General features: G+C 39.0%; 1 protein-coding gene and 1 long non-coding RNA gene across 3 annotated transcripts; one reads left to right on the top strand and one right to left on the bottom strand.

Moving 5' to 3' along the window:
* Positions 1 to 46953: 46953 nt before the first annotated feature.
* On the bottom strand, positions 46954 to 234963 carry LTBP2 (latent transforming growth factor beta binding protein 2). 2 transcript variants are annotated; one of them, XM_074235724.1, is made up of 35 exons: positions 234518 to 234963; positions 223793 to 223863; positions 204530 to 204773; positions 158519 to 158706; positions 150024 to 150194; positions 148111 to 148314; positions 147353 to 147639; positions 145626 to 145728; positions 109830 to 109904; positions 87335 to 87457; positions 85778 to 85942; positions 83476 to 83688; positions 80807 to 80826; positions 78024 to 78063; positions 77727 to 77837; positions 74209 to 74337; positions 72065 to 72193; positions 65288 to 65407; positions 61541 to 61660; positions 60726 to 60848; positions 59524 to 59649; positions 58649 to 58771; positions 56111 to 56236; positions 55552 to 55674; positions 54703 to 54834; positions 54477 to 54602; positions 53343 to 53486; positions 52808 to 52999; positions 52581 to 52664; positions 51814 to 51942; positions 50979 to 51116; positions 50726 to 50890; positions 50225 to 50506; positions 48491 to 48640; positions 46954 to 48099 (listed from the first exon to the last, which is right to left on the bottom strand). In XM_074235724.1, the coding sequence occupies exons 1-35, from the start codon at positions 234961 to 234963 to the stop codon at positions 47954 to 47956; spliced, it is 5268 nt and encodes a 1755-aa protein (XP_074091825.1). In that variant the 3' UTR covers positions 46954 to 47953. The 2 variants fall into 2 exon arrangements, with proteins under 2 accessions (XP_074091825.1, XP_074091826.1); XM_074235725.1 differs by having other exon boundaries at positions 50988 to 51116.
* On the top strand, positions 90620 to 102007 carry LOC141522351 (uncharacterized). The gene is made up of 3 exons (XR_012478199.1): positions 90620 to 90713; positions 91722 to 91891; positions 101717 to 102007. It is a non-coding gene; the product is annotated as an uncharacterized LOC141522351 (long non-coding RNA).
* Positions 234964 to 288358: the final 53395 nt, after the last annotated feature.

Here is a 288358-nt window from a genome sequence, read left to right as displayed (position 1 = left end):
CTAAAAATAGAAGAAGAGTGGGTTTTTACTTTTACTTATGTGAAGCAATTGTCATTATGACCAAATGAAGGGAGTTCTCTGAAAGGGTAAGGAGGCCAGGAAGCACCACCACAGAAAGAAAACCCAGAAGATCTCTGACCTAGTACTGAGAATATCTGGCATCTGAATTGTCCATTATCCATTTCTAGGCTACAGATCTAAGGTAAAGAGTCCAACTGAACTGACCACAGAACAAATTCCAAAAACTCAGTTATGCAACTCTGAACCTAGAAGGTTAGTCCAACATATGGGCCTTCAGTGGAATGACAAAAGCAAAAGACTAATATCTCCAAACAGGAGATCTATCTTCATTTCAATAGCTTAGACAATGGGATGGGGGTCAGTGTTAAGGTAAGGCCTGTTCAAAGGTTAACTATTTGACATGGCCATTGCAGAGGGAACAGTTTAGTTATAGAACATATCTCTCCATCCACTATTTCTTCTACTACAGAAAGAAAGAGTGCCAGTGCCATGGACCCACAGAGTCACATAAGATTTAGCAACCACCCTAAAAAGAAAAGGACAGCTTGGAATATCATATTCTAGAAGTCAAAGGATCTGGGAATAACTTATAGCCAGCATAACTCAGTATAACCCTATAAGGGGAAAAATTGTTTTGTCCTTCATTCTCAAAGAGGACCAGTGACATCAGGAAGCTGATATTTTGAATTACAAATGATTTGGACTTAATGGATACAGGACTGTGCAAAGTCATCAGCTTTACTCTCTTCTTCAAAGTAATTGACTAGAAATGACCCCAGATGCATTTTTAAACTCATGTCTTAGTTTTTTTTTTTTTTTACCATTTTTTCTCATGTCTCAGTTTGTCTGAGGCAACACCCATTCACTGATTAAAGGCTAGGTAAGAACTGAGGCAAAAGATGGCTTAGTTTAACTTTCCAAGGGAAAAAAATAGACATTTAGTGAAAGAGGACCTTCACACTTTTCTGAAGAGAAGACCAGAGTTTGAATTGACATTCTTTTTTTCTTTGAATTGACATTCAAACACAAGAACCAAAAGATGTAGAAACTGAAGGCATGGCCATCAATTAAGGAATGGCGGAACAAGTTATGACTCAAAGTATGTAACTGTGTTTGAATAATTTGCTGTAAGAAATTACAGTGTTTGGGGGCAGCTATTATGTAGCTAGGTGGTGCAGTGGATAGAGCACCAGCCCTAGAGTCAGGAAGACTTAAGTTCAAATCTGTCCTCAGACATTTAATTATTGCCTGGCTGTGTAACCTTAAGCAAGTCACTTAATTCCATTGCCTTAAAATAAAATAAAATAAAATAAAACAAAAGATATTGTGACCTTCAAATGATCTCATTTCATGATTTCTCTTCCAATAGATTGATCTCTCTGTCATTCCCACTTTCTCACTTATTTTCAATCTGTCCCTCTCCCCTGGCTCATTTATTTTTCCTCCTTCCTTCCTTCCCTCCTTCCCTCCTTCCTTCCTTCCTTCCTTCCTTCCTTCCTTCCTTCCTTCTTTTCTTTCTTTCTTTCTTCCTTACTTCCTTCCTTCCTTCCTTCCTTCCTTCCTTCCTTTCTTTCTTTTCTTCTTTCTTTCTTTCTTTCTTTCTTTCTTTCTTTCTTTCTTTCTTTCTTTCTTTCTTCCTTCCTTCCTTCCTTCCTTCCTTCCTTCCTTCCTTCCTTCCTTCCTTCCTTTCTTTCTGTCTTTTTGTACTACATGAGACAACTTTTTTTTTAAAAAAAAAATTGAAGGTAATAGACTTTGGTCTTTGTTTAAACTCCACAGTTCTTTCTCTAGATACATATGATATTCTCCATCACAAATACCCTAAAACTGTCCCTGATTATTGCACTGATAGAATGAGAAAATCCATTAAGGCTGATCATCACCCCATGTTGCTGGTAGGTTGTACAATGTTCTTCTGGTTCTGCTCATTTCGCTCAGTATCAGTTCATGTAATTCTTTCCAGGCTTCTCTAAAATTCCATCCCTCCTGATTTCTAATAGAACCATAGTATTCCATAAGGTACTATCTTCCAATTTTCCCAACAGTTTTTATCAGAGTGAATTCCTATCTCAGAAGTTGGATTCTTTAGGTTTATCAAACGGCAGATTACTATAATAATTTCCTGCTGTCTCTTTTGAACCTAGTCCATTCCACTGATCCACCCCTCTATTTCTTATCCAGTAGCAGACAGTTTTGGTGACTGATGCTTTATAATATAATTGTAGATCTGGTAAGGCATATCTTGGCTCATTTCTTTTTTTAAGAAAGATTTTATTTATTTTGAGTTTTACAATTTCCCCCCCATTCTTGCTTCTCTCCCCCTACCCTCCGCAGAAAACATTCTGTTAGTCTTTACATTGGTTCCATGTTATACACTGATCTCAGTTAAATGTGATGACAGAGAAATCATATCCTTAAGGAATAAAAATAAAGTATGAGATAGTAAAATTACATCATAATATAACTTTTTTTAAACCTAATTTGATAATAGTTTTCGGCCTTTGTTCAAAGTCCATAATTCTTTCTCTGCATAGAGATGGTATTCCCCTTTACAGATAGCCCAAAATTGTCCCTGGTTGTTGCACTGAAGGGATGAGCAAGTCCATCAAGGCTGACCTGCCTCATTTTTTTTTTTTTTTTTAGTTTTTGCAAGGCAGATGGGGTTAAGTGGCTTGCCGAAGGCCACAGGGCTAGGTAATAGTGTCTGAGGCCGGATTTGGACCCAGGTACTCCTGACTCCAAGGCCGGTGCTTTATCTACTACGCCACCTAGCTGCCCCTCTGCCTCATTTCTTAATCCCAACAAATATGCTTATGTCTTCTCTATCTTTTAAAAAATCCTTACTTGTTTTTTCCATTCCTGCTGTCAATTTATGTTCTGTTTCTCTTTGTCTTTTGTAGTTGAACTTTCCCCAAAGATCATCTACAGTGGATGTCTGCAATATTCTCTCCTCTCTTCTTAACTCTTTACGAATCTGGTTTATGACTTTATCACTCCACTGAAACTGCTTTCTCCAAAGTTATATCTTAGTTGCAAATTCGGAGCCTTTTTTTCAATTATCATTCTCCTGACTCCCATTCTCTCTGATCACTCTTTCTCTGTCTTCTTTGCTGCATCCTCCCTTAGCTCATGCCTTATAACCTTAAATATCCTTCAGGTTTCTTTCCTGGGACCTTTTTGCTTCTCCCTTTATACCAAATCACAGTTTTATCTCATCATTTTTCATGGATATAATTAAGCATCTATATGCTGATAAGTCTCAAATCTACTTTTTTTTTTGCCCCCATTTTCTCTGCTGATCTCCACTCTTGCAACTCCAACTGCCCTTCTGAAACCTTGATCTGAATGTCCAGTAGACATCCTAAGTTCAATATATCCAAAACAGACCTCATCATCTTGACCCCTAAATTCCCCGCCCCCCAACCCAATGCCTTCCTTTGTATTATAAAGGGCAAGGATTCCCTCCCAAACCCTTTCAATCTAGGATTAATCTTGAGTTTTTCTCTCTATCTCTTACTCAATTATTTAAACTGTTGACAAAATCTGCCAGTTTTAGCTTTGCAACTACTCTTGAATATTCCCCTTCTCCCCTCTGACACTTCCAAAACTCTAATGCAAGTTTTTATCATCCTCATCCTTTGATGACTGCAATAGTCTGCTGATGGATCTGCCTGCCTCAAGTTCTCCCCACACCAATACAATCTCCAATCAGCCACTAAAGTGATTTTCCTAAAACAGGGGCAGCTATGTGGTGCAGTGGAAAGAGCACTGGCCCTGGAGTCAGGAAGACTGGAGTTCAAATCTGGCCTCAGACACTTATAATTACCTAGCTGTGTGGCCTTGGGCAAGTCACTTAACCCCCATTGCCTTGCACAAACCAAAAAAAAGAAAAAAACCCATATATCTTATCATGTCAACCTTCATTTACCTTCAGGATCAAATACCTTTATCTTTATAATCTTCTTACACCTTACTCCCTAAAATATACTCTTCAATCCAGTGATATCTGTCTCCTGGCTGTTACACATACAAGATACCCCCATCTCTAAGTTCCATTTTCTCTTTCTTCCATGCCTGGAATGCTCTTCCCCTCTGTTCTGAATACTAGCCACCCTGGCTTCCTTTAAGTTTCAACTGAAGTCCTACCTTCTATAGGAAGTTTTCCCTAACACCTCTTAGTTTCCTTATTTTAATTCTCTTAATTATCTCCAGTTTATTCTGTTTATAGCTCGCCTTCTTTGTTTGCATGGTGTTTCACCCATTAGATTGTAAGCTTCTATAAAAATGTTTATTGAATTGAACTGAATTTCTGAAAATTCTGAAAGCACTTCTATGCATTGAGGTGAGATGAACACAGTGAAAATCAATTTTAAAGTAAAATTGATATTATAAAGATAATCAACTTTGAAAGAGTTTTTAATAACTCTGAGCAACACTACCAATCACAATCCCAAGGATTCATGAGGAAACATTCTATCTACCTTCAGCAAGATGGACTCCTGAGTATAGAATGAAATATTTTATGTTATTTCCTTTCTTCTCAAGTTGAGAGTAACTGAAAGACCTCAATCCTGCGATGAGTTAGGAGTATATCTATACCACTCATGGATTCTTCTGATATTCTTGGTGCATGAAACCACTTTGTTCCAATGGCCATGAAGGCACCTGTAACAGACACTGTGTGAAGAATTAGATCTTGGTCCGACATCAAAGTTGCCAAGGTCATGCAGTGTTTCCCAGTCCAACTGACAACATCCTGACTTTTGTCTTGGCATTAGATTTTGACAACTCTGGAAGAGAGAGAGATTGAGGCTAATGATTGTATGCAACTCTTCTTCATTTAAATCCAATTCATTCGAGTCAAAACAACACTCCAACATCACATGTCCTTTATGAAAGTGAAGAATGAGCAACAACATGGGGAAACATGGACTCTTGTTCTCCAGTTCATTTGTCTCCTATTCCTTACTTTTGACCACAGTTCAAGACTTCCCCTATATATATATCATTCCTACTTAGGGTTCCTTGATAGACAATATCTTTTCATCTTATATACTTATAAGATGATTTTTATGTCAATGAAGTTGTGGGGTTTTAAGAATGTTTCAAGTTTAGCTGAATGTGGCATTTCTTTCAGTGAATTTTATTAGTTTATAGTCTGAACTAGATGCCCTAACAGATTAAAGTTTTATTTTACTAGTTCTGGAAACTTTTCTTGATTAATTTTTCAAAAATGATGGTTAAATTCTATCTTTCATAATACTTATAAAGTAATCTGATGCCAGGCAGAGGGGCAAAGCCCTTGGGCAAGGCCAGGAGGGGGCAGCCAGCCAGGGCGGAGCCTGTCCGTCCCCTCCCCCACTTGTGGGGCCCAGGCCCCCTGGGGAGTGCAGAGCCCCCAGCGCCACCCCCCGGCCCCTCCTCTTCCTCACTGCTGCTGCCCTTGACCTCATTACCATGTGCAGGGCAGCAGTGGGCCAGGGGGTTGGCAGCGGCTGGGCAGGGCGCTCAACCTGAGTCTTCCCAGCTGTAACCTGGGCAGGAAAATACGTGTATGGTTGGCACAGCCCTGCCATGCAGCTCCGATTCTGCCCCAAATGAAGGCCTCCACCTTGGAGACCAAGGGACAAGGAGTAACGGCAGCCCAGCACAGGTGGCAGTAAACAAGCAAGCCTCCGCTGGGTGCCTGCTCTTGGGGAAGCCTGGAGATGCACAGGTGAAATCCGAGTGTCCCTTGGAAATAAATAAATAAATCATTTAAAAAAAAACCCAACAAAATAGCAATCAAGCTCTTAGACATAAAAAAGTCCTCAGTGTATTCTTGGGATATCCAAGACAAGTTATGCTACTTCAAGGGCCCCAAAAGACCATCATTTGTACTTATAGCAAGCCCTCACTGGCCATGCCCAATGCAGCAGACCCTTACAAGCCTTGCCCAATACAGACAAAGGTGACCTGATGCTGGTGTTCCAGTCATTGGCTAGTCAACCCCAACTCACAGTCTTACACCATGGACTCCTCACAGCCACCCCCTCTAAGGTCACTTAGGAGCACTCTAGGCCAAATAAGAAGGGGTTTTTCTTAAGGGTCCAATATGGTTTGATCTAGGAAAGATGGCCTAGCTCAGAGTTTCTCTCACCTCCTAGAAGTCTGAGCAGGTCCAGAGCCACATTCAGCGTCCCTTTGTGTTTCCCCAAAATACTATGCCATATGGCCAGGCTAAGCAAACCCTTATGGCTGACTCTCTTTTCCCCCTCACATTCAGCTTAGCCAGGACTCTTGGCTATTTTCTTTTTCACCTTCTTTTTTCCCTCAGGCATCTGGCCTGGTCCTTTGCTAGTTAACTTGTATTCAAACTGCTTGCTGCTTCCACAGAAGGAGAAAAAGCTTTTAATCTATCAATTTTATAGGCTTATATTATAAATCCTGAGCGGTTTTAAAATTCCAGGAGTCTGTGAATTCTTTCACTTTCAAAACCTCTCAATCTTAAATTGGTGATACCAATCTTCTGGCAGCACACAAATCTACTTTTCTTCTCTTTAATTCCTTGAGAAGGCAGTACACTGTTGGTGCCTACAGTTCCTTTCTTCTCACACTCTTCTAAATCTTCTGTATTCTGACTTCTGACTTCAAAATTATTCAACAGCAACTTCTCTCTTCAAAGTTACCTAAAATCTCCTAAATGCCAAATCCAAATGCCCTTTTTATAGTACTCATCACTTCTCTGCAGTCTTTGATACTTTTTCTTTTCTCCTTGATACTGTTTGTGCCAAGAATTATAATTTTTATTTTGATTGATATGACAAAGATGATGAATTTAATAATGATAATTTAGTTCTAGAGGTCTTTTTCACAGGCAGAAACACTGGCTCTGGGTAACATGAAAACAAAGTAGCCAGAATAATTTGTTTTAATCCTGACAAGTCCTGCATTTTTTTTTGCCTGTGTTAATTGAAGTGAATTGGTATAACTTGTACTGTACTCAAGCAAAAATAATAATGTACACACCCAAGACGACACAATCAGTTTAGCCATTTCCCCAGGACTGGAGGACACCTGCTATGTCCTACTTAGATGGTCACAGCTGATGTAATTGTATTGTCCTGAACAATGAACCTGTCCTGAGAAGATCAATCAGGCAGAAAAACCGATTATTTTATGATCCACAGCTGAACTACAGGGAGGAGTTCCCACCAAAAGAAATCCCATGATTTAAAAATTGGTTCCTTGCAAAGAAAGTAATAAACCCCTACCAGATTACTGCTACTCTGTTGCTGACCTGCTCTGTCACACCCAGGTTAGAGACCAACTCAGTAAAAATTCAGTTAAAATTTGCAAGAACAAACCCCCAAATCCGAAATTGTTTTAGAAAGAATTTTATTAGGAGAATGAGCTAGAGAGGAGTTCTCATCCAGGTTCTGGGAGGTTTATATTATATAGGAGTTAAACAAGAATGTCTGTCCATTAAAGGAACACACACACAGGGAGAGAGAGAGAGAGAGAGAGAGAGAGAGAGAGAGAGAGAGAGAGAGAGAGAGAGAATAAGATGTATTCAGATGTATACAAATAAACAAATATTAAAAAACATAAGAAAATTCAAAACGCAAGTTTAGGTGAAACCAAAAACAAGAACTGGGTGTGGTAACCCAAAACAAGAATGCTTTGGATAGATCCAGGATCTGGGGAAACCCAAAATTTCTTGCAACAATCTCAGCATTCCTAGAGTTACTGCAGTAACAGGATGCAGACAACCTTTAATTATGTAAGATTGGAGCCAAAACAGTATGGCAATTTTTTCCTGAACAAAATAATAAATAATTTTCCTATAATATTTTCTTTTCTCTAGATTTTTGGAACACCACTCTCTCTTCTATTTGTCCCCCTACTTCTTCTCAGTCTCCTTTTGCTGGATCTTCTTCTAGGTTGTCCAATAACCATGAATTTCCTCCATGGTTCTGTTCTGGACCCTTTCCTTCCTTGATACTATCTCCCTTGGTGATCACATCAGCAACCATGAATTCAATTATGATCTTCATGCAACCTCAGATCTATTCATCCAATCCATATCTTTTCTCCTAACTTCTATCTCCAACTGCCAAATGCACATCTCAAATTAGATGTTCCATAGACATTTTTCAACTTAACACATCCACAACAGAATTCATCTCTCCCCATTCCCAATGCTTTCCTTTCCTAATTTCCTATTACTGCCAACAGTGCCACCATTCTTAGTCACAAGTGTCATCTTTGACTTTTCACACTCATCTTTTCTCCCCTCATCACATTTGCTGCAAAGTCCTTTAAATTATAACTTAATGACATTTCTTATATCACCCTACAGTATTGCAACAGACTTCTGGTAGGTCTCTCTACCTGAAGTCTCTCCTCATACCTGTCTATTTTCACCTATTGGTGGTGCTAAAATACAGGTCTAACCATATCATGAAGTTATAATAAAGTCCAATGCCTCCCTCTTACCTCCAGGTTCAAATATAAATTCCTCTGTTTGACTCTGTGCATTTTCATTCACTGTTCATCACATTGGAATTGTATTACTATTCTCTATCCTGATTTTCCTGGCTTCCTTCAGACTCCTCTCTAAAGTTTCATCTTCTACAAGAAGCTTTTCCTGATCCTCGAATTTATCCTTTATATTTTTGCTTGTACATAGTCATTTGTATGTTTCCCCATTTGACTATTAACTCCTTGAGAGCAGGGACCGTATTTTGCTTTTCTTTGCATAGGGTCTGAAACATAGTAAGCTCTTAATAAATTTTTGTTTACTTAATTTATACTTATTGCTTTATAGGATAAATTTAAGTTCGGAAGTACTATTCTTTCATTCCACATTTTTTCCCATCATTTTCCCCGACATTCTTTGGTTTCTCCAAATGATATTATCTTGGTATAGGGTATGAGATGCTGGTCTGATCTAAGTTTCTGCCAAACTTCCAATTTTCCTACAGTTTTTATTGAAGAGAGAATTCTTATCCCAGAAGCTGGGCTCTTTGGGTTTATGTTTTATAAAAGCCTATAAATAATCATATGACTTTGGTTGCTTTTATTTTTAATATGACTAAGGCAATTATATATATATATATATATATATGTACATACATATATATAAATTGCATTTCAATTATTTTAGAAAATATTTTAATTAATATATATTATTATTGTATTGCCATCAATACTAATTAGAAATCATTTTGCCTCTTTTTTGTCTATGTTTTATACTTTTTCTTTCTTTTGTTTTTTGCAAGGTAATGGAACTTGTCCAAGATCACACAAATCATAAATATCAAGTATCTGAGGTTGAATATGAACTTTGGTCCTGTGCTCTATCCTCTGTGCCACCTAGCTGCCCCTTATTTCTTTCTCTTGCCTTCTCAATATCTCTAGCACTTCTTGAACTAAGTTATATTATATCAAGGGTAGAGGACAGACTTGCTTTGATATGGGAAAAGGATCTTGTGTTTTTTTCTTCTCTATTTCATATGTTGCTAACTTTGAGGTTTAGATATGTACTTTTTATGATTTTTTTAAAAAAATTCTCCTTATAACCATGCTTTTTATGTTTTTCAGCATAAATTTTTGTTGTATTTGGTTGAAGGCTTTTTCTATATTTATTAGTATAATTATATTTCTGGATTCTTTTATTTTTAATATGACTAAAATAATTATTTTCTTAACTTTCATTCCTGGCATATATTTAGTTTTGTCATCACTAATAATTTTTTGTTACTGCAATCTTTTTCTCAGGATTTTACTAAAATTTTAAAATTTACATTCATTAATGATAATGATAACTTCATAGCTATCTTTCTTTGCACTGTCCTCCCCTGGTTTAGATATAAGAACAATATTTATTTATCTTATAAAAGAGGTATTTTTAAAATGTGACCTTGGTCTTCAAGATCATGGTATAAAAAATTAGAAGAAAATCAGATCATATATAATACACACACACACACACACACATATATATACCTTTCATAACTATGGATAGAACTATTATTAACTTTGGCTTTCACCTTTTTGATTTTTAGGATATTTTTCTTTTTATCTATTTGTGCTTTTGCTGAAAACTTTCTCATGATATCTTTGGAGTTTCATCCTCTTTTTTTTTTTTAAGGTTTTTGCAAGGCAAATGGAGTTAAGTGGCTTGCCCAAGACCACACAGCTAGGCAATTATTAAGTATCTGAGGCCGTATTTGAACCCAGGTACTCCTGACTCCAAGGCCAGTGCTTTATCCACTATGCCACCTAGCCGCCCCCATCCTCTTTCTTTTATTCTCCAAAATTCACCCTGACCTCTCCCTCTTCCCTAGTTGTACAGTTAGTCCCTTTAGGCTCAGTTGTAATAACCAAGTCACTTTGAGGAACGTGGGGTTCCCTCACATGGGTCCTTGTCCTAAGTAAACACTAGAATATGAGTCTAGTCCCAACTGGGTTTCTGGTTTATTTTCTTTTTTTGCAAAATAATGGGGTTAAGTAACTTGCCCAAGGCCACACAGCTAGGTAATTATTAAGTGTCTGAGATCAGATTTGAACCCAGGTACTCCTGACTACAGAACCAGTGCTTTATCCACTATGCCACCTAGCCACCCCATATTCACTTTTTTTATAAGTTTATTTTCTTTCAGGATCATTTTCAGCCTATTCAGTTCCTCCTCCCTTTTCCTTTTCTTTCACATGATTGAGAAAAATTTACATCTGCCACTTCTTTTAGAATTAGAAAGTGGTGTTCTGGTAGTCCCTGCAGTCTTAGGGCACTTTACCCTAGATCTGGATCTCCAATCACAAGGCAGCTGTTTTTAGCTTACTCAATTCTTCCTCTTTTTTCTTCTCTCTCTCTCTCTCTCTCTCTCTCTCTCTCTCTCTCTCTCTCTCTCTCTCTCTCTCTTTTAAAGGTTTTTGCAAAGTAATGGTGTTAATTGGCTGGCCCAAGGCCACACAGCTAGGTAATTATTAAATGTCTGAGGTAGAATTTGAACTCAGGTACTCCTGACTCCAGGGCTGGTGCTTTATCCACTGCACAACCTAGCTGCCCTTTTCTCCTCTCTTTGAGCAATCAATTAATAAAACAAATGTGATTAAGGAGTTTATGTTCTCCCTCCACCCCTCCCCCCATTCCCTATATCCACAATGTATGTCTCCTGCACCATCATTTCTCTATCAGGAAATGGGTAACATGCTTCATAATAGGTCCTCTGGAGATCTGACTGGTCATTATATTGATCAGAGATCTTAAGACCCTTAAAGTAGTTTTGCTTTGCAATGTTGCTACCTGTGATGGGACTAGTCTCTAACAGAACTCTTCTCCTATGATTTAGGCTAACATAGGTTTTGCCGAAGAGGCAACAAAGCCAAGTAGGATAAGATTCAAGGGGTATCTTCCTGATATTTTCCATATTGGCATGACTTTTTGGTCAGTTAAAGACATAAAAAAACCTTCTGACAAGTGGCTTCTGGGTCCTTCAGACTATCTGATGAACATTCCAAGACCATCACATTGAGTCACACTGACTAGATGAATTTATATAAATATAAATATATATATATTGTTTTCCAATTATATACAATAGTAGTTTCTACCTATCGTTTTGGGTAAAGGTTTGAGTTTTTCACATTTTCCCCCACTTTCCCTTCCCTCCTCCTTACCCCCTTCAGAAGGCAGTCTGATAATCTTTATATTGTTTCTAATGCTATACATTGATCAAAATTGAATGTGTTGAGAGAAAAATCATATCCTTCAGGAAAAAATAAAATATTAGAGATAGCAAAATTATATAGTACATAAGACAACTTTTTTAAAATTGAAGGTAATAATCTTTGGTCTTTGTTTAAGCTCCACAGTTCTTTCTCTGGATGCAGATGGTATTCTCCATTGTAGATACCCTAAAATTGTTTCTGATTATTGCACTAATGGAATGAGGTTAATCATCAACACCATGTTGCTGTTATGCTCATCTTGCTCAACATCAGGTCATGCAAGTCTTTCCAGTCTTCTCTGAAATCCTATCCCTCCTGGATTTTTTTGTTTGTTTGTTTGTTTTGCTAGGCAATGGGGTTAAGTGGCTTGCCCAAGTCCACACAGCTAGGTAATTATTAAGTGTCTGAGGCCAGATTTGAACTCAGGTACTTCTGACTCCAGGGCAAGTGCTCTATCCACTGAACCACCTACCCACCCCACCCCTCCTGGTTTCTAATAGAGCAATAGTGTTACATAATGTACATATACCATAATTTGTCCAGCCATTCCCCAAATGATTTACATTCACTTCATTTCCAATTCTTTGCCACCACAAACAGAGCTACTATTAATATTTTTGCACAAAGTGATTTTTTTTTACCATTTTTCATGATCCCTTCAGGATATAGACTCAGCAGCTGTATTGCTGGATTGAAGGGTATGCACACTTTTATTGCCCTTTGGGCATAATTCCAAATTGCTCTCCAGAAAGGCTGGATCAGTTCACAACTCCACCAATAATGCATTAGTGTCCCAGATTACCAGCATCTCTTCCAACATTGATCATTGTCCTTTCTGGTCATATTGGTCAGTCTGAGAGGTGTGAGGTGGTACCTCAGAGATGCTTTAATGTGCATTTCTCTAATCAGTAATGATTTAGAGCAATTTTTCTTATGACTATGGATGGCTTTGATTTCCTCATCTGCAAATTGTCTTTTCATATCCTTAGACCATTTGTCAATTGGAGAATGGCTTGGTTTTGTTTTTTGTTTTTTATAAATTTGATTCTGTTCTCTATACATTTTAGAAATGAGTCCTTTATCAGAAATACTAGTTGTAAAAATTGTTTCCCAATTTACTACATTTCTTTTGATCTTGGTTACAGTGGTTTTGGCTGTACAAAAGCTTTTTAATTTAATGTAATCAAAATTATCTAGTTTGTTCTCCATCTCTTCCTTGGTCATAAACTGCTTCCCTTTCCATAGATCTGACAGGTAAATTATTCCTTGATCTCCTAGTTTGCTTATGATATTGTTGTTTATGTCTAAATCTTGTATCCATTTTGATCTTATCTTGGTATAGGGTATGAGATGCTGGTCTGATCTAAGTTTCTGCCAAACTTCCAATTTTCCTACAGTTGTTATTGAAGAGAGAATTCTTATCCCAGAAGCTGGGCTCTTTGGGTTTATCAAACAGCAGATTACTATAATGATTTCCTGCTGTTTCTTTTCCACCTAGTCTATTCCATTGATCTACCACTCTCTTTTTTAGCCAGTACAGACAGTTTTGATAACTGATGCTTTATAATATAATTTTAGATCTGGTAAGGCTAAACCACCTTCTTTTGCACTTTTTTTCATTAAATCCCTTGATATTCTTAACTTTTTTGTTTCTCCATATGAATTTAGTTACAATTATTTCTAGTTCATTAAAGTAGTTTTTTTGGAAGTTTGATTGGTAAGGCACTAAATAAGTAGTTTAATTTAGTTAGAATTGTCATTTTTATTATATTAGCTCATCCTATCCATGAGCAGTTGATATTTGCTCAGTTATTTAAATCTGATTTTATTTGTGTGAAAAGTGTTTTATAGTTGTTTTCATAGAGTTTCTATGTCTGCCTTGGCAGGTAGACTCCCAAGTATTTTATATTGTCTGAAGTTACTTTAAATGGGATTTCACTTTCTAGCTCTTGCTGCTGTATCTTGCTAGTAATATATAGAAATGCTGAGGATTTATGTGGGTTTATTTTATATTTTATGACTTTGCTAAAGTTGCTAATTGTTTCTAGTAGTTTTTTTAGATGATTTTTTTTTTTTAGGATTCTCTAGCTATACCATTAGGTCATCTGCAAAGAGTGAGAGTTTTGATTCTTCCTTTCCAATTCTATTTCCTTCAATTTCTTTTTCTTCTCTTATTGTTGAAACTAAAATTTATAATACAGTATTGAATGTGGTGGTGATAATGGCATCCTTGTTTCATCCCTGATCTTATTGGGAATGCCTGTAGCTTATTCCCATTGCATATAATTCTTGTTGATAGTTTTAGATAAATACTTATCATTCTAAGGAACAATCCTTTTATTCCTTTGCTCTCTAGTGTTTTTTAGTAGGAATGGGTGCTGTATTTTGTTAGTCTTTTTTAGCATCTATTGAGATAATCATATAATTTCTGTTAGGTTTGTTATTGATATAGTTAATGATACTATTAGTTTTCCTAATATCAAACCAACCCTGTATTCCTGGGTTGAATCCTGCTTGATCATAGTGTATTATTCTAGAGATAACTTGCTGTAATTCTTTGCTAAGATTATATTTAGGATTTTTGCAACCATAATCATTAGGAAAATTGGTCTATAATTTTATTTCTCTATTTTGACTCTTCCTTTAGGCAGAGATCTGTCGTCACTTATTTTTCCAAAGAGTTTATATAGAATTAGAACTAATTATTCCTTAAATGTTTGATAGAATTCACTTGCGAATCCATCTGACCTTGGAGATTTTTTCCTTAGGGAATTCAATGATGGTTTCTTGAATTTCTTTTTTTTTTTTTTGCAAGGCAATGGGGTTAAGTGGCTTGCCCAAGGCCACACAGCTAGGTAATTATTAAGTGTCTGAGGTTGGATTTGAACTCAAGTACTCCTGACTCCAAGGTCAGTGCTCTATCCACTGCGCCACCTAGCCGCCCCGAATTTCTTTTTCTGAGAAAGGGTTATTTAGATATTTAATTCCATCTTCATTTAATCTGCGCAACTTATCATTTTTGTAAATATTCATCCATTTCACTTAGATTATCAAATTTATTGGCATAAGTTGGACAAAATAATTCTGAATTATTACTTTAATTTCCTCCTCATTGGTGATGAGTTCACCTTTTTCATCTATGATACTAGTAATTTGTTTTCTTCTTTGTTTTTTTAATCAAATTAACCAAAGGTTATCAAAGGTTTATCAATTTTATTTTTTTTATAAAACCTCCTCTTTTTTCCTTTTATGGTTTATTTACTTTATATTATTACAGTTATCTTGTTGTGAAAGTAAACATAAATGCCCCTCCCCCAAAAAAGATAGAGAAATCTCAAGAATAGTGAGAGAAGAAAAAAAGTATAGTTCACTCTGTGTTCATACTCCAACAGCTCTGTTTGTGGGATGAGATGCCTTTTTTTAAATCACAAATCCACCAGAAAAGTTGCTTCAATATCTTTTCCTACAGTCACTATTACTGGCTATATTTCCCTCCATTCTATTCCTCCCTACTCTCATTTATTCTATTGTCTCTCTCTCCTTTCACCCTGTTCTTGCTCAGAAGTGTGTTGTATCTGATTACCCTCTCTCACCATCTTCCCTCTCTTCTATCACCTACTCCTCTCTCCCCTTCCTGGTTCGCCTTATCCCATCCCTTTCCTCTCAGAACTCTAGGGTAAGATAGATTTCTTTTTTTTTTAGGTTTTTGCAAGGCAAATGGGGTTAAGTGGCTTGCCCAGGGCCACACAGCTAGGTAATTATTAAGTGTCTGAGACCGGATTTGAACCCAGGTACTCCTGACTCCAGGGCCAGTGCTTTATCCACTGCACCACCTAGCCGCCCCTAAGACAGATTTCTATAACCTATTACATGTGTATGTTGTTTCCTCTATGAGCCATTTCTGATGAAAATGAAGGCTCACTCATTCCCCCTCATCTTCTCCTGTTCTGCTTTGCAAAAGCTTTTTATTGACTTTTTTTTATGGGAAAGAGCTTCGCCCATTATTCCTCTCCTTTCCCTTCCTCCCAGTACTTTCCTTTATCACCCATTTTTATACTATGTTATACTATTATATTCAATTCCTTCCTATACCTTATACATGTTCCTTCTAACTTTCTTATAAATGAGAAGGTTCATATAAGTTATCAGTATCTTCTTCCCATACACTAATACACACAGTTTAACATCATTAAGTTCCTCATGATTAGTCCTTCTCAAACACCCTATCTATACCTCACCTGAGTTCTGTACTTGAAGATCAAACTTTCTGTTCAGCTCTGGTCATTTCAACAGGAAAATTTGAAAGTCCCCCATTTCATTGAAAGTCCATCTTTTCCCCTGAAATAGAATGTTCAGTTTTGCTGGGTAGTTGATTCTTGATTGTAATCCAAACTCTTTTGCCTTCCATAATATCCTATTCTAAGCCCTAAGGGTCTTTAATGTAGACACTACCAAATCTTGTGTAATCCTGACTATAGAACCATGGTAGTGAAATTGTTTGTTTCTGGCACCTTTAAGTATTTTCTCTTTGACTTTGAATTTTTGGAATTTGGTTCTAATATTTCTGGGAGTTTTTCTTTTGGTGATCAGTGAATTTCCTCAATTTCTATTTTACCCTCTGCTTCTAGGATCTCAGGGCAATTTTGCTGCATTATTTCTTGAAAAATAAAGTTGAGGCTCTTTTCCTGGTCATAACTTTCAGGTACTCAGTCATTTTAAAGTTACTTCTCCTGGATCTGTTTTCTAGGTCAGTTGTTTTTCCAATGAGATATTTCACATTTTCTTCTAATTTTTCACTCTTTTAGTATTGTTTTATTGTTACTTTCTTTTTCACAAAGTCATCAGCTTCCTTTAGTTCCATTCTATATTTGAAGGTGTTATTTTCTTCAGAGAGCTTTTTCATCTCCTTTTCCAGCTGGTCAATTCTACTTTTTAAGGCATTCTTCTCCTCATTTGTCTTTTGGGTTGTTCTTTCCATTTTACCTAAATTGGCTTTTAACATACCATTTTCTTCAGTATTTTTTTGTATTTCTTTCACCAAGCTGCTGACTTGGTTTTCATGATTTATCTGCATCACTTTCATTTCTCTTCCCAACTTTTTCTCTACATCCCTTACTTGTTTTTCAAGTCTTTTTTGAGGTCTTCTATTGCCTGAGCCCATTACCTATTTCTCTTGGAGGCTTTGGATACAGAAACTTTAGCTCTGTCATCTTCTGAGTGTTTATTTTGATCCTCCAGGGGACCAAAGTAATTTTCTATGATCAGATTCTTCTTTTTCTGTTATTTGCTCATTTCCTCAGCCTCTGACTGACTTACCACACTTCCCAGGCTTTGGGGTGATGGTAGTTTGAGACACCACACTAGACCATAATTCCTCCAAGGTCTTGTCTTATGAGAGGCTGTGACTGCTCTCTTGCCTGTGCTCTGATATATGGATGAACACAAGCCCTCCTTCCTGCTCCTTTATGGTAGTATGGGGGTCTAGGCTGTGACCAGATCTGAATATGGTCAAACAGATGAGTCATACCCCAGGGAGAGCAGAGAGACCTCTGCAGTCTCTCTTCACCCCCTTACCATCTGTGGGCTGAGTGCCCTGGAAGTTCTGGGTGGCTTAGCTGTTTCCCATTGTAGGTTTTCACCACAGGGCTGCTCTGAGGCCAGTTCTTGGCTGACTCTAGTGCAGCAGTATTCTCTCACTGCCCCTTCAAGCTGTCCCCAGTGATCCCTGGGCAAGAGGTCTGGAAAACACTCCCTCTGCCATGGACCCAGCCACTTCCAGTGACCCAGGTGACCCATGGGCTGTTGCTGGAAGGCTGGAGCTGGTTTGCTCCAGCCCGGTTGAGTTGCTCTGTGGCTATTTCCAACCCCCAGTCCTGATGAAATAGACTTTTCCTTCAGATCTTCTAAGTTGTCTTGGACTGGGAAATTGTATCACTCAGTTTTTCTGTGGTTTCTTCCCCTCTAAATTTTTTCTAGAGTCATAATTTGATGACTTTTGGAGTTTTATGGGGAACAAGTTTCCAGGAATTCCTACCTTCATCTCACCATTTTGCCCACCTTCATGCCACCCCTCATAAAACCAACTCTTGGCTTAATTTATTAGTTCAATAGTTTTCTTGCTTTCAATTTTATTAATTTCTCCTTTAATTTTTACAATTTCTAATTTGGTATTTTATTGGAGAGTTTTAATTTTCTTTATTTTAATTGCATGCTTAGATCATTGATTCCCTCTTTCTATATTTTATTCATATAAGCATTTAAAGATATAATTTGTCCCCAACTCCCTTGGCTGGATCCCATAAGTATTGGTATGTTGTCTCTTTATTGTCACTATCTAGGAAGGAATCATTAATTTATCTATAATTTGTTGTTTGATCCATTCACTCTTTAAAATAAGGTTATTTAGTTTCCAATTAGTTTTGGGTCTGTCTCCCCTTGGCCCATTACTGCATGTGATTTTTATTGTATTATGATCTGAGAAAGCAGCATTCACTATTTCTGCCTTTCTGCCTTTGATTATGAGATTTTTATGCCAAGTACATGGTCAATTTTTGTGTAAGTGCCATGTACTGCAGAAAAAAAAGTATATTTCTTTCTATCCCCATTCAATTTTTTCCAAAGGTCTATCATATCTAGGTTTTCTAACATTCTATTTACATCCTTAACTTCTTTCTTGTTTATTTTATTTGAGAGAGGGAGTTGAGGTCTCCCACCAGTAGTTTTGCTGTCTATATCTTTGTGTAACTCATTCAGCTTCTCCTCTAAGAATCTGGATGCTGTACCACTTGGTGCATAAATATTTAGTATTGAAATTGCTTCATTGTCTATGGTACCTATTAGGAGGATATAGTTTCCTTCCTTATCTTTTTTAGTGAGATCTATTTTTGTAGCTGCTTTGTCTGGGATAAGGATTGCTATTCCTGCCTTTTTCCTTCAGCTGAACCAAAATATATTCTGCTCCAATCTTTTACCTTTATTCCATATGTATCTCTCTGCTTCAAATGAGTTTCTTGTGAGCAGCATATTGTGGGTTTCTGGTTTTTAATCCAGTCTGCTATTCACTTACATTTTATGAGAGAGTTCATCTCATTCACATTCAAAGTTATAATGACTTAACTCTTTATTGCCATCCATGCTATCTTCCCTCTGTTTGTATTCCCCCCCTTTTCCCCCCTTATCCATATTCCCCAGTATTTTGCTTCTGATACCATTCCTTCAATGTGTTTGCCCACTTATATCCAACACCCCTCCCCTTTCCCTTTGCCCCTTCTTCCTTCTCTTCCTTCTGTTAGTTCCTCTTTTAATCCTTGAAAGGTAAGATAAGTTTCTTAAGTGTATCTATGTTAATCCTTCTTTGAGCCAAATCTGATGAGAGCAAGATTCAGGTGATTCTCACCTCCTCCCTTCTTCCCCTCTAATGCAATAGGTCCTTTGTACCTCTTCATGTAATGTGATTTACCCATTCAATCTCTTCCATCTTCCAATCTCTTTACTGTCCCCCCCTTTTAAGAAGATATTGTTTTTAAATCATTCTATCAGAATCACGGACAAGTCCATTACTTCTGGCTAAGTATATTCTCTCTAATAGAGTTATGATCTTCAAGAATTGTGAGAATCTTTCTCCCAGTTGGTGATATAGTCAGTTTCATCTTATTGGATAGTAGTTTTTTCTCTTTTCCCTTTTTATACCTTTTCATGTATCTCTTGAGTCTCCTGTTTGAAGTCCAAATTTTCAATTTATCTCTGGTCTTTTCATGAAGAAAAGTTGGAAGTCTCCTATTTCATAAAATGTCCATCTTTTCTCCCACAAGAGAAGGCTCAGTTTTGCTGGATAATGAATTCTTGGTTGCATTCCAAGCTTCCTTGCTCTTCGGTATATCATATTCCAGTACCTTCAATCCTTTAATGTTGATGTAGTCGTGTCCTGTGTAATCCTCACTGTGGCTCCTTGGTATCTAAGTTGTTTCTTTCTGGCTTCTTACAGGATTTTCTATTTTATCTGATACTTCTAGAATTTGGCCACAATATTCCTTGGTGTTCTCATTTTTGGATCCCTTTCAGGAGGGGATTAATTTGTTCTTTCCATAACCATTTTTGCCCTCTGGTTCCATGATATCAGGGAAATTATCTTTCAATAGATCCTGAAATATTGATCCAGGTTTATTTTATCCTCAATGTGTTCAGTTGTCTGAATTGATTCTTAAGTTGTCTCTACTGGATCTATTCTCCAGGTCAGTTGTTTTGCCTATGAGTTATTTTACATTTTCTTCTAATTTTTGATGTTTTGGTTTTGTTAATAGATTCTTGTTGTCTCATGAAGTCATTAGTTTCCACAGATTCCATTCTTTTTTTTTTTTAGAAAAGTATGTTTTTCATTTACCCTTTGTAACTCCTTTTCCAATTGGTCAATTCTATTTTTGAAGTAGTTTTCCATTTGCTCAATTGTGGCTTTGAGAGAATTATTTTCTTTTTGCACTTGCCAATTGTATTTTCCAAGGATTTGTTTTCTTGTTGCAAGGTGTAATTTTCTTTTGTGTTTCTTTTCCCAATTTTTCCAATTGATTTTTTAAACTCCTTCCCGATCTCTTCTAAGAAGTCTCAGAAGTTCTAGAGCTCTTTGAGTTAGGATCTTTGTCCTATAGGTAGCTGTCAATGAACCCCCCCACCCCGTCTTTCTACTGGTTTTTCTTCATTTTCCTAGAACCTTGTGTTGGGGGAGGGGCTGATTCATAGACCTTTGGTGTTAAAATCCCTTGAGGTTTTACTCACTGGGCTTAGTAATTCCAAGTGAGCAGGCCAGAAGGGGATGCTGGTTGCTTTCTTTGGAGTGTCTGTGACCTTGATTAGTGGCCCACTCTCTAGCCTGGGAGGTGGTAGTGCAGAGCAGGATCCTGGTTATCCTTGAACAATGTGGGCTGAGCCCTCAGGCTCTATAGTTAATCTCCTTAATCATCACTCAGTACTAAGGGAGTTCTGCTGCCCACATCTGAGCCTGGGCGGGGGGATAGGGGTTGTTACTGTGTTTCTTTTGGGAAGAGTAACTTTCTCCCACAGGGGTGGGGGGACTGGAAGGGACTCAACTGGAAACATGGGGATTCTGCTGTAAATATGGGGCTTGAGACCCTGGTCTTCCAAACCAACTGAGCTGACTGAATTGCTGACCAGAACAATGTCCAACCAACTCTGGAGCTCCCCTGCCCATTGAACTGGAACTTTCCTGCCCACCACTTATACAGCCAAAGCTTCTGCAGCTGTTCTCAGGTTAGTCCCCAGGCCTCACCCTGCTGCCTCTGCGCTGCCCCACTGTCCCTGGCTCACTCAAGTTCCCCTGAGACAGACCTTATTGGTAGATGTTCTTTGTTCTTTGGATTTTTTGTATCTAAATTCTGTTAAGAGACTTGATTCATGTGAGTTCTGAAGGAAAACCAGAAGACCTTAGGACAGTACCTGGTTTCTCTCCACCATCTTGATCAGAAGTCCCATACAAATTTCCATTTGTGGACTAGGAGTGTCACTTAGTACCAAGCTAAGTACAGTTGGATCCTCATTGAATCTTTTCTGTTAGGGGTAAGTAAACCTCCTTGGTTAATTGTTCACTCAGCTATGGGTCCTCATTTTATTCCAACATCAAACCTGAATACTACTCTCAGGCCTACCTCTAACACTGTTCTTTTTTTTTTTTTGATAAGGCGATGGGGTAAAGTGATTTGCCCAAGGTCACTCAGTTAAGTAATTGTTAAGTGTCTGAGGCCAGATTTGAACTCAAGTCCTTCTGCCTCCAGGACAGGGCTCTGTGCCACCTGGTTGCCCCAACACTGTTCTTGTATAAATTGTCCTCTTGGACAGCCCAGAGGCAGCAGGATGAGGCCTGGGGACTAACCTGAGAACAGCCGAGGAAGCTTTAGCTGTGTGAGCAATGGGCAGGAGAGCTCCAGAGTATGGTTGGACATGTCACTTTATTCTGCTTCAGGTCTTGCTCCCCAGGATTCTCTGAAATAAACATTTTTAAAATTGAAGTTCTATTTTATTTTTCTAATTACATGCTATGGTAACTTTTCAGTATTCATCCATTTGAAAATTTGTGAGTCACATATTTTTCTATCACCCTCCCCTTTCCCATCCCTATGATAGTGAACAATTTGGTAAAAGTTATACATGTATATTTGTATTTAACATATTTAGGCATAAATCATTTTATATAAGAGGGATTAGAACTAAGAGGAAAGAAGGAAAACCATAAGATAGGAAGGAAACCCATAAAAAAAGTTTTTAAAAAGTGGACATGGTTGAAATATGGTTGTCTTTTCTTATAATGTCATAATATCCTATAATATTCATATGCTACAATTTGTTCATTAATTATTCTCCAACTATCTAAAAGCACTTCCTTAAATTTTAGTTGTTTACTTTCTCCCCTTCCTTCATTTCAATTCCTGTTTCCATATTAAAAAGTTTGTTTTGCTTGATACTTTTCTCTCCCTAGTATTACCCTTTCTTCTTAACCATTCCCCTTCATCCCTGTTTGTTTCCTTGTGAGTCTGTTGTATTTTGATGCATTTGATGTATATAACAAACATTATGTGAGTATGTTCTAACTTCCCTTGACCATTTCAGATAAGAATTAGATTCCTATGATGTGCTTCTTTCCTCATGTTTATATGTACTTATCTTATATCCCAAACAAGATGGAGTGTCTGGTCTGGAAAGGGAAAGTCTCAGGTACTTTCTAGTTGTGTAACCCTAGGCAAATCATTTAACCCTATTTATTTCAATATCTTCATCTATAAAATAATCTGGAGAAGGAAATGGTAAAACAAGTAAAAAAAACCTCAAATGGGATCAGGAAGAATCAGAAACAACAACAACAACAAATCATATATTCCAATTATAAGAAATTATAAGTTCCACCCTCTTCTTCCTCCTTTCTACAGTGTATATTCCTCCTTTCATCACACATAAAGACTTTTTTCCCCCCTTCCTCTTCAAATCCTCAGAACAAACCAATCAACCCATCTATTTTTCTTAAGTCCCTCAATACTTTTGGAAGATATTAAGATTCTGAAGAGATAGTTGTTTCTTTTCCTCCATTAGACTATTAGCACTACATAATCATACAACTCTTCCAAATGCTCAAATGAATTTATCTTTCTAGATTTTTCTGTACTCTTGTGTTTGTATTTTAATAATGTTATTCAGCTCTAGTTTTTTTTAAATCAGAAATGCTTGAAAGCCCTCTATTCCATTAAAAAAACTCCTTTTTAGGATTATTCTCAGCTTTATACACTTATTCTTGGTTGTAAGTCTTTTGCCTTTTGGAATATTGGATTCCAAAATCTCTCAATCTCTCTCTCTCTCTCTCTCTCTCTCTCTCTCTCTCTCTCTCTCACTAAGTCCCCAGGTCTTGTGTGACTTGTGTGAATGAGATTGACTGCAGTGCATGACTACTTCAACTGTCTGGATTTGCAGTATTTTTCTTTACTAGTTTTAAATTTTGGTCATGACATTCCTGGGGTCATTTTTGGTGGTTTCCTTTGAGAAGGTGACCAGTGTATTCTATTTATCATTATTTTTCCCTTTGATTCTAATAGATAATTTATTTTTTTTGGTTTTTTGCAAGGCAATAGGCTAAGTGATTTCCCTAAGGTCACACAGCTAGGTATCTAAGGTCGGATTCGAACTCAGATCCTCCTGATTCCAATGCTGATACTCTATTCACTGCACCACCTAGCTGCCCTCATTATTTTATATTTCTTGAAAAATAGAGCACTGTTTTTTTAATTATGATTTTCAGGGAATCCAATGATTTGTAATTATCTCTCTTTGACCTGTTTCACAGGTAAGTTATTTTTTATATCAGTAGAGTAATAATAATGATAGCTAACATTTATATAATGCCTACTTGTACAAGGCACTGTGCTCTTTATAATTATCTCATATCACAACAACTCTGGGATGCAGATGATATTATTATCATCATTTTATATTTGAGGAAATTGAGGCAAACAACTGTTAAGTGATTTACCAGGGACACATAGCAAGTAAATGTCTGAGACTAGATTTGAACTCAGGTCTTCCTGACTCTAGGCATAATACTTTATCTTCTCTGCCATTATAAGATATATTTTTCTATTTTTTTAATATTTTGATTTTATTTTAATATATCTAATAATCTCATATAATTACAGATTTCTCTTTGGTTTATTTCAGTTTTACAGGTAGTCTATTTCTTGGGTAAGATTTACCACTTTCTAGTTTTTTGTTTACTTTTCTTCTAATTACTTCCTACAAAATTTATTTCTTTTTAAAAATTTCTTACTTTATAGTCCCTGCAGAAAATCCCATTTTTTCTTCAAAAAAAAAAAAGAAACTGCTTGTGATTTGTTACAGTTACTCACTAATTTGAAGGTGAGGGGAAGATCTCTATATTTGCAATAGTTTTTATGCTGGTGAGGTGTATTTTTTAAATTTATTCATCTTTCCAGCTTCATTTCCTGAGTTGAGGCTTTGTACCAGGGCCCTGCTGGTTGACCCTGTTTTTTCTTGCCTAGTTCTTGCATTGACCTCCATCTCCCAGAGTTAGGCCCAAATGTGTGGTAATAAACATTTAACAACCAAAAATCTGAAAATATATGACAAACTTTTAAGTTCAATTTGCATTTTTAAAATTTTCTCCATCCATTTCTTAAGCCTAGACAAAAAACAAAACAATAAATCAAACTCTTATTTGAAGTGTTTCTGATCTCCAAGGTATAAATTCTCACCTTTAAAATGTAAAATCAGCTATCATTAGCTTCTGGGAGCTAGCTCCAGTACTCTCTTTATTAGGCCCTCTGATTTGAGATTCACAGCATTGTATCTTCAAGGATTTCTCTGATATCTCAACTTTATATATATATATATATATATATTTAGGTTTTTTGCAAATCAAATGGGGTTAAGTGGCTTACCCAAGGCCACACAGCTAGGTCATTATTAAGTGTCTGAGACCAGATTTGAACCCAGGCACCCCTGACTCCAGGGCTGGTGCTTTATCCACTGCGCCACCTAGCTGCCCCTCTCTGATATCTCAATAGAGAGTGTTAGGGATTTTAGAACCCTTAGACTTGGGTTATCCTGATTTGATCATCCAAATCTTTGGGTCTCTGACTACCCAGGAGCTTTCTCTTTTTGGGGTTTTTTTTTTTTGGTTGTTTGTTTTCTGAAATTAGCCTAAGTACCTTTTTTTAAATTTTTTAATTTTTTAAATTTTTTTTAGGGTTTTTTTTTGCAAGGCAAACGGGGTTAAGTGGCTTGCCCAAGGCCACACAGCTAGGTAATTATTAAGTGTCTGAGACCAGATTTGAACCCAGGTACTCCTCACTCCAGGGCCAGTGCTTTATCCACTATGCCACCTAGCTGCCCATTTTTAAAAGAATTTTTTTAAAGAAAGATTTTATTTATTTTGAGTTTTACAATTTTACCCCTATTCTTGCTTCCCTTCCCCCACCCCCCACAGAAGATAATCTGTTAGTCTTTACATTGCTTCCATGGTATACAATGATCTAAGTTGAATGTGATGAGAAAGAATTTATATCCTTAAGGAAGAAAAATAGAGTATCAGATAGCAAAATTACACAATAAGATAATGAGTTTTTTCCCTAAACTGAAGATAGTCTTTGGTCTTTGTTCAAACTCCACAATTCTTTTTCTGGATATAGATGGTATTCTCCATCGCAGATAGCCCAATTTTGTCCCTGATTGTTGTGCTGATGGAATGAGCAAGTCCATCATGGTTGATGATCACCCCCATGTTGCTGTCAGGGTATACAACGTTCTTCTTGTTCTGCTCATCTTGCTTAGTATCAGTTCATACAAAATCCTTCCATGCTTCCCTGAATCAGGAGTTTTCTCAAGGGCATCCCCTGCTCTTACTGCCTCTGGACACTAAGATTTGTAGCCCCATGTGTCCCTGCCATCTCTACTCATGTTGGCTGGTTCTAGCTTTTCTGCTATTGCCTTTTTCTGTTGCCTACTGGCAAGAGAATTTTATTGGGATTCTACCTGACCTCTTGTGCAGTTCACAGGAGGAAGAGTTAAATATTTCAGGTTCTCACTGGATTTTTTAAACATGTTTCAGGTTAGTGTGGGTTTTGCTAGAGTAGGCATGTTCTAGCAGCCATTTCTCCACCACTCATTTTTCTTCATGATTCTGGGCAGAATCAACTCAATTGCTTCTTGTGGGGGTATTTGAGTAATAACTGCTATATTGGGGGATTCTACCCCTCTCCTGAATACCCTGCCTCTGCTAGACTGATCCTGGTTCACCTTCCACTTGCCTTTCCCTCAGGCCCAATATCTCTCCTCCCATTCTCTGCTCTCTTTTCCTCTGCTTGCAGTCAGTAGCTACTGCTTCTTTTAATGGAGGTAGGAGTTCCTGGACAAAATCACTGGAGCTGGCAGGCAGAAATTCCCTAGGACTAGTAGTACCATAAAAGCCTGCAGCTTACCTCAGGCCATAGGGCATGAGGTGCCAGCTCCAAGTATTAAAAGTCTACGTAATTCATAAAATTTCTACATTATTGAGTTCTGATTTATATTTTAATCTTGAGGATTTTGCTCTAGTGATTCTAAATCTGAATATAATTCCATTAGAAGTTGAAGAATTGAAAATGTTTCATTACTGGTATGCTTTAATTTTTAAGAGGGGATATTGTGCTTAATAAAGTGAGCCCCCTATATGATGTAGATTAAAATGTAATAAATTGGACTTGTTTTTATTTTCTTTTGGTCCACATTGTACTTGGTTTGACCTTTTGGTGAGCTGATAGACTTTATTTTTTATTATTATTATTTTTTTGCAAGGCAATGGGGTTAAGTGGCTTGCCCAAGGCCACACAGCTAGGTAATTATTAAGTGTCTGAGACAGGATTTGAACTCAGGTACTCCTGACTCCAGGGCCAGTGCTCTATCCACTGCACCACCTAGCTGCCCCAAGCTAACAGACTTTAAATGAGGACTAATAAAGCTTCATTTTTTAATTCAATAAACAAACCATTAAATTGACTCATACTAGTTAAAAAAAAACACATGCCTTTAGGTAATTAGAGGTTGGTAGTTAACAAAATAAGTTATTGAAAGAGTTTTATGTTTAGAGAGGGTAGTTTTTAAATTCATTGCTTCATTTCATCAATCTGGGAAAGCTTCAAAAAAGACTTAGAACTTGAGGAACTGCCAAAATGATGAAAAAGCAATCTCTGTGGGCTTGGTGGGAAAGGAGGATGTTCCAAGGATATGATGTATTTAGAATGGTGGAAAAATGGGACGATCAGACAAAGGAGCCATTGAGCAGATTCACTTTGGAGGAGCAATGGATTGAGGAATACCTAGCAAAGATTCAATTCCTTTTTCATGCCTTTTATGTCTAGACACCTCACCCTGGCAGACCAGAGGGGCAGAAAGAAGTCCTGGCATTTTGTTTTTCCATTATGGAAACACACAGGGAGAATTTACCAGGTGTTATCAGGAATCTCTTTGGCTGTACTTTGTAAGTGAGTAAATATCCTCAAAAGCCTTGGTTTTTGTTGGCTTGGCTTCGTAAAAGGGAATATCTGGGGCAGTCTGATCTGACTTTCTTCTAACAAAGAAACAACAACAATTAAGAAAGAAATACAGCCTAGTCTTATAGATATATTTTCAACTCCTATCTGCTGCAATGAGTGGTGGTTTAGTCAAGGTCTTGAACTAATTTTGAAGATACTTTTCCTATGTGATAATGGTTTCCAATAATGCATAAACTAATTTCTGATCCAATTCCTCTTGGTTTCCTTGTGTGGCCATGGGGACCACTTGTGAAGTACTAAGTAGTGCTACTCAGTTAATGTACCAGGAAAATGACCCCTTTGTTAACTTTCATTGGACTGGTTCCTTTTGTCTACTCGTTGCTGTGTAAATAGAGATTTTCAGAATCTCATTTGTTTCTGGGATAACTGCTCTAGATCTTTGGTTATTAAGAGGAAGTATAGAGGGGGAAGGGAGAAGAGAATCTGGTAGGATTTAGTAGGAAGAGTGAAGTAGACTGCCCTACTTGTAGGTGGTCTATCCAAAGAACCTGGTCTTGGCTACACTCTGACCCAAAGTTGATAATGAAGAAGCATTTTCCTATCCTTGTTTCCCACACCCCTTTCCAGTGTCTTAACTGATCCCCCTTACCATACTGTGATCCCAATATTACATGTCTATATTTAAAAATCCTGGAGGTTAGGGATCTTTTCACTTTTTCAGACTTTCTCTAGGGGAACCATCAATATTCTGCATTTGGTTACTCTCTTACAACCACTGGTTGCTACAATTTCTGGGGGTGGGGAGATTCTTAAAACCCCAAACCAAAAGTAGCCAAATTATCTTAAAGGAAAATTTGCTTTTGGTCTTTTAAAAAAATTTCACCCAACTTTTGTCTGCAAAATGCAGTCTAATAATTTAATACCAAAAGAGGGAGGCATTTTAAGATTCTATGGCAGTAGCTGTACCTCTCTTATTCTGCTAGGTGGCCCCCTAAATCTAAGAATTCTGTAACTCTTAATTTTTGTAAGCTAGAAGGTACCTTTTTCCTTCTCCTGATTTCCCCCCATTTTAGATGACATTAAAGAACCCATTTTCCTTTTAAACTTTATAGTTTATTCTGTAACCAGACTTTTTTAACCTTTATATTGCCAGAACAGAAGATACTTCTCCCTCTTCTGTTAATCACAGAAATATAATCACAATAGTGTTCTGTGACTGGTAATTTTAGACTTGTGAATGGCTGAATTATAGTTGAGGGGACAGTCACAGTGGATCAAAGGCCAGTCAAATCACTAAATTCTTTCAGTTTGTTTTCCTGGGCTCTATGTATTTTGGGGGTTCTCCCAGTGAGTTCACTGGCCTCAAGCTATCCCTGATCCTAAGGTTAAGTGGTTAGTTCTGGTGCTAGTTTGCAGATGACAGAGAGCTAGAAGTTCTATTTTTAAAAAATTAGATAAGGGGCAGAACCAAGATGGCAACATAAAGGCAGGAATTCCTGGAAACTCATTCCCCCCAAAACTCCAAAAGCCCTCAAATTATGACTCTAGCCAAAATTTAGAGGGGCAGAACTCACAAAAGACTAAATGATGCAGTTTCCCAGTCCAAGACAACTGAAAAGGTCTGTTTCATCAGGACCAGGGGTTGGAAAAAGCTGCTGCAAGCACAGCTGCAGCCACAGTGCAGCACAGTAGGGTGAATGCCTAGATCCCCGGGGACACCTGGATCCATGGCAGAGGAGGCGGTTTTAGACCTTCTGACCCAGGGATCTCTGGGAACAGCTTGAAGGAATGGTGAGAGAACTCTGTGGCACCAGAGTGAGTGTGGGGTGAGCACTGGACTGAGAGCAGCCCTGAGGTGAGAGCCTGCAGCGAGAATCAGGAAACCAGTCTGCACCTCCAGAGCACAGCCCATAAACAGTAAGGGGGTCAAAGGAGACTGCAGTGGTCTCTCTGCTCTCCCTCGGAAAGGACTCAGCAATTTGCCCACACTCAGATCCAGGTTGCAGTTTGGGCTCCCACACCACTATAGCTGAGCAGAGATCCTCCTCACAGCTCCAGGGCAGAGGGGAGGGCCTAAGGTCATCCACATATCAAAGCACAGGCAAGAGAGCAGTCTGATAAGCACTTCTGATAAGATCGTGGAATAATTAAGGTCCTTGTGGGTTCTCCCCAAAGCCCCCCCCCCCAAAGCCTTGGAAGTATGGTAAATCAGTCATAGGCTGAGGAAATGAGCAAACAACAGAAAAAGAAGAATCTGACCATAGAAAATTACCTTGGTCCCATGGAAGATTCAGAAAATGACAAAATCAAAGCTTCTGTACCCCAAACTTTCAAGAGAAATAGAAAATGGGCTCAGGCTATGGATGAGCTCAAAAAAGACTTTGAAAAGCAATTACGGGAGATAGAAGAAAAATTGGGAGGAGAAATGAGAGCAATGCAGATGAATCATGAAAACCAAGTCAACAGCTTGGTGAAAGATATACAAAAAATTCTGAAGAAAACTATATGTTAAAAATCAGTTTAGGCCAAATGGAAAAAGCAACACAAAAGGGAAACGAGGAGAAGAATGCCTTAAAAAACAGAATTGGCCAACTGGAAAACGAGATGAAAAAGTTCTCTAAAGAAAATAAATAATTAAAGGAAGCTGATGACTTTGCAAGAAATCAGGAAGAAATAAAACTATTGACCCTACTTCTGGCTAAGATGGAGGAGAGAAGACAGGCACAGTGCTAAAGTCTCCTGATCTTCCCTTATAAATAATATGAAACAAACCTCTTAACAGAAATCTGATCGAGGAAACCCAGGGAAAAAAAAAGGCAGGAGAAGAACATCCACCTCAGGATCTGTCTTCTGAGATCAGGAGTGAGTCTGGGCACAGAGCATGGACTCTGTGGGGAGCACAGGACCTGTGAGAGCCTGGGAGCCTGGATCAGCTTCAGATTAGCCTGATTAGCAGTGGAGCAAGAGCCTGGGAGCCTGAGGGCCAGAGAACCAGACTGACTTGATTAGCTGTGGGGCTAGAGCCTGGTCAACCACAGGGCCAACTAGGGAGTAGAGGCATTGGCTGTGGCACTGACCATCTGGAGCTTGCTGGCAGGGTTAGAGGGACAGTTCCCATGAGGAATTGCTGCAGACATTGATCCCTGGGCTCCTCTGGTCTGGAGGACCTCAAAGCCCACACCCCCATTTCAGCGCAAGCCTCTTCCCAGAACAAATACAATTAGGGACTACTTCTGCCCCAGGCACAGGTGTGTGAGCTGCAGAACCACCTCAGTTGACAATAGGGAGAGTGATCACCTCACCCCAGGGTATAGACCACTATTGATTGAAGACAAAAGTATTTAATAGCTTCAACTACTCCCTCCAGGCCAAGGGACAGGACCTCAATTAAAGTCACAGACACTCCAGATAAAGGAAACAGTACCCCCTACTGACCAGCTGGAGATATTACACTCAGTGAACAAAACCTCTAGCACCCCTACTGGCCAACTGGAGATATTACACTCAGTGAGTAAAGCCTCTAGGGATCCCCACACCAAACCTCTGTGAACCAGCCCCTCCCCAACTCAAGGTCTTAGGATAATGAAGAAAGACCAGAGCAAAGGAGGGTCCATAGAAAAATTCTTGGAAGGAAAAGACACTAACTTAGAGAGACCTAGAACTTCTGAGGAGAATATGACCTGCTCTCCAGCACAGAAAGACTTCCTTGAAGAAATAAGGAAGGAGTTTAAAAATCAATTGGAAAATTTGGGAGAGAAAATTAACACCTTGCAACAAGAAAACAAATAATTGGAAAATACAATTGGACAAATGCAAAAAGAAAATAATTCTCTCAAAACCTCAAGTGATCAAATGGAAATAGAATTGACCAATTGGAAAAGGAGTTGCAAAAGGGAAATGAAGAAAATTCTTCCCTAAAAAAAATGAAGTCTGTAAATTAATGACTTCATTAAACAACAAGAGTCTGTTAAACAAAAATAATAGAAAAAATAGAAGAAAATGTAGAATATTTCACCAGCAAAACCTTGATAATAGATAAAAGACAATCTGAGAATTATAGGTCTTCCTGAAAACATTGAAAAGAAAAAAAATCTTAGGCTTAATATTACAGGATTTAGTGATGGAAAATTGCCTTGATATCATGGAACCAGAGGGCAAAATAGTTATTGAAAGAATACATCATTCCCCTCTGGAAAGAGATCCTAAAAATGAAAGCACCAAGGAATGTTGTGGCCAAAATTCAGAATTATCAGATAAAAGAGAAAATCCTGCAAGCAGCCAGAAAGAAACAATTTAAATACCAAGGACCCACAGTACGGATTACGCAGGACCTAGCTGCATCAACCTTAAAGGATCATTGGGCCTGGAACAAGATATTCCAAAGAGCAAGGGAGCTTGGAATGCAGCCAAGAATCCACTATCCAGCAAAACTGAGCTTCTCATTCAGGGGAAAAGTTGGACATTTAATGAAATGGAAGACTTCCAACAATTCCTGATGAAAAAACAAGAGCCAAGTAGAAAATTTGGACATCAAATAGGAGGTTCAAGAGACACATGAAAAGGTTAAAAAAGGGGGTAAAGAAAAAACTGCTATCCAATAAGATGAAACTGGCTATATGCCAGCATGGGAAAAAGATTCTCATAACTCTTCAGAACTGTAACTCTATCAGAGAGAATATACTTAGCCAGAAGTGATGGACACTCATGACTTAGCCATGAGACTACTACCCAATGGGATGAAACTGACTATATCCCTACTTAGGAGAAAGACTCTAATAACTCTCAAGAATTGTAACTCTGTTAGAGAGAATATACTTAGCCAGAAGTGATGTATACTCAGGATTTTCTATGTCTCAGATAGAATGATTTAAAAACACTTCCTCCTTAACAAGGGGGACAGGAAGGAGATGGGAGGATGGAGGGGATTGAATGGGGTAAATAGCATTTCATTAAGAGGTACAAAAGACCTACTGTAATAGAGGGGAAGAAGGAAAGAGATGAGAAACACCTGAATCTTCCTCTCATCAGATGTGGCTTAAAGTTAGCTTACGCATACACTCAGTTAACTTAAAAAACATCTTACCTTTCAAGTATTAAAATGGGAAAAGGGGAGGGGGGAACAGAGACAGGGAGGGGGAGAAAAAGAGGAACTAACAGAAGGAAGGGAAGGGAAAAGAGAAAAAGGGAAAGGGGAAAGAAAGGGGAAGGGGGAGGATATAGGATAGCAAATCCACTGAAGATGGCAGTATTCAGAAACAAAATACTGGGGAATACAGATAAAGGGGGAAAAGGGGGGAAATACAGAGGGAAGATGGCATGGAGGGCAATAAAGAGTTAGTAATTATAACTTTGAATATGAATGGAATGAACTCTCCCATAAAACGTAAGCAAATAGCAGACTGGATTAAAAACCAGAATCCTACAATAATGCTACTTACGAGAAATTCATTTGAAGCAGAGAGATACATATAGAGTAAAGGTAAAAGTTTGGAGCAAAATATATTTTGCTTCAGCTTAAGTGAAAAAAAAAGCAGGGGTAGCAATCCTTATCTCAGAGAAAGCAACTGCAAAAATAGATAGCCTTAAAAGAGATGAGGAAGGAAACTATATCCTCCTAAAAGGTACCATAGATAATAAAGTGATTTCAATACAGAATATGTATGCACCCAATGAGATACCATCCAAATTCTTAGAGGAGAAGCTGAAAGAACTACAGGAAGAAATAGATAACAAAACTCTACTAGTGAGAGACCTCAACCTCCCACTCTCAGATTTAGATAAATTGAATTAGAAAATAAACAAAAAAGAAGTTTAGGAGGTAAATTGTTAGAAAACCTAGATATGATAGACTTATGGAGGAAACTGAATGGGGATAGAAAGGAATATACATTTTTTTCTGCAGTACATGGTACTTACACAAAGATTGACTTTGTACTAGGGCATAAAAACCCTAATAATCAATTGCAAAAAAGCAGAAATACTGAATACATCTTTCTCAGATCATAATGCAATAAAAATCATATGCAATATTGGGCCATGGAGATATAGACCCAGAACTAATTGGAAACTGAAAAACCTCATTTTAAAGAATGAGTGGATCAAACAACAAATTATAGAAAATTAATTATTTTATCCTAGATAATGACAATAATGAAACAACATACCAAATCCTTTGGGATTCACTCAAAGTGGCTGTCAGGGGATATATTATATCTTTAAATGCTTACATGAATAAATGAGAGAAAGAGGAAATCAATGAACTAAATATACATCTAAAAAAATTAGAGAAAAATGAATTAAAAACCTCTAATTAAATACTAAATTAGAAATTCTAAAAATTGAAGGAGAAATTAATAAAAGCAAAAGCAAAAAATTATTGAATTAATAAATAAAACCAAGAGTTAGTTTTATGAAAAAAAATGATTTGATTAAAATTTGATTTAAATTGATTTAAAAATCAATTTGATTTAAAAAAGAAAGAAGAAAACCAAATTGCTAGTATCATAAATGAAAAAGGTGAACTCACCACCAATGAGAAGGAAATTAAAGTAATAATTCAAAATTATTTTGCCCAACTCTGTGCCAATAAATTTGATAATCTAAGTGAAATGGATGAATATTTACAAAAATATAAGTTGCCTAGGTTAAATGGTTAACCTCTTCCAGTTTAAATGAAGAGGAGATTAAATACCTAATCAACCCTATCTCAGAAAAAGAAATTCAACAAGCTATCATTGAACTCTCTAAGAAAAAGTCTCCAGGGCCTGATGGAATTCTACCAAACATTTAAGGAGCAATTGGTTCCAATTCTATATAAACTCTTTGGAAAAATAGGGAAAGATGGAACTCTGCCTAACTCTTTCTATGACACCAATATGGTGTTGATACCTAAACCAGGAAGATTTAAAACAGAGAAATAAAATTATAAACCCATCTCCCTGATGAATGTAGATGCAAAAATCTTAAATAAAATCTTAGCAAAATGATTACAAGTTATCACTAGGATAATACATTATGAACAAATAGTATTATCCCAGGAATGCAGGGTTAGTTCAATATTAGGAAAACTGTTAGTATAATTAATTATATCAAAAATAAACCTATCAGTAATTATATGATTATCTCAATAGGTGCTGAAAAAGCTTTTTTTTTTGCAAGGCAATGGGGTTAAGTGGCTTGCCCAAGGCCACACAGCTAGGTAATTATTAAGTGTCTGAGGCCGGATTTGAACTCAGGTATTCCTGACTCCAGGGCCAGTGCTCTATCCACTGCGCCACCTAGCCGCCCCTGAAAAAGCTTTTGACAAAATACAGCACCCATTCCTACTAAAAACACTAGAGAATGTAGGAATGAGTGGACTGTTCCTTAAAATAATAAGCAGTATCTATCTGACACCATCAACAAGCATTATATTCAATGGGGAGAGGCTAGAGGCATTCCCAGTAAGATCAGGGGGTGAAACAATGGTACCCATTATCACCACTACTATTCAATATTGTATTAGAATTGCTACCTTCAGAAATAAGAAAAGAAGAAGGAATTAGAATCTTTGCAGATGACAGGATGGTATACCTAGAGAATCCTAAGAAATCATCCAAAAAACTACTGGAAACAATTAACAATTTTAGCAAAGTTGCAGGATATAAAATAAACCCTCATAAATCCTCAACTTTTCCATATATGACTAGAAAGATATAGCAGGAAGAGCTAGAAAAAGAAATCCTATTCAAAGTAACCTTAGACATTATAAAATACCTGAGAGTCTATTTGCTAAGCAGACTCAGAAACTTTTTGAAAATAAATACAAAACACTTCTCACATAATTAAAAAAAAAGTTTGGTGGGCAAACATCAATTGCTCATAGATAGGTTGAGCTAATATAATAAAAATGACAATTCTACCAAAATTAAACTACCTGTTTAGTGCCCTACCAATCAAAATTCAAAAAAAATTACTTTAATGAGTTAGAAAAATGGTAAGGAAATTCATATTGAGAAATAAAAAGTCAAGAATTTCCAGGGATTCAATGAAAAAAAGTGCAAAAGAAGATGGCTTAGCCCTACCAGATTTAAAATTATATTATAAAACATCAGTCATCAAAACTGTCTGGTATTGGCTAAGAAATAGAGTGGTGGATCAGTGGAATAGACTAGGTGCAATAGCAGGAAATGATTATAGTAATCTGCTGTTTGATAAACCCAAAGAGTCCAGCTATTGGGATTGAAAACTCTCTCTTTGATAAAAACTGCTGGGAAAATTAGAAGTTAGTATGGAAGAAACTTAGATTAGACCAATACCTCACACCCTATACCAAGATAAGATCGAAATGGATACAGGGGCAGGGTGTGTGGCTAGATGGCACAGTGGATAGAGCACCGGCCATGGAGTCAGGAGTACCTGAGTTCAAATCTGGCCTCAGACACTTAATAATTACCTAGCTGTGTGGCCTTGGGTAAGCCACTTAACCCCATTTGCCTTGAAAAAAAAAAGGCATTTAGACATAAAAAGGATTTAGACATAAAAAAAAACAATATTATAAGCAAACTAGAAGATCAAGGAGTATTTTACCTGTCAGGTCTATGGAAAGGCAAGCAGTTTATGACTAAGGAAGAGATGGAGAATATCACTAAAAACAAACTAGATGATTTTGATTACATTAAATTAAAAAGCTTTTGCACAGACAAAACCACTGTAAGAAAGATCAAAAGAAATGTAGTAAAGTGGGAAACAATCTTTACAACTAGTATTTCTGACAAAGGACTCGTTTCTAAAGTATACGGAGAACTGAGTCAAATTTTTTTTAAAAAGTCATTCCCAAATTGACAAATGGTCAAATGATATACAAAGACAATTTCCAGATGAGGAGATCAAAGCTATCCATAGTCATATAAAAAATTGTTCTAAATCATTACTTATTAGAGAAATGCAAATTAAAGCATCTCTGAGGTACTACCTCACACCTCTCAGACTGGCCAATATGACCAGAAAGGACAATGATCAATGTTGGAAGGGAGGTGGGAAATCTGGGACACTAATACATTGTTGGTGGAGCTGTGAACTCATCCAATCTTTCTGGAGAGTAGTATAAAACTATGCCCAAAGGGCAACAAAAATATGTATACCCTTTGATCTAGCAATACCACTACTGGGCCTGTACCCTAAAGAGATGATGAGAAAGCGTAAAAACATCACTTGTACAAAAATATTCATAGCAGCCCTGTTTGTGGTGGCAAAGAATTGGAAATCAAGTAAATGTCCTTCAATTGGGGAATGGCTTAGCAAACTGTGGTATATGTATGTCATGGAACACTACTGTTCTATTAGAAACCAGGAGGGATGGGAATTCAGGGAAGCCTGGAGGGATTTGTATGAATCAATGCTAAGCAAGATGAGCAGAACCAGAAGAACATTGTTCATCCTAACAGAAACATGGGGGTGATGATCAACCTTGATGGACTTACTCATTCCATCAGTGCAACAACCCAGAGAAAGAACTGAGGAGTTTGAACAAAGACCAAGGACTATTAACTTTAATTTAGGAAAAAAACTGGTATCTTATTGTCTGATCTTGCTATCTCTTATACTTTATGTTTCTTTCTTAAGGCTATGATTTCTCTCTCATCAAATTCAATTTGGATCAATGTATACCATGGAAACAATGTAAAGACTGGCAAATTGCCTTCTTTGGGCGGGGAGGGAAGTAAAATTAGGGGGGAAATTATAAAATTCAAAATAAATAAAATCTTTAAAAAGAAAAAAGAAATAAAACTATTCCAAGAAAACCAAAAATTAGAAGAAAATGTGAAATATCTCATTGGAAAAACAACCAACCTCAAAAACAGATCCAGGAAAGATAATTTAAAAATTATTGGGCTAGGAAGAGAGCTTAGACTTCATGTTTCAAGAAACAATACAGCAAGATTGCCCTAAAATCCTAGAAGCAGAGAGTAAAAAAAGAATCCTAGAAATTGAGGGAATTCACTAATCAACTCTTGAAGGAGATCCCAAAAGAAAAACTTCCAGGAATATTATAGCCAAACTCCCAAGTCATTTCTTAGGGACTTTCAAACTTTCCTATTGAAACAATCAGAACTGAACAGAAATTTTGATTTCCAAGTACAGGACTCTGGTGAACCATAGAGAGGGAAGATGAGAAGGAATAACTATAAGGAATTTAATGATGTTGAACTGTTTGCATTCCTGCATGGGAAGAAGATATTGATAACTCTATGAACTTTCTCATTTATAAGAGCAGTTAGAAGGAGCATATATAGACAAGGCACAGGAAGGATCTGAATATAATGGTATAATATAGTAAAAAAAGATGGAGTCAATGCATGATAAAGGAAAGTCTTGGGAGGAAGAAAAAGTAGAGGAAGAAGGGGCTAAGATATTTCACATAAGAGTCAAGAAAAAAAATTTCTATCAAGTGGAAGGGGGGAAGGTGAAGGGGAATGAGTGAGTCTTCATTGTCATCACAAATGGCTCAGAGAGGAAATAATAAACACACTTAATAGGGTATAGAAATCTATCTTACCCTAGAGAAAAATGAGAAGAAAGGGATGGGATAAGGGGGAATGGGGGGGGAGCGAAGGGGGAGTAGGTGATAGAATAGAAGAAAGATCATGGGAGAGGGTACTCAGATACAACATACTTTTGAACAGGGACAGGGTGAAAGGAGGGAGAGAATGGAATAGATGAGATTGGGGAGGAATAGAGTGGAGGGAAATACAGGGAAAAATATTGAAGCATCTTCTTTGGTGGACTTATGATAAAGAAGGCAATTCATCCCAGAGACAGAGTCATTGGAATCTGAACACAGACTGAAGTACATTTTTTTCCCTCTCTCATTATTTTTGAGGTTTCTCATCTTTTTTTTGTGGGGGGGTTATGTTTACTTTCACAACAATATTATTGTACTAATATAAAATGAATAAAAAAAACCCAAATCACATAAGCAGGAAGGTGGAGAACAGTACTTTGAAGATGAGCTTCAAACTACTGCCCTTGAGATTTTCCTAATTCTCTAACAGCCGCACAATCCAAAAGCAGCTACATGATATTGATAGAGGGTTGGATTTGGAGTCAAGAAGAGCCAAATTCAAATCCTGACTCAGTTTCTTACTAGTTATGTTACCTAAGCAAAAGTGTTATATAAATACTAGCTATTTTACCAATTCTGTGAGAAAAAGGATGCTCACAGAAGAGTTAGGAACTTTTCTTGAAGTGGACAGGTTGGTGATTATCATGGACAGAGAGAAAACTTCCAGAGAAGGTACACTTTTCTCTGCTGAGGAGAGGAACTTTTGCAACAGAAATATCAGAACAGAAATGACTTAGGGGAATTTGATACCAGATTCTGATAGACAGTTTATAAGAAAGTACCTAATCACTATCGATTGACTGGATCAGCTGGCACCAATGAACTATAACATCAGGTACTTAGAGAACTGGCAAATAGGATTGCTGATTAAATTTTTTTCCAAAGTTTGTTATCATCCTTTTAACATGTCTCATATATGTCCTTTTCTCTCCTCAGACAATGTTGCTATCCTTATACAGATCCTCTTCACCTCCTGTCATATATTAGTCTGCTGCTAAAAGTCTCTCCTCATGGATTGTACTCCATCCTCAACTCAGCCTTCAAAATGTTTTTTTAAGTATAAATCTTACTAAATCATCTTACAGACTTTCCATTCAGTAAATTCCAATGGTTCTTTATCACCTCCATGATCAAATACAACATTGAAAGTTTTTCATATGGGGCAGCTAGGTGGCAGAGTGGATAGAGCACTGACCTTGGAGTCAGGAGTACCTGAGTTCAAATCTGGCCTCAGGCACTTAATAATTACCTAGCTGTGTGGCCTTGGGCAAGCCACTTAGCCCTATAGCCTTGAAAAATCTAAAAAAAAAAAAAGTTTTTCATAACCTGTATACCCACCCTACCCCCCCAAAACCTTTCAACTCTTCCACCTAGTTGCTCTCAAAACATTTGTTATGTCTGACTCTTTATGACCCCATTTGGGGTTTTCTTGACAAAAATACTGAAGTGATTTGTCATTTCCTTCTTCACTCATTTTACAGATGAGGAAAATGAGGCACACACTTTGAAGTGATTTGCTGAGTATGTATCTGAGGTCAGATTTGAACTCTACTCCTTTTGACTCTAGGGTCAGTGCTCTATCCACTGTACCATCCAACTACCTGATTATATGCTTTGATGTGACACTAATCTCTAGCTAAAAAGTGACACTGGAAGCATACTTGGAGAGGTAGAAGGTATAAAGAGACTGAAAAGGTAGGAGGGAGCTAGATTATTACTGACTTTGATATTATATGATTAGACAGGTAGGAACTCAAGAGAAAAGGACAATATAGAGTTGAACTGGTTCACCAAGGGATCAAGATGGGGAAAAAGAACAGATTGTCAAATACAGAAAGAAATGGCCTAGGAGAGAACAGAATGTTTGAGAATTTAAGGAAATTGAGGTCATGGTGTGGAACAAGAGTGGGGTTTGGTGAGGAAAGACAGAGGGAAAAGTAAAAAGTCAATAGGTTTTGGTCAGAGAAGGAAATTTCAGAATTTTTGAACAGAGTTGGTATATTTGTAAGTAATAGCAAGATTAAGGATCTTTGTGTATGACTGAGGTTTGAAGAAATGGGTCATGGAATATGAGTAGGTTGAGGAACTGAGTGTTTAGGATGTTTGAATGAGAGACAATATTATGTTGAAATTCCTAAGTATGAAGGCAGAAGGGAAAAGTAATTTCTAAGTAGTAGGAAAGGAGGGAAAAAACATGTGAGTCATATAGTCAACTCTGAGGAAAGAAAGGGAGTGACCTGGAAGTCTGGAGACAATAGCTACCAGGATTTGGTTGATGGTAGAGATAAATAGCATAAATCTCAAAGGAGGAAAATTTAGTAAGTGATGAAAGTATGGGGAAAATCTTGAGCAATTTAACTCCTCCTTTTGACCAGTGGGTCAAGAGGAATAGTGTAGCCAATACTGAAAAAGGTCACCAGGGAGGCTGTGCTATTGGGGATGTCTAGGTTCTGCTGTGGGTACCTGAGATCTTTGTAGGGGTGTTTTCATAATACTAAAATACTATTTGCCTATTAAAATACTCTTCCCTTAAGCAGTTTATGACCAAGGAAGAGATGGAGAACATCATTAAAAACAAACTAGATAATTTTGATTACATTAAATTAAAAAGCTTTTGCACAGACAAAACCACTGTAACCAACATTAAAATAAATGTAGTAAATTGAGAAACAATTTTTATAACTAGTATTTCTGACAAAGGACTCATTTCTAAAATACACAGAGAACTGAGTCAAATTTTTAAAAAATCCATTCCCCAATTGACAAATGGTCAAGGGATATGCAAAATCAATCTACAGATGAGGAAATCAAAGCTATCCATAGTCATATGAAAAATTGCTCTAAATCATTACTTATTAAACAAATGCAAATTATAGCATCTCTGAGGTACTACCTCACACCTCTCAGACTGGTCAATATGACCAGAAAGGACAATGATCAATGTTGAAAGGGAGGTGGGAAATCTGGGGCACTAATACATTGTTGATGGAGCTGTGAACTCATCCAACCTTTCTGGAGAGTAGTATAGAACTATGCCCAAAGGGCAACAAAAATGTGCACACCCTTTGATACAGCAATACCACTACTGGGTCTATACCCTGAAGAGATAATGAAAAAGGGTAAGAACATCACTTGTACAAAAATATTCATAGCAGCCCTGTTTGTGGTGGCAAAGAATTGGAAATCAAGTAAATGTCCTTCATTTGGGGAATGGCTTAGCAAACTGTGGTATATGTATGTCATGGAACACTACTGTTCTATTAGAAACCAGGAGGGATGGGAATTCAGGGAAGCCTGGAGGGATTTGCATGAACTGATGCTGAGCAAGATGAGCAGAACCAGAAGAAGTACACCCTAACAGTAATATATGAGTGATGATCAACCTTGATGGACTTGCTCATTCCATCAGTGCAACAATAAGGGACAATTTGGGGCTATCTGCAATGGAGAATATCATCTGCATCCAGAGAAAGAACTGTGGAGTTTAAACAAAGATAAAAAATTGTTACCTTTAACTTAGGAAAAAACACCGTTATCTTATAAAATTTTGCTATCTCTTATACTTTATTTTTCTTCCTTAAGGATATGATTTCTCTCTCATCATATTCAACTGAGATCAATGCATACCATAGAAATAATGTAAAGCCTAACAGACTGCCTTTTGTGGGGGTGGGGGGAGGGAGGCAAGATTAGGGGGGAAATTGTGAAACTGAAAATAAATAAAATCTTTCTAAAAAATGTTCTTCCCTCTTTCAACTACATGTCTATGTGAAGCCAGATTTTCTTCAAATGCTTCAACCAACATCATAAAGCAGTGTAATGTTCACATAAGTAGTTTTTCTTGTCAGTTATTAAAGAGTTTTGCAAAAATATATAAAGCAATGTTACTTTTCTTACTAAATTTTTTTTATCTGGAAAACAATTATTTTCTTCAATTTTTAAATTTTATTAATTCAAAGTTCTTTTTATTTTTTTTAGGTTTTTTGCAAGGCAGTGGAGTTAAGGTGGCTTGCCCAAGGCCACACAGCTAGGTAATTATTAAATGTCTGAGGCCAGATTTGAACTCAGGTACTCCTGACTCCAGGGCTGGTACTCTATCCACTGCACCACCTAGCCACCCCTAAAATTCTAATATAGTAGATATTGATAGTCTTATCTCAAACAAATCTCTTTGAGATCCTTAATAATTTTTATAAGTATTCCAGAAACCAAAAAGGTTGGGCGCACAGACCTCTCTCCTTTGTTTATTCCTTTGTTTATATAGACAGTTTGGGCACAAACTGTGGTGGGGCCTTCCTAGCTCCTATTGATCTGATCAGCCTCAGTCAGATCTAATGTATTTGAATCCCAACTTAGTGATGTCATTTTTAAGAATTAAGGACAATAACCAACCACTACTTTAAAACAATGATCAAATGGCTTAGCCTAAGACCATTATTGGCCAGTCGAGGAGAGCCAGAGTTATTTCATATTTGTAATCTCCAGGAAAATCCTACCAGGCCTTCAGGCAGAGAACCCACAAATTTGGGAAGAAAAGAAAAGAAGAGAAAGAAAGAAAGAAAGAAAGAAAGAAAGAAAGAAAGAAAGAAAGAAAGAAAGAAAGAGAGAAAGAAAGAGAGAAAGAAAGAGAGAAAGAAAGAGAAAGAAAGAGAGACAGAGGGAGAGAGAGAGAGGAAGGAAGGAAGGAAGGAAGGAAGGAAGGAAGGAAGGAAGGAAGGAAGGAAGGAAGGAAGGAAGGAAGAAAAAAGGTAGAAAGGAAGAAAGAGAAAGAGAGGAAATGAAATAGAAAGAGAAAGAAAAAGAAAGAAAAAAAAGCTCAATTTGTCTACAATGGAGCACTCCTTGAGCTTGATATTTATCCTTTCCTCTTGGAAAAAAAAAACCACATAAGGAAGTTCAGAATGCCAAGGTTCAATATAAAGAAACATGGTTCATAAACGAAACACTTTTGAGGGGAGATACTCATATAGTGGAAAGCTGATCAATGTGGATGGACACAGGGCAATATGCTGGGATCTTCAATGGAGTTTTGTGTCCAACACAGAGAAGTGCAGTAGGATATTATAGGGTTCTTGTCTCTGAGATTGGAGGTGCTTGAGGTATAACAGGTCAAGGTTCAAGACCAGCACAGATTCATGTTAGGGGGAACTGGGGTAATTGACAACTAATTAACATTCGCGTTCCTGGCCCTTGATGGTTATTGCAAGTCTTATTCTGCAGGATGACAGTTTTGTTTTGTTTTTGTTTTTAAATTTCTCCGGGTCTTCTTTCTTTAATGGGACAGGGTGTTAGGGACTGTTGTGTGTGTGTGTGGGAATACAGTAATTATCATCACCTGGTGCCTTTGAGCCTAAGTGCCACAGGAATGGGAGTAGATTAGGATCTGGGAAGGATATTTAAGCACTTGTATTCTGGTGAATAAACGGAGCACTTGGAGATCTTGATGGAGTACTTGTCTCCGTTGTTATCTGCCGCCCTTCCAAGCTCACCTGGGGAAGACTGAGGGAGTCCAGAAGTGGGATTCAACATAAAAGTCTGGAATAGGGACTCTACAATGGGGAACCTACGATATTGCTTACAGTATCCTACCTTGCTCTGCCCTTCTCAACCCTTAGCTAGTAATACAGGGGTCGGTTCTGGGAAAGGCAGTTTAAGAAGGACATTAATAAGGGGAAAAGTATCCATTGGAGGGAAACCAGGATAGTGAAGAACCTTGAGTCATGTCATAGGAGGATTAGTTGAAGGAACCAAGAATGTTTAGACTAGAGAAGATTTGGGGTATGTAGAAGAGAATCAAAATGGATGACATTGGGGCGGCTAGGCGGTGTAGTGGTTAAAGCACCGGCCCTGGAGTGAGAAGTACCTGGGTTCAAATCCGGTCTCAGATACTTAATAATTACCTAGCTGTGTGGCCTTGGGCAACCCACTTAACCCCATTTGCCTTGCAAAAAAAAACCTAAAAAAAATGGATGACATTATAGTTGCCTTCATAATTTTTGAAGGATTTTCATAAGGAAGAAAGATTAAACTTCTGTTAGACTCAAGGGGAGAACAAAGGAAGAATTCCCTAAAAATTAGAATTGTCCTCAGGGGGTTGTTGGGTCATTTTTCAGTTGTGTCTGACTCTTGTTGAACCCATTTGAGGTTTTCTTGGCAAAGATACTGGAATGCTTTTCCATTTCCTTCTCCAGCTCATTTTACAGATGAGGAAACTGAGGGAAATGAAGTTAAATGACTTGCCAGGGTCATAGTGTCTGAGGCCATATTTGTACTCAGGTAGTCCTGAACTCCAGGTCATGCACTCTAACCACTGAGCAACTTAGAGGGAGTTTTAAATATGTTATAATCAGATAAGCTATAAGAGGAATTCCTTTCATGTATAACTTGTACAAGATGATTGCTGAGGTCCTTTCAAATTCTCAGATCTCTTGAGTGGAAGCTCTTTTCCTCCTTTATTCACCTTAAAATTTAGAACGTCTCAAAAAATACTTTGTGAATAATAAAAGAGTAAACTTAAAAAAACCCTCACAGAATGTAAGATTAACAAATTTATGTAACATGGAAATATCATGAAATCTCCATATTCTTCCTTTGGATAAATGACTGATATAGCTTCTAGCACCTCTCTATAGCTAACCAAATTCTCAAAATAGTCTTGACCACTTTCATTAGCCTTTTCAGTTTTCTAAAAATTATATTTTTATTTTCACTTTCCTTCTCTCTTCATTCTTCTACTCAGAAAGTCATTCCTTGTATTAAAAAAAAAAGTGGGGGGGGGGGGGGAAGAGAAGTAGTTCAACGAAACTAACCTGGGACTGAGACTGATATTCTACACACTGATTCCAGAACCCCACAAGAAGAGAAATAGATGCATTAAAAAAAAAATCTCTTCTCTCTGATGTAGTTTGGGCATTATAGTTACAATGTACAGGTTTTGTTTTGTCATTCCCTCCATTTACATTGTTTTAGTCATTGTATATATTGTTTTTCTGGTTCTTACTTTACTCTGCCTCAGTTTAAAATTCTCATACTTTTCTGATGTCTCCATAGTAATCATTTCTTCCAGTATAGCAATCCATTTACATTCATCACCAAAATTTGTTTATCTGTTGCACAATTAATGGGCATCTACTTTGCTTCTAATGCTTTGCTCCCACAAAATGTTTAGTAGACTGTTATTAAGCTAGGTGAAATGCTGCTTTATCAGAGCCTGTATTAACTGTCAAAGGGACCCCCACCTACCTCCCAGAGTTATTGTGACATTAAACTCAGTCTCTGATACACAGTAGGAACTTCATAAATGCTTATTTCCTTCTTGTTTAAAAGTTTTAAAATTTCCTTTTGGTCAAGGGTTCCAGCCACAGGTTTTTTTGCCTCTGAGCTTTTTAAAAGAGGCTATTTACCATGTCACATTCATTCTACTGAACTATGATCTCTTCTCATTTCTCAATTCTCAAGGTAATGGTCCCAATCAAGTTGGATTTTGCCTTTTAAGAAAGCAGTTATCCAAAGTTCACCTGAAAGATTTTTTAAAAATCTTACAAATTCTTTTATGCACATAATAACATTTGCTATTTATAGTAGCTTTTTGAAGTAGCAAAGAATTGGAAATTGAGGGGATACCCATCAGCTGGGGAACAACTCAATAAATTGTGGTATATGAATGTGATGGAATACTATTGTTCTATAGGAAATCATGAGCAGGCAGAAAGACTGGGAAAGATTTACATGAATTGATGCTGAATGAAATGAGCAGAATCAGGAGATCACTGTACACCTTCACAGTTAACATTCATGATCAACCATGATAAACTTAGCTTGTCAGCAATCTATGATCAGAAACAATTCTAAAATATTTGTGATGGAAAATACCATCCACATCCAGAGAAAGAACTATGGAGTCTGAATGCAGACCAAAACATACTATTTTTCACTTAAAATTTTTTTCTTCCTGCTTTTCCTCTTTTATTTTGATTCTTCTTTCACAGTATGACCAATATGAAAATATGTAAAACATGATTGTACATGTATGATCTATATCATGTTTCTTGCTGGCCTGGGGAGGGGGGAAAGGAAGAAAATGTGGAACTCAAAATCCTAAAAAAAAAAATAACTCACCTATAGTGGGAGGATTTAGAGCTACAAAGAACCTTAGTTATCATAGGATCAGGGAATTGAAGTTCAGGAAGGATATATCTAAATAACAGGGCCAGGATAGGAAATCAAGTCTCTTAAGTTAATAAGGACCCAACTAAATGTGGTCTATTTTGGCTCCTCTGGGGTGAAGAGTAGTAGAAGTATACATGTTTTGGGAATATGGGCAAGAAAAGGGATCTCAAAGATGCAAGTCCTTCCTAGGGAAGACAGTCTGAATTATGTTTCAAAGAGCATCACCAAAAAAACATTTTGGATTGGTGCTAAGATTTCTTCAAAATCCACAAATTTAATAAAGAAGCAGAAATCCAGTTAAAGAAATGGAGATTCAGACTATTAGCTTAGATGGCAATTTCCCTGGCATTTTGGGAACCTGACTCTGACAACAACAAATCTGACCTCAGATAATCCCTAAAGATTTGTCCTTTTATATTTCCTTCTCTCCCTTTGACTGCAGTGGTCACAAGACATTTCTACTGGCTTTTACCAGAAAGGTTTTAGATTGCAGACAATTGTATAAGGATTTCTTTATGTCTCTATCAGTTTGAATGTGACATATTCTTCAACTATTGCTGGCTTAAATTAAAGCCCTTTATCTGGATGTTAAAACAAAACAAAAAATAGCTGTCAAGAATTGCATTTTTCCATGGGGACTAGGGTTTCAAAGCAGAAATTGAAAATTTTATCTGATGACATACTACTTCCCTTTCTGCATACCATACTCTAGGAAAGCTTGAAATGAAGATTTCCAAATGTGTCCTGTGCTTTCATTAATCCTTGCTTCCATTAACCCTGCTCCACCCTGCTCAGTAAGCTTTGAATCTTTCTCAGCTCCAGTGTCTTGCACTTAGGTAGGCATCTACTACCTGTTTGAAATAATTGAAAGCTAAATTGCTTAATCAGAGGTTAAAAAAAATACACAACACATACATTATAATCCACAGGCCAGAAAATAGACCTTTTTATTTATAACTCATCAAACTGGTTTTCAAAAAAGGAGAGCACAAGAGAGGTTTGGTTCCTATAAAAAGCTACATGTATTTTACAAAGGTCTGTTGGAGATGGGAGCAATTTGCAACAGCTCTGCTACTGGGGCCCACAGGACTATGACCTGCTGGGAGATGCAAGTTTACCAAGCTGAAGCCACTGAAATGTTTCCTTTAGACTCATGTAAAATTCTGGCTCTTTCTTTTTCCTCTGCCTCTCCATTCTCTTTCCCTTCTGCCCTTCTCTGATTCCCCTTTTATCCCTTCCTTTGATCTGTCTTTGCTTCCCTTCTCTTGCATCTCCTGTGCACAAGGCGGCCAGCTCCAGTTTTGCTTCTTCTGTGGTGAAGGTATCTGCTGCCCACCTGGGGTTACAGAACTGGCTATAGAATGGAGATACATCAAAAGAAGGGCCCAGCCCAGCCTAGTAGAGACAGAAGTCCTCCAAAGAGGGGCTTTGGAGTCATCAGCAACTCTAATCCCCATCCAGTACAATGGGCTCTGAAGGAGCTATTTGCCCCTTTCGCAGCTGTGGGTTCCTTTGCACGTGATCATAGCTGGAATGTGATGCCTAAGTGTGAGGCTAAAGGACCCTGCAGATATGTACAGTTTGGAGAGAAGAGAACAGCTTCTTCCCTCAGCAAGTATCACAGGGCAAGGCAGGAAAGGCAACGAAATGGGCCCCATGACCAGTGGCTGAAGCATCAAAGCAGTTGGTGGTGTTTGAGCCAAGCTGGGAACTCATGACTGAAGCAGACCCTTCTTGGGGACCTTAAGCCATGAGAGATGTCGGGAGATGAATAGGCTTGTTGGGGGCAGAGCCTCCAGCCCCCTTACTGCTGCCATCATGGTATCTTCCTTGTTGGGAAAGACTCCTCAGGGCCCTTGCAGGTGGCTGTGGGCCATTTCCAGGTGGCTGCCAGTGATGTCCTTCACTATTCCTTGGGGATACAGCGGGGAGGACCTGCCATGGCCACATAACCCCGAGAGCATTGACAGTAGTAGGAGCCCTCGGTGTTCTTGCACTGACCATGTGCACAGAGAGCTGTGGGCCCATGCATGTCCTCACATTCATTTACATCTTCAAGAAAATAGATAAGACAAGGGTTGGATTCACTGATCTTTGTGAACAAACCCTAGATTATCTTTTCTCCTTTAAATGTAGAAAATAATACTACCCCTTGAAGGCAACAGTCCTGTATCAACCCCTAAAATAGCAGTTATAGAAATCTTGGGGGTTTTTTTTTTTAGTCATTCTGAGAATCTCCATGAAGAGAACTCCCTAAGCACTTGGAGCTGACTGATTCCAAGTAGAATCACCATAAGCTCCAAATTGTCTTGAATAACTATAAAGAGACCCTAACCAGCTGCTTAGGTTCTTAGTCTTTCTTGTTAATACCCCATGACATGTCCACAGTACCCCCTTCCCATGGGCATTCCACTCTCTACCCAATATCACATTCTAAACTTACCTACGCAGGCCATCTGGGCTGTATTGAGCTGGAAGCCTTCAAAGCAATCACAGGTATAGCCCTCATCTACTCGGACACAGTGGCCATTCTCACAGCCATTGAGAATACCACACTCCTCTGCTCGGAGACCTTCAAAGGTGTCATAGTTCCCTGGGGAGTCAGAGGATGGAGGGAGAAAAAGGACATATAAACCACTCCATTCTTCTAATGATTTCCTATTTGTTTTTACAATATTTCAGAACAGTCATTAACAGTGATCTTCAGGGATGTCACAAAGTCTCCCCAAAAATATCAAGTGAAGGGGCAGCTAGGTGGTACAGTGGATAGAGTGCTGGCCCTGGAGTCAGGAGGACCTGAGTTCAAATATGGCCTCAGACACTTAATAATTAACCTAGCTGTGTGACCTTGGGCAAGTCACTTAACCCCACTACCTTAAAAAATTAAAAAAAAATACCAAGATGTATTTTGGTTCTGTTTAAAATATGTATCTTTCTGTCTATTTATATAGTTTATGTAGATATAAATCCTTTGTGGAAGTCTTTTTTTTTTTTTTTTACTTTGTGGAAGTCTTAAGCAGACCTTGAGATCAGGCTCCCTAAGGTAGTCAGAAGATTGGAGACATGGGGGTTCAGATTTAGAGTATTCAAGACTTTTCATCACTAGGCATCCTCCCCTACTTTTAAGCCTTATCTCACATTTTCCTCATCTGTAAAATGAACTGGAAAAGGAAATGTCAAATCACTCCAGTATCTCTGCCAAGAAAAGGGGCCACAAAGAGTCAGACTTGTCTTGAATACATGCTTTCCTACCTCCCTGTCATGGTTCTTAGTATTCCTATTACAGGAATTTCCTATCTCCCTACCAAACCTTCAAAGGTGAGCCAGAGGATTTTTCTTTCACAACTCCATGTTGATTTGTATCTCTCTCTCTGACAATATCCTATTTTTCATTTATAGTTAGTATCTTTTTTTTTGATGGTATTACATCTGTGAAGGATTATGCATAACATCCCCCCTACCCCCCTTCCAAATTGTAAATACCAAGAGGGTTTATTTGAATTGTAATTGAATTTAATTTTTAATTGAATTTTAATTCCCCCAATAACTACAAAGAGACCCTAACCAGCTGCCTAGGTTCTTAGTCTTTCTTGTTAATACCCCACTGTGCTTTGCATATAGCAAAGTGGTTAATGAATGAATTATTAATTCATTAGTCTTTAGGAAGAGTGAAAAGAAATGGACCCACAGGGACTATCTGCATACATGCATAGGCAGATACAAAATCCTACATGTAAGTTAACTGAGATCAAGAACCACATCATGCATATTTATGCATTGTAGGTGCTTGAGAGTCTAAAACATATACTGTTGTTAGTCTAATGTTGTTGCTCATTAAATGTCTGGTGACTGCATCATGGAGATTCCTATCCCTTAAGATTAGCTTCATGAGAGGTATGCAGGGTCAAGGAATGAATCCTGGGACTCTTAGTCATGACCTGTCTTCTAATCCTTTTCTCTCATTTTACAGATGAGAAACAAAGACTGGGAAAGAGTAAGGGGCACTGGGTCCTTTCCAGTGGAATTTCTTTGACTTCTATGATTCTCAGAAGTGAAGCAAGGCTTCCCTTTTCTAACCTCAGGGAAAGAAGTGAGCAAGTTGGGCTTGAAGAGAGAAATAGGAAAAGGCATTTGATCCCATCTCCTCCCACCCCTGCCACATGCAGGTAGCCCAAACCTGGCTGATTGTCCACTTCATGGGGTTGGACTTCTGAAGGCTGTAGCGGTGGCTCAGGGGCAGGAAGATTGGGCACTGGATGGCTGGCAGGATTCAGGAATGGGGGCTCAGAAACACCCTCCTCAGGAGTCAGGTAGTTATAGAAGGGGGCCCCATCAGGACCATAGAGGCCGTAGTGTAGATCGTCAGGTCCTGGGCCATATTCGTAGCCTGGCCGGGGGTGAAGGCCCGCTTCTCGTTCAGCTTCTATCCTGGCCACATTGCACAGCTGAGCAAAGACCTCTGTTCAGGGAGGAGAGAAAAGCTAAGAATACAAATTTAGAGCAAGTAATGCCCACTTGACCTTCAGCCTGGTCTCTTTTGCCCCAGACCACAGAGGGCATATTCATGTGACTTGAAATCCTTATTAATCACTCTATCCTGTTGTCTCTTGCTCAGGTCTATGGATTCCTAGCCTTCCCTCTCTCCCTAAACCATCCAGGAAGCTGCCACTTCTCCTACCAGAACTCCTGGGGGGGCACAATGCACACTGCTGACTCCAGGCCTCGCCATCCTGGCAGCAGCACTCAGTGTAGGTGGTGCGCCGACCTCGGAAGGGCAGGCTGCAGACATAATTGGTGACTTTTTTCCAACAGATGTCCACGTGGATGTCATGGTCTGGGAGGTCTGCCAAAGGACAAAGAGTTATCGAATGACCCCTGCCATCTAACTCCCTGCCTCAGCTCCCATGGTGCCCATGTGTGGCCGATTTTACCCATGCTACCCGTGCTATTCATGCAGCGCCTCTGGCTGTGGTCCAGGACCAGTGGGGGGCTGCAGAAGCAATGGAAAGAACCATCTGTGTTCACACACTCCCCATTCTCACAGGCTGTGTCCTGGCATTCATCATGATCTGTGGGAAAGAGAGGGAAGAGGCTAGGTGGTAGGAACAAGGGGAGGAGACAGGGAACGAAGGGTCAACAAGGCCTCTGAAATGACCTTGGGCATAGAATAGGCACAGAACAGGAATAAAGAACAGAGATGTTCTACTTTCTTCATTCTTCACATCCCAGCTGAAGACTGGTGTCTCGGCTCTTTCCACATGAATGATGATGATGATGATGATTGATGATGATAGCATTTATTTGGAACTTTTGGTTTGCAAAGCAATTGACATGTTTTCTCATCTAATCTTCAGAACATCTCTGCTTTTATTTCCTTTACAGATGAGGAAACTGAGATTGACTTGCCCTGGGTCACATAATACTTATCCATGGCAGTATTTGAATTCAGGTCCTGATGCTCTACCCACTATTCCATATAGCTACCTTAGAGATTATTCCCATTGGGATCTATCTCTTCTAGGAGGATTCTAGCACAAAGTTAAACCTGTCACTTTTATTCATAAAATAGGGCCCCAGGAGAATCCTTTCACCTTAGCCACTAACCCAGTCAGGGATCCCAATCAGTTATCTCCCCGGTAGGAAAGATCCTTTCCTTGAGAAGATATCAGTTTCCTTAGGAGAAGGACAAATTTTTCTGATATTTCAGGGCAAGGAAATGGTGAGCCATTAGCTGGCAGACAGCTTAGGGAAGAGGTCAGATCTTACCTACACACTCCATGTGGGAGGCATCATAATGATAGCCAGGGTTGCAAAGGCAGATGTATCCAGGTACTGTGTTGAGACACTGGCCATTGTGACAGAGCTCTGGACCAAACATCAAGCACTCATCTGCATCTGAATGGGGACATAGCTGCCATCAGGGACAGGGTCCCTCCCACCTAAACTCCTAGAATGCTGGGACTGCTCTCCCTACAATCAGTAATGGGTTCATTGGAGTGGGGTGGGGAGAGAGAAGAGTCAGGCAGGATGACATGATGCTGTCAGTTCTTTTCTTCCTTCCTCTTCCCTTGTGTTCACGTGTGGCTATGAGTGGGAAGCATGAGAGTAGCTTCTGAGATGGCAGACCTAGACTGATTCTTATCTAGGGAACAAACACAGGGAAGAAGGTAACTGTGGTCCCCTTTTGAAGGGGACAACAGAAGAACTGTAGTTGAGTTGGGAGCTCTACACTTCCTTGGGGATGCTCAGCTGATAATGCCTTTAGCTAATGTCTTTAGGGAGTGAAAAAAAATTTTCTCCCCCCATCTTCCTTTCCACTTTCCAGCTTCCTTCCATGCATTTTTCTCTTAGACTGTAAGTTCCTCAAGGACAGGGACTATATTGTTTCTATTTGTATATACAAATAATTTATTTAATACATGTTTATTGACTATTATTGACGGAATTGGTCAAAACCCTGGTTGGCATCTGTTCAGGACATAGTAATGGGCAAGGGTGAAATAGAGGAAGGAAGTACTAGGGCAAGACCTTACCAGTATATGTAGTTTGTCCAAACATCCAGGTGCCTTCAACAGGGATATAGCCCTTCCCACTGGGGCAGATCTCACTGAATTCCACTAGGGAGAAGTAGTAGAGAAGTCAAAATTCAGATGAAGTGAAAGCTTTTACTTTACTTCCTGCTCATATTGTTTCATCCCCCAGCAAATTCCCAGGCTTTCCCTGAGTCCCATACTCCTTTGCTGGCTCCAGGAGCCCCTACCTGAGCCAGGAAAAGGGCAGGAGTCACAGCTGTCACCCCAGCTGGCTCCCTGGGTACAGCAACACTCCTCCCGTGTAGTGTTCCGGCCCAGGATGCTGGTGCAGGGTGACTGGTTGCTTGGTCCTGAGTAGCAGAGTTTGCGTTCTGGTCCAGGGAAGTGTTCTCCAGTTGGCTCCTCGATGTTTTCTTGACCTATATTGAATGGAAATCAGTCTGTATCCTTTCATGGCCCATATTCAACCAGAAAGATCACACTACATCTAGGGCAGGTCTACGGGGTCTAATTTAATTTGGTTATTTTTCAACTTCTTATAAGTTTGCCCTGAAGCAAACTGTGATTCAAAAATAATCTATCTTCCAGACAATCCTTGGACAATCCTTAGAGTTAGGTTGAGTGTGTGCCTGATCTCCAGAATCGATGGAAAAACTACTTTCTTTGACTCTTAGAGTACTTCTTGCCATTAACTAGCAACCTCTCCCTGCCCCCGACTCGTCCCATACTCATCCCTGCCCTTCCACAGAGCAGATCCCTTACCTCCTACTGTTCGCTGGCGGCAATGACCATCCTGTGCATCATATTCCTCATGGTCATTGGCACAGAGACACAAGAAAGAGCCTTCCACGTTCTCACAGAGTGCAGCCCCACACACTGCCACCATCAGCTCACACTCATTCACATCTGAACAAGATAAGGATAGTTAATGACAGAGAGAAGGAAAAAAGCAGCTTCTGCAGGAGGCAAAGAACTGATCCCTTCTAGTCCTCCTGCTCCCTTGGGTCCTGACTTCTGTCTCCAGCCAATCTGGCATGCCCATTAACTCACCTTCACCACAGTCTTAGTCCCCAGGACAAGCATGCAAGCAGGATGGTCTTGGGGGGAGTGATAGGGGAATGAATGTGTAGACTTGTGGAGAAAGAGAGAGAGAGAGAGAGAGAGAGAGAGAGAGAGAGTGTGTGTGTGTGTGTCTGTGTGTCTGTGTCTGTGTCTGTGTGTGTGTGTGTGTGTGTAAGAATGGAGGGAGTTGTTCAAATGTGCTCAGGATTGTGGACTGAAAAGGAGAAAAAAGAGACTAAAATCTGCTCTCTTCCCTAGGGGACTCTAAGTATTAAATTTTAAAGCAAATTGTCTTAAGATGGCAGAAACCACCTGCCCTTACATCATTGAAACCCCTGGGCAATAGAAAAGAGTCAGGTTAAAGACCTAGCTGAAACCTCATCTTCTTCCATGAAAGCTTCTGATTAACCTTCCCAATTCCCACACAATTATGTTATAATCACAAATTATTAGTGATGGAGGGAAACCAGAGCCCAGAGAATCCATAGATTTGCCCAAATTCATATAATCAGATGGTGAGAGAGCTGAGGTTTGAACTAGGGGTCATCTGATTCCCAATTCCAGAGTCCTTTATTATATGCTGAGGTTCTTTTCTTGTTTGTTGCTGGCTTGTATCACCAACCATAAGATCATCTCCTGGGGGCAGGACAATGTGCCTTTTCTTCCTCCCATAGTCCTAAGCACAGAGCAGGTGAGTACTCAGGGTTTTTTCCTCCTGGAGACTTATTTAAATATCATGAGAGTTATTTAGAAGGTCACAGGAGCTCAACCTTGCACAGGATACTGAAGACTTTAGGAAGGGGAGGGAAGGGCCTGTCACTGTGGGATTCTCACCAACACAGTCCCAGCCTGAAGATGAAGTCTCATAGCCACGATCGCACAGGCAGCGGAAGGAGCCATCAGTATTGTCACAGAAGCCATGGTTCCCACATAAAGTTTCATTGGCACATTCATCTATGTCTGGGAGATGGAAGATAAGCAGAGAGACCTTTTTCTCTTCCATTCCTATCCCTGGACCTTAGTCCCAGATCCTGGCCTACATGGACTTGCCCTGACTTACCAATGCAGTCTCCTGTTGGGGTCATGTGGAAGCCAGGCTGACAGCCCAGGATGCAACGGTATGATCCAGGGCTGTTCTCACACCTCCAGGTTCCGCACATCGTATCTCCATAGTCCTTACATTCATCCACATCTGTCAAACACACGGGAGCCAAGGGAGGAAGAAGGGAAGTTGAAATCAGTTCCAGCTTATATGGGTAGGATCCAAGAAAGTCAAGATCACTTACCTTTTTAAACCTACAGGGACTCATGTCTTTTCTAATTAAGTATGGTCATGTTAGTCACCTTTCTTACCTACTGGGGAAAAACTTCCTTAGACACAGGGCTTCCATAAGTTCTTAGAAGGATAAATATATGAAAGGACTTAAAAGTTTTTACAAAGAAAATTACATCTAGACTGTAAGCTTTATTGAGAACAGGAAATTTTTACTTATCTCAGTTCTGTGACTATAGTGGATATTCAATAAGTCCTTTCTGCTCAACTGAAATTACTTCTAATGACCATGGGAACTTAGGAACTACCCAGGGTTAGAAATCTGTCATCTCTGACCCTTTTAAATTTACAATACCTCTCAGAATCAGGAAAGAGCAGAGAATGGAAAGAAGGGGAAGGAATGATATCTCACATTTAGACAGGACTTTCCCTATAAGAATGAGTTAGGTGGAATAATGATTGACCCATTTTATAGAGGAAGAAACTGAGACTCTGAAAGGTTATGGTAATATAGGTAACAAATATCATAGGTGAGATTTAAATTCAGATATCTTGAGGCCAGGTCCAGGACTCTTCTTTGTAGCCAAACAGAAGTACAAATTATTGTGGCCCAGGCCGGGCCAGGCCAGTACTTACCCACACACTCCCCATTCTCTGGAGAAGGCCGGAACCCACTATCACACACACAGACGAAGGAACCCTCTGTGTTCAGACACTGCCCTCCCAGACATCTGGCTATGTCTGCACATTCATCCACATCTAAAAGAGAAGGCCAATGAGCACTCCCGCCCTTTCCTAAGGCCAAGTCTCTTCTCAGCTGCCTCCTCCCAGGGATATTCCTTCTGCAGGTTGGGGTGCCCAATGCAATGGGCAAGGAATAGTTGGGGTAGAGATGAAAAGGCCAGGGGAGACGATAGGGAAGCCCAGAGCTGAAATTCTCCAAACAGGAGCAGCCTGAACAAATCAGAAGCAGAAGTGGATGGAGAGGATTGTATCCCCCCCCCCCCAATACAATGGGATGGGTAAAGGTAAAGAAGGCAGAGAACTCATATCAACTAAGGTCTGGGCTTCTGAGCCTCTTTGTGCCCAGGCTCTATTTTGATCTTAGCAATCTGTCCAAGATAATGAACTCTCTCAGTTGGGCCAGAGTCTGAATTGAAAGATAACAGTTCCATTTGTCCTCACAGCCACTTACCTTGGCAGCTGGTGCCCCCATCCTCACTAGAGAAGCCAGGGGCACAGACGCAGAAGAAGGACCCATGGGTGTTGAGACATTCTCCATGGGGTGCACATTCTTCCTCCCCAGCACATTCATCTAGATCTGTAGGGGGAAATAAGCAATGGATAAGTTACTGGAATCCTGCACTGCCACAGGGGTAGGCACCACGGATTTCTTTCTTTGCTGCCTATAGAGGATCTTAGTCACCAAAGTTCATTCTTCTTAATGTTCACACATCTTTTCCCACTTGACAAATATTTATTAAGGTGCTGGGAATACACAAATAATACACAAATAAAAATACCCAAAAATACTTGGCGCTGGGATAGAAGTAGAACCAGTTATTGAAAAATCAAGTCAGACAGACTGACACCTGCCTGGGAAAGATCTTCATTTAGAAAGGCTAAGGTCATCCACTGTATCCTAGATTATCTCTAGTCATCTTGATCTTTATCTTGCCACAGGATTTAGATAACACTGGAGGAATGAGTGAGGTTAGTAACTTTGAGCAATTCTTGCTGTTCTCCTTGCTGTGCGGCCCATCTCCTGGTTCTGAGCTTTTCTACAAAGGGTCAAGTGTTCTCCCAATGTCTGGAATGCATTTGCAGAGTACTTTTCTAGTATGTAAGCACATTTGATTTTCAAAACAACCCTATGAGGTAGGCATTGCTTTTATCCCCATTATACGAATGAGGAAAGTCACACTATTAAGGGACATGCCTCAATTCTCACAGTTAACAAAGATCTGAAGTAGAATTCAAACTTTTTTGTCTTTCTCACTCCAAATCCAATATTCTATCTACTGTGCCACCTAGTTGCCTCTATAATTATAGTCAGTTGAATGTAAGCTCCTTGAAGGTGAAGACTTTTGTAGTTGTATGCTCATCCTGTACAGAGGAGGTGCTTAATAAATGTTTGTTGAACTGAATGTGGAAGGGTCATTAAGACTGCTTGGGCCCATTTGTTCTCTCTTCCCCATTGATGTTCAGTCTTCTCAGTCATGTCCAACCCTCTTGATGTTTTCTTGGCAAAGATAATAGAGGGCTTTGCTATTTCCTTCTCCAGTTCATTTTCCAGATGAGGAAACAGAGGGAGATGGGATTGTGGCTCGCCCAGGGTCACACAGTTAGGAAGTATCTGAGGCTGGATTTGAACTTGACTTCCTGACTCCAGACCCAGTTTTCCATCCACTGTGCTACCTTTCTTTAAAGACATTATCTGGGGTGGCTAGGTGGCGCAGTGGATAGAACACCCAGCCCTGGAGTCAGGAGTACCTGAGTTCAAATCTGGACTTAAACTCTTAATAATTACCTAGCTGTGTGGCCTTGGGCAAGCCATTTAACCCCATTGCCTTGCAAAAAAGCTCAAAAAACCTAAAGACATTATCACATGCCTCTCAAGCTTCCTCTTCTCAAAGCTAAGCATCTTCATTGCCTTTAATGGATCCTCCTATGTCTTGGTCTCCAATCCCCTGATCACCCTGTTGACCCTGCTCTGGACGCATTCCAACTTATCAACATTATCCCTAAAATGTACCATTCAACATGAGACTTTAGATGGCCTTTTATTTTAGGGTTTTTTTTTTTGTTTTGCAAGGCAATAGGGTTAAGCAGCTTGCCCACGGCCACACGGTTAGGTAATTATTAAGTGTCTGAGGCTGGATTTGAACTCAGGGACTCCTGACTCCAGGGCCAATGCTCTATCCATGCACCACCTAGCAGCCCCAACATGAGACTTTAAATATGGTCTGACATGTTGTTTAGAGTACAGCAAAACTATCAGCTTCCAAGTTCTAGATGCTATTTTCCATAATAGCTTAATATCACAGTTTCTTTTGTAGGGTGGAGAGTGAGAAGTTGTCAATTTATACTATTGATTTATTGTCATATTTAGTCCACAGAACCCCCCAAGCATTTTTTTGGGGGGGGGGGATTCAAGGCAATAAGGTTAAGTGACTTGCCCAAGGTCACACAGTTAGATGTCCGAGGTTGGATTTGAACTCAGGACTTCCTGACTCCAGGGCTCATGCTCTATCCACTGCACCACCCAGCTGCTCTCCTTCAAAGCATTTTTTTATGAAAATTATTGTCTAATCATTCCTTTCCATTATGCATTATGTGCAGGTGATTTTATGAATTCAAAGGTAGGGCCTGATATTTGTCTTTATTAAGTTTCATTTGATTAGTTTCTGCCCCTTGCTTTGTCCTGTCAAGTTGGATCCAGAATTTCTTATCCAATAGGCTAGCTATCCCTTCCAGCTTGGACTCATTCACAATTTTAGTAAATAATTTTATCTATTCCTTTTTTTTTTAAGGTTTTTGCAAGGCAAATAGGGTTAAGTGGCTTGCCCAAGGCCACACAGCTAGGTAATTATTAAGTAGGGAGGTTTTAAAAATGGTATTGAAGGAATCTAAATGTATACATTCTTCCCTCTCAAGCAGGAAAGTTAATACTGGGTTGAGACACAGAGGTAGTAGAACCAAAATCACACAAGGAGAGACAGCTGTGACTTACCATGACACATGGTGCCATTGATTAGCTGGAAGCCCAGTGGACAATGGCATTGGTAGGAACCCAGGGTATTCCTACATTCTCCTCCTACACAATAGGCCTGGTGGTCTTCACATTCATTCACATCTGCAGAGGGTACAAGGAAAGATTGTTTGAAGCTAATAAACCATCAATAAGGTCCAAAGAGAGGGTGCCCTCTTTTTAAAAACATTTATTTTTAATTCAGGTAACAAAATAACGTTTCCATAAAACAGTACAATAAAAAGGATGATTGCACATGAAACTGCAAATCTGCCATATGCAACTTGCTATCCGCTTTAAATATACAGCAAAATTATGTAAATTTCTTCCCCCCCCTTCCCCAAGCCCTAGAGATGGGTTGGGGCTGAGTTGTGTATGGTGGGATAATTCTAAAAAACAAAATTGGGTAGGAAAAGGTAAAAGGGAACAATTATAAAAATGGGGTATGAAAGGAAGAACCATTATAGAGAAAGCAGGTAGGGTTGGAGGGTTGGTATTGTTGGAACATTTCATCTGGGTTGAATTGGAGACCATGTGTACATCTGGAAGGATATAGAAGTCTTCTGAACAGGAAGAAAGAGGAGAAAACTGGAGTAAAGGTTTGAGGAGGGACTTTTAGAGGGGTGTGTGGATTGGGATTGGGAGTACTCTCAAAGGGGTAGGTGAACTGTCCTTTCTTTACACTTCTGAATCATAGAAAACAAAGCTTGTTACCCTCATTGATGAGTAACACTAAACCTGACCCTTCCCTGTCAACCTATAGGCCCTCTGGAACTGATATAACTATTTTAGCTGGTTTAGCCTAGTCCAGTCTTTGAAGAGATGAAGAGTTTCAGAAGGAAATAGTCAGCTTTTACCTTCACATGTATGGCCAAGGGCATCTGGTTGGTATCCCTTGTCACAGGCATTACAAGAGAAGGAACCAATGGTGTTGGAACAAATTCCAAAGAGGCACACACCAGGAGAGGCACATTCATCTGTATCTGTGATAGACAGGCAGATGCACAAGTCAGAGGATCCTATTCAGCCAGCTAAATGGGCAGTAGAGGATTCACTTCAGGTCCTTTAGAAATGGGTAATATATGAATCTGGGCAATTTACACAAACCAAATCCAAGACTAATTTCCCAGAAAAGGAAGACCCAGTCCCTCCCCTTTTCTTCTTTTCCTTTTTCTTTCTCCTTTTCCATCTACCCATCCATCTACCCATCTATACACCTATTTATCCATCTATTTATCCATCCATCCTTTCCTGGAACTTCTAAGGCTCCCCTCTTTCCTGTTGGCCTCAACATCTTCTCCCCAAGGACATCTATCTCTGTCTCAAAGATCTGGGGATTCAGATGACTCTCAGATGCCTGCTGTCCCCTTTTTCCCATTGCTTCTGGCCGAACCAACCACATTTTTCTAGGGATGATCATTCACAGTCACTTTTGGACTTCTCTGCCTCCAATCTTTTCACAAGACTTTCAGGAAAGACCTTAGCTGATACAGTCTTGACAAGAGACAGGAAAATGGATGACCTGGCCTTTGGGAAGACTTCCAGTTCCAGTATGTTATGATATCACCACACCTTCCACAGGAAATATCTTCATATACTGACCCATCTTTACAAAGGATTAGTAAGAAAATGAGTCCTCAATATTGAGGCAGAAACAAGTGGGGCACAAATCCTGGGTGCCACATTCATCCAGGTCTAAAATAGGTCATCGAATTCCTAATTAGAAGACTCCTTTCAGGGCAAATAAAATAGAGAGGCAAATAGAGAGAGAAAGAAAGAGAAAGAGAAAGAGACAGACAGACAAGCTAATGGGAATGGGCAAGAAGATAGGATAAATTTTTTGCCACTAGGCCTCATGGAAGATTTAGGAAGGGAAATAGGTAAGGGTGCATGAAGGTATGGATTAAGGCCTATTTATAGAATTATGGATGCAGTGGAGCCTCTGTCCCTAGAAGAAGGTTCTTCAGAGCTGTTCTTCCCTCTCCCAAGGAGAAATCTCTTCTTTACTCTGGCGTTTGCTCATGGGAAGGAGGAAGTGGAGTAGCTAGTATCTCCATACCTTTACAATCTTTCTCATCCTCTGTGGTGTGGAAGCCCTGTTCACAGGAACATCTGAAAGAACCTTCCATATTGATGCACCTTCCATGCAAACAAATCCCTGGTGACAGGCATTCATCCTCATCTGGAGAAAAGGAGTCAGAATTTAGGGGAATATGGACCTCCTTCATTCCATGGAGCATCAGACAGTCAAATTAGAGTGTTTCAATCAATCAACAGATATATATATATTAATCATCTACAACATGCCAGGCATGTGCTAGAGAATAATCTCTACTCATAACCTTATAATGGGAGAACCAAAAAGTATATACAAAAATATAGAAAGCATAAATATAAGTACATATATTGTTATTAAATACCCAATATCAAATTCTTCAAGTCTCAACTGGAAGGTCCAAGGGTTCATTTTCAGAGAAACTAGTATCCTCTGAGAGGAAGAATTTCCTTATATCTTTGACTGTCCAAACCCTTTTATGTTCACTTCAGTCTCACCTGGTTAAATGTAGCAACCTACATGTCAGTAAATGAATGAATGAGACCAAGTCCTCCAGATCTTGAGGAGCAAGGGAAAGAAAGGAAGGAGATAGACTTTGAAAGCTGTCCTATCTGTAGTGCTGAGATGAGGGAGTCCCTTGAGGCATTTTCTGAGGTGACTGGTAGGGATGGAGGTTGGAGAAATATTTGCCCCTCTCTGGATTCTCCTTTGATGAACTTAAAATCCATATCTGCTTTGAACCATTCCATTCTATGTCTTTCTCATTTCACTTGATTGGGCAGACCAAAGAATTTCATGGTCAGCTAGAGGTTCCTTACCAACACATCGTCCATTCTGGCTTTTGTAGCCTTCTCCACAAGCCAGACATGTGTAGGAACCAGGGGAGTTGACACAGCTTCCTTCAGGACAGGTGCTGGGATAGCGGCATTCATCAATATCTGCAAAATAAAAAGGGGACCCACTCAATGATCTGCTAGATCTATAGCCTATCTGACACTCACATCCTTGGCCTAGGGTGAGGGTTTAGCCAGAAAGAGCCACTGGAAGCTGAGATGAGTTTGTGAGGTGACCATCCATCTACTGTATATATATTATATATACACATGTATATATAATATATACTGAGTAATTTCCATGTGGTCTTCCCCATTAGAATGTGCGCTTCTTTGGAACAATACATTGTCTTCTTTGTATGCCAAATACTTAAAATACCTGATACATATTAAGAGTTTAATAGTGCTTGTTGACTGAATAATTTGGGACTTGCCTCAGTTCCCAAATGTTCATCCAGAACTGTCTTATTTTCAGCTAGGCCTATCACCCCCAATACAGGTCTAACTTAGGTGCATTTTAAGATGGAGCTCCCACAAGTATCTGATACCTTAATTTAGGGTTTTTTGGGGGGGTTTTTTGCAAGGCAAATGGGGTTAAGTGGCTTGCCCAAGGCCACACAGCTAGGTAATTATTAAGTGTCTGAGACCGGATTTGAACCCAGGTACTCCTGACTCCAGGGCTGGTGCTTTATCCACTACGCCACCTAGCTGCCCCCTGATACCTTAATTTAGCCAGTAATATTTGACAAGGGTAACAGTCAACCCCGACTAGAAGGTTGGCAATGTGGAGATCAATGAATAGCTTGCCTAATATGACAGGCTTGTTTCAATCTGTTGGAAGGTTAGTTATTTGCATGGTAGTTAGGCTAAGATAGATAGCCTAACAAAAGCTCTGAACAGCACCAACAAATGAAATTATAAGTTCCAGGGATTCCTAGATAGTCACACTCTCCACTGCTAGGTCAGCCACCCCAATTTTAAATACAACTTATGCAACTTTTAATTTACTAATCTTCTAGGCATCAACTCCAGGGGCTGTGTTACATTGCCTATAAGAAAGGAATGTCATATGTCTTGAGCAGACACAGCCTGAAATAACATTTCAAGAAAGATTATGGATGGAATACTTTTTTTTATATACAAAGGTATTTTAAAAAACTAATCGATTTAAAGGGGCACTTTATTTTTAAACATAGATAATTCTATACAAAACTATGAATTTCTGTCTTATCATTTACCTTTTTTAAAAGTATAGAAATAGAAAAGAAACACTTTACAATAAGTAATTTTTTCCTTTATCATGGGTTTAGGATAATAAACAAAAAAGGTCTGTGCATATGGGGATGGGGGCTGGCCAAGAATGAAACCCAGTGGCAGAGATACCAGCAGCCATGGGAGTGTTGGAAGCACATTCCTGTGCCCAGGAATATTAAGAAGTGTATGACTTAACAGGCAATACCAGTGCAGAAAGAGATCTGAGGTGACCCCTGAACCAGCATTGGAAGAAGGAGTGGGGTCCAGCTCACAATTCTGCCATCTATTATCTGATCACAGTTCTAGGGGTGGGAGAGGAGTGGTTGTGAGCAAGAGTGTGGCTGCTTTGTACAGAAAAAGGAAAAAGGTGCAAAAACTTAGACTCTTTAGCAATGTGCCAAAGAATAAGATGTAGAAGAAGTTCCCACTTTCAACTCTGTACATAAACTTGCATGAATGATCTGACCAATATTCCAAAATCAAAGGGGAGCCAGAGGAGCCAGCAGTTCAATTTCTTTGAACACAGAATCTAATCTGTGAGAAGGGAAATAATGAGAGCATCTAATAGTGACTTACTGAAACTCAACCAAGAGAGAAGTGAATAGGCATCCCTTTGGATCACTCCACTTGGGAAGTGCTGTCAACATGCAGATCCCCAGACTGAGCTATGAAAATATCAGAAAAATAGGAAAAGTCATTGACATCTTGCTACTATCCTCCTTAATTAAGGGAGAAATTCAGACCTTAATTTACAAGGTCATCACTTGCTGCAGACTGAAAAAAAAAATTTTCATTTCACTTGTATGTCTCTTGTCTGCCTACCAATTTTCCCAGATTTAGATAAACTAGGTTCTTGTTGAGGTTTTAAGGATAAAACTTAGAAAGTCAGAGTTAGATTGGCTGAGTTGGGCAAAAAGGTTAAAAATCCACTTAGTCAATTTGAATCTAACTTTGAAAAGCAGTTTGTGAAGTTTTTGTTTTGGGTTTTTGCTAAACACGAGAGTAAAGAAAAGTTGCTTTGTTGAGATGCCAATGACAAAGATGTCTTTTTGAACCCAAACATTGGAATTGATCAGCAAATTAATGACTTAAAAAAATCTCACATATTATCATTGATGTGGTGAGTTATTTTTTTAAAACAGATCTCATCTTTAAAAAGAAATCCCCATATACTAAAATGATCATTGTCCAGACCTTGATGGTCATGAAGTCACTATCTGAGAGGCAGCCCATTCCCTTCTTTGGTCAAGTCATTATTAGGATACTTCTTCCAGATGTGCTGTCTATATTTACACTTTCAATCCATCACTCCTGGTCAAAACCTAAATTAACTATAAAGGGCATGGGTAGAAAGATTCTATCTGCATCCAGAGAAAGAGCTGATAAGTAAAAATACATGCAGAATAATTTTACTTATATACTGATTTATGTCTAATGCTAGCCATGTCTAGGCCAGGGAGGGAAGAACAATGATAATTTTGTTGTATATTTGAAAGGAAGATCAAGTTGTATATCATACATTTGTAGTTTTATATGCAATCATATTTTTATTGTACTATGCTTGAGAATACCTTTTATTCAAAAAATTAAGAATAAAATTTAAGTGGAGCATATTAACAATTTTTTTAAAAGTATAGCAATAAATTTAACACATTACTTTCAAATCTATCCCACTTTTCTGTGTTCTCTTCTGAGTTTTCTACTGTTCTATATTTTTAAAATATTTATTTCAGCACCCCTCCTTTTTCCCCCCATTACTATTCTTAATGCCTTCCTGGTTTGTCCCCCTCCCCAATTAAGAACAAAGAAAGGAGGGGGGAAAAAGCAGGATAATAAAACAAAATACATACATATAGTAGCTATGTCTTTCTGCACTTCTATATTCTTTGACTCTCTGTCAAGCTTCAACATAGATTAGAGGGGAACTTTCAAGGAAGGGGTAACTAAAAAAATTTATAAAGGTCAAACTGAAGCCAGGCATAAGATGTTGACTGGTGTGGCCATAGGATCAAAAATTGAAGTTTTTTTTTTTCTTTACAAGGAAACCACATAGGTAAAAAGGAGGGTGGGATGGGAACTCAGGGCTTTGGAAATGTTTTCAATTTATGTGGAGATTATAAAATAGTGATTCTTAACCTAGCCCCTGTGAAAGATTTTTTAAATGTACTTTGATCATGTATTTCAATATAATTTGTTTTCTTTGTAATCCAAGGTATTTTATTTTATACACTTAGATACATGATTCTAAGAAGCAGTCCAAAATCTTCACCAGACAATCAATGGGATAGTTCCTAAAGTTTACTTTTCTCATCTATAAAATGAGATTACCAGATTTTCTGAGAGTTGAGAGGCATTAATAGAACAGCAGAAAGCAAAATCTCTGGGTAGTTTTCCAGCTAAAGGTCAAAGGGGCCTAGGGTAATGTTGGAATTGTGGATTTAGGTGGGCAGTGGTCCAAGAGGCTACTGGTTCCCTTACCTTCACAGTGTCCCTTCCGGACCATGATATATCCCTGGCCACACTCGCAGTGGTAAGAGCCATCAGTGTTGGTGCACTGTCCTCCGATGCACACCCCTGGTTGCTCACATTCATCTATATCTGTGGACACACCAGCAAATCTTGTTTGGTGGAATGGGTGAGGTAGAGATTTTGGGTAGGGTATGAGAACTTGAAGAGACTGGCTGTAGCCAACCTGACTTTGCCCAAATATTTGGAAAACAAAGGTCCCCTTTCCTTTACCCCCTTGGGACACATCTGGCATCTTCCAACTGAACCTCATCCATAAGGAGAGGCAGCTTGATGTGGTGGAAAAGAGCACTGGATGAAGTTCCACCCCCAGTTTTAATTTATAAGCCATGTGACCTTAGGCAAGTCACTTCCCCATTTGGACCCTCAGTTTCCTCATCTGTCAAATATCAGAATGGGACTAGATAAATGTTTGAGATCATTCCAGCTCTAAAATTTTATGATTGGATTTCAGGACTGGTCTTAGGAGAAAATACTGTTGTCCTTCCACTCAAAAATAACTTCCCAAAGGGACTACCCTAGAGGCCACATCTGATGTCATATCTTTAGTTATGTATATGGAAAGAAAGTGGACAGACCTACTGGCTCTGCCACTTAACAGCTAGAAGAGTTTGGACAAGTCATTTAGACCTTTTGAGATTCATTCTCTTTGAGATTCTTCACATTTGAAAAATGACAACAGTCCAACAGAAATGTTGTGAAGATCAAATGAGATAATAGAAAGTAAAGGTTTTGAAGTTGAGAGTGCTAAGAAAGAAAGTCACTATTATTGACTTGAGGGAGTTAATACATCAGCCAAAAAAGAACATCACTTATCAGCTGGAAAGAAGTCTTCTCCAGGGAATGGAATACAGGATGGTGGATTTTAATGGGATAAAATTTAAATGAGGGCAAAAGATTATATTTAGAGCACAGTGAGAAAAGCAATAGATTTTAGATCAATGAACTGGCACCAGAAAAATCTGAGTTTAAATATAACCTCAGATACTAACTAGCTATGACCCCAGGCAAGTCATTTAACCTATTTGCCTCAGTTTTTTCATCTATAAAATGAATTGGAGGAGGAAATGGCAAACCACTCCAGTAGCTGCCAAGAAAATCTCAAATAGGCTCATGAACAATCAGGAAATGACTCAAAATGAGTAAGGCACCATGCCAGTCACAAAAGATGCAAAAACAAAAATTGAAGAATCTCTGTCCTCAAATCTCTGTCCTCAAGAAACATGTTTTACTGGGGAAGGAGGTACAAAATGTACACAGATAAGTAAACACAAGGAAATACACAGAGCATTAAATGATTGTGTGGACTGGAGAACAGCTCAAGTAGGCTGTAGCTCCTGAGTTGAGGCTTAAAGGAAGCTAAAAAGCCTAAGAGGCAGAGGTGATGGAAGAATACATTGCAGGCATAAGGTACAAGCTGTCTATTTAAAATCACGATATTGGGAGATAGAATGTGAAACTTGGTGAACAATCTAATTGGAACTTAGATCATGTGAAGGCAAAAAATGTGTTGGTAGATGTTAAATAACCAGCTCTATAAAAATCTGCCTTACTGTCTCCATCATTTTCTTAAGTCTAGACAATCAATAAAGTAATAAAGCAAGATTTTGCCAATTCTGTAAATATTCTCACACTGAAAATTTAATAATCAATTCCTTTGAGTCTTTGAGCACGCACCTTGTTCTGGCATACTCCTGTGTGAAGAATCATAATGTGAAAAAAATATGGAAATCTGGATTGTGGAGGGCTCTCTATATCAGGTCAAGGCTTTATTATTATTTTTTGCTTTATTGAGGCAATAGAAAGTCACTGAAGATTTTTGAACAAAGTAGCAAGGTATGATCTGTGTTTTAGTAATGTTTGCTAGACCAAAAACATCCAATTATGCATGTAGGACTAAGAAAGGGTCATTGAAATGCTAGAGTTGGAGACAAGGATCACTTGTCTCTTATGTAGCAGGTTACCCCCTGTTTTGACTTAGGTGGGCAATAGGTAAATTTATGGGATACTGAGGTGTTTTATGTGGGTACATGCCACTTTGAACAAAGTAAGTTGATATAAATGGCTTTTTTATAAATAATAGCATGTATATAGCGCATTTAAGTTTTGCAAAGCATTTTACATAGACAGGATGACCCAAAATCTTGCTTTAAACAGCCCTAAGACTTTTGGAACACTCTCTATCTGTTTATTTGATCCTTTACAACAAGCCTGCTAAGATCATCTCCATTTTACAGAGGAGGAAAATGAGACTGGGAGAGGTTAAGTTAGTTATGTCAAAAAAAAAAAGTTCTTGCTATTGAGGAGGAGATGTGAAGGAAGGGTAGAAGGAAACTATGTAACTTATAATATGCATTTGTATGTGGATAAATGTTTTTTCCCAATTTGATAGTTATTTTATTTTTCCACTTAAATGTTATGAGAGTTTTTCAACATTTATCCATATGCAAATGCATATTTTTTTTTTAGTTTTTGCTAGGCAATGGGGCTAAGTGGCTTGCCCAAGGCCACACAGCTAGGTAATTATTAAGTGTCTGAGGCTGGATTTGCACTCAGGTACTCCTGACTCCAGGGCTGGTGCTCTATCCACTGCACCATCTAGCCGACCCTATTTTTTTTTTGGTAAGGCAATGAGGTCAAATGACTTGTCCAAGGTCTTACAGCTAGATAATTATTAAGTATCTGAGTCTGGATTTGAACTCAGGTCCCCCTGGCTCCAGGGCCTGTGTTTTATCCACTGCGCTACCTAGCTGCCCCAAGACCCCCCCCTTTTTTTTGCAAGACTATGGGGTAAAGTGGCTTGCCCAAGGCCACACAACTAGGTAATTTTTAAGTGTCTGAGGCTGGATTTGAACTCAGGTACTCCTGACTCCAGGACAGGTGCTCTATCTTATCACTTAGCCACCTCAAGACCCCTTTTCTTAAAAAATAAAAATAAGAAACATAACCGCACCTAGAACATTCCTACTAAGTAAGTCTAGTACTTAATAGTAAGTCCTATACTAGAAAGAGAGGATTCAAACACAGGTCTTTTTTCGTATTAGGTAGAATTTGCTCATTTATATGCAAAAGATTCACCTTAAGATTTCTTCAAATATCCATTTGCATTAGCTAATCTATGATGCAATTCAATTTTACATACCACTTTTGGACACATTAAGATGTGATTCTCAATGGTATGTTGGTAAATGGTTAACAATCAACTCTCTAGAAAAAATAATTTATATATATATATATTTTTTAAATGCATTTTTAATAAATATATTTCCCCATGGTCTACTTAGTATTTACTTTATCACTTTCCTATATCTATACAATCAACAAACAACAAATCAAACCCTGATTGGTAGTTTCACCAATGTCTGAGATGAAAATGCTCGTGCTGACAATTTAACAAAAAAGTAGAGTTGGCTATAAAACACCCCTGGGTGTGAGGTACTAACAAGTATCTAACGAATACTTGATTTGACTAGATACTAGGAGACTAAACAGGGATTAATTCTGTGTGGCTTGGAAGTTCAGTCAGGTGGTATCTTAGAGCTTCACACATACACACATACACAGAGATACAGACACTCAAAGATACAGACAAGACAGACACACACAGATACAGACACAGACAGATATACACACAGATACAGGCAGACACACACAAACAGTCAGACCCATCCCTCATCACCATACAGCCCAGAGGATTACTCCTCAGCCTTGGGCAGGTCTATTGCTGTTTGTATTCCTCTGATTAATGTAGCCCCATCTGGATCACCCCTTTCAACCCAACCGACTCCTGGCAGAGGGAGAAGCCCCTACAGGGGAATGTGTGCCTGTAAGAGGCAGGCATAAGTCAAGTTGGCTATAGTCGATGAGTCCAGGTCTGGATGTAATTGAAACAAGATCTGACTATTCCATCCCATCAGGTCAGAACAGATTCATTTCCAGCTCCCCCATGATCAGTAATTCGTGACTCTCCCTCACCCCACACAGGCCTGGGACACTCTCCCTGCAGCCCTTGAATCTGGAGATAATTAAAAGGCTGTGGGATAGCGGTTCACTATTTGGGGGCAGGGAGCTCAAGAGGAGAGCCTAGGAACAAAAGGAGGCAAACACAGGCTCAGGGTACAGGTCATTGGGGACTTTCCAAACTTCTGGCACAGGGTCAGAGGGAGCAAGAGACGTTCAAGTGACATCGGCCATTGAGATTGAGAAGGGCTCTGGCATGTGTGACCTGTTGGCTGCAGAGGGCAAGAGTATGCAGAATGGTCTGGATCAAATTTGTAACAGGATAAATGGAGAGTGGTAGGAGTTGGAATCTTCATCTACCTTTTTTTTTTTGCAAGGCAAATGTGGTTAAGTAGCTTGCCCAAGGCCCCAGAGCTAGGTAATTATTAAGCTTCTGAGGCCGGATTTGAACTCAGGTACTCCTGACCCCAGGGCTGGTGCTCTATCCACTGAGCCACCTAGCCGCCCCCAGGAGTTAGAATCTAATCCAAAGAGTGGACCAATCACCCTTCTCCCTTGTCCTGTTTGTGTTCTATTCCCATAGATCATAAATCTAGGGTAGGAGTTCTTAGTTCATGTATACATGAAAAATATATTTTTATGTTTCATTAGTTTATTTCGTAATCCTACGTATTTTATTTTATGCATTTTAAGATATTGTTCTGAGATCCATAGGTTTCAACTGACTGCCAAAGATGATCTCTAACATATCAAGTGAAGAGATTGGATCAGTTGGTTCCCAGGGTCAGTCAACAAAGGTTTAAGTGCACACCACATGTACAAATGAAGAATCTGAGCCCAGAGAAAGTCGAACAACTTGTGTAAAGACAGGAAAATAAAAAAATGAACCCAGACCCTCTATCTTCAGAATCAGCTCTCTTTCCACTGTACCACATAGCTCAGTTCTTGATGATCACAATTGACAACCTTCAAGCTTTTGTTTGTTTGTTTGTTTTGTTTTTTATGTTTTTGCAAGGCAAATGGGGTTAAGTGGCTTGCCCAAGGCCACACAGCTAGGCAATTATTAAGTGTCTGAGACTGGATCTGAACCCAGGTACTCCTGACTCCAGGGGGGATGCTTTATCCACTGCGCCACCTAGCCCTCCCAACCTTCAAGCTTTTGACTGACAGTGTTATAGTTTGGTACCCTTTCAGGAAGTAGCCATGTTTCAAAAGGGCATTCTTCAAGGCAGAACAGTCTTCAGAGTCTCCCCTATCCAACAAATGATACCATCTAGGTGGCCTCCTATTCCACCTACTAACATTAACTTTTCAAACACTCTCTCACATCATGACTGGTCGGGAGTCAGAAGTCACAGGGAGGGTTGGTCAGAAGTGAATTAAATGAATCTAGCCCTATCCTGTCTCAGGCTGATGCCCTCATGCCCACCAATCTTACCAATGAGTCAAGAAATAGCCAGTCAGAGAAGAATAATTATGGGGAGGATATCATTACTATGTATGGGGATTGAATACTGAGGTCATTGGACTGAGGAGAGATTAATGGGAATTTCATTGTTTGTCCTTGAGGGCATTGATGTTTCCCTGGACACTAGCTTTGTGATTGCTAGAAAAGGCTATCCATCTCAGGAAGGGAGCCAAGTCCCCACTGGGAAAAGCAATAATTGTGAACTCCTGCCCTGGAGCCATCACTATTGGCAGCCAAAGTCACACACTCTAGGATTAACTGGGCAGTGGAACCAATTTTCCTTGCCAACCCTGGGAAAGCCAATCATAGCTACAAAAGTCACCCTCAATGGCCCCCACCTCATCCTACAGAGAATCTGGGCCCATAGCTAGCACTATTTATACAGTACAAATACCAATTGCAGAAATAATAACAACAACTGACATTTATATAGCATTTCAGGTTTTACAAAGTGCTCTGCAGACATTATCTCATTTAGAAAATATACTTGTAATGAAGCTTTGCAAAAAGGGATATCCTTTGTCATCAAGAGTGTGGATTGTAAACTATGATCACGGTGACAGCTAGGCAAAAAGTCAGTAAGACATCCTTCTTTGTCACCTTATTTCGGTCGATTTATTCCTGAATGTGCCATGATGAGGTTATTATTCTGTCTTCCACCTATAACCTTTTCAACATCCCTATCCATGTAATCAAGGAAGAAAATCTTTTGATGGAAGAAAGAATAGATAGATTCTTGTATGAAAACCTGGGGAAACCTTGAACACTTGAGTTTTTGTTGTTGTATTTTTAAATTTTGGACCTCTGTCCTATTGGTGACTTGAGTTTCTTTTGAGCTGCCAAAGAGAGTTGATATGCTTTGGCAAGTAAATTTTTAAATACTTCATTGAATACTTCAAACTATAGTAATTGGTTATGGACTCATTCATCTGTCCATTTATTCACTCCCTCATTCAGTAATAGGCTGATTAGAGATGAAACTGATGTCAAGTGACTTGTCCAAGGTCACACACAGAATAAGTAATTCAGATGGGATTTGAATCCAGGTCCTCAGGTCTACTTGCCTCAATTTCCCTTATCTGCAAAATAAGCTGGAGAAGGAAATGGAAAACCACACCAATATCTTTACCTAGAAAATCCCAAATGGGGTCATGAAGAGTTGGACACAACTGAAATGACTGAACAACTTCCAATCACAACAAAGGACTTATTCTTCTCTACCCCCACACAAATTGAGGGCTCTGACCTGGGAGGGAACAAACAAAACTGGGACCCAGAGGGAACAGATAGTCTTTCCTTACCTTGGCACTCCTGAGTGGCCCCAGAGGTAGTCAGCACATAGCCAGGGTAACAAAAACAGGAGTAGGAACCCACCCTGTTGATGCATCGTCCTTTTCCTTTGCAGGGGTCACTGAGACACTCATTCTCATCTGGACACAGACAGGAAAGGGAGACAACCACACATATTCAAGCCCAATCCTGACTTCAGGTATTTCCACTGGTTGTTCCCCATCCCTGGAATACTTTCCACTCCTCATCTCTACCTCTTGACTTTCTTCAAGTCCCAGCTAACATCCTTCCTATTTTGGAAGTCTTTCTCAATCCCTCTTAATTTTAGTCCCTTTTTGTTTATTTCCAATTTATCCTTGTTTGTTATAGTTGATTGACTGAAACCAAACTCTCTCTTCTTCCTAATTTCCCTATTATTGCAAGTCACTCTGAATTGCAATCTAGGTATCTTCCTCAACTTTTCACTCTCTTTTATCTTAATCAACACTTACAACTTGTCTCTCTCTCTCTCTCTCTCTCTCTCTCTCTCTCTCTCTCTCTCTCTCTCTCACACACACACACACACACACACACACACACACACATACACACACACATCTATATTCCATTAGTGGTCAAGTTCTGTTGATTCCCACCTTATGTGTCATGACAACTTCAGTAGCACTGCCACCACCTTGGTGCAGGGCCTTTTCACTTCATGCTTGCACTTTTGCAATAGCCTGCTAGTTATTCTCCTTGCCTCAAATTTCTCCCCACTCCAGACCATCCTCCACAAAGCTACCAAAATGATTTTCAAATGTGCATGTTTGGTCATGCCCTCCTCCACCGCATTCAATCAACTTCAATGGTTCCCTATTACCTCCAGAATAAAATAAAAAACCCTGTTTGACTTTTTAAACCCTTCATATCCTAGACCCTTTCTACCTTTCTAATCTTCCATCTTATTTCCTTCCATATACTTCATGATTCAGTGACTCAGGCCTCCTTATTGTTCCTTCTTTTGTTTTGTTTTTAGAGAGGTTGGTTAAGTGACTTGCCCAGGTTCATACAGACAGTTTGTGTCTGAGGCTGAATTTCAACTCAGGTCCTCCTGATTCCAGGGCTGGTGCTCTAGCTGCCACCTACACCTTGCTGTTCCTTAAATAAGAAACTCCATCTATAAACTCTTTTACCATTTATCTTTTATGCCTAGAAAACTCTTCTCTTCTCTTCCTGTCTTCTGATGTTTTTTCTCTTATTTTGTGAAGAATACCATGACATGAGGGAAGATGATGGCATGAAAAGCATATGAAATGGATTTGAGTGAGGGGGTGCTAGCCTCTCTTTCTCCTCCAGTCATCTGGGTCCAGTGGCCAGATATGGATCAGGTGACTGGACATGGTCCTAGATATGAGGCAATCAGGGTAAAGTGACTCGCTCAAGGTCACACAGTTAGTAAGATGACTCTTACTTGAGTCTGGATCTGGATTTGAAATCCCTACTCTTGATTCAAGGCCAGTGCTCTATCCACCATATCATCTATCTGCCCTCTGGTTTCTATAGCCCTCTTCAGATCTCAACTAAAACCTCACATTTTTGATAGAACTCCTTGTGCTTTCTTCTGAGATTAACTCCATTTTAACCTCTATTTAATTGGCTTATACATTAGTTGTTTTTATGTTGTTTCCTCTGTTAAACTAGAAGCTCCTTGAGCAATTTCTGGTGGGATTGTTTTTGCCTTTCTATGTGTTCCCTATGTATTCTATGTATCCTAAGCTTTAGGCTTACCATAGTGTCTGGCAATGAGCATTTTAATAAATGCGTGTTGATGGGCACATACTAATTGCTTATCAAATACTTCTTGACTGATTAACTAGTAATTGTTTTGTTGGAGATACAGAAGATACAAGAACAGGTTAAATCTCTGGAATGGATCAGTTGTTACATCCTGCTCAAAAGTAGGGGACCGTACAGACCTCAGAACCCTCCTATCCCCTTAACACTATACTTGATCATTACTCTGAGATTAGTTTTCCTGGCTAGAAAGTATCCCATCCCTTGTCACAACATCCCCGGCCTGCAGCATTGCCTCTGGGGTCCTGACACTATTCCCCTTCCTTCTTATTTCCTCTCCCTCCCAAAATCATCCCCCATTTCTCAGGGACTATTAAAATACCTGTACAATGGGTCTGGCTAGGGTGCAGTTGGTAACCAGGGTGACAGACACAGCTGTATCTTCCTGGAAGGTTCACACAAGTTCCTGGGCCACAGACATCATCAGCCAGAGTAGCACATCTGTCATTTTCTGTACAAAACCAGAGCAAAGTTTATAGACTGCAGGGAAGGAGCCAAGAGAAGCAGAGACAGACCTGTTTCTAGCCCTGGCTAGGACACGTACAATAGGATACCATATCCTGGAGACTCAGGAAGGGAAACAATGAAACTCCTAGACATTGTCTCCTCTCCCCATCCCTCTCCCTCATTCCAGTGGGCAGGTCATTCAATCCCTTTTTGAGTCACGAAAGCCCAGCTTCTTCCCAGGACCACAGTTCAAATCCTACCTACTTTATGACCCTGGGCAGGTCTCTCTAAACCTGTTTTTCTCATCTGTAAAATGAGGCAGTTTGATGACTTCTAATATCCTTCCAACTCTAAATCTATGACTTTGTGATCTTCTGTTCTAAGTTCTAGACTTCCACTACTATGGGTGGCTCTAATAAGAAAATTCCCCTTGACCCAGGGTCCCTAAACATCTTTCCTAGAAAAACTTCCCCTATTGTAGAAACTGCATCATGGCATCTTTGGCCAACCTCTGGCCTCTCATTTCATTCCTCAGCCCCAAAACGTCAGTGCTGACCTCTTCCATGATTTGGAATGCAGTCACTCTCCCCCTGCCCTGAACATAATAATAAATATTTGTTTGTATAGCTCTTTTTGTTTTACATAGTATTTTCCTGGGAGATTCTTACAAAAATCTAGCATATTAATTCCATCCTAGAGATGAGAAGACTCAGTTCTGGTTATAGATAGAGCTGCTAGTTTAGTTGTCTTCAGTCATATCTGACTTTTAGGGAATTTCTTGGCAGAGATACTGGAGTGGTTTTCCCTTTTCTTCTCCAGTTCATTTTACACATGAGGAAACTGAGGCAAACAAGGTGAAGTGACTTGCTCAGGCTTTCACAGTTTGTTGTAAACTCAGGAAGAGTCTATAGGCTCAGCATTCTATCCCCTGAAACACTTAGATGCCCTAAAAAAAAGCTAAGACTACAGCTTAGATCTCCTGGCAAATAATACAGAGTTCATTTTATTACAATCTGTTGTATGCAGGCCTGTCTTGTAGCAACCATACTCATAATTTTCCCCAATACTCCACCCCACCCTACTCTGACATAAACTCTTTTTTGCAGGCCTGAAATAGCAGAATACTTAAGTTTTAGTTCTATTTTTATATATGGAAATGCCCATCTTGTTTGGTATTTGCTAAATCAAAAAAAAGTTTTATTAAGTCAGCAGAAAGGAAACTGGCTTATATACAATGTGAGCATAGACCATTTTGCATCATGAGCCTTATCTTCTAAGCTGGCTTTCAGAGGTCACGACAATTTGCCCAATAAAATCAGAGCAGAAGCAGCCTGGAAATTTGTTCCCTAGAAAAATTCCAATCCAACACTCAGAATTGCTTGGGATAGAATCAGGAATGGGAGGGCAGAAGGAAACTTGGACTCAAAGGGAGCTGCCAACAGCATTGTTTCATAGGCAAAGTTGGGTGGTGGGGCCAGTCAATTGCTAAGTATAGTCTGGGCCTGTGCCTCATCCCTGCAAAGATCCTAGGTTGGGATTCAATGATCCTGTTGCTCAGCTTCCTACCTTTCCTGCTAACAAAACCAACCAGATTGAGAAGTAGGGGAAAAGGGGAGAGAGAAGAGCTATCTAGGACACTCTAGTGAAGGAGGAATCATCAGGAATAGTGTGAAGAGTTGGAGCAGACCTCAAAGCATTATGAAGGGAAGAAAGCCCTAGCTAGACACCTAAAGCCTGAACTCTTCAGGGCCCATGTCAGAAGGGCAAAGACATTCCGTGCACTTGGGAAAGTTCTTTGGACTGATAGAATGAGTGGGGGAGGAAGTCTCCTCATGAGGAAGCAACTTCTCCCTCCCTATAAAGTGGCAGAAAGATTGAGGCAGGGCTTCCCAGCTTAATACCTGTAAGAGATGCAGCATATTTAATTTTATTTATTTGAGGCAATGGGGTTAAATGACTTGCCCAAGGTCACCCAGCTAGGCAAGTATTAAGTGTCTGAGGCTGGATTTGAACTCAGGTCCTCCTGACTTCCGGACCAGTACTCTATCCACAGGGCCACCTAGCTGCCCCTGAAGGAGCATATTATAATTGATCATTGGACTTGGAGTTAGGAAGACTTGGGTTGACATCCCACTAGCTGGGAAACTGGAAAAATCACATAATTTCCCTGTGTCTTAGTTTCCGCATCTGCAAAATGAGAGGTTTTTTCCCCTTCCAGCTCTAAAACTATGATGCAATAAGTCCACCTAAACCTCTTTACAATATACCAAGTTGTTTCCCTAAGATAAGTAGATCTTAGTGAGGAACATAAAATCAGAACCTCAACCCCCCAAGCATGGAGTGAGAAGGTCAGGGACAGGATGAGAAGAGAAGATATCAGGAAAGAGGTCTGATCACAAGTAAGAATTCATGGTGTAGAGGAGAAAGGACTGACTTCTAGGGGAACTGGGATTAATTCAAAGACAAGGCTAAGGGAAAAGCACATGTGAAGGAAAGCTAAGGCAGGGACCAGAGAAGATCAGTCCATAGAAAGGAGAGAAGCTAAGGAACAGGCAGGGGATGAAAGGGGAATCTGGGCATGGCAAGAGTGAGACAGTGCAGTAGTCTCACACACACAGCCCACACTCAAAATCACTCAAATTAGACATCTCTATTTGAACCAAGTTTCAAACAAAAAAGCTATTGAGAAAAGCACATTCCAGAGACAGGTAGATTGCCAAGGTTTCTCCCCCTCTTCTCCCCCCACCCCCAAACCCTCCTTGGGTCATTACAGACTAGACCCTAGAAGCCCAGAGGGAGAGAATTGTACAGACTCTCAGACAGTTAAGCAACCTTGAAACAACAGAACTGCTATTCTCCCCAGTAAACAACTCTCTTCAGGGCCACAAAGCTGGAGATGTTGCCAGCGAGGCCAGATGACTCAAAGTTCACTGTAGCAGGACTCTAGCCAGGTTTCCTAAGGGGTCTGACTTCTCCCTTTCTCTGGAAGTTTGTCCTCATATTCCCCAGGGAGATCCTGTGATGCCCCTTCTCTGCAGGTACTCAAGGGAAGTTGTAATCCCCTTACCCCTGCCCTCCTCTCCCATTCAAAGGATATCTACTTTCTCCTCCCTAGTCCCTCACTCAACACTCTGGAGCTGACTAAAGACACCAGATGTGGATGCTGTATTCCTAAGGGAGATTTCTATTCTCTTTTCGATCCAGAGCCAGGGATTCTGAAGGGCTGGAGAGAGGCAAGGAAAAGACTCTTCTAAACCCTCAGAGAAGTCAATGAAGCCTTTCAGATTCTTCCACCAAGTTTCAGGATGCAGGCGCTTTCCCTTTGCTTCTTGAAAGGAGCTCTGGGCTTTGACCTCCCAATTTGTTCTATTCACAGAGGGCCCAGACATGTACCTTTGCTCAGTGTTGAGGCCACACTGAGGAGGGATGTGTCTTCCTCCTTTTCCTGAGGCTCTGGGGTCACCTGCCCAAGAAGTGGTGTAGAGGGCGTTTCTACAGAGGGTGCTGTGGAGTTGAAAGAAGGCATCAGGTGAAGCCTCTTAGCCCTCTCAGGTTCAGAAGATCACCACAGTATTTGTGACTTATCCCTTGAGCCCCCACCCCCACCCCAAAGCTTCCCTAAAGAGTTCAGGTTTCAGACTAACTTGATTTTATTCCTTTCCTCTCTTCCCCTAGGAGGAGCTTACTTACCTTGGGACCCAGCTGGTACAGAGTCAGCAGTCACAGGGATCTGTGGAGTTCAAGTTTATAGATAAGAAGAAATCAATTCTAGCATTTCTAAGATGGGGTTGGGCCCCGGGGAAAGTAGGTTTCAGAAGGTCCTTCTATCACCATCAGAAAACTTTCTTCTTTCCACTGTCTCACTCACCTTCATCCTTCCCAACTCTTCCCTGGCTAACTCAAAAGAAAATATACTTGGGGTTATTTGAAATGAAGTTTGTCTGGGGTTGCTTGATGAACAGTAGAATCTACAATGTCTCAAGGTGTATTATTAAACTGTGGATAGTACAGTAAATTTATACTCATAATTTAAATCTGTATAATTTTTATCTTTTTGATTAATATTTTTCTTCCCTTTCCTTTTTTTTGGGCTTTATTCCCTTTCTGGCATTCTCTCCTACTTCCCCTTCCATAAAAGTCTTCTCCTGCCCTCTTCAATATCCCTCAGTGTTTCAATAAATTTATTTTTCAGACGCCTAAATATTTCAAATTGCAAGTTTGTGAACCATATTACTCCCGATATCTTTAAAATATTGTGGGTGCTTTAATAAATGTTTGCACTTGGAAAAAATATACTTGGACAATTCTCACTGAAGTTTCTCTTCAAAACAACCCAGGCATAATCTTATTGACTCCTTCAATCCATCCCTTCTGCTCTATGGGGATACCACTATATCCATTATACAGATGAACAAACAGACACAGGGCAGTAAAATCAACTTTATAATTTCCCAAGAAAGTCAATGGAAACAGGAGCATAGGTCAATCTCACTTCCACCACCTTATTAACCTGGAGAGAGACAACTTCATTAGTCTAGCTAAAATGTGTGTAATTCTTCTACTGAAGAAAATGAACTTCTCACCTAAGGGCCTTAACCCCAGCCCAGCCCAGCCCAAGAAAACTCAGAAGAGAAGAGATATCAGTCCAGGGTACCTGACACTCTCTGAAAAAAAAAATCACAAAATTATAAATTTTAAATTAAGGGGAACCTTGGAGATCATATATTCTGATTCCCTACTTTTTTAGGCCTAGAGGTTAAGTGACCTATCCAGGGTCACAGACATTAGGTGACAAGAGGTGGGATTCAAATTCAAGTCCTCTAGATGCAAATCCATTATTTTTTTCCATTATGTCACGATGTATTCCTAGGAAAAGAGAAGCTAGTCCAAGTAAGAAACAATGAATAAGAAGCCAGGTCTACTATATGGAGAGAGTAGATGGAGTAGGGAACCTGCAATAAAGAGAACAATGTGGGAGGGGCAGGGTCAATGCTGGGGGTGCATTTAGATTTGGAAAAATGAGGAGATAAAAGCAACAATTGTAAAAACAAGAGGTCACCATCAGATGGTGAAGAAAAGCAAGGCAGAGGCAAAGAAAGCCAAGACCACAGTAAAGAGAGGAAATGGTAGCGTGGGAGTGGGCAGAGGATGAAAGGAGAATCTCTAGGCATAGCAGGGGTGAGAATGCTGAGCCCTGGCTCTGGAAGTAGAAATATGAGGGGAGGGAGGAGGGTACCAGGGTAAGGGTGTGGATTCGGAGGAAAGTATTCAGGCATCACTAAGGAGAAACCATTAAAGAAACAGGATTTTAGCCAGATTTGAGCACCGAAAAAAGCAAATAAGTAGTTTCAGAAATAAAAATACAGGCTCAAGTTTCAGGGATGCCATCTTTGGAAGATGCCCCTAGATCTTTAAAGTAAATACAATTTGGGAGGGATTTCCCCTCTACAGTGAGAGGAAGCTGAAGCTCTTGCCCCCACAACCACCCAACTCCAGGTAATCAAAGTTAAGCAACTTTGCCCAGGGTCACAGAGCTTCTTCCTATCTAGGGCTGTATTTGAACTCAGGTCTTCCAGACTCTTTGTGCTCTACCCACACCACCATTTAGCGGCCCCAGGACTAAAATTCTTAAACAAGTCTTAAGCAGGACTGAGGTGTCTCTATTCCTCATTTCTACTTTCAGTGACCAAATAGGGGACTGGATTGCTAAATTAGTAGTGAGGATGGTGGAGATGAATGAATAAATAATAAGCTCCCTAAGTGACCCTGAGCAAGTCATTTAACCCCAATTGCCTTTCAAAAAAAAAAAAGAATGAGTTCTCTAGAATGGGTTCCACCCATGCCAAGGTCAAGGAAGACTCTAGAGCAGGGTTAGGGAATGTCCAGCCAGCAGGCTCTATAAGTCCCTCAAAATCATTTGGTCTATCACTGCCATGGCCAGGTTTCGAATTCAATAAATCTAGAATCTTTTTAAATGTTTGACCAAATATAGCAGGCTAATTTTTAAGATGATAATTTTGTATGGCCTGCTAATGATGTTATAAATATCCAAATGGCCCTTGGCTGAAATAAAGGTTCCCCAGCCCTCTTCTACAAGAAATCTTTTCCAGTTCCTTGTATTCTAGTGCCCTCTCTCTCTTAATTTTTTCACATTTATCATATATACATATATATTATATAAATATAGATATAGATGATATAGATAATATACATTGCATATACTTCTTTGGAAGTTGTCTCTTCCATAAGATTATGAGTTCCTTGATGGCAGGGACTGTCTTTTGTAGCTTTTTGTATCTTCAGAGATTAGCACAGTGCCAGGCTGTAGGAACTTAATAAAATGTTTGTTGACTGACTGTTCTAGCTGCTCTGCAGCTACATAGCCCTCAAATTCACTGCCTGCTCCACTCCCCTTCACACTCCCCAACATTATACTATCAAAAAACAACTTCCCAGTTGGGAGAATTACTTACCTGGCCATCCTCTGAGTCACCTGCAAAAGGAAAGGTGAGTATCAATGCAGGGAGAAGTGATTTGGGCTCTTACTCCCCCCAACCCTTTTTTCCCATCTCACTGAGCACCTAATAACCTTTAGCACTCTTTCACTCTTTTCATCTATTATTTCATCTCTCCACTCTCTTTTGCTGCAAAACTTATTTTAAAATTATCTATTAACTTGGATGGATGAAATGACCATCCATGATTTTAAGAGTACAGAGGAGGTAGCATGCTATAAAATCAGGATGCAGAATGAGATATACATTTTTTGGACATGGCTAGTTCAAGGATTGTTTATTTGACCATGCATATTTTATTACAAGAGTTTTTATTTTCAGTTGGAAATAAATGGAAGAAAGAGAGGAATTAGGGATAGGGTTCTCTTCTCCATCTCCAAAATGACAAGAGAACAGCCAGAAGAAATTGCAGATAAAAAGGTCAGCTTTGAAAAATTACAAGTTGAATTTATTATGTATTTTAAAAAGAAAAGCAAGTCCTAGATCAACAATTTCATGTGCAGTCCCCATCCTGCTTCTTGTTCTACAAGTTTTATAGAATTGCTTATTTTATTTGGTATTTATTTTTTATTTTATTTATTTATTTAAAAAAATTTAAATCATTTACCTAATTATTCATTAATTATTTAAAAATAAAAAGATGTCTAAATGCTTTCATTTTCTCACTATTCACCCTCTCCTCAATCTTTTGCAATTTAATTCCAGCCCCATCTTCAGTAATCAACTGAAACTGCTTTAAGGTCACCAATGACCTAATTGCTAAAGCCAGTGGTCTTTTTGTTATCTGTGCTGTCTGGTCAGGTGGGCACCACAACTTCTCTCCTTCTCCCTCTCTGCCCAGATAAGATATCATACCCTTACTGGCTGATATTCTGTCCACAGGAATGTTTATTTTTGATGGCCCAAAACTGGGAAGATTTCTTGGGGTTTACAGGCCCCCAAAATACTCTGGTTCTCATCAATTGGCCAAAAGTAGGTTCTAGTTCAAGCTAGTCCAGGTCATTGTTTGGATCCAGATTAGCTTTGACCTAGAATGAAGAATGACCTAGTCTTCAGAGCTGACACACTCCCTGACTTTTCCATTGCCTTCAACCTTTTCTTTTGTCTTCTTCTCTGGTTTCTCGGCCTTTCCCTAATCTCCAAATATGAAGAAGATATTGAAGTTATGTTGACTCAGTGACCCATTATTTCCAGTCCTGTTTGTCAATCAGAGTCAGAGAAGGCTCATTTGGGGAAGCCATAGCCAAGTCTGCAGTTTATGTATTTATTACTTGCTATTGCTATTGCTAGCAATAGAGATATTGCTAAATATCTCTGTTACTGTTCTTTGTCTTTTGTTCCTGAAGGAGACCATAAGATCAGGGAGGTGATGTCATGACAAGCATATGAATTGGATTTGAGTGAGGGGGTACTGTGCTAAGTCACCAGCCTTACTTTCTCCTTCAGAGCCATCTGGGTCCAGTGGCCATATATGAATCAGGACACTGGAGCTGGCCCTGGATGTGAAGCAATCAGGGTTAGGTGGGTGACCCTGGGCAAGTCAAACATTACCATACCTGATACCTTATAGAGATGAGATACAATGGCCCATTCCCTTTTGCTGAGGTGGATCTATTCAAATTATCTTTACCTTATTTTGATAAAAGTTGGCTCCAGCTTGAATCCCTTGCCAATCTCCAAGGATCAGCCCTTCAATAGTGTTGTTACCATGAACTCTTAATTCTCTTTTCCTGAGCTTTGTCTCATTTATCAGGGAGAAAACCCAAACAATAAATTTTCCTTTTAACAGTGATACATTGATTCTCCTGCCTACCTCTACCTGACCACCTAGGCTTCTCTTAACTTCCAGAGGTTCTTAACTCAGGTCTTGTCTAACTAAATTCTAATGAACTAATTGCCTTCTCACTATCCTCTGGCACCCTAGCTCCCAGTTCAGTCACCAGTCTAATCATTCCAGATCCCTTGCTTTCCCTGCATATCTGGTATGACTTGACCTCTTCCAATGGCACTGGTTTCAGGAATTACACTCCAAAACTTCTCCCAGATACACCAGACCAAAACTCCCTGGTATTAGAAGTAAACTTCCAGTAGAAACTCTAAGACATTATCAACAGTGTCCTAGAGCACAGATTTATGTTCTTCAGGCGATGGATACTATCTTCTGACTCAATGTGCAAGGAAAGGAACAGAAGCATTAGTTAGACTCCCAAGGGCTAGAGATCTGACTCCAATGTTCAGCAAATGTAGCAGCTGCCAGCTCTGAGAAATTCACTACCTGGCATGCTCTACAGGACAGACTGGTGACATGGCAAAAAAGAAAGTACTCTTCTGGGTGGGACTGGCATGAGAAAGAAGGCAGTAAGGAGTTGCTGGAGAGCTTTCCCATCTTCCTTAGGATGCAGCCAGATCCAGACTCAGAGTGGGAAAGAAGGAAGCTCAACAACTTCACCCAGGAGGCTGGGTGAATTTCCACAAAGCCAGCTAGGAAGGGTTCCAAAAGAAGAGATAACTAGATATTGCTCTTCCCATCTTATTCTACAGGCTTAGAATTTGGACCTAAGAAAGTGCTCTGATACCCATGAGGAGTTCAGTGACCAAGGGGAACCTGCCTTCAAACCTAAAAGTACCTTTGGCAGATATGACCACAGTTTCCGACTGGCTGGCTGTCACTTCTCGAAGGGGTTGCCTCCCAGATGGCCAGGCTAGAGTCCTATTCCTCTCTCCATGCTTTTCCAAGCTTCTGGCCAGCTCTTCCTCCTCTGCTTTCCTCATGGATAGGCGAATATCTGAGCTGGAATAAGTGTAACCATGGCCAGCAGGACAGATCTCTCTGAAACCCTCTGTAAGATAAGGGGTCAAAGATTGGTTTGAAAGGCACCACACTCTCAATTTCCATTTCATTTACACCCATGAAGCCACCAATACTTCAGCAGGTAAGACTCACCCATATTTTTATTAAGCTGTTGGCCAGTGGGGAAAAAAAAGTTTTTAATCACTTTAAGTAAGACTTGCCCACATTTTTAATAAGTAGCTGACTAAAGGGGGAACCACTTTTTAAAGTGATTTCTATCTGCTCCATGAAACAAAGAAACAAATGAAACAAATTTGCATTTGTGGACTGGAAAATAAAACATTGCATATGAGAAGGGTTAGGTTATCTGAAAGGTCTTGTCATCTGGTTTTAAAACACTGGCAGTTGGATGAGGGTCCTTTGACTGGTCCTTTCTAAGGGTCACTTCATTTGAACTGTCCTTAACATCTAGAACAACTTCTTGAGCATAGGAGTATATCTGATTTGTGGGAAGAGGGAGGAGAAAGCAAGGGTGCAGAGATGGGAGCTTGCTTCAAGCTACAGGAAAAAGGACAATTTTAAGTAGGTTGTTGCTAAGTCGGCTTCTATAGAAACCTTTGTAAAGGGAAGGGGAAGGAAGAGATGCAGGAGGAAGCAAGGAAAGCCAGAAAGGGAGGAGGGAAGAAGGGGAAGGAAAGGCACTGAGCTAATCACTTTACAAATGTAAAATCACTTGATCCTCACAACCACCTTACTTGGTAAGTGCTATTATTATCTCCACTTTATAGATGAGAAAACTTGTGTCAGTGTTAAGTAACTTGCTCAGGATCACACAGCTAATAAATGCCTGAGACTGGATTTGAAATAGTCTTCTTGACTTTAAACCCAGCACCCTATCCACTTGCATTTACCTGAACTATAGATACAAAGGTAAAAAGAACTCAGGATTGCACACTGTAAAACTGGAAATTGATTTTAATTTTATTTTTTTAGATTTTAACTGGCAAGTCCAAACTTCTTACTTTACTAACTCCACCCTATACCTACATTCTGGAGACTCTTGCCTAAAGGCCAATCTTTTGTCTTGTAATTACCTTACAATTATGAATTGAATCTCCACCCTTGTATTATTGTCTACCTTAGAAATCTCACCCACTATCCACTCTCAAATTGACTCAATCAAAGCCATTGCAGACTACTCCCCAGGCTGCCACACTAAGTGTATCTCCACCTCTAGAGGATTACTCCATCTCCTGATTCCTTAAGAGTTCTTTCCAATTCCTCCCTAACCTCCTGGAAGAAAACCTGAGAAAGGAGAAAACTGTGGAAAGACTATTGAACTCTCTCACCGATCTTGGAGCCGTGGGCCGGAGTTGGAATCTCAGTCTGACTGATATTACCTCTGTGATTAGGTGTGAGTCTGGGACTTAAAGGATTAGGTGGTTCAGTGGATCCAGCACTGGACCTAGGTCCAGGCTGAAACACTTGTGTTCACATCCAGTCTCAGACACTGTGTAGTCCTGGACAAGTCACTTAAGTTCTGTATGCTTCAGTTTCCTCAACTGATAAAAATAGCTCCTTACCTCCCAGGGTTGTTGTAAGGATCAAATGAGATATTTGAAAAGCAATTAGCATGGTGCTTGGGACATAGCAAATACTATATAAATCTGTCCTTTCTTCTTTCTTTCCTCCCTTTCTCCCATCTTTCTTTTCCTTCTCTCTCCCTTTCTTTCCTTCCTTTCTCCCTTCTCTCCTTCCTTTCCCTTCTTGCCTTCTTCCCTTCCTCCTTCTCCTTCCTTTCCTCTTCTCCCCCTTTCCCTTCCTAACTTCTCTCCCTCCTTTCCTTCCTTCTTTTTCTATAAAACGAGGGGGTTGGACTAGTTGACCTTCAAAGTCCCTTCCAAGCTCTAGATATTTGATCCTATCTATGGTGTTAAGGAAGGACTTGGTGCCTCTAGCAGATCATGAAGAAGGGAAGGAGTAGAATAAACCCCATACAATCCCTTCTAGGGCAGCATGCTGGGTCTCCTTTTCCATGAAATAGTCTCTTGAAGGTGAAGCTGGTGGATGTCCTGGAGTGGGGGTGGGGGTGGGAACAGGGGTTAGGGAGTATAAAGAAGGCATAGCAAGGGGGTTACCTGAACCAGGCAGGGGACACTTCTCACACTTCTTCCCCCATCCTTTGCCAACCCGACTGCAGCAGCAAATCTGCTTGGTGATCCGCTGGGCCAGGGGCAGTGTACATGTGCCGGCCCCTGCTGATCGGAAGCACAGCCCCTGCTCCATGGACACAGCCTTATCCGCTGGAACAGAGAATTAATTTGTCTCAAATAACCCTAATGGGGAAATGAAGAGAGTGCTCCTTTCCCTTTTTTGGTAAGGTAGTAAGTTTCAGGAAGAATTTTCTGAGCACCTCTCTGCTCCCAGACAAAGTAAGTAAACAAAACAGAACTGAAATATGCAATCTCTGCCCTCAAAGACCTTACATTTCTTTTGACTGGGATTATAATAGAGATGAAAAACAACTCTAGAAGGCTATGCCTAGGAATTGGTGAATGAATGATGAGTGTTCTGTTTAGTTGCATCCAACTCTCTGTGATTCCATATGAGGGTTTCTTGCCAAAGATATTGCAGTGGTTTGTCATTTCCTTCTCCAGTTCATTTTACAGATGAAGAAACCAAGGCAAACAGGGTTAAGTGACTTGCCTGGGGTCACCCAGCTAGTAAATATCTAAGGCTACATTTGATCTCAGGAAGGTTAGTTTTCCTGCATCCAGGCCCAGTGCTATGGCAACACTTAGCTGCCCCCTGTCTTTCATGGGCCCACTCAAATGCCACTTCTTCCTTGATACCCACCTGCTTAGCCGGAAGGGATCATAGCTAACTCCTTATTTCATGCATTTGCAACATACCCAAACTGCATTCTCTTTCTGTGGCTGTGCTGGGCCTATCTTTCCTCCCACCCCCATTCCTCCACCTCTCCACCCTCTTACCCCTCTACTCCCCCACCCCTCCACTCTACCTCCTTACCTCCTCACCCCTCTATTCCCAACACCAGATGATAATGGGTCAAAGGAATTCTTAGTCATCTCTCTGTCTCAAATAACAGCATTTGGAAAAATGTTGGCTGAATTAACTAATTAATTGTTTGATGAGAGAAGATATTTATGGGGAGCAGAAAGAAGAAAACTTTTGAACAATTTTGCTTTTACTCAGTTGGAACTTGGCTGGTTTTCAGGGGAAAAAAAATCCAGGCCAGGCTTATGTAACTGTCAATTGTCTCTGACAACACCAAAAGAGGGCAACATTATTCTATTTTATTTGGCTCCTTTATGCTTATAAGAAGTTACATCCAGGCCAGTTGACATTGCTCTTCTGACTGGTTGATATGGTGAACATTGTATGATCCAAGCTGGCAATTCTACCCCATCCCAAGTCACTGCATTTAGCTCCAAGAGTAGATGTGAATGTAAACAAGTGCAAGCTCACTCCTGGGAAGTTCACACTAGTTGCATGGAGATTCACACACTGAAGCCCAAGTAGACAGAAGAAGGCAATTACACAGAGACCCAGAAAACCACAAATTCATATGCACTTGTGGAAATAGTAAAGTAAAAATGGATGGGAAATTACAGTATGCAGACAGGGGGGCTCTCAGAGGACACTGTCCCCTCTTCCCAGCTGTGAGCACTTACACACACAATGACTTCGAGAAGGGTCCAACATATTTCCTGGCTTGCAGGTGCAGAGGTAGCTGCCTCGGGTGTTCACACACTCAGCATTTTTGCATAATCCCAGTAGGAGACATTCATTGATATCTGCAAGATCAGAAGAGAAAAAAATACTGATTGATAAAGAGAGGTTGGGTTGGAAGATCACTGCTGTTGACCTCTAATAACTGATCCCATTGTATCAAAGCGGACTGGGTGAGCAGACATCTAGAAGGGAGAATTCACATTAGAGGAGGTCCTGGCCATACTGATAGACCACTCATTGTAATGGAGTATCTGATAACCAGTTCCCCCAGTCTCATTCTGGGTCTCCCTCCACAATCCTAAATTGAGGGCTGCAACCTTTTTTGACTGGACAAGCTGGAGATCAGTTCAGGACTCCCATTTCTGGTTTGGCTCTCTAGTCAGATCCCTGCCATATACAAACTTAGAGAAATATCAATAAACATGTATATTAACCTAATTCTGCTTTGTTTTTTCTTGAGACCTAACTCAAGATTATCATTTGTCCCTTATTAGGACAAACTTTTAGGGTTCACACATATTTAATCTAATTATTATTTGTAAGGGCCTTATTCATTGAGCATCCTTCCTCCATACAAGATGTTAGAGCTAGAGCTAAGTACAGGAGGTGGAGACAAGATAAGAATGGGGGCAAGGAGGCCTGATGCCCTTTACCATAGTCCTTCTTTTAGCCTGCCCTCTGACACTTTCCAGGAAGATAAAGAAAAGCCAACCCTCAGTTGTATCCCTATTTCTTTTCTTTCTTTTTAAATTTTCTTTTTATTTAAAGCAATGGGGTTAAGTGACTTGCCCAAGGTCACACAGCTAGGCAATTATTAAGTGTCTGAGGCCACATTTGAACTCAGGTCCTCCTGATTCCAGGGCTGGTATTCCATCTACTGCACCACCTAGCTGCCCCAGTTGTATCCCCCACCTATTTCAGACAAGTTGTACTAGGTTGAACATGATTTTTACAGCTCTCTTCATTGCTTACTCTACAACTGGATTATATTAAGGAGTACTAGCAACCTTTGACTTAGTCTTAGACAAACACCTATAAATGCCAACTCCCCACAATGAAATATCCACATCCACATCTACAAACAGTCACACTTCAGTCATCATATAGGGAAAGATGATACAAGGCAAATGTTGATCAGAATAAAAATAATAATAAAACACAATATTTATATAATGCTTACTGTGTATCAGACAGTGCTAAACACTTCACAATTATTATCTTATCATTGGATCTTCACAACCCACCCCCAGGTAAGTTCTATTATAATCTCTATTTTACAGATGAGGAAACCAAGGCAGAGTCTAAGTGACTTGTCCAGGGTCTCACTAGTAAGAATATAAGGCTAGATTTGAACTCAGGTCTTCCTGAGGCCTAGTGCTAGAACCATTCATTTTAACAGCTAGTTGTCTCTCTATACCTTCCAGACTTTTTCCATTTCTCCATACTGACAATCAAAATTCATTCAAGGACTCTTATCAAGTGCTAGCTCTAGTATTCATCATGCTCATTTTGGTCTCACATCCACTACTTTTTGGCACAAATATCAGCAATAAATATGCTAACTTCCTAAGCCTCTAAATATTCCTCATGGAATTGAAATCTTCATATAAACTCCAATCAAAACAAGAGCCCCCCACCTCAGCCCCTTTTTTCTTTTCTCTTGACAGTAAGAAGATCAAGGAGATGAGAATAAGAAGCTTAAGTCAGAAGGACTTGTAGTTTCTCCCTCTCTTTTCAGGCAGTATGTTCCTAAAATAAACCCATGAACAAAGGGTATGCTCCAGTGGTATGCTGATAAAATATTTAACAACCAGCTCTGGGTGGGGTTGGAGAGGAAGGAAAGGAAGGGGCAAAGTACCCTGGACACACTTTTAAGTTTAATCTGTATTTTATTACCTGCCTTTTCAGCTCTGGACAGTCAATAAAACAATTTATCAAGCCCTGATTTGTAACTTATTGATTTACAATCAATCATTAGAGTTGGCCTCAGAGTACCTTTGATAAACTATCTCTAGAGAGTCAACTTTCTTTAATTTTTCTGAGTAACCCCTTTTCTTAAAGAGTCTAGGTACACTTAAGTGATGACTTGTTATTTCTGGTCTGAAGGAAACTCAGAACTTCAATGTTTTTCAGTTCCCCCAAGGGTGGTCATTAGGTCCCCTTACAAGTACTCAGATTTACATGGCTTAAAACATTTGTTGTTGTTTAGTTGTTTATTTTATGACTTCTCTTGTAGAGTGTTTTTGGCAAAGATATTGGAGAGGTTTGTTATTTATTTCTTCCTCTAACTTATTTTTCAGATGAGGGACTGAGGTTTAACAGGATTAAATGACTTGTCCAGGGTCACAAGGTATGTGCCTGAGGTTACATTTGAACTCAGAAAGATGAGTCTTCCTGACTCAAGGCCCTGGCACTCTCTCAAAACAGAACAGTTTTATTTCATCATTAAAGTACACAGAGAAGACTTGCATCTCAGTTAATGAAGAAATCTTTATAAACAAGCTTTTGGTACTGGTGCTATTCCAGCAAAGAGAGAAGAATACAGTTTACTTCTTCATATTTGTGTTGCTTTTGAGGATCCTGAAGCCTTTTTGTGTGTATCGTATCTTTAGTGAACATCTTTCTGACCATTGTTGCTTACTGCTATTCCACCTCACAACCTTCCTTTTCCCTCCCAAAATATTTCCCCTTTCTACTGCAGTTTTCTCTCCTCTTCCTTATGTGAACAAATGCATTATGCACTTTCCATTGTTGCTGCCATCCAGAGCCTTTTTCAGTGACTATAGCACTCTAACAAGATGCTATTGCTCATTATTTTTTCTCCAGGGGACCAACTCTCAAACCATGATAAGGAGAGTTGCTACAGATTTTTAATACTTTTGGGACAGAGCACTTCCAGCTTTTTGAAATCTGTGTGTGTGTGTGTGTGTGTGTGTGACCACTTGAATCCACAAAGTCACCTTCCAGTTGGCTTTTGGCCATGTCTTCTTCCTAGTCTTGACTATCTGTTTTTCACTCTAGGTTGGTTAATGCTGAGTCAGTCCTATTTGCCTATTTGTATCATGGAAAAATGTCTTCTGTTCATATCATCATGTCCCACAAGGTTTAGAAGCTCTGAAGGACACTCCCACTCTCTCTCTAATTTTCTTTCCCTTTCCTATCTTCCTCTGTGGTAGCTGGGTGGGGTTATGCCAATTTACCTCCAGCTGATTTCCTAAAAAGCTTCAAACAAGAGAGAGGATAGAGAAGCAGAGCAAGCAGCTGGAACCTCAGTGAATCCTGTGGGACTCCAAGGGAGAGGAGCAATCTCATCTTGATGTAATGGACTTGAGTTCATGCACACACAGACACACACAAACACATATATAAATATAAATATGCAACTTACATGCTTGGAAAATTCTTAAAATGATAATTTTAATTAAATAATTATAAGCTAAAATTAATTAACAGCTAACATATTTGTAACTCACTAAATATTAGCTATACAGATAATAAACATTTATATTTATAATGTACATTATATATTATCTATATAGCTAACACATTTATTAATAGTTAATAGATCATCTAGTTAACCTTTATTATAACTAACATATTAGTTATATAGCTAATACATATTTATTAATAGCTTATAGATATTAATAGCTAACATTTATATTTATAACTAACTATATATTAGCTAAATAGCTAATATATTTAATAATCATTAACATTTATATTAATACTAACATTGTATATTAGCTATAGTGCTAACAATTATTAATAGCTAACATTTTTATTTATAACTAACATTGGTTGGTTGGTTGGTTCTTGTCATTCATTAACAAAGAAGACCAAAAGGACATCACCGTATTTGAGAAAAATTACAGCGTGTCCTACTATGGACGATCAGACCAATATGAGCTCAGAATGCTCTACTGCAGTTGGGTACAAATAGTTCATGTGAACACCTGGGGTGGGTACTCTAAACTTACTTATGTCACATTTCCTTTGAGTTGTTTCCATTCTGCCTTCCTCATAAAGTGTAACCCCCTCACTGGTGAGGGCAGGCCATGCTGGGTTGTCCTGTGCCAGTATCTCCCATGCTGCACAATCAATTCTAAAGTTCTTTAATGAGACCTTCAGGGTGTCCCGGTATCACTTCTGACCCTCTTGTGAGTGCTTGCCTTGTGTGAGTTCTCCATGAAATAGTGTTTTTTGGCAAGCATCTGGTATTCTAACAACATGTCCAGTCCATTGTAGTTGCACTCTCTGTAGTAATGTTGGAATGCTAAGCAGTTTAGTTCAAGAAAGGACCTTAATAACTTTATCTTCTCCTACCAGGTAATCTTGAATGCTCACCAAAGGGAGTGAATGACAGGCTCATGACAATGAAATTGCCACTTCTAGGAAAATGCCATGCCATCATCATCAGTGCCTGTGCTCCCACCATGACAAACACTGATGAAGTTAAAGAAAAATTTTATGAAGACTTGGAGACCCTTATCATCAATGTAACTAACATATATTAGTTATATGGCTAACATTAATAGCTAATAGATACTTAATAGTTAACATTTATATTGTAAACTAACTATATATTAACTATATAGCTAATATATATTCATTAATAGCTAACATTCATACTTATAACTAGCATTATATATTGGCTATATAGCTAAGGCATTTATAAATACCCTAATAGATAATTAATAGCTAACATTTATGGAGGCTTACAAAATGTTTAACCACTATCATTTGATCTTCACAACAGTCTTATGAAGTAGGTATTAGTTTCTTCATTTTACAGATAATGACACTGAGGTATAGAGATATGTCATATAACATAATTTGAAGCTTCCTGACTCTGAGGACAGATACATTTAATGGATGTTGCTTTCCTTGGTCACTCTTCTATCCAGAATCTTTCCTGTTATAGTTTGACACAATTCCTTCTTGCAAATTTTTCTATGAAGAAAATTAGCTGACCACCAGATTTTATGTGAAATCTCTGCTGCCCCCACATTTCCATGCACCCTCCTCTTCAAACTCTCTGTGGCTTATGAGGAGGGGCACTCACAGGTGGCTTGGGTCTAGCTATGAATTCTCCCATAATTTTTTACGGGCTCTTCCACAGCAGGGCCAGTAGTTTCAGACTGTAAACTTGGGGGGGGGGTGCTTCTCCCACAGAGGCGGGTCTAACGCATGCTTTTGGTTGATGGAGATGATGATAGTGAAGGTTTTTCAGGAGGTCCTTGCTGTTGAGAACTGGGAGTAAAGGGGGATGTAAAGAGGAGGGAGTCATCCTCTATGGTCCCACAAAGACCTGACTAATGCTTTAAGCAGATAAGCTGTTAATAGGAGCCAGCCAAACTTAATGAGAGCCACCTGCCCAGGCCCTGCCCACAAACTCCTCGCCAAATATGCGCTTTAGAGTATTTGGCATCAACCACAAGGACAAGGGCTGAAAGATGACCTGGCTAGGGCACTAAAGAAAACCAGCTGCTTGGCTGAATCCACAGAAAGGAGGTGGGGACCCTGGGGAAGTGCCACAGACACAAAACTTGTTAGGGACAAGTCCTGATGGGAATGTAAGCTGGCTCCGGGGGGTGCCCTTCCTACTGCCCAGATCGACAATTGTACCTTAGAGTCTGTGCCATGTAAGAAAGGTGGCTACCCTTGAGGGAGAGTCACCTAGTAGCCTGAATTAGCAAGAGGAAGTTAAGAAACATCTAGGACATCCCTATGCCTTTGCATTCCTCCTCATGCCCATTCTTGTCCTTTTGAAATTATACCCATCCTTCAGCTGCCACCTCCAGAAGGCTCCTCCAATTCCTCTAGCTGAAAACAAACTATCCTTCCTTCAATTCACATGTTACTTTGTAGATGTCGTAGGCTCTTATAGTCTATCTTTCACTAGAGTTATAGCATATCTATTGTATAGTAAAACATCTCTTTACATGGGTTGTGCTTTGTCTCTTTTACTAGATTATAAACTCCATGAGGGCAGGCTCCAGGTTTCATTATCTATAATCTCTATTAGCATTTTTCTTAGAAGAAAAGAGGAAGGAGGGGATGGAAAAGGAAAAGAAAGGGAAGAAGAGGCATATTGGAAGTTCAGGTTCAGCCTTCATGGAGTCTTTGGAAGGACTATTATTTATCAAGTTGGAGAAGTTTCTAGGAGGTCAGGCCACTGAGGATCCTTTCATCTTTTTTTCCTCAAATGTAAAAATGTGGGTTTGGGTCATTATCCAAATACCTATTTGCTTTTCAGATAATCTGAATTTGGAATTTGTTTTTGTTAGTCAGTTCAGTCATGTCTAATCTTTGTGGCCACTTTTATGGTTCTCTTGACAAAGATCCTTGGAGTAGTTTATAATTTTTCCCCCCTCTATTTTACAGATGGGGAAAGTAAGGCAAAAATACTGGAGGGGTTTGCCAGTTCCTTCTCCAACTCATTTTACAGATAGGAAAACTGAGGCAAATAGGGTTAAGTGATTTGTCCAGTGTGTCTGTGACCTTGAAGATGAGTCCTCTTAACTCTAGGCCCTGCACTGATGCCTGAGTCACACAGCCAGCTGTCCTGCTTTTGGGATAGGGAAGGAGGAATAGGTACTTCAGTATTTAACTTCTCTGAAGCGCAAAACCCCAAAGCAGTATCTTTTTTGTGGATTTACTCTTTTGTGTCTGTTAGCCAGTCTCATTTGACAGCTAGGGTTTGCACACCTCTTGGATCACTTCTCACTAATTTGTTCTCACTATCCTCTCTCTCCCTCTCTCCCCCAGACAGCAGTTCTTTTTTAGAAATGAGCAGTTCCACCTTCTCTTGTTTCAAAGAAGAACTTGCCCCCACCAGTTATAGGCACTGTTTGCTCTTCTTGAGGTATTCCAAATTTTCCAGTGCTTTGCATAGTACCTGCCATATAAAGTGCTTAATAAATAGTGACTAACTTGTTCCTTTCTGAATTTTCCTCTATATCTTTACCTGTACTTTAAACCCTTCTCTTTCTTCCCACTGCCCCACCACCACAATCCAAATCTTCTCTGTGAGTGATGATCTCAAAGATAGAACAGATTAGTCATAGTGAGGTCTATGCTAAACCTTCAATCTGCTCTTGAGATTCATAGAAATGAAAAATCCTGGGAGCAGCTAGGTGGCGTAGTGGATAAAGCACCAGCCCTGGAGTCAGGAGTACCTGGGTTCAAATCCAGTCTCAGACACTTAATAATTACCGAGCTGTGTGGCCTTGGGCAAGCCACTTAACCCCATTGCCTTGCAAAAACCTAAAAAAAAAAAAATTAAAAATCCTAAATCTAGAAGGATACTCTTGAGGTCATCTAAATGAGAGCTTCCCAACCCAAGGACTGACCTGACATAGAGTTATTGTAAGAGGTCTACCTCATTTGATGACTTGGCAAAGTAAACAAATAAACACAAGTAGAACTAGAATCAGTGGACAGAAATTATGGGAAGTCAGATTTTGGCTTGATATAAAGAAAATTCTAACAATTTAGAGCTATCTGACAGTGGAAGACTACCGAATGAAGTAGTTTTCTGTTACTAGAGGTAATCAAAAAGAATCTATATAGTGGTCTAATGGATAGAGAACTGTTGTTGTTTGTCCTTAGTTCCTGAAGAAGACCAATCATATCCTGGGGGTGATGTCTTGACTCTTTTGTGAATTGGATTTAAGTGAGGCAGAATTGCATAAAGTTGTCAGCCTCATCCTCTTCCAGAGCCATCAAAGTCCAGTGGCAGATCAAAAGACAAGACAACTGGCAATGGCCCTGGATGTAGTGGATGACTTTGTCATCTAAAAAGTCTTACCACACTGTTAGTGCTCCACAACACCTGCTTCGACTGCCTTTATGACTATTGGAACAAATTATTCTCAAGTGCCCATTCTGCCTTGGGGGAAATTTCTACATTCTTTGAGTAGACACAGCCCCCAACTCATCAATGGGTTTGAGGCTCTTTGATTACCTTCAACCTGGTTTAGACCATCTGCCCAGACAGTTTGCTGAGCATGCCACAGCTTCTTATAGCCTCAGGAGAGAGTTGAGTGAAGGTGGACACCAAAAGTGGATTGAACAGCCTTGAAAAGGGCTCAGCAAGTCCTCACACTAGAGGTACTAGTCTTCCTGAAACAACCCCAGCTATTAATGATACAGTCCTGGCATTCAGTAATGAAGGAGACAATACACAAACAAGTATGTTCATAAAAGATATATCCAAGAAGAACTGGAGATATTCACAGAGGGAAGACGTTATGGTAGGGAGAATATGGTAAAGATCTCTAGCTGAAGTTGGGATATCCTTGCACAATGATGAACCCAGTTGTTTCTAGGGTGTTGAAGGACTAATGGTGTCCTCTTAATTTTGATACCTTGGGACAAAGTTCCATTTTCCCCTCTCACTAGCTATGGTTTTGGTGTTTAATAATAGTAAATGCTTATTGAATGGAAATGAATGGTGTAAGTAGTGCTTAGTGCCTAGTACTAGAAGTATCGTCTACACTGGTGGTGGTTGCCAAACTTAATTCATGATCCCCCTTTTAAAAAATGCCATAGAATCAATCCTTGCCTCTAAATTCAGGTACATATCACCTACAACATTCATTTTCATTCAACAGACATTTATTAAGCAATAAGTGAAGCAATAACTATTGGGGGGGGGGGGGCAAAATGGAGCTTTATCCCAGATTTGCTAAAATTTAGAAGAGACACTCTTAGGACTGATAGTAGTATTTCAGCAGCCTGGAAAGCAAGGATGATATGTCAGAATGGAAAGCTAACCGATAAGGGTGACTAGGTGGTACAGTGAATAGAGTGGATAGAACCTAGAGTCAAGAAGATTCATCTTCATGAATTCAAATCTGGCCTCAGCTGTATGACCCTGGGCAAGTCACTTCATCTGTAAAATGATCTGGAGAAGGAAATGGCAAACCTTAAGGATCTTTGCCAAAAAACTGCAAATGGGATCACAAAGAGTCAAAGCACTCTAAATAATAGACAATATTTGCCCCCTTACACACACACACACACACACACACACACACACACACACACACTTCCTGGCAACATTTCAGGACAGCTCTTCCCTGATTTGACCTTCCCACTTCTTCCCACCATAGAAACCTCAGAGTGGTCCAAAATCTCTATTCCTGCCCTCTCCCCACCAACATGTTTGTGCTTTTTGCCTAAGGCATAATAATGGAAGCAGCTAGGTGGCATCATAATGTACAGAATATTGGTTCTGGAGCCAGGTCAACCTGAATTCAAATTTGTCTTCAGATACTGGCTGTGCAGCCCTGGGAAAATAATTTTCCTTCTACAGAATGTAATACTGGTACTATAAAATGGGATTACTAATAGCACCTACCTTGTAGGATTATTATGAGGATGAAATAAGAAAATATTTGTAAAATATTTAGCATATAGTATTTAATAATGTAATTTTCCTTTTTTTACTTCTTAGTTTGTGGCTCTACTGATCACCTACTTTAAGTATATCCCATACTTGAAATTTTCTAGAGAATATTCTCTATCTTCCTTCACTAAACCTACTTTAATACTTGTCTATGCTCCCTTTTGGGAAATTCTTGCATGCAGCTTACCTAAATCTTTTCTGCCACGTTGTTGTTGTTCAGACATTTCAGTTGTGTCTGATTCCTCATGATCCCATGATCCCAACTTATCCTAAGTGCTTCACTTTCTTACTTTTTAAATTTGTAAGAACTTATATATTCAACTAAGTTCTTTCCTTCAATATATTCATCTTGGGAAACTATATAATTATTCCAATATTTACTATTGCTTAAAGAATTTTTCTGTTTCCCCTGTTTGCCTTAGGATTTTAGAAGAGCATTTTATCTTTATTTTAATCTTTTTTTTTTTTTGGCAAGGCAATGGCATTAAGTGACTTTCCCAGGGTCACTCAATCACTAAGTGTCAAATGTCTAAGGCTGGATTTGAACTCAGGTCCTTCTGACTCTAGGGCTGGTACTCTATCTACTGTGTCATCTAGCTGCCCTTGAGGGCACTTTAGAGGTCAAACCCATATAACAATCCCCTGTCAATATCCTTAGAATACTTCCTGGTGAAGGGTAGGAGATTAATAAATGTTTACTGACTGACTGATCCTGACAGGGGAGTTATAATAATAACATTAGCTAGTATTCACATAGTGCTTAAAGATTTGCAAAATGTTTTATGTATTATTTCATTTAATCCTCATATCCCCCTTTGAGGGAGGGACTATTATTATCCCCATATTACCGATGAGGAAACAGAGAAGTTAAGTCACTTGTCTAGGGTCACGTAACTGATAAAAGATTGAGACCGGATTTGAATTTAGGTCTTCCTAGATTCCAAATATTCTATCCATTAGGCCATCATTTAGCCTCTTTTTGATTACCTCCAGTAACAGGAAACTCACTATTTCATTCAGTAACCTTCCATTGTCAACTCTTATTGTTAGATTGTTCTTTCTATTGAGCCAAAATCTGACGTCCCAGAATTTTTATCCACTGGTCCTACTTCTGTTCTTCAGGGCAATAAAGAACAAGTTCATTCCCTTTTCTTCCATGGTCAACCTTCACATATTTGAAAGCAATTATCACAGCTCCCCTTAGTCTTTTCTTCTCTAGACTAAACATTCCTAGTTCTGAAGGCTTATATGAAGTGATACAGAAGGAAGAAAGCAAAATTAAAACAACAATATACACACTGACTACAGCTATGTAAAAAAAAATAATAATAAAAGCAACAAAATCTGGAAAAATATGTAGGAGAAACTGAGTTCAGAAGGGGACATCAAAGCAAACAGTTCATTTTTGTCAATGTCATACTAACATTAATATGCACATTTAAAAATAAATAATAAATAGTGGTGTTTATGGTTCATTTTTTATTTCTGTTTGTTTCTGTTCATGATTATTAAGTTTGGAATTCTTAGGGAGAAAACAAAACAAACATGACCAGTTCCTTGCACTGTTCCTCATATGACATATTTTAAGTCCCCTCATTCTCCCAGTTGCCCCACCTCCCTTGGTTATGCTCCAGTTTGTCAACAATCTTCTTAAGATACAAACAATTTAAATGATGACCAGAGAAATGTAGAAGAAAAAAAAATTAAAAACCTTAATAATTATGATCAATGTAATGAGCAATCTTGACTCCAAAAAGCCAATGGTGAAACATACTGTTTTTTTCTCTCCAAAGAGATGTTGGACTTCAGGTGTGAAATGAAGATATGTTAACTAACATGTGTTGATTTGTTTTACTTAACTATACATTTTTGCTATAGAGGAGGATCTTTTTTTTTAAGGAAGTAGGGTTTATGGGAAATGATATTGATGAAAACAAAGAACCAATAGCCCTTAAAAAGAAAACAAGGAAGGAACAATGAAAGAAAAGATCAAGATCATATAGATCAAGACCATATAGATCAAGAGCTATATGAGATTTCAGAGACCATCTAGTTCAATCCCTTCATTTTACACACATAAAGAAACTTAGACTCAAGGATATTAAGTGACTTAGTCAAGGTTATACAGGCAATAAGCATAACTGCTTTGGAAAATAACAGAGGAATATATTTGAAGTAAAACCAGTTCTTTACATATATCTTTAAAAACAACCAATAGAAATGTAAAATTGGAATGAATCTGAAAAAACTGAAAATAAAAATCAACCAAAATAGAAAATGAGCAAAATGAAGATGAGTGTCACCAAAAATTTTAAAAATACTATGGTACAGCACATGGATCAAGAAACAATAGATGGGGGCAGCTAGGTGGCGCAGTGGATAAAGCAACAGCCCTGGAGTCAGGAGTACCTGGGTTGAAATCCAGTCTCAGACACTTAATAATTACCTAGCTGTGTGGCCTTGGGCAAGCCACTTAACCCCATTGCCTTGCAAAAAAAAACAAACCTAAAAAAAATGGATGGCCTTTCAAAGAAACATACTCAAATGATCAAATAGAACATTTAAAAAAATAAACAAGATAAATACTAGTAAGGAAATCACAAGCCCCTCTGAAATCAGCTCTTCTCCAAAGTTACCACAGCCAAATCTAATGACTTGTTTTCAGTCCTCATCTGCTTTGACATTTCTGCAGTATTTGAATCTATTGACTTCCTTCTCCTCCAAAATGCTCTCTCTCCTCTCTCTAGGCTTTCCTGGTTTTGCTGACTCTTGGTTCTCCTCCTCCCTATCTGAGCATTCCTTTTTAGTATCCTTTGCTGAATCATTATCCATGTTGCATCTATTATGGCTGTACTCCAAGGCTCTATTCTCAATCCTTTCCCTTTTTTCCCCCCTATATTTTATCACTTGGAAGATCCATCTTATCATCTATGAAAATGATTCACAAATCTATTTATCTATCAACACCTTGTCTGTCTGGAATTCTACTCCCACATCACAAACAGCCTAATAGATATTTCATATTGGATGTCCCATTGACCTAGTGAACATAAAACATTAAGAACTGAACTTGTCTTTAAGTAAAAATTATTATTTGAAGTAAAAGAAGAGGTTGAAGCAAAAAAAAAAGAAAGGAATTCAGATTATGATTAAAAGATGCTAAAAATATGACCACAAGCATTGTGTGACCCTGTGTTTAACCCTATTTCCTTAGTTTCCTAATCTATAAAAATGAGCTGAAGATGGAAATGGTAAACCACTCCAGTATCTTTGCTAAGAAAACCCTAAATGGAATCACAAAGAACCAGATACAACTAAAGCAATAACATTATGAGGAAGAAATAATGTAGAAAGAAAATAGCTAATGTAGAAAAGATAATGCTTATTACTATGGACAACCCAGATTAACTGGGAGAAATATCAGTTTAGAAAATAATTGAATTATTCAAAAAATTGGAAAGAATACAGGATCAAGTTATGGACCTCAAAGACAGATAACAGTGCAGCAAACTTAGGAATGCTGACATCCCAGAAAATACTGAGAAAATAGAAGTTTAAATACTAAATTCTAGGATGTCCACTAAAACTTCCTAGACTTAGCCAAAACAAACTGTGAAATACAAAAGAGAAAAATCCATAGAACCATGACAAAACCAGATCCTAGTTGTTGAGCTTTTGGGCACATTACAGTTGAATTGAAACATTGTTAAGGGAAAACATCAAAATGTCAGAAGAAACACAGAAATTGCCTACAAAGAATATTTATTATAATAGGCTTCTCAATAAAGATAAGGACTATTAAAAGAGTTGGAATACAGCATTAACAAAATTTAAAAGTATGAATGTTTTCATTATCTACCTAATAAAATTCAGTATTTGCTTTAAGGCAAGCAATAAACATCTGAAAATCTACCAGTTTAAAAAATTTACAGAAAGAAATATCCACTTTAAGGAAATCTTCCAAAAACAGCTAAGTCTTTGGGCCCTTTCAAAAGTACTTAAGATAATTCACACTTCTTAGATCAAGATAAATCATTTGTTAATGTAACCCATGTGTCATCTGAAGACAGAGTAGGTTCAAGTTTTGAAAACAACTGAAAATAGCATCATGGCTTAAACCCCACCCAGGAATCTACTCTCTGAAAACATTTGCATTCTAGTAGCTTCTGACTTATACTAGTTAGTTCATCAGTTAGCAGTCAAGGTAACCAATGAAAGCAGAAATATTTATTATAAAACAGATAAGAATATAAATGGAATTGGACCCAAGTCCAGTAGTCAGAACAAATTATCAATAGCAATAAGAAAAATCTCTGCAATATGGGTGGAGATGGAATATCTTTGGGAAAGACTGAATTGGTGTCACCTCTCAGTCTTGGTTCTCCTTACTTTTTTTTCCCAGTTAATATTTTATTTTATTTTTCCAATTACATGTTATGAAAGTTTTTCAACATTCACCCACATGCATATGCATGTTTTAAAGTTAAATAATTTCTTTCCACCCTCCCTTCCCAACCCCCACCCCTTTTCTTAGACAGCAAACAGTCTGGTAAACACTGTACATAGACATTTGTTTAACATGTTTACAGATTAGTCATTTTCTAAGATTTTTTTTTAAGGTGTTTTTTTTTGCAAGGCAAACGGGGTTAAGTGGCTTGCCCAAGGCCACACAGCTAGGTAATTAGTAAGTATCTGAGACGGGATTTGAACCCAGGTACTCCTGACTCCAAGGCCGGTGCTTTATCCACTGCCCACCTAGCCGCCCCTAGATTAGTCATTTTCTGTATGAGGAATTAGGATTAAGAGAAAAGAAAGAAATACATAAGAAAAATTTTTAAAAAGTGAATATAGAGTTCACTGAGATTCTGAAGTTTTTTTGTTTTCTTTTGTTTTGTTTTTCTTCCTCTAGATGGGGATAGCAGTGTCCATAGCTGGTCTAATAGGGTTGTACTAGCTCTCCGAACTGCTGAGAGAAACTGCTTCCATCAAGATTGATCAACTCACAATGTTTCTATTAATGTATGCAATGTTCTTTTGTTTCTACTCTCTTTGCTCAGCATCAGTTCCTGAAATTCATTCCATGCTTCTCTAAAGACTGACCATTTATGGCTTCTTATCAATAAATAGTATTCCATAATATTCATATATCATAACTTGTTCAGTTTTTCCCCATTTGATGGGCATCTCCTCAATTTCCAGTTCTTTGCCACTACAAAAAGAGGTGCTGTAAATATTTTGGAACATGTGGGACTTTCCTCATTTTTTATGATTTCTTCTGGAAATAAGCCTAGTATTGGAATTACTGGGTCAGTTTTATTGCTCTATGGGCATCTATATTATTCTCCAAAATGGTTGGATTAGTTTCTACTTCCACCAACAGGGTATTAATGTCCCGACACTCCCACAACCTCTCCAACATTGGTTGATTTCCCTTTTTGTCATCTTAGCCATTCTGATAGGTGTGAGGTGATACCCAATGGTTGTTTTAATTTGCATTTCTCTAATCAGTAATGATTTGGAGCTCTTTTTTATATGATTATATATAGCTTTAATTTCTTCATTTGAAAACTGTTCATATCCTTTGACCATTTCCTCCTTGCTTCTTGCTTCCTATGGAATCATCACTCCTTCTTTGCTCCTGTTCATCTATACTGCTCATACAGATTGTCACAATTCCCATGGATCATATCTTAGCTTAGAAAGGTTTGCATTAGGGTCCAACAGTCCATCCCTCTACTGCTGCTGCTGCTACTCTCTCCCTCCTAGATGGATTTCCTTGATTTCCTTCTTCCAATCTCAATCCCCCCCCACTTTTCTTCCATTCATCCTACAAAATTCTAGGAAATAATCTCTGCAAAATGAGAGGACTGAACTAGATTCTTCTAAATTTTTTTTTCTTTCTTTTTTCAGGCAATCAAGGTTTAAAGACTTGTCCAAAAATCACACAGCTAGTGTCTGAGCCTAGATTTGAACTCAGGTTCTCCTGACTTCAGAGCTGATGTTCTATCCACTATGCCACCTAATTGATTTTTTTTCTATTATCATCCTTTTTACCCTGGCTTCTTCTTACCTCTGCAGGCTCCTTACATCTTCATCCTCTTCACATACTCTGTGATCCAATGACATCGACTTCCTTACTATTTTTCATTCATTTCCCAATTCCAATCATTTCCACTGTCTTCCATGATGGGAACAACTCTCTCCCTCCTCATCTCCACTTCCTTCTTAACTTCCTTCAAGTCTCATCTAAATTCTCACCTTCTGTAAAGCTTTTCCCAGTCCTTTTCTTGGTGGAATTGGTCCCAGCAATTCAGGAACAGAAGCAGGACAACTGGGTCGGGGCAGCGGTGGAGATTTCCAGACCTCTTAGCTTAGAGAATGCCAAGGACAACTTGAAAAATCAACAGGAAAAGTTTGCTGCACCAGGGTGAGAGTGGAGCACAGACCAGAGCAGATCTCAGCAGTGTAGAGCTGACCCCAGCAACCAGGAACAATCCTTGAGAGTCACTGAATCAGCAGAGGCAGCTGCTTCCAGAGCTCTCGGTCCAAAAACAGTAGGGGAATCAGAAGGAGATCACAAGGGTCTCTTTGCTATCACTGAGGCAGGACTCTGTTGCTTTGCCCATACTCAGATCTGGGTCACAGTCCTGGATCACAATCCCAGGAAGAAGAGAAGGTGCTGTATACAGTAGAGTTTGCTGCCTCAGGGTCTCTCCTCACAGCTCCAGGGCAGAAAGGAGTGCATGTGGTCACCCATGGACCAGAGAATAGTAAATACCTCTGCTTAAATGATACTATCTTGGAAGTATTGAAAACTTACAGATCCCTAGAAATATCTCTAAAAACAACTGCCAAAAATTCCCAAAGCTTGGAACAAGTAGAACCTTACCTAAACAAAGACTTAAAATCAAGTCTTTGGCTGGGGAAGTGAGCAAACAACAGAAGAAAAAAAATCTGACAATAGTTACTATGGTCATAAGGAAGATCAAAGTACACATTCAGAAGAAGATAACAAATTCAAAGGTTCTACATCCAAAGTCTCCACGAAAAATATGAATTGGTCTCAGACCACAGAAGAACTCAAAGGATTTTGAAAATCAAGTAAGGGAGGTAGAGGGAAAAACTGGGAAAAGAAATGAGAGTGATGTGGAAAAAATCATACAAACTGAGTCAGTAGCTTAGGGAAGGAAATGCAAAGAATCTGAAGAAAATAACATCTTAAAAATCAACTGGGCCAAATGGAAAGAGATCCAAAAATGTGGAGATGAATGTCTTAAAAAGCAGAATTGATCAAATGGAAAAGGAGATACAAAAACTCACTGAAGCAAACAATATCTTTTTTTTTAGTTTAGTTTTGTGGGGTTTTTTTTTTTTTGCAAGGCAATGGGGTTAAGGGGCTTGCCAAAGGCCACACAGCTAGGTAATTATTAAGTGTTTGGGGGTGAATTTGAACTCAGGTACTCCTGACTCCAGGGACGGTGCTCTAGCCACTGTGCCACCTAGCCACCCAGAAAACAATATCTTAAAATATAGAATGCAACAAAAGGGAACTGATGAATTTATGAGAAATGAAAAAGCAATCAAACAAAACCAAAAGAATGAAAGACTAGAAGAAAATGTGAAATATCTCATTGGAAACAACTGACTTAGAACTTAGAGATGATTTAAAAATTATTGGACTACCTGAAAGCCATGATAAAAAAAAAAGTCTAGATATCATCTTTCAAGAAATTATCAAGAAAAACTGCTCTGATTTTCTAGAAGCAGAGGGTAAAATAGAAATTAAAAGGATCCACTAATCAGCTCCTGAGAGAGATCCCAAAATGAAAACTTCCAGTAATATTATAGCCAAAGTTCAGAACTCCCAGGTGAAGGAGAAAATATTGCAAATAGAAGCAATTCAAATATTGTGGGACCACAGGCAGGATAACACAAGAGTTAGCAGTTTCTACATTAAGGGATCAAAGAGTTTGGAATATGATCTTCCAAGGCAAAAGACCTTGATTTGCACTCAAGAATCAGATGAATGCAAAACACTTTTGAGGAAGGGCAGGGTGAAAGGAAAAAGAGAATAGAATAAATGTAGGTATGGGGAATAGGATGGAGGGAAATACAGATGGCAATAGCAACTATGGTGGAAAATAGTGAAACAAGTTTCTCTGATAAGGACCTCATTTCTCAAAAAAGGGATTATCTTGGCAAAGATATTAGAGTGATTTGTGATTTCCTTCTTCAGTTCATTTTACAAATGAGGAAACTGAGGTAAACAGAGTTAAGTGACTTGCCCAGGGTCACATAGTTGGTAAATGTCTGAGGACAGATTTGCACTCAGGAAGATCTAGTTTTCTGACTCCAGGATCAGCACTCTATCTATTGTGCCACCTAGCTGCACTTTTTCATAGCAGGTGATTAAAAAAATGCTCACTGACTGACTGCTGTAACACTCACATATTTGGACTCCTATAAAATTATTTGGATATGTCTGTCATGAATGCTATTCTTGCAAGAAGTTTCTTCTCCACCAACTTCTTTCATTTCAAAGAGAAGTCATTTTCTTTAATCATTACACTAATGAAAGGGGATAGGCATAAGGAAAAAATAACAGGAGAAAATTAATCCTAGAGTAAAGATAGAGCTCTGACATACCACTGGGAGGAGATTCTATCTAGTTACCAATATAGGATGGAAAAAACTGAAAAGTAACTAAAGTCTATTTTCTTGTTTGCTTGAGGAGGCAGTATGGTACAGCAGAAAGAGCACTGAACTCTTTGCCTCTTCCTATGTGAGCTTAGAAAAGACTTGTTTTTCCTTCAGTGTAAAAATGAATATGTTGGACTAGATGGTCTATGCTCCTGTTAAATGATGCAAATTGAGATTAGCAGTTGGATTCACATCACAGGGCTGCAACTCTACATTAAAAATCAGTAACATTCAGAAATAGCAGAATCTCATAGAAATGAAAAGTGATAGCAAATTCATTTCTTCTTTTTTCTCTTTATTTTCTTGGTTCTACTTTGTTGAATGCTAAAGGTTCTAAATAATTTGGCATGTGCTTTGTATTTTATATGGTTATCTTTATTGTTGGTGGCTTTTAATTCATCACAAACTTTTTAAAAATAAGGATGCTCTTGATATATACCACCCCCTGCCCTCCTAGCACTCAAATCAGGATTTTGACCATGACTGTGATGCCAGTAAAAGGGGCTCAAAATTGTATGAGAGTCTACTTTTCTTGTCATTCACTTACCCCTTACTACCACCCCACAGGCAGCAAGGCAATGATCTCTCTAGGAGAAGAGCCAGAAACATCCACCTTTCACTTCAGGGTATATCCATGAGGTCAACACTTGGTGTTGTCGCCTTGGTTCTGGAAAAGAGCTCAAGCCAGCATTTAATGTAAAGCAGTCTCTTGGCACCTCTCTCTCTGAGACTCAATTTCCCAGCTCCACAGCCAGCAGAGGGGTTCTCAAATGCTTCATGTTGAAGAGGGACCTGGTTTCCATCAGTCCTGGTGCCTTTGCCAGGCACTACCAAATGAGGACTGTTTACTTTCCTGCACAGCGGCAGATTTAGGGTCTTAGACAAAGCCCTGGGGGGTTAGTGATCCAGATCCTACATGTGCCCAAGAAATCTCTCTCCAGGGCACCAAGGCCAAGGTAAAAGTGCCAACCCTGTGGGAGGCAGAGACAGAGCCAAGGACAGAACCCACAGTGCCAAAGAGCTTAGTAACTATGAAAGCACTGCATACTCTGGTTCGACAGGCTACTAGTCCATTCTCAAGAAGCATCTACTCTTCTTGCACAGTAACTGGTCACTTAACCACCTCCCTGGTCCCCCCATGTTGGCCTTTCTTAGTTATCAAGAAAAGATGGGACTCTAAATACAATTCCCTGTCACAGCCTAGGAAAACCAAGTCAAATCTTTAGAACTTTAGTAGTTTTCAACAGACCTAGTTATGCTCAAGAAGAGGTCTCTGTTTTGCTACCCTTTCTCCATACTTTGGTTTCATTTCTTTAATATCTAACAGTCAGAATTTCAATTATGTGTGTGTGTGTGTGTGTGTATTATGTATATAATCTGTGTATGTGTATATACACATCTACATTTGTGTATATATATTTATATTTATATGTAAAATACCAGACATATATATGACTTCTTAAGTTTTACAAAGCTCTTATTTTTGTAAAAGTGTGTACATGCACTTGTGTGTGTGTGTGTGTGTGTGTGTGTGTGTGTGTGTGTGTGTAAACATGCACAGGGGTAATATTTTTTAGGTTATATTAAGAGAGGTATACTATCCAGGGGCATGTTAATTCAACTGTACTCTGCTGCTCTGGTCAGATCACATTTAGAATATTACGTGGGGCAGTTAGGTGATAGAGTCCCAGACCTGGAACAGAAAGACTTGAGTTCAAATTAGACTTTTTAGATGCTTACTAGCTATGTGACCCTGGACAAGTCACTGTTTGTCTCAGTTTCCTCTGGAAACTGGAGAAGGAAATGGCAAAATACTCCAGTATCTTTACCGAGAAAACCCCAAATGGGACCATGAAGAGTTAGACATGACTGAAAAATGAGTGAATAGTAATGTTATGCTGCCCTGGTCATATCATAAATAGAATGTTATGTTTCCTTCTTGATATCACATTTTAGAAAGAATATTGAAAAGCTGGAGAGTATCTAGAGGAGGACAACATGAATGGTAGAGATCCTTGATATATCATATGAGAATGAAGCTACTAAGAAAGAAAAGACTCAGAAGGGATAAGAGGAAGAGGAGTTAGATTTGCTATATTTGGCACAAGAGGGAAAAACTAGGAGTAATTAGGTAGAAGTTAAAAAAAAGGCAAATTCAAACTTTGGAGAAAAATGCCAAACAATTTAAGCTGTTTCTGAAAGGGGAAGATGAGTTCCCACTACTACCACCATCATTGGAGTACACTGAACATAAGTTGGATGACTATTGAGTTAAGATGAATAGTCCATTTCCCATAGCCAAAGGTTGAAGGCAACACCAAGCTCTGATTAGAGCTCTGACATAGCATGGGAGATCCCTGAAGACACAGCAGCTGAAGTGGTTCCTGCACTGTGACAACATTTTGAAGTTGGTGAAATTTGGACTCATTGCTTCGACTAAATGGAACTTGAAAAGGTATTCAGAAAATGCAAAGTCAAAGAGAAGGACTCCTGCTCATTCTCCTTTCAAAACAGACCACTCTGTGACCTCCAACCTTTACTGTTCCCTTCAGAAAAACCATCCATTCATCCTCTCCATCAAGAAAATCCTACAAGAAGTCCCATCAGGCATTTCCCAACTCAGATGACTCAAGTTTCTAAGTACAAGAAGTTGAATACCCATTTGATATTTGGCATGTCCATCTGGAACTATGCTTCTGTGGAGCCAGTTCAGAAGGACCATGTGACATGGTTGAAGCCCTGGGAGAGAGGACCAAGATCAACAGCAGATGAAGAAATCAGTTGGGCCACAGGTCTTCTCCCATGCCCCTCAATAGATGGGAAGCTCTGGCAGCCTAAGAGGTCAGCTCCAGGAGGCATCAATCTCAGTGAGATCGAGGAGGCAGGAGGCCAAATGTATGTGTATATTCCAGAGAAGGATTGTTCTAGACCTGGTAAGACATTCAACCAGGCATTCAACCAAGACAAGTTTGGAGATCAGAAGAAAACTCATCTTTGACTCTTAAGCTAATCATTGGGGCAACTAGGTGCTAAAGTGGTCCTGGAGGCAGGAGCACTTCAGAATTAAGATGAATATGTGTAATTGTACTTGACACCCAATGAGGTTCTCTTCAAAAGTGAGATTCTATGATTTTGATTCTTAGCAATGATGTCTTCCATCAAGGGTTTCTTTGAGATGTTTATCCTTCTCAGTTTATCTTTCTTGCCAGTTACTTTTCTTTTTTTTTCCCCTTTACCCTTGATTATGTATTTTTCTTAAAAAATCATTAAATATTTCCTAATTGTTGAAAAATTTGATAACCCTATAAAAATTTTGAGTTCCAAATTCTCACTCTTCATTCCCCTCCCCTTGAGAAAGCAAACAATATGATATAATTTTACATTTACATTTACATATGCAAAACATATCCCATTACTTTTCTATGAGGAAGGCAACTAATAGAGTTCCCTATACCCCTCTCCCTTACATACACATCCTACTATATACTCATTACATGTAATTATGCAATCATGAACCATCAGGGTACCTCCCACTAGCCCATTCAAACTCTCAAGTTCTTGCTTTAGTCTTCTGGAATGACATTATAGTCTGGATCTGATCAGGTTTCTATTTTGTTCCTCCTTCAGGCCCTCTTCCATTCCAAATGTCTAACATTACTTTTTCTTAGATAGACCAGACTCATTTGTGGAGTCTCTAAACAGGGTAAGAAACAAGGGAGAGCAAGAATTGACTTTTAATAAGAGGGTGAATTTATTCAAAAGGATAGGGGAAGGTCACAGTATTTGTCTCATCAGCTATAGACCAAGAAATGATGGAAAGACTAACCTAAGCAACCATGTTTAGTTCCTTGGTAACATATTTGTTGATTTTCATTGGGGCACAGAAAATCTAGATCCAGGAAACCCAATTCATGGCCAGATAGGGAATGACTTAATCTTGTTGACTAAGGTTGTACTTGTCAGATTCTTGAGAAAAGTCATTCAGCAGACACCCTGTCTGATTGGTGCTTACAAACCCTGTCCTTTATCCAGAATATTTCAACATTAGCCTTAGGTGGGCTCATTTTTCCATTCCTAAGTGGCATCCCCTGCATCCCTCTGAATTGTTTCCCCCCAATTGTTGCCAAGGTTCTATCAATGTCACATTGCCCCCAAGAAATTGTAGTTTGGTAAGAAATACCTGAAGGTTTCCCAGTCACTAGAGTGCATCATGATAAAGCAATGTGGAAATAAGGTCAATGCATCTCTATCATCAGCTCTCAACAGTCTTCCTCTTTTTACATCCCTTCTTCCTACAACCTGGAACTCTAGTCCATCCTTACCTTGACAATGAGTGTGATTCAGTCTCTTGTACCCTTGGGGACATTCCACTCGACCATTTTCAATCACTGGGGAAGCTAAGGAAGCAAAAAAATAAGTTTAATCAAGAATATTTAACATTGAATTTATGTCACATATCTGTTGAAATACAAACTCAATGGTTTTTAAGATATTGTTTCTCTCCTGAGCTTTAGTTCACAAGTCTGACTGCCTATTGGACATCTCTAGATATCCTGATAGATTGCCTGCTAGAAATCTCCAACCCAACATGTTCAAAATAGAATTCATTATGTATCCTTCTAAATTACAAACTCTTAACCTCGGGTCTGAACTTCATAGGCTTTAAAGTATTTATTTCCTTTGTAATTCTGTACATTTTATTTTATGGATTCCCCAAGAAGGAATCCATGGGTTGTCGAAAAGTTCCACAAAAAAAGTTGAGTGCCTGTCATCTCTTCTCCTACTTCTCTATTTCTGTTGAGAGTATCACTATCCTTCCAGTTACCCAGTTTTGCAACCACAGATTCATCTTTAACTCTTCACTCATCCTCAACCTCCCCCTATTTCTTATTGAGTAAACTGTCAAGTCTTGTTAATTCTCCCTTAAATAACTCTTGCAGCTATTTCCTTCTCTTTCGTCACATTACAACTATCTTAATTCAGGTCCTCATCACCTTTCACCTACATGGAATTGTAGAAAGAACATTGTCTCTGGAGTCAAAGGGCTTGGGTTTAATTCCTAACTCTGATATTTATTTCCTGGGAGCATCATGTAGAGATCATGGACCTCAGTTTCCTCCACTGTAAAATGTAGGTTTTGTTTAAATGCCTTTAAGGACCATTCTGGATCTATTACCCTATGACTCTTTCAATAGCCTCCTAATTGGTCTCCCTGCATTCAGTTTCTCAATGCTCCAACATTGTCCATATAGTTGTCAAAATAAGTTCCTAAATCACAGATATGATAAAACCATCCCTGATCAATGAACTTCAATCATCCTGTTGCCTCCAGCATAAACTGGTTTAGTTTTTAAAGTCTTTTACAATCTGGCTTCAGCCTGCCTACCTAGATTGTCTGGATTTAGGTAACAATCTCTGTGTCTTTGCAAAGGCTGTCCCCATGCCTCAAATGAACCCCTCTTCACCTCTACCTCTTGGAACTCCAATCTCCTTTCAAGAAGACTCGCTCCACCTCTATTCACTTTGTATTCATTTTGTATACCTGCTATATTTATTTATCTGGGAACATGTTGTATTCCCATTCCCCTTCCCTACTCCTGGTAAGAATAATCTCAAAAGCATAGCTAGCATGAAGTACCTGGCACAGAATATATATTTTTTTTTTTTTTAGGTTTTTGCAAGGCAAATGGGGTTAAGTGGCTTGCCCAAGGCCACACAGCTAGGTAATTATTAAGTGTCTGAGACCGAATTTGAACCCAGGTTCCTGACTCCAGGGCCAGTGCTTTATCCATTGCGCCACCTAGCTGCCCCTACAGAACATATTCTTAATAAATGTTTATTGTTTGATTGATTTGTATAGGAAATTTCAGCAATGGCCAGGAGCTGGCCACATTTGGATCTCATATAAGAAAGAAAGAGGTGGCGAAGTTAGCTTGAAATGCTATAGGTTAGATGGGATCCGAAGATTCACTGCACTGAATAAATTGAATAAGGATAACCCTTTTTATGAATTTAAACACACTTGGATAGCTAGTTCCTTCCTAACTTAAGACCATCAGCTCCTATTTTGCCCTTTGGACAAAATTGTTAATTCATAGTTAATTGTTAATTCATAGTTTCTAGATTTTGGACAGTTCTCCTGTCTCTGACTCTTTACCTGTCTGTAATTGTGTGATATCAGTCTCTTCCTCATACAACCTTGTTTCTGACCCTTCTGACCCTCAAAGAACCTGTACTGCTAAAGACAGTTTTGCTTAGACCAAAATACCCCACCAGCATCATAGCCTCCATCTTGATGTGATATGAGCCATAAATTTTAGCCTCATTCACAGTGTGGAGATAGAGGGAACAGTATACTATATTTAGGAAGAAGGAATTATGATAAAGTGATCCTTACCCTAATTGAAGTATGTAGAAATAGCATGTCATCTTAGGAAGCTGGTGGAAACTATGTGTTATTATGACTGGTATATTAAATTCAATCAATAATCCATTCATTAATTCAATGAGCATTATTAAGAGTTTGTTAGGGAGGCAGAGCCAAAATGGTGAATTAGAGGGAACCATCCAAATGAACTCTCCCAACATTTCCCTTCAAACAACTTTAAAACAATGCATCAAATGAATTTTGGATTGATAGAGACAACAATGAGTCATGGTGAGATTTTTTTTTCTTCTGGACTAAGAAAAACTTAAGAAGTAGATAATATAGGAAAAGTCTATATACAACAGGGTAGGGGAATGGGGGAGATCTGTTCAGTGCAACATACATGACAGTAGCAAAGGAGCTGTAGCATTCAAGAGCTCTCAAACCAGAGATGGTAAGGGGGTCAGACAACTGTTCAGAAAGAGATTGTAAAGGACTCTATTGCCCATAGACAATTCTGGGTCTTAGTTCCAGGGCAGAGAGGAACTCTAGTGTTCAATCACAAAGGAGCAAGTGCCCTGGTCAGAGCAACAAAGCAGAGACAGTGCTAGCACATGTTGCTGCAGGGGACCAGGGGCCCTTCCTTGGTAAAGACTAGAGTGAAGACTAGGAAAGTAGTGACCATATCTTCCAAGATCACACCTCCCTGGAAGCACCAAAAGCTTGCAGACTCTCAGAAGTAGCTCTGAAAACAATAGCACAAAAAAATCTGAAGCTTGAGACAATGCTACCTCACCCCTAAGTGAGTCAAGAAAAAGACTTGGAAAATAAGTAAATAGTGAAAAAAGAATTTGACTATTAAAAAAAAATATATTGTGGTATCAGGGAAGATATAAACTCAGAAGAGAAAAATAACATAAAAACAGCTATAAAAAAAGTCTCAGCAGACACTTAATAATTACCCCGGCACTTAATAATTACCCTGAACACTTAATAATTACCTAGCTGTGTGGCAAGCCACTTAACCCCATTTGCCTTACAAAAACCTAAAAAAAAATCTCAAAGAAAAATGTTAATTGGATCCTAGAAGAGTTAAAGGAGATAAGACTGGTAAAGGAAAATTTGAGAAAAGAAATGATTGATGCAAGAAAATGATGAAAAGAATTAACAGCTTGGTAAAAGAAGCACAAAAAATACTGAAGAAAATGACACCTTCAAAAATAGAATTAGTCTAATGGTAAAAGAGGTACCAAAATTCACTTAAGAAAAAAAATTTTTATAAAAGCAGAATTGTTTAAATGGGGAAAGAGAGGGGTGACTAGGTGGCGCAGTGGATAGAGCTCCGACCTTGGAGTCAGGAATACGTGAGTTCAAATCCAGCCTCAGACACTTAATAATTACCTAGCTGTGTGGCCTTGGGCAAGCCACTTAACCCCATTGCCTGACAAAAAAAACCTAAAAACAAATGAAAGGGGAAAGAGATACAAAGTCTCATTCAAGAAAATAATTCCTGAAAATTAGAGTTGAGCAAGTAGAGGCTAATGTCTTCATGAGACATCAAAAAACAATAAAATAAAAATTTTTAAAAATAGAAGAAACTGTAAAATATGTCATTGGAAAAATAACTGATCTGGAAAAAATATATTGAGGAGAAATAAGAATTATTAAACTACCTGAAATCTATGATCAAAGAAAGAGCCCAGACATCATATTTCAAAACATTAAACTACTCTGATATCTCAGATACTGAGGATAAAATAGAACTTGAAAGAACCTACTAATCATCTCCTTTAAAGAGATCTCAAAATCAAAACTTCCAGGAATATTATAACCAAATTTCAGCATTCCTAGGTCAGAGAAAATACTTCAAGCAATCAGAAAAAAAATTAAAATATTATGAGGTCACATTCAGGAATACACAAGATTTATTGACTTCTACTTTAAAGGAGAAGAAGACATGGAATATCACATTCTAGAAGGCAAAGGAGCTAGGATTACAACCAAGAATAACTTACCTAACAAAACGGACTATAACCCTTCAGGAAAAGAATAGATAGTAAAATTGAGGACTTTTCTCTGAAAAGACCAAAACTGAATATAAAATTTGACATTCAAAGAGAAGACTCAAGAGAAGCATAAAAAGATAAACATGAAAGAGTAATCATGATGGACTCAATTAGGTTGAACTATTTACATTCCTACTTGGGAAGATTTATAATACCTAATAACTTTTTCATTTGATCTCTTTAAAAATATGAATCGATGAGAAAGGGTATGCACTGGAAGAAGAGAGAAGAGAGAGGTATTCTGAGGGACTACCTTACACTTATTAGAAATGATGATATATACTATAGGGGATGAGGGGGAAACAGGCACACTAATGAACTGTTGGTGAAGTTGTAAATTGATTCAACCATTCTGTAGTGCAATTTGGAAGTATGTTCAAAGGACTATAAAACTGAATACCTTTTGACCCAGCAATACCACTACAATGTGTGTACTCCAAAGAGATCAAAGGAAAAAGGAAAAGGACCTCTATGTATAAAAATATTTATAGCAATTCTTTTTGAGGTGGCAAAGAATTGGAAACTGAAAAAATATACAATTGGGGAATGGCTGAACAAGTTGTGGCATGGGATTGTCATAGAGTAAGTACTATTGTGCTATTAGAAATGATGAACAGGATGGTTTCAGAAAAACATGGCAAAATCAATATGAACTGATGCAAAGTGAAGTGAGAAAAACCAGGAGATCACTGTGCACAGTAAAAGCAATGTTATAATGATGATCAACAATGATCAATACAATGATCCAAGACAATTTCAAAGGATTCATGATGAAAAATGCTATCTGCCTCCAGAGAGACAACTGATGCAAATAGAAGTATAATTTTCTCACTTTTTTATTATTCTTGCTTTTTTGAAATAAAGTTATATGGAAATATGGTTTATATAATTTCACATGTATAATTGTGAAAAACTCATATTGCTCACCTTAGCAACGGGTGGGCAAAGGAGAGAGGAAGAAAATTTGAACTTCAAAATTAAAAAAAGAATAGAATATTAAAAATAAATCATATATATTGCTTTGAGCAATGTTCTAGAAGAAATATTAAATTCAATTAAGATAGGTTCCCTGCCTTTATGGAGTTTACATTCTATTAGGGTAATAAGACACAGATATCTAGTATTTTATGATAAATATATTAGAAAGATGCAGATATATTTAATAAATATATAATACTTATATATAATAGTATATAATAAGTATATTAGAAAAATACAAAAGTTCTATGGGAGGTTTAATGGGAAAGATCATTAGCTACATGGGAACATCAGAGGTGGCATTTGAGTTGATTATAAGAATAAATAGAAATTCAGGTAGAGTCAATGTTGGTAAAATGGTGAGAGAACTGGTCTCAGAATCAGGAAGACTGAGTTCTATGGTCAGTCTGACTTTGTGACACTGGACAATTAATTTAACTTCTCTAAAATTGAAGTTGTTGACTTGAATACTAATGAAATTGCAAAACTATAAATTCTCCTTAAGAAGGAATTTAGTCAGCAAAGACCAGGGAAAAGGGCATTCCAAACATAGGCAATCATATGAGCAAAGATACAAGGACTGGATAAGTACAGGATGTGGTCCTGTTTGGCAGGAGAATAAAGTATGTTTAGGGGAATAATATGAGAATAGATTTGATAGATAGGGTGGATCAGAATTGTTGAGGGTCTTGAAATCTAGTCAAAGAAGTGTTCACTACTGAAAGAAATTAGAGTACTATACATACATACATACATAGATATATAGTGGGTAATATACTGGCTCTAAAGTCAAAAGGATCTAAATTCAAATTCCACCTTTACGAGATGTGTGATCTTGGGCAAGTCATTTAATCCTGATTGTCTTATATCCAATGTCTCATATCCAATGCTAACTCCAGTTGTCCTGATTCATGGCTGACCACTGGATCCAGGTGGTTCTGGGGGAGAAAATGAGGCTGGTGACTTAGTACCACCCTCACTCAAATCCAATTCACAAGCATGTCATGGCATCACCTCCCTGACGTCATGGTCTTCTTCAAGAATGAAGGACAAAAACAGCAGCAGCAGCAGCATCACATATATCATATATCTATATCTGTATCTATCTGTCTATCTATCTATCTATATTTCTTTTAAAGAGGAAAAAGTTTTCACTAGGCAATATAGAGTCATTAAAGATATTGCATAAAAGGGTGACAGGACAAAAGTTATACATAAGAAAGATAAATCTAGGGGTGGCTAGGTGGCACAGTGGATAAAGCATCAGCCCTGGAGTCAGGAGTACCTGAGTTCAAATCTGTTCTCAGACACTTAATAATTACCTAGCTGTGTGGCCTTGGGCAAGCCACTTAAACCCATTGCCTTGCAAAAAAAAAAACTAAAAAAAAAAAGGAAGATAAATCTAGTAGTACTATACAGAACAGGTTAGAGAGAGAGAAGAGAATAGAAGCATAAAAACCCATGTTGTAGAGGTTAACACAAAAGTTCTTTTTAGAAAACTCAGTTGTTGGTTTAGTTTCTTCTGTTTTTCATTTTTTTTTCTGGGTGAGGGGGACACCACTCCAACAGTTCTGGTCTATAGGCAGATTAGAGAAGAAGGAGAATATCAAGAAATGTGGTTTGTAGTTCCTGTCCTTGTCTGCCTAAATTATTCCTTTATCCAAGGACAGGATCTCACCTCTTTCCCCATCTCAGACTTCCCACTCTGACCTATGAGCTGTCACTATTTCTAACTCTTACGCAATTATTTGCAATTCTGTCTAGTATTTTCATCACTTCTCTCAGTCATGGTCACAGCTTCTCATCAAGCTCCCCAACTCTCCCACTCACAGATCCCATCATCTGATCCTACTAGTCCTTCTCTTAGTTAGCTTGGAGGTAGGTTCACTTAAGTCACTGACCTGTCACTGTTCTCTCTGTCTAGTTTTGTGATGCTGCCTCCTTTCATGACAAGGAAGAAAGTATCTATGGGCCACTATTTATTTTCTACTTGAGCATAACAAGAGTGTTGGCCTGAACCTTGTATAAAGGGATTGTCACCCTCACCACAGTGAATACACTTTAAATTAAAAAGGCTAAGTTTATCTGGGAAATGGAAGAAGTAGAGTAGAAGTAAAATAAGTAAATACAGTTAAATCTCAATTATCCAAGCTAATAGAAAGGAAAAGGGATAGAGTTAATGTGAAAAATTGAAAGGATGCTTCTATTTGGCTTTAAGATATAATAAGAGAAATTCTCTCAAGAATGTACATATGAATGCTCATCCCTTCAATAATATCTGAGCCCTGATTGCAGATAATATCAATATTGTCCTTACTTTCATCTGACTCCCCCAAAACTTTTGTTAAGTTTGCTTCTAAGGTTCTATATAGCATAGGAGGAAACCAGAACTATTCTCAGTGGGTACTTAATGTTTGTCCTTCATTTTCAAAAAAAGACCACAACATCAGAGAGGTAATGCCATAACGAGCACATGAACTGGATTTGAGTAAGGGAGGGGCTGTGCTAAATCACCAGCCTCACTTTCTCCAGCGTAATCTGGGTGCAGCACTCAGACATGAATCAGGATGACTGGAGATGGCCCTGGATGAGAGGAAATCAGGGTTAAGTGACTTACCCAAGGTCGCACAGCTAGGAAGTGACAAGTGTCTGAGGCTGGATTCAAACTTCCATCCTCCTGAATACAAGGCCAGTTCTCTTTCCACTGCACTACCCACCCTTATTCTTGTTAAGGAAAGGGGGATGGTTCAATTATGCAGAGATCTGAATATAGTACAATCAGAAGATCATTCAGTTCTGCCTTAGGAAAGGATAGACAAGAATGACCAACTGTTGCTTGGAGAACACAGATTAATAAAGTTTAGAAGAAGATCTAAACAAATACCACTTGTTTATAGCTACAGAGATGCAGTCCTGAAAAAATAAAATACTTTACTTAGTCTCATAGCGTTTTAGAGGTAGGGACCTAAAATTCCATTCCATGATCTCACCACTGCAACATGTTTTTTACTAATATTACTGATAGAATCTTTTCAAGGTAATGTAAACATATATATTATTAATATAAAATATATTATATAAATGTATTATGCTATATAATATATTATATCATATAAAATAACATTGGAATAAACAAGAATACACATATATTTTGTGTATTATATATATATATATATATATAGGTATATATTCATATACCAGTGGTAGAATATGTATCATAATCAAAGTGAATTTGAGATTTTAATAGGAGGTAAATATAAACTCATTAATAAAGCACTTAATATGTATTTATATGCAAAGCACTGTGCTAAGTGCTGGAAATAAAAATAGAAAAGCAAGACAATCCCTGCTCTCAAAGATCTCCCATTGAGATAGAGGAGGCAACACATATGAAAGATTTCAGTTGCAGGTCAGATGGAAAAGTGTGTTGACCCTTGGGATGTAGTGACAAAGCTGAGTTTAATGTCTTTTCTTTAATATCAAAGTCTTACAAAAAGTGGAAGAGCTTGAGAAATATACTTCCTTTCAATCTGGGTTTATTGATAGGAAAAAAATGTTCCTAGGCAGGATGGAGGAAATAATTCAAGAAAGATACCAGTAATGAAAAGACTAAGGAGGTGGAGAGGAATTGGAACCAGGGTCAAGAGATTGGTGAGTTTAAGAATATAATACAGCCAGTCAGGCCTGCAATCCCAGTTCTCAGGGAGGCTCAAAGTGGTGGGTCTCTTGAACTTGGGAATACTGAGTTGAGTTAAGCCAAACAAGTGAGTGAGACCTCAATATGGTGAGCCCCCAGGAATGGGGGGAGGGGGAGGAGGCTGCCAGGTTGCCCAGGGAAAAGACAAACTAGCCTAAATTGGAAGTGGAGCAAGTCAACCTTCCCAGAAAAATCAATGGTGGGATCAAATCAGTAGCCCATGCACTTCCAGCCTGGATGATTTGGGGAGAACAGGTCTTAAAGAAAAAGAGAGAGATAGGGGCGGCTAGGTGGCGTAGTGGATAAAGCACCGGCCTTGGAGTCAGGAGTACCTGGGTTCAAATCTGGTCTCAGACACTTAATAATGACCTAGTTGTGTGGACTTGGGCAAGCCACTTAACCCCATTTGCCTTGCAAAAACCTAAGGAAAAAAAAGAGAGAGATAGCAGAAGAAAGTCAGGAACTCACTTGAGTATCCCAAATTCCCCTCAAACAATTTTAAAATATAATAATTGAATAATTGAAAGGATGTTTCTATTTGGCTTTAAGATACAGTAAGAAAAATTACTCAGGAATATCCATATTAATTCTCATCCCCTATATAATATTTAAAGTAATGTCTCAGATTGATTTCTGGAGTGGTAGAACCCAACTAAAGGTGAGCATGGAACAATTTTTCAGCTCAGAACACCTTCAGAGGTTGGCTGGAAAGATTTGTCTCAATAGCAAGCTGTACCAGAGGGCCAGCAGCAGGCCTTGGAGGCAACTTTGGGAGCTCTCAGTACACAACAGTAAGGGGGTCATACAACTAGGGGACCCTTTAGCAGCCTTGAATGCAGCACTGCCCACATGCAGTTCTGGGTTGCAGTCCCAGAGCTAAGAGGAGCATTAGCTCACTAGAGCTTGAGGTCAGAGGTAGAGAGGTCTTAGACACAGTTCAAGGGAGGGAAAGAGTGCTGATGGTAGTCACAGATCACATATTTTTAGACTTCATCAGTTATGATGATTTTTTAAAAAAATTCATCTTAAACTATTATAGTATACAAGGATGAATATTGGGAATAACTATAATATTTCTCCCCTTTTGTCTTAAAATAACTACAGCATAGGGGAGAGATGCTGGGGATAACTAAGATACATCAACAAAAACTTTTTTTTTTAAGAAGGGGTCATCAGAAAGAAGGATGTATTTCTCTGAACCAGAGTTTAGGGTACCAGAATGACAGGCTCTTTAAAGTAGGGACTGAATGAATAGCCCGAGGATTTAAAAGGATACATTTGGCCAGAGACTTGCAAACTTGATTAAGAGTTCTAAAAAGAGAGTAGGGAGGGAAGGATGTTATAGATCCAGATATCACAATGGAAAAAAAAATAGCTCATAGTGAGTTCTTTGTATTTTATAAAATGCTTTCCGAACAATTAATCCTTTGTGACCAAGCAAGTATTATCCTCCTCCTGTTACAAGTGAAGAAATGAAGGCCAAGAGAGGTTAAGGAATTTGTCTGCAATCACACAACTAGTAAAGTTCCTGAGCCAGGATGCAAAGCCAGATCTCTTTGAATCCAAGTGCAGGCCTCTTTCCAACACACTCTGCTCCCTCCCAACAGCAGAAGAGGAGATACCCAATAGTTCAGAGAAAAATAAGTGAATAGGTTGGGAATAAGACTTATGACTTCAGATGCCTTTATATAAATGAGAACATATTCATACACATAAGAACATTAGCATGTGTATAGCACTACATGAACATGCATGTGATAATATATTAACATGTATTATTAATATGCACATGAACATATACTAATATGCATAAGAGTGATGACCTTCAGATTTTAACAAACGGAAATAAATGCTTTATCCTAGGTGAAACAATGGGATAGGTCAAATATTTGTCACTTGGGCAATGGAAGGATGAATCTTCTCCAATTGGATGACTCCTTTAGACATAACAAATAAATTGTAATTTTGAATAATAATGTAATATAGAAGGATGAATACTGGGAATAACTATAATATTTTTCCCCTTTTTGTCTTAACATAACTGTAGTATAGGGGAGAGATGCTGGGGATAACTAAGATATATCAACAAAAACTTTTTTTTTTAAAGAAGCAGTCATCAGAAAGAAGGATGTATTTCTCTGAACCAAAGTTTAAGGTACCAGAATGACAGGCTCTTTAAGTAGGAACTGAATGAAAAGCCTGAGGACTTAGAAGGATACATCTGGCCAGAGACTTTGTCTCTGTTTCCTTATCTGTGGAAAGAAGGGATTGGAAGGATCACTGCTATACAACTATAGAATCAAAATAGGCCCTTTCTAACATTAGGTTGAGGCAGCTAGGTGACACAGTAGATGGAGTACCAAGGCTGGTGTCAGGAAGACATCTTCCTGAATTCAAATCTGACCTCAGATGCTTAGCTAGCCAATACCTCTGGGCAAGTCATTTAACTCTGTTTGTCTCAGGTTCTTCAATTGTAAAATTTTTTTAGAAAAAGAAATGGCAGGGGTGGCTAGGTGGTATTGTGGATAGAGCACCAGCCCTGGAGTCAGGAGTACCTAAGTTCAAATCCTGCCTCAGACACTTAATAATTACCTAGCTGTGTGGCCTTGGGCAAGCCACTTAACTCCATTGCCTTGCCAAAAAAAAAAAATGCAAACCTCTCTAGTGTCTTTGCCAAGAAAAATCCCAAAAAGAGTCACCAAGAGTTGGACCCAACAGTAAACAACTAAATATAATGAGGTACCATTAGAGTAAGGAAACTATCATGGGCATAAGTAATCAATGTACCAGCCTGAGACCACCATGGATGGTTACACCTACGTGGGTAACTGTGCCAGATTTAAATACTCCCTTGCATGCATGACAACAGCAGAATGGGCAGATGGCAGCCCACTCATGCATTCTCATCCTATGCAATTCTTGAACATGTTCTTCCAGTAATACATCTTTCAAAAAAAGTTCTGTCCAGCACATTGGAGTATGTTTTCTACTATTTTCTACTATTCCCTGGATATCAGAGCAACCCTTGGACTGTATCTGCCCATGACATGACTGATATTTTACTTCTTCTAGAATAGTTACTTTTTTTGGTGATAGCTAACTCTGAGCTTCCACTCTCTCACCACTACAAGTGGCTTCCTACAGCTTCCCTATTTTCTGTTCCATATGACTTTCTGTAGCTCCCTGTCTTCCATCTTCATGGTTTTTTTTCTCTTCTTATCTGGAGCTGGGTTCCTCTTAAAGTCCCTTCTCCTGACCTGATGTTTAGCTTTTCATTCTTTTTCTTATTTGCAGCTTCCTCTCTAATTCCCCTGAGACACACTAACTTGCACTTCAATATGGGATCACCTGGTGACATTTCTCTTGCAACTAGCAAGACACTTCTCTTGTCCTCCTTTCCCTGATATTAGATCTCTGACTTACAGATTACTTCATTACATTCATAAAACAACAGGATAAAAGAAGATAGAGGCAGATATGAGCCTAATATGAAATTATATCATATACCACTAGGACAGATAGGGAAAATAGATTATGAGCTTCTGACACGTCATAAAACTAGCAGAGATGAGGCAGCTAGGTGGCAAAGGACCAGGACCCTGGCTCTGGAGTCAGGAAACATGAGTGCAAATCCAGCCTCAGGTACTTACTATGTGACCCTGGGCAAGTCACTCAACCCCAATTGCCTCCGAAAGAAAGAAAGAAAGAAAGAAAGAAAGAAAGAAAGAAAGAAAGAAAGAAAGAAAGAAAGAAAGAAAGAAAAAGTAAAGATAGAAAACAAGTAGAAATTAAAAATAGATGAAGGACTTCAATTTTCCAAACACATCATGTAAATCTCATTCCATTTAAAAATATAAGGGCTTGGGGCAGCTAGGTGGTACAGTGAATAGAGTGCCAGCCCTGGATTCAGGAAGACCTGAGTTCAAATTTGACCTCAAACACTTAATAATTACCCAGCTGTGTGACCTTGGGCAAGTCACTTAACCCCACTGCCTTACAAAAACTTAAAAAAAAAGTATAGGGGCTACCTAAAATAAAATTCTGATCATACAGTTGTGAAACAACTGAAAAGGGAGAAGAATTTAATGAAACTGATGTAGCTTCACAGTCTCCATGGAACTCAGATTTGGAAAGGAAATGTATAAAAGATGGAAGCAAGAATACAAGTCAAAGTAAGATATAAAAAGAATGTCATGGACCTATAAAAGTGGTGTCAGGAAGATACCAGATGGATCAAGATGAATCCTCTCTTACGAAAAATAAACACATATGCAAAAAAAAAAAAAAAGACTTGAAAGTTAGGTTTAGGTTTAATAAATATCAGGTCCACTACTTGAGGCAGATGATGTAATATAACCTTACAGTAGAATGAAAGTCATACTAACTTTTAAAAGTATTTATTTTGAGACAATTGGGGTTAAATGACTTGACCAGGATCATACAAAGAGAAAATAAATGATGCAAGATTTCAACTCAGGTCCTCCTGACTACAGCTTTATCTACTGAGCCACCTTGTTGCCCGTGCTAATTTTATTTCCATTTCCTTTAAGGAAAACAGTTTTTCTCTCCTTAGTTTTTAAAACTATGCATGGCTTGGCCCCTTCTTACCTCCAGTCTTCTTATACTTTATTCCCCCTCTACACATACTCTGTGATCCAGGGATACTGGTCTTCATGCCTAAGATATTCTAACTCCAGACTCCTTGCCTAGAATTCAATATCTTCTTATCTTTTCCTTAAAGTTACCCTGGCTCCCATCAAGTTTCAATTAAAAATTCTACCTTCTGTAGAAAACTATTTGTGGTCCCCTTCAATGCTAATGCCTTCCTTCTGAGATTATTATTTATTTATCCAGCATTTATCTTGTTTTGAGATTGAAACACACAACAAGGCTAATATTAAAATATGTTTTACATAACTTCACATGTATAATCATTATCATATTGCTTGCTTTCTGGGATGAGGGGTGGAAGAAAGAGAGAGAATTTGGAACTCAAATTTTTAAAAAATGGATGTTAATTTTTTTTACATATAATTGGGAAATTTTTAACAAATAAATAAAAAATATGTTAACAAGAGAGCCTGACATCAATCACAAGTAAAATTCTAGGACAAATCACCAAAACAATCATGCATAAGCATTTGAAGAGGAAGTTAGTGATCATTAGGCATCAGCATGGGTTCACAACTCATGCCAAATGAACTTGAAGTGCTTTTTTTGTTTTGTTTTATTTTGACAGAGCAAGTGGTCTGCTATATCTGGGTTATGTAATGGACATGTTTCTTTACTGATTTTTGTTTTATTTTTGAATGTTCTATTGATGATTTTTAAAAAAAGCATTCTCATTTCCCAATGATCCCCACCCCATAAAGAATTTTTTCTTTGTAACAGGCTAGTATAGTCAAGTGCAAAAATCACCATATTGCCCATGTCTGGAAATGTATGCCTTATTTTTCAGCTATTGTCCAACACCTCTCTGCCAAGAAATGGATAATATACTTCACTGTCAGTCTCTTGAAGTCATTGCATTGAACAGAGTTGTGAAATTTTTCATCAATGCTTTCCTTTACGCTATTATGCTCATTGTATGGATTGTTTTCCTGGTTCCTTTTATTTTTTGTGGCTGTTGCTGTTGTTCAGTCAGCTGTGTCCCTATTGAGGTTTTCTTGGCAAAGATGCTAGAGTAGTTTGCTATTTCCTTTTCCAACTATTTTTACATGGAGTAGAGGGTTAAGTGACTTGCTCAGGGTCACATAATAGGTATATGAGGATGTATTTGAAATCAGGAAATTGAGTCTTCCTGATTCCAAGTCGGGAACTATTTCATTCAGTCACCAAACTGCCTTTCTTTTTTTTTAAATCTGTATCAATTAATATATGCTTTCTCAAGTTTCTCTGGATTCTTCAAAATCATTTTTCTTTCCTTTCTTTCCCCGCCCCCCCCTTTCTCCTCTTTCCTTCTTTCTGGATTTATCTGAGTCTCCTCACTTCTCCATCTCTTTTCCCTCTTCCTCTCCTTCCTACCCCCCTCTCATTTGTGATTTCACTGGTATAGGGAATGCTGCATGAAGATATTCTCTATGCTATAAAGAGAAGTACCATCTCTGAACTCATAAGTTTAGAGCATTTCCTGGAGACACTGAGAGGATAAAAATCTTGCCCAAGCTCACATAGCCAGCAATGTCAGAAAAAAGGACTTAAACCTAGTTCTTCCTGACTCCAAAGTCAGCTCTCTATTCAGTCAGCGTCACAGTCTCTCCATCACTTGTTATAGAACAATAATATTCCATTATGCTGCTATACACAACTTGTTCAACCATTTCCCAAACAATGGGCATTCACTCTTAATCTAGTTCTCTTTAACTATTCAAAAGGGTACATGTGTGCAGGACCTTTCTCCTTTATCTTTTTCTCTGCTTTTGATCTCTCTGGAATATGCTTGGAAGTGGTTCAGTTTCATGAATAATTTAGTATCATTTCAAATTGTTTTCCAGAATGGTTGGACTAATCCACAGCTCCAATAGTGTACTAGTGGATGGCTAGGTGGCACAGTGGATAAAGCACTGGCCCTGGAGTCAGGAGTACCTGGGTTCAAATCTGGTCTCAGACACTTAATAATAAGCTGTGTGGCCTTGGGCAAGCCACTTAACCCCATTTGCCTTGCAAAAACCTAAAAAAAATAGTGTATTAGTGTTTATATCTTCCCATGACCCATCTTAGTTTTGATGAATGGATCAAAGGAACACAAAATTGGAAGGGACTTCATAAGTCATTTGATCCAGCCTATAACTGAAGAAGAATTCCTTCTACAAGTCTTTTTACTGTTCTTCCAGTGAGGGGGAAACCCTCTGCATCCAAAGTAGTCCATTCTACTTTTGGATAGTTCTAACTGTAGGAAGATTTACTTTGTAGTAATATTAATGTTAATTAATTTTCATTTTCTTTATATCAATCCTAAATTTGTCTCTCTGAAACTTCCACCAATCATTCCTAGTTCTGCCCTAAGTCTTCTGTTTTTCCAAGTTAAATGTTATCCATTCCTTTAATTGATCCTTACATGACAAGTTAATATATTTGTTGTTCCTTCTTTCAGTCATATTTGATTCTTCATGACCCTGTTTGAGGTTTTCTTGGACAAGATACTGGAGTGGTCTGCCACTTTTCCAGCTCATTTTACAATGAGGAAACTGAGGCAAATAGGATTGACTTGCCCAAAGTCACAAAGCTAGTGTCTGAGATCAAATTTGAACTCAGATCTTACTGACTGCAGGTCCAGCAAAGTGACTTGTCCACGGTCACAAAGATAGTGAGGGTCTAAGGCCAAGTTTGAATCCAGGAAGATCAGTCTTCCTGACTCTAGGTCCAGCACTATATTCAACAAACCATCTAAATGCCCCATAATTTACTTAGGTGACTTCAAAACTGATTGAATGGCTAGACCAAAAGAATAGTTATTAATGATTCAATGTCTACATGCAAAGAGAGTTCTAGTGAAAGGCCCTAGAGATTTGTGCTTACTCCTGTGCACTGGTTGCCCTCCTCTGGTTGTTCTATAGCTTATAATTTTTCTTCCTAAAAGATGGCACCTAGACTGAAAAAAAAAATTGCTAGAAATATGATCTGACCAGGACAGAACATAAATATATATATATATATAGGCTCTTATATATATATATAGGCTCTTACCTTCCTGTTCTAAACACTATTTCTCTATTAACACAATCTAAGAACACATTAACTTTTTGGCTATTATATGGATCCTGTTGATTCATATTGAAGTTGTGATCCTCAACATTCTTAGATCTTTTTTCTTTTTCTTTTTTTTAAGTTTTATTTGATGCTTTTGTTATGTTATAATTATTTCCTGTCTACTTCCAATCCCAATCCCCAAGCACAAATTAACTCTACCTTGTAACAAAAACATTCAAGGAAAACCAACAAATACATGATTGCTTCAGCAAACACATTCTAAATTCCCTATCTGAAGTGACCTCATCTTTTTTTACAAGTGAACTTTAATTTATTATTACTATTATTACAATAATTTTGCTATAAGAGTATAAGAGTAAACATAGACCCCCCCCAAGAAGATGAGAAACCTCAAGAATAGTGAGAGAGAGAGGGAAAAAAAATGTACTTCAGTCTGTGTTCAGATTCCAATGGCTCTGTCTCTGCGGTGAGTTGCCTTCTTTATCATAAGTCCACCAGAGAAGCTGCTTCAATATTTTTCCCACAGTTGCTATTACTAGCTGTATTTCCCTCCACTCTATTCCTCCCCACTCTCATTTATTCTATTCTCTCTCTCCTTTCATCCAGGCCTTGCCCTAAAGTGTGCTGTATCTGAGTACCCATGAGTTATCAATAATTTCTTCCCATGCAGGAATACAAACAGTTCAATATCATTAAGTTCTTCAGAGTTAGTCCTTCTCATTCACCTCCTCTATGGTTCACCAGAGTCCTGTACTTGGAGATCAAACTTTCTGTTCAGCTCTGGTTGTTTCAATAGGAAAGTTTGAAAGTCCCCTGTTTCATTGAAAGTCCATCTTTTCCCCTGAAAGAGGATGTTCAGTTTTGCTGGGTAGTTGATTCTTGGCTGTAAACCAAGATCTTTTGCCTTCCAGAATATCATATTCCAATCCCTATAAGCCCTTAATGTAGATGCTGCCAGATCCTGTGTAATCCTGACTATGAAGCCTTGGTAGTTGAATTGTCTGTTTCTGGCAGCTTTTAGAATTTTCTCTTTGATTTGGGAGTTTTGGAATTTGGCTATACTATTCCTGGAAGTTTTTCCTTTGGGGATCTCTTTCAGGAGGTGACCGGTGAATTCTCTCAATTTCTATTTTACCCTCTGTTTCTAGTATCTCAGGGCAATTTTGTTGTATTATTTCTTGAAAAATGAAGCATAGGCTCTTTTCCCGGTTGTGGCTTTCAGGTAGCCCGATAATTTTTAAATGATTTTTTTGGATGTGTTTTCAAGGTCAGTTGTTTTTTTCCAATGAGATATTTCATATTTTCTTCTAATTTTTGACTTTTTTGGAAGAGTTTTATTTCTTCCTGATTTCTTGAAAAGTAATCAGCTTCCTTTAATTCCATTCTGCATTGAAGGAGTTATTTTCTTCAGAGAGCTTTTTTTTATCTCCTTTTCCAGCTGACCAATTCTACTTTTTAAGGTATTCTTCTCCTCATTTGCCTTTTGTGTTGCTTTTTCCCATTAGGCTTAAACTGGTTTGTTTGTTTTTTGTTTTTTTTAGTTTTAAGAATAATATTTTATTTAAAATATAACATGAACATAACACCCTAATTAAGAGATTCAAATTGTCTATGACCAATAAAATGGATATGAAATTTTTTTAAATATTGCTGTCAAAGATTCAGAGTAAATGAATGCAATGTTACCTTAAAATAATAGTATAAATAGAACATTTTCTGATTGATAATGTATGTTGTAAAATTTTTTTCCCTTAATCTAGAACTAATAGCTCTAAACTGGTTTTTAACATATTATTTTCTTCAGTATTTTTTTGTATTTCTTTCACAAAGCTGCTGATTTAGTTTTCATGATTTTTCTGCATTGCTCTCATTTCTCCTCCCAATTTTTCCTCCACCTCCCTTAATTGCTTTTCAAAGTTTTTTTTAGCTCATCCATAGTCTGAGCCCATTTTCTATTTCTCTTGGAGGCTTTGGATACAGAAGTTTTGATTTTGTCATCATCTGATGACATCATTTTGATCTTCCATGGGGCTAAAGTAATTCTCTATTGTCAGAGTCTTCTTTTTCTGTTGTTTACTAATTTCCTCAGCCCAAGACTAAATTATAGCACTTCCATGGCTTTGGGATTTTTTGGGGGGGGAAACCCCACTGGGACCTTTATTCCTCCAAGGTCTTATGCGTTCTTGCCTGTGCTTTGATATGTAGATATCCACAGCACTTCCCTCTGTCCTGGAGCTGTAAGGAGAAGTCCTGCTTGGCTACTTGGTATGGAAGGCCAAACTGCAACCTGGATCTGAGTGGGGGCAAACAGCAGAGTCCTTCCCCAAGGGAAAGCAGAGAAACTTCTGCAGTCTCCCCTGACCCTTTACCATCTGTGGGCTGTGCTCTGGAGGTGCAGGCTGCTTTCTCCAGATTCTCACTTCAGGTTCTATGGCCAGTGCTCCCTTACTCCACACTCATTCTGGTGTAGGTATTCTCTCATCGCCCCTTCAAGCTGTTCCTGGGCTGTGCTGCAATCAGGGCTTTTTCCAACTCCCAGTTCTGGTGAAACACACCTTTCCCATGGAACTTCTAAGTTATATTGAACTGGGAAAATGTATCACTCAGTCTTTCTGTGGGTTCTGCCTCTCTAAATTTTGGCTAGCACCATAATTTGTTGGCTTTTGGAGTTTTAGGGGGAAGGAGTTCCCAGGAAATGCTGCCTTCACACTGCCATCTTGGCTCTGGCCCCCTTAGATCTTTTTTCAGATAAACTATTACCTAGTCATGGCAGCTAGATGACACAGTAAATAGAGTGCTAGTCCTAGAGTCAGAAAGACTCATCTTTGTGAGTTTAAATCTGGCTTCAGACATTTAATAGGTGTGTGATCCTGAGCAAATCACTTAATTCTGATTGCCTCAACAGCTTTAAAATGAGCTGGAGAAGGAAATGGCAAATCACTCCCATGTCTTTGCCAAGAAAAGCCCAAATGGAGTCATGAAGAATTGGATACAACTGAAAAACAACTGAACAACAATGACATTATCTAATTTTGCCTTCCATATTTTGAACTTGTGGAATTTATTTTTTGGAATCTATGTGTGAGATTTTACATTTTTCTTTATTAAATTTCATTATATCTGGCTCAATATTTTGGTTTGTCAAGATATTTTTAAATACTGTCATCCAACATGTAAATTATTCTTCCCAATTTTTTAAGCATCTAAAAATGCGATAAGCATGCCAACTATACCTTTATCCAAGTCATTGACAAAAACATCAGAGAACAGGGCCAAGCATAAGTATCTAGAGACCTTCACTAGAGATCTATTTCCATAACATTGAATCATTGATGACTACTTTATGGGACCAGCCAATCAATCAGTTTCAGTGTTTAATCCACCGAAACATATTATCATCCAGCCCATATTTTTCCACCCTTCTACAAAAATATTGTAAGAGTTTTTGCCAAGCTTAAATCTCTATATAGTCTCTATATAGCTATATTTCTCAGAGTTATCATTATAGTAGTTCCTAAAATAATAAAATGAAATGTCAGAGGGGATAGAGTGATAGACCTGGAATCAGTTCATATCTAGTCTCAGATACTAGGCAAGTTATTTTACCCTGTTTGCCTCAGTTTCCACATTTATAAAATGAACTGGAAAAGAAAATGGCAAACACTACAGGATCTTTGCCAAGAAAACCCCAAATAAGGTATAAAGGAATTAGACAAGACTGAAACAATTGAACAACAAAAACAATGATACGATGATATTAGTATGACCTATTTTTGATGAAGCCATATTGGCTCTTTGGAACTGACATTTCTTTTTCTATACATTTAATAATCATCCCTTTATTGATACATTCTAAAATTTTACCAGAATTAAAATCAAGCTCACTGACCTATAATTTGCAGACTTCATTGTCTTCCCTTTTTGAAAAATGGGACATTTGCCCTTCCCACTCTTGTGTTACTTCTCTTATTTTTCAAAATCCTATCTTTCAAAGATTGCTAACAGTAACTCCACAATTCTGCCCCTTCTTTCATTACTGGATAAATTGCTGAAATCCCCAATCAACATTTAAAGGACAAAGAAACAAAAAATGATGGAAATAAGTGTTTATTCTTAGTGTTCATCTATATGGTTTGATCTAAAATGATTGGGTACAGATAAGTATTTTACTTCTCTTATTTTGATTACTAAGTTAAAAATTCTGAAGGAAAAAAGAAGAAAAGACCAAAGTTTCAAGAAGAACAGACTATCTAATGTTTATATATTGTCTACTATAGACCAAACAATATGCTAAGCCCTTTACAAATATTGTCTCATTTAATCTTCCTAACAACTTTGAGATGGAGGTACTGTTATTTTTCCCCTTTTAAAAGTTCAGGAAACTGAGGCAAACAAAGATTAAGTGTTATAGCAAGTAAGTGTCTGAGGTAGGATTTGAACTCAGGTCTTTCTGATTCCAGCTATCCAGTACCACCTATTTATTTAATAGGCATGCCCAACAATGTTTCCTTCAATACAACAGCCCTAAGTTCTATTTCAGTACTTAAATATCTCCTAAAAGTAATTATGACTTAAACATGATCCTTATAAATAATAAGATTCTTCTCAGAGACCATATTATGTGAACCACCAGCCTCAGGGAGCACAGACCACATTCTAATTTCTCAAAGAGCTTTCATACCTGTGATCTCAGATGCTCATGATGTCCTTTTGAGGTAGGCAGGAAAGGTATTATTATTGCTATTATTATCATTATTTTTATTATTATTATTATTATTATTATTAGTCCCATTTTATAGATGAGGAAATTGCGAATATCAGTCACTTGTGTCTTTGATAGGCAGACCAAACTGAAGACAAAACCTAGATCTTCCATTCTCTAGAACTTAATCTCTTTTTCTTATTCCACACTGCCTCTGCTATTAAGGCTTTACCAAGGAAAGAAGCATATGTGTTTCTAACTTTTTTTTTTTACATTGGACCCCTTTGGCAGCCTGGTGAAGCCTAAGGGCTCCTTTAATGGAACCATATTTTAAAATGCATGATATAAAATACACAGGATTACAAAGGAAACCAATTATACAAAAATACAGTTATTAACATACTTTTAAAAACACGTCCAAGTACCTCAGGTTAAGAACTCTCAAAGCTTCTCAATTTTTTTAATCTGCTCCTTCCCCGAGAATTCTCTCCCTAAGCTTTTGGTGACTCTCAGCACTTTATCAAGAGCCAAGTAATTGCTTCAGAGATTTCTGGCCCAAGCATTCAGCAGAGGGGGAGGAAGGAGATGGTGAAGACATATGGTCTGGCAGAAGACACATCTGTTTACAAAAGCCTCTGATCTTTGCCTTTGATGAAAGGTGTCTATATAGCAAGGGGATTTAAAGGGTGTGGGAGCCTTTCAATTCCATCCACCCATTGCCTGGAGAGTAGACATGCACACATTCTATAGGCTGAGCTCAAACCACTCAGGCATGTAAACAAATGGACCAGAACCCAATTATAAATCAAGACTTTCTAAATCAAGTCTGACTTTCTGTAGGGTTGGAGATAAACTCATATTTTACTTTCTCCTCTCTCCAATGTAGAAAACCCTTCTATCCATGAAAATGGGGGCTCGCTGGCAGACATTTGCCTGATGTTCCCATGAAATCCTCTCTGTCCTTCACCTAATATTGGATCCTGATGCTTCCCTAAGGGAAGGAACCTGGAGCATCCTCCCTGCCTCCACATAGAACTGAACCTCTACCACCCCTAATAGACAGGTGGATGCTGATTCAGTTCTGAGAGAGGTCCAGGAATCTATGGGCTCATCACATATTAACCAATGCTAGTTTTTACCAGGATTGTGCCAGCATGGCATTGTCCCCAGAGGGTACCATGTAACCTGAAAAGACCCACTTAGAATAACACTGTGATAGAACAATTTTGCCTTTTTAGTACAACTGGAATTCTGAAAAATCTCATTTCTCTAGGGAACTGGGAATCTCACCCAAAGAACTCAAACACCGCCCCAATACAGCTGTTTCCCAATGCAGGGTATTGGAGTCTGGGAAATAGTTGAACTGAGTGCTTTTTGATCCAGGGGTCTACATTTATTGGCTAGAATTCCTTTGCCACGCCTGTCCTGGTCACTTTGTTCTGTCATCTCCTTAGCGGGTCTGTGTTCAGCCAACAATGAATTCTATAGCTATCAGGACCAGAGAGAGAGAGAATTATATTAAGCATTAAATCTCCCATTTCTGATATTTTTCCCCTGCCTTTGATCCATATCCTTCTAGAGGCAACTCAGTATAGCTCTATCCTTAACATATACTAACTGGATAATCCTGAATAAGTCATTTAATCTTTTGATGCTCTAAACTAAAGGCATCAGACTCAGATAGAAATGGGAACCAATCAATCAAACAACATTTATTAAGTGCTTCCATTATTTATTTAACTTATATGCAGAATATATCATACAAAATGAATCAAAAGCCAGAATTAAGGTTGCTTAGAGAAATATCAACAATCTCAGACATACCATTCTGAGAGCAGAAAGGGAAGAAGAATTAAGAAACCTCTTGATGAGGGTGAAAAAGGACAATGTAAAAGCTAGTCTGAAGAAGTTTAATATCAAAAAAACCAAGATACTGGCAACTGGTCCCAACACTTCCTGGAAAATAGAGGGAGAAGAAATAAAAGCAGTGTTAATTTTCATTTTCTTGGGCTCAAAGATCACTACAGATGGAGACTGCAACCATGAAATTAAAAGATGGCCCTTGGAAAGAAAGTTATGGCAAATCTGGATAGCATACTAAAAAAGCAGAGATTGAACTGTGGTGCTAGAGAAAATTTTTGAGAGTTCCTTGGACAGCAAGATCAATCAGTCAATACTTAAAGAAATTAATTCACTGGAAGAATAAATACTGAAGTTGAAGCTTAAATACTTTGGCCACATGATGAGAAGACAGGACTCATTAGAAAAGACTGATGTTGGGAAGGATTGAAGGCAAAAAGAGAAGGAGGATGAGATGAACAGATAGTGTCATAGAAGCAGCAAATAAATATGTACTTGGACAAAATTTGAAAGATAGGGCCTGGCTTTGTGGTCCATGGGATTATGAAGAGTTGGACATGACTCAATAACTTAAACAAAATGTGCTCTACTAAGTGGTGGACACTAAATCACAATAAAGATCCCTGCAAGGCCACATGCTAATTAAAAATTATATTTGGAACATTATATCTATAATCATAATCAGTTAATATGCTAACAAATTTTGTTAAATTCTTTTGTTGTTATAAGAAATGGTTTGTGGGAGCAGAGAGTGATATGTTCAGAATTGAAGGTAAGAAAGCAGAAGATATCAATAAAGATGAACAAAGAAACCTAAAAATAGAACTTTTTTTGATAAGGTTCAAGTGAGATCATAAATGCAAAGGAATTAGTAAGGGTAAAGCACTGAATTTTATAAGTTACTACTTGTGATAGCAGTGAGGAAAGAAGATGAGAGGTCAGTCTCTCTAAAGAGAGCAGTCCTGAAATTGAAGGAAAAAGTGCACTATTAGGAGGGGAGAAACATGGCCTGCCACTGAATCTAAGATGCTCATCCAATTGGCCAGTTCCCCTCGTGTTTGCTTACCTCTGATGGATAAAACCAGTGACCCATCTCTTAAAACATCCCCAGAAAACACATGCAGACATAATACCAGTTTCCTTGACTGTGAAATGAAAAGACTGGACTAGATGATCTCTACATTCTCATAGAATATAGATTTAGAGCCAGAATGGCTCTGAGAGGCCATCTAGTCAACCTCTCTCATTTTACAAATGTGGAAACTGAGGTGTGTTCAAGTTCAAAGAGGCAATAGGCCTTGGATTTGAACCCTAATATTGTTATTTCAAGTCAATTTCTTCTTCACCAAACTATGCTACTAAAGAGCTAAATAATTAGGATATCAAGATAGGACCTAGTACCACCCCAACCCCCTCCCCCAGGTGACCAAGGTTAATTTATGCAAGAGATATCAATAGCACCTGGAACACAGTAGATAATTAAAAAAAAACTTGATGATTGAATCCTTTCCTAGTCTTGATTCATTCAGATGTAATATGGTATTAAGCACTGGACTTAGAACCAAAAGACCTAGGTCCAAATCATAACTCCCCAAATCACTAGTTAGGCATCCTTAGGAAAGTCTTTAAATTCTCTTAGTCTGGGACTAATAACTTCCTAGCAAAGCAGACTGTCAGAGAGCTACTTTCCAGAATCTCTGTTCACTCTTCTACTCATGAAGGCATTGGCTTGAATTTTATTGTCCCCTTCAGTTGAAGACACAGGAGTAGAGGTATTCATAAGATCAAGGGAAAGAAGGAAGAACAAGAGCATTGAGTCTGCCATTACCCAATGGAAGGGCTTAGATGAGCCTAATGGAGTGAAGAGTTGGTGTAGGAGTCACCATCTCTAACCAGCTCTGACTCCTTCATCTTCAGTCACACTTGTTGTACCAATACAACAAAGATTCTCTACAACTGATTGAATCTGTGAGCCCAGTTGTCTCCATACACATTGGAGGTGAGGATTTGGGGAGAAGAGAGACCAGAGTAGTGATGTGAGCCATAGCTACATCTCCAGTTCCCCTTGAGGACCAGAAGAAACAAAAATGACTCAACAATAGCCAAGTGTAGAGAGAAGGATAATTTTGTCACTTATTCACTTATGAGTAAATAATAGGGGGTAGTTACTTTGAGGACTCTTGGGAGACAACTTCCAATTGATAGTCATTCCATCATTAGAGATTCTTTCCTCTAGATCCCAATGGTTTTTCATATTTCCAGATGTACTATTTCTTTTCATTCAATAAACATATAAACTAATATTCTTACATTGATATGATACATTAAGTTACACTATATTGTATATCAGTATCAATCAAATTTTAAATCTCTCATATGAGTGATCTCACAATACTATTTGGTAGTCTAAATACTTGGGTCTGGGGTTTTTATTTTTTCTGGTGCATGTAGGTTGAATGTGTAGATAAATGGATAGAGATATAGATGGATGGTTGGAAAGAAGATAGATGTAGAGCTACAGATAGATGATAGAGGGATGTAAATATAGATATCAATTTACACATAAACCTATAATATATCACATACATGCATACATATACATATGTGCACATCTGACACATGTTTACATGTCAAACCAGCTTTGTGATTATTTACAGTGTTCTTTATGATTGCAGTTAAATAAAATAATTTCATTTACATATTAAATAATATTTTCTAAAACATTACTATCAGTTATCTTTACCCAAGTAGAATAGCATTTTGGGGAAACAAATATTTTTCAAAAGTTCTAGGCTAACATTGTGTTTTTCACATGTTTAAAATGCTTTATTAATACTTCTTTTCATATCTGTCACTGCCTATTCATCTGTCTCTCCAACAATTAGTTATTTTCCTCTTTTGTTATCTCTGCCAATCTGATGCTTGTGAAGTATAATCTATATTTTTCTTGTTGATGATGTTTTGTCCTTCATTCTCAAAGAAGACCACAACATCAGGGAGATGATGCTATGACAAGCACATGCATTGGATGTGAATGAGGTGGGGCTGTGCTAAGTCACCAGCCTTATTTTCTCCTTCAGAGCCATCTGGGTTCAGGGGCCAGATATGAATCAGGACCACTGGAGAGGTCCTGGATATAAGGCAATCAGGGATAAGTGACTTGCCATGGTCACACAACTAGTAAGAGTTAAGTGTCTGAGGTCAGATTTGAACTCCCATTCTCCTGACTCCAAGGTCAGTGCTCTATCCACTGTGCCAATTATCTTCCCAATCTTTTTTTTTCTTGTTAGTAGTAAATTGAAGCACTATATCAAGTTTGTTGTTTCATTTGAGAACTGTTCATATCCTTTGATCTTGAGGAATGGTTCTTATTCTCATATATTTATATAATAATAAATAAACCACACAATATAATAAATGCATTTTATAGCTACTTTAAATATATTAATAATATTATAATAGATATTAATTATACATGTATATAAATATATAAAATTTATACATCATATATATTGTATAATATTCCCATACACATATACACATGTGTGTGTATGTTATGGCCTAAAGGGATTAAAAATAGAAAAAGGGGCTAATATATTTTTGGCAAAGATACTGGAGTGATTTGCCATTTCCCTTCAGTGGATTAAAACAACAGAGGGGAAGTGACTTATCCAGGATCACACGGCTAGTGAGTGTCGAAGGCTGTATTTGAATCCAAGTCTTCCTGACTCTGAGGCTCAGTGCTCTAATTCACTGAGCGGCCTAGTTACTTCTATTTATAACCATACAAAGGCAGCAGGGAGTAGAGGAGAAAGAGCCAGAATAAGGATTAGGAAGACCTGTGCTTAAGGCAAACTTCTGACACATAGTGAATGTTTGACTGTGGGTAAATCACTCAATCACTTGGTACCTTAGACGATTAACTAAGACTCAAGTTGCAAAGCAGGAGCTGATCTTCTTTGATAGAGGGAGTTTTCTCACAGGAATTTCAAAGTCCCAACAAACTCATGATTCACTCTAAAAATTTATTTTGTATATAATTTTCTATGTCCAACTGTCACTTCCTCCCCCCAGTAGAATGTAAGTTCTTCCAGAGATAGTAGGGACTTTGTTTTTGTCCTTGTATCCCTAGCATCCAACACAAAGCTTGGTACAAAGCTCTGAAGCAATGTTTGTTGATTGAGACTCTCAAAGCCAGGACACTTTGTGCTCTAACACAATGTTTATCACCCATGGGACATCTAAGAATAAAAAGGACCCCATTCTGCTCCAAGAGTATCTGTGCAATTTTACAGAATTACAGAATCGTAGAGTTGTTCCTTGCTCTGGGCAAGCAGAGACTAAGTATTGGGGACCCTCTCCCTCTCCTTTCCTCCTTTCTCAAAAAGGTGGACCAACTGATCTCCAGAGAAAGTGAACATCAAGTCTAAAAATAGATGGCCAACTCAGTGATCTAACCCTTAGCCTATCATTGACTCTATTCTATAATAATTCCCATGAAGGTTAGTACATATCCCCTCCATGAAGTATAGTGTCTTACACCCTATGCATATGTATTCATACCCATATGATTAAGAACCCTCATATCCTGAAAAGGCAGTTTTCAGATGAAGAAATCAAAACTATCTAAAGTCATTCAAAAAAGTCCTAAAACCAATGTTCAATGATGGAAGGGATGTGGGAAATCTGGGACACTAATACATTGTTGGTGGAAACTTTCTGAAGAGCAATGTGCATGCCCTTTGATCCACAAAAACCACTATTGGGTCTATACCCTGAAGAGATCATGAAAAAATGGTAAAAACATCACTTGTACAAAAATATTATTGACAAAAAAAAGGAATATCATATCCCAAATTCTTGATGATTTTCTTTTGCCCAGTCCATACATCAACAAAATGGACTAGCAGACCCAAATCAATCATATGAGAGAAATTCAGAAGAGTTCCTTAGAGAGAGCAGAGATGAAGAATTGGAAATTCCAAGAAAGGCCAAGAGGGAATCTAAATTTTTAAAGAAATCACCTATTATCAGGGCATCTTATGGCAAAAAAACTACCACCCACTAGGATAAATTGTATACTGTGTGCCAACCCTGGATGCCCTAGCAAAGGGGCCCTTGGGGTTGACACGGCCAATGCCTAGCCAACTTTCCAGTTGATCCAGATGTCTGCCTCTTTCTTTGGGATGAAAACTAAAAAAAAAAAAAAAGTGGCACCAATAAAAGTATATAAAAGTGTGTTCTGAGAGCTATATATACTGTCCAAGAATTAGTGGCAGGAGATGGGATGAGTTTCTGAGCTGGAACACTACAATAAATTCCAAAGGACTGCAGAGATAAGTTTTGAGGGGCAAAATTTATTTGTGTCACTCAACCTGAGAGAGGAAGGTAGAGAAGAGGAAGAATTACAATACAGTTCTGATTCCCTGATCTACTGCCCAAAGAAATGAAACTTTTCTAAAAAGGCACTGTAACTGAGACTTTAAACCATCATTGTGATGGTAAATATTCAGTACATTAAAAGGTAGCAATATTCTCCGAGAATCTTCTTCAGCAGCCCAGCTAAAAGTTAGACACCAAAAGGTGATTGACTAGAAGTCATGAAATCCAGAAGTCTGCTGGCCACAGATTACCATCATGTTCTGATTTTTCTTTACTTCTAAGATCTCAAAGAACTACCTAGAGGCAATAGTCCCACTTGACAGGTAGAAAGATGGTATGTTTCTCAGTCTCAGGCTACAAAGAATGTCGCACAACCCAAAGCCTTGCCTAGAGCTTATTCTCCTAAACCTACTTAAAGCTGGAGGCCCCTATAAGGCTTGTCTTCATTTTCTCCGAAAATCTGCTTTTCACACAGTAGCACTTACTTGATGTCCTTTGAGACTTGAAAAAACATCCCCTAGTTCTGAGCTTTACTACGAGAGTTGGGTCCCTGGCACCTCTTCAACCCAAACAAGCTCTCCATCCATCTTGCTCCTTTTCTATACAATGCCCAGCTGCACTTTAATGCATTTGCAAGTGTTTACATTGCCCTGGTCTTTGTTATTTCTTGCTGGGAGCGATGGAATGCTTGACATTCCAGGGGTCTGGATCCTGGTGCCCAGTTTCCTGAGATGTACCAAATACTAGAGAAGACCCCCTAACCAGAGGGGGAAACATGAGCCATTGAAATCTCTGCTGTTCACAGCTGAGGCAGGGGAGGTGGGGAATGGGGGGCAAGGCAGCCCTGTGCGGCTGTGGGTGCGGTTGACCAGTCACGGAGTTACACTCCCACACCCGGCACACATGTGCACTCCAGACCCAGCTCAGAGCTTGCCAGCTTCGTTGGAGGTGGGGGAGGGGCAAGAAGGGGAAGGTCTGTGGGCATCAGGTGAGATGTGGCCAAGACTAAAACTGGAAACGATTTAATTGAGGGACCCTGTTGGACAGCTTAGCCCCTCGGATGCTGTTACTCGGCTGGCACACTTCTGGGATGGGGAAGTGGGATGGGTGGGACAGTTCCCAGAAATGTATTGGCTTATAGGATGTGACTATGTACCCACCCAATTCTGGGGGCTGTGTATATACCCACACCCAAGAACTAAGTCCACAATCCAATGTCTTCTATGGGGGAGGCAGTGCTGTTCCAGTCCTACCCCAAGCTTTAGGGTACAGGCTGAGCAATGGCCTATGAGTAGTTTCCCATAGGAAACCATCCTGCAGAACACTGTGTGTTCTATTACTTGCTGCCTTTGCTCCAGGCAAAATATGGGCACTGGCTCAGCCTTTGCATGCTTCCCATGGCTGTTTCTTCCCTTTATAATTGGACCCAGGCCACACTGTTGGGTGTAATGAGACCCTCTAGTTGCATTTAAACTGAGAATTAAAAATGATATCCTGGTTAATTTATTAGTTTTAGTTCTTCTGTTCTTTGGAAAACTTGATAAAGTGGCCAAGTAGGGTCAGGGTCAGATAGGGAGCTATAGATGTTCATATGGAGGATCAAATATCAGACCATTTATACTCAACAGGGTCAAATTTTGGAGACCTCTGTTAGGTGCTTACTATAGAAACCATATCAGACATTAATCTAAGGCTAGGGAATACAAAGAGAAAAAAAGCAGAAACAGTTCCTGTCCTTTGGAATCTTACATTCTAATGGAGGAGATGAACATTGATAGAAATAAGTATAAGATCAGATTTGGTGAAAGATAACCTTAAAAGGGAAGACTTTAGCAACTAGGTGGAGTGGTAGATAGAGCACCAGTACTGGAGTCAGGAGGATCTGAGTTCAAATACAGCCTCAGAAACTTAATGCTTCCTTAGCTGTGTGACTTTGGGCAAGTCTCTTAACCCCATTGCCTTGCAAAAATCCAAAAAATTAAAAAGAAACTCCTAAGGCAAAAGGACAAATCTGGGCAAGGCCAACCTGGTTTTCCAAGGCAATGGCCAGAAATCTAGCCAAGTGGAGCATTCCATGAGGAAGAAGGAATTCACTTCTCTCTTCCCCCCTGAGCCCCAGTGCCTCCAACAGGTCAGTCAGCATAGCCAGCTTGCAGAAGAGCCTTGTTTCTTCTCCCTTCCATTGTTTTTCAGTTCTCACAGTCCACCCATCATGACAGCTTCTGGGCACTTGGACAAGAAGGACACACTTCAGTGATGACTGTCAGCCAATGGCTCCTGAATTTCCATTTGGATGAAAGCAATACCTTCATCCCTATGCTGAACTCCTTCAAACCTAGTCTAGGCCTAGTTCAAGCTCCTCTACCACATTGACTAAGCTGCAGTTCTCTATTCCTCCCACTCCCAGCATGTGTCCAACCCCCAAAATCCACCCTTTCTACAACTCAATATGGTTATCCCCAGGTGCTCCCTATCATGTGGATTCCTGGGAGGCTGATGGTAGTGATGAAAGCATGGGAGTTGGAGTCAGGAAAAATGAACTTACTAGTTGTGTGGCTTAGGTAAGTCACAACCTCTTAGTTTCAGTTTTCTCAGCTGTAAAATGAGAATAGTAGTAATAGTGTCTATACTTCATGTAGTTGTTAAAAAGATCAAAGAGACAATACATAGTGTTACATATAATGTACTGTCTCATTTGATCTTTTTAACAACTATACAAATGCCATCTTCATTATTAACTGATTTCCTGGAGAGGGCATTGACAGTCCCTCATGCATCTGTTAACCATTAAGGACAAGACATATCATCAGATCAGATTTCAAGAATGAATCACTGTCAGTGTCAAAGTAATTTGCTTCCATTCCTCCAGTGCAAGGCTCAACTGAAAGACAAATCATCTTCTGATTGTTCCAGTGTCTAATAATTATTCCCTCTGTATTAATCATGTAATATCCCCCTTCCCCAGAAGAATGTAATCTCCTTGAAAGCAGGGACTCTTTTGCTTTGACATCTCCAACATCAGACATGATATTAAATAAATGGCAATTGAAATAAATTGGAAGACTTAGGGGAAAATATATCCTGGAATGTCTCAACATAAAAAACAAGAGACAGAGATAGAAAAAAGAGAGATGTAGAAAGACAAAGAGAGAAAAGAAGGAGAGAAGGAAGGCAGGAAGGAAGCAAGGAAGCAAAGAAAGAAGTGAACTGGCAGGCAGAGCCCAAGGGATTAAATACTCCTTTTCTCAGAGGGGCAAGTGACCCTGTGGTTGTATATCAGTGGTCCCAGCTTCAAGAGACTTGAACAATCAACTGTTAAATTTTCAGGGTGAGCATTTTCATTTTTGAAATCAGCAAATGCTACAAATCAGGGTCTGATTTATTGTTTTACTTATTATCTAAAATTAAGAAAGTGATAGACACTTGTACAAAAATATTCATAGCAGCCCTCTTTGTGGTAGCAAAGAACTGGAGATCAAGTGAATGCCCATCAGTTAGGGAATGGCTGAACAAATTGTGGTATATGTATGTTATGGAACACTATTGTTCTATTAGAAACCAGGAGGCATGGAAATTCTGAGCTAAATAATTAGGATATCAAGATAGGACCTAGTACCACCCCAACCCCCTCCCGCAGGTGAACAAGGTTAATTTATGCAAGAGAACTAATGATGAGCGATATGAGGAGAACCAGAAGAACACTGTACACCCTAACAGAAACATGGGAGTGATGATCAATCTTACTGGACTCGCTCATTCCATCAATACAATAATCAGGGACAATTTTAGAGCACCTGAGATGGAGAATATCATCTGTACCCGGAGAAAGAACTGTGAAGTTTAAACAAAGACCAAAATCTATTACCTTCAATTTCTTTTATTAAAAAAGTATCTTATATGTTACATAATTTTGCTATCTCTAATATTTTATTTTCTCCTCAAGGATATGATTTCTCTCTCAATACATTCAATTTCGATCAATGTATAGCATGGAAACAATGTAAAGATTATCAGACTGCCTTCTGTGGGGGGATGGAGGAGGGAAGCGAGGGTGGGGAAAAGATTGTAAAATTCAAAACCTTATAGAAAATGATGTGTAGAAACTACTATTGTATATAATTAGAAAACAAATAAAATATTAATTTTAAAAAGAGAAAGTGATGGAGAAAATGTTAAAAATTCAAATTTAAAAAAAATTCAAACTTAAAAGTAAGCTTAGCATACATTTTCTCCCCAGAAAGTCAGTTATTAAATATTTACAAGAATACCACCTTATAGAAACCTCAGGACCCAGGAGAATTCTCTGCATAGGCATGAGTTAAATTTCTCTCAGGCCAGGCCATGGCTGGGTGGGGAGTAGTAGTGGAGGAGAATCATATGATCATTAATTTAGATCAGGAAGGGATCTTAAAAATCTGAGGCTCAGAGAGATGAATTTTTTACTCTCTAGGGAGAAGTAAGAAGGTGGGATCTAGGTCTTTCTCATTCCAGGTCTAGTGTTACTTTTTTTTTTTTTGTTTTGTTTTTGCAAGGCAGCAGGGTTAAGTGGCTTGCTCAAGGCCACACAGCTAGGTAATTATTAAGTGTCTGAGGCTGGATTTGAACTCAGGTACTCCTGACTCCAGGGCCAATGCTCTATCCACTGAGCCACCTAGCTGCCCCTAGCTTTACTTTTACTGTACCAAAAAGTACATCCATCTCTCCTATCCTTTTCCTAAATCAAGACGGAGAAGCTGAGTGTCCACGGGGCAGGTAGTTAGAAAGATCTAAATGCTAATTCTACTGGAAAAAAAAAAAAGTCAGTGACTTTAAATTAGCGGAATGAGTGAACAAATTTTTGTATATAAATTTAATGGAATATCATTATCCTGCAAGATACGATGAATAAGAAGATCATTCTTAAAAGAGAGACCCTCAAAAGGCCATCTAGTCCAATATCTTCCTTTTACAGAAAAGAAAACTTAGTCCAAGGCAGGTTAAGTTATTTGCTCATGATCATTCAAGAATAAGTGAAAGAAGCAGGATTTGAAACCATCTTCTCTGACTGCTAAATCATATCATGCTCAATTCAAAGATACTCAGGAAGACTTGCATGAATTGATACAGAGGGATTTAAAGAGAGCCAGAGCAATTTATTCACACAATGGTCTCCATAATTTAAAGGAAACAATACTGAAAGACTTTGGAACCCCAATCAATGCAGTGACTAGCCATGAATCCAGAGAAAGGATGATGCTTATAGGTGGAGAATGGGGTATACATTGCCAGACCAGAATTTATTATTTCACTTTGGTGAACTGTGCTTCTTTATTTTAAAGAAGGATGGAGAGGGAGCCTTACTAAAGGGGAAGACATCAGAGAGTGACAAAAAAGAGCACAAAACCAAAAACTTAAAAATAAAATTTGTTTAAAAAATTTTTAAAGTTAAAATTTTAAAAATATAGGAGTGCAACCATGGAATTAAAGGAGAAATAAATATAGATGCTACTTGTGTGGTCTCAGGCCAAAGGAAGAACCCTTTCTGTACCTGGCCTTGCCCCTCACATTCCTATGCACCAACCCAGAAGGAAATAAGAATTTGAATAAGATACTATGTGTGCATGAAATGCTTAGAGAAAAGACAGGGTTTCAGATGCAAAGCAGGACAGTCACATTTCGGTTTCAGCCAGGTCTCCTGGCCCCCCAGAGAGGTCCTACCTGGCCTTAGGAGCAAACCTTCTGGAAGATGCCATGAACTCCATATATGGCCAGGGTTGCCAGAGCCCACAGGATGTGAGGAAAAAAGACAGAACTCGTTGAGCTCCTAGTATCATTATAGGCACAGTACCTGGCCCAGAATAGGAGATATAGAAATATTTCTTTTCTTTCCTTCCTTCTTCTACTGATGTGCACAGCAAAGCCCAACCCTCAGCAAAGCTTGATTCAGAAAATATATCTGCCCTTCTTATATTGGATCCTGTCTTAGAACCCCTTGGAAACTTGACCAGAAGAAAGATCTCTGACTCACTGATAGGGCAGAGAGAGCACAAAGCATAAATCATAGGACTACAGATTTAGAGTAGGAAGGGACCTTAGAAACCATTGAGTCCAATTCCTTCACTTTACAGATGAGGAGACTGAGGCACAGAGAGATTAAATAATTAGTGTCTAAAGTTGGATTTGATCAAGGTTTTCTGTCTCTAAGTCAGGAAGGCTTGAGTTCATATCCTGCCTCATATACTTCATAGAAGTCATCTCAATGTCTTTGGTTTGTTTAAGTATTTTTCTATTGTAATAGAAAGGGAGGGGACAAAGCTGAAAGAAATAAATATTTATTAAACACCTGCACTAGATGTACATGTACTAAGAGGTTTAGTAGATAAAATACTGGGCCCAGAGTCAGGAAGACCTGAATTCAAATCCAGTCTCAGATACTTAATAGTTATGTGACCCTGGGCTAGTCATTTAACTTTTGTTTGCCTTAATCCACTGGTGAAGAAAATGGCAAACCATTCCAGTATTTTTGCCAAGAAAACCCCATGGGTAGTATTGTTGGGCTCTGCCCCAAGAACTCATGAAGAACCAGACATGACTGAACAACAAATGTTCCAAGCATTATGCTAAGTACTTTACAAATATTATGTCATTTCATTCTCACACCAACCCTGTGAATTAGGTGCTATTATTATTATTTTCGTTTTGTAGCTATGGAAATTGAGGTAAACAGAAGTTAAATATCTTGTCCAGGGTCACACAGTTGATGAGTATTTGAAAACAGATTTGAACTCAGCTCTCCTCAACTCAGGAAGGCTCACAGGATATGTGTTGAGAGGGAAGACTTATCAAGAAATGACTGTGATGTAAAAACTAAAGGAACAGGTACTTTGGAAGCGGTGGAGCATTTTACCAAAGTATTGCCCGGGTTAAGGAGAAGTAAGTGTCCCTCCTCTAGGTCAAGAATGGAGAAGATGAAGATAAGTACCAGGGGGAAACGGAAAAGGTGATTTCAAGGCTAAGGAGCTCTGGCTAAAAGGTCAGAATCTACAGAAGGAAATAACTTAGGAAGCACAGGTAGCAAGACCTACCCACACAAATATTCAATCAATAAACAACATTGAGAATCATCTCTTAGTTGATTGAATACCAAATGTTTCCTGGTCAACTTTTGAGCCTTTGTGAAAATGAACCAGGCCTCCCTACCACCAGCTATTACCACATTAAAATGTTGGATTCTGTTTCTAATCTTTCAGATGTCCTGCCCAGAGGCAAGTGGATCAGAAATAAGAAGACAGACTCATTTCCAAGACCCACAAGCCATGCTCAGAGGAAAAGAGTCCCAGGTCACCCAAATCCTCTTCTTCAACCTCTGATACTTACCTGGTCTGGGAGGGCAGGGGACACACGTGTTCACTCCCCAGAAGGCCCCAACACTCCCACAGCAGTCTTCTTGTTTGGTCAGCTCCCGCAAGGGGTTGGCACACTGGAAAGGGCAGAAAATAAAGTCTCATCAACTTACTTCATCTTTTTCTTCTTTCTGTCATCCACATAGTAGAGCTTAACATACAACATTATTCCCTAATTGGCAGGGGCTACTCAGAAGAAGAAAGGGAGAAGAGAAAGGGGCATTGTAGAATGAAAAGAAACCCATTGGCTACCTTGCATCAGACATTGAAAAGTTTTCCACTCATCTCTGCCTTCTGGTTTCATTCTAATCTAGTCCCAGGTAAAATCCTTCCATTTGCAGAAAACTTTCCTTTATCCCCCTTAACTCTAGTGCCTTCCCTTGGCTGGTTAGCTCTAATTTATCCTTTAGGTATCATGTTTTTACATGGTTGTTTTTACTGTCTTCCCCATTAGATTGTGAGCACCTTCAGACCAAGGACTATCTTTTTGTAGTCAGTCCTAACAGATGTTTAATAAATTGACTGACAAGCTCTATAACTGAAAAAGACTCCAGAGAACAGCTGGTTCAAGCCCCTGAGCAAAGCAAGGCCTAGGAAGACTAAATGATTGATAGGTCATAAAAGAAATAATCATCAGAGGTGGGGTTGGAACTTTGCCCTCTGACTGCAGAGCCAATATTCCTTCTCTTGTACCATGCTGCTTTCCCTCAGGCTAAAGTCTAATTATGTGTTTTGGGGTTTTTTTGGTTTTTGCAAGGCAATGAATGGGGTTAAGTGACTTGGCCAAGGCCACACAACTAGGTAATTATTAAGTGTCTGAGATCACATTTGAACTCAGTTCTTCCTGACTACAGGGCCAATACTCTATACACTGCTCCACTAAAGTCTAGTAGGAAAAGATAGATGGGGTAGGCAGATATGGAAGACAGATTTAAGAAAACAATTTTCCAGACAAAAAACGTGACTGTTGATGAATCTGCTTCCCAACACCAACCTCCAAGTGTCCTCCTCCAAAGAAGGAAGTAAAGTGAGATAACTCTAGTCTATTCTCTTTTAACCCATTCATTAAATCAACAATCTTTTTGTTTTCTTTTTTTTCTTTTTGGAGGCAATTGGGATTAAGTGATTTGCCAAGAATCACACAGCTTGTATGTGACTGATTCTGAATTTAAATTCAGGTCCTCTTAACTCCAGGGTCATTGTTCTATCACTGAGCCACTTAGCTGCCCCTCACCAAGCATTTATTAAACCTACAGTATTCCAGATCCTAGTCTCAGAGTCAGAAGACATAGGTTCAAGTCCCACCTTTGACACATACTATTAAGGTGGCCTGAGACAAGTGACTAAAACCTCTCAGTGCCCAAATATTTCTCCCTTTATGAATTGCACCACAATTGACAATCTGCATCAGAATAAATGTCCTCACCCCAGTTCCTAGTACATTGGAAAGATTGATGAATTTAAAATCAGATGGTTTAGGTTCAATACTCTCACTACCATTTTTTAAATGTTTCCTTGATTATAAAATAATAGGGGCTGATTAGATGACCTCAAAGATTCCTCTCATCTTTGAAGCTAGGATTCTAAATGATAGAATAGGAAGAGGAAGGAAGGACAGATGAGGTAAAACAATCTCATGTCCAGACTCAACAGACACCAAAACAATCATGGGCCAGTGTCTGACAGAGGCTAGGTCCTCACCTGGTCATTCACCGAGGTCGGATAGCACCAGCCTAGCAGACCCTCAGAATTGGGGAAAGATGGTGGTGGTGGTGGCTGAGGAGGCTCCCTGGTCTGGGAGATGATGGTGTTGCTGTCCCACTGCTCTGGGCCAGGTTGGGGAGGGAGCTGGGGTGCAGGTCTGGTCTCCACACTGTTCTCCTCAGGGGGCTCAGTTTCCCCCCGAACTCTTGCCACTTGGTGGATCTGAACTGTGGCCTCTGGAGGGTGGTTAATGTGCACCTTTACCAGGGAGGGATTCACAGAGGCTGGAGAAAAGTGTTAGGATCAGCAACAGGAAAATACGACTTCCCTCCCCCACATCCCTCTACATCAGAAAGATGGGCATCATCAATTATACAGTCAGTCAATAAACATTCACTAATGTGAATGCTTACTATGTGACAGTCACTATGCTGCATGCTGGGGATATAAAAAGAGGCAGTGGGACATTGGATCTTTTCCTAAAATGTTGATATCATCACATTCCATCTATTAAAAAAATTTTCAATGGCTTTGAGTTATACACAGTAGCAAAGCCAAGGAAATTACTAAATCTCTAAATTACTAAAAAGAAGGACCCATTGCTTAAGACCCCTTCTCATCCTATTGAAGTCAGATGTCCCTGGGCTGATGCTTGGTGCCAGCATAGTACAGGGAAGAAAGAAATGGACCCAAGGGCACTGGGGAGTCTCAAAGTCCCACCTCCACCATCAGTTGTCCTCAGAGTCGAAACTCACCCAGTTGGTTGGAGAGAGGCAACATGTAGACAGACTGCTTCAAAGGGCCTTCAGCAGAGACCTGGTGATGGGACCTATCTGGAAATTTTCTGTCTGCCTGAGGAGCTGGCAAATGGCAAAACTTTCCTGTGGAGTTGGCAGGACACCAGCACTCGTCCCTACCAATGCAGCGGCCTCCATTCAGGCAGGGGATCTGGCAAAAATCTGTAACATCAAGGTTCAAAGTGACTATCAGAACATAGTGGAACATCAGTGGGAATGTTGGCATTGTACCACCATTGAGAGGGAAGAGCTACAATGTCTACTCCCATCTCATCCCCTCCCCCCCTGGATTGAGGCCAAATCAGGAAACTGAGGCAAATGGGTGGTTAGTAAAATGTTCCAAAAGCAAAATGTTTGGTGGAGGGGTGAGGATGGGGGGGGGGGTCAAAAGGACACAATGGCCTTGGAACCTTTAGTACAGCCTTTAATAATAATAATAATAACCACAAAAATAATAACTAACATTTATATAAACTAACTGTATCAGAACCAAGCTAAGCATTTTGCAATTGTTATATATTAATTATAATTATTGCTATTTATTATCATTATTATCATTATTATTATTAGGCAGTTAAGTGATTCAATAGATAGAGCACCAGACCTGGAGTCAGGAAGACTCATCTTTTCAGGTTCAAATCCAGCCCAGACACTAGCTGTGTGACCCTGGACAAGTTTCTTCCTCTGTCCAAATGGGCTGGAGAAGGAAATGGAAAACCACTCCAGGATCTTTACCAAGAAAATTCCAAATAGAATAATGAAAAGTTGAACACAATTGAAACAACTGATCAATGATAACAAATAATAATAATAATAAATAGCTAACATTTATATTATACTTACTATGCTATGCTAATTATTTTACAGTTATTATCTCATCTGATCCTCACAACAACCCTGGGAGGTAGAGGATATTTTTATCCTCTTTTTACAGTGAAGAAACTGAGGCAAATGGGTTAAATGACACCATTAAGCATCTGAGGGAAGATTTGAACTCAGGAAAATGAGTCTTCCTAACACCAGGCCAGGTAGTCAGTGCACAATGGCGCCACCTAGTGGTCTGTCTGAAATTCTACCCATCCTTCAAATAAACCTAAGACCTTCCACGAAGCTTTCTCTGATTCTACAAGTCAATAACTTTTGCTTCCTTGAACCTTATCATATAAACCACAAAGCACTTTGCTTCAGACCTTTCTAGATACTTATTTTTTGTATGACAACTATCTGCATATGCATTCTATTTCTCTCAATAATGGGAGAAACATGATTATGTAAATATATATAAAGAATCCATATGTTCTGAAATGTTTCCAGCAGCTCTTTGTGGTACCAAAGAACTGGAAATTGAAGGGATGATCATCAATTGGGGAGTGGCTAAATAAATTTTGATATGTGATTATGTGATATGTGATATAAATAAATAAATTTTGATATGTGATTATGTGATATGTGTTATAATAATAACATTTCATCCAATATTAATATAGTTATATATTATATTATTAAATTTTTTGGTCTTCAGTCGTTTCAGTCATGTCCAAATCTTCATGATCCTATTTTGTGTTTTCTTGGGATAATAGAGTGGTTTGCCATTTCCTTCTCTAGTTCATCATAAATATATAAATTATATATATAAAATAAATATACATAAATATATAAATGCTCTTCATGAGGGTAAAAGACAAAAGCTTATTTAAACTTTGTATTCCCCTCTCAAGTGCTTAGTTCTGGATGAAGTTGGAGCTTAATAAAAATTAGTTGACTCTTCCTTGTCCCTTATTCTGTTCATTCTCTTCACCTAACTCTAGAATAACTCCAAGAAGACCTCTCTAATATTAGGTACAGAGGAGACAGGAGTTGCTATGACTCACAGATGCGGAAGCCAGATTTGGGATCATGTCCATGTCCTCCCTGACTGTATAGAGTGGTGGTATCTCCTTTGGAGCAGTCATTGGTACATCGGCCATTGGTACAGGTTTGTTTGCAGATGGTTGGAGTGAAAACAATCTTGATCTTCTTGATTTTCTCAGTCAGGTTTAGCCCTATATTGAGATATCACAGAATCAAAAAATTATATAATCCTCATCATAGTAAGTGGCAGTTATTTAGCATTTGCTTGCGCTACTTCAAGAGTCAGCTTGACCCAGTGGATAAAGAGCTGACCTAAGTCAACCCAAGACAATGGGTTCAATTCTTGCCTTTGACACAAAGTGGCTGCCAGTCACAATCTCTGAGTGCCTCCAAGTGAATTTCTCTCTCTCTCTCTCTTTCTCTCTCTCTCTCCTTCATGGCAATCAGGGCTAAGTCACTTGCCCAGATCGAATGAATGTCCAAGGTTGAATTTGAACTCAGGTCTTTCTGACCCCAAGGCTAGTGCCTTCCAGGATTTTGTTGTTAGGTCTTTTCAATTGTGTCCAACTCTTTGTGACCCCATTTGGGGCTTTCTTGTCACAGATACTGGAGTTATTCTAAGGATATAAGTTGCAAATCAGTTGATCTGCATTAGTAGAATTTCTTTTCCAAAGAAATCTCTGGTCTATCCAATAATTCATGATTTCATCAATCAGTGGCATTGATTCTACAAGTACTGTATCCCTATTTTAGAAAAGGGGAAACTGGGATTTAGGGAGTATATGTGGCTTGCCCAGGGTAACCAAAACATCAGATACTCTATTTGAAATAAGGACTTCCTGACTCAGTCTAGCAAGTTTTTAATGAAAATGGGAACTCTCCTAGGTGCTACAAATAGTAATACTACAAATGAAACTATCTCTACTGCCAAGGACCTTACATTCTAACTAGGAGATAATAATGGCATATATACCATAGACGGAAGAAAGTAATTTGGAAGGGAGAACATTAGAAGTTGAAGGGAAAAGGAAAGTTTTGAGGGAGAAGATAAAGCTCCACCTAGGGCCGATAAATAGTACAACGGATAGATTACCAGTCCTAGAGTCAGGAAGAACCTCAGATACCTATTAACTGGGTGATCCTGGGTAAATCAATTAGAACCTGTTTGCCTCAGTTTCCTCATCTATAAAATGAGCTGGATAAGGAAATGGCAAATTATTACAGTATCTTTGCCAAGAAAACCCCAAATGGGGTCACCTACGAGTTGGACTTGACTAAAAGTGATTGGACAACAACAACAATGCTCTAAATGTATCTTGAAAGATGAAAGATAGTCTATTAGATTGGGGTAAGGAAGGAGTTCCTTCCAGGTAAGTGGGGGAGCCAGTACAAGGGCAGAGAAGAGGAATGTTTGTTTTGTGTGAGGAACATAAAGGTAAGTCTGACTATATTACAGAGTTTGAGAATCAATGAGGCTGAAAAGATACGGTGGAGGAAGGGTATGAAAGACTTTAAAAGTCAGAGTAGTTTAAACAGAAGTCTTGCTGGAAAAATCTTAGTGCCATTTTAAACCATAAACTCGAAACTACATTAAGACTTTTAGGTTGCCTCATTTGCTTCAAGAAGCAATAGGGAGCTCCTAGATTTGATTGGGAAGGGGAATCATATGGTCAGATCTATGCTTAAGCAAAATCACTTGGACAGGAATGTGTAGGACAGACTGAAGAAAGGAGAGACATGAGGCAGGGAGATCTATTAAGTGACCTTTACAATAATCTAGATGAAAGTCCAAAGAGTTATTAAACTACCTATACCTTTGACCCAGAAATACCACTACTTGGTCTATTTCCAAAGACGATTAGAGAAAAAGGAAAAGAATCCATATGTTCTGAAATGTTTCCAGCAGCTCTTTGTGGTACCAAAGAACTGGAAATTGAAGGGATGATCATCAATTGGGGAGTGGCTAAATAAATTTTGATATGTGATTATGATAGAATACTATTCTAAGAAATTATGAACTTGATGATCTTAGAAAAACATGGAAAGATTTGCTCTAAATAATGAAGAACAAAATGCGCAGAGCCAAGAGAACATCGCATTTAGTAATAGCAATATTGTTCTAAGACCAATTTTGAGTATATATTATAACTATTATAAATTCCAAAATTAACTACAGAAGATATAAAAAAAGATGCTTTATGTACTCACAAAAATAAATGATAAATAGAAGTGTATATAGAATAATTTTACATATGTATGCCTATTTGTGTCTAATGTAACATCTCTAGGGTGGGGGAGGGGGGAAGGAGAGAAGGAAAAAAGGAGAAAAGAAATTTACATGATAACTTTATTATATATTTAAAAGTAATAGCAAGTTGTATAGAATAGATTTGCTGCTTCATATGCAATTATCTCTTTATTAATTCTGTTAAGGAAAAGTTTTATTACATGAATTAAAAATTAAAATAAATTAATCTCTGTGAGGTGATCAGGGCCTGAACTAAGGTGGTAGTTCTGTGCTCAAAGAGAGGTAAGGTGCAAGAAATGTCTCAGATGTAGACAAACCAGCAAAATTCAGCAAATGACTAGATTTCTGGGGAGAAGAAAATGGGAAGTGACAAGGAAAATGCAAGATTTTAGGCCTGGGAGACTGGAAAAATATAAGGAGATGACAGATTTGTGAAAGAGAGGGTAGAAGACAGACCTGCAAGATCACCATCTAAAGCCTTTATTTTATAGATGAGGAAGCTGAACCCCTGAGAAATGAATTGACTTGCCAAAGGTCCTATAGTTCATAAGAATTTCAGAACCAGGATTCAAATACAAGTTGTCTGACTCCATATGGTGAAATACTCCCAATACTGTTGTATGAAAGTCTTCAAGAAGTGCAGAAGCAATTAGAGATGCCATGGAGACAATAAGCAGACCAAAGTCCCAATAAGCATTTATTAAACACCAAAAGTATTTAGGACCTATGAGAGAAGCCAAGGGAAATATAAACTGGGCTCCTTGACCTTGAGAAGCTAACAGTCTAGGTCAGGGATTGGCTGGTCACCTCTTCAGAACAGGATACCAAGCTGCTGACCACTGTTCTTCTGGCACAGAGGCAAAAACTTCCCTTTCAAAAGGCATTATAAACTCTGACAGAGTTTAGTCTGCCAATTCTTCACACTTTAGTATGAATGACTTTAATCAGATTAAATTGCTTTTCTCCTGGATGAGATCAACCACCCTATGTGAATGGAAGTCCTGAAAGTCTTTCTTCTTCATTTCTGCTGCCATCACCCTAGCTTAGGCCTTCATTATCTCATTCCCTGACTATTGCAGTAGTTTGCTAACTGATCTCTTTGACTCCTATTCCTTCCCCCCCCTTTAATGTATCCTGTTCTCTAGCCAGATTGCTCTTCCTACATCACCTCTTTGATCATATTACTCTTTGGATTAAATACCTTTAGTGACCAAATAAAATACAAACTGTCCCCAGAAAGAACTACACACCCAAAATTCAAAAGTAAATGTAGGAAAAAAAAAATAAGATAAATCAGATCTGGAAGAAAAATCAACATACCCCTTTGAGGAGGTAGAACATCCCCAAGTGTTATGCAATGCACAGGTTTTCTAACTTGTTCAAAGCATCTATCGGTTGTATTTTTTTTTTCCTCTCTGAAAAAATTTCTATTTGTTTTTTTGCTATGGTTTTCTGGGAGGAGAAGGGTGAGGGATACTTGGGATAACTATGACAATGTAAGAAACATAAACATTAATTAAAACTACAAAATTCAAACTGCCCAGCTCTCAGTTAAAGACCCTTTACAATCTGAGTTCACATTCTTGTTACTATTCAGTCATTTTGGTCATGCCTGATTCTTCATGACCTCGTTTGGAGTTTTCTTGGCAGAGATACTGGAGTGGTTTGCCATTTCCTTCTCTAGCTCATTTTACAGATGAGAAAACTAAGGCAAACAGGGTTAAGCGACTTGCCCAGGGCCACACAGCTAGTAAGTATCTGAGACTGGATTTTAATTCCTGACTTTAGGCTCAGTGCTCTATCCACTGCACCACCCAGCTGCCCATGTACATACTTAATCCCAAAACAAAATAACAGCCAGGTGGTGCCCTGGGCTTGGAGTCAAAAAGACTCATCAAAAGCTTTTAAGTCAAATCTCAGATACTTCTAGCTAAATGACCCTGAGCAAGCTACTTACTTAACCCTGTTTACCTCAGTTTTCTCATCTGTAAAATGAGCTGGAATAGGTAGTTCCTTGCTTCTTCTTCCTGTTAAGATAATAGAAAACACTGTTTTCCAAAGCCAAGATGCAGTAAGAAAGCTATGCCCTGAGCTTCATATAACAACCATCCTTTGCACTCTCTCTCTGTGGATGAGTTCACCCTTTGACAAAATCACATAATTATTATTTTGTTTTGACCAGCATCAGGTATTGTATGATCTCAGACAAGTATTCATGATCCAGTCATGAAGCCCTGATATGAATCAAACTTGTCTCATTGATATAGTTACCCATCATTATCAGGGTTACAGCTCACTGTGTAGTCATTGGTATAAGTTTTGAGGTCTCCCCACACTGCCTCTAGTCCCCCCACTAGAGGTGAGGTCCCAGCACATGTGTCTAGCTCCCCTCCTTGCTTGTAAGCAGTTTCCCTCACTTTGAAATTAAACTTCTATTTGAGTCCTGACTCTCCTATCTCTAGCCAGCTATGTTTGGCTCTGGCCAGTCACAGATTGGAGACCAGTTTGGTCTGGTTGATATTCCCTATCAACAGTGAAGCCCGGGCAGCTAGGTGGCACAGTGGAAAGAGCACTGGCCCCAGAGTCAGGAGTTCCTGAGTTCAGATCTGGCCTCAGACACTTAATAATTACCTAGCTGTGTGGCCTTGGGCAAGCTACTTAACCCCATTGCCTTGCAAAAAGAACCTAAAAAAAAAATTTTAGAAAAACAGTGAAGCCTGTGGGTTTCTATCTTGGACCCATTGAGTTTAGGTATCTCTAACTACTGCCCAATCACTTCTCACTGAGGCTTTGAATTCCTTTCCTTTTTCACTCACATTCTATCTGTCTTCCATCTCTCTCCACAGGCTCCAAATCTTTTTTTTCTCTCTCTCTCTTGTCAATGCCCTAAATCACCATCACTCTCTTTTTTTCTCTCACTGAGGGAATAAGTTCCTTGTCTCCTACAGTTATTAAGGTGTTGATTCTCATGACTCAGACCACATGGCTCAGCAACCCAACAGTTGCTTAATAAATACTTGTTGACTGATCGAATGTTTCAAGACTCTGAATCCCTTGTCTCAGACTACATGGCCCTACTTCAAGGCTCCAGTTCTCTTGTCTTGGATCACAAGGTGCAACTTCAAAACTCCATCTTTTGAAGGAGGTTTCATCAGGGACCACCCTCTTGGTGCACTAAACTCCTCATGGAGGACATATGGAAGGATGACCTCTAGGAAAAGAAATTTGCAACTTTTACCCCCTTTCCTTGAGGCCCACACAATCTCACCTATCCTGCAACAGCCTCTTAATGAATGTAAATCACTAGCATACTGGCTATAGTCTTCCCCTCCGTTTAAACAATTGCTGTCCTTGAAAATTCGTCTTCCCCTGAATACATTGTCCAGCAATCACAAACTCTGCTGACTTGGCATTTTGATGAGAGCCTGGGTTTTGGCAACTACCATAACTTTCCACTGAAAATTAATCGTTCTTGCTGCCCTTGGCATAGCTGCTGTTAGTGCAGTAAGGCAGCCTCTCACTGAGGCTTTCTGGGTGTCAAGGCGACTTTTGTAGTCACTAGCCTCCCAAAAATGAGGCTGCCTATGGCTAAGCCCAAAAACACAAGAAAAAACAATTTACATTCATGAAACACCAGTCCCCTATTTGATGTCTTCAATATTTCCTTTGCTAATATGTATTTGATGCTGCTAAAGCAAAACTCTACAAGATTGGAGGAAGGTGGGGAAAAAATGATAGGACCTCAAGGTGGTACAGCACCAAAACTGAAGAGTTCCATGTTTATGGGTGTCCTACTCCGTAAGTTTTGGCACAATGGTTGGAGTATTAGATTTGAAATTAAGAACACAAATAGTAGCTGTGTGAACACAGGATTGAGTCATTTAACTGCTCTCAACCTCAAGTGGTGCAGTGGATACAGCACTTGGAATCAGGAAGATTCAAAGCTGGCTTTAGATACTTCCTAGCTGTGTGACCCTGGGGAAATCACTTGACCTGTTTGCCTCAAGTTCCTCTTCTGTCAAATGAGCTGGAGAAGGACATGGCAAACCATTCCAGTATCTCTGCCAAGAAATCCCAAATGGGATCACAAAGAGTTGAACACAACTGAAACAACTCAACGACAGTACTAACCACCTCAGTTTCCTCATCTGTTAAATGAGATTAAAAATATCTAATACCAACCTCCCAAGGATATTGTGAGGATAAAATGAGATATTTATAAAGTGTTTTTCAAACCATAAAATGTAATATAAATGCTAGCTACAAAGATGCTGATAACAACAATGCTGTAATAAATGTCAGGCTGCACCTGTGGTGAACTGGCCAAATTCTGAGGCATAGGCATTACTCAAAATGTTTAGTTTTGAGAGTTTTGTGTCACACTACCAGTGAGAGTTGTGTTACTGACCATAACTTCTGAGTCCTTCCTCACAAAGTCAAATCAGTGTCTTACCCTTCAGCTTCCTTCCATAGGTTTCCAGGGAAGAAATGTCTGAGGTAGTTAGTCAGACAGCTGAGAAGTTTCATTCAAGATCATGTCTCCCAGTTTTTCCCTTTCTAATCTGACCCTTTCATATACACTTCAAAGTACATTCAGTTCAGTCATTTTTCATTCATGTTCGACTCCTTGTGACTTTATTTGGGGTTTTCTTGACCAGGATATTAGAATGGTTTTCCATGTCCTTCTCTAGCTCACTCTGAGAGTCTTTTCCCCCTGTCCCTCCCCCCCTTTGTTTTGTCCTTCATTCTCAAAGACCTTAACTACTGACAAACTGAAACCTGGGAAAGATCTTAGCTTAACAAGACCAAGGTCTTCCATTGCACCCATTCCATTGCCAGTGGTCCTGACCTTGTCACTTGAGAAGAGAGTGAGGTTGATGATTTTGCACAGTTGTGCCTCATGTAAATCCACTTCACTTGTGAGTCACCCTCTTGAACTCATTGGTCCTCTTCAAGAATGAAGGACAAACAACAGGTCAGTTTTAGCAGATAATGAATCAATAACCTTGGAATCTGGAAGATTTGATTTTGACTCTTGCTTGGAATACTTACTAGTTGTGCCCTGGGCAAATTTGGGTCTCAATTTTCTCAAAGGGACAATGAGTGGAGATAACATACAAACAACTCTGTACAAATAAGCTTTATAGAGTATAAATTGGAGATAGTCTCAGAGGGAAGGAACTAAAATCAAGAAGACTTGGAAAGGTTTCTTGAAGAAAGTGGGAATTTAGATGAGACTATGTAAATAGCACTATGTAAATTTTAATAATTGTAATTCTGAGATAGGAGAAGCTTTTGAGTTTTACTGATCAGACACAGGCTGAGATTTCATCACCTGGATAGTTATTAGGGATACAAGTTAATTGATTAATGGAAACTTGAACTGTCAGTGATGAAGGAGTCTAGATAAAAATCAACGAGTTGAAAGTTCTCAGAAATCATCAGCTGGAAATTCATGGAAATAAAGTGGGCAAAGCATGGCACAGTGAATACTAGAGTCAGGAGGATCTGAGTTCAAATCCAGATTCAGAGTTACAGTTGTGTGATCCTGCACAAGTCACTTAACCTTGATTTACCACCATTAACAAGAATGTCTTGAGAGTTTGAATCTAAATAAAAATTTTTGTTTTTAAAAGTCAATTAGTTTAAGATAAGGGCACCAGCAGGAAGAGCATTTGAATGAATAAAACTGAGCTATGAGTGATTTGTCTTCTAATCTCTTTTATGGTTTCTGATGAATCTATGCATTTATAGATTTACAGATAGCCAAATGAAGTAACTAATTGCCAGCTGGAGAATTGGCAGTTCATACAGCCCATGTTCAATAAAAGCCAGAAATTAAGGGCTTTGAGAATCTCCCTACAAGATTCCTCTTTCCAAAATGAGTCATACATCTATCTCATCTTTCTTTATCTACATCCTCCCTAAACCTCTCCTATTTTCTCTGCCATTTACCCTCACCAGAAATCAGCTTCGGTTCCCAACAACAGACTACAGTATCTGATTGACAGCAAATTTGTCAAGAGAAAAGTAGGAAGAAGGAAAAGGCAAAAGGTAGCTTGCTATCACATCTTATTTCTGGAACTTGTTCTCACTTTGGTATTGAAACTCTTGAGCACAATAGATCAGTGGTGTCTTTCCAATTGCTGCCTACTCCCAGGGACATATATGTAGATATGGGAGTGATGGAGGAGAGAGAGAGGAGGCCATAATAGTCCTTATATAGCTTGAGTTATCCTGGGGAGGATAAAGGCAGGGATTTCTTACCCCAGAGGGGTGAACCATGCTCCACATGTGTTGCTCGATGGGATGAGTCACCTGATTCATGACCATTACCTCCAGTTAAAGCATTGGAGGTCAGCTGGCCAGTGACCACTGCTGGGTACCGTCGGATGGTCGGTGATGACCTCAACTGCTGCTGAGGAGTGATAGGATGACTGATCTGGTTTGTATTCCTGCAGAGACAGACATCATAGATATTTACATATCAGACTGATTCCTTATATATAATTCTCTAGGATATCATAGTGACACAAAACAGTGAACTCTACCTCCACCACTATCATTGTCATTGGATAAGGTGGGATCCTAGTCTTTTGGAAGCTTTCTTTTGGTGATGGCAATGGTGAGCATGACAGTGATGGTCAAGATAAGAATGGTATGAAGAATCTACAAAGTTAACTGAAAGATCATTCAAGGAGCATTTGAATTATTATCGTAATTATTGTTATTTTGGTCTGGACCTGAGATAAGGAACTCCAGGTGAGGAAAATACCTCTATCAATACTGATTGGCACCCATTCTACAAGTCTTAGAAGGGAACCTGGGACACTGAGAGATTAAATGCTTTGCCAAGAGGAAGCTTGATGGTATAGGAGATAAAATATTGAGAAGACCAGAGTCCATATCCTGTCTCAACCACTTCCTAGCCGTGTGATCATGAACAAGTTATTTCGCCTCTGTCTGCAACTAGGTGATCCAGGGGATTCAGCTCCAGGTCTAGAATCAGGAAACCTAAATTCAAATCTGGTCTCAGATACTTTCCTAAGTGACCTTAGGCAAGTAACTTCATCTCTTCACCTTCATCTCAGTTTTCTCATCTGTAATATGAGGATAATAATAGCATCTACTTCCCAAGGTTGTTATGAGTATCAAAAAAGATAATATTTGAACAGTATTTATGTATTAGCATACAGGGTGACATTTAATTAATGCTTACTTCCTTTCTTCCTTGACCACACAGCCACTCTTTGTCAGAGGAAGGGCTTAAACTCAATTCTTCCTAACTCCAAATCTAGTCTCAGAATTAAATAAACATGATGTGTTCATTCAAAAATCATTGGTTTTATAGCTGAGATCTTAGATAATTTACTTCATTTCTTTGACCCTGGCTTTCTTCATCTATATAATAAGGATTATACTAGTAGATCTCTGAGTTCCCTTTCAGCTCCAAATCTTCTGGTCCCAGGTCTTTGAGTCTCTATGTAGAATGCTACATCTAACCCCTGGTTTCAGCCAGGCTAGAATTAACAGCCAGGGGTTGATGTTGCTGCCTATTGCCCAAGGGAAGGAGCTTAGCATTGGAAACCAGGATCTGAGATAGCAAAGCAATGGTCAATTTACAAGAAGAGTTGAAGAAAGCAGAAATGGGAGTCAGAGACAGTAGACAGATAGAAGAAATGATGCTAAAGACGAAATTATCAGGATTGGCCTAAAAAAACTAAAGAGAAAGTCAAATCTAGTAAGGAGCAGAACAATAAACTCAAGCAATTACTTCATTCAGCATGGAGTAATTATATGATAGGGATCTCTACCAGAAGTCTATTCAACTACCTTTCATTTAGATCTTTAGATTCACTCAATGAGGGGCAGCTAGGTGGTACAGTGGATAGAGCACCAGCCCTGGAGTCAGGAGTACCTGAGTTCAAATTTGGCCTCAGACACTTAATAATTACCTAGCTCTGTGTGGCCTTGGGCAAGCTACTTAACCACATTGCCTTGCAAAAAAAAAAAAACTTAAAAAAAAAAAGATTCACTCAATGAGAGTGACAACCCCCCCCATAAAGCTTTGACCAAAAGCCAGGTCCCCTTATAATGTTCTAGAGGCATTAGTAGGAATTCTTAGGGGTGGTTCAGTGGACAGAATGCTGATCTGGGAATTCTAGTTCCACTCACCCCAGAAAATTAGATCTAATCACACCTCCCAGTCTAGCTTAAATTTTTTGTGGTTGTTGTTATCCTGGGGATTGAGAACATGTATTCAGCTGATTTATTTACAAAGCCTCTTACCTAATTTTTTAGATCTACATAAACAGCGTTGGCAGCCTGGTCCAACAAATAGAGAGCCAGCCTTAAATTCAGAAAGAGCTGGCTTCAAATGCTTCCTCTGACCTAGACAAGTAACCTAGCTTTTCAGTGCCCCTAGGCAACATTATAAGATGGAGAGGAAGTGCTTATTATTTTCACTGATAGAATTTCAGCATATGTGGTTTAATTTTTTTAAATCATTCCAACTTTATGAGGTAGGTAATACAGATGTTATTAACCCCATTTCACTGATGAAGAAACTGAGGTTAGTGTTCTGGCCCAAGCCCTTCCTCACTTAAATCCAACTGACTTGCATGTCAGAGTATCACTTCTCTGATGCCATAGTCCTCTCCCAGAAGAACAACAAGAAGTCACATAACTAATAAATGTCAGAGTAGGGATTCGAACTCTGGTCTTTCTGACTTCTGAGTTCAGCTCTCCATCCATTCTGTCTCTGGGATGGATTTTTAGGAATGTATCCTGCAGCTTGAGGGCTACGGAAATCCAGTGCACAAGGAGAGCTTGACAAACAATTGGCCAAAGATGGGAGCACAGCTGAGAGTCCAAATCTCCGACAGCTGTTCCCCATTACTGGGGACAGGGCCAGCAAAGCCAGCTGCAGCAGGAATATGAACCCTTCTCATTGTTCTCAAGAGGGCGTCAGTCAAGGGGGAGGAGAAGCCAGTTTGGGGTTAGAGTCAGCATAGATTTCTCAGTGGAGTAGACCACAGGCTGATGAATAGATTCAACAAGTGCCCAGAGGATGAATGGGGGGGAGTAGGGGGTGGGGTAGGCAATATACACACCATTTGGCACCTTTGAACCTGACCCTTAGAGTCAGTATCTGGCTTAGGTCAAGCTAAAAATGAAAGAGATTTTTAAATTCATTCTTTCTTTTGAATTAATTAATTATAATAATGAATGAATGAATTAAATTCATTAATTCTTTACTAAAATCTTATTTTATGTCTCAGTGTGGTATGAGGAGATTTCTAAGCTCTCAAAGGTGATAACAGTGGACAGAGGTTGGACTTAGAGTCAGAAAGACTTGACTAATTCTGCCTCAGACACTGTAATATTGAGCAAGTCATGTGACTTCTCAACCTCAGTTTTTTCATCCATAAAACGGAATGATAGCACCTATCTCTCAGAGTCGTTATGAGAATCGTTTGAAATAACATAGGTAGAGTGCTTTTCAAATCTCAAAGTACACTATTTAGTGCTAGCTACCATCTTCATTATTGTTACTCTTATTGTTGTTGTTCAAGGATAATACCAAAAGAGAGCAAGAAAAGGTAGCCCTACTAAAGTGAAAAACCTCAGGTACAGATCCTGCAATGAACAGGCTGAAAACAGCCTGGTTAAGTTCTGGGAGTTCCTCTTCAGAGGGAGAGACAAGCAAGTAATGACTTTTGTCTAGCCACAAGAACTCATAAAGACTGTCCACTCAATTATAGAGAGACAGATCGTCAGCTGTGTCTCTGGGAATACCCCCTATACTGATGAAATTACTATTCTCTTGAAATATTAAAGAAATTCTTTTTGTCTCAGATTTCTAGGGATTTCAAGGTTCAGGGATTTAATGCTGAAAAGAAAGGATCCTGGGATCCATGGAATGATCCATGGAAGAAATCCATCAAGGGATCATTGCCTCAGATGGGGTCTATTAACTAGGATCTTTATTTTCACTAACCTATAAATTAAATTGAGCATTTCCTTCAATTATTTTGTGGCATTTTTTTTTTTTGCAAGGCAATGGAGTTAAGTGGCTTGCCCAAGGCCACACATTTAGGTAATTATTAAATGTCTGAGGCCGCATTTGAACTCAGGTCCTCCTGACTCCAGAACTGGTGCTCTATCCACTGCACCACCTAGCCACCCCTCAATTATTAATTTTATCAATTACAGAGTGCTTTAAGGTTTGTAAAGACTTTATGAATATTATTTTATTTTATCCTAAATAATATCTTAATTATCATTTTAATTCTGGCGGTGGTTGCTATTATTATCTCCAATTTACAGATGAAGAAAATGAGGCAGCACTGCTTTCTTGTTTGTCTTACCTAGTCCTATCTTCTTCCCCTAGGCTTTTCCACAAACCTTTCTCAGAGATTTTTGAAAAGGAGGGATTTTTTGGATGCTTTTCAGTCATTTCTGTTATGTCTAACTCTTTGTAACCCCATTTGGGGTTTTCTTGGCAAAGATACTAGGGTGGTTTACCATTTCCTTCTCCAGTTCACTTGACAGATGAGGAAACTGAGGCAAAGAGGTTTAAGTGACTCATCTAGGTTCACACAGCTAGTAAGTGCCTGAGGCCAGATTTGAACTCAGGTCTTCCTACATCTGGACCCATTCCACCCAGTGTCACTAGTTGCCTCTCATATTTAATCTGATGCTCAGAGTAGGAAAAAAAAAAGATCAACAATGTGATTTTGAGAAAGGTCTATATGCTTTATCAGACTGACAAAGGAGTTCACATATAATATTCTTGACCTTAAGAAGATTAAGAATCCCCACCTTAAAAACTAATCGCATTGAGGAAAAAAAATCCATTTCAGAGTCAGAATATTCCATATGTAAACTCCTCAGAGCACTATATAGTTGCAAGCTCTTATAGATAACCTTTAAGATCACTTCCAATTCTAGATCTATTATCCTCATTTTATAGTTAAACTTGTGATTTTACAAATATTATTATTGATCAGAAAGGGAACCAGAGGAGTAGGAATGTTTATGAGCAAATTCTTCCTCATTACTGAAAAATATAAAATAAAGCACCATTCCTTCAAAAACTGAATTATCATCATCATCATCATCATCAACCCTGTATACAAAGGACAAGCAATTGATTCTGGTTTTCATATAATCATATACCTTGCATAAGGGATAGAGAACCAGCCTTAGTGATTAAGTAGGGAAGACCTGGGTTCAAATTCTGTTCTGACATATAGCAACACTGTAACCATGGACAAATAAATCATTTAACCTCAGTGCCTAAAACTGTATGTTGCTGACAGTTGCCAATTCATTGAAGGTTGAATTTCCAAACCAAAAGTTTCTCACACCAATCATAGGTACATCCCCCAAAAGGTAAGTCCATTCTCCTTGAGAGAAGCAAATCATAGTAGGCACTCATTAAATAGTTTTGGAAAGAAAGAGAGAAGGAAGAATTGTTCTGTTATTGTTAAGTTGTTTTTTAAATGTGTTTCTCATTACAACATTTAAAAAGTATTTGTGGCTATTGTAAAATGGTAAGATAGGACTTTGGATGGGTACTTCTCTTGGTGTGCAGTGACTTAGCATCTTGAAAAATACAAGGAAGTGGGAGGAGTCATCACTGGGCCAGTGTTAACAGAATTCATCAAATATCAGGCTCTCACACTCTGGGTTATATAACTGGGGGTGGTAGCTAGCTTTGGAAGAAAATAAAAGAAAGGGAGTCAGCTTTAGGTCATGGTAGGGGGTAACTCGTGAGCCAGATGCCATCTCTAGAAAACTTGGCATCTAAATACATGGTTTAAACTCTTGTGGAGATGAAGTGGACAAAGGATTTGTATATAAATCCAGTGACCTTTGTCACTTTGGGCCTCAGTTTCCTCATCTATAAAATGAGAGGGACCTGATGATTTCTACATTCCCTTCCAATTCTAATTCTATAATTTTATTTAGTGCAAAGGGCAATGAAGTAAAATTAAATGACATTAGATGACACCAGTCTAAATAAAAGACATGAGTTTCTTGCCCCTCTCAAAATCCATACACTCTTTTTATATGAACAAATCATAGATTCTTGGGATTTCTGAGTTCTATCAACTCTTTAGTTCTGCACTCGTCATGTTCTTTATTTTATTCATTTATTCTTTGATGAGACATTTAGGGTTAAGTGACTTGCCCAGGGTAAGTATCAAGCATCTGTGGTCAGATTTGTACTCAAGTCCTTCTGACTCTAGGCCTGCTGTTCTATTCATTATACCACCTAACTGCCTCTCTGCATGTTCTTTATAAGCAAAGCCCTTTGGGGCGGAGGGGAACAAACCAATTTGCACTGGGTGGACTAGGGGAAAGATTTATGTCCATGCCTAAACCAGGTCATTTGAAGTAACTGGAATACCTGAGTCCAGGCTAAGAATGGTGACTGATGTCAGTATCTCAGGACCTTTCGAGCCAGTACATCCAAAAGAATGAGCACACCCAAAGGTATGGGTTTCAGAAAGTGTTGTCAAGGACATAACTGATGTTAAGCTTATGAAATGGCATCATAATTGCTCAACCCTCAGTCCACTCTCTGACTAATATTTCAGTTTACAACATAGTGTAATGCACTCACTCCTTCCAAAACATTTAGGTGCATAGTGACCTTACTAAGAGCTAGTTTCCTAGTAGAAGATAAGATCCTTGAGGCAAGTGACTTTGGGGTTCTTTCCAGGAAAGAGGCTGCTTTTCTTTTGATCCCCCAGCTCTTAGCACAGTACTTGGTCCATAGCAAGCCCTTAATAAGTAGTTCTTGATCTTGTTTTGTTTGCTGTTTTTTGCTCACCTTTCATTCTGGGAAGAGGACCAATGATGTCACAGGTGATATCTTGAATTGTGTGTAAATTGGATTTAAATGAGGTGGAGTTGCACAAAACTGTCAACCTCACTCTCTCTTCCAAAGTCATCAAATTTCATCAGCAAGGCAAAAATCAGCATGACTGATTGTCAGTGGCCTGGGTTGAAAAATGACCTTGGCACCTTTGATGTCTGACCAAACTCTGAGCTCTCCACAGAACCTAATTTATACACCTTTGTGGCCATTGGAACAAATTGTTCTCATCTAATAATAATAATGTTTGTCCTTTCTTTTCAAAGACCATGACATCAAGGAAGTGATGCCATGACAAGCGCATGAACTGGATTTGAGTGAGGGGGGCTGTGCTAAGTTACCCGTCTCCCTTTCTCTTCCAGAGCCATCTGACTCCAGTGGTCAGATAGGATGAATCAGGACGACTGGATATGAAGCAATCAGGGTTAAGTGACTAGCCCAAGGTCATAAAGTTAGTAAGTGTCTAAAGTTATATTTGAACTCGGGTCCTACTGACTTCAGGGCCAGCACTCTACCCACTGAAACGTCTAGCTGCCCCTGTCCTCATCTATTGCTATGCCAAGTGAATGAGCTTCAAAGCAGCTGAGGAGCACAGTGCATAGAGTACCAGGCCTGGAGTCAGGAGGATCTGAGTTCAGATGTAACCTGAGACATTTACCAGCTGAGGGGTCCTGGGCAAATCACTGGACCTCTGCTTGCCTCAGTTTCCTCAAACTGGGAATATTAATAACACCTACCTAACAGTGTTGTGAGAAACAAATGAGATAATAGTTGTAAACAGTGTTAGGAACACAGAAAGTACTATAATAAATGTTAATAATAATAATAATAATGATGATGATGATGAGTTCACCTGATCACTTAGGGCTTGCCAGCAGACTCTTCTTTACATCCTTCCTCTAGCCTACCTTTTCAACCTTATTATATATATAATTGCCTTTTATTCAGTCTTTGGCACAACCAAGCTGACCTTACTGCTTCTCACAAATGAAGTTCCGATAACTACGCTTTTGTACAAGCTGTCCCCCACGTTTGGAATACCCTCCCTCCTCACCTCTGCCTCTTTGAAGCCTTAACTTCCCTCAAAGCTTAGTTCAACTTAACTGCCACCTCCTCCTCTTGAAATCTTTCCTGATTTTCTCAGTTGCTACTCCTTCTTCCCCCCAAATTACCTTGTATTCTTTTTGAAGATAGTTTGTATATAACTATCAAGTATAAAACACTGCCTTTTCATACAGAATGTCAGCACTTTGAGGGCTATTTCATTTTCATTTTTTGCATATTGCTTATCACATAATTAGATACTTTAATAAATGCTTATTGAATAATTGATGATGATATTGTACCAAGGCAGTTTCACAGACCTGAGAGAGATACCTAGAGGCCTTTCTATCTTAAATCAACATGTATATAGCCAATTTTCTACTTGAGTGATTATCTCCAATTTATTCATTTAGAGTGGTTTGCATGCTGTTCCCATTATTAGATGGGGGGCTTCTTGAAGGCAGGGACTGTTCTTACCTTTCTTCACCACAGAAAGTGATCAATAAATGCTTATTGGTTTAGCATGGGTGGCATTAAGCAATATCACCTGTCAAAGTCAGTTATTGACCCCACCAGTCCTACCACTATCTGAATTATAGGTCTGCCACTTATGTCCTGTGTCCCCTTGGGCAAATCCCTTAATATCTTTGGGTCTTAGTTTCCTCATCTGTAAAAGATGACCCAGATGGTGTTTAATATCCCTTGCAGGTAAATTTACAATCCTAAGGACCTCCCCATCTGAATAACTTCTGGCAGTTCTTCTCTCTTGGGGGCCTACAAGGTCAGTGAAATAATTTACTGTCATATCCCCCTCTCTTCCAAGGGATCTCCCTTTAGGTGTGATAATTAGGTTTGGACATGTTATTTCCACAGCAGCAGGCTCTTAATCTCAAGTTAAAACTGCAAGACATATAATTTCCAGAGACAGCTAAATCAGAACTCATCAGATTTGTTCTTGACATTGGCCCCAGATAAAGACTCTCATGAAGTGTAGTCTATCATCTACCCTCCTAATCTTTTCTCCTTCACTTCTTCCTCAACCCCTTTCCTTGGTTGCTGCCTGTTCTACCCAGTCAGCTGACCAAAGTTCCCTTGTAGGACACAGTATGACCATACTCTTGGAAACGGAAATCTCCAACTAATTTCTCATCTGGTTCCAGAGCTCCTGTTTTCCTCTGAAATATTACCTATGGTACATGTACCAACCCTTTGGAACTTCCATATTAGATAATCAAGGACTCCTCAGCACTTCCACCTAGTACTGCCATAACTGATGATTACAGTCACTGGTTGGCCCCTATCAACATAGGTTCAGTCTTCTGACACCTCAGTGGATTTTTTGATTCCAAGTCCACTCCCATTTCCTGTTTTATAAGCAGTCATTCAGTTGAACTGTCATCAAAGGATTATAAGATTTAGAACTGGACAGGACTTTGGAGAACATCTAGTCTATGTTTCTTAATCTTTTTGAGTGTCATGGACTCACTTGGCAATTCATTGAAAACTATGGACTCTTCAGAATAATGATTTAAAATGCATAGGTAAGTAAAGTTTCACATGGGGCATTTTGTGAGATTTTGCTTAGATGTGATTCCAGATTGGAGGAAAATAATTAGAAGGGATGATTTACATTCCTTTGTGAGATGTAGAGTTGGCGGGAGAGTTTTGGAGAGGAAAGACATCTTTCATTCCTGTTTTGAGACACATATTGTTCCAGACTCTCTACAGGAAGGGACCCATGGAGAGAGAGAAAATCCTGGAAGTGGCAGACATGAGAGGTTGGCACCTCAACATATCTCTGACTCTCAGCTTGCCTTCTTAATGACTTCAGAGAATTTCCCCTTGAGTGAGAGCTGGATTTCTTTCTTAAGCTGAGATATCTCACTCCCAATGGGAAAGCTCATTCATTCACTGTATTTTCCAATCTATATAACTTCTCTCATTTCCTTCTGCTATTAGTTTAGATAAATGGGTTTACTTGCTATTCAGTATTTGTGATGGTCCTATGCAACTAACATTTGATAAGGAGTCAAGCCTACAAATGTAAACTTTAATGGATAGTGATCAGGAAAGTGGCTTTACAATGAAAAAAACATGTCCCAAGATTAGTAATATCTAATAGGTCAAAAGGATACAATTCTAATCTGACAGAGAACAGAGTAGCCACTTGACTGACTCCTCTTATTCTCCTCTAGGTAGAAATCAAACTAGAATTATTCCCTAGAAGAGGGATGTTTAAAATTCCAAAGACAGTTTTTACTTCCTCTCCACTAGCCTCATTTAGCCAGCCCATGTGAACATATATGACTTATACAGATAGTGTACATACCTTGTATATAAAATGCAAAGGATCAGAAAGGAAATCAATTATATGATTTTTATAACATACAGTTATCAAAAATATTTTTTCAAGTTCACAGATCCCAGGTTGAGAACCCTTAATCTAAGTCCAATTTCTTACTTGTTTTTTCAGATGAAGAGGAATGCCTATAAATATTATGACTTGCTCAGGGGTAACACAATTGGTATTCAAACCCTAATCTAGTGCAGTTTCTACATCATCCACTGCCATTCTTGTATTAAGGCTCCTGATTTACATCAGCATTCTCGTAATTGGCAAAATTTGCTAATTTAGGCTAGGGGGCACAATGGATAGGGCTCCAGACCTGAAGATAGAAAGGCCTGAGTTCAAGCCCCCCCACACACACTCAGACTTTTATTAATATGGGGCAAATCATTAAACTTCCATTTGTCTCATTTTCTTAACTATAAAGTGTCAGTCTGCTCCCAAAGTTGTAGTGAGAATCAAATGAGATATCTGAAAAGCACTTAACACTGTACTTAGTGAACAGGAGGGCTTTATAAATATTCATTTTGATGATGATAATGATGATGAAGATGACATTGTCAGGAAGACTTATCTTTGTGAATTTAAATCTGGTCTTAGACATAGACTAGTTGTGTGACTGAACAAATAACTTACTCCTTCTTGCCTCAGTTTTCTCATTTGTAAAAAATGAGCTGAAGGGGCGGCTAGGTGGTGCAGTGAATAGAGCACTGGCCTTAGAGTAAGGAGTACCTGAGTTCAATTCTGGCCTCAGACACTTAATAATTACCTAGCTATGTGGCCTTGGGCAAGCCACTTAACCCTATTGCCTTGCAAAAAAACAAAAAACAAAAACCTAAAAATATGAGCTGAAGAAGGAAATGGCCAACATTCTAGCTTGCCAAGAAAATTCCAAATGGGGTCATGAAGAGTCAAGCACAATGGAATGGACTGAACAACAAGAAGATCCATCCTTTCTATTGGATTTATTGGATCATAGCTATAAAACTGAAAGAGAACTCAGTAGCCATCTTTTTCCAAGTGAGGAAAGTAAGGCCAAAGGTTTAACCAAGTTCACATAGGGAGTACGTGAATCCAGGCATGGCTATAGCTCAAATGGCAAAGGCATAATGTACCAAAAATGACCTGAAATCTTACCTTAAACTAATTATAGTTCGCAAGCAGAAAGCTCCTTTTCTCCATCAGAGGAGAAGGGGTCAATTTAGGACACTCCACTACCCAACTAATCACAAAAAGACCCATCTTGCTAGGTGCATGACTGAGTCCTAAAGAGTTAGCCTGGCATTGTAGGAAGAGCACTGGAATTTGAGCCAAGATAGCTTGAGTTTCAGCCCTGCTCCTGTGTGGCTTTAGAAAAGTCCCTTAACCCCTCACAAGCCCTGAAAATGAGGCAGTTGAAGAAGACAATCTCTAAGTTTTTTCTTTTCAAAGTTTCTTAATCTGGGGGTCTACAAACCCCAGACATATCTGGGAATAGATTTTAAGGGCTTCATTATTTTATATTAGAGATATACAGACAGACAGACAGATAGATAGATAGATAGATAGATAAATAGATAGGCTAGATAAGAAGAAAGATAAGTAGATATGCCTGGTATTACTGTTATGCCACAAGCCAAGGAACAAACCAATTCTAACAGCTGCTTACCTAGCACATGTATCTCTTCTAGGAGTTCTCTGTGCTGGATATTTACCTATCAGGGTCCTATAAGTCATACCAGAGGAAATAGGAAGAATTTCAGTAATGATGCTTGAGAATGGACCTGCCATTGATTTTGTGACATAAAGTCATCATTGAGCTGTCCTTTTATGTATTCTGGGCTATAGCCTTCAACCAACTTTCAGTCCAACTCACTGCACACCCTCCTTATAAAACATTCAACTTACAAGTCAGAAGACAATGGGTCATTCTGAAACAGGTCCAAAGATTGAGGCTTTCCTAAATTTCATACGCTGCTGAAAGGAAACCTGAAAGTTTCAAGGGGCTAGTGCCCTCTTTAGGGATACTAGCAACAACTTTGTTCATTCATTTAATAAGCACTTATTGTTTACTTTGCTAGCCCTAGAGATATAAAGCCATAATAAAACATCTTTTTGCTTGAGGAACTCCTATCCTATTGTTAAGGGAAGGCAAAAAACATGCACATGGAAAATTAAATCTAAAATATATACAAAGTTATTTCCAGAATGTATTAACAATTGAAGAGATAAGATAGGCTTCCTAGAGGAGGTAGCCTTTGAAATGGGCTTTGGAGAAGGCTAGGGATTCCATGAGAAAGAGGTGAGGAGTAATTCCAGGCAGCAGGAGAAACTAAGGAAAGGCATGGTGATGTGACATGGGAACAGCAATGGGGCCAATTTGATTGGAACATGAAGGATGTAAAGGGAACAATGTATAATCCGCTTGAAAGAATAGATTAAAGCCAACTTGTGAAGGGTTTTACATGGCAAATGGGAGGGTGTATTTATCTTTCAGACAAGAAAGAGGTAATGGAATTTTTGCCTTCCTAATTCACAGATCAATTTTCATGGTTACTATTACACTCCATTATGGAAACAACCAATTCAAGACTAAGAAAAGTCAAAAGAAGGGCCTAGATTCAAATGTTACTCCAATCTTCCTTTCAAACACCAATTTTATATTTATTTCAACTCCTCTAGGGACATAATTTTTGTTTGGTATATCCTCTATTTTATTATAGTTCAGATCAAGTCATGATTCTTATCAACAAAGTACATAATCTTGCATCTCTCCCCAAACCTATGTGATTATGACACAGATGTTAGTGCTGTCCTTTGACACTTGTATTCTAGAGTTAAACTTTTCACATCCCAACTTTCCCCCCTTGCAGTTTTTTCTATATTATAGCTCAGCAGATGAAATTAAAAGGGAATTTTGTGGAAGCCATGATCAACCCTGGTTTTGAAACTCAAAAATACATAAAAAATATGTATAGTATTATATAACATCAATATGTTTTATCTTGTAATGCAATAATAATTCAGTCTTCTTCTCTGGTACAAAGAGGTCAAAAATTCTACAAGGATTTTCCTGATAGTATCCATTCTGCCTTTTCTCATGCCCCTAGTGGTGAGAGAGAGTATGACATTTATCTCTACCATTGATTTGCTGCTAGACCTTACACAAATGATTTTCTCTCCTGGAGGATCAGTAAAATAGAGTCTAAATGTCTTTCATTCCAGCTTTGCCAACTTCTGGTGCTAGAATGAAGCAGGAGGTCACTGAGGGCAGTGAAACAGATTTGAAATCAGAGACCCCAGGTTCTAATACACCACTGCTGATTATTTAATATGTAGGAGGAAATCACTGAAACTTTTCACAACCTCATTTTCCTCACCTATAAAATGAGGGAATTGGAGTAGATGATCTCTAAAGTTTTTTTCCAGTTCTAAACCTCTACAATTCTAAGGGTCCAATTATTCCCTGAAAGAAAACAGAGGGAAGCCTGGTTATTTACTTGAAATTCAAGGGCACTAAACCCCAACACACACAATCTAATCTAGGGCTCTTCCTTTCCTTTCCTTCCTTTCCTCCATCATGAAAATTACAGTTATTTCCATAATATAAGTTATTCCTGACACTTTGAATCATATTCTGGGGCCCAGCCCAGAGAAATTGGCCTGGATCATCTTTGGGAAGAACAAGACTCTGCCATTTAATGTCTCTGCTGAAAATGATACCCTTCCTTATGTCAATAAATGGTCTTTCTTTCTTTTTCTGGGGAGACAGTAATATAGTGGAAAGGGCATAGATTGTGGAGTCAAATAAACTCTTTTTTAAATCCTTGATCCTTCCCTAATTTTTTTTCAATGAATAAGCATTTATTTTCTTTCCCTCCCACATCTTTTCTCCTTAAAAAAAAAAAAGAAGACAAAAGTCCTTGTAAGAAATTTTCACAGTCAAGCAAAACAAATTCCCATATTGGGAATCCCATCTTGAATTCATCATCTCTCCATCAGAAGATGGGTAGCTTTCTTCATCAAATCTTAGGAATCATGATTGATCTTCGCACTTATCTGAGTTCTTCAGTTTTTCAAAGATGTTTGTCTTAACAATGTTGTTCTTGTATAAACTCTGATTTTGGTTCTGCTCTCTTCAATCTGCTTTAGGTCAAGTGTCCCTAGGTTTCTATGATACTTTTTCTTTCATCATTTGTAATAGCATCATTATTCTTCCAATATTTCTTCACAATTACTTCATCATTACTCTTAGATCATTGTATTTTTTTCTAGTCTCTGGGGTACACTATCTATGAGACCCCAGGCAAGTCATTTAGCCTCTTCTGTAAAACCAGAGGGTTGGACTGGATGACCTTTCTAAGGTCCCTTCCTGCTCGAGATCTATGATCCTATCGTCCTGCTTCCCTTATACTGGTTTAGTCATTTTTTAGTTGTTGTAACTCTTCATGACGCCAATTGGGGTTTGGGGTTATCCCCAATACACACATACAAAAGTTTTAGAGATACCATACCAAGTTTAGATATTGCCACTCTTGTTGCATAGTGGTTGCTTCACTTAAGGCTGAAAAAGAACCAGATTTGAGTGTGTGAAGAGAGTTTTAGTTTAAACAGCTGTTATTTAGTTATCTTCTATCATGCTCAATTCTCTGTGACTCCATTTGGGGTTTTCTTGAAGGGCTATGGATGTGGAATGTTGCATATACTGTCAGTCCTACTTGGTATGTGAGATTGTTTGGTTGAACTGTCTTTTTTTTTTCCTTTTCTATTCTTTGTGACAAGGGTTGACTCTGGATAGAGAAGGATGGATATATTTGTAAATTAAAATGGTATAATAAGAAAAGATAACCACCATACCATTTCCTCATCTTCCCCTTCTTCCTTTCCTGTACACTTTTATGTGATATCTTTCTTTCTTAAAATGTAAGCTCCTTGAGGGCAGGGTCTATCTTGTTTGTTTTTTTATCACTAATATTTAAAAGTGCCTGGCCCATCCTATGGACTTAATGCTTCATCTAGCTATGATTGTTTAAATTTAAAAATAAGAAAATAAATCCACTCATTGATGTCTCACCATTGCTAAATTAGCTCTCCACCAATGGATATCCACACTGTTATTATCCACTCTTCTCTGCCTGAGCTTCAGGGTAAAGAAGTCTGGAGCTGCTCCTTCCTAGCTACAGCAGCTTATCTCTTTCTCTAGCAGCTCTGCTCCAGGTTTTATGTCCCCCAGACTTGCCTGCCAAATGACTCAGTTCACTGCTGTGCATCTGGCAGAGCTGAAGCCAGACACAGGGTGCTGGGAGGAAGCCCTCCCAGACCCTGGGTTCTCTCACTTCTCTCTGCCTTGCCAGATGGGCTCTCACACCTGGGGCCCAGAGCATGGGTCAGAATGGTTGTAGGAGTCCTTGGCTGCCAAGTCCCCCCAGCCTGAGATATTGTTGTCAGCGGCTCAGACAGTCCTGCTTGGAGAGTAGGAAGCTGAGCACATGTCTAGACAGCTCTGGCCCCCAGCCCTGAACTGCTGGCCTCCCGGGGCAGAGGAACTAGGGAGGGATCTTCAGTGCCCCTGGTGGGTGAGCCTCTCTACCCCAGCAAGAACTTTTAGGTAAAAGGCACATAATGCAGAGACCAAGCTCTGAGGGTGTGGGGATGGGGGTGGGGAGCCTGAAAAATGTTCTGAAGTGACTCTGGGACCATCCCTGAGACATCTCTCTTTCTACATGTGAGAATCATACTCCAGGGACTCTGGCTTCCTGGTATTTTTATGAAGACCTGGGGGTTATCTGACCCTTCTCCCCAAGTCAGGTCCTAGATCCAGAGCTATGAGGGACCTCAAAGGTCCAGTTCAACCCTCTTTTTACAGATAAGTGAAGTGAGACTGAGAGAATTCAAATGACTTTCCAAAGGTCATGTAGCTAGAGAGCATCAAAGGCAAGTGTGACTGTAGGCAAGATATTTACTCCAGTATCTTTGCCCAAAAAACCCTTTACAGGGTGACGAAGGGTTGAACATTACTAAAATGATTGACCAACAAACAACAACCTGTGACTCTAGAGTTAACGATCTATTCACTTTACCGTGACTACAAAACCATAGATTCAGAGCTGGAAAGAGAGCCCAGAAATCATCTAATCTACCCCTCTCATCATTCTACAGTTAGGGAAAATGAGTCACAGAAAGGTTAAGTGATTTATCCACAATCACAAGAGGAAGTACACAGCAGAACTGGGATTCAAACTCAGAACTTCTGACTCTAAACTCAACCTTCTTTCTTTCCCCAGATCCACACTGGTTTCTATCTAGTACTAGAACAAAGCTAGAGCAATTCAAGACCTCTCCTTTACCATTCTCTCACTCTCTTCCCCAAGCTCCTTTCTTTCTGCCTTGGCCTCTCCTGCTGGGGAAGAAAGGTCACCACCAAGGCAGTCTGCTCTAGTACTTCGTTCAGAAGTGAGAAACCAAAGCATTTTATTCACTGTGTTGTAATGTGAGTAAAGAGCTAGTTGGGAACCCTTCCCTCTGCCTGCTAGGGAGAAGTCACTCCAATGTGACAGCCCAGCCAAGGTTCTCAGCTTAGAAAAAATCCTCCTCAAAAACTCCCAAAGAGGAATCCACCCACCAAAGGTCAGTACAACTATAAAAAAAAAAAAAGAACATGGTGCATGGGGGGGGGGGGGTCACATCTTCCTTCTCAGTTAATTTACCGTTGTTTTTTAATTTAGGCTTCCTTAAGATCTATCAGAGGAAGAATGGCACACACAATAGGCACCAAGGGAGATGGAGTAAAAGAAATCTTGGAACATGCAGGGAGGGAGGGAGGGAAAAGGAAGCTGAGAGACAAGGCAAAAGAATTTCCAAGACAAACTTAGCCTGTTTCATAATGTTGCCGGAGGCTGGCCCTGGCTGTGCCACTAAAGATCATCCCACAGACCACGTTTGACGTACATGCTGTGAGCTGCCAATCCCAGTGTTAAGTACTTAGGGACTGACTGTGTTATTCACAGCCCTGAGTGTCTATCTGAAAAATATTTTTATTGATACTTTTGTTTTTATGTTGTCTTCTTTTCCAAATCTATCCCTCCTCCTATCCCACCAGAGAGCTGTCCCATGTAATGGAGCAAAAAGAAAAAAGAAAAAAACAGTTCCACAAAACTAATGAAAGAATCAATCTAGTCTCAGTGTGTGTGTGTGTGTGTATATATATATGTATATATATATATATATGTATATATATATATATATATATATATATATGCAGTATTGCACACCTGTAATCCTCCACTTGAGCAAAGATGGCAGGAAAGTACATTATCATGTCTCTCTTCTTTGTGTCCAGGTTTGGCCATTATAATTCTAAAATATTCACTTTTGATTTTCTATTGTTCTCATTTACATTGTCAAAATCACTTCAAATCACTTTCATCACTTCAAATAAGTCCTCACATGCTTCCTTATATTATTAACCATCTTTGTTTCTAAAGGTGCAAATATATTCCATTATCTTCATGTCTCATAATTTATTTGTTTCCCAATCCGTGGACATCTATTTTGTTTCCATTTCTTTGCTGTGCCAATCAGTGCATTAATTTATATAACTGGGGTGGGAGGAAAAAAAATTTTTTTAAAGTGCAGTTAGGGGGCAGCTAGGTGGCATAGTAGATAGAGCACCGGCCCTGGGGTCAGAAGGATCTGAGTTCAAATCCAGCCTCAGACACTTAATAATTGCCTAGCTGTATGACCTTTGGCAAGTCACTTAACCCTATTGCCTTAAATAAAAAAAAAAATTTTAATTAAATTTTAAATTTTAAAAAAAGTGCAGTTAGCATTCACCCTTAAAAGCAGAAAACAGAGAGAAGAACTTGCTTTACATTAAAAAAAAAATTGCTAATTTGACTTAAGCTTTGTGCTTAAGTATAATACCTGGCAAGAGGTATGCACTTAATAAATGCTTATTGATTGACTAATGATAAATTTTTAGGCATTAGTGGAAGCAGATATTTGACAGTAGGGCAATCTTCCTACTTAAAAAACTTTTATCTAGCTGTTTATACAGAGTTGTTTTCAGGTTGTCTCCTGGATTAGACCGTGAGCAATTTGAAAGCATGGAATATCTTCTACCTTTCTTTATATCCTCAGTGCCTAGCACAATGCTTAGTACAGAGTAGGTACATAATAAATGCTTAATTTCTGGTTGACCATTTTGCTACATTCTCTGACAAAGGCCAAACTTATTTGATTGCACCTTAGAGCAATTCTCACTGATATTGCTGTCATTGTTCAGTCATTGCAAACTCTTCTTAAGCCCATTTGGGATTTTCTTGGCAAAGATACTAGAGTGGTTTGCCATTTCCTTTACCAGCTCATTTTATAGATTAGCAAACTAAGTGACTTTCAAGGGATTACTGCTAAATAGCTGGGCTCAAATCTGAACTCAGATCTTCCTCCAGGTCAGGTGGTACTCTATCCATTGCACCTCCTCATTGCCTATGTATGAGTCTATCTTCTCACCTCCTCACATCAGGGCTCTTCTTCTGAACAGGAAAGAAGCTTTAGCTTCTCTAATGTCCTCTACCATCAGAATAAGTCCTAGCTTGCTTTGTGCCAAATTAAGGTTCAGTCCCTCCCCACCCCTACCCCCAACCCTCATTCCAGGAAGTTCCTCCACATGGTACATTCCTAACTTCTAGCTCAGCCAGGGTCAAAAAATTAATTCCATCCTGACTCTCTCTGATTAGCATATCATTACTGACTGAGAGAGTCCTGAGGTGGGGGCAAGACCATGCTCTCAATTCTCTTTCCCATCCCTTCTCCAATACCTAGGTCCTCCACTGCCAACGCTTACTTTCTATCCCTATCTCAGAATCAGACTGGGCTGGGACTGGGCTGGGACAGGTTATTCAGCAGAATAACTCTAAATGTCTAGATCATTGTATATAACATACTTCCTCTGTACACAGGAGGGACTTAGTCAATTTTTGCTACTTTGCCAACTTAGACTGGCTCTGAACTGTCTCAGCTTGACTGGAACAGAACTCAGAGAGGAGACTAATAGTAATACCTTAGTCCAATTATTGGATCTGACCCTTACAAGAGGTTGAATGATACAGGGGAGAGAGTGCTGATCTCAAAGTCAAAAAAGACCTGATTAGAATTTTGTCTCATACATGTTGATTACTGGTGACCCTAGGCAAATTCTTCTATCTCTTTGGTCCTCGAGTTTAAGTTACACATTTACATTGGTAGAGAAGGTTTTCTCATAGGCAATTCCTGGTCTACATCAATGAAATCTCAAGTCAAATGAAAAACAAAACAAACAAAATCCACCGTAAATGCTATTATATCCATTTTACAGATATGGAAACCAAGGAAGGGTCAGAAAGTTGTTCAAGACCCCATAGTTGAACCGAGATTCAGGCTAAAACCTTAGATCTCCAAGTCTAGTGTTCTGTCCACTGTGATACATTATCCTAGTCCCTCAGCAAAGCCTCCCCAGCATCTATGCTGCTGCTGCTGCTCCCCACAATCTCTTCTGCTTCCCAATCATAACCTAGCTTGCCCTGCCTTGCCCCAAGAGAAATTTATGTGAGTCATATTCTCTAACGCAGCTCCTCCTTTACTTGTCACTCCTTCCACAGCCACACCCCAGAACTATGGACAGCCCTGAGCTCTAACCTGGCTGAGGAACCTCTCTTCAAGGATGCAGTAAAGAAGCTCTCTGAGCCATAAATTTTCCCTGACCTGGGAAGGGAGGGGTGCTCTAGAAAGAAAGCAAGATCCTTACAAATTGTAACTCTCCTTACAGATAAACAGGGAAGAGGCTTGAGTTGTAGAGGGGGAAGAAGAAAAGAGATGAGCTCCTTGTGAGTGTTGGGAGAACCATTCAAGCTAAGAAGATCTGCAGAGCACAACCACCTCAATCAACTCTGTTTGGACAGGGTCTCTACACTCTGAACCCCAATTCTTTTTATTTGTTTATTTGTTTTGTTTTTTGCAAGGCAATGGGGTTAAGTGACTTGCCCAAGGTCACACAGCCAGGCAATTATTAAGGGTCTGAGGCCAGATTTGAATTCAGGTCTTCCTGACCCCAGAGCCAGCACTCTATCCACTGTGCCACCTAGCTGCCCCCAGAATCCCAATTCTGAGAGCAACATCCAAACCAGACAATTCTTTGGTCCAGCTACAGTTAGAGACTTCTCTGGACATTGCTCCAGTTTCATCCAGATGACCCAAGTCCACAACTCCACATATACACTAAAATCAATCTCATATCTCTCTCTCTCTCTCTCTCTCTCTCTCTCTCTCTCTCTCACTCACTTTTCCCATTCACTAACTTCTGGGTTACTCATTCATTGTCAAAGTTTCCCACCCTCTTGCTGACACTCAATCTACTTCGATTTTCTTTGGTAGATAGGACTCGGGATGCGAACCTTGGAATCAGTAGCCATCACAGCAGCACTAGTGTGACAGGCAAGGAAAGGACAGAGGAGGGAGGTTCCCTCATTTCTCAGATGCCAAGCTGCTGAGGTGTACTCTTTAAGGGAAATGGACTCCAATCATCCATCTGTCTCCTTACAGGGAACCTTTTCCTTCATAGTTTTTAGAGACATTACTAGGCAAGTTCATGACACTCCCCGAAGGAAACAGAAAGAGGGGGAAAGGGGCTGTCTTTATTTCTTTTATAGAGGATGCCATGGACCCCATAGCAGGACAGGGAAAGTGTGTGTGTTTTCAAAATACCTACAAGGTGCTGAGCATATGGTTGGCATTCAATAAATGCAATAGATAAATACAACAATAACCAAGCAAAAATATATATTTGATTAATCCCCATGATCATAAAATATAGAATACAAATAAAATACATAAAATTCAAAAGATGTTAGAGTTCTGTGCTATAGTAAACAGAGTATTGTACCCATAGCATAAGCAAATATTAGCATAAACAAATCAACTTCTATGAGCCTCAATTTCCTGAGGTTATGTGTATAAAGCATTTTATAATTGTCAGCTATTTTTATTATCCAATCCAAAGGTCCTTAATTTCATTTTAGTGTAATAGTTTCCTTTGTAATTCAATGAATTTTATTTTATACATTTAAAATACTATCCTGAGAAGGAATCCATGAGATAGAGTCACCAGCCTGGCAAGGAAGAACATGATATCAAAAAATGATCTAGCCAGGGCAGCTAGGTGACATAGTGGATAGAACACTGGCCCTAGAGTCAGAAGTTCAAATCCAACCTCAGACACTTAATAATTGCCTAGCTGTGTGACCCTTAACCCCATTGAATTAAATAAATAAAATTTTTTAATGACCTAGCCAGTCTCTCTGTTTACTAATGGGAAACTAAGTTTTTCTTGTTCAGTCATCTTCATTTGTGTCCTATTCTTCATTACTCCATTTGGGATTTCTTGGCCAAGATCCTGGAGTGTATTCCTTCTCTAGTTCATTTTACAGATGAGGAAACTGAGGTAAACAGATTTAAAGGACTTGCCTAAAGCTAGTAAATGTCTGAGGCTAGATCTGAACTCTAAAGACCTGGCTCTCTATTCATTGTGCCACCTGTTTTCCATATGAGAAATTAAGTAGAGATAAGGAAACTTTAAAGATTGTGTCAATGACAAGTCAAGCTCATTCACTCACTTTGAATCCAATCAGGAGGAGATGTAGAGGCTCTTACCCTCCAGTTCCTTCTATGTGGGACTCAGGAGTCCATTAAATCAACAGATATTTATTGAGAAACAATTTGACAGGGGAAAGAACACTGAACTTGGGGGGTCCCAAGGTTTACTAGCTGCATGCCCTAGGGCAAATCACTTCACTTCTTAAATGGAGTCTGTTTCCTCATCTGTAAAATGAGAATATGAACACCTGTGACAAAAATATTTTTTAGACTTCTTAGCACTGTCTCATTGGGAAGGTATTAAAGAGATGTTGTGTAAAGATAAGGAGCACTAGATATTAAGAAGAAGACTAGCTCCAGTGTCATATCTGTGACCTCCTATTATTATTATTATTATTGAGTATTTTCTGATAATAACACCATATTAGCCATCAAGGTAGGGATGTAAAGTTCTTTAAAATAGGGTTGGTCCCTGTTCACAAAGAGCTTATAGAATAAGCCAGTTATAGGGATATGAAACATGCATATATGATGCTAAATGAAAGTAATTTTTCATTTCTGTACAATTGTCACAAGGGACTATATGTATAAATGTTACATAAGCAGTACAGATATTTGCTATGAATTTAATGAATGAGAGAAGTCATAATGAGTTAAGAAAATTAGCCTTTTTTGCAAACCTTTGACAGTCTGATTAAGCCTATGAAGATGATCTGATCTCAGAATCATGTTTGTAAATGCATAAAATGAAATACATTGAGTTATAAGAGAAACCAATTATATTGAATACAATCATCAAAAAAAACTTAAAAAAAACAATTTCATAGATTCAGATTAAGAATTTATGAACCAAAGTATGAAGGAAGTCTTCATTGAAGGTTAGGGGACCTTAGCTGACCTCTGAAGTAGAAAGGGTGAGCAGTGACAGGAAGATGCTGAAGCCAACTCCTACAGGCTCCCAAAGCATGTCCAGTAACTAAGGGTATGTGTCCAGGTCTATGGAAGGTACCCAGCCTAGTAAACCAAATCAACTGTGTTACATAGAAAAGGAAGGAACAATGCAAGTAACATCTATTATGTGTCAGATATATGACCCAGATAATAAATTCTACAAGAATCCAGGAGAGGAAAGTCATTGAAGGCTTGAGGGAAAGTTTCATGAAACTTAAGGTGATCCCACCTCCAACAATCCAAATCTTTTGAAGGTCCATTAAAACCATCTCATGCCTCCCACACCACAAGTTCAGTCTCTCTCTTACCCACCCTGACATAGGCAAAGTGCTGCCACTGGTGCCCACTAGATATATTCTTTAAGCTCATGGCAAAACCACTTTTAGGGCTGCTCCCATTTTGCTCAACAAAGGGCTACAGAAAAAAACAGCAGCAGAATCCCTAGATGTGTTTGCCCTGCTGCTGGTACCTGCCTAGACGAGCCTGGCACAGACAAAAGCCAACAAGGAGCGTAGCCAGAAACGCACCCAAGCACTGGCAAGGGCCTTGACAGCCTGAATGCTCTCCCTCCAGGGCAGGAAGATAATCCTTTGTGGTTAGAAATTCAACATGCAGCTATTATCCAGAACCATGTCTTTTACAAAATGTGTGTTGGTGTTGAGAGGGTGGGAAGTAGGGAGACAGAATGAGAGGAAAAGAGAAGGTAGTCAGTAACTAGGGCCTTGGAAATCTTCACTTAGTTATGCCAAAGAATGGACTGTTCTTTGTAAAATAAGGTCTAGATGATCTCTCCAGTCTCTTCTAACTCTAAAAAACTCTGACGCTGTAATTCCTATGATGAAGGAAAGATTGTCTTTGTGATGGAATGGAAAATAGTTTTTTGGTCATAGATACCATGAGAATTTGCTTTTCCTAATTATGTATATTTGTTTAAAAGGTTTTGTTTTTCCTTTTTTTTTTAAATTCAAGAGAGATGGGAGGAAGAAAAATAAATGCTTCTTAATTTAAAAAAACAAAAAAATTTTAAATAAAAGGAAAATGATTGATTTTATAGAAAATCTAGAGGGGGGTGGCATTTGAAATCATACACATTTTCACACACAAACAAATACACATAAACACACACATTCACATAAGATTCCTTTGAACATCAGGAGTCCTGATGAAGTGTATCAGGGAAAAGAGGTTGGGAGGACAGAAGCTGATGCTGAGGAGGGAGATGTTCCTTTGATAAATGCTTTATTTTAGTTCCATCATTTTCTTCTTCTACCATGTTACTGGGTGGAATACAGGGTGGGTCTCTCTGACCAAAACAGGCCCCTGGGATCAAAAGTCTCACTGCCTTAGCCTTCTCAGAAATAGGGAGGTTCTGGTAGCTATAAACCAAATGCCCCCACCCATTACCACCAAACTCCATTATGGCAGTGAGAAGTCTAGACATTAGGTTCCTTGGTCTACTAAAAGTAGACTGATTGCCTACTAAAAGTAGAACTTAGACCCATTTGACTGATGACTCTGCCTGCCTTGTTGCTTCCCCTTGGCTGAATGCCTCTGTGAAGGCTGTCACCATGACTGGAATTCCCTCCTTCCTCCTCTTCCTCTTAGAATCCTTAGCTTTCTTCAAAACTGAGCTCAAGTGCAACCTCCTACATTAATCAATCAAACAATCAATATTGAATTAAGCCCCGCATTGTACATACACCAGACATACAATGACAAAAAAGATACAAATCCCTGCCCACAATTCTCCTGCTTCTTGATGTGTCTGTCCCTGAAACTACTTGCACTTACTTTGTATAAATTTCTACTTTTAGACACATGTTATTTCTCCTAATAGGATATAAGCTCTTTTAGGTCAAGGGATTCCTAGCAAAAAGGTGGCAATTAATAAATCCTTAAATGATTGATTGGAAATGAGAGGAGATTAGGCAAAGTTCCATACTGCTGGCCCACTGGATTGAGTTTCTAACCAATGATTCCCCTCACTCCCTTCCCAGTCCTGGAGAATAGTTCTGGAAACCTAAGTTTACAAAATATGTTAAGTTTTACAAAGCACTTGATATACATTATCTGTTCTTCACAACTCTGAAAAGTATCATTTGGTAGATGAGAAAGTTATGAAAAGAGCAATGTCCTTGGATTCAAAGGGTCTAGGCTTCAATTCCTAACTCTGCCACTCATTACCCAAATGACTTTGGGCAAGTCACAACCTCTCAGGACCTCAGTTTCTTCATTTGTAAAAAATTAATTTTTACCTAGAATGAATCTCTGGGAGGAGAACAGACACAGGCAGGGGTGTGTGCTGATAAATGTTTAACTGGCTCTCTGAAAAGAAACTGTGCACAGGACACATTTTTAAGTTTAATGTGAATTAACATTTTTCTCCATCATCATCACTAACATTTACATAATGCTTAGTAAGCACTAGGCACTGTGTTTAGGACTTCACAATTCTCTGTCATTTTCTTAAATTTCCTACAAAATAATTTTTTCTTTCTTTGGAATTCTTTTTTCATTTCTTTTTAAATGAGCAAGTATTTCTTTTTCTCTCTACCATATCTCTTGAATTTAAAAGGGGGTAAAAAAGTCTTCTAACAAATATGTATAGTTAGGCAAAAATGAACTCATTATGATTGTCCAGACAAGCAACAGAACCATAAATCAAGCTCCAATTGGTAGCATAAATACTCCAATAGAAAATTTAACAAATAGCTCTCAGAGTCAGTATGACACAGCTACAGCACACCCTTGGAGAAAATTTCCAAGGAAGGAATTTGATAGATGAAAAAAAGAAGCTATCAATAAAAAATTTGATTTTGAAAAAGACAGGGTTGGACTAAATTGATTTCACAGGTTCTGCTCAGTTCCAAATCTATAATCCTGCGGCACAGAGAAATTGTCCAAATCCAAATGCTAGCACATTTATGAATTGGGCTCTTGAGATCCAGCATTGGATCCCAATGAAGTGACCTTTCTATCAGCCCACATTGTTTCTCAAGGATAAAACCTGTCTAAGGGTCCTTCCATTTTAACTTTAGAAAGAGTTATATCTTCTCCCTACCCACCCCTCAAGAGGAGGCCCTGCTGGGCAGTTTGTCAGGACCTTAGGAAAGCTAAGCCTTCAAGAAACTATATCTGTCAAAAAAAAGAAGGCCTGTTCAGGTTGCTGAGGCTCACTTCAAAGAGTGCTGACGCATCTTATGCGTACCACATTTCTCTAGCCAGACCAGGCAAGTGATTCCGAGACAGAAAAGAATGGCTACACATCCCAGACAAACTGATGTGACTAGAGATGGGGCAGCCCCGGAGAGTGATTTGTAGCCTTAGTTTTGCAAGCAGTAGGATTTTTTTTCTTTTCTAAAATATTCAACTTCCTTGAATTTTATACCTTTTATAAATATTTTTTTCAGGAAAATTTAAAAAAAAACAAACCCACAGAATGCCTGTAACAGCTACTCACTTCCACAATGAATCACTAACTCAAAACCACAGCTATGTGGCTAACAAAGGAACTATGTGTTTTCACATTTCATTATTGGAAATCATTAATTTGAACTATGTCATCTGAAGACAGATACACACATACACACACACACACACACACACACACACACACACACACACACACAAATACATTTCTGAATGGTCTCAGAAACCAACCTTATGATGCTATCCTAGAATAATTGTCTTAGAGTTAGAAAGGATTTTGGAGATCACCTGATCCAACTCTTTTATTTTACAGAAATGGAAACTGAGTCTTGGAAAGCATAATGTTTAGTAATATTTGTGACCATCACTTTTCTCTACTTTTATTTTCTAATGCTTTTCTTAAAAAAAACTTTCTTATGAGACTTACTTTCTAATACTTTTCTAGAAAACTTTCTTATGATTCTGTCCTTTTTCCATTTTGCTTCCATCCAAACATTAAGTTCTTGAAAAGTGCTGAAACATTATTTCAGCTGTATTTTTTTTTTTTTAGTTTGGGCCAGGGAGTGGGGGGGGGGGGGGTAGAGTAGGAGAAAAAGAAGGAAGAGAATGCTTTTCAATTTCAGGGTTTATTCTAACAGTTGATTAGTGTTTTTCCTAATACCACTTCATCTTTCCTCTTAAGATTTCAAAGCACCTTACTCATCATATGATGCTAATTAATTAATTTTAAGGTCTGGCCATTGGGTGGGAGAAAGGGGAACCACTGAGCCCCATAAACCAGAAATTTTCTTTGTACAATGAACAAGAAAGGTAACAAGTTTGAAATTCTTGAGCATTAGAGAACAGTTGCCAGACTTAGAACCCTCATTCAGATTCGTGACCCTTTCCTCCAAAACATACCCCTACTTATTCTTTCTCTCCCAGACAACCTCCAACCCCAAGTGCTATGTTCAGAGAGCTGACAGTAAGCTCAGCCCAAACTGGACAGGACTTGCTCGAAGGCATTAGAAAAATAGCTTTGACTTCCTTTGCTCTTGTTGGCCTCTCACTACTGTTCTCCTCTCCCTTTTTCTTTCCAACAAAAATCTGAGCAGATTAAAATCAAAAGTTAGGAAAAAAACACTAAGGGCAGCCTTGAACTTGAACTGTTTGAGGCTTTTTTGGATGTGCCCACATTAGGGTTCTAATGACATCCCTGAGGCCCCTCAGTGCCCCTCACCAAAATGTTTGGAATGTTTGGAAACAAAAAAAGCAATACTACATTTCTCTCTTAAGATTCCAGGGCAGCATTCGGCTCTGGACATAGATTCTGATCATATCCTAACACTAATCTCACCTGTAAGGCAGAGGTCCTTAACCTGAGGTCTAGGAACTCTAAAAAAGAATTTTCAATGACTACATTTCAATATAATTGTTCTCCTTTTTAAACCATTTTGTTTTATGTATTTAAAACCATGATTCTAAAGATAGGGTTCATAAGCTTTCCAAGAGTGCCAAATGTGTCCATTTAGAGTTAGAAAGGATTTTGGAGATCACCTGATCCAACTCTTTTATTTTACAGAAATGGAAACTGAGTCTTGGAAAGCATAATGTTTAGTAATATTTGTGACCATCACTTTTCTCTACTTTTATTTTCTAATGCTTTTCTTAAAAAAAACTTTCTTATGAGACTTTTTTGTTTCAGAAATGCTAAAAATTCATCCCTAAAATGACCCTCACCCTAATCTAAACACATCTTTTAATCATTCCACAACCCAACCCCCAAACCTAGTTTTATTACAGCCACAATTGTGGCTTCAACAAAGCCCTAATTCTTTCAAAGCATACCCCTAATTTTAAAACAACATTAACTGAACCTTAAATCAAACCATAACCCTAACTCCAATTCTACCTTAACCACAAACCTAATTTAATTATAACCAAAATTCTAATCCTATTGAAAACCTTTCCCTTAATCATAGTCTTACTCTTAACTAAAGCTATAACCTCACCATAACCAAAACCTTAATTATAATTTTTAAGACAATCCTAACCAAAATCTTTACCATAATAATTTTCTTTCCAATTCAATAAACATTAAACACCTTCTTTCAATTCAACAAAAATTTGTTAAGTACCTACTGGATGCAGAATGCAAAGGGGAGATACACCATATAACTAAAATATAATTGCTCTCTTTCAACAGAGCTTATGCCCAGTGGTAAGAAACAAACAAATATAAAGCAAATTATTCCTAAAGGATTGGAGTGCTATAGCTAGGAGGGAGCTAAAAAGCCATCTGAATCAAACCCTTCATTTTACAGGTAAAGAAATCAAGACTCAGGGATAGTAAGTGACTTATCCATAAGGGTAATGTGTTCAAGTCTAAAAAAATTTTTTTTTAGGTTTTTTGTAAGGCAAATGGGGTTAAGTGGCTTGCCCAAGGCCACACAGCTAGGTAATTATCAAGTGTCTGAGGCCGGATTTAAATTCAGGTACTTCTGACTCCAGGGCCAGTGCTCTATCCACTGCACCACCTAGCCACCCCCTACAAATTTTTTTAAGCACCCAATGTGGAGCCAGACTCTATGCTTAACATATGATATTAAAAAAGGGAAAAAAAAGTCCCTACCCTCAAAGAGTAAATAACTTGTACAAGCAAGATAATATGCCAGATAAATTGGTCAGAGGGAAGGCATTAAGGAGAAATTGGAAAGACTTTTCTAAGGTGTTATTTTAGCTGAAATTTGAAGGAAGTCAAGGAAGCCAGAAGGTGGAATTAAGGAAGGAAAGCATTCCAGACCTGGGTTACAGCCAATGAAAATGTATGGCATCGTCTAATGGAATGTCTTGTGAGAGAAATGGTAAGGAGCCCAGTGTCACTGGATCATAGTTGGAGGGAAGTAAAATGTAAAAAGACTAGAAAGGTAGGAATAGGCTGCAAAAGGCAATAAAATCCTTTGGTCCTAGAAGCAATAGGGAGTCATTTATAGGATGCTGTGATAAGAGGGGGATAACATGATCAGACCAATGCAGGATTTGAACCCAAGTCCTCTGACTTGATATAATGTGATTCAAAAAAATTATACAAGTACAGAAAAATATTCTATAGAAAGTTTAATTTTTATCCCATTCCATCTGTAGCAATACCCTAATCACAACCCTCATTCCAACCCTAATAATGAACAATGTGTTTCTGTCCCTGCTCCATTATATACCCTCAGCTATTCTAACTGCTATTATTTCCCTAGATCTGTCTCCCCATTTGTCAAATGAGGACTGAACTAGATAATCACCAGGTTTCCTTCCAGTTTTTATTCTAGAATTGCATATTTCTCAACTTTTTTTCCTTTTACTTCCCCCCCCTTTTTTCTCCCAAATATTATTTGTCATATGGGATGATTCTTGGGAAGGGAGAAGAATGGAAAATATTTATACCTTTATAAACATGCATATATCTATATGTCTATATCTATATCTATACATATATATATATATATATATGGGGTCATGGACCTTATTAAACTTGCTGCTTTCAACCAACTTATTTTGTTGCTAATTGTTGCTATTGTTGTTGTAGTTTATAATCAATCCCCTTTTTATTCTTTGTAGCATATAGCCAACAAGATACAGAAGTCTAAAAGAGACTGTGAGGGAAAGGGGAAGCTATTGATTACTCCAGCATTTCCAAAATAATATTTAGGGATGCCAGGGAGTAGGAAAGACACTAGAGTAATATGTTGCTTGTTGAAGACAAAGATTGATTTTTCACTTGGAGGGTAGCATGAATAACATGCTACTAGGAGTGGAGAGAACATGTAGTTGGAGGTGAAGGATGGGTGAATGCTGTTGTAGAGAACAAAAGTTCATGGAGATTTGAGACCTCTATGATGTTGATCTTTGTTCTCCTTCTTTTCCAGTATCATTATGGTAATGGCATCAAGTCTTCTTCCTCTAATGTCCCAATGCAGCATATACCAATAAGTAGCGGTAAAACTGTGAAGTCATAGCCAGCTTAGCACTTATAATCTGAATGATACCAGCTGAGTTTGCTTCCAATTTACTCTAGAGAATATAACATTAATATCATTCCTTAGAAATCTCGTGCTAAAGTTTGAACTTCCTAGAACAAACCTTCCTCCTCTGGGAAGATGCCTGAAATTATGACAAACTCCTAGCAGACTTGAGAATGAGATGATCCAGATCCTTTGCCCTTGAAGGGTAGGAAGATCAAAGGCAAGGTAGGAATGAATCTTTTGACATTCTTTTTCCTTTGATTCTCTAACAGAGGTATAGATCTGTCCTGCAGGTGGGAGAGAGGAAGTCTTCACAGTCACTCCCTCTATGGACTATCCACTCCAACTCTGAAGATTGGAGCTTTGGCTTTTCCCAAGACAAGTATTATGGGAGCAACATGTGTTTGCCAGTTGACCAGATGTGCAAATGGGAGGTTTGTAGGGTCTAACACACGGGGAGAAAACAATGCTTAACTTCTCTATCCTATGTCTTGTCCTGTCTCAAAACATGACCTCTACGTTTCTTTTGTCCCTCCTGATGGTGGCCTGACAGCTGACCAATCTAAATGAGTTAAACTTTTACTGGGCCCCAACCAATCCCATTTCCAGGAAAAATTAGAATTGACCTTCTGCAAGTAGACACAGCTGGAAAGGACCAGTTTTCTTGTTCCCACTATATTAGAACACCCATTATGTACTCAGGGTCATTATCCTCCCAGGATGAAAACAAGCTGGAGTAAAACCCAGCAGTTATAGAAATATTAACTTCCTTGTGGTCAACAAAGGAATAGTTCAATTCCAACATCAAATGCCATGCTATGACATTCCATTTCTTCACATCCCTGTTCTTCCCCTTCCCTTTTGTATTGTTTTTCCCTTCCCTTTTCTTCCCTATTTCCCTTCCCTTTCCCCTTCCCTTCTTTTCCTTTCTTTTCTCCTCATACAATGTGGCTGATGTACAACGAAAAAGAGTAAGAAAAGACTCACTTTTCTATAATGCTCTGAACCCAAGGTTTAGGTTGCTTTCCTGGTATGCCTTTGACCCAAAGTATCAGTGGTAGTTGGAGAAAGTAAAAAGGAGACCATCCAACAAGGCAGCTCTCTCCCATGATTACTTCAACAAAGATTTAAGAAAAGAACCAGATCAAGTAGTGATAAGGAAATCTAAAGAGAAACCGAAGCAAGTTATTTTTCCAGAATAAATTCAGCCCATAAAGAAATAATTAAAACAGGAACTGTGAAATAGGGGTGATCCAGTAGCGTCAGTCCCCCTCTGACCCAAGAGCAGAATTATGAATCCAAAGCCATACAACAGGCTTGAGCCAATATCTTTGCCCTTAAACCAATACCTCAGCCTAGGCCCCCTGAAAGAGTGCCAAGGATAAGGACTGTAAATCAAAGATCATCCTACAGCTATGTCACTAAACCTGCAGAGACTTCTGTTTAGCTGAAGCTGGGGCCAATAACTGTATATTCAAACTTCATCTTAGGACAAGTCAGAAATTGTGTTACCTAGATCCATACTAGGGTATAAAGCCTGCGCTGTAGCCTTCACCACTTATAGGTGAGCTGACTCAAATTCTCCTAAGGGAGACTCGGAAATGAGCTAAATACAAATGCTCAGACACTGAGAAACAAACCCCTCAAGTGAGGGCAAAAATACAAGTCACTACTGAAATTAGAGAGAGGTTGCACTACATGTGGAACTCCATCTTCTTACCATTTAACTCCAAATCTTTACCAGTAATTTCATGTCTACTAGTGTTAAGTACTTCTAACAACTAGAAGAAACCTGGTGCTAGGGGAAGAGATCTCTTTTTTCAGTTGCTACAACTCCCTTACTCAATGATTCTCATTCATTTAAAAACCTTTTATTTAATTTTACTTTTTTTAATTAAAAAAATAAACAAGCACTTACAACAAATGTGTAATCCAAACAATTCCTACATTGTCTCTGACCAAAACTGCATGTCATTCTGATTCTCAAATCCATCACACCTTTGTGTTAGGCCCTACTCAATCTTAGATTTGTGTGTTGTATTTCATCACACAATTGTGTGATGGAATTGTGGTTAATCACTGGACTGATCAGAGTTCTTTCTTTACAATATTGTTATTATATGAATTGTTCTTCTATCCTGTTTACTTCACTTTGCATCACTTCATATAAATCTGCCCAGATTTCTCCAAAACATTCCTTCCTTTGATGAATTGATTCTTCAGGAATAAATCATTAGACTTTGAAATTGGATTCTTGATTTCAAATGTCAAAATATAGGCTTTTTATTGTTTATGGTCAGTAAAGGATATGTTTAATATTTCTTCTTTCTTCATTTGTCTATGAGGGTTTTATGCCCTAGAACATGGACAGTTTTTTAAAAAGATGCCATAAATGTCTGAAAAAATATGTATATTTCTCTCTATTCCCACACTATTCCATGTTTCTTCACCTTTCCCAGGTTTTTATCTTAGATTCTTACATTTTCTTTCTTTCATTTTAAACTCCCACTTAAGATCTACCTTCCAAACTTGAAAATTATTTCACTTGTGCCTATTTCCTCCCCAGTTTTATTCTTTTTAATCCTCCCTGTCTCTCTGCTGTCTCCCTGTTGATTTGAGTATATTTCTACACAAAACTCTTTGTTTATATATGTATATGCTCAACTCTCCTTTGTCTAATTCAGATAAGAATGATAATCACTCACCCACTTCTTTCTTTACGAAAAATGCTGTTCTTTTCTATTCTTCCTCATTTCTTCTTTAGTATATTCCTTTCCCCCTCCCTTTTTCTTCATCTCTTAAGATATTCAAAACAGGACAAAACCACCCACTAGTCCTCTGTTTGTCTTCTTTAACATCTTCTATAATCCTTTAAGAAACAGAAGGCCATGGGGCAATTAGTGGCATAGTGGATGCAGGCCCTGGAGTCTGGAGGACCTGAGTTCACATCCTGCCTTAGACACTTAATAATTACCTAGCTGTGTAAACATGGGCAAGTCACTTAACCCCATTGCCTTGCCAAAAAAAAAAAGAAGTAGAAGTAGAAGGCAGTTAGATATCTCAGTAGATGGAGCACTGAACCTGGAGTCAGGAAGACCTGAGTCCAAATTCAACCTCTAACATTTAATAGCCATATGATCCCAGGCAAGTCATCTAATCTTTGTTTGCCTTAATCCATTGAAAAAGGAAATGACAAACCACTTCTGTATCTTTGCCAAGAATGAACAGCATGGTCTGTGAGGTTAGAAAGAGTCAGACATGACTAAATAACAACAACTACAATGACCTTTCAGGATACTGGAATTCAGAAGAGATATTCACTTATAGTTTTTAGTTGTCTTAAAATGTAAGCATCGTTTAGCATCCTTCATTTGCTTGAATGTTTAGTTTTCTTGATGACTATTCACATTTAAAGTGTCTGCTATTTTCTGGTCTTTTCAGCAAATATGCTTGAAAATCTTTCTATTCCATTAAAGATTCATTTTTTTTTCCTGTGGAATTACATTGAGTCTTGTAAATACAGGTTATTTTTGCAAGACTTTATCTTTTGTCTTTTGAAATATCATATTATATTATAAGATTTTCTTTCCTGATTTTGGATTCCTTAGTACTTGAACTCTTTCTTTCTTCAGAATGTTTGGTGACTGCTTCTATTTGCTAATCTTTCAGCTTTAGTTGAGGTCCTGTTTGGACCTGACTTGATTTTTTGTGTTTCTGCCATAGACTTCCATCTCCCCTGGAATGTCTACCTATAGAGAATTAGCAGATTTTAAGCCGCTCAAATTGCCTCTAGTCAATGGACTGTGGTCTTCATACCTCTTGTAGCACCTCCAGGTAGAGCATTGTAGACCTTCACTGAACGTAGAAAATCATAGACAAAGTGCTTTTGGTTCTTAGTCTTAAGTCTAAAGTCAAAGAAACCTGCTTACCTGAGTCCACACTGGCTTTTCTAGAAAACTCTCAGACATATGTTATCTTTTCATGTAATACAGGCTTGATGAAGAAGTTTATTATTGCTTCTTTTTGGATTTCTAAATCATTATTTAGCTTAGTGCCATTCTTCAATATTTGATGGAATTTATGTGAGAGAGCTAGATTATCTGCAATCTTCCATAATGCTACCTTAACCAGAAGTCCTGCAAAGTCCTTAGCTAGTAATTTTGGCCAGTTGACCCTTGTTTTAGTTTTTCCTTCTAAGTCAGCAATTCCTGTCTATGATTCTAGTTACTTTTGGGAAAAAAATCTTCAAACCATATTTATGAGGATAACTAAAAATCACTATTTCAGACATCAGTAAATATTTCAGCTTATTGTCAGGGTACTAAAAATCCCAAGAAATCCTTTATAAATTCTCAAGATTTGTGTTTTTCTAGAAAATTCCATGAGGTGAGTTTGTGGTTTAGAATTTCTCAACAAACTCAGCAATGGGTGGAGTTTTATAAGGGGTTGAGATGGAGCAAAACTTACATGCCCCGTGGCAGAGAAAATCCTGGCACTCAAAGAAGCTTCAGGGGGTGTCAGTACAACCAGGAAGCAGCCTTGGAGAGCACAGTGATAAGATTACATTGCTTATTTCACAAAAGGAATGGAGAATGATAAAGACAGAAGTATGCAGGCTACGTAATCTGTTCAAGGCTGACTAGCTGCCAGTTTGAGCTTCAAGTGTAGTATGTCACTTTTGGAAGTACTAAATTGTTTCAGTTATGAGGGACAACATTACTTGGCACTTGTCTAATTTTCATTTATCCTAAATTATCTTTTAGAGACAGGTAAAGGGTTTTTTTTTTTTCAATTACAGAAACTGTCTGGCAGAGAGGGAATTTGCCATTGGAAAGGACCATAGCATTCTACACAGTCACTGGGGTAATGTGGCAGAGTTGCCAGCATTCTAGACCTGAAATAAGGAATACCAAGGGTTAAATCTTGATGCTGATATTTCCTAGCTGTGGGATTATTTAAACTCTTTCAGTCTGTTTGCCCATATGTAAAATGGGGATAATAATATCCCTAGTATCTGCCTCATAGGATTGCTTGTGAGGCTTAAATAAGTGTGTTTAAAGTACTTTGTAAATATTAAAACCTCTCTAAATGTCAGCTGTGGTTATTTCATGGTCTTGCCCCCTCATTTCAGAGACTCAGAGAAGGAAAGGGATTTGCCCAAAGTCATATGATTTATTAATGTCAGAGGCATGACTAGAATTCATGGATTATGAAGCTAAATCCAGATTAAGTTTTTTGTTTTTGTTTTTCACTTTTTTGTAAGGCAATGGAATTAAGTGACATGCCCAAAGTCAAACAGCTAGGTAATTGTTTAGTGTCTGAGGTCACAGTTGAACCCAGGTCCTCCTAACTCCAGGGCCATTGCTCTGTCCACTGCTCCACCTAGCTGCCCCCCATGACAATAAATCTAAATGTATCTAAAGTTCTTAGTGTCTCAGCACATGTGAGGTGGAGGAGTTTAAAGAGGTATTATGAATATGATACAGTGTGATATTAAGTCAATTCAATGACCAAATTCCTACCTATAGCAAGACATAGGGACTGCTCAGGAAGACCTGAAGTTAAGTTCAGTCTCAGGTACTTAATAGCTGTGTGACTTTAAACAAGTCCTTAATCCTGTGGACCTCAGTTTCCTCATCTGTAAAATGATCTGGAGCAGGAAAGGTTAAACCACTCCAGTGTCTTTGCTGAGAAAACCCCAAGAAGAATTAGACACAATTGAAATGACTGAAAAACAACAAAATCTAATGGATCTCCCTGCCTCAAGTCTTCCCCTGGCATCCATCTTCTACTAGGCTGCCAAAGTGAATTTCCTAAAGCACAAGTCTTACTATGTCCGTGACATATTTGATAAACTTCAATGGTTCCCTATTACTCCAAAAAACAAATCCTCTGCTTGACTTTTAAAGTCCTTCATTCCTTAGCCCTTTCTTGACTTTCCAGTGCCCGCACTAGTACCTCCCTCTCTGAACACAAAGGGCCTCATCCCTTTCCCAGCTGTTATCAGGAGAGAGGCCAGCCGCTGCTTGGAGAAACCTAGCCAAGTGTCTTCAAGATCCAAATCCACTAACCCATTCACTCTACTTTACACATTACATAATCTATCTTACAACTCATGCCTTTTCATTGTACCCCTTTGCTGCGATGGTCTCCCCTCTTACTTCAACTTCCTGACTTCTCTGCCTTCCTTCAAAATTCAGTTCAAACCTTCTTTTTCTATAGGAGGCCCTTCTCAGATCACTTCTCCCCGCCCCCCCCTCCCGTGGTGGGCTCTTAGGCCCTGAGGTGGTGGTTGTTGTTGTTCAATCATTCAATCATTTCAGGCAAGTCTGACTTTTCTGACCCCATCTAGGGTTTTTATGGCAGAGATACTGAGTGGTTTGCCATTTCCTTCTCCAGTTCATTTTTACAGATGAGGAAACTGAGGCAAACAGGGTTAAGTAACTTGCCTGGGGTCACCCAGCTAGGATATGCCTGAGACCAGACTTAAGTACACTTCCTGACCCTAGGTCTGATGCTCTATCCACTATACCACCTAACTGCCCTGCTCTGATTTTACCACTCAGTTCCTCCTGTATGTATATAATTTTTATATGTTGTCTGAGCTCTCTGATGGCAAGGGCTGTTTTTACCTTTCTTTGTATCCTCAACATTTAACATGTGTTTGTTACATAATCAGAAGTTAATCAATGCTTGTTGACTGACTGACTTTTAATTTGGGTCAACTAGTAAATACAAGCATCCCCAGTCCCCTTTTGCTGTCTTTCCAGCTTTCCCATGCACTAACCAGACACCCGTCCTGCAGGGCAAAAAGAAATTCCCTTCATGGGGGACAAGAACATTTTCTTAGTGTCAGACTGATTTCCCTATAGTGCCAGCTTAACCAAGCCCCAATCTTCTCCCTGAGCCAACCTCAGTTGCCAGGGTCTATAACTTCATGAAATAGCATAAAAAGCAGTCCTACATGAAACTGTGTTCCATAGTCCCTCCTCTTTCCCTCTACCCCCTCAGTTATTTCTGGCAACACATGGTATACACATGGCCAAAGTGAATTCAATGGGCCTGGGTGTCTGGTATATAGGTTCTGTATCTCTATCCCTTTCTTTTTTCCAACATTGCTTGTTTCCTATTTCAGCAGTAGTAACTACTTGAGGAGAAAGAGGGATTTTAGTCTTCTTCTTTGATCTTGTGGGAAAAATCTCCTGTTGTTTATAAGAGTAAAACCCATTATCTTCCTCATGGACTGTCCCCACCCCCGCTTCCTACCCCAGTGGAAATGCTTCTCCTCTAAAGTTGTTCCAAATCAATGAAATTCTGAGAGATTCCATTTCTCCTTCTGGTTTAAGGAGACTACCCATCCAGGTACACTTTGTATGAGTTCTTTGTCTATCTATCTATTTGTATGTCTACATTTGTCCCTCTCTTCCCCAGGGATACTCAGGAAGTGTCCCCATGACTACAGTCAATGTGCCATTTGATGCCTCTAAAGAGCTTCTGTTTAAAAAGCTCTTGCTGGGGTGTTTTCAGGTTCATCCCAAATATGTCAGTTTGGTCTTTTGCCTCAAAGACATGTCAAAGTATGTCAAAGTCACCACTAGAAATGGAAAGATAGGGCTATGTGATTATATAAGATTAGGCTCCTACTTTAAGCAAAGGAAGTCACAGTGTTAAAAAGGGTTGGTGTTGAATCCTGAACATTCTCTCATCTAGGGTGACCTCATATTATTATCATCCTTTTATAATCACACACATACCATCATCTTCATCTGCATCACTCTCATCACAACAGTCATGAGAATATGGGAGAGGAGGATGATAATTACAGCTAGCATTTGAGGAGCCCCCTAAGGTTTGCAAATAGTTTAACATATATTATCTCACTTTTTCTATATAATATGTGCATTGAGGGTCTTATATTGTTATGGGGGCAGTCAGGTCACCCATTGGATAGAGCACTAGGCCTGGAATCAGGAAGACTCATCTTCATGAGTCCAAATTGGGTTTCAAACACTAGATCTATAACCATAGGCAAGTCATTTAATGCTGTTTATCTCATCTGTAAAATGAGCTGGAGCAGGAAATGGTAAATCACTTTGCCAAGAAAACCCCAAAAGGGATCATAAAGAATCAGACATAACTGAAAAACAACTAAAATTCTCAGCAGGTCTGAGAGCTAGGACAACTGTATTAGACTAACTATGGACTATATTATCCTCATCCAGAAGAAGAAAAGCAAAACAAAACAAAACACACACACACACACACACACATACACACACACACACACACACACACACACACACACACACACACAAAAACAACCCTTCAAAATCTGATGAACACTTTATAAAAATTATCTCTTATGTATCTCTTTCCCTTAATCCTAATTCCTATACTAAAAATTACTAATCTGTAAATATGTTTATCAAAATATGTATATACAATGCTAACCTGACTGCTTGCCATTGAGGGGAAGGGGGTGGGAAGGAAGGATGGAAGGAAATTTTATAACTTAAAAACATACATGTGCATATGGATGAAAATAAATAAATTTTTAAGAAGAAAATCAGCTAAAATTAAACCATGGACATTCAATGTTGCACCATTAGGAACTTTCTTGATACCCTCTCTTTCACTCCTCATATTCAGATGCTCTCAGCTGTACTGGGCTAAATGAGAGGGAAAAGAGAAAAGAGAAGGAAGAACAAGATTCATTGGTCTCATAGACAAAAGACACCCCCCCCCCCCAACCCCACAGAAGGCAGGATCTTGTGGGAAGTCCAGAGACTTACTATAATTTATAATACATGAGTAGAACTGTCCATTCTAGCTGTAGGAAAGGGAGTAGCTATAGCTACTGTTCATGGGCCCAGAGCCAGAACTGACCCACCATTTCAATATACTCTGCTTCACTGACTCAAGTGTAATACTATAGATTTAAATTTAGGATAAACCACAGAAACCATCTGTGGAATAAAGGATAGAAAAGAAAACTGGATTTTAAGTCAGGGGACCTGGATTTGGATCTTGGCCCTACCATTTACCCTAGGAAAGTCACTCAACCCCTCTAGGCTTTAATTTCTTTACCTATAAAATTAAGAGATTGAATCAGATGGCTTCTTGAGTCCCTTTCAGATCTAAACCTATTATCCTGTAATCTAGTTTTCCTATATTTTATAGTAGAGGAAATTGAGACCAAGGGAAGTTATGTGACTTGAGACAAAAATAATAATTATAAAAGTTATTATTTAGTAATACCTACCATGTGCTAAGGGTTTTACATGTATTATATCACAACAACTCTTCTCCTTTTACAGATGACCAAACTGAAGCAGATAGAGGTTAAATGATATGTCCAGGGTCTCACAGTTGAAAAGTGTCTAGGGTCGGGTTTGAACTCGGGTCTTCCTGACTCCAGGTCTGGCATTCTATCCATTGGGACACCTAGCTGCTTCTGTTTACCCTTGCCTTTCTGTCCTAAGATATCTGACCTTACCCAGAGCTTCTGGAACTCAGTCACTCAAGGGGAGTGGGAATGCCAAGGGGAAACCCTTGGCATTACTCAGTGTTATTTCACTCTCAGCAGGAGAATTCCCATTCTGAGAAAAAGATGCAGTACTTTCCCCAGTGTCTCTTTTCCCTTTCCTGTACCCATTGACTGGAAGAACTTTGGGAGGTCTTTACCCTAAGGCAATCAAAACAAGTGCCAAGATGGGGAATGTTAGACTCTTCTTCCCTCAGGTCTAATATGATGCTCAAATGTTTTGCTGAGTCACTACTAGGGATTGGCACTCAGTCTTCTCTCCATTCTACTCTTTTTCTACCCCTTATTTTGTACCTATGGTGAGTGGTCCTGTTTTTCAAGGTTGTCTGGATATTTTCTGAGTTCTTTTAATTTAGTTTTTTCCAGTTCAAGGTTCAATCCAAAGGATCCAGCTCCTAGATCCTCTTTCATAGGCTGCATTTTTCAGGTGTTGCAGTGTCTGCCTCTCCCTCTCCCATTCCCTCGAACTGGAGAAAGAGTTTTTTGGCTTTGGACTCAGAAGGGAACTTGAATCTTCTGCAGCCAGCCTGGGAAACAGCTGGTCAGCATCAGTCCACATTTGGCTCTTTGCAGAGCATCCTGCCTACCGCACCCACACTCTTCCTCCATTCTTCACAAATAGCTTTCTTCTCTCTCCCAGGATTCTCCTTGGCCTTTGACTAGCCTTATTTTGGAGCAGAATCTTTAGAGATGGCTGAATTTCAAGGTCCCTCTCTTGATTTTGCTTTTTCCTTTCCCCATATGCCGAGGATGCCCACACTACTACCTCCCTCTCTGAACACAAAGGGCCTCATCCCTTTCCCAGCTGTTATCAGGAGAGAGGCCAGCCGCTGCTTGGAGAAACCTAGCCAAGTTCACAGGAAATGTCTGACACTACCAGGCAAGTGGGATTTGGCTTCCCAAAGCAAAACACAGCTGACAGGATTGGTTGGACTTTCCCAGTTTTCATGGTATCCAGGGTCCAATGCAGTTTGACACAGCATAAGCCTGGAACCTGAAAGTCATTAAGAACATCACAGTAGCCATGTGTCTGTGAAACCTGGAGGGGGAATGGTCCATGCTTTGAAAGTAGGAGACTTTTGGAGGAAAAGAAAAAAGAGTGGCAACACTATGCAGGGAAGATAAACCACCACATAGTGTTCCTGGTTGGCTCTTTGCACAAAATGAAACTTTGAACTGAGGATTTTGCTATTTCCCTTTAAGTGTTCTTCTTCTATCCCCTTTTGCTACTCCTTCCCCAATTCTGAGACTCTCCTTTATAATGAACTATTCTACATCCCACTGCACCATAAATTATAGACTGCCTTTGAATTTTCTGGTTCAGCTAGGTAAACTTTCATCTTATCATGCTAGGGATTAAGCCTCCACATCATTTCTTTTTTAAAAAATATTTTATTGGGGGCAGCTAGGTGGTATAGCGGAGAGAGCACCAGCCTTGGAGTCAGGAGTACCTGGGTTCAAATCCAACCTCAGACACTTAATAATTTCCTAGCCGTGTGGCCTTGGGCAAGTGCCTCTTAACTCCATTGCCTTGAAAAATCTTTTTTTTTTTAGGTTTTTGCAAGGCAAATGGGGTTAAGTGGCTTGCCCAAGGCCACACGGCTAGGTAATTATTAAGTGTCTGAGACCAGATTTGAACCCAGGTAACTCCTGACTCCAGGGCTGGTGCTTTATTCACTATGCCACCTAACTGCCCCTGAAAAAAAATCTTAAAAAAATATTTTATTTATGTATTTTTCCAATTACATGCAAAAATAGTTTTCAACAATAATTTCTGGTAAGGTTTTGAGTTTTATATTTTCTTCCCTCCCTCCTCCCCTGACAGAAAGCAATCTAATATAGGCTATACTCTCCACCTCATTTCTTGGCCATATCCTCATCTTTTATGTTCTGTCTTTCTCATTTAGAATATAAGCTTCTTGAAAACAAGAATTACCTAACTTGTTTGTAATATTATTTCCAGTGCAAATGTTCTACCTGTCTGTCTATTTGTCTACCTTTCAGCATCCAAGACAGCCCTCAGTTTTAGACAGGGGATAAAGAGCAGAAGGCATATGTGAAACGGTCCATGGCAACACCAGTTCAGACAGTGTCTGATATGAGCAAAGCACCATGGGAAATACCAAGAAATCAAAGACAAGGTTACCACTACAATGCAGTAGGGGAAACAGTACACATTTATAGATCATTAATAATTTAAGGCAGTAAGTATTTAAAGGCATGTGTATGTATATCTGTGTGTGTGTATATATACACAGAAGAGCATTACATGAGTCATGAGTGGTAAATTAAGGTCATACAAAGGAGAGAAAATGTAAGAATGGGTAAAAATTGGATCTACAGGGAAGAGGGAGAGTGTTTGATTCAGAAGTGTGCTAATTAGCACCAGAATAATGATGTTTGTCCTTCATTCTTGAAAAAAACCACATCAGGGAGGTGAAGCTATGATATGATCGTGAATTGGATTTGAATGAAGGGTGCTGTGCTAAGTCACCAGCCTCACTTTCTCCTTCAGAATCATCTGGGTCCAGTGGCCAGCTATGAATCAGAATACTTGGAGATGGCTATGGAAGTAAGGCAACTAGAGTTAAGTCACTTGCCCAGGGTCACCCAACTAATAAGTATCAAGTAACTGAAGTTAGACTTGAACTCAGGTCCTCTTGACTTGTGGGATAATGCTCTATCCACTGCACCTAGCTGCATCTGTAATGGTACCAGTAGGAGAGCATGACAGCCATCAAGGGGGTGTCACCTTGGGAATAATATGGTATGAAGATGGAAGAGAGGGATGCTGCCACTCTAAGGTTAGTATGGATTCTCTACTCCAACCTTACAAAATCTATTTAAAACTCATCCTCTGTACACATAGGAAGATAGGATTTAGAGTTGTAGCTTAGAAATTATCTAGTCCTAGAATTTAGGAAACTGAGATGTAATAATTTTCTCAAGTTCACACAATAGCAAAGTCAAAATTTGGTCTCAGGCTCTTTCCATTATTCTTTCCATAAATCCATGCTGACTCTCATATTTCTCACTTTATCTCATTTTCTCCAATAATCTTCTCAAAAGGTGATGCTGGCTTTTATAGAGAGAGATTATCATTAGGGTTCTTTATACAGTAAAAGGTTTGGATATTTTTGTCAGTATGATACAATAGATTGGGAGGTCAGGGGACTTTGGCTTTGCCATCTATTAGAGAGCAGGGTACAGGAAAGAGCCCTGATTTTGGAATCAGTGAATTATAAGGTCATAGATGAATAGCTAAAAGGGACCAGAGAGGCCATCTGGTTCAACCTCCTTGTTTTTCAGATGAGGAAACTAAGACCCAGGGAAATTAATGATTTACCATAGTAATACAATAAATGTTTGAAGGGGAACATGAATTCAGTTCTTCCTGAATCCAAGTCCAGTACTCTATCCAAAATGTTTAAGTTCAAATCCAAGCGTTGTCATTTACTAGTTGTTTGAATTTGGGCACACATTAGCCCCTCTGGGCCTCCATTTCATCATCTATAAAATGAAGGGGTAGAACTAGGTAGCTTTCAAAGGTTCCTTCCAGCTCTAAAACTATAATTCCTTTTCATATAATGGCTAATATTGTAAGATTGTTGTTGCCTACTTCACAGAATGTGAGAGAAAGATTTACTGAATAACCAATTACTGATGAGATCCAAGTTTTTCCCTTCCTAGATCCTCATTCTCTACTAGGCCAAGTCAGCATCTGGGCAGTTAGGTGGCACAGTGGGTAGAGCACTGGCCTAGGATTCAAGAGGACTAGAGGACTAGAATTTGACCTCAGATACTTGCCACTTACAAGCTGTGTGACCTCGAGCAAGTCAACCCTAATGGACTTGCATTCAGGACTGCCTCCAGTAGTTCTGATTCAGCACCCCCTCACTCAAATCCAATTCATGTGCTTGTCATGGCATCACCTCCCTGATGTCCTGGTCTTCTAAGAAAATGAAGGATAAACATTCATTCAAGTCAGTATCTGTAGGACATTGATGCTAATGAGATTGGATTAACTCTCTCCTCAATCTTGTTCAGATCCCACCCAAATGTGAAAATCTATTGTGGATGGAGATAGATCTTTTGTCTATATTGCACAAGGCTAGGAATGATTTAGAAGTAAATTATATAATACATCTCCATATGGGAAAACTGGGACATTAATGCACTATTGGTGGAGTTGAAAACTGATCCAACCTTTCTGGAGAGCAATTTGGAATTATGCCCAAAAGGCAATAAAATTATGTATACACTTTGATCCAACAATACCACTACTTAAATCTATATCTCAAAGAGATCATGGAAAATGGTAAAAGTCCCACATATACAAAAATATTTGTAGCAACTTTTCAAAGTAGTAAAGAATAGGAAATTGAAGGGATGCCTGTCAATTGGGGAATGGCTGAACAAACTGTAGAAAATGAATGTGATGGAGTATTGTTGTTCTATAAGTAACCATGAAGGACAAGGATCCAGAATATCCTCGAAAAGACTTGCATGAACAGATGCTGAGAGAAGTGAGCAGAACCAAAAGAACATTATAAATACTAACAGCAACATGGAGTGATGATCAACTATGATGGACTTGATCATTTCTGCAAAACAATCATCAAAAACAATACTAAAAGACTTGTGATGGAGAATATCATCCCTACCCAGAGAAGGAAATGTGGAGTTTAAATGCAGGAAAAAAGTTTACTATCTTCAATTAAAAACAAGGTTGTCATAAACCATGTCATTTTTTTCTCTAAATTTATTCTTCCATTTGAATATTTTTCTTTCACATCATGATTAATATGAATCTATGTTTAGTATGGTTATACACACACACATATTATAAACATATATATATATATAAAACACCTGCATTGCATTGCTTTCTGTTAGGGGGAAGGGTAGGGAAGAGAGAGAGGGAGAAAAATATACTTAAAAATGATTTTTGAAAACTATCTTTACATGTAGTTGGAAAAATAAAAAAAGAAAGAAATTTTTTTAAAATCTCCAGACTCTCCTTAGAATAGGCCTTCTCATTATAATATTCATTCTCTTTTATTATTTGTTAATCAATCAGAGTCAATTGCCATCCTCAGGAACATATATTCTTCTAAGGGCTTTGAAGAGATTCCATGAAGGTTCTTTGACATTTGAGAGTGTCTCTGACCCCTTTTATTAATTACTGCTAGTATGATTAGCCAGAAACTATGTCTTTCAAACTTTTTTTAATCACAGTTGCTTGTGAGGATCAAATTAGATATTATAGAAGCTCCCAGAACCTTCAGCTCTCCAAATTAAAATGCTTCCATCTCTCTTAGAAAGATAAAAATTACATTTATGTCCCACTGGGCAAAATGACTCCAGTCATTAAGACTCTGGACCATAGATAGTTAAAATTAGTGGTTGGGCGTTCTTCTTCTAGGAAGAATAGAGTGAGTCCAAAAAGATCAGGAATGAATATCTCAATCACCACAGCAATCCCACCCAAACCAAAACAGATGTGAGTAAATTTGACTTTTGTTTTCTTTATCCAGCCATTAATGAAATGAATGAAATAACCTGCTGCCAATTCAGCCTCTGTGCTTGGAATTATGTTAGGTATATTTTAGGAAGGCTACCAGGACATCAGCAAGGTCCTAAATGTTGTCCATGTATAAAGGCTTCTTCACCTTTTTGAGTGCACGATTCACCTGTGAACTTCCCAGGACATACTGAGGGAAGGGGAAAAGTTGCCTTTTGCTTCCTGCTCTGGAGGCCCTTTAGGCATCTATATAACCCCTCCTACTAATCACACTGATGCAGATGTGCCTTCTACTACCATCCATCTCTATTCAGTCTCACTTGGAGAAAAGTGAAAGGACACTCAAGACATTATAGCCTTCTGCAGGACTGTGAAATATGAAGGTCTGCCACTTGTCTGTATCCCCATACCCTTCCCCTTCCTCTTCCTTCAGAAGTTTAGTATCCCGCTGCTATTGTCTGCCTTTCCCCATCAAACCAAGTTTCTGTCCCTGTTCTGTTTAACATCTTGTTAAAGATTCAAATTAATCAGTTATTCCTAGTCTTGAATATTTACATCTGAAGCCTGTCTTTGATTAAAGAATGAAAGTCTCATCTTCTGTTTTGTTATGTTGAAGGCAATGGGGGTTAAGTGATTTATCCAGGACCACACTATTAAGTGTCTGAGGTCGGATTTGAACTCAGGTCCTCCTGATTCCAGGACTGTTTGCTCTACCCAGTGTGCCACCTAGTTGCTCCAAAGGGTCAACTCCTGTTATGGGAATTTCAAGCATCACTAAGCAGGTAGAAAAGGAAAGACTGACTCCTGATGTCACAACAGCCAAGACCTCATAAGGCCCCAAAGGGAAAGGACATCCTAGCAATGGAGTGAAAAATAAATATATCTTTTTAAACATTCAACTGTTTGGAAAGAATGACATGTGCTCACAGTGAAAAAAGTGAAACGTACCCAACCGGTAACTTCTGTAACATCGGGGGCTGTATCACTGAGGCAGGGCTGTCTCTCAGCCCACCACTCCTGCTGAGACTGGGCAAGCCAACTGGTGACCGAGGCACTGGCCATGAAGGCTGGGGGTGGTACTCCTCCTCAGGAATGACCTCCTCACAGCGGTTGCCTCGGAAGCCAGAACGACAGACACATTGCTGGGGCCGACTGCAGGAACCCTTGTTTTGGCAAGGTGGTTCACAGACAGCTGAGGAGAGAAAGAGAGAGGATTGAGCTTGAGTAGGTGAAACTTTCTTTAGCAGTAGCATGGGAAGCTTGGACTTGCCCTGAGGGGGTCAAAAAAACCTTTTACCTAAAGTGAAAGGGGCCCTGTGTCATTGAGCCTCCTCCATATTCCAAATTAGACAACTAAAATGTATGACCTATTCACAAGACTGGTCAACTAAAAATGTGAATGCAAGGAGATAAATTTGACCTCATAAATATCACTAAGATCTAATAGGATGGAAGCCAAGATTATGAATATGGCACTGAAAGGGAATCCCTGATTCAAAAGAAATAGATTAGGTAAAGGGGGGAGATGGAAATATTTATATAATGATAAAATACACCCATATGAGAATATTCAGGTACCAGTTTTTACAGAGGTAGTGCATAATAGAGAATATTTGAGCAAGAACATTAATGGAAGCAGAAACAGAGTTATATTGTCAAGAGAGAATACCATAGCTCTCTTATACAGAATGAAGAAACAGATAAGAAGAAAAGCAAAGGCCAAAGGTGGTGGCCAGGCCTCTACCAGGATCACACCACTTTGGAGGCACCAAAAACCTATAGGCTCCCAGACAGAACTTCTACAGTAAAAGTAGAAGAACATAATAGACAAAAGTCAATCACTTCCCTCAAAGATAAGCAGTCCAATTCCAATATAAAGTTCAAAGTCAAGAAGTAGGTAGAAAAACAAGAAAATTGCAAAAAAACAAATAAATGAAAAAAACTACTAGATGACAGGGAAACTCAAGACACAAATTCAGAAAAAGGCAATGACCTGAAAACACCTTTAGCAAAGCCTCAAAGAAAAACACAGGTTATATACAACCTCAAAACGAATTCCTAAAGAGATTTTTTTTAAAAAAGCAAAAAAAAATCAAATAAGAATGATAGAAGAAAATTGGGAAAAGAAATGAGAGGTGTGCAAGAAAATTATGAGAAGAGAATTAACAGCTTGGTAAAAGAGGCACAAAAAATACTAAAGAAAATAACTCCTTAAAAAATCAAAATTGGCCATAGTGTAAAAGAGGAACAAACTCTCACTGAAAAAAATAACTCCTTACAAATTATTATTGGTAAAGTGGAAACTTATGACTTTATGAGACATCATGAAATCATAAAAACAAAGTCAAAAGACTGAAAAAAAATAGAAAAAAATGTGAAGTATTTCATAGGAAAAATGACTAACCTGGAAAATAGATTGAAGAGACATGATTTAAAAATTACTAGGCACTCTGAAATCCATGATCAGAAAAAGATCCTAAACATCATATTTTAAGAAATTATAAAGAAAAATCTTTCCATATGTCTTAGAAGGAAAAGGCTAAGTAGAAATTGAAAGAATCCACTGGTTTCCTCCTAAAAGAAATCCCCATATGAAAACTTCCAGGAATATGAAAGCCAATATCCAGTTTCCAGTTAAAGGAGAAAACACTGTAAACAGCCAGAAAGAAATAATTCAAATACCATGGAGTCATAGTCACATTCATACAAGATTTAGCAGCTACCACTCTAAAGGAGTGGAATTTTTGAGCTTGGGAGTTTCAGAGAGAACTATAGAAATCCAAGAATCTTGTCCAGGTGTTATAGTCAACCCAGTCTGGAAATTATCTGGAGAGATTATTTGTAATGACCTTCAGGGCCCCAGAGTAGCATAAATTAACAGTGATTTCATCTGTAGAAGTGAATGTGATGGGATAAATGTGCTGAAGGATCTGAACTAAATTGTGAATTTAATTTTCTCCCCACTCAGAGACCAAGGTGGTATAGAGGGAATTACACCCTATCCTCCAAAGTATTTGGGGATATTTTTGTATATTTATTCTGACTAGATATATGAAATAAATAAATCTCTTTATAAAAGGCATCTGATAAAATGCCTAATAGAACTGGGGTACTAGTTATTGCCACATAACAAACTGGGAAAATCATGAGCCAATTGTAGGAAAAGAAATATCCACCTATATTTCAATGAACCCTAAAGCCTCAAGGGAAACTATAGTGTGCCCAGTCTCTTAGAGATTGGGACCAAATGCACATGTTATCATTAATCTTGCTGATTTTTTCTTTCTTTTATATTCTTTATTATAAAGGATAACTCTGTGTGGGAGAAAAGAGAACATATTAGGAGACAAAAATGTTCAAAAACAAAAAATATAACTAAAATTTAAGTTATAAAAGTAGAAGAGAATTTATTCTGAAACCTGTGAGTCACTGAGCTTAACTAGATTGGTAAAATTCTAGAATGTATCATTAAAAGCATAGCAAGTGAACATCTAAAAAGGATGTGGTGATCCCAAGAAGCCAGCTTGGCTTCATCAAGAATAGGACAATGTAACTGATAGATCAAGGGAATGCTAAAGCCAAGAATCACATAAGATTTAGCAAAGAATGTCAAACTTTTTCATGCAGTTCCTATATACAAGATGGAGAGATGATGGCTAAACAATAGTATAGTTCAGTGTATTTAAAATGAATGGAATGTCTAGACCTAAAAGTAGTCAACAATAGTTTGGTATCAGTTTGGAAATAGATCTCTAATAGCACATCTCAGAGAATTGCATTTAGCTTGGTACTGTTAAACATTTATGTTGCTGACTGAGATAAAGACATACACAGCATCTTTATCACCAGATTTTAGTGTTATGGATGGATCCCAGATGAAGATGATCTCTCTACTCATGCAAGTTAGTACTTTTCACCAATTTTTAGGCTTAGAGATGTGAGAGGTTATTTATTCAAGGTGTCACATTCAGTATAAGTCAGAGGTAGAATTTGAACTCCGATCCTTCTGGCTCCAAAGCAAGCTTTCCATCCACTCTATATATATCCCACCTAGCTGCCCATGAATCAAGATATAAAGGGTTATGATATGATCATAAAGGTAATAGGAAGCCACAGGAACTGTGACAGTCAAATCTGTACTTTAGGTTTATCACTTATTATTAGGGTCATATTACTTTGACAGTTGTCATTCAATAAACAATTATTAACCACCTAGTATGTCCCAGGCACCATGCTAAACAATGTAGACACAAAGAAAGGTAAAAGACAATGCCTGCTCTAAAGAAATTCAGGGTCCAATAGGTGAAGCTGTATGAAGGGACCTGAAGCAAGGAGATCCTTCCATTTCTCACAGTATTCCCTGGAGAGAAGGCAGTGTGATATAATGAAAAAAGTATTAGACCTAAAAACAGGAAGACCTGAGTTTGAACTCTCAGCCTCAGTTTCCTCATCAGTAAAATAGGGATAATAACAATACCCAACTTCATAGATTGTTGTGAGGATCAAATTAGATAGCATAATTTAAAGCACTTTACAAAACTTATACCACTATATCTTCATTATTTGGTCTTTTCAGTCATGTCCAACTCTTTATGACCCCATTTGGGTTTTCTTGACAAAGATACTGGAGGGTTTTGCTATTTCCTTTTCCAGCTCATTTTACAGACTGGAAACTGAGGTAAATAAGGTGAAATGACTTTCCTAGGACCACACAACTAATAAGTGTCTGAAGTCAGATTTGAACTCATCAAGATGAATTTTTCCGATTCCAAGGCCAGTGCTCTATCTATTGCATCATCTGGTTGCCCAAATCATTATATAATTGTTAGTTGTTATTATTATTATTATTATTATTATTATTAGCACTGGATTAGTAGTCAGAAGACCAAAGTTCTAGTATTACTTCACCCCTAATTAATTATGTGACCTTGAATAATCACTATAGTTTTCTGGACCTCAATTTTGCAAAGAAGACTTCAAGAATCTTCAAGAGAATAGTAGTCTTAGGGGACAGCTAGGTGGTACAGTGGATAGAGCACCAGAGTCAGGAGGACCTGAGTTCAAATCCATCCTCAGACACTTAATAATTACCTAGCTGTGTGACCTAGAGCAAGTCACTTAACCCCACTTCCTTGCAAAAAAAAAAGAGAATGGGAATCTTAAGTATGAGGCAGACAGCCAGCAGATAAGACAAAAAAGCTCTGCCTCTAATTCCCCACTATCCTTCTGCATTCACTCCCTCTGTCCCATGGCAAATGAGGTACATAGGATGAGTTGGAGGGAAAAGGAAACCAAATGACAAAGATGCCTTATGGCTCAGCATTCTGGAACCCAGATTCTACATTTCTGTCCAGAGGTCAAGACCCCATCTTCAAACACCAGTTCAATGTTCTCCTCATTGCATTCAGCTTTTGTTAGTGGGCACCAGACCTCTCGGCCCATAAATTCCTGTCTCCTGCATGTTACAAACAAATTACAAATTACAAACCAAGCAATCAGAATCCCATGAGAACACTGTACCTCACTACCCTGCCAAGCCCAAATGTGCTGCTGACTGGTCAAAAGCCAATATACTGAAGTGCACACAGGGGTGAAAAACACCCACTCCCTATCACTTCCTCTTCTGACCCATCTTAATGTTTATGTTCAGATTTAAATCAAAGAGCATATTAAACTGATCCTCCTAGAGAAGATTTAATGTTCCCAGGCCAGTATAAATTTCCAGGGAACCTCAAAGGGGAATATCTCCTAACAATGATGACTTTTTCTGTCATTCACCTAGAATAGGAAGGGCCTCTGGGACCATACAAGTCCAGACTCTTCTAAGATCTCAGTCTAGAATTCCCCCACCAAGTCTCTAAGAACAGTATCCAAGTCTCCTTTTCCCCTCCAACCTATATTTATATGAACTCAGTTTTCTAAAGATACCACTTCATGCTTTTTCTATTTCTAAAGATACTACTTTCAAAAACTCCTCATTACTTATTGGATAAAGTCAAATCTTTAGCTTGGCATTTGAGGTCTGCTATAATCTAGTTCCTACCTTCCTTTCCAGCTAATGTATTCCACTAAACCTTTCAATGTTGCCAAACCAGTTTACTCACTGTTTCCCAATTATAATCTGTGGGTTTTTACTTTCTAGCTTTTGCTCATATTGCTTCCCCTGCCTGGAATATTCTCACTCTTCATTATTTGTCTCAATCTTCTTTCAAGGTCCAATTCAGTTCTCACTTCTGCCACAAAAATTTCTTTGACCACACCAGCTCTGAACAATAAAATCTCTATTCTCTGAATGCCTCACTCATTTAGCACTTGGCATATACTACCTTATTCTCTCATTTGTCACTTTATGAATTTATTCTTTACTTTCTTTTTATTTTTAACTTTCAGTTAGATCATAGGCATAGGGGTGACTAGATGGCACAGTGGATAGACCACCAGCCCTGGAGTCAGGAGGACCTGAGTTCAAATCCGACCTCAGACACTTAATAATTACCTAGCTGTGTGACCTTGGGCAAATCACTTAACCCCATTGCCTTGCAGAAAAAAAAAAAGATCATAGGCATGAATGTCTCTCTGAATTTCAAGCACCCAGTATGGTGCCCCACATGTTATCTGTTGCTGAAGAAAAATGTGTGACCTGAGCAAGTTACTTTCCCTTTCTAGGTCTCAGTTTCCTTTATCTGTAAAATTAAGAGCTTAAACCAGATGACTTCTAAGGTCCCTTTCAGTTCTAAAGTTGTGTTAGAGGTGTGGTCACACAAAGTCAAAGTCAAATGGTCATCTTAGGAGTAGACCCAGAAAGTAACAGTACTCACCCTAAGGTCCTCAAAAGCTCCAGGTTATAGGCCCAGACTATCTTCTCCTACTCCCACTCCCATCTCTTGATGTCTTCCACTCTCCAGAGAACTTAGATATATGAGCCATTTTAGAGACTCCTAATCCAAAATGTTTCCCCAAACACAAAATCCAAAAGCTCTCTTTCCCAGAGATTCTATCTTCCAAATCAATCTGATCTGTTTGTTGATGATTTTCTTTTTTTAAAAAATTTTTGCAAGGCAATGGGGTTAAGTAACTTGCCCAGGGTCACACAGCTAGGTAATTAATTAAGTGTCTGAGGCCAAATTTGAACTTAGATCCTCTTAACTCCAGGGCCCATGCTCTATTCACTGTACCACCTAGCTGCCCCTTGCTGCTAACTTTCAACAATAATTGACTACTTACTACCCTGAAGTCCTATACTGCAAAAATAGTCATCTTTTGGAGACCCCAACTAACCAACCCAAAATATAATGGCATACTGATAGTTAAGTTGTCTAGAAGACATTTCTCAGGGGTGGCTAGGTTGTGCAGTGGATGGAGCCCTTAGCCCTGGAGTCAGGAATCCCTGAGTTCAAATCTGGCCTCAGACATTTAATAATTACCTAGTTGTGTGGCCTTGGGCAAGCCACTTAACCCCATTGCCTTGCAAAAACCAAAAAAAAAAAAAAAAAAGATATTTCTCAGAGACAAACCTCAGTCTTTCTACTCCTCCTCCTCCTCCCCTCAATGTTCTATAATCAGGTGGCCAATTTTCAGAGTCACTTCCTAATATTCATATTTCTCCAAAAAGACCATTTTATAAGATGATCTTGTCTTTGACAATGCAATCATTAATTCTCATTAGAACTAAGTCTCAAGGGGGCAACTAGGTGGTGCAGTGGATAGAGGACCCAGAGTCAGGAGGACCCAAGTTCAAATTTGACCTCAGACACTTAATAATTACTTAGCAATATGACCTTGGTCAAGTGGCTTAACCTCATTGCCTTAAATAAATAAAATTTTTTTAAAAACCCACAAAACTAAGTCCCAAGCCAATCACCTCCCAACACCAGTACCTATTGTTTGGACTACATTACACAACCTAAATCCTAATTCTGCATTTTCTTAAATTGCTCACTCTTGAAACTAGATTATAAACCTTCTTGAAGGCAAAGAAAATGCTATATTTAATTCATATTCTCAGAGCAAAATGAAGTATAGGGACATGTAGTGCTAACTACTACTCATAATAATAGCTGGTGTTTATATAGAGATTTAAAGTTTACAAAGAACTTTACACATGTTATCTCATTTTCTCTTCAATCTGGGAGCTTGGTACTGATATTAGCCTAATTTACAGATGAGGAAAATGAGGTAGACAATAGCTAAATGACTTGACTGAAGTCACATAGCTAGAAAGTATCTGAGGTAAAAATTGAATTCAGGTCTTCCTGATACCAGATAAAGAGTTCTGAACCACTTATCTTGACTTATGGTCATCACTAATGAAAATATTTATCAGAATTTCCTTAGCCCTCAGAAAGGTATAAGGATATTTTGGGGGAAGAGAGAAGGGTTAGTATTAACCAAGTAGAATTCACAAGGACTGCTTTCCCTGCCAAAAGACAACATGGACCTAGACCAGCATGGGAAATTGCAAGGCATTCAAAAAAGTGGAGCCCTGGCATAACCTCTCTCTGCCTACATACAAATTTTGGTCTCCAACCATTCATAATTTGGGTTATTCTGAATATTCTCTTTCTCTATCACTTCCCCCTGCCCCAACCCCAACAGGGGTTCATTAATGCAGGTTGAAAATGAGGGGTGGCTAGGTGGTGTAGTGGATAAAGCACCAGCCCTGTAGTCAGGAGTACCTGGGTTCAAATCTGGTCTCAGACACTTAGTAATTACCTAGCCATGTGGCCTTGGGCAAGCCACTTAACCCCATTTGCCCTTGCAAAATAAAAAAAACAACCTAAAAAAAAAAGAAAATGAGGGAAGCTTTAGCCTTGCAAGTTCAGTACTAAAATCAGCTGTACAACCAAAGGAGAAAGAAATAAAGGCCAAGTTACCTTTAAAGCAGAATATAATAACCTTTCCCCTCTACCCCTCCCCGATTCTCTTTTTTTTTTTTTTACATAATTCTAAAACAGATTTGAGAAGAGCCCAAACTCACAACCCACTAGCCCAGAGAGATTTTGGAAGCAACTTTTCTCACTGAGAAAAAGCTTCTTCCATAACTTTTCAAGTGTCTCTAGGGCAAACAAGTAAAGGAGATAGTTTTCAAACCCTCCTTTCCTCACCTGTATAGGATAACACATCAGATTATCAGAACCAGAGAAAAGGATGGGAAGTCTGTGAAGTGAGGAAGGCAGAAGGTCTCATAGGACCATAGATTTATACTTTGGACCTTAGAAAGGTTTTTAGAGGTGAGGGGAAGAAAGTTGCTATCAAAACATAATAATCAGGGGCAGCTAGATGGCACAATGGATAGAGCACCAGCCCTGGAGGCAGAAGTACCTGAGTTCAAATCTGTCCTCAGACACTTAATAATTACCTAGCTGTGAGGCCTTGGGCAAAAAAAAATAAAATAATAAAATAAAATAAAAACAAAATAATCAGTTTGCTATCCCTAGGAAAAGGATATTTGATAACCATTCTGCAATCCTATTTTTATTGAAATCCATTCTCTCCCTTGATCTTCCTCGTTCCCAATTTCCCTTTCCTCAGAGAGGTAATAAAGATGAGAGAAAGAGAGATGACGTGATAAAGAAGATAGAGAGATAATTTATCATATTTGTTATATATAAGGCTTTGTTCTAAGTTCTATATACAAATACAGCCAAACAAGATAGCTCCTGTCCTTAAGGAGCTTATATTCTGATGGAGAAAACAATATATAAAGGGAGTTAGAAGGAGGAAGAAGAGTGCATAGAGGTCCGGAATATGTTGGAGGGCTGGGTAAAATAAGGCCAAAATTGACCTATCAGGGCCCAAGGTGGTTCCAGAGTTAGAACCCATTTTTCTGGTGGGGAGAATATGGGAAAAGTAGCATAAACTTAGGACAATGTTGAGGTCAAAGAAGCTTTCTTAGGTTCCTACCTCTCAAGACATTACCCTCATGATGTTATAGGTTTTCTTCAATAAACAATTACAACAGCTCTGAGATATAAAGCTTTCTTGGGACATCCTTTGTTTTCACCTAGATTTTTGTGGCACAAGGGAAAAAGGGCTAAATTTATAGTCAGAGGCCTGGGTTGAAATCTCAGCTCTGTCACTTACTCATTTGTATGTCCTCGGATAAGTCTCTTAACATCTTGGGGTCTCAATTTCTGAATCTTTAAAATGAAGGAGTTTGACAAACAGATCTCCAATATTCCTCCAAACTCTAAATTTGTAACCCTTTGGAGGCAGATCTCATTTTCTTCATCTGTAAAATCAGGGGGATGGAGTACATTGATTCCAAGTTCTCATCCAGCTGGGTACCTATGGCGGTACTATTGTCATAGGACCTACACATACACATACACATACAAAACACATACACACACACACACACACATACACAAACACACAAATGGAGTTTACCATTAACTCTCCCTCATTCCAAATTCTTCTTTGGGTTTCCATCTTGAAGGACCTAGCCAATATATGGCACAGATATCGATTTATGGGAGTCACTATCTGGCTACAGGGGCACCACCCCCAATCCCACCACTACAAAAAGGGCAGCACCTTGGGAAGAACTGGAAACAGTGTTCCAGAGCTTAGGGATAGCCAAAAGCCCAGCTCCAAAATAGCAGTTGTGTTCACATAAAAGCCTCTAATGAGAGAAAGATGCCGTTCCTGGCCCTGCACACTCTTTGTAGACTCGATCTGGCAAGCTAACTCGGCCTCTACTGTTTGGCGGCAAGAGAGAAGGAAGGGGAGGGTGTGAGTCAGACCTTGGCCCCCTGCTCCTGAACATGGACTCCACTGCAAGAGAGTAATTGCATTAACAAATGTTGAGATGTTGTAGCTGACTGGGAGGCCTTGGGGCAGGCAGAGAGCAACCCATTCCCACTGATGGGAAAAGTCTAGAGGTTGCTCCTAATCCAAATCTCAGTTCTCAGAGACACCTTCATAGATGCTCCCCTCCCCCATTTTGTTCAGTTGTTTTCAGTTATATTGGACTCACCATGACCCATTTGGGGTTTTCTTGATAGAGATATTAGAGTGACTTGCCATTTCCTTTTCCAGCTCATTTTACAGATGAAGAAACTAAGACAAACAGGGTGAAGTGACTTGCCCAGTGTCACACAGCCAGAAAGTATCTTAAGCCTAGAATACAGCTCTTGAGTATAGAGACTCTGCTCATCATCCTCATCTTCAATCATAGGATCAGAGATTTAGGACTGGAAGGGATCTTAAGAACCATCTGGTCCCACTCAACTCATTTTTACAGAGGCCCATAATGTCTATGTGATTTTCCCAAAATCACACAAAAAAGGAAGCATCAGAGACAGGATTTGAACTCATCTCCTCTGATTTCCCCTGAGCTCCACAGAACCCTTGTATCAAAAGTATCCTCAAGATTGTGGGAAAGGTTTGAGACATGGATCTTCATCCTAGTTCCTATTATTTCTCCCTAGACAGAGGCTGTTGTGGGCAGAGAAGACGGAACTTTTAGCTGGCTGAGAGATACCAAATTTTAGTGCCACAGAATCGGTCTGTTGCCCAGGCAGAAGGGTTAAGGGAAGGAAGATAAATAAAGTCACACATTCTACTTGAAAGTAGCCTGAAGGGCAGCTAGGTGGTACAGCAAATAGACCACTGACCCTGGAGTCAGAAGGACCTGAATTTATTATTTTTTATTTTTTTATTTTTTTAAAAAGTATTCATTTATTTACCAAAAAAGGAAAATAATCTCAATTTAATTTCCTTGGTTTAACAATCAAGAAATTTTGTTTGATCACAAATTTTTTTCCAGATGAAATATTTTAAAGTTAGGGAAAATCCATTGATAAGACATAACAGTCACATAACAACTCTAGAGCATTAAATTAGAACTAGTTATAAAGCAACTAAACAAAATGGTTCTATTACAAAGAATATTTTTTTGTTTCTATACTTAATGCATATGAAGGACCTGAATTTAATCCAGCCTCAGACACTTAATTACCCAGTTGTGTGTTCTTAGACAAGTGACTTAACCCCATCACCTTGCAAAATCTAAAAAAAGAAAAAAGAAAAAGAAATAGCCTGGGAGAATGGAAAGTACATTTGATTCAGAATCCCAGGACCTGGGTTTGAATTCTAGCTCTTCCATCTACTAGCTATGTGACTTTTGGCCAGTCATTTTATAACACTGGACCTCAGTTTCCTCATCTGTAACATGAGAGAACTGGAACAGATGATCTATAAAGTTTCTTCCAATTCTAAAGCTATAATCCATAGTTTCCTAAATCTATAGATCTAGTCCCGAACCTTATCTCATAGTTTCAGACACCCAGGGATGGTCAAACTGCTCCCTCCAGAAAGGAAAATTTCAATATAAACCAGGAGAAATAGCACAAAGACTTGCCCCTAATAAACATTTGGGATAGGAAACAAGAGGAAAGATATATCTACATTATAAAATTCCAAGAACCAGCAGAGTCCTTGGAGGTAGAGGGTACAGAGAACACAACATGTCACATTTCCTGCTGCTTGCCCAGGATCACACTTCCTTTCCTGACTTTTCTGGTCCTCTCTGGAGGAAATTTGCTGTTTAGTCATTGTAGTTCAATACTTTGTGAACCCATTAGGGGTTTTCTTGTCAAAAAATATTGGAGAGGTTTGCCATTTCCTGCTCCAACTCACTTTACAAATGAGGAACTGTGTTAAATGACTTGCCTAGTGTCACATAGCTAATACATATCTGAGGTCAAATTTGAACTCAGGCCTTTCTGACTCCAGGTCCAGTGCTCGCTCTATCTTCTGCACCACCTATCTGCCTACTGAAGGAAATGCTCACCCTTTTTAGCCATCCCCTTATCAACCCTCTGTTCTCCCCTCATAATATGTATATGTGCATATGTGTAGATGTGTATTATGTATTAATGAGTGTGCATGGATATCATGGGTATGTAAATGTATATTGTATGTGTCTATGTATGTGTAAGTATGTATTGTAAGTGTCTATGTATATGAATATAGTTGAGAGAAACAAACAGGCAGATTCAGACTAAGAAATACCTGTGTATCTTTAGTCTCATAGACTCCAAAGCTATTCCTATGAAGACTTCAGGCTACACAGTGGAATAACCATTGACCCTGGGTCTAAATTATGTCTCTGATGCTTACGTAACCTGTGACAAATCACTTAATGTCCTTGACCTCAGTTTCCTCATCTTTAAAGTTGGATTTAGTGGCTTCTGAAACCCCTTCCAAATATAATCTACAACTCCTTCCCACTACCACCATTTCAGCATTTTCCCCAAGAAGTATCCTCATAGAATACTCTTTCAAGAAGCTATGAGATAAGAATAGGGATTTGATCTATGTTTTTGTTGGTTTGGGGACTTACTTCAATACACATTACCACCTTTTCTGCAACTTCTGGACTTAGAGAGCTGCCTAGTTGAGGAGTTTAAATCACTTGTTTAGGGTCATACATCCAGAATATGCCAGATACAGGACTTGAAAACAGGGATTCCTCACTCTCTGGTATAGAGAGATCAGTTCTCTGAACTAAATTGTACTAGGTTGCCTCTCATCTAGTCGAGTATTACAGATATTCCCAGAAAGGTTGACTGGACTTGAGGAAGAAGACTTCCTTCCCTTCTGAATATCCTGAATCTCATTAAGCTAGGCCCTCAACTTACCAAATATCCAGGCACCTCTTGGAAATCCTGCATCAGGGTAGAGAGTATTGGACCAAGATCCCTCCCAACAAGTGGTAGTCTATCTGCTGCTGTCCCCAAAAGTCTCCCAGTGAAACTGGTCCCTCTCAGTGCAGCTCCCAGAGCCCAAAAGATTCCCAGGGAAGTTTTCTGTTCTCTCTACTAACAGGCATATGGGAGGATGGGGAAAAGACCCCCATGAAGTCTGGAAGTTCTTCCAAAAGAAATAGCTATAAACAATATATTACTCCCCCTTCCACCTCCATCCCAATCCACCCATAACCCATTCAGCCTTTCCCCACCTCAGTCATATTCAGCAAGCTCAACAGTCTGTCTCAATAGGAACACAAACACATAAATCTCCCTTCAGAGCTGGCAAAGTCACAGAGAGAAAGACAGATATAAAAATCCAGCAGAGGAGACAGAGGCCAAGATAGAGATACCATGAGGGTCAAGGAAAGAGCTGGAGTGTCATCATCTACACCTGCAGTAGAGTATTGAAAGTTGGAAGCATAGGGAGAGAGGCCAAGGGAGGTGGGTACACAGACATATGGGAAGACAGAATGACAGATTGATATGTTAAAATGACTTTGGTTTTTTAAAAAAGGAATTTTTTCATGAGAAAGAACTTGGCTATGAATATTATCAATAAGCACTGAATCTTTTCCATCTACTCTAATGTTCAGTTGTTCTTGTTATTCAGGTACTTGGAAAGGGGCAGGTTAAGAGATCATTGTTCCAGTTTGTTTAAAATTTGAGGGATGGGTGGGAAGATTGGAACCAGACCCCATTTTCTAAGGGGGGAACGTCATCCACAGCTCCTGACACACATACCCTTGGGAATCACCCCATATGTGTGAAACTAGCATGAAGGAATCATTAACATTCCCAGGCAATGGGAGTTTCTTTCTAACCCAAAAGGGCAGTTAGGAGGAGGAGGCGTGGGGAGAAGGAAGCAGCAATGGACGTGAGGAGACTAGAGAGCCAGCTGACAGGGCATGGATCCAAGAGTCCTACATTTCAAGGCACTCAGGACATAGCCAGTTAGTCTTGGGCAAGCACTCCAATCCCCACGTGTTTCCCATTAGGCTCATTAGCAGCAAAATAGCAACAAGCAAACAGTGTCAGGATCAGCTAATTAGAAAATATTCCATCAGTGTACAAGTGGACTACAAGTGGGAAACCATATGCGGAGAGATTGCCTATATGCAATTGTCTCCAGGAGAGCTGCCAGGCTCCAAATCTCGAGTCAGGTTTGGAGAGAGGAGGCATGAAGGTAAGAAAATAGAGTGAGAAGATAAAATGGAATTATTAGGATCAATTGGCAGTTATTAACGAATATCACCCTACAGGGGCTTGGTCAAGCCTTTGTACATACACACACACACACACACACACACACACACACACACACACACACACGTTGTTGCCAATATTCTACAGAAACAATATTCCAGTGTTGAAACTCCACTATGCCTCTCGACAGTCCAGAGAGGTAGGACAACTGTATTAGGCTGTTAATAGTCTATATTATCCCCAACCAGAGGAAGAAAAACAAAACAAAACAAAACATAGGGGGAAAAAAAAACACTCCTGCTGAATCTGATGAACACTTTATAAAAATTATCTCTTGGGGCGGCTAGGTGGTGCAGTGGATAAAGCACCAGCCCTGGAGTCAGGAGTACCTGGGTTCAAATCTGGTCTCAGACACTTAATAATTACCTAGCTGTGTGGCCTTGGGCAAGCCACTTAACCCCATTTGCCTTGCAAAAACCTAAAAAAAAAATTATCTCTTATGTTTCTCTCTCCCTTAATTCTAATTCCTCACGCCAAAAATTACTAATTTGTAAATATGTTTAACAAAACATGTATGTAAAAAGCTAACCTGACCATTCCCTACTGAGGAAAGGAAGTAGGAAGGAAGGGTGGAGGAAAATTTTGTAACTTGGAAATATGCATGTACATATGGATGAAAATAAAAAAATCAAGAAATATATATATTTATACATACATACATATACATATAAGATATAAAATTATTGGTGTATAAAAAAAGAAACTCCACTATGGCAAATGGTAAAACTAGAAAACTATAAGCATGTTCAGATAACAGGAATTTCTCTGAGACTCAAATGCCCAGCAGGAGCCCAGGCATGAATGGGTCTGTCTAATGGACAAGGGAGGTTGGAAGGAGTCCTGCTCCCATGAAAGCCAAGGCACTCTTGTTACTTCATCTCAACTCCCAGCATTGCCCCATTAACAACCAAGGTGCCCTTTCCATAGAGCTCTTTTTTTTTTTAAATGAGGGGCAAAGTAATTTTGCCAACCCTACCTTCTTTATTGTCTTGCAATAGAAAGAGAATCAGATACAAGTCAGATGATGCAAATTTAAGCCCCGACTTTACTTGCAGCACTTGTAGCCTTGGGCAAATCACTGCCTCTCTACCCTAAATCTTTTCATTTTTAAAATGAAAAGGTTAGAATAGTTGGTCTTTGAAGTCTCTTCCACCTCTAGAGCTATTATATTTTTTCCCCTATTCCTCTTTGGTCTCACCATTCCCCAGATCAGTTGAATCTACAAAGACTTTTCCTCCTAATTTTGGCCCCAAGCACTTCTCCCTCTTTCATATTATGTAGGTAGGAGAAGAGAAGGAAAAAGGAACCAGATACTAAAGGTGATAGCAATTAACAAGTAGATCAATTCCCAAAGCATGAGAAATGGATGTGGGTAAAATTTGTAGTTAAAGCACTGAAAGGGGTGATGAGAGGGAGAAGCACACACTTAATGAGAGATGAGGTGGGCCTGCACTAGGGTGGTGGTTATGTGAGTAGAGAAAAGGGGATGCATGTAAGAGAGATTACAGATGTAAAATCAAAAAAGTGGAAATTGGTGTAGAGTAAGGAGTCCAGTTTGAAACCAAAGTTTCAAATCTGAAAGACTAGAAGGGTGGTAGTGACCTTGATGGAAGTAGGAAATTTAGGGAAGGGTTAGACTGTAGAGAAAAGATAATGTTTTGGACATATTGAGTTTGAGATGTCTATGGGAGATCCAGTTCCAAATGTCCAATAGGACATCATCATAATCATCTTTGTTGCTGGAGTTTAGGATTGGAGTAGTCTTTATAGAAACTATTTATAGAATTTTTGAATCTCTGGGAACAGAAGAGGCCCCAAAGAAAACAAGTGGAGAAAGAAAAAATAAAAGAGTTTTAGAGCCCACTTGGAGTTAGAGGATGTGATATGGATGCAGAGCCAGCAGAAGAGACAGAGGAGCAACAGTCAACTAGCCAGGTAGAGAGAATAATGTCAACAAAAACCCACATAAAAGAGATTATCTAGGAGAAAAGGATGGCCAATGTCACCAAATATTGGTGAAACATCAAGAAAGATATAGATTGAAAGAAGACCATCAGATCTGACAAATGGTATACAACAAGCATATATAAGCTATATCAGATTGCTTTCCATCTCAGGGAAGGAAAAAAGGAGAGAGGAAAAAGAGATGGAATTGGGAACTCAAAAATTTTTTTTAAATGAATGTTAAAATATAAATATATAAATTTAATAAAAATTTAAATATATAAAATTGAGGGGAATAAAATATTATTTTTAAGATTAAAAAGATGTAAATAAGGAGCTAATGTTGAGATATGAGCAATAGTATGAAGCCTGCGTTTGTTATCAAAAATTGAAGCAAAATGAAAAGATTTTGCTGAAAGACCTTTCAGAGAACATTAGAGAAATTTAAAACAGAGATTTGATAGTCAGATATAAAAAAATCATAAGATAGATCGATGGAAGAAGAAAATGGAAAATAAAAACAGAACGAAGACCTCTGTTGACAAGAAATGAAACAAGTCATAAGTTTGATAAAAAAAAAAAGAACCATTAAACAATACCATTAAGAAAGCAGTTACATTTAGCAGTTTTAGAATGCAAAAGCCCATCTTGCTTCAGTCTAGAAAACTCCTTGCTGAGGCGCTGCTCCAAGTGCAGATACTTCATCCAGAAGCCCAATAATTTTGCCTAGGACTGAAGAGGTTGCCAAATCAGGAAAGGGAGGAAGGGCTAACAAGAGGAATTACCTTTATTGCCTCAAATCTCAGCCCTTGAATCCCCTAGAATAATGAAACAAGTCATGGAAGTTAGAAAAACTGTTAGTGAGTTTACATCAGTCAATTTAGATATAGATATGGAAAGATCAATAAGTAAAAATAGAATTGAAAATTCAACAATTCATGTTAAGTAAGTTAAATTATAAAGTTGCTGGAGAAGTAGTTACTCCTTCAGCTACATTATTGAATTATATATAATGTACTTGTCAATGTTATTAAATGTATTATTCCATTATTACTCTTAGAACCAGCTAAGTGGCTCAATGGATAGGGCACTAGACCTGGAGTCAGAAAGATCTGAATTCAAATCCAAACTAGACATTTGTTAGCTGTGTGATCCTGGACAAGTGACAACCTCTGTTTGCCTTAATCCACTGGAGAAGGAAATGGCAAACCATTCCCATTACCTTTGCCAAGAAAACCCCCTGAATAGCATTGGCCTGCTATGGTCCATGAGTTCATTAAGAACTGGACATAACTGAATAACAAATTATTACTATTGCTAGTAATATAATTTTTCTTATTTAAAAACCAGTCAGATGGTATTTTATATTTTAATATCAATGTAATATATGTAATGTATTTTATGTATTATGTATTTTAATATCAATGTAATATAAATATAGATTTGGTATACCTCCAAATTATTTTCAGGGGACTGAAAATTTTTGGCTGCAAGGAGAAATGTAACACCCATTTCAAAGGCCTTTCTTGCAAATGCTATAGTTACTGGTACTATACTATAAAAGCCAAATTGAGTGCTTAAGATATGGCAGTTGAGGCTGGAAATTTATTGAATAACTGATAAAAGGGTTAATGGAGATAGTTTGAGAAAAACTATGAAGAATTCAGAAAGAGAATGAGGAAAACTTCTTTCTTAGGAAAGCTTTTAACTGTATTTTATATTAAGAAAAACAGAATTTATAAGAAGTAAATGTGGTAAAAAACAGGTTGTGGCTTGAAAAAAGATGAAGAATATTCTTGTTATGACTAGGGAGAGAAGCTGGAGAAGACAGAAAGAAAGAATATGAAGGGATCATCTTTCCTGATAAAGATACTTTAAATTTTTTCTTATAAAGAAGATGAAGAGGATTATTGAGGAGAGATTTTGCTTGTTTCCTTAAATAAACTAAATGGTAGAACTGTCTTTCCAGAAGCAAAGAGAAGTCATCAGCAGTTACAGTGATGATTAGAGGTCACTCCAATTCGTTCACACCATTAAAGCATAAGTAATTATATCTTTGTGATATTATTAATTATATTATTAATAAATTGTATAGTCAGAAAATTTTAGATTCATTTAATCCTAGGAGCCATATCAATGTGTATTCGTGTATGTGTGTGTGTGTGTGTGTGTGTGTGTGTGTGTGTGTGTAAACCCCTACTCTCCTTGGGTTAATATTGTTTCAGTAAAGTGTGAGGAAAGATTCTCAATTGAAAGGATGGTATAGGAGGTTTAAGGAGATAGGAAAAGGTTTAGAATAGACTCTGTGAGGAGTGGGATACAAATCAATTGGGCAAGAGTAAAAGGATCACCTTACTGCAGTAACAGACAGTTGAAGTTATATATCTTAGAAAGAATAGTGCTTTGAAGTGAGAGGACCTGAGATGAAATTCTAGCTATTGCCTGTGTGATAATCTCATTGGACCTCAGTTTTCTAATGCCTACATCTATGATTCTGTGATTTTTCTTTTCTCAGACTTCACCCTATTCATTCCTCCCCTCTCATCCACTCTATCCCCCTCCAACCAATCTTGAAGGTATTTCTTTACTAGCCATTCTAAAGGAAGAATGGTCAAGAAGTCCATGATAATAACTAATAATTCACTTGTTTCAAAGTTTGTAAAGCACTCTTTTCACAATTATACTAGGATGTAGAATTTTTTGAGGAATTATCACTTTTAAAAATAAGGAAACTGAGGTTCAGGGCAATAATGAACTTATCTAAGGTCACATAGCCATAAGAGTCAGAATCCAGATTTGAATTCTGGTCAGTGCTCAAGATCTGGTCACTTTTAGCTACCTAGATACTTCCTTCTTCTCTGAAGAAGAAGTTAAAACAAAGGCCATCTTTCAAAAGTTACAAGGTAACCAACCCATGAAATACATCTGAGGAAGGATTGCCTGGGAAATCTGGGTATAAGCCAGTTCTCAGAAAAAGACCTTTCCAAAAGGCAGCACACAAAGATGTTAAATGCTGAAGGATGTTAAATGCTCCCTTAGGACTGGGAGCCTTTTAAAACTCATGTAAGAATGCAATATGCACATTCATTTACTCAATTGAAAACATTTTAAAATGCACCCTTCCTACCCCACCCCCATCAATTCTTTTGGAAGGGGGTGGGATGTGAAGTACAAGGAAAAGGTTAAGGAACACAGTTTTCCCACAGACTCAGGAATGGCCTGCTTAAAAGAGTTGGGGTCAACTCACGTTTGATGCACTGGTTGGTGCTGTTGGCAGTCGTCCATCCTGGGCAGCACCGTCCCCCGCAGACGTTCCTCCTGCATGACCACAATAGTGTTAGGAGAAAAGCATTGTGGGAATATCTGCCAGAGGCCAGTACCTAGCTTCAGATAACCTATATCCTTTTCCATTGCTGTTCCCTTCTGAAACAGGATATCTTTGACCTGTTTAGAGACTACTATATGGGGGCATCCTCTGGTAGAAATTGGGATATGTTTAGTAAGGTTGATGCTAGATTGAGTGAGTTGGATGACATAAGATGTATAAGGATAGAGAGTGTTTCTTTGATTCAGCACTTCTGTTGCACATCAGAGAACAAGGGGCTCCCTCTCTGCACTCTGCTTGGGCTTTTAGTTCTAGAGTATTGGGACCCAATGGCACTCACTGAGGAGGATAGTGGCACAGCTATGTCTGTACTTGAGGAAAAATCACTTTGGCAGCCAAGTAGAAGAAGTAAGGAGAGAGAGCTGAGGCAGAGACCTATTAGGAGGCTATTACAATAATCCAGACAAGACAGAGAACCTGGGCTAGATTTGTGTTCCGTGAGTAGAGAGAAGAGGGCAGAGAGAAGAGATGGTCAAACAAGAGGAAGAAAGGAAAGGGAAGAGAAAGGAAGAGAAGGGAAGAAAAGAAAGGAAAAAGGAAAGGAGAAAAGGAAGAAGGAGAAAAGGAGAGAGAGAAGGAAGGATGAAGGAAGAGGAAGGAAGGAAAGAGGGAGAAAGGAAACAAACATTTATGAAGTACCTACCTGTGCAAGCACTGTGCTCAGTCTTTTATGAAAATCTCATTTGATCTTTACAACAACATTAGGAAGTTATTACTATTATTATTATTATTATTATTAATTATTATTATTATTATTACCATTTTGCCGATACAAAAACTGAGGCAAACAGAAATAAATCCAGAATTATGTAATTATAAAGTCAGATTTAAATCTTCCTGACTCTAGGCCCAGTATTCTATCCATTGTACTATTTCTCTGCTTCTTCAGGAGAAAGAGAGCTGTCTGGATTAACTCTAGGAAATGATAGAGTTCTTTTAACCCAAACTTCTCCATAAAATAAAAGTTCACCATTTTAATATCAATATTCTCCCTATGTTGTTGCATGGCCATGAGGCAAAGAGCATGGCAGTTCTTTGAAGAATTGAAAATCACCTAGATGGCAATGAAAAGGCATACGGTGGATATGGATTTATTACAAACAAGGAATTCTGAAGGAAAGTTAGAGAAAAGGATACAATCCAAGAACTGAAGGAGAGCAAAGAAGACTATTTCAAAAAAATAAGAGATACCCGTATGATCTCTTGCTAATTTCACAATGTCAAGAAAAGGTGAATAAGGTCCCAGTATGTGGTGAATGTATCACATGAATCACAAAGATAAAGGATGGATTATGGTCTGCTTTGTTATAAGGAATCCCTAAGTTGATAAAATCACAAATGTATTTGAATATTTCTCTGAGGAAGCACTCTGAACCAGGGAACAAATATTACATAGGTAAAGGGGCAAGAGATTATTCTAAGACAGATCTATATCCAGGGCTGAACTAGAGATCCCAGTGTGGCTCCAGACAAGAGAGTTCCCTCAGGGTAAGGAGTTCTTAACTTTTTTTATACCATGGATTCATTTGGTGAATGGTGAATAAACTTATGTGTTCCTTTGGAAGTCTGGAGAAGCCTATGAATCCCTTCTCATAATAATGGTTTTTAATTGCATAAAATATATGGAAAATTACAAAGGAATCACACTACTAGATATAAATTTACAGGTTAAACCCTCTGTCCTAATGTCTCTTGGTCTTGATATATCCAGATCCAACTGGCCTTCACCATCACCAGTGAACATCATCAACGATCATTTTTGAGTGCCATGCTATAAATAGGGATTAAGATCCTAGGAGAGAATCACCAGGACATTCAACCTCAGATAGTCAACTTGACAAAGGGTTTCTAAGGTAAGTGTATTTCATGGCTGCAGAATATAAGTGCTTTACAAACTTAACAAAAGTAGAACATTTAGGTGACTGAATAAATTAATGTATTATAAATGAAGCTTTTCCTGATTCCCCTATGCAAATATCTCCCTTTCCACTATCACCTCAATTACTTTATACTTGGAATATAGTACACTTATAAAGTGTTTCTTGACTGATTGATGATCTGAGAGCCATAAGTGATAGCAGGTACACCACAAAAATGCCTCCAAGATTTTGGGCAAACTTCCTATAAAAGACACTAAAACATTCAGCATAAAGAGCCTTGATTCCAAAAGCCTGAAATGAATGGAAGAATTGTCTCAGATGATCAGGGATACAAGAGATAGAAGAAGGCAATGGAGGAGTAAAGATTAATGAAGCACAGATATCAAAGGTGAAGAAATTGAGATGAAGAGATGGAATATAAAGTAAAATCATGTGCAAAGGAGTAGAATAGATTAGAGTGATATAATTGTACAATATTCTGTATGTTCACATTATGAAGGAAATGGATGGAGTGTTTCCCTGGATATAAAAATGAAGGTTAACAAGAAACTGAAATCTCCTCTATCCTCCAACTTTTACAGGGTACAAGGGAGCAGAAGAGATATACAAATTAAAAGTGAAGATGAGGCTAATTTATTAGGGGGATGACAGGAAGTAGAGGTAGGACAAATGGAACTAGAGATGTTTAGACAGATCTAGAAATGAGGAAGCCTGTACTAAAGAAAGGAAAGTTAAGACTTTAGTGGTAGACTAGAACTAGAGATGGAAATTCTAGAGTGTCCAGAAGGAGAGTGTGGAGACTGGTGGCCATTTTTAAACCTCTGTGGATGGCATGGGGGAGCATCAGGTCCCACTTAGAAGTTTGTTTGACATTTGAGTGGACCCCAAAGCCTGTGTGGTTTTTGGAACCTCACAAAGAATTCAAAATAAATTCCATTGGCTTAAAAAAAATGAGAACCATTTCTAGCCTTCTGAATCAACATTAAGGAGAGATGCCACCCAGGAAGCTCCAGGAATGTCTGCTATAGCCAAGTCACCTCTTTGGCCCATGCTCAACCTTCTAGGATTAGACATCTGTAGCACCAGTCTCTTCCAGAAGCCTCCTATGCCCTCCAGCACTCTTCTATCGTCACCAAGACCTAGTCCAAGAAAACTAAGTAGCGTGATTGGTCAGTCACATCTATTCCTGAGTCCTAGCCTTCCATACTTGGAAAAGGGCCCCAGGCCCCTTCCAGAGTTTCTAGGAACTAGGCAGAGGGGGAAAGAAGGGAGGACCAATAGGATAGAAATGACATATCTATCTATAGATTGTTGTAGTTGTTCAGTCCTTTGACTTGTGTCAGACTCTTTGTGAACCCTTTTGAGGTTTTCTTAGCAAAGATACTATAATTGTTCATCATTTCCTTCTCCAGCTCATTTTACAGATGAGGAAACAGGGTCACACAAGCTAGTGTTTGAGGTCAGATTTGAACTCTGTCTTCCTGACTCCGGTCCAGCATTCTGTCCACTGCACCATCTAGTTGGTCCATATGACCATTACTGTCCCCTTATAATGATTATAAGATGTGTCAGAGCTTGGGAGTTCAGCGAGAACAAACAGAATTGCATTCAATGGACTCAGAAGACAAGGTGGAAAGATGAGAGTATAGAAAGGGCTGTGAATAATACAGAACCAATCCTGAGAAGTGTACTGGGGCCAAACACCCCTCTCTAGAGTGCTGATAACAATTTAGGATATATACCTTCATGATTTGCATTAGAAAGAATGGTTAGGGGTGGCTAGGTGGATAGAGCACCATCCCTGGAGTCAGGAATACCTGGGTTCAAATCCAGCCTCAGACACTTAATTACCTAGCTGTGTGGCCTTAACCCCATTGCCTTGCAAAAACTAAAAAAACAATAAAAATAAAAAAAAAATAATGGTCAATTCCACTTATAGCTGACCTTCTGGTGTAGCCCATCAGAGATGTAATATTAAGCTGAATGGCACACAAGGCTTATGTTTCTACAGTTCGAGGAAACTCAAATTTGTCCCAAAAAGCTCCCTGAAGTTGTTACATTTGAACAGTATGCAGGTAACAGAGCATCAATGAATTGGGTGGGAATAAGAAGTGAACCCTCCTGTCATTGCTTACTATAATAAATCATCAAGCTATTATTAAGCACCTACTATATCCTAGATCCCATGTTAGATGCTAGGTTTATGAGGACAAAGATGAAATAATCTCTGCCCTCAAGAAACTTGTTTTATATCTACTGGGGGAAATAATTGTATGGGGACAACTAGGTGGTGAAATAGATGAAGTGTTAGATATGGAATCAAGGAAAACCTGAGTCTGAATCCCACCTCAGATACCTGGAAAATCTTTTAAATCTCTTGGTCTCAGTTTGTTCATGTGTAAATGGTGATAGTACCATCTACCTCACTGGATTATTGTGAGAATCAAGTGAGAAAACATATGCAGAGTAATTTGAAAACCTTGAAGGGCTATATGAATGCTAATTATTATATACAACATAATTGCAATGTAGTTTTGAGGGAGAAGGGGGAGAGAATCTGAAAAGGGACTGTGTAGGGGCACCTAAGTGGTGTAGTGGATAAAGCCCTGGGTTGTAGGCAGGATGGCTTGAGTTCAAATTTGATCTCATACACTTAATAGCTGTGTGACCCAGGGCAAGTCATTTAATCCTGTTTGCCAATTAAAAAAAATAAAGGAAAGGTTGAACCTTAAAGCTACGTAGGGTTCAAAGAGACAGACGAGAGAAGATAGTTCACACCAGACAGAGGGGTAAAAAGGCACAGATGTAGTGTATGGAACAGAGGATAGTGTGAGGAACAGCCAGAAAGCTAGTTTGTAATAAAGCCTAAGTTTTAGTGTTCTAACCCAGGTGTCTCATAGAATAGCTTGGCATTAATGCCTTAATTGTTGAACAAGGGGCTCTGAGTTTTCAAAGGCGATAACAGTGGGAGGCAAGCTCTGTCAGGTTCTTCTAAGCTGGAGGAGAGGTACAACCAAAACCAAAATGGATTTGGAAGACTTTGATTCTCTTCCTCACTCTGGGGATTATTACCAGTGAAGGCAGCTACCTGCACAAATCACTTGTGCTACTAAGGCCTTAATTTTTCTGTTAAATGAAGGAGTTGAACTAGATGACCTCTGAGGTCCCTTCCAGATGGTCCTATAGTCATTACGATTCACATTTAACCTCCCAATATCTTCATATTCAAATTTCTTTTTAAATACCATACATGGGTCAATTAGCAGTCATAATGCTGTTGTCATTTTCAGTTGGGTCCAACTCCTTGTGGCCTCATTTGAGGCTTCCTTGACAAACCTTGAGGTTTATCATTTCCTTCTCCAGCTTATTTTACAGAAAAGGAAACTGGGGGCAGTCAGGGGGACTTGACTTCAAATCTGACCTCATGCACTTGATATGTAATAACTGTGTGGCCAGATTTGTACTCATGTAGAGTGGTCTTCCTGATCCCAACTCAATGCTCCATTCACTGCCCCACCCAGCTGCTCCATTTAGTAATCATACTCTGCATTTAGGAGCGAAAATTCATCCCTCTAGTACCATGGACTGATAACCTATGATTAATGGATTACTCATTTCAAAAGACATTTACCAAAAATCCAGACCTCTTGTCCTAGATCAGAGAACCAGAGCCAAGCAATCAAATAGCCTGGGCATTCTGACCACTGTGTCATTATATCACTTTTGAGCTCTGAGACCTTGGGCAAGTTACTTCATCTACCTCACTTTCCTCTCTAGTAACAAGGGGATGGACTAGTTGATCTCCAAAATTCTATGAAGAGTGAACCACAGTGCGATCAGGCCCGATTAACCCAGTGACAGAGCATGGCAGTTCCTAATTTCACCACGAGGTGGCGTTTAGCTCTCAGTGTTAAGTAGCCAGGGGGCAAGGTCCACATTGATCAGCCCATCTCGGCATCATTCACAGAGCATATGGGATCATAGGATCAAAGGCTTAGAAAAAATTAGGAGGAACCTTAAAAATCTAGTCTAACAACCTCATTTTGCAGATGAAGAAAGAAAGAAAGATCCAGGGATTTGGCACATAAGGCATGACAGAACAGGGGATTTTAAACTGGAATCTCTAGGTCTCTATATCTCTTTCTATTGTTCTAAATGGGGAAGACAAATGAAATAACAAGATACTTCCCATTCAGGCCCTCAGAGGACAGTGGAGAATGAATGATTAGAGCTGGAAGGAAGCAGCCTTCCCCCTTGCCATTCAAGCAATGTCTTGTGCCTATGTGTGAGGTGTGTACCTATTAGAGTGGTTTGACCATACTTTATAAGGAGTTCCTGTGTATTCACCTTCACTAGATTAATTTTTCCAAAGCATCAAGAATGGATTGCTTTTGTTGTCGTTATTCATTCATTTCAGTCATGTCCAACTCTTCCTGTCCCCATTTGAGGATTTTTGTTGCTTTTGGTTTTTTTGCTACAATAGGGTTAAGTGGCTTGCCCAAGGTCACACAGCTAGGTAATTATTAAGTGTCTGAGGTCGAATTTGAACTCAGGTCCTAACTCCAAGGCCAGTTCTCTATCCATTGCGCCACCTCCTTTGAAGTTTTTCAGCAAAGATGCTGGAGTGGCTTGCCATTTCCTTCTCCAGCTCATTTTAGAGATGAGTAAATGGAGGCAAACATGATGAAATGACTTGGTCAGGGTCACAGAACTAGTAAATATAAAGCCATATTTGAACTCAGGAAGATGAGTCTTCCTGATATCAGGTCTGGTACTATCCCTACCTAGTTGTCCCATATATCCCTCCTACACCTAAACTTGCAAAGAGTCCTAAAAATAGGACTGCCATTTAATCTGCCATTTAGGACCCTTTACGACCTAACCCTGATCTATCTGCTTAGGCTGGTCTCACCAATACAGCTTCACCTTTTGATTCCTTCCTCCTCTCCCATATTCTATGATGCAGTAACACTACTTCCTAGTTGTTTCTTGCACAAGACATTACATTTCCCAATCCTAGGCAGTTTTACCCTCCCATTTGAGTCCCCCATGTCTGGAATTCTCTCTTTCTTTAACTCTACCTCCTGGCTTCCTTCAGGTTCCTTCAGCTAAAATTCCATCTTCTACAGGAAACCTCTCCAAAACTCCATGAATGTTTGTTCTTTCCCTCTGAAATTATCTTCAATTTATCTTGTCTATAGATTGTCTATCATAACTGTTTGAATGTAATCTCCCCCTCATTAGGCTGGGAGCTCCTTGAGAGGAGGAATTTTCTTTTGCCATTTGTTAGATCTCCTATGTTTAACATGATGTGTTTCAAACAGTAGTTAACTGACTAATTCTATACTTTAGCTCAATAGGTTTCCCCACTTGTGCACTTTTGCTAATACCATCATCCTTATTTGGACCATCTTTTTCTCTCCTCTTCACTTAAATCTTTGCCTTCACTTAAATCTTCAGGACCTTACTCAGGTCTTGTCCCCTCTCAATTGCTCCTCAGTGGTTCTAATTCACAGTGATCACTCTTCCCCTTGACTGCCTATAGTACTTTCTCCTAAAGAACCACTTTTGGGTCACTTACCAAAAGCCCTTGGCAATTCTTGTCTTTGCATGTTTTTATTCCATTCTCTCAAACCTATTGTTAGATCTACAGGTCTGTGAACTGTTCCTCATATATCTTGGCATCCTCAGGGCATTCTTCAAGCCCAACGTGATTTTTCTACCTCAAATCTCTCCATTCTACCTGGACCTCTCCTTTTCATGTAATATCTTTTTAGTATAGTTACTTGTAAACATCATCCCTCCTACTCATCTGTGAAAGTCCCAGTGGTCTAGCACAGTATAAATGCTTAAGAAATGTTTTAAATTGCTGAATTTGTTGGAAGTTCATCCACACTCAAAAACTGTATTAGTGAAGATGGTGAGAAGAAACATGAATCTGCTTGTAGAAGCACAGATTATCCAAATACCTACTGGCTTCATAGGGGAGGGCAAGGGGTTGGGGTGAGAAGTGGATTGGGAACCAATGTGGATTATCAGTTTGATTCAGCTATTACTGCTTTCGGATGTTGTTGTTGAGTTTTTTCAGTCATGTCCAGCTCTCTGTGACCCCATTTGGGATTTTCTTGGCAGAGATACTTTAATAGTTTTCCATTTCCTTTCCAGCTCATTTTACAGAAAAGAACTGAGGCAAACAGGATTAAGTGACTTGCCCAGGGTCATACAGCTAGGGAGGGACAAGATTTTAATTCAGGAAGATGTCTTCCTGACTCCAGACCTGGTCTCTATCCACTGTGCCATCTAGTTCATCCAACCTAATGTTAGGAAGGGGCATAATTATTTTAGTTGTTGTATCAGCATTGATTAGTCCAATTCTTTTTTTTGCAGAGATCAGGAAAAGAAGACAGTGACTAAGTCAAAATAACAAGGCTATTCCTATATAACAGATATGGGTCCAGAATTGAGTTCTCCTGGACCACAGGCCAGTCCTATTCTTATATGCTATAAAAGAACTCAACTATCTGAAGAAGATCCATCCTTCCTCTGTGTGACTCCTCCTGACTCCAGAGTCAGTCAGCACTCTATCCTCTGCATCTACCTGCCCTGTGAGACGTGTAGGGTAGTGAAAATCTCTATTACTAGCTAGCCTCTCCAGTCCTCAAATATCTTCATCTATTAAAAAAAAAAAAAGAGGGGGGAGATGGGAATAGCTATCCCTTGAGCTCCCTTCCACTTCTCTCATTTTACAGAGAAGGAAATTGAAGCCTAAAGATCTTAAGGGGCTACCCAAATCACATGGGTAGCATTGTCTCAATACTCAGTCCCTCAACTTCCTACTGAATCACTTTTCTGTTGCCTCTAATTCCTAATCTACACTCTCATTTTCCACCTCACCTACCTTGTCTCAGTTTCTGGTAGGTGGTAGGAAGTGTAGATGGAACTTGTCTGGGGGATGTGCGGAATGTGCAGCACACAGAAACACTAGAAGATGCATCCCATAAAATCCTGCTAATCAATAAGTGAGTAGTACCATTGCTACACTGTCAGAGCATAGCTGATTTTTGAAAATATTTATCTTCTATATAGGCAGGCTGCATAATATATATAGATATATATATATATATATAATAAATATGGAAAGAAAGAAAGAAGGAAGGAAGGAAGGAAGGAAGGAAGGAAGGAAGGAAGGAAGGAAGGAAGGAAGGAAGGAAGGAAGATAAATCACATGCCTAATCAAGTATACACAGATGCCAGAGAATAGTTTACCATTCTCCATGGAAATACTTCTACACTCAGGATCACTGACTGTCCATCCAATCCTTGGAGCCCAAATGGAATGTACAAATTGGATGATGAGAGGAGTAGATACAGGTCTGTTGATGCCCTTGCTGGCTGGCTAATCCTTTGGCCCATTGCTCTCTACAACCCTGCCCAATAACCATGAGCTCACCGCAGGAGGCACCTATAGGACTGGAGCACTATTCTAGTACATCACTGTTCAAAATGTGCTATGGCATCTCAGAGGGTGTGGGGAAACCAAGAGCTTCTTGTGGGAAAGCAAAATTGGGAGGTATTGAGTGAAAGAATGGTATTACACTGGGAAGATGAATGAAAAGGAAAGAGGGCAAATGTGTGCTTTTCTGGGGGGGGGGGGTGAGTGTGATGGGGAGAGCTCAGTTCGCAGAAAGGATTATGGGGAGCAAGCATACAGAGAGAGAGAGAGACTCTCAGCCCAAATCTAAAATACATAACTGCAGACTTCCACCTACTCCTAGTTACTAAACTCAGTAGGAACTTTGCCTGCATCCCCTCCCCCATCTCTATCCCGTTCAAATGTCCCATCCTCTTGAGCATTCTCAAAAAACTCGCGAGTTCACACAAACACCCAACTTCCCTTCAGACGATAAGCCGCTGAGTAGGATCCGTCTCCTTTTCTAGTATTTCCACTGAACTCCACCTGCGAGGGCCGCCCTATGGACTTCCTCTGCCTCCATCTCCACCCCAGTCTAGCCTCCTCTCTTCTGCCCAATGCATTCCCCAAGGGCCACTGCTCCAGCATTCCGGCACAGCACACAGATGTGAAGTCTGGTAAAGAAAACCTTCTGCTTCTGGTTTTTCGCTACTAGGAGGCACGCCTGGACTCGAGGGTACTTTCTCCTATTAGCCAGAGCAGAGCTCCGTTTCCTCATCTGAAGTGTGGGTGTGCAAACACCCCAGGGGTTAAGAAAATCAAATTAGAGAGAAGGGCAAAACCGAGGGCGGTGTAGAGAAGTTAAACTCGGACCGCTGAGGGGAGCAACTCTCACAGAGCGGCTGGAAGTTTAGATCTAGGCTTGAAGGATCAAGCAGGTGTCGATAGCAAAAGGATAGGGAGGGCAGGAGGTGAGCATTATATCATCGATCTCTCTATCTATAGATCTGTTTATAGATATAGATATAAATATACATATAGATAGAGACAGAGATAGATATAGGTATAGGTATAGATATATAGATAGATAGCTATCTTTCCTGCCCCTCCCTATCCCTTTTGATATAGATATCTATCTAGACACACATAATCCAAACGACATGTATGTGTATGCATATGCACAACACACACACACACACACATATGTATATACTATATATAAAGTGAAATATAATCTTGGTAATGAACTTCCCGAAAGCAAAACCTCTAAACACCCACACACCCCCTCTGGCTTACCCCATCAGTCGCCCTCGGGATGGGGGCGGGGGCGGGGGCGCAGCCCGGACTCTCTGCCCGGTCCGAGGGCGCTGCGCAGTCCTGGCCAGAGGTGAGTTCTGCTGTCGCAGGCCTCCTCCAGACATCTGTACAGGTGGCAAGACTCGACGGGTCGGCTGTGCCCTGAGAGGCCTCCTGATCTCGCCGTCGGTGGGGTTCCTCAGGTGTCCCCACCCCGGCTGGGGTCCATCTCCAAGAAGCTGACCTGGCCCGAGCCCTGCTTGCTCCCGGTACAGACTGTACACCTTGCCTACGGTGGCCCCGGAGTGACTGCCCCCGGGTCGCCGAAGCCGGCCCCTGTCCCTGCCGGCGGACTCGTACCTCCCCGCGAGATCCCGCTGGGCACCCCCCACCCCCACAAAGAAAGCCAGGGTCAAGGGCAGAAAACTTCTCCAGTAGCTCCCCATGGTGGACCTCGGGCGGGAAGACCTCACTGGGCTCAGAGCCGCAGCGGCCGCATGCGGCGTCCGGGCGGCCGCGCGGGGCTCGGGGCCTCGGGGTCTGGCCGGGCAGGAGATGCTCGCCCAGCAGTGGCCGTCCCAGACCGGTGCCCCGATCAGGGGGCTGGGGAAGAGGAGCTACGAGCCTGGGAAGCGCCGGGATGCCTCGCTTTCTCCCGGACCCCAACCTGTCCTGCCCCCCCAGCCCCCAGCCTCCCCAGCCGCCTGCTCGCACCTCCCGATCTCTTCCCCCTGCAACCTCGGGAGGGGATGTGGAGGGTTTTATTTTTGGAAACCTCCCCCTTTTTTTTCCAGTCTCTTTTATCCTCACTGTTGCCCCCTCCTCGGAGAGAGGGCTCAGCCTCCTCATTACGGGAGAGAGGGAGGAATTCCAGTAACACCCACTTTGGCACCGCGAAGCCTAGGAGAGGCGGAGGGGGATTAACCCCTGAAGCGCCGGGGAGAGGCGCGTCCCCTGCTCCCAGCTTGTCCCAAGAGCCCGAGCCCTCAGGGGAGGGAGGGAGGCGGGGAGGCAGCAGGGCCTGTGGAGGTTGCGGGTCCAAGGGCATCGCCCACCTGTTCGAGTCGCTCTTTTTCTCCTCCTCCTCCCTCCCAACCTTTTCTGGGCTTCCTCACTCTCAGGGTGAATTCTGGCGGCATCAACGCACCTTGAAACGGAGTCCCTGAGGGGTACAGGACAGAGGGTGACGGGGCCGGGGCCCGAGATACAGAACCTTCTGCAAACCACAACCTCCTCCCGGATTGCTGCCAGCGCCCCTGCCAGCGCCGCTCACCGCGCGGGGCTGGCAGCCTCCGCCTTCCCCTGGGGCAGAAGGGGCTTTTAGAAGATGACTTGCGCAGGGCGCCCCCTAGTGGCATTAACCTCTTCATTCATAGCTACAGCGTATTAAGCGATTGTCCAACCAGAGTCACGCCTTGTCCTCTTGACATTCATTCAGCCAGAAGTTCAAAGTACTTTCCCACTAGGAACTCATTCATCTGATCCCGTGCAAATCTTTGAACCCTCGATCGCCGTAGGCGAACTAAAGTCAAAGTCAGAAATGTGTGTGTTTTCTAGAAGGAGGGATGGGATGGGTGTTATTCTGGGATAGGTTGACACTCATTTTGCAGTGACATAGTTGTATAAAAAAACCAAAAAAAACCATGACAAAATGGAGGATAAAATTCAGGTTTCCTAATCATGAGGGTTTCCTTGATTCCAGTTCTCCTGCCCCATTCCATCTGGAAGTAGTGTCCTCCAAATTCCCACAAGCTGAGAAGTCTCTGTCCTCTGAACTCCCTTAGTATTTTATTCATACATCTCATATAGTATTTACCATACTCTACGTCGTATCATATGCAGAACATGTAATTTCCCTTCTAGCTTGTAAATTTCTTTTATAAGCAAATGTGATTACTGATAGATTATTTCTGAATTCATTTCTTTTCCCCTTTGAAAATAAACTCTAGAAAGCACACTCATGTTCCAAAGGAGGGGAGAATGGAGGAAGACAGTGGATAAAAGAAGAGGTAGCAGATGCTAGGTCAGATCTTATAGTAGCATAGCTAATTAATTATAATGCTTTCTATCTGTTGATATCTCTCATTTATCCTCTAGATATTCATATAAATATATATATATATATATATATATATATATATATATTAGGTTTTTGCAAGGCAGTGGGGTAAAGTGGCTTGCCCAAGGCCACACAGCTAGGTAATTATTAAGTGTCTGAGGCCGAATTTAAACTCAGGTACTCCCGACTCCAGGGCCAGTGCTCTATCCACTGCACGACCTAGCTGCCCCTGTATATCTATATTTTCATATAAATTCATATATAGTCCATATATTCTTATGAATACATATATATGTATATTATACACACATATTATACACACACACACACACACACATATGAGTATATCTTTTTTGTACACGGTTGCCTGCCTATTCTATTCCCATTAGACTATAAGCTTCTTAAAAGTAAGGACTGTCTTTTGCTTTCCTTTTCACCCCTAAAGTTTATGTTACCTAGCACTTATGGACTGACTGTCCTTTCCTTCATAAAAGGAGAGGAAAGATAATCAAATTCATAGGAGGTATTATGGGTCATCTTGTCTAATCCCCAAATCTTACAGATGAAAAAACTGAAGAAATGGAAACATTAGCTCTCTGATCCCAAGCTAACTCAGAGACCAGGAGGGTCCAGGAGGCTCAAGTGGGTCAAAAGAGAGTTCAGTATTCAGCAAAGATTTTTTTTTTAAATAGTGAAATGCACTAGTGTGGTCTAAAGGGGAGGAAAGAGGGGATAGGAAGAAAAGAAGGAGCAAAGCTAGTGGCTTAATACAAATTTAGGAAGGTCTGGAATGCCAAAGTCCAGTGCAATAAAACAGAGCACACACCAAGAGAGTAAAGCAAGTTAGCTTTTTGGAGAAAACCCTGCCATCCATCCTTAAAATGCATCATCTCTCTTTATACCTCTGATTGGAAGCTGGAGAATTGAATTCCAAAACTTTCATTAAAAAAAAGAGGAAGTACAACTCTGAATATCTCACCTTGCAACTTTGGGACTTCCCTAATTTTTCCACTAATTGGGCACCTTCCCTGGACACCTCTTCCTTCCCCACCTCCATCTCTACTGAGTTTCCTTTTGTGTTTTCTTCCCCTATTAGATGGTAAGCCTTTTGAGGGCAGGAACTGACTTTTTAAAATATATTTTTATCCCCACCATTAGCAAGTTTATTAACTGATTGAGGGGACATAGGAAGGTAGAAATAGATCAAGAACACCAAGCTCAGGTAGAAATGGACACCTTTATCTAGTAGAGGCTAGTGGACTTCTAAAAAAGGTTTTATTGGAGTTAACCAGAATCAGACATTGGGAGAAGGGAGAAGGGAAAAGGGACCCTGGAATTGGACACTGGTGCTGATTCATGCTAGTGGGGTGACAGAAGACTTATGGGGAACTGACAACTAGTTAATAATCAAACCACCCATCAGCAAAAAGAGTTTTCTGACATTGATTTTATTTTTACAGGGTGACTCAAAGGTTTTGAGTTTCCCTGGAGCCTTTTCCTTTAGTAGAGTGGGGAGCTCCTTAACCCTTGGATTAAGACAAGATTCTCTGAAACAGCTTCAAGGGGAAAAAAATTGGTGCATGTCAGAAAGTTTTAGGACTCAGGGAAGAAACTTTTATAAGAATTCTATTGTACCCATTATTTTTCCCAAGACAAGATATAAGGAGGTTTCCAAGGAAACATCCTCTAGCCTGCATTCCTTCTATCCTTCCTTCCTTTCTTCCTTCCTTCATTCTTTTTGCTTTTTTTCTACATTCCTTCCTTCCTTCCTTTCTTTTTTGTCCTTGGGAGGTAGTATAGTCTAATGAAAAGAACATTGTACTTTAGAGGCTACTATGTGCAGATATTGTGCTAAGTCATTTTATAATTATTATTTCATTTGATCTTTCCAACAATCCTGGGAGAAAGATTCTATTATTATTCTCATTTTTATAGTTGAGAAAAATGAGGTAGAGATTAAGTAACTTGCTGAGGGTCACACAGCTAGTCTCTGAGGCCAAATTGAACTCAGGATTTCTTATCTTTAGACCAGAGTTCTAGCCATTGCACCACCTAAACTGTCTCTCAGAGAGACATTGGTTTGACTTCTGCCTCTGGAATTTGCAAGTTGTGCTATTCTGGGCTACTCATTGACTCTCTCTGAACTTTAGTTTCATCATCTTTAAAATGAGCATTATAGGGGTGGCTAGGTGGCGCAGTGGATGGAGCACTGGCCCTGGAATCAGGAGTACCTGAGTTCAAATCTGACCTCAGACATTTAATAATTACCTAACTGTGTGGCCTTGGGCAAGCCACTTAACCCCATTTGCCTTGCAAAAACCTAAAAAAAACTGTATCCTATTGAGATAACAATTTCCCATAGAATCTGGCAAACCTTAAAATGTTAGTTACTATTATGAGAGGAAAGGAAGAAGAGGACAAAGAATGCCAACCACCTGCTACATCCTACTTTGAGGATGTGCCATCCTGGACAGATATTTACCATCTCAGAACTTTGGAGCATGGAGATTAGCAAAAGAGAAGCAGGAATGAGAGGATCTCCGAGGAAAAAAAGATAAAATATTCACAACAGTCACTTTGTACTTTTCTGATGCCTCATTTTATCCTCTAAAACCGGTGTTATTCATCTCATTTTATGGATGAAGGAAACTGAGGTAGAAAGGAGTGACCAGCCCAGGTTCACCTACCTATTACAAGCTATGGCAGAACTCACAAGATAACATATAGGATCCCAAGGTTTAAAACTAAAAAGAACCTTAGAAGAGATCATCGACCCCTTATTTTACATATGAGGAAATAATGGCTCAGATCCAAGGTCACTCCATAAGTAATAGTGCAAGAATTCATCTTCTGACTCCAGATCTGATGCTCTTCCCATTCCACAATACCACCCCCAAACATCCTCTTTAAATATTCCTTACTCTTTCCTGACATCTGATATATCCACCTAATTCTCTCTCTGGGACAGTTGCTTTTGCTTTCATCATGGTCTCTTGATTTCTAAGGGGGTCTTCTACTCTGTGGGGTCTCTTAGTACTCTGCTCAGCTGGCAGTCTCAGACATTGGATCTTTTGTAACTTCTGCCTATATCCAATGGCACAACTTAGCTAGATAGTACCCCTCCTTCCCATTGATGTTACCATTACTACTCTCCTTATTTCAGATCCCCCTCAGACTCCCAAGACCAGAAAACTTGGAGTCATCTTTGTCCCTTAGCTACTTTTTCCTCTAGTGTGTCCAAGACATTATTATTACTCCATCTCCCTTGTCTATACCTTTGGAACTCTGCCACCCACTCAGTCTCGTACTCAAGGCTCCACCCCAGCCAGAACTTAAACACAAACTTTCTTCTTTCCTCATTTATAGGATCAGCTATCCCATTCCTTCTCTAGTGCCTCTTGTAATTTCCCATCCAGCACACCCAGCATCACAATGACTGAATGACGTGCTCTAAATAAATGATATCACCCCACCCATAGTACTTTTTCCGACTCTGTCTTCTTGTCCATCACGCTTGTTCCTCCCCTAATGTGAGTCTGTGGATGCTGCTCTTCAGAATCTCTCATATCTAAAAACACCCTTAGTAGGGCCTCAAGTATCTAATTCTCTCTTAGACTGGGACCACCCATTTCCTTTCATTCATTCATTTAAATGAACAAATGAATGAGGAGCAGCCTGAGATGTAGAAGAATATCCGATCTGGAGTCAGAAGACCCATGGGTTTCAAATTCAACTCTCTTGTTCATTAACCGTAGCAAACCTATAGGGGCCTCAGTTTCCTCAATTGTAAAACAGGAATAATAATTCTTTTTTTTAAATTACTTATTTAAGGCAATGGGGTTAAGTGACTTGTCTGAGGCTCCATATCTAGTAAGTGTCTGAGGCCAGGTCTGAAATCAGGAAGACGAGTTGCCCCTTGTTGGATGGATGATAAGGCACTGACAGATGTCTATAATACATGATATTATGTGTTAAGTACATTATCAAAGCAAAACAAATTGCTGTGTGAAAAGGAGGGAGATTGAATAGGGAAGGAGGGTGCCAACCAAGAGTGTGCTGGTAAATGTTTAACAACTGACTTTCCAAAAAAAGTACATTTGACACCCTTTTAGGTTTAATTGGCACATCATTTTCTTCATTCCCTTAGGTAATACTCAAGTAGAAATCGATCCCTGTGGGTTACATATTAACTTAGAAAACTAGAAATTAACATTATCTATGTTGTCTTTTTATTCATTTTGTTAAATTATTTCCCAATTTCATATCAATCTTGTTCTTCTGGTTTTGCACATCATTCACCTTGTGATTATTTTAAGTCCTTTGGATGATGAGTATGCATGAATTTCCAAAGTGTAAAGGCTCTCACAATGAAAATTTAACAGTCTAGCACCTCATAGACTCAGAAACAATCATGACAAAGGTCACTGCTCTCAGGTCTTTTCCTCTTGCTTTTTCTTTCATGATCCCGTTCACCAAGATCAAAGTCCTGGAAAATTTCACCTCCTTTCTCATTCCATTCCTTCCTTGCCAGCTTTGCTGGGGTTCTGACCCTTGGGAAGATCCCGGGGTTCTAACAATCTCTGGCTTGGTCCATGACTCATCCTTCCTCTGCTTCACTGCTGCCTTCTGCCAATTAGGGGATAAGAATGATGCCAGCACTACTCACCCACCTCCTGGGCCTATTGCAGGGAGTAATTCATCTCTGAAAAGCTCGTGGGGGACAGGAAGTTCTTTATAGAGAGTCCCAAGGGTTTGATAATGAGATAATTGGCTCATGGGTAGAAAAGGAAGGCCTCAGCCTTGATTCAGGACAAATCGCTGCTGTTTGACTGACACTGGGAAGAAGTTTAATTGCTTTCTCATGTCATGTTGGAATAATGCTAGGGGCTAGAGAGCTACCAGAGCACTTACTAATTTGATAAACAAAAGTCTAAAAACAAGGAAATATCTTCCTGTTCCCTTTGCTGGAACCTAGTCTCCGGAATGGAGACAGGATTCCGGGGATTTTTCTTACTCATTCAGACCTCGGAAATGACTGTACCTCCATCGCTGAATTCTTCTTCCCAGGAGGGCTAGTTCCCCTCTTTCAGAACAAATAACAAATTATCTAGTTAATCACTGGGTTGGGTAGTGGAAAGGAACACTAATCAGACTCCAGGCCCTCCAGAGGAGAGCACTCAGAGAGATAAGCAACCCATAGGCATGGTGGTCTTTTTTTGCTCCTCAAAATCTAGGACCCTGAAACCAGAATCCTTGGTTCTCAGTGTAAAAGATAAAAGTAACTCAGAAGCTGGATAGCTGGATGGTGCAGTGGATAGAGACCTGGGACTGGATTCAAGAAGTACTGAATTCAAATCTGGCTTGGACAAATCAGAGACAGAGGCAATGAGAGAGATAGACAGACAGAGAGACAGACAGACACAAGAGACAGAGAGACAGAGAAAGAAAAAAAGAGCAGAGGGACAGGGGAGGCTAGGTGGCCCAGTGGAGTCAGGAGTACCTGGGTTCAAATCCAGTCTCAGACATTTAATAATTACCTAGCCGTGTGGCCTTGGGCAAGCCACTTAACCCCATTTGCCTTGCAAAAAAAACAAAGACAAAAAAAAAGAGCAGAGGGACAAAGAATTATGAAATAAACAGAGAGAATAAGAAAGGAGACAGAGAGAAACAGAGAGAGAAGTGAGAGGAGGAGATCTGAGGCATCTTCCTAAAGATGATAGTTAAACTCACATGAACAGATGAGGTACCAAACCAGAACAGAACTATGAGGCTTACCAACAGGTAGGAGGAAGCAGTAGGACAGAGAAGAGAGGAACATGAGAGCAGTATCAAGAGAACAGGAGAAGAGTAGAAAATATCTAAGAGGAAAGTGATCAAGAATGTAAAAGGTGCTAGCAAATAGTTTGAAAAGAATGAGGACTGAGAAAAAGATCATTAGGTCTTGGCAGTTAAGAAATGGTTGAAAACTTTGGAAAGAATAGTAAGGGCCTTGAGGAATCTAACACGAAGAAGCCTCTTTCAATTCCAGAGGTTTCTACCAATCCCAGTAGTAGCACTTCAGGTGAGTCTGAAGTGAACAATGGTGGGGACTATAAATATTTCTGGTACAGTGGATAGAGTACCAGGAGTCATGAAAATTTATCTCCCTAAGCTTAAATATGACTACAGATGCTAGTTGTGTAACCCTGGACAAGTCACTTCATTTTGTTTGTCTCAGTTTCCTCATCAGTCAAATGATCTGGAGAAGGAAATGACAAATCACTCCAATATCTTTGCCAAGAAAACCCCAAATGGGGTCATAGTGAGTCTGATAAAACTGAAAAATGACTGAACAACAAAAAAAATAATAATAAAAAGGGAAGGAAGAAGGAAGCAAGGAAAGAAGTCTTTGCCTTCCAGTGAAGATACAAGTTGTATATAGATAATTAAAAGTCAGATAATTTGAAAAGAAAAAGAGTAAAAGACCTTTTGCCTCATTGGTATTCTTTGGGGTATCACTAGCCTCCAAGTTATTTCACAAACAAGAAACTATCTTTCAGTTCCATGCATGTTTTGTTTTTTTTGTTTGTTTGTTTTCTGCAAGGCAATGGGGTTAAGTGGCTTGCCTAAAGCCACACGGCTAGGTAATTATTAAATGCCTGAGACTGGATTTGAACCCAGGTACTCCTGACTCCAGGGCCGGTGCTTTATCCACTGCGCCACCTAGCCGCCCCCATGCATTTTTTTTTGGCTGTCTTCATTGTCTGAGATGTTTTCTCCTCCACTAAGACCACCGATTCCTCTCACTTCCTTTAAGACCCAACTAAAATGCCATCTTTTACTGAAAACCTTCCTCAACTTCTCTTAATTCTAGTGCCTTATTTATACATTGCCTGTATCTAGCTTTGGCCAGTCATTCAGTCATGTTCAACTCTGTGATCTGGTGGCCTATAGCACATCAATGCAGTCCATGAGATTTTCTTGGCAAAGATACTGGAATGGTTTGCCAATTCCTTCTCCAATGGATTAAGGCAATAGTTGTTTATCCTTTGTGCTTGAAGAAGACATCAGGGAGGTGATGCTATGACATGCTTGTGAACTGGATTTGAGTGAGGCGGTGCTCTGCTATGTCACCAGCCTCACTTTCTCCTCTGGAGGCATCTGGGTCCAATGACCAGATAGGGATCAGATATGTATTAAGGCAAACAGGTTAAATGATTGCCTAGGGTCACCTAGTAATCATCTGAGGTAAGATTTGAATTCAGATCTTTCTGACTCCAGATCCAGCACTCTATCAACTAAGTCATCTAAATGTCTCTTGTATATATAATATATATATTATATGTGTGTGTGTATGTATATAGGGATGTGTGTGTGTGTGTGTATTTGTTGTCTCATATTAGATTAAATGTTCTTTAAGGGCAAGGGACTGCCTTTTGCTTCTTTATGTTTCCCCAACAGTTAGCACAGTGACCATTACATACTAAGCTTAATAAATGTTTATGGACTGATTGATGGATACAAGATTTCAGAGTAAATGTCCAAGACCCTCTAGGCTATGAGTAGCTAAAACCCAGGGACTCTGGAGGTTTGGTCAGAACAACTGAACAGGACTTATGTGCTCTCTTAGTTTAGTCAAGGGAGGCTGTTGGTTTATCATCAAATGGGTTAAATGAAATTTCAGAAAGGTTTTTGATACTGTTGAAATAGGGAGAGAATTATTTGGAAAACAAAACTATGAAGAGGATGTGAAGAGATTTTGACTTTTACAATACAATCACCCAAAGACAGTTTCCTGAATGATCATCTAAGCATTCAACCTATAGCTCACCCTCTGCTGTTAATGCACCTCCCTCAACCCTCAGTCCCAACCAGATTTTCTGTCAATGATACAAAGCCTCAAGGATCAAATGCTCAACAAAAAACCAAATAGATTCCTTACTCTCTGTGTGATACTTGATGGATTGGACTAGATATATGAACTGGAATGGATCTCAGAAGTCATTTAGTTCAACCCTCTCATTTTACAGATGAGCAAACCAGGGCCCAGAGTTGTGAAGTGATTTTGAATCACTTCTTATCTTAATATCTTACTTGACCTCCTGAGCCTCAGTTTGCCAATCTGCAAAATGAGAGGTCTGCAAGTTCAGAAAAAGAAATTAAACAAGCTATAAATGCTCTCCCAAAGAAAATAAGCTTGGTACCAGATAGATATTTAAACAAATATTACCCAATATTTAAAAAAAAATTATATTATATAAACTATTGGCAAAAATAGGAAAAGAAAGGATCCTTTTGCATTCTTTTTTTGAGAAAAGATGGTTTTGTTATCCAAAACAAAAAGAATCAAAACAGAGAAAGAAAACTATAATCCCATATAACTAATGAACAGTGACACAAAAAATTAAATATTAGCAACATATCAAAAAGATTATATCTAAACTGTATTTATGCCCAGACTACAGGTTGAATTATACATTAGGAAAACAAAATGAGGGGATTGGATAGGATGACTTCTGAAGTCTCTTTGCATCCTAGAACTTTTAAACCTCCCCCTTATCATTAATGCAAGAAAAGCTGACTCTTCCCCCTTTCACCCTACCCCTCAGGCTATCCCTTCATGGGGTTTTTTTTTCCACCTCTCAAGGACAGCTTTGATATCCTTTGAGCCAGATTTCACATGGATATTAATGTGAGAGGGGATCACAATGTGACTTGAATGACTTAGATCACTCTACGCATGGTCCAGCCCCTCTCCTCAGAGCCACCTCACCAGGGATGATGCTGAGAAGGAGTATAGGACATTGAAGCACGACTACAAGTCACCAGTTCTATCTACCAAGCTCCCATGTCAGTTCTGGTCTGCTTGTAGTGAGAACACATTGAACCCTGTCTGATGAAAATGGATCTAGTTGCAATGCCTTGGCTCAGGGGCCTGGGGGGGGCAGGGAGCTGTAATGAAATTGGCCCCTTTCTACTCTCCCCGCTGGGGGTTCAGCAGACAAAAATTAAAGATCTCATTCCTTAGGAACTCACACAGACAGCAGAGGCATGTGTCAAACTCTGAACTCAACAGACCAGACCTCTGGCCAGGGAGATATATATTAGTATCCAGAATAAAAAAAAAAAAAAAATGAGAAGAGGCACTCTCTCCAGGGTCCTAACTTTCCAAGGGCAGGAGATTCATATCTAGTAAGGGATGGGTATGGAGTAAAGAAGATGTCAAAGATGGAAAAGCTTTGTGAAAAGTCTCTGACCAGTCAATTCTTTTTTTTTTATTTTATTTATGGCAATGGGGTTAAGTGACTTGCCCAAGGTCACACAGCTAGGCAATTTATTAAGTGTCTGAGGCTGGATTTGAACTCAAGTATGCCTGACTCCAGGGCCAGTGTTCTAGCCCCTGTGCCACCTAGCTGTCCCTTCTGACCAGTCTATTCTGCAGAAAAATAAGTCAGTGACCCTCTGACAGACTGAACCAAACATAGACTTTTAGCTACACTACCCAGCCCCATAAATCCAGGAAGATGCCTCATAGACCGAGAAATTGAAGTAGGATCACACTTTACTCTAATAAGAAGCTAGTTGGCACAATGGATAAATTGTTTGGTCCTAGAGCTAGAAATAACTGAGTTCAAATTTGACTTCAGACACTACTTCATCTCTGTCTACCTTAATTACAATTGTAAAAATTATGATAATAATAGTTTCTTCCTCACAGAGTTGTATTGAGAATCAAATGAGATAGTTATAAATCACTATGTCTGGCCTATGACGGTGATTAACAAATGCTTGATGCTTTCCCATTTTTCCTTCCTCTATCTAGTTTTCAACCTCACCACCCAAATGAAATTGCTATCTCTCTGAGACTTTGTTGCTGTGGTTGCTCAGTCCTATCTGACTCTTCATGACTACATCTGGGGATTTCTTGGCAAAGATATTGAAGTGATTTGCCATTTCCTTCTCCAACTCATTTTATGGCTAAGGAAACTGAGGCAAACAGGGTGAAGTGACTTGCTCAGGGTCACATAGCTAGTAAGTATCTGTGTTCAAATTTGAACTCAGGAAAAATGAGTCTTTCTGATTCCAAATCCAACAGCCTATTCAGCGAATGAACCACCTAGCTGCTCCCTTGTTGGGTTGCTTGAATTCTTGATCATAGAAAACACATTGGACTAGATTAGGTTGACTCTCAAATGCAATGTACTTTATACAAACACTCAGATTTGTGACCATGAATTGGCAATGCACAGAAAATGCACCTGGGACATTATACTGGGTCCTTTGGTAGATAAGATACAGTGAACACTTGAGATGTAATATAACTTGCAGCCCAAGAGACCCTGTTGTACATAAAACTGCAACAAAATAAGGTCCTAGGTCTCACCTCTGAGTTTCTGTGAGTCTGTCCTTGTGTCAACAATACCCTTCCTCTTTACTTCCACCTCTTAGAATCCAAACTTCTTTCAAGAACTGATTCATGTGCAATCTCCTGTGTCCTTCTATAATTTCTAGTAATGAGGACAAAAGGGAGGGAAGGAGGGAGGAAGGAAAGAGGGAAGGAAGGAAGGAAGGAAGGAAGGAAGGAAGGAAGGAAGGAAGGAAGGAAGGAAGGAAGGAAGGGAGGGAGGAAGGGTGAGAAAAGGAGAAGGAAGGAGGGAAGGGAGAGAGGGAAAGGAGGGAGGGAGGAAGGAAGGAAGGAAAGAAAGGAAGAAGGAAGGAAGGGGGAGGGAGAGAAAAGAAAAGAGAAGGACTTTTTAAACACTTAGTATGTGCAGTATGACAGCTATCAAGAGATTGGGAGTTTGAATCCAGCCTCAAACTCTTACTAGCTGTGTAACCTTGAGCAAGTCACTTAACTCTCATTGCCTCACATCCGGGACCAACTCCAGTCATCCTCATTCTTATCTGGCTACTGGATCCAGATGGTTCTGGAAGAGAAAAGTGAGACTGGTGTCTTAGCACAGCACCACCTCCCTCAAATCCAATTTGTGTTCTTCTCATGGCATCACCTGCCTGATGTTGTGGTCTTCTTCAAAAATGAAGGATAGGGGCAGCGAGGTGGCGTACTAGATAGAGCACCAGTCCTGGAGTCAGGAGTACCTAGGTTCAAATCCAGCCTCAGACACTTAATAATCACTTAGCTGTGTGGCCTTAGGCAAGCCACTCAACCCCATTGCCTTGCAAAAACCTTAAAAAAAAAAAGGACAAATATCATTATTAGTATGTGCATTAAAGCTACAAATTCAAGTCAAAAGGAGCTAAAAAGCATGGAATGGGAAAGTAAAATTGTGTGTGTGTGTGTGTGTGTGTGTGTGTGTGTGTGTGTGTGCGCACACACTCCTGCTTGAGTTTGAATTCCAGAAGCCAAGAACAGGGTCAGTTTGGGAATGAAGGTCAACTTCTATGAAATGGGCCCCCCTCAACAAAATGGAAACAACAGAAAGAATTCACCAATGGGAGATGGTATTAGGTGTTAACAGGGAGATATTACAGATTAAGGAGATTTATGGGAGTTGTTGGATATTCTAGGGTGAGGAAGTCCCAGGCAATGAGGGAAGTCCCAGCAGTCTATAGCAGTAAAGGCATGGCCTCCAAGTCATTCATTCATTCACTCACTTATTCATTCATGTATTTATTTATCTGTTCATTTATTTAAACTATTTTTCACTTTCTTTTTTTGGTCTGTATTTTCATGGTCTTCAAGTCTGGAATGCAGTGGAGAAAATAATCAACCCCCTTGGGCTGAGTCCTCACTTACTGAGATATAGTGGCTTATGTTAAGAGCCTCCAGCTCAAGCCCTGGTTGGGATCTCAGCAGAGCAGGATCCTTAGTTGAACCTAGAAACTTGGGAGACAAGGATCCTATTTGGACAACTCCTTGATTCCAAAGGTGAACAACTATCCATACAGAAAGAGGTAAAGAGTCATATTCAGAATCTAGTGCTGGGCAAAGACCAAGATAAGAGATAGACTTCTGGAGTCTAATAAACTGCCTTTGGGGGACAGCCCTCAAGTGGGAAGCAAGAGATAGAATAATCAGGGATCTTTTCACCTCTTTTGATGTATTTACTTATCTATAAAATGAGAGTTTGGATTAAATGATCTCTAAGGCCCTGTCCTGATTTAACATTCTGTGATTAATTTTATGTACTCAGAGACAGACAAGGCAAAGAATATATATATGGATCCAAAAAGCTGGTTGCTATTTGTCTGCCTGGGCCTGGGAGAGCAGAGGCTCTTACTAATGTCAGCAGTGTTTCAGTAGGAACAGCTGGGTGCCTCCCAAAGTCTTGGAAGGAAATCCCCAAATGCCAAAATTTCTCGGATGGGGAGTCAGAAGGTTGAATGGAGATGTACAAGGGCCTGAGGAGCCAAGGGAGGAATTCAGCTTCAGTTCTAATTAGCAAGAAGACAGAGTGAATTCTGCAAATGCCTTTGGGGACAAATGGGTCCCCATTTCCTGAATTGGTTTCAGGGCCTAGTAAATGAGCATATCCATGCTCATTCAACCTTCACAGTTTTGACCCATACTAGCATAAGATTTTAAATGAGTGGATAAGGGGCAACTAGGTGTCGCAGTGAATAGAGCACCAGCCTTGGAGTCAGGAGTACCTGAGTTCAAATCCAACCTCAGACACTTAATAATTACCTAGCCATGTGGCCTTGGGCAAGACACTTAACCCCATTGCCTTGAAAAATCTCAAAAAAGAAAAAAAATAGTGGATAGACTATGAACCATTTTTCCAAATAGCTTCAACATTCAGCTGCCTGAAAGACTTAGATTGCAATCTAGTTTTTTAAAGTTTTACTATAAACTTAATAACTTTCAACAGACAACCAAACAAATGATTAAATAAACAACTAACAAGCACAACAAAATGTTTACTCTGTGTCCTCATCCATTTTCTTTACCCTTGCCCATTTATTGATCTCACTTGTCATCACTTCATATAAACTCATATTTCTTCATATTCTACATAATTATCATTTTTATGGTACCATAATATTTTATTACATTACTATAGCATACTTTATTCATTAATTCTTCAATTGTTGGACATATTCAACCCAATTCAAACCAGCAAATATTTATTAAATGTCTATTTAGGTAGTACAATGGATAGAGTGTGAGGCCTTGAGTCAGGAAGATTCAGTTTTATGAGTTCAAATTCAGCTTCAAACACTTACTAGCTGGGTAACCCTGGGCAAATCATTTAACCCTGTTTGCCTCAGTTCCTCATCCTTACCTATAAAATGAGCCAGAGAAGGAAATGGCAAACCATGCCAGGATCTTTGCAAAGGAAACCCCAAATAAGGTCATGAAGAGTTGGGCATGACTGAAAAACTGAACATATGAAAGTCTCTTTACTAGGCAAAATGAAAAACATTCCTTGCTTCTTGCTTCCCATAGGAGAAAGCACATGAACTGGGCCTTAATGAACCCAGAGAATCTAAGAGGTAGAAGTGAGAGGGAGGTTTCCATCTCAAAGGAATAATGAGCAAAGGGAAAACAGAGATACACAATTGGTCTAGAAGAAATAAAAAATAGTTCATTTTTGCTATAATGCAGCAGAGTGCCTATAAATTGTTCTTCAGGTTTGTTTATCTTGTTATGAATATTTTTTTACCTAGATCTTACCTCTCCCTCTTTTTGGACCCTTTTGGGATAAATTGCTAACAATAGAATCACTGGGTCAAAAGATGTGACCAGTTTTGTGGCTCTAACTAAAAATTATCAGATCATTCTCCAAAATGTTTATACAGTCTATAGCCCAACCATCAACTAGGGTACCTATTTCTCCACATCCTCATCAACATTGATTTTTTCTTTTTTTCTTTTTGCTATATTACATTATTATAATTATTATATTACCCATTGTAGTGGACTTAAAATAGTTATAAGATAATCTCTTAAAATTCCTTCTAATTCTACAATTGCATTATCCTAGTCTCAAGAATTCCTGCAAAAAAATAAAAAAAGAAAGAAAGAAAGAAAGAAAGAAAGAAAGAAAGAAAGAAAGAAAGAAAGAATTCCTGCAAATCACAAATTCTAGCTTTTCTTTAAGGCCTCTTTTCATATACATGAATAAGCATCTCAACCCAAAACACACATTGCCTGGTTCGTAATCAAGTCAGATTCATGTTGCCACTGAAACCTAAGTATTGTGCAATGGAAAAATGCTAGTTTTGGGGACACTTGGGTTAAAATTTCAGCTTATATTTGCTAGCTGTGTGAATGAAGATAATAATGATACCTTCTGGAATTATTGTGGGGCTCAAAGTAATAGTGTGATATAAATGTAGACAGAGATAAATATATAAAGACATATATTCATATACACATATATATAATTCTGCAGATTGTTGCAATGCTATATAAAAATTAGCTAGAATTTATGCTCTCTAAAAGAGAAAAAATAATAATGGTTGACATTTATGCAACAGTATACCTTAATGAATGGGGACAACCTTTGGAGTCAGAAAGCGCTAGGTTCAAGTCCTATCTCTAACACATATAGATTGTATGACCCTGGTTAAATTATTTAATATCTCAACTCCCTCAGACAAACCCCTAAAAACTAAAAATAACTTAGAAAATAAGTTGCTGATCTGATTCACTTGAAGAAATTCTTCGGGTCAATGAATTCACAGACCAAAAATTATGATTATTTCTGTATAGACCTATAAATGCTAAAGCTTATCCTGAGCCATAATATCAAATGTCTTCAGTACTAAGGAATTAGATTACCTCTAAGCAGATACTTAAGGGTAGAAAGATCTGAGGAATCCTTGAAGTTAGGAGTCCTGGAAGGAAATCTTATAGAAGAGATAGGACAATGCTCATAAAAATGAATTAGCAAAAGAAAAAAAAGAATTGTACATGATAATTTTATTATATATTTAAATGGTTTAGCATATTGTATAGTAGCTAAGTGGCATAGTGGATAGAGCACCGGCCCTTGAGTCAGGAGGACCTGAGTTCAAATCCAACCTCAGACACTTAATAATTACTTAACCGTGTGACCTTGAGCAAGTTATTCTTAACTCATTGCCTTAAATAAATAAAAATTTAAAAAAAAAAGAAACATAATACAAAATCCCCATGAATGAATAGGTTGGAATTGTTTTCTCCAGAGTAAGGACACAAGCAAGACTCAGAGGTCTGTAAGTGTTCATTTTAACGTGTTGTTGCAAAGAACAGGAATTGGACATTTTCCACATCATATATAAAACATGGTGCATTGAAAAAAAAAAGAAATGAAACCTGAAATAGAGCAATTTATCAATGATCTCAATAATGCCTTGTCTTTTCTTTTCATAATATCTTTCTCCTGAATGCTCACACTGCTGCTACACCTTTATTATTTCATTCATCCTTCCTGGATGGGCATATATTTCCTATTTAATAGACAGGTTTACCAGGATAGGTACCCTCCTGCCCTATCTGCTTCCAGGGAGGCTGTGTTTTAGTTTAATGTGCTAGTACTTTGATGATAATGAGGACTGTGAGTTTCTTTTTTTTTTTTGGCAAGGCAATGGGGTTAAGTGACTTGCCCAAGGTCATACAGCTAGGTAATCATTAAGTGTCTGAGTTCACATTTGAACTCAGGTCCTCTTGACTCCAAGGCTAGTTCTCTATTCACTGCGCCACCTAGCTGCCCCAGACTGTGAGTTTCTTGAGGGTGGGGACTATCTTTTTACCCTTTTTGTACCCCCTCCCCCGCTGGTCATTCATATTGCTTGGATTATAGTAGGCACTTAATAAATGTTTATCAATTGACTAACTGCTTCTGGCAGGCTAGATATGAGAAAATCCTAAAACATTTGAGCACTTTGGAAATATTGAAGCTATCTCCTTAATGGCCCCTAAGAAGAAAGAACTGATGACTTAGTGGATCTTTAAATTGGAAGGACAGATTCTTTAGTGATCTCTTCTTTTTCCTGATGCAGATTATGTTGGGATTATTAAAGGAGAAGACTAGAACCCTTCCCTCACTCTGGGAGAAACTCATGACCACAAGGCAGCTGGGAGAGGACCCCAGGCTGCCTTTTCTGCTTGATGTTTCCAGAGTTTACAATATTCAACTGAATAGTGAGCTCAAGTTAAATATATATGTCTTAGAGGCAATTGTGGGTATTAGAAATGTTGTAGATCCTGAGTTTCTTTATCAGAACTGATGTGGCAAAGCTATATATCAAAGAGGATACCACCAACAAAGAAAGGAGCTCAATTCCCTGACCTAATTTATCAAGAGATATTAACTGAAAGGGAGTAGAACTGAGGGGAGATGTAATAATTTTAATCAGCAGTCTTACAAACTGCTTCATACACTGATATTTAAGTCTCAACCTCATGGAAGAGTACAACAAATAGTTATTACTAGTCTTTGTTTTAGTTTCTGTTCATGAAAAAAAAGTATGAAAGTAGCTATAAATTACTAAATCCTATTAAAAGTATGGTCATCTATGGTGGGGGTGGGGATGGTGAGAGCCTTTTGGGTTTACAATTTCTTTTGTGTGAAGGAAATAAAGACCTGTAGCACAACCAGCTTACCTTGAATACTTTTCTATTCTCCTCTTTTGGGAGACCCTAGACATAAATCAAAACTTAAGCTACCTGAGCCTTTGACGCACAATGGAGGAAAAATTAGAGAATATTGAGAGGTAAGTCACAAAGACAAAGTGTTGGGAAGAAAGTCATGTGAGAAAAGATACTGTGATTAGTCAGCCTGAAGAAGAAAAGACTGAGGAGAGTTGGTCTTCATAAAGATCAAGATCTTTTTGTAAAGAGGATAGAAATCAACTTCTCCATAATCACTAAAAATTGCTACAAAAATCCATGGGCTTAAATCATAGGCAATCAGAATTTCTTGAACATAAGGAGGACTTTCCTTGAATTTTATAATATATTGAATATATATTAATATATTGAAATAACTTTAACTATATCAAAGTTAGTTTTTATCATATTGAAATATATTGAGATTACTGAGTGCTTTTGAAATCTGTTCATTTGAGAGAATTAGAGATGTCTTTAAATTTTTAATAAAGTCTCATTAGTCTGGAATGGTTTAATTGAGGACCTTTCTGAAGGCAAAGGGATGAATTAAATGACCTCTCAACTTCCTTCCAGCCATTAGATTTCATAACTCTCTCAAGTAGTTCTCCAGAGAATGCCCTTTCCCTATCCTAAATTAAGGACAAAAACCTGGGGAAACAGATGGACTTTTTGTCCTGAACCCCCAAGTTGGCTGATTACAGTTTGGTTGAATAAAATGAAGGAAACAGATTCCCCAGCTCAAAGGCCCCTTTTCCAGACTGATGAGAGAGCTCAGCCAAGGCAAGACATATGGAGAGAAGAAACTGAGACTACTGAAACCTCTGATATAGCATCTGTGGGAGATCCCTCCTGCCAAACAGCTCCAGATTGGGTGGGAAGCAGACAGAGGGAAGGTAGATTAGGCTGGGATGGGGGAGGAACAGGCAGGAGTGAAAAACAGTCCAGTTGTGAATTGTGAGTGGAATGCTGGGCTAGAGGCAGGTCTGCTCTCATGTAATATCTGCACTAATGAGCTGGAAGAGGAGGAAGCAGCTCAGCATGCTGAGGCCAGAAAGGGGGAAGAAGTTAGTGATGCCAACCAGCCTAGAGGGGAAGAGAGGTAGCTGAAGATGGCAGGAAGCAGGTGGGAGGGAGAAAGATAGAGAGGCAGAGGCACAGAGATAGATGGAGGGAGGGAGGGAGGGAGGAAGGAAGGAAGGAAGGAAGGAAGGAAGGAAGGAAGGAAGGAAGGAAGGAAGGAAGGAAGGAAGGAAGGAAGGAAGGAAGGAAGGAAAGAAAAGAAAAGAAAAGAAAAAGAAACAGAAGAGTGTGGAACATTGTAAGAAGTATCTGCAAAAGAGGCCTCAGGGGGAGAAGAAATTAGAAGACTGCCAAGGGACATTGTAACCCAAAGCAGTAGGGAAAAGAAGTTTTATGAAGAGAAGAACTTTGGAGCCATCACTGTGCAGACTTTGGGAGGGTGGACATCGGGAATAGTACTAAGGTACCTAGTAGTTATCACTCCAGTTCCCAATATGTAGACCCAAAAGAAAGACCTCAGGAAAGAGTAGTGAAGGGAAGGCAAAAAGTCTGTCTGGTGAGACTGATTTATAAGGGGAAGATGGAAAGGACAGTTTTCACCTAATCCTGCCAAATCCTGGGGAAATGGCTACAAGGCCTATAAACACCAAGGAGAACTTGTCTGGGGCCAAGGAGGGGGGTGTCTAGGGGTCTGTCTGACAAAGCATGAGGGTGGGGAGGGGTGAAGAGACATTGTGAAGAATGTACAAGCTGAATTTCCCAGCAGCAAGAACTGTGGATCTCCAGTAGGGAAGGGCTGGCAATACCGCGGCTGGAGACAGAGCTGGGCAAAGCCCCAGAGAACAACCCGTTAAGAACAGGCTTGAATAATCTTGCTGTGGAGTCAGTATGTGGAGACAGGAGGTAGGGGGCGCACCCCAGGCAAGCCCTTTTTTCCTCTCTGATGGCCAGTAGTCCCAGTACACAAGAGGCAAAATCTCTGATGAGACCCTGAATGTGAGAACACTGCAGGAATAGGCAGCAAATGGCTTAACCCTGGGAGAGATGGTGCCAATACTATCAGGGACATTTTAACCCTATAGTAGACCCTGGAAAAAAATTTATAGGAGAAGGAGGAGAGGATGACTCTCATTTTTTTTTCCATTTTTGTTTTTTTTTCCTTTTCCTTTGGGGGTAGCATGGCATAGTGGATAGAGCTATCATTGGAACCAATAGACCTGAGTTTTTCCCTCTAACACATCCTGGCTGTGTAATTCTGGGCAAGTTACCTACTCTATCAGTGCTTTAGAAACTAAGACTACAGGTTTCAGAGAAAGTGTTGATCTCTATTGGTAGGGAGTTCCCTACAAACAATGAAATCAGATCAGTTTTCATTCCTGTCCTTTCTTTTTCCTCACCCAGAGAAAAGTGATTTTTTTTTTGCAATTGTTTTTTTTTATTTTATATTTCCAATTACATGTTATAAAAGTTTTTCAACATTCATCCACATGTATATGCATATTTTTGTTTCATAATTTTCTTCCATCCTCCCTTCTCACCCCCTCCTCCCCTCCAGGACAATCTGGTGAATATGGTACAATGACACATTTGTGTTTAACATGTTGACAAATTAGTAATTTTCTATATGAGGAATTAGGATTAAAGGAAAAGAAAGAAAATCATAAGAGAAACTTTTTAAAAGTGAATGTAGTGGGCAGCTATGTGACACAGTGAATAGAGTTCCAACCCTAGAATCAAGAGGACCTGAGTTCAAATTCAGCCTCAGACACTTAATAATTACCTAGCTGTGTGACCTGGGCAAGTCACTTAACCCCACTCTTGCAAAAAAACTCAAAACTTAAAACGAGGGGCAGCTAGGTGGCGTAGTGGATAAAGCACCAGCCTTGGAGTCAGGAGTACTTGGGTTCAAATCCAGTCGCAGACACTTAATAATTACCTAGCTGTGTGGCCTTGGGCAAGCCACTTAACCCCGTTTGCCTTGAAAAAACTCAAAAAACAAAAACAAAAACAAAAAACTTAAAACAAAATCCCCCAAAAAGGGGAATATAGTGTTCATTCAGCTTCTGTGGTTTTGTTTTTCTTCCTCTGGATGTGAATACCATTGTCTATAGCAAGTCTCCTAGGATTGTCCTAGCTCTCTGAACTTCTGAGAAGAGCTGAATCCATCAAAGTTGAAATGATGTTAATATTAAACATCTTTTGAGATACAACAATAATATAGTAAATAGAGGATTCACTTGGGAGTTAGAAATTCTGCCTTTGATGAATAAAAACTGAGTGACCATTAACCATTCTGTATTCCCAGGTACTTCTTTAAAAACTACAAATTACAAATAACCTGCCAAATGAAATGCAAACCTATGTGCAGAGGAAATTTCCATACCTGGAGTCTCCCACACTGATGAAATCACGTCTAGACTCCTTTCCAGTTTCTTAAATTTAAAGGTGGGGTTTTTTTAAGTTTTTAAAGCAATATGGATGCTATAAACATTTTAATTAAAGTGATCACATTTTTAAAGTCAAACTTCAGTTTGGGGTCTGAGATGTGGGGTCTGAGAAATTTCTTTTGTAAAGTCTTATTAAAGATCTCTACTTATTATCAGGACTATCCTGCACTATCAGAATATATGATTATTGTATTTTTGGTCAACAAGCATTTCAGTGATGCCCATTGAGTCAAGGATGTGAAACAGGACCTCTTAGAATTCATGAGGACTTTAGGTCATATTTGTCCCTATAAGGTTTTGACTGGATTTATTTTACATACATATATATGTATGTGTGTGTACATGCTTATATACACATACACATAAATACATATATACAGATTCATGTGTACCTATATAAATATATTATGAGTTATATATAACATAAATGTGCATATAGCTATATAATACATATTTATCTATTAGAAATATTTTATAATTGTGATGGAGATTTCCAAGTTAAGAAGAGGGATTTGGATATAGTTGTCCAACTAGCTTAATAAGAGATTTGGCTCTTTAGACGTAGGAAACATTGGCACAACTTAAATTCCAATCCATTCACCCAAACAGAGTAGCCTAACATTCTATCTCTCCTTATAGTCTTAGATATGCAGTACTGTATTAAATGACCTAGAGTTATAAGTCCCTATTAGAGACAGGTGTCCTGGAGTAATTTTTCTTTTTACCCATAGGAAAATATGACCTTGAGCCTTATTTTTATGCTCCAGGGAATTGCACAGGATTTAAATGAAGCATGAGAATTCTCTGAATCCATCCTCTCTAGCAGTAATAATAGCTGACATTTATAAAGTACTCTGATGTTTATAAAATATGGGAGAGAAAAAGAGAGGGGAAAAGGGAGAAAGAATATGTAGCACATATAAATCACATGCATGTATATGTGTATGTGATTATATATACACAGACATACATACATACACACACACACACACACACACACAAATATATGACTTGCCAAATCCCCCCACAAGCAAGTCAAGACCCCAAAGCTCTGCTACTGTTCCCTACAATAGAGTAAAGAAACACAAGCACAAAATCTTCAAGGTCCCTTGGGGACCACATGGGGTAGGCGGGGGCAGAAAAAAAGAGTAGAATAGTTCAAGGACCAAATTTCCCCTGGCCAGTCCCTGGTTATACATTCATCTTTTCCTTTGCTCCATACAACAACTCTGTGAAGTCTTATAGCAAAAACAACAATCCAATTGGCCTGATTACAAGAGTTTAAATCCTATCTCTGATTTTTGACTACTGTCACTGACCTTGGACAAACCTTCCTTGATCTTGTTTCCTCATCTATAAAATTTGGGGTTTAGATTCAATGGCCTCTAAAATCCCTTCTGGCTTTCAATCTAGGATCCTATGATCCCATTTCACTCACAAGTGAAGAAATCGAGGCTCACTGAAGCTAACTGATTCATAACCCACACAACTGGTAATTGTCAAAAACAGTATTTGAATTATTCCAACCCCAAATCTAATGGGGGGTTTTCTGCCATTATCATGCTGTCTCACCTCATTTCTATAATACTTTAATATCACAACATCATTGGATAAATATGGTTGAGGCAATAATATTGTAATATTGCAAACCACCATTCCCATCCAAAATATATGAAGGAATAGAGGTGTCCTTATGAATCTCAGGGGTAAAATTGTTGATGGGATATATTTATCAGTGGGTTTCAACATAGTTGAATGGATTATTTATACTTGTATGTATCTTTAAATAAATGTGTGTCATCTGGTCCAACTTTACATCACCACTTTGCCTCATCAAGAAGCTGAAGGAGGGATAGGACAGGATTCAAGGTAGTAGCCAAGAGATTATGCCTTTGTAATGACATATTACCCTTGGATGATGCTGGACTTCAAGTCAAACTTCTGAGTTTGAATCTTGTTTCAGATACTTTCTAGTCATATGACCTTGGGCAAATCACTTAACCCTCATGGCCTAAGTTTCTCTATCTATCAACTGGGGATAATAATAATAATAGCCTCTACCCCCATTATTGTGAGGATCAAATGAAATAACATTTAGTGTAAAGTCCTTTGCAAACCCTAAAGCCCTTTAAAAATACCAGCTATTATTAGGAGGTTTTTAAAAGCTCCTTTCCTGCCTCACCCTCTGTGGAACTTCATCAGCCTTGCCGTCACCACCATCCGCCTGTAACCAATCAGTCATCACCCTCACCTACTAAAAGCATTTGAATGTCTATTTATAAACAATATCCCTATCCAGATAAAACAATCATACAAGGCAACAAACATAAGTTGAGTAGCTACTGTATTCCAGGGACAAATCTAGAAAGGACAAAGATACTTGCAGATTATATACATAAATATACACATATATGCGGTATATAATACAAATCTAGAAAGGAAAAAGAAACATGCAGAATATATACATATAATATATGTGATAAATGATATAAATCTGGAAAAAATAAAGACACATGCAGGATATATACATGTATATGCTTACAATATATGTGATATATAATACAAATCTAGACAGGACAAAGACATACAGGATATAAACATATATATGCATACACTATATATGACATAATACAAATCTAGAAAAGTCAAAAACATGTAGAGTATATATATTATACATACAGATAGATGATAGATATTTAAATAGATAGATAATAAAGATCTTTTATTTCCAAGTGAAGAAATCACATACCATGCTTTTCTTAACAGCTAAGTCTTAGAGCTGCCTGAAGCAAAGAAGTTAAATGATTTTCCTAGAATCATCCACACAGCTAGAAAGTCTTAATATGTGAGCAGAGGTCTTGCTGGATTGTAGGTCCAGTACTCTGTTCAATATTCCACAATGTTCCTCATAAAACATAGAAAAAGTCTACAGACAGGCAAAAGTGTGTGTGTGTGTGTATATATATATATATACATATATATATATATATATATATATAAATAGATACAAAATACATCTGTCTGTATATATATCTATGTTTTGTTTTAAAACTAAGGGTTAAATTTATCAGGTGAGTGAAAGCAACTCTCAAAGGTCATTACATATATAAACATATTTTATAAACTACTCCAGATCAGGCACTACTATGAGTTAGTATTATTGAACCAGTAGCAGGAACTGTCTTTTATATTTGTATCACCAATGCCTAATACAGTGTCTCAAAGAGTAGCTGTTGTTTGTGTTTTGATGGTTCTTTGTTTTTGAAGACCATTGACACCATTGACTCATTAAATTAGATTTGGATTTGAGATAGGATGTGGAGACTGGATATGCTACAATTTCTTGGAAACACAGGTAAAGGTTGCTTTATAAGTGGTTGTTGTTTAATTGACATTCCACATTTATAATGTTGTTCCCATATTTGAATCTCTGTGTTGTTTTGCTTAACATGTTTCCCAAAAATGCTAGTTGAGCTATGCTTAAATGTGCCTAAATCTTCATTCCAACACTTACTAAACTGTGTAGCCTTGAGTTTACATTTGATCTTCTATTTCTTCATCTATAAAATAAAAATATTTATATCTACCTCACAGGAATGTTGTGGGGGAAAGGTTTTGAAAATGTTTAAGTGCTCTATAAGTGTGAGGTGTAATGATTTTAAGGAGTTAGAGAAAATCTTTCTCTATCTTCAGATTCCTTTAACAAGGAACAGAATCTTTCCTTCCACAATTAAAGATGAGGCTTAAAATGCAGGTATTCCCTAGAAGAGGTTAAAAAACTGACTAGAAATTAATTCATACTAAATTGTAGTGTTTTTTTTTTTGCAAGGCAAATGGGGTTAAGTGGCTTGCCCAAGGCCACACAGCTTGGTAATTATTAAATGTCTGAGACCAGATTTGAACCCAGGTACTCCTGACTCCAAGGCTGGTGCTTTATCCACTACGCCACCTAGTTGTCCCCATACTAAATTGTAAATGAGAAATATTAGCTCCTTTCACACACACACACACCAAATTTTGGTCAGAAGAAGAGAGATCCTGGGGTTATTACTTATATGGATTGGGGAAGGAAACCACCATGGTCAGGATGGTGGAAGTAACAGAAAGGGAAGATTGGGATTGTCAGATAAACTTTAGGATATTAAGATCACTGACTTATGACTAGAAATGACTTCACAGAACATCTGTGAGTTCTAGGATTAAAAAAAATGAGACCCTTGAGACTAGAAATGACTTATCCAAGGTCAAATAGTAGCAAAGAAACTGAACCTAGGTCCTGCATTCCAAGTCAAAAAACACACTTCTTTGTAACTGACAGGGCCCTGCTGTTCTACTCTGACTAAACAGATTCACCTCCCCCAACTTTCTGTCTCTGTCTCTAGCAGCTCCTGTTAGAGTAATTACCACCCACCTGTTCTTCATACAAAAAGTCACAGCCAGTGGTTATACATCTGGACTATAAAATATGTTTGGAAGCCTCCCAAGCTGCTCTGAACAGTCTAGGGACAGCTAAGGGTTAGTCACGGTTTCAAAGTGGAGGAAACAGCTGGTTTTCCAGTAGAGGTCAATACTGGCCTGAGCTGTCTGCACCTCCCCCTACCTTCTCTCTACAATCCTTTCCCAGTCAGCCCTCAGGAGATTTTTCAATAGAAATCCAGAAAGGTGCCTTCTAAGGTTAGAAGAAGCCACTAGATCACTGAGATGAAAAAGGAAAAATTGGAGACAGAAGTGAGAGTCTACAGGCTTAGCTCACCCAGGATTTACCTTAGAATAAATCATTCCTCAGTCATGGTCCAATCATTGTAGTTACTTGTTTCCTTATTCATTAATGCTTGGAGGGTAGATGCAATTTTCCTGTCTATCTTAGCTTTTTCTTGTTTTTCCTTTCCTATTCTTTCCACATCCTTCTCTTCTGAGTACCCCTGTGCCAGTAATCTTCCAAAACTGAAAGGGGGAATTCAAATTATTTGCCTGTATCTTAAGTCCTTCAACAGTCTGGCATCAATCTAAAACATCAGGATCATTCCTGGAAATCTCCTCCTACCCTTCTTTGCCTTTTCTAATAGAATTGTCAATTGTAGTAAATGAAAGATGTTCAGGTGGATATAGGGGACTTCCAATAAGGTGGCCCCAAAATTCCCTTGTCATTCCACATGAAACTAATAAAAGGAGGAAGGAGAGGGTTGTCTCTGAATGCTGTTTATTTGATGTACAAGTTTGTCTTATAGGCTCATCTATATGAATACATAATGCTCTGGATTTATTCTTCTTGAATAATGGTTGAGACTAGTCAGCATGATTGAATCACCTTTTTTTCATTCACTTTTTCAGTTGTGTCCCAACTTTTTTGTAACCCTATTTGGGGTTTTCTTGTCCAAGATACTAGAGTTGGTTTGCCATTTCCTTCTCAAACTCATTATACAGTTGAGGAAACTAAGGCTAATAGGATTAAATGACTTGTCCAGCATCACAGAGCTAGCTCAGACACCTGTCTGAAACCAGATTTGGATTTAGGAAGAAGAGTCTTACTGCTTCAGGCCCAGTGCTCTATGCCCTGAATTACCTTTTAGAACTAAGTATTTATTATGCTGATTTACTTGGTGAAAATTTCCCATTTCCCTACAAGTATGTACAGAATTTAGAGTAAATTAGACTCAAGCAATGAGAGTCCATGTGGCAAAACAGTAACTCAGTTTCTAGAAGTCTTTTTGCTGGAGTCCACAAGAGGCCCTTAAATGGAATAGCTAATCTATTATCTTCAGTTCCAGATAGAGGGACTATTGTCAGCTGGAGATGTTAATAGAATATGGATGAAAAGTCAAAATCCTCTGGTTCTTCAAAGTTCACATTTAGTCCTGTTTAGATTTTTCCCTTGACATAATGATTACTCAACCTATAGTTGTTGCCTCGTGATTGTCTTCTCTAGGTAGGAATGCCACTTATAGGCACTTAAAAGATTTTAAGAGGTGAAGGTGTTAATTCATTGGTGGTAGTGGTGATACTGTTGAGATCCTACAGAGGGTAAACACAGGAAAGAAACTTAAAAAAACTCCTCATAATAACTGACATTTATAAAGACTTTAAGGTCTACAAAGGAACTTATAATAAATATTATCTTATTTGATCCTCACAGTAACCCTGTGAGAGTTATCCCCATGTGACAGAAGAAACTGAGGTCAAAAAAAGTTAAGTGACTTGCCCAAGGTCATAGAACTAGAAAGTATCTGAAAAAAAATTTGAACTCAGAGCTACCTGACTCCAAGTTTAATAATACTCCATCCATGCTGTGACTTAATGGTAACAAGGTAGCAGAAGAGATAAAGCCCTATATCAAGGATACTTTCCTTTCACAACATAAAAAAATAATCCTCTATTGGTGAAGTTATGAGTTGGAGAACAATTTGGAATTATGATCAAAGGACTATTAAAATTATACACATCCTTTAACCCAGCAATACCTGCTACTGTCTGTATCCTAAAGACAATGGAAAATGGCCCAAATGTACAAAAATATCTACAGCATCTATTTTTGTAGTGGCAAAGAATTGGAAAGGGGATGCTCCTCAATTTGAGAATGACTGAACAAGTTGTGTTATATGACTATGATGAAATAGTGTTGTGATATAAAAAATGACAAACAAGATATATCAGCAAACCTGAGAAGACTTATATGAACTGATACAAAGTAAAAAGAGCAGGACCAGAACAGTAACAGCAATATTGTAACAATAAGCAACTGTGAAAAACAGTTATTCTGATATACAACAATATAATGATTCATGATAATTCCCGAAGGAGTCATGATGAAAAAGGTTCTCTATTTCTAGAGAAAGAATTGCTAGACTCCATGTGCCGATCAAAGCATATTTTTGTTTACTTTTAAAATTCTTTTCTTGCCTTTTTTTGCAACATGACTAATATTGCATGACTTCACATGTGAAATGGGTATCAGATTGCTGTCTTTTCAATGGGTGGAGTGGAGGAGGGCCTAGAAAGTGGGAGAAAAAATTGGAACTGAAAATAAATATTTTATAAACAATTTTTTAAAAGTTTACTTTCCTTCTTTCTCCCCAAACAGTTCCTTTTCTAGGTTTAGCTGGAAGCTTCTGCCAATAGGCAGAAGACACTTGAAATGCTGATTCTAGCTAGCTTTTTTTTTAGAAAAGTTCCATTGGGCCTAGTTTCACCACTTAATTCAAATCTATGACTTATTGCCATAATTTTATTTCATCCAATGGTTTTCAGGGACTTTAAAAAGATGAAGGATGGGGTGGCTAGGTGACACAGTGAATAGAGCACTGGCCATGGAGTCAGGAGTACCTGGGTTCAAATGTGACCTCAGACACTTAATAATTACCTAACCTTGTGGCCTTGGGCAAGCCACTTAACCCCACTGCCTTGCAAAAATCTAAAAAAAAAAAAAAAAAAAAAAACTACAATGGATCAGTCTCCTTTATATTTAATTCATACCTCAAATTGGATGATTGTTCTCATTCCACACAGGTATTATTAGGACAAAGTATCTTGTCACTTACTTTGAATTGGAATACGGGTGATTTAATTCTTTCAATCAACTACCACCATTACATATAAAATATAGTATATAATTATAGGGTCTACACAATTTATGGAAAACTTGTATTTCCTGAGACTGCCTGAAGCAAGAATAATGTCTACCATCTTTCTAAAGGGACCAAAAATTCTTCCCTAATCTCTCTTCATTTGTGACAGTATTAAGCACCCAACAAGGAACTAGTTTTTTTTATTTTTGTTTATAAGCATATGTGATGTGAATGGGTCCCAGTCTTCAACTCGATAAACACTAGTGATTCCTTATCATCTCTAGGATCAATATAAGCTCCTCTGCTTGACTTTTTTTTTTTAGGTTTTTTGCAAGGCAAATGGGGTTAAGTGGCTTGCCCAAGGCCACATGGCTAGGTAATTATTTAAGTGTCTGAGACTGGATTCGAACCTAGGTACTCCTGGCTCCAAGGCGGGTGCTTTATCCACTGCGCTACCTAGCCGCCTCTGTCTGCTTGACTTTTAAAATCTTTTGCAACTATAACTCAAATTTAATTTTCCAGTCTTATTATATATTATTCCCCCTACTGCAATCTGTGATCTAGACTAACTTTTCAACTAGACTAACTCATACACATCATTACTATCTTCCCTCTCCTTCCCTTGGTATTGGTCATTCCCCACACCTGGAATGCATCGCTTCCTTATCTCTACCTCAAAAAATCAGAATTGACTCAGTTGCTACCTGTTACATAAAATCTTAAGGACAGAAGGCAGGAAAACCCGAATTTCCAATCTGGCCTCAGATTTTTTACTAGCTTGTGGGACCCTAGGAAAGTCATTTAACCCTGTTAGTTTCAGTTTACTCAACTGTAAAAATGAGCTGGAGAAGTATATTTACCAAAAAAAATCCCAAATGGGGGTCACAAAAGAGTTTAACATGACTGAAATGACTGAACAACACACACACACACACACACACACACACACACACACACACACACACACACAAAGAACTTCTCCTGATCCTATCATTGTTAGTGTTCTCCTTTTCAAATTATCTTGTATTTATTTTCTTTATATTTAATCTGCTTATATATGTACTTGTTCCATTTTCAAAATGCAAACACTTTGCAGATAGTCATTGTTTCATTCATTATACTTCTATTCTCCTAAAAGACAATCTAATGATAACAGGTATTTAACAAATACTTATTGATTTATAAATGAGCACCAGTTACTTTTTAATATTTTATTTTTTCTACCAATTACATGTTAAAACATTTTTAAACTTTTTTTAAAGTGTTGTGTTTTGGGGCAGCTAGGTGGCATAGTGGAAAGAGCACCAGCCCATGAGTCAGGAGGACCTGAGTTCAAATCCAACCCCAGACAACACTTAATAACTGCTTAGCTGCGTGACCTTGGGCAAGTCACTCTTAACCCCATTGCCATAAATAACTAAAAAGTTTTGAATTTCTATTCTTCCTCTTCCCCTTCTCTGAGAGAGTATGCAATTTGATTTAGGTTAGCCATGAGCACTAAGATATTTTTAATTTGCCATCAGTACAGACAGACCTCTCTCTATTTCCTTCTTTCTCTTCCTCCCCTAATTGAGCAAGAAGCAGGGTAGTACAAGAGACAAGGAACTGCCATCCTATCAGGTAGCCACAGCTGGAAGAAGGAAGGTCTGGGAGGATGCTGGAAAGCCAAGAACCAGAGATCAGATACATACTCTGGACCCTGTCCACTTTCTTTCTTCCAGATCTTTGGACTTCTATTCAGAAACCTCAAAGCAAAGTTCAAAAAGATAATCAGTGCACTGTTGAATTCTGGGACAGAGTCTTCTCAGTAATTACCCAAGTCTGACATCTCTATGGTAATGCTTCCTAGGCAGCAGCTTGGGATCAGTAGAGTTATATCTTTAAAATGCAACTGAAAATGAGACTACATCCACTTGGCTTTTTTTTTTAATTTCCCTCTTGACACAACATTTTTTTTGATAATTCTCTAATTCACTTGTATATGTATGTATAATACTTTTTACCTTTTTTGTCACCATATCCTTCCTGATTCAAAGGGCCCAAGTATACTTTGGAGATTTCATTGTCTCATTGTCTCCCAATCCATATAGAAGCTAGAAACCCCTTTTCTCTAGTTCTCAGGCTCAGAAGACTTCAAACTATTTATTTACAGCTTTATTTATGGTATTCTTAAACATAAACAACCTACATCCAAGCCCATAGTCAAGAGACAGCATTTATTATTACTCCCCCTACAGGTGCTCAGGACCACAGGGCTTCAAAAGCATAGTACACACAGCTTTATTTACTGTGTCCTTAAAAAGAAACAATTTACATCTAAGCCCAGAGTCAAGAAACACCATTCATACTTCTCCTCCAAGTGTTCATACTCACAAGGCTTCAAAGCATAGGGCAGCTTTATTAATTGTGTCCTTAAATAGAAACAACTTTCATTCAAACCTATAAAGCCAAAAGCACTCATACCTCGGAGACCTAGAGAGAAGGCTAGTGTTCCCTCTCCCACAAAATGAGTTTCTGTGTTTCATTGCTTTTCCCTTAATTGTTGAATCTCTGAAAACCTTATTGCCACTGTCCACCATTCCTCTCAGGTGTTATGGTCTTTTTCTTTATTTTTGTTTTCCTTGACTCTTCTAAAATGTTTTCTAGAGCTTGATCCTTCTCCAACTTAATGGTAGCACCTTCAATATCAGATCTTAAGCAGCTGGACTGTGGAAAAAATTACACTGGAGTCTCAAATGTCACTCTTTCCTTCCTTTGTGGGCATTGAGTGATTTTCTCCTGGTTTACTCTCTGATCTTCTCCAACTTCCCACTGGCTGCCTTGACTTCAGCCTGAAGGTAAGTCAGTGAATGGTGAGTTCTTGTCTAGATTGTCTGTGTCATCAGTCATAGACCCCACAGAAGTCACATTTCCCTTCCAGTACATTCTCCAGTCTGCACCCTCTATGCTAAAAAAGGCCCTTTAGATGGTGATAAGAATGACACTTTATTGGCCTGATCAAATGGGTCTTTTTTTCTGATTTGAATCAGATTCTGACTACTCCATTTACCTGGATCAGTTCCTGATGACTCCTTTTACCTCCTTCCTCTTCCAGTGCCAAAGTGGTTATGCTTGCATCAATATTTCAAACTAAATATTTCTGGATTTGAGAAAAGTTCTCCATATTTGCTTTTTACTTATCTGTGAGGAATGTAGGGTGTGGGTCTTCACAGGGTGTGGAGAGGAGCCGTTAGGGAATCCATTACAAAGGGGGAATGGCCCAGCCAATCACAAGGCTGGAAGAGTTTTCCTAATCCCATTCCAGGGATAGCAAACCCCAAACCAGTGCTCAACCACTCAAGAGTGACCTAGAGATCTTGACCTAATGCTACAGAGTTTGTGCAATTAGGTAATTGAATATTAACCCACACACTCCCTGTGACCCTTGGGATCTTCAGAACATCTTGAGGAAGCCCTTGAAGAGACCTGGGGAAAGACCTCATAGCTTGATTTCAAGCCAGACCCTTGTTTCTTTTCCAGGGTTCCCTCGGGTGGATCTCTGAATGGACCTGAAACCCTGCCATTGACAGGGGGAGAGTGATGTGATGGAAAATTGTGCGAACAACACAAACAGGTAGAGAAACTTTGGTTTTTTTAGGCTGATTCTAGACAATTCCAGGAAAGGAAGTCCTAGATGGGAGGCCAGGGGTTGAAGAAGTCACCTCAGGGAGAGGAGAATGAGACAACGCCCCCATCCAATACCCAAGGAGAGGCCTTTGAGCTAGCTGGGACATCGAGGATGCTGTCCAGGGTTAAGAAAAGGGTAAGTTCATCAGATACTGCTGTTCTGAATGGCCACAAATCCCCATCCCAGGACAGATTGTCTGGTGGCCAAGGTTTGGGTCTAATGAATAGTGAACCATAAGATACCTAGGAGGTGGAATATGCAGTATGCTGGATAATTGGGGATGCTAAATTATGTCTAAGCAAGTTAGAAAAAGGTGTCTCTTTTAGGCATCTCTGGATCTGAGGACCCAGCTTAAGTTTTAAAAGGAATAGCTGGGAGTTGGGCCTAGGAGTTTCAGAAGGTGGGGGAGAAGGAAGTAGTGTGCAGCAGCCACCACGTGGAAATCAGCCCTTCCCTCACTGATGCAGTGATAGCTGTGCTAGGTATGCAGAGTTAAGGGAAGGGGGGACTCTTAAAGCTGTACTTTGGGGAGAGTTTAGAAGAATTTAAAAGAAAGAACTTTTAAGGGAAGGATTGAGAAGTTCTAGGAGGGAAGATTTTTTTTTTTATCCTTACATGTGTCTGGGAAATAGCCCATGCTTACTCCCTGGATTTTAGGAACTTTGTAAAGTGGCTTGCAAATCATTCTAAAGAAGGAAGTGGTTTGCGGGGGGGCCCCCCCCCCCACGGAAATCAGCTCCTCCTTCACCCTGTGGTACTGTGCTACTGTGCTGCTGTGCTAGGTGTGCAGAGTTACAGAAAGGGGAGGGGGATTCTTAAGGGAAAAAAAATGCAAGCTGTGCTTTGGGGACAGAGTTTAGAAGTTCAAGAGAAGAAAGAACCTTTAAGGAAAAGAGTGAGAAGTTAGAGGAGGAAAGATTTCCTATACTTTATCCCTGGGTTGGGGGAAGGGGTGGTGGGTTGGACACATAGTGGTCTCAATCCCATCCACCACCTTGTTAAAACTTGAACCCTAGAAGTTTCTAGCTATGTATGTGAATTGGAAATATTTTGGATCTATATATGTATATTCCAAAGCAGTAGTTGTTTGCTTTGAAGTAAAAAAACACTACATAATATAGGAAAGATAAACACAAGATAATTGGATGTTTGTGCAATCTCCTGGACAAAGAAGGCATTTATTTGTTTTTAAGATACTACAGGCTTGGGGTGGCACCAGCCCTGGAGTCAGGAGTACCTGGGTTCAAATCTGGTCTCAGACACTTAGTAATTACCTAGCTGTGTGGCCTGGGGCAAGCCACTTAGCTCCATTTGCCTTGCAAAAACCTTAAAAAAAAAAAAAAAGATACAACAGGCTAGAAGGAAGTTTCTCCAGCCAAGGGGAATCTGATATGTCATCTTTATGTAGAGATGGAGTAGGGATATCTCTAGTAAGAGGTAGGCGAACAGGCCTGTAGGGCCAGTCATACTTAGAATTCCAGGTTTTAGGCAAAGACCCAGGAAGGATAATGGAGCTTTAGGTACGGGTTTCGTTAATTGGGATTGTAACTGGAAATTACTGAATTGCATTCACTGGAAGTTCTAATTAGGTAAAACAAGTATTTTAGATCATGTGTTTCTCTTTTTGTCAGATACCAGGATAGTCTAAAAATAGATGCTACTGGGTAAATGACATGTCGTTGGAGCCAAGGATGTCAGGTGACAGAGATGGGCAAGCAAAGGGGCTGCCTCTCAGTATGGCTGAAGTTGGACCCCTTTGACTTGATTTCCCCAAAATGATATCTCACCTGGAAGAATAAATCTGGCCTTAAGAAAGTTTTAGTTTGAGGAAATGAGTATGTTAGATAAGTATACCAGGAAAAGGAAAATATGAGAATATTTGGGGAAAAAATTCATTTTGGTTAAGAATGTTTGAGTTGTTTATGTATGTATGTATGAAGCAAACCCTAAGTGAGTTTCTGCTAAAAGTGAACTATGTCAAGAAGGCAAAATATAAATTTCTCATTGTTTTGTGATGGAAACATGTACTTTGATCTGAATAAGATGTTAAGCAGTTTCTCTACCAGAAGAGAAGGTATCAAGGAGTCACCTGGGCTGGAGAAGACTTTTTGGAACAGATTCAGAAGCTGCTAAAGGACGCCTCCAAGGGAGAAGAGAGGAGACACACACACACACACACATCTCACACCTATGTGTACAATTTGTGTACAATTTATATCCTGAATAGGTTAATAAGACTCTAAGCCTATAGCTGAAACAATTACCAAACAGGTCTTGGACCTGCTTTCAACAGATTAGGACTGGTGTGTGGCCCTAATTAAAACATCGAGGATGAGGATTGTGAATTAATGCTGGTGAAGTGTGAAGACCAATCATTAAAAAGAGAAGGGGGGAGTTGTGGGTGTTGGAGGGGAGGCCTTAGGGAATTCATTACAAAGGGGGTGGGCCCAGTCAATCAGACTGGAAGAGTTTCCCTAATCCCAAACCTGTCAAGAGTGACCCAGAGATTGAAACACAGCCCTGTGATGTGGGGGGAATCAAATTAGGTGCATGGCATGGGTGAATTGTAACTCAAACTCTAGGAGGTGAATAAAATGTGCAATTTTTTTTAGGTTTTTTTTTTTTTGCAAGGCAAATGGGGTTTGAGAATGGATTTGAACCCAGGTACCCCTTTTTTGAAAAGGAAAAAGTAGGGGTGGCGTAGTGGTGTAGTGGATAAAGCACCGGCCCTGGAGTCAGGAGTACCTGGGTTCATGTCTGGTCTCAGACACTTAAGTGATTACCTAGCTGTGTGGCCTTGAGCAAGCCACTTAACCCCATTTGCCTTGCAAAAACCTAAAAAAAAAGGAAAGGAAAAAAAAGAAAAGGAAAGGAAAAAGTATCTGATAGAAAAAAAATGTAACTCTTTGATGTCTTGGTTGAATGAAATTCTTCCAAGGTCCAAGTAAGATACCCAGTAACCATGAATGGGCTTGGACTGGAACACTTGCCCATTGTCATATATCTTTGATGACAAAGTTCAGTTTACCACAACCTCCTCTCCTTCCTCAGCCAACAGGAAGTCTAGAACCAAGCTATGTTGAATACTCGCCTCTCTCCTTTGGTCAGCTAAGTCCAAGGTTCTAGTTTCCACTAGTTTAGAGTCTTATTAGTCTAGTAGGTGCTTATTAAGTCTGGGTTTGGGCAGTATTCCTATGAATCCAATGTCTCCCTAGTACTAGTTGGTCTTCCAGAAATAAATGGATAATACCGTTCCTCCTCTACTTCCAAGGGGCCCTCTTAAATAGGCCATCATGAAAATAGGTACATTTCCAAAATTGCTGTACCTCTTTCTACTGCAAGTTTTTATACCAATGTCTTTAGAAAGGTCTTCCTAGCTTCCAAACTAATCAAACTAAATTCCTGATTTTGTGCAATTGGATCAACCCCAAGAATAGCTAATATACCGATGTTCCTTAAATTATCTTTCTTGCAAATGGCCATTTCAGCATTTTCCTTGCAAGCCCATACTGACTTATCATCAGTTTCCCTTAACAAATGCCCCAGTTTGTGCATCTTTACAAGGGACCCAGATAGCACCCAGATACCATCATTCATCTCACAGGAGTCTGAGGCCACCTATCTTGTTGAGTCCTGAATATATGTGCCCTGACATGTCCAGACATTTGCTGCTCCAGAGGCAAATACCCTGGCCAGTCAGTTATAAATAATAGTCTAAATCAGAGATAGGACTCAGTCCCTATACAGACTCATGCCACCCAGTAGTCTCCCTCCCTCTTTCTTTCTCAATGGAGAACATTTTCATCCTGCCTTCCCTCCTCCTTTCTGTAAGGAGAAAGGCATGAATAGGGGTGTCAAGGGAAGTTACAAATAAACAGTGTACACATAGGTGAGAGATGGTGGAGATAACTGGTCCAGTTATCCTCTCTTCTCTTCTCCTTTGGAGGCATCCAATGTCCTTCAGCAGCTTCTGAATCTGTTCCAAAAGTCCTCTCCAGCTCAGGTGACTCCTTGAGACCTTGTCTTCTGGTAGAGAAACTGCTAAACATCTTATTCAGATCAAAACACATGTTTCCATCACAAAACAATGAGAAATTTACATTTTGCCTTATTCTCATATTAACACACATAGTTCCACTTTTATTTTATTTATTTGTTTTAGATTTTTCAAGGCAATGGGGTTAAGTGGCTTGCCCCAAGCCACACAGCTAGGTAATTATTAAGTGTCTGAGACCATATTTGAACCCAGGTACTCCTGACTCCAGGGCTGGTGCTTTATCCACTGGGCCACCTAGCTGCCCCATAGTTCACTTTTAACACAAACTTCCATTGGTATTTTACTACATGAGCAAACTCACAAGCTTGAGTCAATGTGATCATTCTTATTGGGAGTTTGCTCCATACAAATGCATTCAACAGTCCTCTTTGTTCCAAGGGTACCCAGCATCTGGCTTAAATTAAAACAATTTTAACCTTTGCTCTCATTACAATAACAACTCAAACATCCTTAACCAAAATGAATGTTTTTTTTTCCCAAATATTGCCATATTTTCCTTTTCCTTGTATTCTTATCTAACACTCATTTCTTCAAACTAAACTTGAATTATCCTAAGAATTTCCCATTCTTACCTAAATATCCCCTCTAATACAAAAACTAAGGAAACTTAATTCCTATCTTAGCTTCTGTCAGAGCCAGAGACCTAACCTATCTCTGGCTATTAGATCTAATTTACCTAAAACTTTCCAGGACATTAAAGGAAAATTCCTTTATGAGTATTGAATGTCAGTGTCCAGGCAGAGGTCACATGGGTAAATCAAATGTCTTAGGCTGGTCCTCTATCCACTGAGCCACCTAGCCACCCCCAACATACAAATTACTTTACGGCATTCTTTAAAACCATTAAAACATCTTAGGTAGCCTTAAATTTCCAACATGCGTTATTAATTTCATTTTAACAGAACAGCAATAAGAGTAACAGTAACACACAAATCCTTCCATTATTACATTATTCATGCAGCCACAGATCTATCCCAGAAAGGGTCATACTTTTTCACATTTTCCTTATTGTCCTTCAAAGCAATCATCTTAACCCCAGGCTTTAACAATACAGTATTTAAAAAACATATTCACAATAGATAACTAAATATTGCAAATATCTCTTTTGCAGTTACAAAAGAACATCACATAACTGATAAACACTTATTCACCAATACGTTATTTTACAATAGGGCCCACAATTGCAATTTGTTCAGAGCCCCCTCATCAGAAGTCTGCAGTTACCAAGAGAGAAGTTCACTCTTGACTTCTTTAAAATTAAACATACATTGTTAATATACATTAAACACCAAGATACTTATTTAAACATCTCATTTCCCTTAGAACAAGAGCAAAATGTTCTTTACACTTCTGTCTCTTTACCCAAATTCTCAGAATTCAATCTCATGATAACATTTAAAACCCAATGTAAATGTACAATTCAACTAATTTCCCAACAGTTTAGTTTGATAAAAACTTTAGAGTATCTTAATACAGAGAATCCAGCACTCACATTCCAAATGCTCTATCAAAAATAAAAGTACAGTTGTTAGCATTATTAAACAACATTAAAACCAATTAGAGCTTTTCCCCAAAAGACATCAGTAAACATCCCTTTCTCTTCTTAGTAACACAACACCACTTTTCTTTAACCCAAAGGTGTTACAATAGTTTAAAAATCCCAAACCACGTAACTCCTTGCAAAAGTTCAATAGTGTTAAAATGGTTTAATCCGAAACTATTTTAACAATCTAAATTATTTAATTCCTCCCATTCTGTACAAATTTTGTCAGAATGTTACAACACTAGTATCCCTCTTTTAAAAGCCTCAGGGTGCTTTCTAAAACTCTAAAAACTTTAAAAACAATGCAAGTCATCACTCCCGGCCAAGTGGCCAGCAGATATTCATTAAATGTGATTTCCTGTCAATGAAGGAGTCTCTTTAACTTAAGATCCCTGGATCTTAGATACTTTTTTTTCTTTCCCTTTAAGGCTGAACCCCCCTCCCTCCACAGGTGGGTGGAGCACTTAGGTAGACTCAGTCTAGGTTTCAAGTCTTGATAAAATGGTGGATGGGATTGAGACCACCACGTGTCCAACCCACCACCCCTTCGCCCAACCCTGGGCCCAACTCCCAGCTATCCCTCTTTTAAAACTTAAGCTGGGTCCTCGGATCCAGAGATGCCTAAAAGAGACACCTTTTGCTAACTTGCTTAGACATAATTTAGCATCCCCAATTATCCAGCATACTGCATATTCCACCTCCTAGGTACCTTAAGGTTCACTGTTTATCAGACCCAAACTTTGACCACAAGATAATCTGTCCTTGGATGGGGATTTGTGGCCATTCAGAACAGAAGTATCTGATGAACTTACTCTTTTCTTGAACCTGGACAGTATCCTCACTGTCCCAGCTAGCTCATTTCCTACCCAAAGGACTCTCCTAGTTTCCACAATTTTCCATCACATCACATCACTCTCCACCTGTCAATGGCAGGCTTTCAGGTCCATTCAGAGATCCACCCCAGGGAACCCTGGAAAAGAAATGAGGATCTGGAAATCAAGCTAGGAGAGTCTCCCCCCCCCAACCCAACCCTGCAAAATACACCCTACATTTCTCACAGTTTCATATAAGTTTATAAGTCTGATGAGGACCAGGATGGTGCTTTCACTAAATTTTTAATCTCTCTTTGCCTAATGAATTGTACATAATAAGAGGCAGCTATAAGAAGCAAAGAGTGTACTGGACCTGGAGTTAGAAGACCTGAGTTCAATTTCAGTCACCAAAAGCTTCCTAATTGTGTAACCTTGGGAAAGTCCAATAAAGTCTGTTTGCTATTGGAGAGGAAAATGGCAAACTACTCCATTATCTTTCTCAAGAAAACTCAATGGACAGGTCACAAAGAATTGGATACAACTGAATCGAGGGAACACTACACATAAAAAGCAACAAATTAATGAAAATAAATGGCTGAGCAAAGTGGGAGGGACAGGGTGGAAGTAGGTGTAGAGGAGAAGCAGGAAAAAGACATAGCAATTTGATAAAGAAAATACCTTTGTTCAAATTAGAAATTCAAAACTCAGAGCTAGAAAAGATTTTATAGAATTTCTTATCAAAAATCCTTATTTTTCAAGTGAGAAAAAAGGTTCAAATTGACCATTATAGACCATAAAATGTAAAAGGTTTGGGGACCCTCTCTAAGAGGTCATCCAGCAACCAGAGGAGTTCAGAAAGCCAGATGACCTTTTGTTTGAGGAGAATGGTTTGTGTGTTCTTACTCTGGAGACCATGGATTAAGAAGCTCATGGATAAATTTCAGGGGTCCATGAATTTAGAAAGAAAAATGTTTTTGTTGCAGGGAATTATGGACATAGGAGATGTGATTAGAAACAAATTTTATGGAAGGAAAAATATTGTCTTTGCCTATCTGGGGATCTCTGTTTTACGAAGTGACTCTAGTTAAAGGTGAATTTTGTCAAGATGGGAGTGGCCTTAACTAGTTCTCCTTCCTCCAGTTTTTTTGTTGGTTTTTTTTTTAGGGTTTTTTGCAATGCAAATAGAGTTAAGTGGCTTGCCCAAGGCCACACAACTAGGTAATTATTAAGTGTCTGAGGCCCTATTTGAACTCAGGTACTCCTGACTCCAGGGCAGGTGCTCTATCCATTGCACTACCTAGCCACCCCCCACTTCCTCCAGTTTTCAGTTTTCCACTCTAACTGATCTTGGCCATTGAGGGGTCAAGCTTGTGCTGGTGTGACAGGAAATGACAAGCTGGACTTAGAGGTCATATACCTTGGCAATACACAAGACCAATACATAGCTTGCTTATTGGAATACCTGGAGCTGGGTGCTAGACTACTCCCCAAGTGCACCACCCCCATCCAACTCACTACAATAGTGCATTTAAATTGTCCAAAAGAGGAAACTCTGCTCTTTTTTTCCTCTCTTCTTTACCCTATCTTTACCTTGCAAGATTGGCTATCTCTCTTTCTAAGTTAGGTCACATGCTCTCAACCTAGGCTCAGTGGAGAACCATGGGCCCCTATGCCACGTGGCAAGACTAAGCCCTTATGGCTGTTTATTTTCTCTCTCTCTCTCTCTCTCTCTCTCTCTCTCTCTCTCCCCCCCTTCTCTCTGTCTCTGTCTCTCTTACTCAAATCTTGTCTAGCCCATCCTCAAAGTGCTTGCAGCTTCTCCAGGAAAAGATCTGTATACTTTGGACTTCTACATTAAATCATGAGCAGTTTTTTTTTTTAAATCCCAGGGCTGCATATGAATTCATTCAAGGCCTCTCAATCTTAAATTGGTGACACAAAGCCCTGGTGACATTTTGATACATATATTCAGTTATAATTGTTTCTGTCTGGTTGTACAGAGGCTAAGAGGAAGAGTCAAGTGGCAAAGCATTACCTGAGGGCTTGGGAAAAAACACCAGCACCACGTATTTTAAGTGGGATAAATATTTCTGAAAAAAGACTCCATAGACCTCACCAAATTGCCAAAGGGGTCCATATCACAGAAAAGAAACTGAGCCCTTGGAATAAAGATACTTTCTATGATTATGAGATAGGGTAAGGCAATTGGGCTCTGAGAACTTCCTATCAAAACAAAATAACCAATTGGACAATTAATCCCCTTCCACTGGAGAGAAAATTTACCAGTGCTTATAGTCTATATGTATTTCTGGTAGGATAGAATTATATTCTTTCCTCAGAGTTAGTAGAGGTTGCATTTTTCTAATGGTTTTTTCACCAAGCATTATAGCAAAATAAAAATCTGAAGCTGAAGTCCCATAAAAGTTGGCCTTAATGTCAGGAAGACCTGTGTCTTTCTTGCTTCTGACATATAATGGCTATGAGATTCAAGGCATGTCATTAAAGTCTAAGTCTATAGTCTAAGGTCTCAAGCCTAAATTCTAAGAAAGCTCTAAGAAACTCCCTAAGACTATAAATAGCAAACAGGTACCAATCTGTATTATTAGAGGGGGTGTCTTCATGGGAGTTCTCTTTACGAATGAAATCATGGGTCAGGTAAAAACAACCAAAAAAAAAAAACCAGTCATATGAAGTTGCCCAGTCAACTGGCTGGAGATCTTCTGGTCTGGTGGAATATAGGTTCTAAACTAAAAGTTTAGAAATCATCCATTCCAGTCCCCTTGCTTTACAGATGAGAAAACAGAAAGTCACTAGGTAGCAGAATAAAGATTTGCACCTAGGTTCTATTACTGTGGGTCAGCTAAATACTTAATACTGCCTCTTTTTTTTTTTTAAGCAGATCTGAGAACTAATGCCTTTGCCTATTACTTTCATATTTTGCTTGAATTTTCTTTCATGCCTACCCTTTTGTGGGTGTTTGGGAATTCTTCTGTCCTGGGAAGTACAGTTATCATAATCTCCTTACACCTCCATCACTCACCCTAAGGCCAGATCAAGTCCCTTCCCAGGACAGCATCTCCAGAAGGACCAACTCAACATTCCTCTCCAGTGAATTTCCCTCTTCACTCTAAGGTTAGAAGTCAAGTGTTGGTCTTTTTCCCAAGCCCTCAGTGAATGCTTTGCCACTTGACTCTTCCTCTGTACAAGCAGACAGAAACAGCTGCTCCACATGGCGGGTAGAGAGGGTGGGACTAAATCCCTGATGGGGGCCAGACGGCAAGGTTAGAAGTGACCCAGGCAGAAGGCTGTGTGAAAGCCTTCAGCTGGCACTCCAGGGAAGAGAATTTTTTAGGAGTGTTGGGGAGGAGCCAAGGACTCATAGGAAAACTATTCAGAATTATCCCATTATTCCTTTGGAGTCCAAGTGTTCCATCCTAAGAAAGGCATATACTGTGGGGGGGGGGGGGAGAGGGAATATTGAGGGAAGAAACTAGTGTTTAGAAAGGACTACAACTACTAAAAGTACAACTACTAGGAAGACATCATGGTATCATTGATAGGTAGCAATCTTAAGAGGTCTTCTAATCCATTTCCTTCATTTTACAAAGGAGAAAACAGGTCCAGAGAAATTGACTCAGCCAAAGTCACAGAAGATGAGATTTGAACCCAGGTCTTCTAACTCAGAAGATGGTGCTCCTTCCACTTTATCACACTGCCTCCCCAGTCTAGCATTTTGGAAGGTAATCAGACTGGGGGAAGGAAGCATTTGTTTGACTCCCAGACCCTTCCAGCGCATCTCCCACCCCTGCTTCATGCCACTTCGGGTCATCAATTACTTCACAAATCTGGCCTTGTCCCACTATCCCTTTGGAAGCCAAGTGTCCCCTCCCAAGAGACCCCAGCTGGGCTCTGCGACTCACCAGTCCCTCAGCCTTCCTGTGTCAGAGGCCAGGGAAAGAAGCATGGTGTGCCATTGTCCATTCCCAGGGAGACCAGGAGAGGGAGAGAGCAGCTGAATCTATAGCCTCAATAACAAGAAGAATGGGATGGAGGGGGAAGTCACAGTCTCTTTCAGGGCCTCTGTTTTGTCCGGATTGGGGTCAAAGGCCAGGAAAACCCTGCTGGTGGGAAGGATTCCAAGCTTGACCAGGGTCCTTGGGGCAGAGAGGCAAGAGGAACATAAAGTGCTCTAAGGTTGTACCGTTTTGTTTTGTTTTTCCAGGAGGGTTTGACAACCAAAATAAGATTATAAATTAGGTCACACTTACATCTCTTTATGTCCTGCTCTTTCCTCAGTTATTCTATGAAGAAAATAAAATAAGGATTCACATTGTACTTACTATGTTCCAGACACTGTACAAAGTGCTTTTTACAGATATTACCTCATTTGATTTCCATAATAACCTTGTGTGGTAGGAGCTATTTGTTGTTGTTCAGTCATTCTTCAGTCATGCCTCACTCCCTGTGACCCCATTCGGGGCTTTCTTAGCAAAGATATTGGAGTAGTTTGCCATTTCTTTCTCCAGCTCATTTGACAGATGAGGAAACTAAGGCAAATAGGGTGAAGTGACTCGACCAGGGTCAGAAGCTAATATGTGTCTGAGGTCACATTTGAACTCAGGTAAGAGTGATGAAGAACTGATAGTCACCAAACTAATCATAATATCTAACATTTATACAGTGCTTTGATGTTTCCAAATTGCTTTATACAAATCTATACATATATATACTTATTTATCTATCTATCTATATAGATATATATAGGTATATACTATATAAGAATACAATATATTCACTGCTAGGTGACACAGTGGATAAAACAGTGACCTTGGAATCAGAAGGTTGGGAATTCAAATTCAACTTCAGCCATTTGCCACTTACTAGCTGTGTGACCTTGGGCAAGTCACTTAACCCTGATTGCCTTGCATCCAGAGCCATCTCCAGTTCTCCTGATTCATATCTAGCCACTGGACTCAGATGACTCTGGAGGAGAGAGTGAGGTTGGTGACAGTATAGCACTCCCTCACTAAAATCCAAATCATGCGCTTGTCATAGCATCACCAATCTGATGCAATGATTTTCTTCAAAAATGAAGGAAAAACATCATCATCATTTATGAATATCTTCATGGTACGTGGATAGAGCACTGGGCTTGGAATCAGGAAGATTCATCTTCATAGGTTCAAATCCAGCCTCAGACATTTATTATTTATTAGCTGTGTAACTCTGGTCAAGTCACTTAATCCTGCTTGTCTCAGTTCCTTCTCTGTAAAAAATGAATTGGAGAAGGAAATGGCAAGAAAACCCCAAAATGAGATCACAGAGAGTTAAACATGATTGAAACTCAAGAATTACAAAATATATGTGTGTATGTGTATGTGTGTGTGTCTTAAAAGTCTCATTTGATCCTATAACAACACTATAAGGCAGATACTACTATCTTCATTTAAAGATAAAGAAATTGAATATGAAGTACTCAGATGCCACACGCTTTTGGACACGGCCAGGATGAAAGGAGAGAGAGAATTGAATAAATGAGAGTGGGGAGAAATAAAGTGGAGATACAGCTAGTAATAGCAACTGAGGGGAAAAATATTGAAGCAACTTCTCTGGTGGACTTATGATAAAGAAAGCAATTCACCCCAGAGACAGAGCCATTGGAATCTGAACACATTCTGAAGTACATTTCTCTCTCTCTCTCTCTCTTCTTCTTCTTCTTCTTCTTCTTCTTCTTGAGGTTTCCTATCTTCTTGGTGGGGAGGGAGTTTAGTGTTTACTCTTATAACATTCAATTTACATCAATGTATGGCATGGAAACAATGTAGAGACAGTCAGACAGCCTCCTGTGGGGGGTGGGGAGGGAAGGGAGGGGGGGCGGAAATTGTAAAATTCAGAGCCTTGCAAAAAATGATGGGTACATATTGCTATTGTATATAGTCGGAAAACAAAATGTTAAAAAAAACTGAATATGAGACAGGTTAAGGAACATAACTAACGTCACAGAATTGGTAAATATTTAAGGTAAGACTTGAACCTAAAACTTCTTGAACACAAGGCCCACTCTCTATTTAGACTATATCACCTGAGATATTGGTGACTAACAAAGATTTGGCTTCAATCATTAACCAAGAGGAAGGGATAATGAGGAGACAGGCTAAATTCTTCACAGGAAATATTTGTGGTTTGGTTTGGTTTTTGTGATACCTAGAGAAGGATACCTAGCACATGGAGGTCAATCCTCTGTGGATGATTGTGGAGGATGTAGACAGCAAGCACACAGGATGAGTTGTGATTTGCAGTAATAGAAGCTCTCCCATCAAATCATGACCATCACTGGGAAACTTCAAATGTCATTCCTCCCAAAAGTATTTGCATTTTAACAAGGGCTTCCTAGAGAGAATACTGTCTTGTGTCTTATCAAAGAAAGCTGCTAGCTAAGTCAAGCTAACATAAATTAAACCAGAGCAACTCATAAAAATTGCCTGGGAAAGGTAAACAGAGATTGTGATCAACAGCATTGGTGGAGAGAATATCCAGTGCAGAAATTGTAGGTGTTCCTAGAAATATCATATCTAGACCTATTGCTGGCAATGACAGAATCTGTGGAGGCCTGACATTGGACAGATTTGGGGATTGGAGAAGCTATTCATATCACATTCTTCAATTCATACCACACAAATAAACAACTCTTTTTGACTAGGTATGAGGAGTCTAGTCCTGAACAATCCCTACCTAGTCTGGTAAAGCAGGGAGGTAAAAAAAGAGAAATATTGTGGAGCGCTGAAGTTTCAAAAATGATGCATCTGAAAAAGGCATAAGGAGTTTCTTCACCTTTCTGAACACAGCCTTTCCAAGTCCAAGAGCATAGCACTAGGCTGGGGAGTGGGTGGAGTGAGCCAGGGCTAGGAGGAGGGAATTCTTTAAATGAAGAGGAAATGGGGGAGTGTTGAATCTCCAAAGTATAGTAACACACCATTGGCCAGCAGCTTCAGCTCCAAACAGGCAGACAGCATCCCCAGGGAGGCGCCGGTGTTCTCTTAGCTCGGTTGCCCCCTGGCAGCCTTTCCATTGCTGTTTTCCTCATTAAGTGAGGAACTGGAACGCTGAACCTTTTACACTGTCTATATAGTGCCCAGCAGAAACTCGGAATCCCTGAACAGCGCACCAAGCCTCAGCTGCTTTCAGCATCATTCCAGAATGGAGTTGGCTGCCTCTCCTGGGTGGAGACCGACCGTGCAGACCAGGAGGGTAGGAATGAGCAGAGGTGGAGACAGAATAATAATAATAACAATAACTCACATTCATATATTGCTCCAAGGTTGACGTAGTGCCTACCTTACCACAACCCTGTGAGGGGGGCTAATAAAAAGGATTATTAATCCCATTTTACAGATGAGGAAACAGAGGCTCAGAGAGAAAATTATTTGCCCCATGGTAGAACAACTAGCGAGCAGCTGGCTGGGCAAGTCTTAGGGCTGGGTTGAAAAGACCAGCCATGATCTCAACTCATTTCTCATAGGGTCATAGGATTTAGAGCAGGAAGGAAACTTAGAGTTCAGTTAATCTAATTTCCTCATTTTGCAAACAAGTAAACTGAGGGAAAAATAAATTTAAGTGATTTGCCCAAGGTCATACAAATTTTAAAAACTTACCTCTCAAACTTAAAGCAGAAAAAGTGCCCTACTATTTCACTGAAAAAGCTGATTCTCTCCAACATAAACCCTCAGCTTCCCTCCTCAAAACAACATCATTAACAACTTTCTCCTGCAAATCTGCTCTTCACAAAATCTTCTCCCTCTCCCCCGTCCTCAATTCCATTTTGTTTTTCATCCTACTTAATTTTTTTTTTTCAGCAATCATTCCATTACTCTCCATTACACCTTCAGATATGGCAATTGATGATTATGTAAGGTGAGGGAGAATGCCCCATCAAGGATAAGGCTCAACTGGCAAACCTAGGTGACTAAATTATTGGGGCCTCCTTAATGATTAAAAGAAGCACAAAAATTCATGGAAGAAAAGAATTCCTTAAAAAGTAGAATTAGTCAAATTAAAAAAAATGATGTAAAAGCTCACTAAAGAAAATAATTCCTCAAAAATTAGAATTGAGTAAGTGGAAGCTAAGGACTCCATGAGATGTCAAGAAACAATAAAACAAAATCAAAAGAATTTTTAAAAAAAATAGAATAATATGTGAAATATGTCGATGGAAAAAATTGATCTGGAAAACAGATTGAGGAAAGATAATTTAAGAATTATTGGACTACCTAAAAGCCATGATCAAAAATAGAGCTTAGACATCATATTTCTGGTGCCTCAATATCTTAGATGCAGCAGGTAAAATAAAAATGGAAAGAATCCACTGGTCACCTTCTGAAAAAAGAACACAAAATATAAACTATCAAGGAGAAAATATTTCAAGTTGTCAGAAAGAAGCCATCCAAATATTGTAGAATCACAATTAGGATCACATAAGTAACTTCCAGGTTAAAGGAGCAGAGTTTGGAATATGATATTCTGGAAGGTAAAGGTGTTAAAATTATGAACAAGAAAAATATACCCAGTAAAATTGAGTATAATCCATCTAGGAAAAAAAATTGCTAGTTAATGAAATAGAGGACTTTCAAGCATTCCTTATGAAAAGACCAGTACTGAACAGAAAAATTGAGATTCCAACAGAAGACTTAAAAGAAGCATAAAAATGTAAACATAAAAGTAATCAGAAGGGACTCAAATGTTTAAATTCCTATAGTGGAAGATGATACATGTAATTCCTAAGAACTTAATCATTAGTAGGGAAGTTAGAAGGAGTCAATACAGAGGACACAGGTATAAGTCAATTATGTAGGGATGATCTCTAAAAAAAAAATGGAGTGAGAAAAAGGGGTACACAGAGAAAGTGGAAGGAAAATGTATGGGGAAATTTTTCTTACATAAAAGAGGCATGCAAGCAAGGACTTTTATGGTGAAAAGGGAAATGGGGGAAGGGCAATGCTTTGAACTTTACTCTCATCAGGATTGGTTCAAAGAGGGAAGTGTGTATATGTATATATATATATATGCATATATATAAACATATGTGTATACACTCAATTGGGTATAGAAATCCATTTTACTTAATAGGAAAAATAGGAGGGGAAGTGGATAAGAGATAAAGAGCAGGGAAATGGTAAAAGGGATGAGAGATTCTGGAAGGTAGTGGTCAAAAGCAAAACAGACTTAAGGACAGAAGAGAAATAGAAACAGAAAAAGAGAAAAATAGTATGATGGACACACAATTAGTAATAATAACTGAAAGTGAATAAACTGAACTCATCCATAAAATGGAAGCAAATAGCAGAATGGATTAAAACCAGAATGCAAAAAAGACACAGAGAGTTAACATAAAGGGCTATAGCAGAATCTATAATGATTCAGCTAAAGTAAAAAAAGGCAGAGGTAGCATTCATGATCTCAGATGAAGCAAAAGCAAAAGTAGACCTAATTAAAACAGATTATCAGGGAAACTTCATTTTATTAAATAGAAAATGAAGTAAATGTAAAAATGATTCATAACCCAAGTTGTTTGCATATTTTTAAGATTTTTCTCCTAGAATAAACTACAACGTGAGGTCATATTAAGTCAGAGAATGAGAGCAAAGCTTGGCTTCCTCTCTCTTCAGTCATATCTCCTAGGATTCCAGTAAGTCACACCTGTGGGAAGGGCGCAGTACCTCTTAGGCCACAGGTGATAACAGTGAGCCTGATAACATTGGACTAACACAATTTTGAGTAGGGGAAAAAATTACCCAAGGGCTGAACTGTGGGGGAAAAATGTTTTTCCAAAATCATACTCGACCTTCTGCCATTGTGGCTATTGGATTCATGACATCCAGACTGTGTTGTTAAGGAGTAGTCTCTGAAGCATCCAATGTAAAACCAAACCTAGGAAAACCTAAGGGGTGGAATTGTGGCTTTTTCAGACCTTTAAGTGATGCCTGAGAATTCTAACATCCAGGCAATACTGGAGGTTTGCCTTCACTCAGCTCAAGACCAAAAGCAGAGAACTGAATTTCTGGATTAGTTTTTGCCCTTGGGCTGAGAGCCAAGAGAAATTGGGCCAGAGATTGGGTCCAGATATGGAATGGAATATATGATTTAGACTAATACTACATATAAGTAATATGTTCTTATTATCTTTTACCTGATTGAATTAAATGGAGTATATTGCATGTGATCTATTGCATATGATCCTTTTTTTTAAGTTTTTGCAAGGCAATGGGGTTATATGACTTTTAATCCAGGGGTGGCTAGGTGGCACAGTGGATAAAGCACCGGCCCTGGAGTCAGGATTACCTGGGTTCAAATCCGGTCTCAGACACTTAATAATTACCTAGCTGTGTGGCCTTGGGCAAGTCATATAAGTATCTAAGGCCACATTTGAACTCAGGTCTTCCTGATTCCAGGGCCAATGCTCTATCCACTGCACCACCTAATTGTCTCATTGTGATATTAAAAGAAATTTAACAGGTAAGGGACAAATGGAAGTAAATAACCATGAAAACTGATTGATGAAGACAAAATTCCTAGATGAATATAAAAAAGCCAGTGGCTGTCAGCTTTCCTGAGAACCAGAAGGAGGAGGTTTGAAGGATACACCAGATTAACTCCTGAGTGAGGCCCAAAGTCAAAGGACCTGTGGTACATGGGAAGATTTCACAAATGGAGGCACCTTAGTCTGAAGTTGAATTTTGAGATTCAAACAGCAAAACAATCTATAATGATATGAATTCAGAAGTATTTTTTCTTTTGGGATTATAAATGAAGAAAATTAAGTAGTTATTAAGTACTTTCTATTTGCTAGGCATTGTGCTAAGCACTTTACAACTATCACATTTGATCCTCACAACAATCTTGCAAGATAGGTATTTTAAAGTTGAGGAAATTGAGGTAAACAGATTAAGTGTCTGGGTTAGATTTGAATCAGATCCTCCTGAACCCAGGTCCAGCTCTTTGGCCACTGGAATACTAGCAGCCTCAGTCTTCTAAGTTTTAATGTCATCATCCTGTTTGGCTGCTAATCAGTCATCCTGTCATACCTGCTAACACAATGTGTCCCTCATATCTTTGCCTTAAACTCTCTTCTCTTCTCCCTCCATACTATCTCATTTGGTAATCTCAACAGCTCCCTTGGAAGATCCAATTATCATCTCAATACATATGATTCTCTGATTTATTTATCCAGATGCAACCTCTCTCATGTCTATTAGACATCTTGAATTGGTTACCCCATAGACATCCCAAACTCAATATGTCCAAAACTGAACCAATTCTTTTCCACAAAATATTCCACTTTCCCTAACTTCTCTTCTACTGTTGAGGATGCTGCCATACTTCCTGTCACCCAGGCTCACAACCTTGGTATCACTTTCAACTTCTCACTTTCTCTCAATCCTTTATATTTAATCTGTTTCTGAAGGTCTGTTGTTTCTACTTTCACATCTCTTATATATGTCCTTTTCTCTATACTCACGCAATTGCTACTTTGGTACAGGACTTTGTCATCTCAAACCTGGGCTTTAAAAACCCTTCTGCTGGTCCTCTTGACTCACATCTATCTTTAATCTGTCTCCCACTCAGCTCTCAAAGTGATCTTCCTAAAGTGCAAGACTGACCAAATCATCCTCCTACTCAATGCATTCTACTGACTTGCTTTTACTTCCAAGATAAACTCTTCTAATTGGTTTTTAAAGCTCTTCATTCCTTTCCAGTATTCATATGACTTACTCTCATACACGAGGTTGAAATCCCATGATACTGGCTCAATTGCTGTTCCTTGAATAAGACACTCCATCTCCCTACTGTCTGTTCTCTACTTTTGGAAACCTTTTCCTTATCATCTCTAGTTCTTGGCTTCCCTGGCTACTTTCAAGTCTCAGTGAATATTTAACCATCTGCAAGAAGTTTTTCTCAGTGAAAGAAATTATTATTTTACTATTATATTGATAACCAATTATTAAATTGGGACCCAGACTATTTTCCTCAATTTCTTCATTATGGCCTTGTTTCTGTAAAAAGTCAGTCTCTGGGGGCAGCTAGGTGTATTAGTGGAGTAATTGTCTAACTGTATGACCTTGGGCAAGTCACTTAACCCCATTGCCTTAAATAAATTTTTTTTTAAAAAGTCAGTCTCTTAAAGACCTCAAACATGCTCTTAAGTTTGGGGTGGTATTCCACCTAATTAAAAGACTTAATTTCTGTTAAGAGTTTAAGTAGAATCCAGGCTGACTGAATTCTTACCCCTCCATTAGAGCTTAGGTTGACCCAACTCATGAAGATGAAAATCAATCAGAGTGGTTTGGAAGGAGATGAATTTCCCTGTCCCGGATTGCTAGAGGTAGCTGAGTATAATGATTGAGTCATGTTCTCAGTAGGAGGAACTGAAATTTCTAACCCTCCTCCTCATTAAACCCATCCACCAACCAGGGTTGATTTTCACTTGTTGGAGCATTCCCTTTCAAAAAGTATTTAAAGCTTTGAAAGCTCTTCATGGATCATTTGACCATCAAACTCTTGATTGTTAGCTAGCCTAATCAATTAATTGATTATTAATTACCCCCAAATAATGTCTCTCTGGATTTTTCATTTGTTATATCAGTACCCCCCCACCAAGGCTTATGCCTTCCCTTTGAGACTACTTCCACTTTACCGTATATATTGTATATATCTTGCTTGTAAATAGTTGTTTGACTGTACATATTGACTTACTTATTAGAACATGGGCTCCTTGAGGACAGCAAGGATAATTTTTGCCTTTCTTTGAATCTCTAGGGTTTAGCATAACTAGCACATAGTAAGCACTTAAAAAATACTGACAACTCTTCCCTCTATAAAACAGGAAGAAATCTTAGAGATCAAATCTAAGCCTGAATACCATAAACTCAGAAAAATTGACTGACTTTTTCAAGATCTCACAAAGCTAGTTAGAGTAGAGAATTTAATTTCTTTATTTCATTATTGGAATTGTTTTCTTTGTCACACAGTGAAAATTAATTAAGGACCTAATATACACAGAGTACTATGATAGATCCAAAGTTTAGATAAGACAAAGATAGGGTCTGTGCCTCATGGAGTTTATAATCTAGAAGTCTTCAACACAGATAAGTATGATATACAGATATAGCCCTCCTTCACCCCTACCCCATAATTTTCAGCATTTTTTTAAAAAAGAATTTATTTGTCAATATATGGGACTTCCTTAACACACATTTTAGGTCAGCTAGCTGTTTTATCCATCACTTTGCTTTTGCTCCCTGAAGCATAAAGAAATAAGTAGATGCTGGAAATTGCAGGTTCCTGTGGCCTGGCGGGGACTGGATCTGGGATTAAACTATGAAATAACACCATCATCTAGAGATATAGAATCTCCCACCTAGCAATGATTTTATCAGTGAAAGAGCTTGCACATAAGGCTTTGTATTTCTTCTTTGTAGTTTTTTAATGTCCAGAAATTCTCTGTGATGGTGATATAGAAGATCCTTTCTCAGAAATTCTCTATGGTGGTGTTACAGAAGATCCCTACTCCCTGATCTCCAGGGTGAGATGAGCTAGTGTCTAAATACCCTGATGTCGAACAGCAACACAAGTGCTGGCCTTGCCCTGCCTTGCCATCTTCATATACTCATACACCCCAAACAAAGATAGAATTTCCCAGTACTCCAGATAATCTGCACCTGTGTCCTTTCAATCAGTCGAGGTCAAACCAACTATTGGAGTCAGCTTGAATGGAAAAATGAGTTCCTTTTAACCAAGTCAGAAATGAACAAGACTTCAAGTGGAATGAACTTGATGTTTATTCAGATACAGACTTAGAACTGAAACTTTTCAAGGGTTATGTAGCTCAGTTCAAAATCCAGATGAGATTCCCAAAGGTGACTGTGAAAGTGATTGGCACTGGGTCCTGAGTAGCTCTATGTGCAAAGATTGGTAAGATTATACTTGATTTTCAGGGAATGGGGAAGGTGAGACAATTTGTTGGAGATTTACCTGCCTGCCTTCCTACAGTTGCCAGAGAACTGCAAAAATTTCCATTCAGGAGATAGAGAAATGTCAGCAAACCTTATGTATTTGGAAAAATATACTCCACTTCAAAGTT

The sequence above is a fragment of the Macrotis lagotis genome, chromosome 4 (genome assembly GCF_037893015.1).
Source record: "Macrotis lagotis isolate mMagLag1 chromosome 4, bilby.v1.9.chrom.fasta, whole genome shotgun sequence".
In the NCBI taxonomy this organism is placed as follows: domain Eukaryota; kingdom Metazoa; phylum Chordata; class Mammalia; order Peramelemorphia; family Peramelidae; genus Macrotis; species Macrotis lagotis.
The sequence above is the reverse complement of the archived record's forward strand: the minus strand, read 5'-3'. Positions and strand labels throughout refer to the sequence as shown.

Bases quoted from the DNA above. Each gene is read 5' to 3' on its own strand.
- LTBP2 (XM_074235724.1), bottom strand. From the start codon at position 234,963: ATGGGGAGCTACTGGAGAAGTTTTCTGCCCTTGACCCTGGCTTTCTTT. The intron at 109,905-145,625 runs GTAAGTATCAGA...TTGCTTCCTTAG, and splicing joins CCCCTGCCCTCCCAGACCAG to CTTCCCCAGTGATTGAAAAT. The intron at 61,661-65,287 runs GTAAGGGAACCA...TTTATTTTGCAG, and splicing joins CCGGAAGGGACACTGTGAAG to ATATTGATGAATGCCGCTAT.